General features: G+C 43.2%; 1 protein-coding gene, 1 long non-coding RNA gene and 1 other non-coding gene across 5 annotated transcripts; 1 reads left to right on the top strand and 2 right to left on the bottom strand.

The window, feature by feature from the left end:
* Positions 1 to 20137: 20137 nt before the first annotated feature.
* On the bottom strand, positions 20138 to 31969 carry LOC147582825 (uncharacterized). The gene is made up of 4 exons (XR_015249549.1): positions 31229 to 31969; positions 30249 to 30354; positions 29407 to 29579; positions 20138 to 20533 (listed from the first exon to the last, which is right to left on the bottom strand). It is a non-coding gene; the product is annotated as an uncharacterized LOC147582825 (long non-coding RNA).
* Positions 31970 to 32122: 153 nt separating this feature from the next.
* DOK5 (docking protein 5) lies at positions 32123 to 186804 on the top strand. 3 transcript variants are annotated; one of them, XM_086702530.1, is made up of 9 exons: positions 32123 to 32542; positions 38957 to 39067; positions 104457 to 104564; positions 137106 to 137220; positions 137307 to 137426; positions 139825 to 140014; positions 153856 to 153991; positions 178639 to 178759; positions 186318 to 186804. In XM_086702530.1, exons 1-9 carry the CDS (start codon positions 32477 to 32479, stop codon positions 186380 to 186382), a joined length of 1032 nt encoding a protein of 343 aa, XP_086558656.1. In that variant the 5' UTR covers positions 32123 to 32476; the 3' UTR covers positions 186383 to 186804. The 3 variants fall into 3 exon arrangements, with proteins under 3 accessions (XP_086558656.1, XP_086558657.1, XP_086558658.1); XM_086702531.1 differs by lacking the exon at positions 38957 to 39067 and having other exon boundaries at positions 32132 to 32542; XM_086702532.1 differs by lacking the exons at positions 32123 to 32542; positions 38957 to 39067 and adding an exon at positions 80193 to 80336.
* Positions 186805 to 249099: 62295 nt separating this feature from the next.
* LOC112869796 (U6 spliceosomal RNA) lies at positions 249100 to 249208 on the bottom strand. The gene has a single exon (XR_003224442.2). It is a non-coding gene; the product is annotated as a U6 spliceosomal RNA (small nuclear RNA).
* Between the last annotated feature and the right edge of the window lie 39150 nt (positions 249209 to 288358).

A 288358-nucleotide genomic window follows, 5' to 3' on the forward strand; every position in this document is an offset into this window, starting at 1 on the left:
CACAAAGACTGTCATTGTCCTCCTCATCACCATCATCGCCGTGCCCCCCCCCCATCATCAGTAGCAGTATCCTGTCAGTAATGGAATTGATAATGCCAGCTTTCAAAATGGACTCTTACAAATTATCGCGTAGTTTGATAGACTTTTTTTTAATTATAATTAAGCTTATCAGGTGTATCACAATCTCTGATGATCTAGCATCTGCTATACCATAATACCTTTATTGTTCAACATTTAGCATTTCAACAACCATCACTACTCTCCAGTTAAAATGATAATATTTTTATTTGACCTGCTGCAATTTCCTTTTCATCTTTTTAGATAAAACCCCTGAATTTGGGTGTTCAGTTTTTCAGAGAATTTGAGAATAGATCCATCAGGATATATGGATTGAAAGTCACAAACTAGTCCATATCAAAAACTGTATCTTTCATTTCTGAATTTCTATGATTTGTATGTCTGTCCTCCAAAATCAAGGGAAATTGATGCTCATGAAACATTATTTAGGCAGAAGTTGCCCACCCAATGAGTATTTAACCTTTTTTTCATACTAAAAGAGGCTACAATTTGATGATAAAAGCAAAATGTTCACCTAGAAGTCTACCTTTTCTGTCATCCTGTGAATATAGGGCTCACCATATGATGAGTTCAGGCAAGTGAGATCTCAGTGGAAGTTTCTTGGTGGAATTCCCTGGAAGTCTTTTACTTTTTTACTCAGGGGCACCTGGGTGGCTCAGTTGGTTGAGAATCCGATTCTTGATTTTGGCTCGGGTCATGATCCCAGGGTCATCGGATCAAGTGCCACGTCGGGCTCTGCACTGAGCAGAAGATTCTCTTTCTCTCCTTCTGCCCCTCTCCCCGCCGGTGCACGCGCTCTCTCTCTCTCTCTCTCTCTCTCTGAAATGAAAAATAAACGAACAAAAATTCAACTCACATGTTCCTATTTGCCCTTTCTTATTTTTCTTGGCCAGAATCTGGTCTTAATGGCTGGAACAGCAACAGCCATATGGCTATCGTGAGGCAAACTTAAGAGTGAAGCCACACACTAAAAATATAGGGAGACTGAGACAATCAGAGTCACCATATCAGTCCTAGACTGTGATAGGTTATACTAACATATTTCCTTTTCGTAATAAAAATCTTTTCCTTATTCTTATAACCAACAAATTAATAAATTTGTTCTAAACACATACTACTTGCCAAGAAGTGTGATAAACAGAGATGCAGTCTTTCAGATTGCTTATGAACTGGCAAGATATTTACAATCCAGTGTGCAGTTTCATTACATTAATATATATCAGCAGGCAAAGCCTGAATAGTGCAGTGAAGGTGTAAAGGACCTAGGCAGACTTCCCCTAGGATAGCATGGCTATGTGTTACTGCACTTAACATTTGGTAAGAATCAAGCCTAAAATATGCTTCTTCAGGACATCATGCCTTTAAACGTTCCTCCTCCACCCCCCCACAAAAATACAATTTTCAAATGATAAGGAAAACGCACTTAGGTGATTGTCCCCAAACTACTCAGTTCCGATGGAATAGATTACTATTAAATGTTATTTTGAACCATAAATGTCTACGAAAAGCCCATATTCTCAAAGTCATCTATCCAGAAATCAACAACATAAATTTTGTTTTTCTGCATCTTTGTAGGCTTTTATGAGCCTACCATGATACCTTTCAATCCCTGTAATGTTTTATCTCCCATGGGGAGCCTGAGTCCTTGTGGGCATAGTTACCAAGGGAATGTCTGTGACTAAAAACAGTCCATCTCCAGGAATTCTCTGCAAAATTCACAAGGATGACCTTTAAAGATGAAAGTATTTCCTCAGTATTGTATTTCTTTAGTTTGAACATTGCAAAAAAAGTTAAGATACAACATTGACCACAAGCCACTGACTTTCCATAAATAAACATGGGTTTGGGAAAGACCTGAGGATTGTTATTTTTTTGGTCACTCAGTCTTGTGTCAAGACATTCAATGGCTATAGACTTTTGCTTCTTTAATATCCTGATGAGGAAGCTTGACAATCATTCACTCACTCATTCATTCATTCATTCATTCACTCATTCAACAATATAACTAGATTACAGGCACCCTTCTTGATGCAAAAGTTATAGCAGTTAATGAGATAGAATTCACATCCATTGAAAGGAGAAAAACTAAAATTTCTAAGTAAACAAACAAAAAAATAATTTCAATTAGTTCTGTGACAGCAAAAGGAATAAAGGAATTGAGTAACTGGTAGGAACACATGTTAGTAAAGTGATAAGAGAAAGTCTTTCCAGAGGGAGTGCATTTGAGTACAGGTCTAAATGATGAGCAGTAGTGAGCTCTGGAAAGATCCGTAGAGAAAGCACTCCTTGTAGTGGTAATAGCAGATGCAAATGCCCACAGGTTGGAATGGACTTGAATTTTTCAAGGAGCACAGTGAAATACGGATTGCTGAATTAGGCTACAAAGGTACACAGGGATTGCAACACATGGGGTCTTATCAGCCACAGTGAGGACTTGGCATGTGATTCCGTTCTGTTCAACAGGTTAGGGACAGAAAGACGTGATTTGATTTCTGAAATGTTATTCTGGCCGCTGTTTGGGAAATGAATTGAAACAGGACAAGAGAGGAAGCAGAGAAAACGGTTAGGGGGAGTTTTGCCATCATCTAGGAAAGAGACTTGCGGTTTGGACCGCAGAGAGTGGTGAGGATTGTTTGCTCACGTCTGAGATGTTGCCATCATGCTTCTAGAATGTTAAAACGAACAAAAACATTTTGCAAAGGTACCATTATTATTCTAATTTTCCTATGAGAAAATTAGAGAAGTTAAAAAAGCTGCACATAGTCAGTTAGTAAATGGCAGGCTCTACACTGAGTCAGTCCAGTTTCAAAGACTGTGCTCTTGAGTGCTATTGCATCATGACTTCAAGGAAGCAGTTGCTCTAGATTTTCATGGGAGGGATGATGGGAGTGAAGGCCGTACTCTTAGGATGTGGGAGTGTCTGGCTCTCATCTAGGGGGATATTTTGCTCCACAGGCCTTTTGAGAACTGAGAAGGGTCTGAGATTTTGCCTTACTTGCAAGAAAACACTTTCCTACGTGCTACCAGAAGACACGAGGCTCCTGGGTCAGACGCAAAGGACTTCATTACGCACAGCAAGCAGCGTGAGCTTTGAGTCTGGCTTGGCTCCCTCCTTGCCCTCCAGGTCCCAGGGGAGAAGAGACAAGGGAGGCTTTCGAGCAGAGGGGTCAAAGGGGCTTGCACGGCACGTGAGGAACATTGAGCCCAGGGAGCGCCCTGCTGGAGGGTAGACTGCCAGCCAGCCTGCCCGCTCTCTGGGGGAGATGTTACCATGTGCCTCGAAGTTGCTCACTGTTAACGGAGCCCTAAAAAGTGACCTGAGTAAAGAGCAGTCAGGGCTCTTGTAGTTGTCGTCATTGCTGTCATTTACTCTCAGCAGGAACGTATAGAAACGTTCACAGCCTATGGCGACTGCCTGGCTTCTCACCAGGCCCTCAGCTCGTGGCGGTGGGAACAAAGCCATCTTTGTCAACAGCCCCCTCCCCAGGACTGACACGGGAAGTCGTCCCGCGTTTAACCCTCACACTCTTGCACAAAGGGGGAGGGAGAGGCGTAAGTAATCAGAGCACTGGTGTAGGAGTTTTGAATGCTTTTGGCTGCAAGTAAGGGAATATTCACTTGCCAGGATCTTGGAGGAGTGTTTCATTTTCTCACCAAGAATGAAGTCCTGGCAGCAAACGATTGGCTGGTGATGGTTTGGTGGCTCCACAACATCCGGGGTCCAGGTTAGCATCCCCGCATTCCCCTGAATCTTCCACTTACAGCCGGAAGACGGACCTGATTCTTCTGAGCACAGTGACCTTCACCCAATTATTTCCCGAGCAAGGGCCAGTGGGGCAGAGCGCTTTTATTCCAGTGCTGTCCTCTCGTCGGGGGGTGGGGATGGGGGGGGTGAAAACTCCCTTCCTCAGGATGCTCAGGGGATTCCTGCTTCTATCTCTTTGGCCACACCTGGGCCACACGTGACCGCCTGGGTCCCACCACCACCCCTGGACTGTGGTCTGCTCCTCTCTTTCTTGGCAGGCCTCTGCCCAAGATTTAAATACAATCGAGCTTTTGTGAGGATAAATGGAAGTGTTGGCCTTCGGGTTGGCACACTTTCACCCCATTTACTTGCTGGCGTTTAGACAAGGGCACTGGGCAAGAAGGCCGGCCTGGAATCCCGCAATCACTCACGCAAGGAGTGGCTTTATAGGTGGTTTCCCAGGGGGCTAACAATGAAGAGGGCTTTTGTCATTCGCGCCAGCCCGGTCTGGAGATGGACACGGAGGCTGCCAATTAATTTGGCAGAGAAGTCCACTTCAATGAACTTTAAATGAAGAGCACAAAAGAGGACAAATGGGAATTATTTTGTAATTTGACTCAAGCCTCGTATGTTCGTGAGTCACTGAACAGAACGGGGAGAAGGTCTTCTTGGCCATATGCTGTCAACGGGCCGAATGCAGAAGGAAGTGGAGAGAAAGCTGTTTGTATGCCTGGAACCTGTCACAAAAATCCCAAACAAGCAAAATGAATGCTGCGTTTCTCAGTGGGTGATGCAGCCCGGGACGCAGCCCAGTCTGCTTGCTCGCGGGGTTAGTCAGCATCCGTGTCCTCCTTTTAATAGTATTCACCATATCGACAATAATCTGCAGGTTTTTAAGTTCTGCATGTATTCCCACGGAAATCAGCCTTCTCTTTTGCTTCCCTGAGACCTCATTCAAAAAAAAAAACAAAAAAACAACAACAACAAAAAAACGCCTGCGCTAAGCAAAACAGCAGACACATAAGTGAATTTTTTTTTAATCGTGCATTGATCAGAACACATCTTTGGAAATTTCTGCAGGCCTTTGCATGCAAGGTACTGCACCCCTTGAAACGACAGTGGCAACATCAGGGAATTTATTGTGAGGAATTGGAATTGTGATCATGGAATATTTTTCATTGAGAATTATTTTACACTATTAGGTCTGTAATATATGGTTGAAAGGTTTTAAAAAATAACTCCTTGGATGTTTTGTTTTTGTTTTTTACTTGACAAGCACAGCACATTTATTACACCAGGAGTCATTACTGTAATTTATTAGCCATTTTAAGTGCACCTAGAATTACGAATGCGTTTTTATGTGGACAACTCTGTGTGCATGTGTGTGTGTGTGTGTGTGTAGGAAAACCTAAAACGGACATCAAAGATAGACAACTGGTTCAAATATTGGCCCCCAAAATAATAAAAATTTTCAACTGTCTCATTATCATTGTAAATCTGGTGCTCTTCGTGGTTCAGAGTATGGCTTTAAAGTCAGACTCTGGGATTTCAATTCTCACCCTGTCATTTGACCTTGGGGAAGTTACTTAATTTCTCTGAGCCTCAGTTTCCTCATCTATCGAGTTAGTGGAAAATCCAAGGGTAATATTAATAGCAGTAATGATAAGGCAGGTGATGATACCAGCTAATAGTAATTAACTGAGGGGAACTGTTCTAAGCACTTCTCATGTTTACTCATTTATGGCTATTAATCCTAATAATTATAAAGGTCTGTGAGAATAAGATGAAGTATGTGCCTGATGTAGTACTTTATGTACTGTAAATATTTTTAAACTTGTATTAGCCAGAATAATATTAAGTGACTAACTGAACTAGGCACATGAGTCCAAATGGAACAGACCAATTATGCATCTAGACCCAGCCCAAGACCTCCATTCATTATTTATTGTTAGAGGCAACACCAAGGTGTTGTGGGCAAAGCATTTTAAATCATATCCTGTCCTCCCAGAATTCACAAAACACATTAACAGCAAAGGATCCCTTATGTAGATTCTTTTATTTTAAAAAAAAATTTTTTTTAACGTTTATTTATTTTTGAGACAGAGAGAGACAGAGCATGAACGGGGGAGGGTCAGAGAGAGGGAGACACAGAATCTGAAACAGGCTCCAGACTCTGAGCTGTCAGCACAGAGCCCGATGCGGGGCTCGAACTCACGGACCGCGAGATCATGACCTGAGCCGAAGTCTGCCGCTTAACCGACTGAACCACCCAGGCACCCCTGTAGATTCTTTCAAACTAGAGTCTAAAAGATTTCCACATGTTTGTGTGTAAATTTGCCTCTTTCTAGCTGGAACCTTGAGCGTCTAATTAAATATTTGCACAACACACTATTTCAAGAACGTCTGGGGAGGACAGGCATACTACCTGCTGCCATGCCAGGCCGGCTCATCACCCGGGCGGTGTTTTCCTTTCCGGGTCTGGCACACAGGGGCACTGAGCAACATCCAAGGACACCAGCACTCACCACAGGCAGGGTTTCTCCGATGGGCTTCCTGTGCCTCCTGGTTTCCGCAGAGTTGTTAAGCCCTCCCCGTGGGCTTTTTAATTATGAACACAAACGACTGGCTATCACCATTCATTCATTCATTCATTCATTCACTCATCTGTTCTCTAAAGGGCACCCAGAAAGGTCTAGGAAGAAGGCCAGTCAGATCACAAACATTCTTAAATATTGAAAAGCTTCAGCTGTTTCTCCTGCACTGGAAGGAAAGCTTGTCCCCTTAGCTTGGGCGTGATCCCCACCTCCCCGGCAGGCCTTTGTCTCATTTTGCATCATATCCTAGACTCTCTAGACCCATCCGTCTTACTGGGTCTCATTGAAGAAGCCAAAGTTACCAAGCTTCAAGGCCTCTCCACGGCCCAGGATGCTCTGGTCTACCTTTTCCGTGATGGGCTCATCTCCAAGACTTCCACTCCATGGAGGCTTTTCTTACTGACCCTGCTTAAAGGAACCCTCTCCCCCCACCCAGTGCCTGCAACTGTGCCAAACACAACAGGTGCCAGTGGCCAATTAATTAAAATCACATGAGTTATGCTTCTACCGTGTGCAAATTATTCTCTTTTAAAGAAAATATGTTTGTGTATAATTAAACCTGAAGAGGACTCGTGAGATTATAGCTGGTCTCTTGGAAGAAAGAGAGTAGGAAAGCGAAGGCTGATATCTAGAAAGGCGGGCTCCAGTTTCATGGCTACAGGAGCCAGGCAGGGAAACCGTGTGTGAAGTCAAGCTAATGTTTAAAATAGAAAGAGTGAGAGATGCAGTCCAACTCGAGAGTCAGGCCCCTTAACCTAAAATAATTCAAATTCAATTTAAAAAATAAATACAAAAGCGATAGCCTTTGCCACTGATTCGGCAGGCTGGTTTCTAATCCTTGATGCAGAAGAAGGGGCGGGTACTAACATCATTTAGGTATGTGGTACTTGAGCTTTATAGAGCAGGGCAGTCTGTTTGTGTAATATTTTAGGCTTGGCGGGCTATCTGGTCTCTTCTTTGGCTCTGCCTTGGTAGCTCAGAAACAGCCACAGCCGGCATATAAACAAATAGGTGTAGCTGTGTTCCAATAAAACTTTATTTACAAAACAAGCAGCAGGCTGGATGTAGCCAGCCACAGTTTGCCAACCTCTCTTACAGAGGAAAAGTAAGTTGCCTGCCCTTAAATAGCTGCTAAGTGGCAGCTAGGGTTTGAATTCTGTTGTCCTGACTCCTGAATGCTAGATTTCAAATACAGTAAAACCTTGGATTGGGAGCATAATTCGTTCAGGAAACAAGCTTGTAATCCAAAGCACTTGTATATCAAAGCAAATTTCAAGACCCGTTGGTTCACTTGTGATCATGTGATGTTCATATCACGTACTACTCGTATTGCAAAATATTGCTCATTTATCAAGTTAAAGTTTATTAAAAATGTTTGTTTGTAGAACAAGTTACTTGCAGCCCAAGGTTTTACTCTGCCATACTGACTCACTGCCTGTCCTTTCTGCTGTTCCATCCAGTAGGTCAGGGCCACCATAGTTTTTTAATCACTGTAATGAGCATTTATTGACTGCTTACTGCATACCAGGCACTGTCTAAGGGGTCTATGCAGCGATTTGATCCTTAAGGTGTTGAAGGAAGTAGCCACTGTTCAGTATCTGAAATAAAAAGCTGAATTTTTCACTTCTAGGCAGGGAGAACTGTTCTGGTTTAGTGTGGCTCTGAACAGACAGAGAGAGCTGAGCCTTTAACGGGCCGGGTGCCTGGGGAGTTCATGGATTGGTAGACTTTCAGAAGCAGAGTTGAGGAATTAGTTGCCTTAACTCTCCAGGTCTGCTTGGTTACCCGAGGCTGAGTTGTCATGGACAGTTGGGGATGGTTTTAAAACCACTTCTGCTGGGGCGCCTGGGTGGCTCAGTCAGTTAAGCATCTGACTTCAGCTCAGGTCACGATCTTGTGGTCCGTGAGTTTGAGCCCCGCGTTGGGCTCTGGGCTGATGGCTCAGAGCCTGGAGCCTGCTTCCGATTCTGTGTCTCCCTCTCTCTCTGCCCCTCCCCCGTTCATGCTCTGTCTCTGTCTCAAAAATAAATAAAACATTAAAAAAAAAAATAAAACCACTTCTGCTGATTACCTGTTCCTAGTATGGACTAGGGTCAAAACACCATCAACATTTTTCTCTCTTGAATTTGGTTGCTAAGACCTTTTTTTTCTAGATTTTATTTTTATTCTTTTTAAAATGTATGTATTTTATTTATTTATTTTGAGAGAGAGAGAGAGAGAGAGAGAAACAGAGGGAGAGAAAGGATCCCAGGTCAGGCTCCACACCGTCATTGCAGAGCCCGATGTGGGGCTCAGATTCACAGAACCGTGAGATCGTAACCTGAGCTGAAACCAAGAGTCAGACGCTTAACCTACTGAGCCCTGGAGACGCCCCAGGATACTAAGAACTTTTTATGCTTACACCCGTCCTATGAGAGAGATACTCTTCTTATCCCCAATGATGTATGAGGAAACAGGGGCACATTGTGACTGGCCCAGGATCTTAAGGCTGGTGAATGGAGAAGCCAGGATTTTAAATCTGGAAGTCTGGATTTATACTCTAGACTCTCAGCCATAGATCCCTTCTGTTTCCCCTGTCTTGTGTTTGCTTTCATTGTGGCTCATGGGGTGGTCACTTACTGCACAAAACAAACTCCTACTTTGAATCTATACATTGTATTCATTTTAGCTAACCATGTGTTCCCATTTAAGGTCCCTCTATTTGGTAATAACAAATGGCCACTTAAAAAAGAACAGCCACAAGGCCAAATTCCTTGATGTGAAATGCAGTGCCATTTGAGGTAATTGTTCTAGTACTTTTAGCTTCCAACTGAAAAGTCAGGCTTGCTTTTGCTGAAAGGTTAATAAGCAGAAATCTTGACTTCACAGTACATCAGGACAGATAAATGACTACCCAAAAGATAATGCAAAATTACAGCCTACTTTAACCCTGCTAGGTTTGTTCTTGACTCTCAGACCAACCTTATGAAAGGTTAAATGCAAAATTATGGGAAAGACAAGTTTATCTCTCTGCAAATTCATGTGCCACCTTCTACAACTTACAAGACTCAACACTTCTTGGCCAATCTTTATAGCAGAACTAGGCGAATTATAACCAGAGGGCTGTAACTGTCTCCTACTTGACCACAGGCTGATTCAGAGAACAGAAAACATGGACTTCATTCTGTTTTCACCAATAATTTAGGTGCAAATCCTAGGAAATGGGTTAAATGTATCTATATGTATTAGTTTTCTAGGGCTGCCCTAACGAACAATGGCTTTATTTCCAAATAAGGTCACATTCTGAGGTACTGGGTGTTAGAACTTCCATATATTTTTGTCGGGGGACACAATTCAACCCATAACACCAGGATTCCATGTTCTCATTGGTTTTGTGACAAGATAGGGGCACGAAGATAGTTTTCTTCATAGGGGCACGAAAGGGTGAATAAGGAGATTCGAGTCCTTTGAGGAAAAAGTATTCAGTAATTATTAAACATATCACTGACAGATTAATCAAAAAGATGAGGACAGGGGCGCCTGGGTGGCTCCGTCGGTTGAGCGGCCGACTTCGGCTCGGGTCATGATCTCACAGCTCGAAGGCTCGTGAGTTCGAGCCCTGTGCTGACAGCTCAGAGCCTGGAGCCTGCTTCGGATTCTGTGCCTCTCTCTCTGCCCTCCCCTGCTCATGTTCTGTCTCTCTCTCTCAAATAAAATAAAATAAAATAAAATAAAATAAAATAAAATAAAATAAAATAAACATTTAAAAAAAAAGATGAGGACATATTCATAGGACAACCTTTATGAAGTCTAGAATTCTTTTATTACCCAACCAACGTTCCTTTTTACAGGAGCTGAGCTCCCCAAGGTGTGTTTTTGCCAGAATAACAAGTAACTTCAAAATAAGTGAGATATACACAAAAGGGTGATAATTTCTGACCTAGATGTGATTCAGCAGTGAGTTTCAGAAATTGCTTCCTTTGTGTATAGACTGGACACTTCTTAAGAGAAAACCAGTTTTTCCCAGAGATGCAAAAGGTTGTTTCTTCTGTTTGTTCTGGAAGAAAGGAAGTTTTCATCAGCCCAGACCATCCATATTTGGCTTTTTCACTGCACTTGCAGAAAAGAATGTCAATGCAGACAGTAAGTTTGTGGCGATGCAGAGTGTAGGCTCAGACCTCTCAAGAAGTAAGAGTTTGCGTGAAACAGGAAAAAAAAAAAAAGCTCCCATAATCTTGTTTTGGGTGTTGTTGCTTATTCACTCATTTGTCGAACAAATATAGAGCCCTCCTGGGTGTCAGGCAGAGACGTGGGAGATACATAGATAGGTAAGATGTGGTTCCTGCCCCCAGGAGCCCACAGGTGAGTGGAGAAAGCATGTAAAGAAACTGGATAATATGATAAGTTCCACTGAAGAGGCATTTCCAAAATGCTGTGGATACAACTGATGCCATTGAAGAAAATCAGGGAAGGTTTTCTTAAAGCAGAAACAGCAAAAGCAGAGAAGGTGATTGTGTAAAGGCCGATTATGTCCTCTGTGTGGCTGGAGTGTAGGATGTTTTGGGGGACTAGATCATAAATATTTGAACTCGGTCATCACAGAGTAATAATTTTCTTTGATTTTCTTAAATACTGTTTTCTCTTCCTGTAAATTAATCTCTGCTTGTTCTATAACACCTAACATGCAGGAAAGTATAATATGAAAATTCAAATCGCCTTTAATCTCTACGTCCAGAGATAGTTGTTTTTGTGATTTATGGGTATCCTGAAGTCTTTTTTTCTTATCAAATAAATTCAATGTAATGCATTTATTTTCATTTTGGTTTATTATAATGCCAAGCTATGCATTCTTTAGTCTGTCTGTCTTTCTCTTTTTTCACTTAACATCATACCATGGACTTTATCTTGAAGGCATTTTTTCTAGATAGCGTTGTGATATATCTGTATGTTTAAAAACCTGGTACTCTGGTAACAAGCAGAGGGTCTAGAGTCTAGGATAACGTCAAGAAGCCTTAGAACTCCTAGCATTCCTCGCTGCCACATTTTTTAGTCTTGATGTATTTCAACTCATCATGTGATTCACAGGAAGAAAACAAATGGCGCCTTTTTTTTTGTGGAGGGGCATTCTAAGTGAAAAACGAAAACGAAAATGTCTTGAGAAAGGAAATGTAGATGAGGAAAAATGTTAAGGTGTTAAGCAGAGCTCTTATTTTCTAAAAATAAGCATTTCTCTTTAGTTAAACTGGCAGTTTGCACGTGCTGAATCTGTGATGCTTTAAGCCTAAGACTTCCATAAGCTGCATCATTACAAGTCACAGAAGCTTTGTTGATAATATTATAACAAATAATCTGTCTGGAGAAGGAACCTCGGATCAAAATAACATCATAGTACATATCAAATTTTTTAAATTTATCCTTGAAATGATAATAATAATGCCATGAGGCTGGATCAAAAGAAACCCAATGGGCATGAACTAAAACAGCTGTACAGGAATGTAGGCTTGTACAGTGTCCTCCAGGCTTTGTCTAAGATGGTTTAATGCTTTTAACGTGAAAAAAACAGTACTTTATTGCAGCTTCAACAATATTTAATAACACCCACAAAAACCACTAAACCAGAGAGTTCAGTTCAAAACATCAGAATGATATTTTATTTTGCCTTGTCTTAAATTAGAGGTTGTTGCCTCTTTTTAACTCATCATGTCACAGTGAACGAATAATATTCATCTATGATGGCATTTATATCTTCAAGGGAAAAAAACCCCACAAACCCTTGAGTATCTAGAGGGAAAAATCAAGTTATCTATAAGGAAACAAAAGTCAAGCCAGCTCCAACCTTCCCTTCTGGGAAAGAGAGAATCCAGAGAGCACTGACCGTTACTGAAAGGTAGTTTTCGGGAAAAGGTAAAATTGCGACTTAACCTACAGATACCAAAATGAACATATGGTAGAGATTTTATTTTACGCAGATGAAAGACCCAGGCTGATGTTATGACGGGTTCAAAGGGAAAGTCCAAACAGCAGAAATTTATCTGGAGTAAAGGGATGTTGACATGAGCAGTAACCAAAGACGAAAACGGACTTTTTCCCGAAGGGTAGGAGTGAAGACAGTTTGAACCTGAGACACACTTTGCACATCTCTCGGTTATCTGCAACTCACAGAGCTGTAACAAAGCTGGGTAACTCAGAGAGTGTGCCGTAGACCTGTGTAGTCTTTCACCGAAGCACTTTTTTTTTTTTTTAAGTTTAATTATTTTGAGAGAAAGAGAGCAAGTGTACAAATGGGGAGGGGCAGAGAGAGAGAGGGAGATGCAGAATGTCAAGGTGGTTTTAGGCTCTGAGCTGTCTGCACGGGGCCGATGTGGGGCTCGAACCCACGGACCGTGAGATCGTGACCTAAGCCAAAATCGAAAATCAGACGCTTAACCAACTGAGCCACCCCGGCGCCCCAAAGCATAATTTTTTTATGCCATGATGTATAAATACATCTCTCACTGCCCTGTGGTCTTCTGTTTCCCATTTTGCCAGTCTTCTGCAATAGTAAAACCTTGGATCCAATGAAACGATGTCTGCAAATTTAGGAGGAAAAGGAAAGATTTCAAGCAAACAAGGATCTACATCCAAACAATCACTATTCCTGTTTAAGGGCAATGGAGAGACGCTTTCCCACTGCACTGTAAACTCCGTTTACCCAGGCATCCACTACTCGTGTGAGACCCTGGTTTTTGAGGCTTGAAGCTTTTACAGTCACTAGAGCCCTCTTTAAAAAGAAAATGTGTATAAAATGATGAATTAAGGGGCACCTGGCTGGCTCTGTCGGTTAAGGGTCCGACTTCGTTTCAGGTCATGATCGCACGGTTCATGAGTTCGAGCGCCGCGTCGATCTCTGTGCTGACAGCTCAGAGCCTGGAGCTGCTTCAGATTCTGTGTCTCCCCCTCTCTCTGCCCCTCCCCTGCTCACACTCTGTCTCTGTCTCTCTCAAAAATAAAGAAAGGTATGGGGCGCCTGGGTGGCGCAGTCGGTTAAGCATCCGACATCAGCCAGGTCACGATCTCGCGGTCCGTGAGTTCGAGCCCCGCGTCAGGCTCTGGGCTGATGGCTCAGAGCCTGGAGCCTGTTTCCGATTCTGTGTCTCCCTCTCTCTCTGCCCCTCCCCCGTTCATGCTCAGTCTCTCTCTGTCCCAAAAATAAATTAAAAACGTTGAAAAAAAAATTAAAAAAAAAAATAAAGGTAAAAAAAATTTTTTTTAATATATTATGAATTGAGAATAAGATACAGAGCAAATATTTACTTAGAATGAGAAAATAAATATGACATAAATAATAAATCATTAAAAATCATAAACCACAAATGATTTGAAAGCTGATTTAATAAAAAAAAAAGTCAAATGTCACATATCTATGTCACCAAGTACAGCAAAATAGCACAGAATTTATTTTGTTAACTGATTCACACCTTTGTCATACCTTTTTCCCTACATTTTTGGTGGACATAGCTTTTGATCATTCTATCATGTAACAATGATTTCATAATCTTACTTCTAGAGGGAAAAGGGAAAGAAGACTCGGGGTGTTTTCTCTACTGTGGTTGCTTATTTCTGTTCTGAGAGCAGTTTTGTGTGCTGTTTTGTCTAGATCCGTAAGAGTTTGTCAGGACAAGATGTATCAGATGAGCTCAGAGGTGATTTAATATACCGCTACTCAATTTTCGTGTCTTATATATACACTATGAGTTCAGGAATTCCGGAGCGCTGTGTCTCAGAATTCCCATCAAGGAGAATGAACGTGTATGGTACATTTATTGTTACTGGTGCTAGAGTATCAAACGGATCCTCAACGATAGAGACGTTGGTGTCCGAATTTTTCATACACTGTCATCTGACTCTGAACCTTCCAAGCCTTGTTTCCCCTCCATGGCCCACGTGAGCTCAGGAGCATGTTTCCGCTTTGATACTACTTCTGTCCTTGTACCTTTGTGTCATTAAAAGGGAGAGCTAACCCGGGAGACACTGAGAATCTCTTAGGAAGCAATTTCTACACCAGAACTGTGAGAAAAATGTTAACTGAACACACCAATGACTGAAGCACAGACGTCTGTCCCACGAACACCAAAATCAGTGTGTCCTAAATTCATCTCTCCGTTAGCCACATCCACTCCTTCTAATGCCACCCTGTGAAAGGGATGTGTAACAAGCAGGGAGTGGGTGGGGAGGCAAGCATTCTAACTTGATTGTGCTTAAACACCTCACTCACACAAATATGGAAAAACACAAAAATACGTGTCTGTGTAAACACATCGCCAGTAACCCTTCTTCATTTCTCGCTGTATCCCCAGTGTCTTGACCATTACCTGGAGTATAATAATAGGCACTTAAATCCGTTTAATGATTACATAAAAGCCCAAGGAAGCAGTATGAAAGGAAGGATAGGTTTATGTGAGTTTTTTTGGTGCCCTGAAGGGATGCTTCTACATATAGAAAAATACTATTCAAAAGTTTTTTTTTTTTAATATTATTCAATTTATTGAAGTTATCATTATAAAAGAAAAACTATCAGGGTGCCTGGGTGGCTCCATCGGTTGGGCATCCGACGTCAGTTCAGGTCACGATCTCTAGGTTTTTGAGTTCGAGCCCCGTGTTGGGCTCGGTGCTGACAGCTCCGAGCCTGGAGCCTGCTTCTGATTCTGTGTCTCCCTCTCTCTCTGCCCCTCCCCCGCTTGCACTCTGTCTCTGTCTCTCTCAAAAATAAACATTTTTAAAAAATTGTTTTATATAAGAAAAACTATCTCTTTGCTAGGCTTTAAGTTTAGTGCACAAATATATTTTTCTATTTTTAAATCTAGCAGGTATTAGTAATCACTTGCAGGATCTTTGACAAATATTTGGTTCCTTTTACAAGCTTAAATACCTCAAATAATTTAAACAGCTTTTATAAATTTAATATATTTGTTTTCTTTAAGTACCCCTCAAGAAACTGGATAGTTTCTTGAATAGTTACTAAGTCTTTTTAATTTATGAATGTTTAAACTTAGAAAAATTTGAAGTTTTAATTTTCTTCATGTGTTTCAAATGCATACATGTAAAGTGTGTACAAATTCATTATTTTCAGAATACTAATACTATGATTTTTTTTTTTTTACTTTCAAATTTTTTGTACTTAATTTTAAAATTTAAGAAATCTGGGGTGCCTGGGTGGCACAGCCAGTTGAGCGACCGACTCTTGATCTGGGCCCAGGTCATGATCTCAGTTCGTGAGTTTGAGCCCCGCATCAGGCTCTGTGCTCATGGTGCGGGGCCTGCTTGGGATTCTGTCTCTCCTGCTCTCTGCCCCTTCCCAACTTGTGTGCACATGCATGCTGTCTCTCTCTTCAAAAATAAGTAAACTTATTTTTATATAAGTTTAGTTTTATGTAAGTAAGTTTTATATAAGTAAAGTTTAAGAAATCTATTCACATGTAAGGGATAGTTGTCATTCTCATGAACTGGGCTGATCTGTGAGCAAAACTTCGTCCTGAGACTGTGGGACTGTCCACGGCTACCCTGCTGGGGCTCACCGAGCTCTGTTTTAGTTTCCTTTCGTGTTTTCATAACTCCAGGATGTGGCCGAGTAGCCTGTTGTCCTGAGTTCAAGTTATACACAGTTACTGACTCTGTGACTCACACCCGTTTGTCTCTTGATTTAATTTTGTTTTTGCTTTTTCCTCCCATTTCAAAGCCCATGAAATTGATCTTTGCTAACTCAGACTTAGGAATTTGATGGAATTTTAAAGACATCAAAATAGGATTTCTACCCCGGGATAAAGACTTGTCCGTTGGATGAGCTCATTTTTTAAATATATATTCTCAAATTCATACCACCAATGGAGATGTTGATAATGATACCCAGTTGAATTTTGTATACCTCGCCACGCCCTTTGTCTGATTTGCATTTAAACTCATGAGGTCATTGCACTGGCAGCAAATGTAAAGTACCTTCCCTAAAAATGAAATCAAAGACATTTCCTGCTATTCACAAGAATGTGTCAAATAATTTCAGAGAAGGAAAATGAGACTATACAAAACTACCATTGATCAAAACAGGTGCAATTTATTTAAAGGATAGTAATAGCACAGATTTTAAAAATAACTCTTTTTCATTTGTTTTTTTGCTTGCCTGTGCTATTATTTTTTAAAGTTTTTACTTCAATTCCAGTTAGTTATCATACAACACCGGGTGATGTATGGAATTGTTGAATCACTATATTGTACACCTGAAAAATAACTCTTGAATGAGAAGGCGCAGGAAAAAAAATGAATGATAGATCTATGCATTGAAAAATCTCAGATTATACGGATACTATGTAGTAGATACTAGAAGAGGTGACATAAAACACTATGTTAGATTTTCCATCATAGATGTTTATATACTTAAAAAACCTAATATAAAGGTCAAAAATGATTATTCAAAGACCAAGCATGTTGTAAAATCCTGATCATCTTTATCATTGTAACCTTTAAAAATTTTTTTTAAGTTTATTTATTTTGAAAGAGACACAGACAGCGCACGAGCAGGGGAGGGGCAGGGAGGGGGGGAGAGAGAAGGAATCCCAAGTGGACTCCACGCTGCCAGCACAAAGCCCGACGTGGGGCTCGAATTCATGAAGCTGTGAGATCATGACCTGAGCGGAAACCAAGAGTCGGACGCTTAATCGACTGAGCCACCCAGGTGCCCCTATCATTATAATCTTATACCAGATATCTTATTAACAAAGGCTGGAAAGAGAGTGGGGTCTGGGGGAAATAAAAATTGCTTAATTTTTTATCTTCTGCAAAAGTTAGACTGTTAAAAATAGATTGAAATATATTCATAAAATTGTAAAATTAACTACCAGGGGGGAATAAAAATAGGATAGTGTTGACTGCTGACTCCCCAAAGAGATCATTAAAATAGCCTACAGATCAAGCAAAGCCAAATTTATCATTTATTGCGGTAAGGGAGGCTGGAGCCTCAGTAGCATCTCTAGAGGGGAAAGCCAAAAGTGGATGTCTGCGAGGTTTCTGTGGCCTGATTTAAGGTGGGTCTTTCAACGCAGGGGCTTGACTGGTATTGGCGAAGGTTGTGATATAGTTGAGGAATGATGGATGCGGAAAGGTGAACATCTCGAAGGAGTCTTTCAAATAGAAGCAAGAATGTGATGAATCCACTCTGAGCAATCCACTCTTTAGTAGGAAGAAGAGACTATTGTTCCTTGTACTGAAGGGAAAAGGGGAATAGTCTATTGTTTGGGTAAATGGATTCTCAGCAAGTTTCTCAAACAAACAATAAAGTTATTTGCAACTTCATTTTTCTGGGCAAGAATTTCCTGGCATAATGAAATCATATTAATGTGGACGGTAACTTGTGTTGATGTGGATAGCATCAGTTGTCAACGACTTTTTTTTTACATCAGCATTATTAAAAATTAAAAAAGAAAATACAGCTTGTATATAAAAAGGGGGGAAGGATGAAATGTGAAAGGAGTGTAAAATCAGCAAAAATGAAGGGGGAGGAGGAAGATGAAACAGACCAAAAAATATTAAAAATGAAAGTGAATTAAACTATCCAATGAAAAGATGCATTCAATCATATACTAACTGAAGACTAACTTTAAAAGACTCCTTTAAAATGATTCCTATAGATTGAAAATAAAGGATGGGCAGACCACCACAAAAACATTAAGAGGGCGTACTGTATTAATCTATGAAATAGGATCTAAGGCATGATTTATTGATGTAAAGGAAGCTCATTTCATTTTGGTGTTACACAACTCAGTGAAAAAAAAAAACAGTCATGTATCTTTATGCACAAAAATAAAGGGGCATCAAAACATATAAATCAGGAACTGTTGAGGGGAGAATGTAGGAGGAAGCAGCATTAAGGAAGAGCGTGTGGTTTGTGGTTAGTGCGCTACGAGAGGCCAGGTACTGAGAGTGAGTCGGGCGGGACGTGGGAAGGGCTGTGGAGGTTTGGAGGGAAAGGTAGAAGGGTACAAAGGGGTCAAGAGAACGGCCCCCCGAGTCGATGTGAGAAGGCAAAACGTAAAGGAAAGGGATGTCATTTTGAGCAGCAGTGAGGGTTGTATCGTCCAAGGAGAGAACGCATGGACAAGAATTCAGGATTCCTGACAAATCCACTGGTAATCAGACCTAGATGGAAAGTACTGACAGATATCAAGGGCCGGGGAAATGCAGATTTCAATCACGAGCGCAAGCAGACTGGGGGACCGCACTTCTGGGAGGAGGCAGAATTAGGATCTTGAATGTGACTGGAATCTAGGGTTGTGGCACATGTGACTTGGCACGCCATCTTTCTTATTTTCTGTGGCCCACGACAAAGCAACCCTAAGGCGAAGTTTATGGGGACCACAAATATTGCTGAGAAGAATCAGACAGTGCCCCCGGCATTAGGAACCTCCAGCATGCGGAATAGGCAATCGCTCAAATGGATCGCAGTGTAAGGATAGCTGTTTTTGTCTTAGCTGGAATGTCATGCTATCGGGATCCTCGCCTGCGTTCATTGGACTGATACTCACCTTCCTGCACTCCATGCCTCCTGGAAGCCAGGGAGCCTGGCAATTGAGAGTAGACAGGTTCAGCAGAATCAAAACCACATTATTAACATCTTGTTACATATTTAGGGTTTTTTTCAATATACTTACAGAATTTAAAAGAATTTGGTCTATTCAAGTTGAAAGTTATAGCCTCACAGGAAAAAAGTAAAAGAGTCCATGAAGAATTGATTTAGGCTTATAACTAAATTTTACTATGCATTGAGATATTTCAGAAGATTTTAAGGCTCGCAGTATTTACCTGTTTAAAATTCATAAAAATTATTTGTATTGGGGAAGAGTCTACATGTTGTGGTATGCAGGTGAAGTACTTAAGAAGGAAATCAAATATATTAAATTCATAAATACAGTTTAAAATGTTTAAAAGTGTTTAAGCTTGAAAATGAGCCAAACATCATTCAAAGACTCTTTAGAAGTGAAGGTTGAATTCTGCAAGACTGATAAACACAATACTAATTTTTTACAGTCAAAGTTAAAAGGAAAAACCAGATTTTTTTTAACTTATTTTGGAACAAAGATTTGCAGAAAGGAAAAATGGTATAGACAGGTCCCTGGTACCCCTCACCCAGTTTCTCCTGTGTGTGTGTGTGTGTGTGTGTGTGTGTGTGTGTGTGTGTGTTTAGCAAATAGGTTTTTTAATTTGTGAACTTCATAAATTGAATATTAACAAAATTAAATAAAAAGCAAACATCTGAATAATTTTTTCCTATGAGTATACAGATGCAGGAGTGTCTGTGTGTATGTGTATACACGTGCTCAGTCCCTTTCAGTCCAGTGGAAAACTCCCACTAACAATAGCTCAGACTGGGACACACTGAGTTTGACCTGTGCTGGGGACATCCGGCTAGAGCGCCCCAGTAAATGCTAGAACATACGGATTGAGTGTGTGCTGTGCTCTGCCCGTGGTGTCGCCAGCCTGCCTGCCCCCACTCACTGGCTCTGAGACCTTGGGCAAGTCTCTTAACCTCTGTACCACAGCTCTCTCACTGGTGACTATGGGTCATGACAGCTGTCCCTGCCACGCTGCGTTGCTGGTGGATTCGGTGAGCTGATGATGCGCCGTGAGCTCCTGGATTGTGTTTGGAACCCAGTGTGTACTCAGCACGCGTGGGCTATTGTTCTTGTACGTACGGTTACAGAACTTGGGAGACAGGTCATAGTTCAGGCATGTATTTGGGGAGCATATGGCAACGGGATCGCGTCTAGAATGAGGAAGTAAGAGAGAAGTGCACCGAACCCCTAAGAACACCAGCATTTATGGCATAGCAAAAGGAGAGGGACCTTGGGGGGGAAAAACAAGCAGAAAACCAGAAGGGGCAGCCTTAGATGAGGGAAGAAAATTGATACAAAGCTATGATCACTAGGGTTGGGGACGGGCATATAGCTGAAGGTGCAGAAGCTGTCCCACATCGGGAAACTGGAGCTGTAACAGGTGCGACACTGTAGACTGATGTGCAAAGAGGGCTACTGCCAGTGGTTTCACGTAGAAATAGATGAACCGGATTCCAACCTGCCGCAGCACAGTGATTCGCCATGAATTAAGCACTTCACTGTGAAAGCAAAACTTTAAAGCTTGTGGAAGAACACGTTGGAAAATATTTTATGACATTAGGATCCTGAGAGGTTTCTATAAAAAGACGCTCCCATGACCAGCTTAAAGAAATGATCGGTGAAGTTTGATTCCATTCTGTTCATGAGAAGACATCATAAAGAAAAAGAAAAGACCACCCCAGGCCAAAAGGTTTTTGTAACACTTAAAAGAAGTTGTTACCTAGAATATGTTATCTAGATTACACTAACAAGAATACAACAACACTCAACCCCATGATAACCAGAGAAAGGAACATTAATATCTCATACTGATATCCAGAGAGAAGAGCATTCTAGCCAGAAGTGCAAAGGCCCTGAGGCAGAAACCTTGTTGGCTTGTCAAGAAGTAGTAAGAAGGCCAGTGTGCTGCATCCACTTTGTCTATAAGCCAGGCAAAGGCAGATCAGGGTCCAGATCATTAATTTTCATGTCCTGTGATTTAATTTTGACTTAAGAGGCCAACAAAATGATTCATGAGAAAATAATTTAAAAAATTGATCATAAAGGGGACAGTACTGACTAGAGCGATCAAACTAATTTTGAGAAAGAGGGACAAAGTATAAGATGAGCTAAGTCTCAGATGTTTTAGACAATTCAAGATTTAGTTTAATTAATTGAGGCCACATTAAGCATCTGCTCAGTGCCAGCCCCTCTGTTAGGAACTGAGGATTCAAAGAGAAGAAGGAAATCTCCAGCCAGAGAAGGAGCTTCATGCCTTAGCAACTAATAAAGAGAAATGATAAACAGTATAACATGTGATGTTCATAATAAACATAATGTTTACTTGTTGACTTACCATCCTCCAGACATGAGCCTTAAACACATTTTTCCTAATCTCTACAGTAATCCTACACGGTTGATATGGCCTGTTCCCAATTTGCAGATGAGAACATAAAATACAAAAGAAATTAAGCAATTTGTTGAGAGCAGGGTTTCTCATCCATGGTGGCAATCGTGGCTGGGTAATTCTTTGTGGGGAGGATATTTAGTTAGCTTCCCTGGCCTCCACCTACTGGATGCAGATTGTCCCCCTCACCCCACAGTTATGACAGTCCTAATGTCTCCAGACAACTATCTCCTGGGTGACAAAATTGCCCTGGTGGGGAAATACTAGTTCAGAGATGGTGTAAGTAGTGAGGTGGGAATTTGAACCAAATCTGTTGGACTCCAAAGTCCATAGTTGTTGGTTGTTTTTGCTTGTTTGGACTTCTTTCTTTAGCGTCGAACACCTCTACAAACAAGTGTACCTTGAGTGCTCCATTGATGTTTAACTGTCTTCATTGAAGGCAATGCCGTGAGATGTATTTGCCTACAAATGGCTCGCACCCGAGAAGGTACAGCAGTGGCAATGCAGATGTTATTTTAGGTTTCCGCCATTCGTTCAACATCTCAGGGCACATGTAGTATCAGATAGCCTGCAGGCCCTGTTTTTTGCTATTCATTCATTCATTCATTCATTCATTCAATCATTCATCAGTGCCAGCATTGTCCCAGGCACTGGGGCTCATAGTGGACAAGTCAGAAAGGTTCCTACTCACGCCCAGTTTCGTGGAAGGTGGGGAACAGACAGGAGGCATGCCAACCTATCATTAGACAAGAGATCTAAATTTGTCATTTAGTATTTTGCACAAAATAACAGAGTTTTATGAAGGCAAGTGATTTGGTTAGAAGAAGCATGCTAATTGGGATTCAGAGGTCATGAAGGGCTTCTCAGAGGAGGTGACACAAGCTGATACATAATAACAAGGAGTCAGTCATGCGAAAATCTGAGGCAGGAGTTTACAAAGAAAGGAACAAGCAAATGCTAAGACACTGAGGTGGCAGTGAGTTTGGTGTTTCTCGGGAACAGGAGGAAGTTCTTTGTGGATGGGAAGGAGGTGTGCAGGGGCAAGGAGTAGCTGATGTCAAGGGGGTGGATGAGGACCCAGGGGCAGGTGTGACCTTGTAGGACAAGGAGGAATGGGGCTTTCATTCTACGTGCAAACGGAACATGATCTTGCTAAGGTCACTTCATAAGGAAGGACAGATGCAACCCTTTGAGCTAAAATACTAAATGCAGAGTCCTTGCATGTTCCTGCCTCTATCACTCATGGTTATATGTTTGCAGTTATTTAAATAGACTGATGTAAGAGTTACAATTTGAAGCTTAACAGGGGAAATCAAAGAAATATTTAAAATATATTAGTTTCGTTTTCATTCTCCCTGCAGAGTTTCTGCAAAACAGACTCTTTATTGCACTTGCTCCTTAGAAGGTCTATTGAGTATTTGATTTCATAAAAAGAGCCCACAAGCAGCTATTGTTTTCAAGAATTTTGATATTGAGCGTCAGTGACTGTCAGCGATTTTAGATTTTTTTTTAAAAAAGATATTATTATGGTGATGATCTTATTTCATATTTTAGACGTAACAATTTGATGCCTATTGCTCGTAATGGGATAAAACGGAAATAATTTAGATGTCCATCAGTAGAGAGAGGAGAAAGAAGATGTGCTCCTGTCAAATGATGGAGTGTGATTCAGCAGTTTAATGAACGACATGCATCAGCTGTGCAGGTCTCCGCTAAGTTGTAGTGAAATAAGTACAGAAAAAAAAAAAAATACAACTTTCCCCCTGAGAGTTATTGAGATGTAATTGACATATTATGCTGCGTAAGTTTAAGGTGTACAAGTGTTGATCTGAAACATTTATATATTGCAAAATAATGGCTACCATAGCCCAGAGCGTGGTGGCTCGAGACAGCAGGGGCATGAGAGCACTTTGGGGATGAAGGATATGTCTGTTATCCTGACTGTGGGGATGACTTCCCTGGTGTACCCACATGTCAGGACTTACTTCACATTTTACGTATCCGCAGTTTGCTGTATGACAATTAAACCTCCGTAAAGCTTTAATAAACTCTGGTGGCCGGCCATCGACCTGAAAAGTTAAGCCAGAAGTAATTTTTCTTCCTTCCTAGTGCATAAAGTGGTAGTGCACTCTGAAATTAGCGGCATCTTAGATTTCGTAAACTACAGCAATAACCTTAGCCTTTGATCTGAGATTCCGGCGGTGGAGCTTTATGCTACTTTCAGCTAAAAAAACCGAAACTGACGAAAGAGGAAATACCAGTGGGGGATAATGTTAGGAGGACTGTGAATTTGCCTGAGGCCACGTGAAGATGTCAGGATGTTCGGATTCCTCGTGGTCCCCAGTAGCTTCCTTACGGGTCACTGCGTGCCCTCAGGTTTTCTAGAACTGATCCAGTCCTCGAGCAAGCCGCCCCCTGCCTTTGCCGTCGACTCCCACACTTAGCCTGGCTCGAGGCTGCCTTGCATAAAATCTACATTTCCCCACTTCCCCATCTCTTTGTGAAGCCCAGGGCATGTGACTAAGCTCTGGCCAGTGAGATAGAGGTAGAATTGCTGTGTGCAGCCAATTACAGTCACCAGCCAAAGAAAGGAGTCCCTAAACTGCCACACACACACACACACACACACACACACACACACACACACACACACAAATGTGACTGTTTTTTTTTCTTTGCCTTATAATCCACTGACACAGAAACTATGTCTTCAAAATGAAAACATTCCAGATGCAATTTCATCATATTTTATGAGTGAAGTGAAAATCTTGCCTCTTCGGATGCCACTGCTGTCGCCTTCTAATCCCCCCTGTTCTGATGCAGACTTCTGTGTCTTTGGACAAGTTGCTCAGGCTTTCTGTTTCAGGTCCCTCTGCTGTGAAAAGTGGATGATATGACAGGGCGTGGGGGTGCTGCGAGGATTAATTAGCATCGGCAAAGCACTTTCAACATAAGACGCTGCCCTCTTCACACATCCTATCCAGGGACTTCAACAGACTGTGGCAGTGAGGCTGGTGCCGTTTATCTCTGTTTTCCAGATCAGGTTATGAGGCCGGAGAAATTAATGGCTTGCCCAAAGTCACTCAGTGAACTAGGGGAACAGCCCTGAAGAGACCTCTGGAATATTGACCTTCTAATCTTCTTGTACAAACCACTGCATGATACATGCTACGTTTTGAAAAGGAGCTCTAGAAATGCCAAGGGCCTTCATCATGTACTTAACTTCTCTCGGTCTTTTTCTCATGTGTTGGCCTAGATCTTCCTGGGTTGGCTCTGCATTGACCTACAGAGAGGAACACTCTTCTCATCAAGAAAGAAACTCAAATATCTGGAAGAGCTTAATGATCACAAGACTTTTTTTTTTTTTTTTTTTTGTGGTCCAGTCAAGTTCACTAGAGGCTTACGTTTGCTTTTGTGGCCTTGGTTATAAAACTCAAGATATGAGGTCCACCCATGCAGAAAGAGTCATCCTACTTTTAAAAATTGCATTTCGATTTTTTTTAAGTTTATGTATTTCTTTTGACAGAGAGCGAGAGAGAACACGCGGGGGAGGGACAGAAAGAGAAGGGTAGAGAGAGAATTCCAAGCAGTCTCTGCACCATCAGCACAGAGCTGACGCGGGTCGTAAACTCACCGACCGTGAGATCGTGACCTGAGCCAAAATCAAGAGTCAGACACTTAACCAGCTGAGCCACCCAGGTGCCCCTAGGATTTATTTTTATTTATTTTAAAGCACACAGGAGAAAGTTAATCTAATACTCCCACAACAAATAATAACCACCGCTACTATTTTACTGTAGATATATTCAACCTTGTTTAAAAAAAAAAAAACAACTACGTTTTTAAAAAACCAGACCCTACCTCATAGATCATTTATAACATACTGAGAAACCCTCTTATCCTCTGTGGCTCATCTCCCAATAACTCTCTTCTCCAAATTCCAGTTCCCCTAACCACCTTCTGTTCTAAATGTGCCATATATGCTTCTTTCTGGGACACTGGCAGATGCTGTCCTTCTCCCCACCACCCTCTCTACCCTCCCTCAGCGGCGAGTGCCTTCTCCTTCCCTATTCCAGCTCCCTGACTTCTCCATCCCCCGTCTTCCAAAGGGGTCACGTCCTGTTTCTTTATCCTTCCCCAAACAGCACCATGTAACTTTCTTCTGTGCATAATTTCACTCAAAATAATTTGAGTATTTAAAAAAACTTTTTTTCACGTTTATTTTTGAGAGAGACAGAGTGTGACGGGAGAGAGGCAGAGAGAGAGGGAGACCCAGAATCCGAATCAGGCTCCAGGCTCCGAGCTGTCCGCACAGAGCCCGACGTGGGGCTCGAACTCATGAACCTTGAGATCATGACCTGAGCCAAAGTCGGATGCACAACCACCTGAGCTACCCAGGCGCCCCGAGTATTTTCTTAAAGGCTTGTATTCCTGGTGCATTGTCACTTCTACAAGCTCAGTCTGGTTTTTTCTGTCTGCTTCATTGGCTCCTCAGTGCCTCGCCAGCCTGGCTCAGATAATATTTGTTGGATGAACGAATAAGAGGAGGATGTCTTTTATATCCATTTTAATGGTTTTGATATGGGTTTGTAACCCATTGCTAAATGTGACTCTTCCTTTTGACTCAATTTCAGCAGAAGCCTCAAAAGCCCAGTGGGGGAAACTTATAGAAAACATTCTAAAGCAAGGTGCTGGACTATCTGTGCAGAAGTTGCAAAAAGAGAGTTCAAAACCATTTTGTCTGCAAGAGTTGATCACGTACCGCCAGCCTAAATAAGACGCTGTGGTTCAAGAGTTTGAAGAGGCTGGTTCTTTGGCAGAGAGGTGCTTTTCTCCTGCCCATGAGACAAGGAAGGGAGGGCTTTCCCCTTATTTTATAGCAAGGGAGCGATTTTCAAGAGAATCACTTAGAAGGCTAGAAGTGAGTCGTCTCAAGTACCGGGGACACAAGGACTGGTGTTAGAACCATTCCTTAATATTCAAAAGGTGAAGGCCTGGAGTCAACTAGTTGCCTTGACTCACGACAGAGCTAAAAGCAGTGGGTGCCCCGGGAGTGGGCTCATCATTCACTGGCAGGGCCAACACCGAGTGAGTTTTTCCTCTGGCCAGGGAGGGCTTGTCTTAGAATAGATCCACCAACAGAACCACCTGGAAGGGCAAAAACCCTGGAGCATGAGACCCGGGGGTGGAGTAAAGAGCAGCCAGACTGAGAAGAAAGAGCTCTTAGCATCTCTAAGGAACTCACAAAAGCTCTGTGAGAGAAAGAGCAAATATTATATACCTGTTGCCCAGAGGTCATCTACTCCGAGGCAAAACTTGGAGCAAGGAAAACTTGCCCGTGGGGAGCCTGAGTCGGGGAGGCTCAGTCGGTGAAGCCTTTGACTCTTGATTTTGACTCAGGTCATGGTCTCTGGGTTCATGAGTTCCAGCCCCCAGTGGGGTACAGACAGTGCGGACCCTGCTTGGGATTGGGATTCTTTCTCTCCCTCTCTCTCTCTCTGCCCACACACCCCACCCCCACCTCCCTCTCTCTCCCTCTGTCAAATTAAAAAAATAAACTTAAGAAAAGTACTTAAAAAAACCTCTCCTGTGTTCTAGCCTTTCCTTCTCCCCTTGAGCTCCAGTCTCCTGGAAGCCAGAAGCCCATAGTCATTATGGAGGAGAGGAGGCAGGTCAGAAAATCAGTGAAGAAGCCATTCCCAACCCCCAAGCTCCTACTTCCCAACTGGGGTAAGGGACAAAACCTAATTTGAATGATATTCAGTGTGATATGGCTATTAGGCTGAAATGGACTCTTTATTACCTAGTAGTAGCCCAAAAAGCCAGAGACCTTCTGGAGATTTCATTCGGGTTGAGAAAAATAACTTTTCAATAAGCAAAGTTTAGTGGGGAATGATTGTACTCAATTGATTACAGTTCTTTCAGAAATTTGGTGATACGTATATACCCGCTTCCATGTAAAATATATATTTAGATGCATACATTTTATATTAACACATGTCTCTATAAAGTTAAGATAAATATACATATTGTCATAAATACCACTGCTGTGAGTATTCCTGTAACTAAATCTTTGTGCCTTTGCATGCATTTCCAGAACTGGATAAGCAATTACAAAAGTTTAAAAATTTTGGATAGATATCACGCTCCAAAACAGTTGTATCAATTGATATAAATTCACATTCTCGGGGCGACTGGGTGGCTCAGTCGGTTAAGCCTCTGACTTAGCTCAGGTCATGATCTCACGGCTTGTGGGTCCCAGCCCTGGATTGGGCTCTGTGCTGACAGCTCCGAGCCTGGAGCCTGCTTCGGATTCTGTGTCTCCCTCTCTCTCTCTCTGCCCCTCCCCTGCTTATGCTCTGTGTCTGTCTCTCTCTCTCTCTCTCAAAAATAAATAAACGTTAAAAAATTTAAAAACATTTACATTCTCAGCGGAAGCTTCATTTCTCTTTCCTTAAAGATTTTTGGGTGCCAGGTCTTTAGAAGTAGATTTTTTCGATGGTCTCACCATTTCCGGTTCAGTCCCTCCTAATCTATTTTTTGTTCATCAGACAGAATAATATTTTAAAACTATAACTTTCCTGTATTCGGCTTTCTCCAGTGCCCTTGGCTCTAGCTGGGACGCGCTTCCCTGATGATTCCCATAGCTTCTGCCCATCGTTCCTGTCTTAGCTTGGATGTCACCTCCTCTGAGAAGTCTTCCTTGACTCTTTCTTACCGAAAGTAAGGCTGCTCATTACTCCCCGCGTAGCACAACACTCATGTTCTTTTTGCTATCAACTATAGCTATTTATAAGCTGTTTATCTGCTTATTTTTTTCCCTCTCTCCTCCTGGGGTATAAGTTCCATGGGGATAGGGATTTTGTTTGTCTTTGTGGTGTGTGTGTGTGTGTGTGTGTGTGTATGTGTGTGTGTGTGGCAATCTCTGCTCATAGCAGGTGCTCAGTCATTATTTGTTGGATGCAGGAAGGAAGCAAAGAGTAACAGAAGCAGCTCTGTTCCCAGGTTTCCTTCCACCTGATTTCTGTGTCATCTTCCAAGTCGTCTTCCTTTAGGTGGGGAAGGACTGGTGGAGGGGGACCTGGCAGGACAGCGAACAACCTCTCTCCTTAGTGATAGCCAACTCATTTTTATTAGCACTGGCTTACCTGTGCTGCCCGTTTCTGTGACTCTCCCACTGAGAGCAGCAGGCAATGGGGCCAAAGCTCAAGCTATTTTTGGTACAGATATTGGACAAGTGCCATTTCAGCCTCTGCCTTGGTCCTTTGTGGTAGCTGGTGTAAGTACAACCTTTTTGGGTGAGGCGTGGGAACCTACCTACTTACCCTGGAAAAGTGCAGAAGCCTCTGAATTTCTGCACATAGTTTTCTGTCCCAAAGAGCTTTGTAATAATAATAATAATAATAATAATAATAATAATAGCAATAATAATAATAGTCATTGGTTGAATGGAATACAGAGGGAATGGATTGAGTTGTTCGTGTTTCAAGCTACATTGGGCTTCCACTCTGAGTATATTGGAGTAGGGAAATTTGGGATTAATTTCTGGCTCTGCAGTGCGATAGTTACAGTCTTCTATTTCAATTCGTGACACAGTTTTGTTTCGTATCAACAAGACGCCCAAATAGGAGAGAAGTACTACCATGTGGAATTCATTTTGCTCTCGCATTCACTTCATTTTAATGCAATGAAGTCTTACTCTCCCACCTTAGACCACACCGGGAGAAGGGGATAAAGTATACTCGAGATGAATATGATGATCACCGTTGGCAGAAGGGAGTGTGGATGCTGAGGAAACAGAAATAGATGCTACAAATAAGAAGCGTGAAGTGTTGGAAATTGAGTTAAAAATAGGGATTGCAATAATGATTTTTTTTTATATCAGCCTTATCCCCAATGAAACCGAATTGTGTGGGACTGTATGTCCATTTGGCAGTGTATAGTGGTGTGAGTTGTGCACTGTGCAACTCTGTAAGCACTACTTACATTGTGTATCTCTGAATGCCTCCTTTCCTCTTCTGCCGTGGTTGTGTATTACACATTTTGGACAAGTGCAAGTGGCTGTTCATCCTGTGAATAGTACAGTCTGTGTATTTTCCATGTTTCACAGTTTGACTTAACCAAAACCAAATGAATAAAACTGTATTCTGGGTTCATTCCTGCAATTAAAAAAAAATCACTTGTCTCTTCACAGCTAGTTTGATATTTTCCTTTTTTTTTAATTTTTGGGGGAGGGCAGAGAGAGAGGGAAAGAGAATTTTAAGATGAGAGCAGAGAATTATAAGCTGAGCACATAATCTCACAATTGTGAAATTATGACCTGAGCCGAAATCAAGAGTCAGACACTTAACCGACTGAGCCCCCCAGGCGTCCCTAGTTTGATATTTTCTAGTTTGATTCTAGTTTCCTCACATCTAGCTTAATTATTTATGGATGTCAATTATACTCAACATTAATTATCATGGGATGGATTTCTCAGTTTCAGGTTTTGTCAGTAATTATTTCTTTTATCTTGAGCCATTCACTTCTAGGTCCTTATGCCTCAATTCCTTCATTCTTTGTTTCTATGATACTGTTGATTTGGTCTACAAATGATGCGTTGGACAAATGCCTTCCACGAATACATTTATTTCATGGCAACCATGGACACTATTTTTTTTTTTTTAAGTTCTAAGCCTTCAAAAAGAACTCTCCAAATGATTTTTATCATTTCATCCTTCTTTGGCAGAGATGCAAACTTAAAACATCATTTGTATCAAAGAGCAACATGATGACAGAGTTAATGATTTACCATATAGCACAAAGAGTTCCCCTCCCGGAATACTTACTCTTCGCCTGTCCCAACTTGGTCTCAGTCCTCCTATGACACATTCTTGGGTGATTCTCTTCTTTACCTGACACTCACCAAACCAAAATGACTAAAAGCTCGTGTTCCTGGTGAGAAAGGAAAGATTCATATAATCTTAGAGTTGAAAGGTCTTCAAATCTTATCAAGTCAAATAGTCCACTCAATAAATGAACCCTCGGGGCGCCTGGGTGGCGCAGTCGGTTAAGCGTCCGACTTCAGCCAGGTCACGATCTCGCGGTCCGGGAGTTCGAGCCCCGCGTCAGGCTCTGGGCTGATGGCTCAGAGCCTGGAGCCTGTTTCCGATTCTGTGTCTCCCTCTCTCTCTGCCCCTCCCCCGTTCATGCTCTGTCTCTCTCTGTCCCAAAAATAAATAAAAACGTTGAAAAAAAAAAAAAATAAATGAACCCTCTTCCCCACAGCTCCGATCAGAGATCCTCCAGCCTTGGTTTGGTCACCTCCAGGGAGCAACTGTCCATTTCTGATGCTGTCTTTTTACCTTTGTGGAGAGGGCAAATGATTAGAAAGATCTTCCTTGGAAAGGAGGGAAGCTCCCTCCCTCATGACATCTGCACTCCAGAAGGGCTATAGGACAGTGTTGACCTAAAGCGGGTGTCACACACCCCTCCCTTCAGTCCTTGTCCTGTGGGACCTGGGGCAAGTCTTCATCTGCCAGGGCTTTAGTTTCCATAAAATGTGCAGGATAATACGTATCTCGTTATTCCTTTAACAGGATTAGGACAATGCCTAGCGAGCTGGTGCCCAATAAATGTCAGTGGGTATGAACTCATCTCAAGCATGCTTCAGGAGGGTGGTGCAGTCAGGGGCAGTGAGTGTAGAGTCTGCTCCCCTTTTAATCTTATTCTAGAGGCAGTATCCCTTAAGGGTTATGAGGGTGAGCTCTATTGCTAGACTACTGGGGCGTAAATATGGGCCTGGCATTTACATAAGGAGGGGACCTACCTCATGAGGAACAGGGGAGTCGAAGCGAGGCAATCCGTGCTTGGGGTTTAGAGCCACGCCTGGCACTAAGAATTTATCATGCACCTGCTCTGGGCTAGGCTTTGGGGGTACACGTATGAATGAGGCCAGGTGTCAGCCCCTGGGTAACTTACATTCAGGCGGGAAAGCCAGGCTCACCCAAGGAAAATGTGGCAAATGATATCACCGAGGGCTGGGTCCAGGGAGCCAAGGAAACCCGAGGAAGCTCAAACGTAGCTTAAGCCAGGGCAATATCCCTCCCCTCCTTTGCCAAGGTCAAGGCAAACCATGGCAACACCGCCTCCCCAGACACCCGCACCAGGAGGTAGAAATCAGTCCTGCTCGGGAAGGGGATGGGGCTGAAGGCAGGGGCGGGGTCGGCGGCGGCCGTGAAAAAGTGAAATTTCTTCTCCTCCGAAAATCGGCCACCGGAGCGGGAAGAGGGGGCGCGTTGTCTCGGCGGGCCGTCAGCGAGGTGCGGGGGCCGGCTGGGGCGCGCCCGGGGTCCCGGAGGAGGGGAGGGATCGGAAAGGGGGGCGGGGCGGGCCAGGTGGGCGGGAGAGGAGGGGAGAGGGTGCGAGCGCGTCCGAGTGTGTCCGCCTGCGGGTGGCCGCGGCCCGGCGCCCGGACCCGCGCGGCTCCGCCTCTTGGGGGGGGGGGGGAACCACCCGTCCGCCGTCCTCCTCCTCGTCCCCCTCCTCCTCCCGCCGCTCCTCCCCTCCTCGTCCCCCTCCTCCTCCCGCCGCTCCTCCCCTCCTCGTCCCCCTCCTCCTCCCGCCGCTCCTCCCCCGGGGGGGGCCCACCCCTCCGCCGTCCTCCTCCTCGTCCCCCTCCTCCTCCCGCCCCTCCTCCTCTCTCCCCTCCTCCCCCCACCCCCTCCCCCGGGGCCCGCGAAGAGGCAGGGCTGGAGCCCTGAGCAGCCGCCGCTCCTCCTCCTCCAGGCTGGCGGATGAGTCAGCTGACGCCGGCGCTCCAGCCTCGCCTCGCGGCGCTGCGCTCCCCGCGCTCCCCCGAAGTGGCTGCGAGCCGGCCGCCCACTTTCGGGGCTTGGGGGACCGAGTGATGAGCGCCTGCTGAGGCCACGCCGAGCCGCGGCCGCCGCAGCTTCGCCGGGTCAACTTTCCCCCCGCCCCCCCCCCCCCCACGCCGCCTCCCGACCCGGCCCTTGACCCGCCCCAGAGCCACCTCGGGTGCGCGCGCTTGGGTGAGGGGGGTCGCCGGCTGCCCGGGATGGCTTCCAATTTTAATGACATAGTGAAGCAAGGGTACGTGAGGATCCGGAGCAGACGCCTGGGGGTAAGTATCGACCCTTTTTTTTTTTTCCCCCTTCTTCCCTTTTCGCTGCTCGCGCGTTCAATTGTCTTCCTCGGTCGCCAGCATCCCTGGAGGCTGGAAGGAGGTCCCCGGCCGCGCCGGCGAACTGCCCCCGTGGCTGTCTCAGCCCAGATGCGCCTCGCCGGCGGCTGCCCCTGGCAGGCCGGGTCTAGGCGTGTCACGGAGCTATCTTTATCTCTCGGGCGTCTCGGCTTTCCGACGGTGGCCGCGTGTGCGGCTTCAGTGGCCACTGGAGCCCGTCTCCTGGAAATAAATATTTCTCGGTAGCCAAGGGAGTTAGAGCGGAGAGGCCGGCCGGGGGTGCTGAGCCCGCCCGAAGCCCCCGGTGCCCCCCCCCCCCCCTTGCCACTCGCCGCCAACTTAACTTTTCCGGGGGATGGGCGGCTGGCTCAGAAAAGAGGGCAGGCGCTCTCGGTGCCAACAGGGTCCGAGCCCCTCCGACCCCCGCCCGGCAGAGATTGCGGCCGAACGGAAGGTCTCCTCGGGCTCCGAATCCCGGACGACGACCCGCCTCTGACCCAGGTGTTGGCACAGGCGGCGTGGCCTGGCCGGCCTGGGGTGGATTTCCTCTGGTCCTCAGCCCGGGTGGTGGATTTCTGTTGCTGGAAAACACAGCGGGAGCCCAACGGGAAGATTCTTTAGGGTGGAACCCGATACCTGCCCAGAGGAAGTGCTCCCTAAACACGTAGCACAGGAATGAATGAACCCGAGGGCACCTGTAGGGGACAGATGCTGGCATAGGGATGGCTCCCCCCCTTAAAACTCTCTCTCTTTTGCCCCCTTTCCCTTGCTCGCCGTGGATAGGGCTTCAGAGACGACTCCTTCTGCTTCTCTTTGAGACTGAGTGTTGATGAAGGAAATTCTCCAGAGACGGGGGAGCACAATGGAATGATTTTTTTACCCCCTGATTTCAGGCTGCCTCCTTTCGCTTTGCCTTGTGTCCAGTACTGTCGCTGTTTTTGTTTGTTGTGTGTGTTTGGGTGGCCGGGTTCGGGTGGGGGAGGGGCAGAAAGTTTACTTTAGTCATGTCTGAAATGATAATATCAGCAATGATGTGCAATGACCACACTGGGAGTTACAGTGAGAAACTGAATGTCTTCCTCTACAAATCTGTGTCATTGGCACCTTTCTCTTACTTGGTCTTTGTAGTTTTTTATGTGCCAGATAATTTTACTGAAAACTGAAAAGGAATTTCGCAGTGGTAATCAGCTAGGGAGGATGGTAGGAAACATCTGTAATTATTAAAAACTCTTGCCTGCTTGGTTTTGACCCTCTGCTTTCTTGCTTTCTTTTTTTTTCCCCCTGCCGGTTACCATGTTTTAGCAATTATGTCCCGTGTTATTGTGAGTATATACATCTATAATTACGAAGAAATGTAACGGAGCTAACCGGTCTCTGTCAGCCCTATGCAAGTTTCCTTGATCTTTTCTGCTATGCAAATATCATCAGCAGCAGGAGCAACTATTGTTAGGGTGCTTAACCTAGTGACTCCCCCGGTAAAAGGCAAGAAATAGTAGGAGCTTTATATTTCTGATAACCTTATGGGCCAGCCGAGTTGTTGCCATTCTTAAGGGAGCATTAAGAAATGCAGTTCTAATTTTAGATTTACTCCATCATGTCAGTTGAGGAAATTGATAAGAGACATCCATTCTGTGTTAGGGAGCATTCCAAATGGTAGAAGACATGCATTATTAATGCGCAAAATGTGAATTATTCATAAGGATCAGAGTTTATGCCAAATTGTGACACGTGGTGATTTATTTGAAAGACTAGTTACCATAACTTTCTAGTTTATGGTAATTGAGATTATTTTCTATATTATTACAGCTGACATAATATGGTCCTATATGTGTGCCAATGTTTACAGACAGATATTTGAAGCAGAAGGAAAGGAAATAAAGTTGAGTTTGTATTCATTTTATATTTTGCAGTACATTGGGTGCCAGTGAGAAGTCTACTTTTCTAGGATTTATTCATTCTGTCTGTGTTAATACTCGAGTAGATTTTAGAATATCTATGCAATGATGGTTATTGCTCATGGAAAGGTCAAAGATACAATCAACAAAACCCGGTCTTCTTTATTAACACCGGTTTTATCACCAGTTAATTTTTTTAAGTGATTTGATGATGTAATTTATTTATATGAACTAAAGAGGCTGATTCCACAGTTGCCAGAAAACACCGCGAACTCAACTTTTCATGGAGCCTGCAAGCAATGGGGGAGAGCGCTTCCGGGAAATGCATAGAGACCCTCTGTCTAGAGTGAGAAGTGTTCGCGGTATTAGTCCAGGCTGCATATAGCCTAGAATGGCCCGTAGCATGTGTAAGTCTCAGCCAGCACTTGGGCATTAGGTCTGGTACAGAGTAGGCACTTATACGTGCATGTTGGACTAGAGGGTGATGCGTGACTTTGCAATTCAAAAGCTTCTTGAGGAACTAATATGACATAGTAGTTTCATTAATGGAATCCAGACAAATGTGTGTGGATTAGAACCATGTTTGGGAGGGTTTATAATTAAACAAGAAAACACCATTTCATGGTGAGCAGCTGTTCTGCTAAGGAATGCTCCCTCAGATTGGGAAAAGGAGGAAAGAGAGCCAATTTTGCTTCTATTACTAGTTAGCTCCATGGCCTTGACCTCTTTTACCCTCAGTTTTCTAATCTATGCAATGAACACGATTTCGTAATGTTGGGAACATTGACTAAAATGATATGTATGAAAATCTAATGAGAGTATAGCATTGATTCTGATTAAAATATTTGTTTGGTACAAGCAAAGGTCAGTTAGGGTTGGAGGAAGGATGGGGGGTTGTAGATATCTTTCTGTCTAAAAGTGTCCCATAAATGGCATAAATGGTTTTTCAGTTCTAGATGGTTTCATTGGGTGAAGTTTTTACAAATTCCATAGATTTAAGTGATTTTACAGTGGGACAGGAGACATTTTAAGACCATCTCCATTCAAATGGACCAAAGATAAGCGCTCACTTTTAGTTGAGATCTTCTGTAGTTGAAGTGATTAAGCAATCGTTGTACATATAGACTTACTTTTTTCTGTAAACATCAAAGAGGTTAATGAAATTCAACTCATTTAACTCGAAAGTCTCAGTATCTTCATATCTCATACCTTCATCTACATTGTTCATGGAGATCTCAAGCTGTGCTCGGGATACTGTGTTTGTTGAGGAATGTCTGTGCCACAATTTGGGGGGCTTTGGCGGTGTGGGGATTGGGGGGAGGAAACAGTTGTCTACACTTATCTGGCTAATCCACAAAAGGCACTAAAAATTTTATTCTTAGCAGGGTGGCGAATCGGGCGATTTGCACATCATTAACCTGACTAAGTGTGTGGCTTAGACGGTATCCTATGACTCTCTTCACTTGGTTTCTTCTTTTGCAGCCGAGAGAATTTCTAGTCAGTAATTGCCATGTAAGCCTCAGAGTTTAAATTCAGACCTGTTCACGTCATCTACATGCAGTCTCTCGATCACTCGCCTTTAAATACATTCTGGATGTTCTTGTACACCAGGAGCTTCTTCTCCTGTCTAGCCTGCATCCCTACCTAGACGTCTAAGAGTCTTCAAACTTAATACATCCAAAACCCTTGATTGTTTCATCCAGACTTCTCCCGGAGTCTGCAACTCAGCCACTAGAGGTCCCAAAATTTTAGTTGCCCTGGTAAAAATGAATCCAGTAGGCAAGCAAATGGCAAACAAGCAAACTTAGGGCACATTTCTGTCTCCTTTTATCTCCTTCTGACAACCAGTCCATCAGGAGATCCTGTGGGCTCTGTCTTTGAAATATATCTACATTCTGTGTCACATATTATCCACCCCTTCCACCCTGGTCCAAGTCCCCATCATCGCCTCCCTGTAATATTATAATAATCTCCTAATTTGTCTCCCTGCCTGCGCAGACCACCAGTCCCTTTCCCTGCAATTCATGGGAAGAGACTTACCTTGGGCTTGAAGTTCCTATGCTGACTGAGAACCCTTTCTCCTGCTGTTCCCTCTGCTTGGAATGCTGTTCCCCCAAGTATGGCTTCCCCCTTCCTGGATGGCTTCCTTATCTCCTTCAGTCTTTCTTCAAATGCCACTAGCTCACTGAGGCCTTCCAGATCCTTAATTTTATTTGTTGCCTCCTCCTTCCCACCCAAATCCTTCCATTGCTTCTCTCTAGGCTTATCATCCCCTCACGTACTGGTGTGTTGATTTTATGTGTTGATTGCCTGTATCCTCCCAATAGCACAGGAGGCTCCATGAGGGCTGTGACTTCTCTATCTGTTAATTCGAGCTGAATCCCAGTGCTGGAATGGTGTGTAGCACTTTATCAGCAGTCTTCTTGATGAAGATTTATTGAGCAAATGAATGAATGAATCCATTAGTGCAAACTGGCTTAAGAGCATACACTCTGACATGAGACTGTTAAAATCCTATTCAGCGACTGATTATGTGACTTTTTGGTGAATTTCTTAACATGTGCGAGCCTCAGTCTTCTGCAAAAATAAGGATACTCATAATACCCACCTAAAAGATGATCCTTACAGAGGTCTTAACACAATGGTTTGACACAGTGGAAACCTAATTAACGTTTCTTTTTACTTACTTACTTACTTTATTTATTTATTTATTTATTTATTTATTTATAATTTTTTTTTGGGGGGGAGGGGCAGAGAGAGAGGGAGACACAGAATCTGAAGCGGGCTCCAGGCTCCAAGCTGTCAGCATAGAGCCTGATGCGGGGCTCGAACTCACGAGCTGTGAGATCATGACCTGGGCCGAAGTCGGACGTTCAACCGACTGAGCCACCTGGGCGACCCCCTAATTAATGTTTCTTCCTCGTCTTTCTCACTACCAGTGCTGTTAGGGACGATGATGGTTAGGTGGTTATTATGTTTCCTGTTTCTACTGCAATAAGCTTTCATTCTCCAAGAACTTGCTGTTTAGTTTGGAAAACAAACTTAATACCCGTGCAACAATTAATGTAGAAGCACAAATATTGGTTGGCAGTGAGGCTAGGTATAGAAAGAGTATTTGCCTTTGTAAGATTTTTCACAAGCCTTAGATAAATGACAGAGGTAACCAGGGACAGAGAAACCCCTCTCCATGGAACTTCAGTTTGAATGAGCTCATCAGACGAGGGGGAATTTCTGTTAATTTGGGGATCTTTCTCTTGGACGGCCGAGAACGGATTTGAAAAATCGGTTAGTTAATGGCCAGATTTTAGGCAGAATATTTTCTTACTCTTTTATTTCCCTATTTGACCAGATCCACTATGCCCAAGCAGCTATAATATTTAGGGTTTGGGGATCCCTAGGTGATTCATAGAGAATCCACTGTTTTTATGGTACCTGGACAGAGTTATGGCCATAATATCAACATTCAACCATTCAGTGAGATACATGGAGCACTGTTTTTCTTCCTCAGGAGAAAGAGGTTCGACTCTGCAGTAGTGAAATTCGTGGTCCTATACACTGGATACACACGCCTAAGTCAGGACCACTCAGTGTCCCCATGTGAATCCATTTCTGCGGCTTCTGTGTCAGAAGTGCTTTTCAGCTGGTATTTTAGTCATCTTTATTTGATGGGCCGGGTGGATGTTATGACTAATTATGCATAAACCAACCTTTCATCCTCCTCCTTAAAACTGAATTAAGCAAAGAACGGCCAATTTAGTGACTTTGTATGTAGGCATAAACCAGATTCCTGATGTGATGATTCCCCCATACATCTGCCAATGTATTTTTTTTATCATATACATTCATTGACTAGAAATATTTATTTTTCAAGTAGCTTTGTAATTTTTATGGAAAATCCTTATCTTGGATATTTTAAGAATTTAGTTTTCATTTGGGGCTGTATTTGATTTCATTTTTTTTTTAAATCATTCATCACATATTTATTGAGTGCATGCTAGTGTTAAGATCAGGGTAAACCATCAAGAGGTCCAGTCTCCATCCTGAAGGCCTGACAGTCTATTTTTGGACTTGTATTGGTTTTTTTTTTCAAATTTTTTTTAACATTTTAATTTATTTTTGAGAGAGACAGACAGAGCACAAGTGGGGGAGGGGCAGAGAGTGAGAGGGAGACACAGAATCCGAAGCAGGCTCCAAGCTGTCAGCACAGAGCCTGAGGCAGGGCTCAAACCTACACCATGAGATCATGACCTGAGCTAAAGTTAGACGCTTAACCGACTGAGCCACCCAGGCGCCCCTGGACTTGTATTGTTAACACGAGGTTAATATATTCACTGTACTTGAGGGTGAATTAGTCTGAGCAACAGGTCAAATATTGAAGTGCAGCGATCTGTGCAGAAATCTCCCCGTTCTGTTTTTGTGAAACGAGGGAGGTCAAATTTGATTTTCCTCTTATTTCAAGGAATTTGATTCGAGTTGGGTGGAAATAAAGCCTTTGGATATTCTGAGCCAGGAAGAGATTATGATGCTTCCCTCCTGCAACCCGTGTTCCTCTGAAATTCAAAATGAAATTGTGAGTTTAGAAATGCCACAGATATGTGTGAATGTGGAAGTTAAAATAGCTTCTTTCTAGAATGTAGATGGCTAAATTTTGAGTAAGTATCGGGAAGCTGATCTTTGCTGAGTGGTTGGGAGACTGTCTTTATTTTACTAGTGTTATAAGCCTCTCTTCATGCCCTGGTTGCCAGAGAACATAAATGTTAGCTTGTGTGTACTGTGTTCATGAGTGGAGTCCTTTAAGTAAGCTCTGGGATAGAGTGCAGGTGACCTTCCTGGGGTGGTGCTTCATAACTTTGATCAGATTCTTTGGAGGTCTGGACCACCCTGCCCACCAGGCCTCTCACCTCCCACAATTTCCACAAGATTAAGAACCACTGTCTCATTTTTTAATTTTTTTTTAATGTTTTTATTTATTTTTGAGACAGAGAGAGACAGAGCATGAGCAGGGGAGGGGCAGAGAGAGAGGGAGACACAAAATCCGAAGCAGGCGCCAGGCTCCGAGCTGTTGGCACAGAGCCTGACGTGGGGCTCAAACCCACGAACCGCAAAATCGTGACCTGAGCCGAAGTCGGACGGTCAACCGACCGAGCCCCCTAGGCGCCCCAACTGTCTCATTTTTTAAAGGAACGTTTTTTAAATTTTATTATTTATTTACTTTTACTTTTATTTTTATTTCTATTTTTATTTTAGATAGAGTGTGTGCGTATGGGAGAGGGGCAGAGGGAAGGAGAAAGAGAGAATCTTAAGCAGGCTCCACGCTCAATGTAAAGCCAGACTTGAAGCTCGATCCCACAACCCTAGAATCATGATCTGAGATGAAATCAAGAGTTGGATGCTCAACCAGCTGAGCCACCCAGGCTGTTGATCTTTTTATTTTATTTTATTTTATTTTATTTTATTTTATTTTATTTTATTTATCTTTGAAAGAGAGAGAGGGAGACAGAGTACAAGCAGGGAAGGGGCAGAGAGAGGGAGACACAGAATCCGAAGCAGGTTCCAGGCTCTGAGCTGTCAGCACAAAGTCCCATACGGGGCTTGAGCTCGTGACCCACAAGATGGTAACCTGAGTCGAAGTCGGACACTTGATGAACTGAGCCACCCAGGTGCCCCAAACTTTAGATAATAGTAGGTTCACATGCAGTTGTAGGAAATAATGCACTGGAATCTCTCCTACCCAGTTTCTCCCAGTGGCAACATCCTTGAAATGTATAGTATAGTATCACAACCAGGATACAGCCAAGAGATAGAACATTCCTTTACCACAGGGTCCTTTATGTTGCCCTTTTATAGCTTCTCCTCCTGTTTCCCTTCCCACAGCCCTAAAACCTTGATGACCACGAATCTGTTTTCCATTTTTATAATGTTGCCATTTTGAGAATATTCTATAAGTAGAACCGTAGGTATGTAACCTGTTGGGATTTGGGGGGGATTTCCTTTTATTTATTTATTTATTTTTTACTCCACATACTTCTCTGGAATTGCCATGATTATTGTGGCTGTCATGGTTCATTCCTGTTTTTTATTTTTTAATGTTTATTTATTTTGAGAGAGAGAGTGAGCAGGGGAGGGGCAGAGAGAGAGGGCGACAGAGAATCCCAAGCAGGCTGCACGCTCAATGCAGAGCCCAACATGGGACTTGAACCCACGAATCAAGAGATCATGACCTGACTGAAACCAAGAGTAGGATGCTTAACTGACTGAGCCATCCGTGTGCCCCGCCCATTCCTTCTTTTATTGCTAAATAGTATCCCATGGAATGGATGGACCATAGTTTGCTTAGCCATTCATCTGCTGAAGGACATTTAATGTGGTTTCCAGGTTGGGGCTGTTATGAATAAAGCAGATATAAAAGTTTGTGTGCAGATGTTTGCAGGAATATAGGTTTTCATACCTCTAGGTAAATGGCACTCTAGGGAGTGCTACTGTTGGGTGGTATTATAGGTATTTGCATGTCTAGTATTTCTATTCTTCCCAGTGTTTGTACCATTCTGTGTTCACACCAGCAACGTATGATCTGGTTTCTCTGCCAGCATTTGATGGCACCAGTTTTTGATGTCCTCGCTGTTTTTTATTTTAGACATTCTGATGTGTGTGTGGTGATATCTCATTGTGGGTTTGATTTCCATTTCCCTAACGGGTAGCAATGTTGAGCATCTTTTCATGTCTTATTTGCCATGTGGACCTACATTTTGGTAAAATGCCTGTGTATGTCTCTTGCCCATTTTCTAATTGGGTTGCTTATTTTGTAACTGTTGGGTTTTGAGGGTTCTTTATATATTCGAGATAGCAGTCCTTTCAGACCTGTGGTTCTCAAATGTTTCCTCTCAGTAGGTAGCTTAGGTAGTTTGTCTTTCCCACCTTCTAAACAAGGTCTTTCATAGAGCAAAGAGTTGTTTTTTTAATGTGTATTTATTTTTTGAGAGAGAGAGCGAGAACGTGTGCACGTGCGGGGGAGGGGCAGAGAGAGAGGGAGACAGAGAATCCCAAGTGCGTTCTGCACTACCACCACAAAGCCCAATCGAATAGCTTGAACCCACGAGCCTTGAGATCATGACCTGAGCTGAAGTCTGACGCTCAACCGACTGAGCTGCCCAGGCGCCCCAGAACAAAAGTTTTTAATTGTGATGATGTCCAGTTTATTCCTTTTTTGCTTTTGTGGGTCATGCTTTCGGTAGTAACACTTAGCCCAGACCAAGATTCCACATATATTTTTGTAGATGCTTTATAGTATTACCTTTTACGTTTCAGCCCATGATCCAATTTGAGTTAATTTTTGTAGAAGGTGTGCTTCTAGGTCTGGGTTCATTTTTTGTCTACATATGGCCAATTGCTGCAGCACCATTTGTTGAAAAGGCTGTCTTTTCTCCACTGAGCATATTTAGGTGTTTCTATTCTTAAGTCCCGTATTCTGTTCCACTGCTCCGTATGCCCGGATATGTGCAGCAGTATGACTCCATGTGTCTATATGTGTAGCTATACAATAAGTCCGGAAACAGAGAAGACGGATTCCTCCCACTTTATTTTTCTTTCTCAAAATTGTTTTAGGTATTCTAGTTCCATTGCATTTTGATATGAATTTTAAGATAATCTTGACTATAGTTTCCACACATCGTGCTGGAACACCTCTTTCCTCTCCTCTCCTCTCCTCTCTTCTCTTCCCTTCCCCTCCCCTCCCCTCCCCTCCCCTCCTCTTCTCTTCTCTCCTCCCTTCCCCTCCCCTCCTCCCCTCTTCTCCTTTTCTTTCTTTCTTTCTTTTCTTTCTTTCTTTCTTTCTTTCTTTCTTTTCTTTCTTTCTTTCTTTCTTTCTTTCTCTTTCTTTCTTTCTTTTTCTTTCTTTCTCTCTCTCTCTCTCTCTCTCTCTCTCTTTCTTTCTTCTGCTTCTTCCCCTTCCTCCCTCTCTGCCTCTCTTTCATAATTGAATTGATGCATTGTTTTTTCCATGGTGGAAATAGCATACATTTGGGACTGACACTTACTTTTGGATCTCAACTTGGCCACTTACTGAGTCTATGGCCTTGAGGAAATTGCATACTCTTTCTGAAACTTTGCTTCATCATGTACATAAATAAGGTTAATAATACACTTCTCATAAAAGGTAAGTGTATCAAACTCTTAACCCTATTCGTGACTTACAGTAGTAGGAACTTAATGACTGGCGATAATGTTGAGTTTTATTTTTTTATTGTCGAAAGATTGAGGTGATATTTCTTGTTCATTGTCTTTCAGAAAAATAAGCTGGTAAAAATTAATTCACTCATACCTCAGCAGAAGAATCATGGCTTTTGTAATGAAAAACAGAAGGCATTTTACTTTCCTCTTGCTGCTAATTTTATTATTTTTTGATTTTTAATTTTTAAAAGTTTATGTATTCTGAAAGAGACAGAGAGAGAGAGAGAGCACGAGCTGTGGAGGGGCAGAGAGAGAATCCCCGGCAGGTTCTGCATGGTCTGTGCAGAGCCTGACCTGGGGCTCGAACTCACCAACCATGAGATCACCACCTGACTGAAATTGAGAGTTGGGACACTTAACTGACTGAGCCACTTGGGCGCCCCACTGTGAACTTCAGTAATACATTTTTGCAGCATTGGGCTTATGAAATGCCATCTTAGAAAATACAGAGTTGAATATATTGACAAAATGGCAGACCTTTGAGTGAAAGCCTGACCACAGTATTCTTGCCTGTTAACTCTCACCGTGGTCTCCGAATGTGGGAATTGTATATCTTGAGAGAAAGAAATTATTAGGGCACTAAACAACATTGAATCATAAAATGAGAATAAAAGCACTATTTCTTATTCAACTCATCTCAAAGAGCTGATAACCTGAAGGCCTTTTAATAGAGAAGGAGCCACCGTTGGGTGCAGAGGCTTCGAGTGGCAGTCTTCTGTTTTATTGTATTCATTAACTTTATATTGCATGAAATTTTACATTTAACTTCTAGTGATAATTGGTTTTCCATTTGAGATAAAAGTGTGTGGCTTCCTCTTTAAATGAGCTTATTTAATCTACAAAGTGAAGTTATTTAATGGATAATGAACTCATATCCATGAAATGGCAAAAACAGTGAAGGTAGGTGGTGAGCTCTTAGGGACCGCACGAATCCAAATGGCGGCCTGTGCGTGACTCAGGATAGTTGTCCTTCTCTTCTGAAGTAGGTTTTGTAACCCTTCTTTGTAAAACGTGCAGTTGTCATATAGCTTGATTTTGTACAAATATCTTAAAAATCAGGTCCTAAGAACAAATACCCCATGTACTCAATACCATCCTCTTAAGAAACTTATACCTGAGGGGCACCTGGGTGCTCAGTCAGTTAAGCATCTGACTTTGGCTCAGGTCACGATTTCGCGGTTCACAGGTTCAAGCCCCACGTCCGGCTCTGTGCTGACAGCCCCGAGCCTGGAGCCTGCTTTGGATTCCGTGTCTCCTTCTCTCTCTCTGCCCCTCCCCTGCTCACACTCTGTCTCTATCTCTCAATGATAAATAAATGTTAAAAAAATTTTCAAAACACAAAACTTCTATCGGATATCACCATAATGTAGCGTAGTATATATGTCACTTCTCACCCTAAATCTCCCCTCCCCAAATATATCTCAGGTTTGCCCAGGCCTTTATTTTGTCTTCTCTTCATTTATGTGTAACAACGAATACTTTAGAGGTTAATAGAAAGAGAAGTAAGTCTGTCCTATGGGCAGACTGACTCAAATTAAATTGAAACACTAGTAGGAATTCTGAGCTTTCCCTTCATACAACTTTCACCGTTTAGGAAAGCAATTAAAGTCTAAAACTGCAGTTTATTATCTTAAAGCCACATATTAATTCAATAAAAGAAATTTATTTTAAAACCTTGAAGAAATCACACCTCTTTGAGTCCCCTAGCAAAACTGAGGCTTCCTATGAACAGTCTCTTCAGGGTTCAAGGTGTCTGTCTGTAAGTATGCAGATATTTTATTTTAAATTTTTTCATGTTTATTTATTTTTGAAGGAGAGAGCGACAGAGTGTGAGTGGGAGACGGAGAGGGGCAGAGAGAGAGGGAGACACAGAATCCGAAGCCGGCTCCAGCCTCCCAGCTGTCAGCACAGAGCCTGACGCGGAGCTCGAACTCACGAACCGTGAGATCATGAGCCGAAGTCTGACCGCCTAACTGGCTGAGCCACCCAGGCGCCCCCATATATGCAGATATTTTAGCTGATTTGCCCAAGAACCACCTTTTGAGCCTGGGTTGTATTCTACCAACACTGGCTCCAAACTGAGATGTTAGGAAACTAGTCTAGTTCTCAGAGTCCGCGAATTCAGATGTAAAATGTGGTGGGAAGTGAGGCTTGAAAGGAACGTGTTCTGGGGACTTTGCCCTGAGAGGTCTTCATCAGTTTGAATAGATCTCCATTAATGGCTCTCCTCTCTGATTTTCTCCTGCCTGGCTCCCTCTTGGTCTCCAGATCTTAATTTAGAATTCCTGCTTCAGAACGACCTGCCGTGACCGCTACAGCTAAAAAGTCTTTTCCTCACATCCCTCTAGAACATTGTTCTATTTGAGAGTATGCACAGGATATTTACATTTTCTTAACATTTGTGCCAGATATTTTTCTTCATAATTTTTTTGTAGATTATTTCTTCTCCCACTACAGGGTAAGTTTTATGAGGCCAAAGGCCTTAGCCTTCTTGTTCACTGTGTATCCCCAGCCCATAGTGAGAGTTCAGTGTTTTGCCGACCGGGGGGCGCCTGGGTGGCTCAGTCAGTTAAGCACCCAGCTCTTGATTTCAGGGCAGGTCATGATTTCATAGTCTGTGGGATCGAGCCCCATGTCGGGCTCTGTGCTGACACTGCAGAACCTGCTTGGGAGTCTCACTCTCTCTTGCCCCTCCCCTGCTTGTGTTGTCTGTCTGTCTCTCGCTCGCTCTCTCAAAATAAATAAATACACATGAAAAAAAATTAAATATTTGCTGACCGAAAGAGTCCCTGATTTTGCTGCAGATCAGAATAATAGAATGGATATCCAGTTTATATCCCACCTAATTTTGTTGCAGATTTTATGCCTCAATGGTAGAATGTTCTAGAATTTCTCATAATTGTTGTTGGTATGAAGTCTGCACCTTCAGTATCGGAATACAGCAGTTAATGTAGATTGACCCCCTTAAAATTAAATTTTATTTGATTTTTTTTTCTTGTAATAGGTAATATGTATACTTGGTACAGATTTGAAGGTACAAAGTTTATACATTGAATAGTAAGTTTTCTTTTCATCCTCGTCCCCAGGAATCTAGTTCCCAGAAGCAACTACTGGGAATAGTTTATTCCAGAATAGTATGTGTCTGAATAGTTTTGTGTGTGCATGCGTGCGTGTGTGTGCACATGTGTGCAGTATATAATTGCACACTCTTCTGTGACATAGTTTTCTTATTCAGTAATATATCCTGCTTTTCAATAATTTAGACAAGATTCCAGTGTATAAATACATTTTGTATATTTGATTATTTATTCATTCTTCTTTCCTTCCTTCCTGTAATTTATTTTCAAATATGTGCATGAAGTAGGTGTTTTTATGCCCACTTTACAGATCACAAGGCTGAGTGCCTGAGAGGTTCAGTTTTTGTTGAAGTCACCCAGCAGCTATGTGACAGAACATGAGTTTGAATCGAAGCTGCCTGTCGGTTGTAGAACATTCAAGTAATTCTTCTCCTTCTCTGGTACAAGAGGTGCCACAGATTACCCCTCCTCTCACCCAGTGGTGACCATACTGGGAAATAAATTCCTAGAAGTGGGACCTACTGTCCAAAGTGTATTTCCATGTACACTTGTATCAAAGTTGCCCTGCCATCTATGAGAATATGCCTGTGTCCTCTCATCTTGCAAAAGTATGCTCTCTTGAGAGCTTTTTCAGAGTTGTGCTAATCGAACAAATGAAAGATGGACCCATTTGTATATAGATTTTCTCTCCTCTGAGGTTGAGTTCCTGGCAATTTTATGATTAGAATCTTTTCAGTTTTATAGTTTGTTTTTGTTTTTTGTTTTTTTTTTTTTAGAGTGACGTTCTACTTAAAACGTAGTTGCTACTAGGATTTAGAAAGCCGTAAGAGATGATTTACTTTATTAGAAGAGCACCTTCCTGGGTCATGCTATGTAAGAAGGCTGTCATTAATTTACTTATTTATTTTGAGAGAGAGAGAGAGAGAGAGAAATGTAGACATGTGGGGGGAGGGGCAGAGAGAGAGGGTGAGAGAGAGACTCTCAAGCAGGCTCCATGCTGTCAGCGCAAAGCCTGACGCGGGGCTTGAACCCATGAACCCTGAGATCATTACCTGAGCTGAAATCAAGAGTCAGATGCTCAACTGACTGAGCCACCCAGGCGCCCCCGTGACTGTGTTTTTTATGTTTATTCCAAAAATAAAATTAGAAAACTGAAAATTGGATCAACGTATATTGGTAAAAAGGTGTTTACTGAATCAAATAAATATATATTGACTAATGCAGCCCAGCCAATATTTTTATTAACTTGGCCAGTCTGGTCACATGCTTCAAACAGGTCTGGCTGGGAGGCGCCATCGATGAGATGCAATTTCTGAACATTCCATTTATGTGGTTCCTAGATACTAAGAACCAGGAGACTTTGTTTCGGGCTGTATCTTGAGCCTCTCTTTCCTTCTTTTCTTTTCTCTCTAAGCTCCAGCCACCAGCTCCTTTCTGTTCCTAGGGGACAAGCTCTTTGCCATGCATGTCCTGTGCTCTCACCACTCCCTTCTATCTGTCATGCCCTATGGTGGTTGGCTCTCACTCCAGTCATCGGCTCAAAAGTCACCTCCCCAGGGAACTGTTTGTTGACCATCTAGTTGCAAGTGGCCTCTGTCAGGTATTCTCTGTCTCGTCTCCATTTTCTCTTGTCCCACGATCATTCCTCACAACTGTAACGATTTTTGGAAATTATTCCTTTCTTTATCACTCACTTTTTTCTACTGGCCTCTAGGCATCAGGAGGATAAGATGTTCAGTTTTGTTGATGGTGGAATTCTCAGTGGCTAAAATAGTGTCTGGGCACATAGTAGGAGCTGAGCAAACATTCAAGTATGAATGAAACCCTGAAAGGACATATTATGAAGTAGACAGTAACCCTAGAAGATAACGTGTGTACGTTTTTGTAGTTCCCACGAAACGCCCAGAGTTTCGTGCACTTCCGTTGTGTGATTTTTTTGTTGTAGCCCTTTTGCAGCATCCAAGCTGCAGTCCTCAATGCAGGCAGACAGACATGTGCAGGAGAAAAACCGGGCGGGCATCAAAAGGGCTTTTTTTCCCCGTGTCCTGGTACTGCTGGCCATCTGCTGTGACCAGAGCAGGTCACTGAACTTCTCACACCTCAGCTCCTGTTGCAGCAAGGTGGAGATTTTACTGTCTGACCTTCCTGTCCCACCACCTGTCCACCTCCGTGCCGGAAGTACGCTGATGCACGGGGAGGAGTGTGCCCAAGCACACAAAATATCCTGTTTTGTCCCAGACAGGTCTTCCCAGTGGCCCTGCCATCAGCCTCCTGAGTGGAACATAGCAGAGAAAACTTGGATTGCACTGCGCTGCTGGGACTGGTGTCAGACCCCAAACAAAAACAGATGACTTTTTAAATTTATTATTCACCTCGGATTTCCAGAAGACAGAGTTCAATTTCTGGCAAGAAAGAAATGAACCGGAGGGAGGGAGGGAGGAAGGAAGCAAGGAAGGAAGGAAGGAAAGAAGCAAGGAAGGAGGGAAGGAAAGAAGGAAGGAGGGAGGGAGAGAGAGGGAAGGAAGGGGGGAGGGAGGGAAGGAAGGAGGGAAGGAAAGGGAAGGAAAAGGGGGAAGGGAGGAAGGAAGGAAGGAAGGAAGGAAGGAAGGAAGGAAAGGGAACGAAAAGGAGGAAGGAAGGAAGGAAGGAAGGAAGGAAGGAAGGAAGGAAGGAAAGGGAAGGAGGGAGGAAGGGAGAGGGAAGGAAGGAAGGAGGGATGGAGGGAAGGAAGGAAAGGGAAGGAAAAGGGGGAAGGAAGGAAAGGAAAGGGAAGGGAAGGGAAGGAAAAGGAGGGAGGAAGGAAGGAAGGAGGGAAGGAAAGAAGGAAGGAGGGAGGGAGGGAGAGGGAAGGAAGAAGGGAGGGAAGGAAGGAAGGAAGGAAAGGGGAGGAAAAGGGGGAAGGAAGGAAGGAAAGGGACGGAGGGAGGAAGGGAGAGGGAAGGAAGGAAAGGAAAGGAAAAGGGGGAAGGAAGGAAAGGAAAGGGAAAGGAAGGAAAAGAAGGAAGGAAGGAGGGAAGGAAGGAAAGGAAGGAGGGAGGGAGGGAGACAGAGAGGGAGGGAAGGAGCCCACTCTAACTACAACAAAAGATGGCTTCTGCGTGTATATGTATCAATTCTTTTTAACTAGTGTTTTACATTACATGTGCATGGCAAAGAAATAAAACAATGCAAAAAAGAATAGAATGAAGAGGCAGTTTCTCTCCTACCCTAGACTTGTCTCACTTCCCAGGTATACCATTCTGGGGGGCAGATTCTTGTCTATTTGTGTGAAGATGTGTGTGCATAGGCACACATAGAAATACAGGTGGTTTTGTATGCTTCATTCTGCACGCATGGGTTCATGTTTAATGTTGTTGTATATACCCTGTCCCTTTTCTTTATGTCGAAGTACCTTTTAGAACTTTTTATCAATGCCCATTGTTCATTTATTTGGCTGTATTACAAATTCTTTAATTAGTTAATACCATTATTGGACACTTTAAGGCAATTTCTCATTCTTGGTTAAACAGTGAAGCAGTGAACATCCTTGTGCACACCTGTTTACATACATGATACTGTATATCTAAGGTAAACCCTAAAAAAAGGAGTTGCTCTTGCAAAGTGGTGCACATTCCGATTTCGATAAATAGAGCCCGTTTGCCTTCAAAGAGGTTGTATCAGGTGTGTTCCCACCGAGAGCGCTCAAGAGTACAGGACTTACTTCTGCCAGTCCTAACTTGTGTGTGTGTGTGTGTGCGTGCGCGTGTGTGTGTGTAACTCTTGAAAGATTTTCTCCTGCCTCCATTCCTCAGTTCAGCCCCCACTCCCCAGATCTATTCTGTTTACTGCAGATTGATCATCTAAAAATACCAAACCTAATCCTACCCTACCTGTATTTAAAATATTCTCGGGGCGCCTGGGTGGCGCAGTCGGTTAAGCGTCCGACTTCAGCCAGGTCACGATCTCGCGCTCCGTGAGTTCGAGCCCCGCGTCGGGCTCTGGGCTGATGGCTCAGAGCCTGGAGCCTGTTTCCGATTCTGTGTCTCCCTCTCTCTCTGCCCCTCCCCCGTTCATGCTGTGTCTCTCTCTGTCCCAAAAATAAATAAACGTTGAAAAAAAAAAAAAAATTTAAAAAAAATAAAAAAAAAAAAAATAAAATAAAATAAAATATTCTCAAATGCCTTCCCCTGACACATGAACATAAGGTACTCCAGACGCTCTGTGATCTAGACCCTGCCGTATCTCATGCCACCCACGTCGGTGTTCAGATCAGCGCGTCCCCCAGGTCAGTGTTCAAGAGAAACACGCCCTCCTGAGTTTCTCCACTGGCCAGGTTCTCTTGCCTTCATTACTGCCCATGCACATGTGGTTTCATGGATGAGACAATTCTTCCTCTTCCTTTTACTTTCCCTACTTTTTTTCTCATCCAGAAAGTCCCAGCTGGCGTGTCGTTGGTTTGGAGATGCTTCTCTTGACACTATGATGCCATCCCCTGGATCTCAGGGGTGGGAGGAGCCCCTCACCACCTGTATCCCTTTACATTTACATTTATTAAGATTAACTTAAAATTAAAAAAAAAAAAAACAAAAAACCTCAATTCCTCAGTCACACCAGCCACATTTCATTAGTGGCTACCGTATTGGGCAGCACAGATACAAAATGTTTCCATCATTGTAGAGAGTTCTGTTGGGCAGTGCTGCCTTATTTTTCTTCATGACACTCATGGCTGTTTCAAAATATATGCTTTGAGAATATCGTTTTGATGATGTTACCCTCAAGAATCTGTGGGCTCCACAGGGCACGGCATGTTCCTCTCTGGCTTTTTGCTTTTTCCCATTATGGGAGTTCAGTAACTGTTGAATGCATGAATGAATGAGTGAATTGAAGAATTCCTCCAAGCTCTTAACTTTATTGTTGTGTTTCATTGATCAGTAGACCTCCTGGGTAGGGGCTGAGCCCTCCATGCTTTTACCCACGGCCCCTTCAACATTCCAGTTGGGAGCCTTAGTAGGACCCTAATTCTTACACCATCGTAATCTGGGAGTATTGGACCTTTCCCATTGGGCTTGACCCTTCAGCACCTGTGGCCTCACTGTGGAAAGGTTGCCCAGGTTTAGATTTAACCTGTGCAGTGGGCATTGTGCTGGGCCTCCCAGATGTCCCCCTGCCCTGCGGGGACTGAAACATTCCATTCTCCAGCTGGGAGTGCTCAGAGCAGTGTAGACTGGCAACTTGCAGCTAAGCCCTCTGCTCCTGCTACCTGGTCAACAGTGGGGATATTCAGAGGTTATGGTAGAGGGCACATCACAGCTGACTTGCACCCTTGACTCCCTCCTAGCTGTTGCTCTTGGGAGCCCTTCTCACTGAACTTCCAGAATTCAAATCTCCTTAGAATATGCTTCCCAGTAAACCCAGCTTGCAACAATCCGATTTGTAATTGAAAAGCCACAGCTTTAGCTCAGCCTTCCAAAGAAGGTTCCGTGATCTCTTGCAAGAATGTATTTTTGCTTGATTTGTTGGCTCATGGATTCTCCCTGTATTTTACCTACTTGTCCTCAAAACTAAAATGGTTCATTGATTTAATTTCCATAAAAAGTTTGGCAGCTTATTTCCTTTATTAGGTTGTTAAAATGCTCCAGTCTCTTCAGTAGAATCATCTAGGGAATGAATTAAGAAAATACCTTAACCACTTTCTTACATTGAATCTGGACTCCATAAATTATAGTATCAACTTTTTTTTTCTTTTTTTTCTGGGAGGAAGCAGTTCCCTATAAACAGTAGGCAAGATTTATATGCATATTACTTTAGCTCTTCTGCCCTGAAAGTCCTGATTATAGTTCCTTGTCCTGAGTACCTGTTTACGCCGTCATAAAAGGAGAGTTCTGGTTATAGCTTGTGGCCAGAGGGAAAAGGAATGCTTTTGTCTCTGTATTTGGTTCTACTTTATTCCTGAACAGGGTGTTTGGCCATCAAGTAGCCCGCTCACTTACAGGAGACAATTTGATTTTTTTTTTTTTTTCATAACTGTCAGTTTCATTGGGCAACTGTAAATTTCTGGGGAACATTTGTAAGATAGACGGAGTTACAGAAGATATGCTGACTGGCAGATGTTTCAAGATTGATTAAAGATTTAGAAAGAAGTACATTTCCTCGGGCTGCTGGGCTACCTTTTAATGAGATTGACAGTTTTACACATGGGGCTGAAAAAGTTCTTTATCATACAGAAATAAATTTCTAAAGTTAAATCCACTTGAGAGAGATGGGTGCAGGATAAAGTGTGTGAAGAAGATTGGACATTTTACGGGTGTTTAACTTTGAAGCTTATTTTTCAGAGATAGATGAAGTTGAATATTTCTAAGATGAAAAATCCTTTTGTTAGACTAATTGCTCTAATGTTAACTCAAAGAGTGGGTCAGCTTCCCACAAGTTGGGGTCATGCGTTCCAGGGAATTTGGAATCGTGGTTTTAGATGGGCATTAGGCATATGGAGCTGGAAATCAGCAGTTTTTCATTTCATCTTCCAAAGGTTCAAACTGAAAAAGGCATTGGCATATTAGTTGGAAAAATGACTAACAAGGAGAATTTAAGGGTTATTAAAAAACGTTTCTTACCATTCTGACCTAGAGAGGCATGCAAGTGAATACTTTATTAAATTTAAGGATAACATATAAAAAGAATAATATCTTCAAGTTTTGAAACCAGAGGATGGAGAAAAGGGACAGATTAAATGGACATTCAAAGTAAAAGAGAGTTTAAAAAATTTTTTTTTAACGTTTATTCATTCTCAAGAGACAGCGACAGAGCATGAGTGGTGGAGGGGCAGAGAGAGAGAGGGAGACACAGAATCTGAAGCAGGCTCCAGGCTGTCAGCACACAGCCGGACATGGGGCTCAAACCCACGAACTGTGAGATCTTGACCTGAGCCGAAGTCAGATGCCCAACCGACTGAGCCACCCAGGCGCCCCAAAGTAAAAAAGATTTCATATTGATTTGTCTGATCCCTATATTTAAAGATGGGGAAACTGAGGCCAAAGAGATTTAATGACTTTGCCAGAGCTCTGGCCCCTCAGGAATCAAGCTGTGAAGTCTACGACCTGGGGGGCTAAGATCATGAACCTCGGTGATGGGTGGCAGACAGATCTTTCTAGGCCACTGACTGACTTTAATTTTGGACAGGTTACTTAATCTCTCTTAATTTGTTTTCTCAGTTAAATGGTGTCAGTAATTACAGTTCCTGTCTCATACGGGTGTGTGAAAATTACATAAAATAATCGGTGAAGTGTATTTTGTGGCTTGTAGATTACTTTGAAAAGCAGATTCTGAAGTTGGAGAGCCTGGCTGATTGTTCATGTGGATTTGTAAGCCAAACATTCTGTCAGGAACATCGTGGGTCCTTAATGAGTCAGAAGTGAACACCATGCCCCGGAAATGTGCAGAGACTGCTTTGTGGAAGCAACAAGGCTAAACTTTTGGTCCACTTCAAATGTCAAATTTAGTAGTCTTGCCTTTGAAGAACACGCTGGTATTTCACCCTTTGAATATCTATTTCCAAGCTCTTATGATTAGGATGTAAGATTGTGTAATTAAGGTGTTGGGAAAGGGCATCTTTCAAAGGGAGGAATGGACAGTTGAAAGGTAGTATAATCAGTTGTAAGGTGAAAAATCGCCAACTGAAAATTTGGAGCCTTCAAATTTTGCTCTATTCTACTTCGTTGTTATATCTCCTGGAAAATCGTCCTGATATATTGTGGCATATGAGAAAAAAACAAATGGCAGGGAAAAGAGGCATTTCGGTGCATATGTGTGCACATAATATATTTCTGTCTGGGCACAGAACAATGAAGAAAGGAATGGTTTCCGGTAGTAACTTTTATAAAGTAAATGTGCTTTCCTCTAAGAAGTGGGGCCGGTGGAAGATAGGTGGGGTGGGTGGTCATTGCTTTTTACTTGTATGCTTTTCAATTTCTTTATCTATTTATCTGTTTGTTTATGTATTTTTATTTTAAAAAATTCTTTTTTAATGTTTGTTTATTTTTGAGGCAGAGAGAGAGAGAGAGAGACAGAGAGCAAGTGAGTATGAGAGGGGGAGGGACAGAGAGTGAGGGAGACACAGAATCCTTAGCAGGCTCCAAGCTCTGAGCTGCCAGCACAGAGCCTGACACGGGGCTCGAACTCACAAACCATGAGCTCATGACCTGAGCTGAAGTCAGACCCTTAATCGACTGAGCCACCCAGGTGCTCCTGTTTATGTATTTTCATAATGCACATTCATATCTTTTGTAGTATAACAAAAACACATATTAGGACCCTAATTGGCCAGAGCCAAAGAACATTGGTTGGGAGATGAGATTTTTACTGAATTCATTTTATTTAAAAATACACTGAATATCCATTCTCTATATAAGGGCTTATACTTACATATGGTGTTGTCCTAAGAGACCTCATGTGGTAATGGCGCTGAGCTTTCCGCTTATGTAGTGGTTGGGACTTTGGGCTGCAGTGGATCACGTTTGTCCCTATGTAAAGCCATTCATTTGTCATGTTCGCTGTGTGTTTTCCTTTGGAGGAGAGCTAGCTAGGCCGCAGTACTGCCTGCACCTTAGCAGAATTATTATGGCTTTATCAGAAACATTAGAAGACATCTTCCGAGTTAGAATTAAATAATATTTTCCTTTAGTGATCATTATTAATGTTGTTTTAATTAACAGCATTGATAGCTCAGGGTTTCAGCAACATCTCGCTCGCTGTCGTAAATTAGAAGATTAAATTGTCTTTTTACTTATCATATTATCAGGGGAACAATAGCAACTCCAGTTTGTCAAGAAAGAAAGATGGGATCTGGGTTCTTCTGCTGCGATATTTCAATATGGCAGCTTTGGGAGTAAGAGAAAATGGGAAAAGGAGGTTGGGTCAGATTTTCAAATCAAACTGATGTGGAATTACAGTTTGCTTTGATAGTTTGTTCACTTCCAGTTTTCTGTGTTACCTTGCAAGTGTTGGGGTTTGTTCTTATGAAGCAAAATTACATTAACTATTTTAGAGCCATGGTCCTAATGATCTATATAAATTGTGTAGTCAACATATTTTGTTTAAGACTGTCCCATAAAGCAGAGAGGGAAAGGATCGTGCCCCCTTGAGGTTTGAATACAGTCTCAACACCTTACATTGTCCTCAGTTTACAGGTGAAGGACTTGGGCTTACAGAGAATCATACTATAATCATCCTACTCCAGGTTATTCAGTCTAGGAACCAAAGGAGCAAGAATTTCAGACCCATGCCTTTCTCTGCTTAATCTCTATTACACTAATGCGGTGTCTTTGTCCTGTCCTTGTCATTTTATTTTTTTTTATTTTTTTCTTTTAAATTTTTTTTTTTCAACGTTTATTTATTTTTGGGACAGACAGAGACAGAGCATGAACGGGGGAGAGGCAGAGAGAGAGGGAGACACAGAATCGGAAACAGGCTCCAGGCTCTGAGCCATCAGCCCAGAGCCCGACACGGGGCTCGAACTCACGGACCGCAAGATCGTGACCTGGCTGAAGTCGGACGCTTAACCGACTGCGCCACCCAGGCGCCCCTGTCCTTGTCATTTTAGTATCTGTAATAGGACTAAGCTGACTACCTTGAAATGCTACTGTAGGACTGCCTTTTGAAAATATTTTCTTGACCTATTTTATTTACCTGATTCTCTAAAAATAAGAAGAAACTTGGGGCACCTGGGTAGCTCAGTCGGTTGAGTGTCCGACTTTGGCTCAGGTCATGATCTCACAGTTCATGGGTTCAAGCCCTGTGTTGGCCTCTGTGCTGACAGCTCAGAGCCTGGAGCCTGCTTCGGATTCTGTGTCTCCCTCTCTCTCTCTGCCCCTCCCCCTCTCATGCTCTGTCTCTCTCTGCCTCTCAAAAATAAAGAAACGTAATAAAAAAATTAAATATAAGAAACTTGCAAAGTTGCTAGTGAGGAAAAGAACTAAAAACTGGATGTGAATAAAAGCCAAAGTTGTATGACAAAGTGAATGTCATACAACTGGCTTGAAAAACAATGGAGAGACAGTACAGCTGGGGTGTTTGAGCATTCTTTGTGAGTTTATTTATTCCTTTAAGAAAACAGAACACTGGGATAGACTAGGTTCCATAAGCAGAATCTTGGGAAGAATTTTAGTGACCAAGATCATCTCATTCAATATAGTTAACTAAATTTGAACACTGGACACAAAGAAAATAAGAAAGACCACATCATTGTCAATAAATGGTTTTTCCCTCTTTTTATCATTATTGTTTTCCTGGGTTTCCAATATTTTCCCTTGTAATAAAATAATATGAACCTAATACCCCAATATAAAATTATTATTTTAGTACATATACTTAGCATTTCCCCCCACCCATCTAAAATTTCACAGCCTCGCAACTATTAGATATTTACATGTCATATCCTATGTATATTCTAAAATGGATTGTGTTATAGTGTAAATATTTTTCCAAACAGTTACACAATCTTTAAAACTATAATTTTGAAGCCTATGATACTCCATTGAGTAGGTACATGATTACTCACTAGTTAAAACAGTCAAATTGTCTCTAATTCAAATAACACTCAGGCTTATAATAACTTGGACCATGTTTTGGATTGTTCCCTTGCAATGGAGGTGATTAGGAAGCTAAAAAGTTTGTATAATTTTATGACCCTTGATACACATTAAGAATTAGCTTCCCTAAGGGCCACACCAATTTACACCATCGTCAGCAATGTCTGGTGGGACAAAGACCAGTTTTTCAGACTAGAAATCTGTCAGCATGACACAGATGAAGCTGACATTCTGTTTGCTTTGCAGTCGTCCATCCATTCACTGGTTATAGGGATAGGCTGAGAATCCCAAGGTGTAAGAAATAAAACAAAGTCACACCTACAGTCCTCAGTACATGGTTTGGCTCTTAACATAAGACTACATACAGTGTTTTAGGGAAACCAAAGTAAAAATAAACTGTTGGGACTATATCAAAATGAAAAGCTTCTGCAAAGTGAAGGAAACCTACAACAAAAGTAAAAGACAGCCTACTGAATGGGAGAAGATTATTTGCAAATGACACGTCAGTAAAGGGTTAGTATCCAGAATATATAAAGAGCTTATAAAACTCAACCCCCCAAAAACAAATAATCCAATTAAAAATGGGCAGAAGACATGAACAGACATTTCTCCAAAGAAGAGACGCAAATGGCCAACAGACAAATGAAAAGATGTCCATCATCCGTTCCTGTCACGGAAATGCAAATCAAAACTACAGGGAGATATCACCTCACACCCGATATTAGAATGGCTAATATCAACAACGCAGGTATCCACAGGTGTTGGTGAGGATGTGACGACAAAGGAGCCCTCGTGCACTGTTGATGCAAATGCAAACTGGTGCAGCCACTATGAAAACAGTATGGGGGCTCCCCAGAAAGTTTAAAACAGAACTACCCTATGCCCTAGCAATTTCAGTACTGGGTATTTACCCAAAGAATACAAGAAACCCTAATTCAAATAGAGACATGGACCCGTATGTTTATAGCAGCATTATTTACAAGAGCCAAATTATGGAAGCAGCCCGGGTGTCCATTGATTGATGAATGGATAAAGCAGAGGTGGCATATTCGTATGTGTGTATATACACATATATATGATGGACTATTATTGGAATATGATTGGAATGGAATATACACACAATGGAATATTCTTCTGCCATAAAAAGAATGAAATCTTGCCATTTGCGACAACACGGAGCTAGAGAGTGTAATGCTAAGCGAAGTAAGTCAGAGAGAGAAAAATAACATGTGATTTCATTCACATGTGGAATTTAAGAAACAGAACAAATGAACAAAGGGGGAAGAAAAGAGACAAACCAACAATCAGACCTTTAACAAGAGAGAGCACACTGATGGTTACCAGAGGGAAGACAGATGGGGAAGAAGGACCCTTCTCGCGCCGAGCACTGAGTAGTGTCAGGAATTGTTGAATCACTGGATCGTACACCTGCAACTAATAGAACACTATGTTAACTAACTGGAGTTAAAATAAAAATTAAAAAAAAAAGGGGGGGGATGTATATGTTGTTTCGTGACTTCCGAATTTAGACTTGAGGGAGGGGAGTGGAGGTGTGTGGACACCAGGGAGGGGTGTTCGAGGGCCCGCAGGGAGGCCAGTGTACCCGAAGTGGTGCGAGCAGTGGGAGAGGAGAAGATGCCATCAGTGGGCGTAGGATTTCCTTGGCCACGGGCAAGGACGTTGCATTTTGTTCTCGGCAAGAGGGAAGACATTGAACGGTCTGGGGAATGCCCTGGGGAATGGCGTGTGCTTTGGATTACGTTTCAAAAGCATCACTCTGGCCCCTGCAGACGCCACAGGCAAGGGCTGGGAGTTCATGTGGCAGCGATTCCTGTGCTCCGGGCAGCTGGGACCGTGGTTATAGCTGTGGACGTGGGCGTGGGCGTGGTGGGGAGTAGTCAGGTTCTGGATATGTTGTAAATGTAAGAGCAGGAGGATTTGCGAACAGGCTCCAAATGCCCTGGGAAAGAAAGAAGAAAATTCAGGGGTGACTTCAATACTTTGACTTGGCCAACTGGAAGAATAAGATTATTCTTAACTGAAATGTGGGGAAACGGGAGCTACAGCGGGTTTGGGAGCAAAGATTAAGAATTCAGCATCGAGCATGTTAATTTTGAGAGGACTGTTAGGCCTCCAGGTGGGAACGCTTAGAACAATGCCTGCCACTTAGTAAATGTTCACTGTTACTATTGCCCTGACTGATGTTATTACTGAGAACTCTGTGTGTGTGTGTGTGTGTGTGTGTGTGTGTGTGTGTGTGTGTGTGTGTGTTATACTCTGTGTCAGCAGTAAACAACAGTGGATGAGTTCCTGTCCCTGTCCTCGTTGTGCTGCTGGGAAGACACATAAATACTCAGAAATTATATATGAGATCACTGTGTGGGGCAGTGCTGCTTTGGGGGTATCACTGACCCTGCCTGGGTCCAAATCGTGATTTCTGTGAAATTAGTAATTTGCAGCGTACTTAGTCTTTTTATATCGCTGCCTCATCTGTAAAGTAGAGATAATCCACCTTCTTTTTATAATGCATCTAAGTGCCCAGTAAAAGTAGCTTGGTGTAAACGATGCTGTAAAATCACTCATTTGTTTTGAAAATCGTTCTTGAGGGTCTGCTGTGTGCCAGGAACTTGGATGGCATGGATGTGTATAGTGTGAGCAAGACACTATACCTTCAGGGAGATCCTAGGGTGCAGGGGTGGGGAACACATGGTAAATAAATGAGACCGGTAGGTGGAGCTAAGAATTACGTGAAAAATTAAACATATTCTAGAGCTACGCTGTCCAACAGGAAGATAGTGTGAGCTGTGTGTATGCAATTTAAAATTTTCTAGATGGCACATTTAAAAAAATGCAGCAGGTGAAATTTACTTTAATAATATATTTTATTTAGTCTGATATATCCAAAACTATCAGTTTAACATGTAAAAGCATAGGGGCGCCTGGGTGGCTCAGTTGGTTCAGCGTCTGACTTCGGCTCAGGTCATGATCTCGCGGTTTGTGAGTTCAAGCCCCGCATCGGACTCTGTGCTAACAGCTCAGAGCCTGGAGCCTGCTTCGGATTCTGTGTCTCGCTCTCTCTCTGCCCCTCCCCTGCTCACGTCTGTCTCTCTCTATCTCAAAAATAAATAAAACAATAAATAAATAAATAAATAAACAAACATTAAAAATTTTTTTTAAAAAGCATATAAAAGCATAAAAAATTATTAATGAGACATTTTTACTTTCTTTTTTCTACTAAGTCTTCAAAATCTGAAATTTTAGTCATTACAGCACGTTTCACTTGGTCTAGCCATATCTCAAGTGCTCGAAAACCGCACATGGCTGATGGCTGCCATATTGGACAGTACAGAGCTACAGTGAGTGGGTGTCTGCTTTAGATTGAGTGGTCAGGGAAAGCTGAGCCCTTGTGACCAGAAGGACCCAGCCATGTTCAAAGATTTGGAATTGGGAAAAGCCCTCTGGGTAGAAGAAAGAAGTAGGCAAAGAGCCTCGGACCAAAATGGGCTTCCTGTGGTCACAGAACAAATCCTTAAGGACAGTGGGGCCAGAGCCCAGAGGACAGAGGGACCAGTTGTATGAGACTGAGGATCTACATGGGGCCAAATCTTGTCGAATTTAGAGTCCACCGTGAGGAGTGGGTTGAGAAGCAGTGGAAGGATCTGTGTAGGAGGTGAAATGATTAAGCTGTCACTAGCCGCTGTGAGGAGAGAGGAATGTGAGAGACAGGAATGGGAGGAGCCAGCCCCCTCGGAGATACCTCCAGTCCTGCTTTGGAACGTCAAGGATGGCTTGGAGGAAGGGTGTCCTAGAGAGGGCTTCTCCAGGCGCAGTCGGGTTGAGATGGGATTGTAAGACACAGAGCGTGTCTTAGCCTCCCAGGCTTCAAACGTTTTTGACCACGTAATTCATTCAATTAGAAAAAAATAACTCCTGATATCTTTATACTTAATTATTCATGGGCTCTACGATCAATCCATACATTACATTGTTATATTTTAGTAAAGCCTGTTTTCTGACTTATTCCGGACACCCACACACAAGCACAAAGTTTTACTACTGTTTCCCTTCACGTCGCTGCACCCCGATTTGGAAGTGAGTCTTGTGGGCAGAGGGAATTCAGGCGAAGGCCTGAAGCTGTAATCAAGCGTGACCCACGTTGAGAATAGCAGCAGTTCAACTCTGGGTGGGGGGGAGAGTGTTGAGAGGGAGGTGGGTGGGCAAGGGGGCGATGGTGAGGAAGTGTTCAAGGTTGTTTCTGCAAAGCACTGCAAGGCCTAGAGCATGCAGGGCATATACGCTCTTGGAAAGGTTTTGACGTATTTCCGTGTATGAAGGGAGGCCACTGGCGGGCTGGAAGCTGGGGAGGTAAGTTCTTTACATTCACGTTCCTATGTTATTCGTCTGTCACGCACACGGAGCCAGAGCAAATGGAAAGGTTTAAGGCAAGGTGATGACAAGATTATTTCTTACAGACTAGAATATTCTCCTCTGCCTCTTCTCCACTTCTCTCAATTCTACAGGTGGGAAACTAACTCTTGCTGGTAAAGACTATAGTTTTGATCCCAGAGAGATTTCATTCCAGGACAGCCTGCGTGCGGGCTCACCCTGACCCCTGCCTCCGCAGCTCCAGGAGAAAAACCCTGCCTAAGGGCCGATCCAGTAAAAACCATCCACTTATCCTGGAGACCTAGAGATGTCCACCGGAAGCTTTCGGCGAGAGTTCCGGACACTTTTAAAAATACCAGTTTACATTTCCTTTTCTTTGCAGTCTTTGTTTGTTTACATGCTGTGGCCCGAAAATGACGCTGCTCTGAGAGACAAAGTCGTTACACTTTTTCTTTGCTGTGGGTTCTCTTTTCTCCCCTCCTTGATTAGGCAGAGTGACTGTGGAAGCAGCTGTTTCCCTGTCCACAAATCCTCAGTAATTAACCGTTACTCTTTATACTTAATCCTAAGATATATGTACTTGAAATACCATAACATTTAGAGCAGTCTATTCTACACTTTATAGTTGCATGATTTTTAGCTTCTTACTCAAACTAAAAGAGAGAATAAACCTTTTCATGTTAAACTTCTGGTCATGGTTAAGTGCGGTGTTTGTTGCTAATCTCTCTAAACCACGGCCAGAGACGTATACTCAGAAAATCACTTTGTAATAATGACTAATTGGGAAAATGGACAATACTGTTAGAATGTTGAGAGAAACATCATGTAGGCTTTCTAAATGGATTCGGCATGGGATCCCGTGGCCTAGTTTGAGAGGGAACATTTCTCCTTCCTGATCTGCCAGAATCCAGTTAGCCCATCCTTTTCCTGCCTCGCCTGAGTTCACTTACATTGCCCCAGGTTGGGCTGGATTGGAAGGCTGCCTGGCTTTGTGTGCTCACTGGGCCGAAATGACTCTCCCTGTGTCGCTATTGGGAGCACACCCTGTCTGCAAATGCATCCACTTGATTTCACTTCTGGGCTTCTGGAGTTGAAAGAGCAGCCCATTAGAATGGGAATGAGCCAGAGGGCTCAGCAAGACCGGCTTGATCGACATTGCCTGCCCGTTGTGCTGCACATGACAATACAAAATAGCATTTGTGTGTGAGGACAGTCAGGGCCACCAGACTCCAACAGTTACAACAACAACAACGACAGTAATAGTTACCATTTATTGGATATTCTCTGTGATGCACGCAGGGCGAAGCTAAACATTTGCGTGTACTTCTTTATGAAGCTTTACCATGACTTTGTGAGCCATGCAGCATAACTTTTTAAAAAGATTTCTTAATGTTTATTTATTATTTTGAGAGAGAGAGAGCGCGCATGCGTGAGCACGAGCAGGGGAGGGGCAGAGAGAGGGAGACACAGAACCTGGAACAGGCTCCCGGGTCTGAGCTGTCAGCGCAGAGCCCGACTCAGGGCTTGAACCCGCGGACCGTGAGATCATGACCTGAGCCAAAGTCGGACGCTTAACCAACTGAGCCACCCAGGTGCCCCATATGCAGCATAATTTTTGAGGATGAGTGTGCTCATCCTGGGTCTGAATGCTGTGTTGACCACTTCCTTGTTATGTGACCCTGTGGGGATGGCCTAACCCCTGGAAGGACATGGTTCCCCATCTTTAAAAGGAGGATAACAATAGTAAGGGCACTCTAGAACTGCTGTATTGAGCAGGATACTATAGTGCCTGGTACATAGTAGGTGCTCAGTAAAAGTTAGTTGTTTGCTAATAAGAACGTTTAGGCTTAGGGAGTTCACGTGAAGCAACCTATTTAACTTGCTCAGGCTCATGCAACCAATAATTGCCTCTGGTTTTGCCAAAAGATGAAGCCAAAGAAAGTGGGGTAGAAAAGATGCCAGGTAGCTGATAACTTAAAAAAAAAGTTTTTCCAGTACTCTAGTGGGTTATCCGTAGTCCCCTGGGGGCATTCGACAGCCTTTGCCTTGGTCTTGATCAACTGTTGACCACACTAGGTGAAGGGTCGTAGCTGGAGTTTTTATTAGTTATGATGCCAAGAGGCAGAAAATCCAATTTGAAGGGAGGGATTGACTCATGAGATTCAAAGGCCAGGGTGCATCTAGCTGGGGGCGTGGCTTGTCAGGAGGAGATGATGTTGATGAGGAGTGATTCTTCATGAGGTTGCAGGACAGCTGTGGCACTTCCAAAGCTCGTATCCTTTCAGATTCTGATCCAGTGGGACAGAGAGTATCTTTTCGCCCTCCTAACAGTTGAAGAAACATCCTGAGCATGGCACTCAATGGCCACAATTGCTCATAAATCTGTCACTGAACCAATCATGTGGTTCAGGTGATAGGGTACAAGACTTGCCTATGGCTAATCAGGTTCCTCCCTTGAACCTGAGCACAGTCGACCTTAACAGCAACCAACAGAGCAGAGGTGGTTCAAGGGGGAATTGAATGCTGCTTACCAGAGGGAGTGGATAGATGCCAAGTGACATAAATATAGAAATCCACCAGGGGCACCTGGGTGGCTCAGTCGGTTGGGCATCTGACGTCGGCTCAGGTCATGATCACGCGGCATAGGGCTCTGTGCTGGCAGCTCAGCGCCTGGAGCCTGATTTGGATTCTGTGTCTTCCTGTCTCTCTGCCCCCCACTCGCTCTCTCTCTCTCTCTCTCTTTCTCTCTCTCAAAAATAAATAAACATTAAACATTGTTTTAAAAATATAGAAATCCACTAGACAAATGAAATCAATAGTGAGGACACTGTCTATGAACCTTCAGAGAAGCCTGTTGCCTTACTTCCTCTGTTCCCGTCAACTTTTCTTTCTGCAAATTATTGCTTGTTCAGAAAATGAAGGAAAAAGGAAAGGTTTATCATTCTCCAGGGAAACCAGCCAACTGTACTGCAGCATTGTATATTTTCTGTGGGTCCCCTGAATATTGTGGCACATCAGTTATCCTTAGACCATCGTGACATTTAATGGTAATTAGCAGAAATGCTAAGCGAGTGACTCACCTGGACAGTTACACTTTGTAAGAAATATGAATTCTGAATTGCACCATTACTTAGGTCAATTTGGGAAGCTGATTCTGCCATTCATACCCTGTTTACTTAACAGCGGTAACAGCAGCCAGTGGTTTAATTATAGGCTCACCAATTCTCTACCTTTGGACAGCGAGGGTATAAAAGTGGTTGGTGAGAAAGAAAGCGTGGCTTTTTTCTTTCTTTTTTTTTTTTTTTTTTTTTTGAGAGAGAGCACACATGAGCAGGAGGGGGCAGAGAGAGTGGGAGAGACAGAATCCTAAGTCGGTTCTATGCCCAGTGCAGAGCCTGATTCAGGGCTCGATCTCATGACCTGAGCCAAAATCGAGTCAGGATGGTTAGCTGGCTGAGCCACCCAGGCACCCCAAAAGTGTGGCATTTCTAAAAGCAATCTTTCATATTGAAATCCTGCACTTTGCTTTACCATTCCAAAATACACATTAAAAAAAATTTTTTTTTAATGTTTATTTTTGAGAGACAGAGACAGAGAGAGAGCACAAACAGGGGAGGGGCAGAGAGAGGAGACACAGAATCCAAAGCAGGCTCCAGGCTCCGAGCTGTCGGCACAGAGCCCGACGCGGGGCTTAAACTCATGAGCCGTGAGATCATGACCTGAGCCGAAGTCGGACACTTCACCAACTGAGCTACCCAGGTGCCCCAAAATACACACTTTTTTAAAAAAGAAATTTGCTATGAAAGACCAGTTCTATTTTAGCAATGATAACAAGATTTTGGCCTTGGTCTCTGTGTATTTACTGCCACATGGTCCTGAGGAAGACAGTCACAAGAGCACGTGGCAGCTGGGAGTGGAAGGACAGGAATGGAAGGTATAAAGGAACGGGCAGCAGTGTTAAGCCTGTTCCAGAACTTTTCCACTGACTGTTTCATATCAGGCCCCCAATGTAGGTTTGTTTGGTAGACACCTGCGGGACATCTAATTGGTATCTCTTTCCTCCTTATCCATTTACCAACAGACAGATCCCTGGCTTATTTGGGGTCGTGGTATGCCCGGCTAAAATTCCTACATTTCTCAGGGTGGGTGCAGTCACTCAGTAGGGCTTCTGGTAAAACCTTTTCCTAACGGGCAGAACCCTTTGGCAATTCGTCTTGCCCTTTGCTCAGAGCATCACGGGGAAGCATTGCCTGAGGTCGAGCAGCCATCCTGGAACACGGGCTAACAAGCCACAGTGAGTGGTTTTCTGTTACTCAGTTCCTACTAAGTAAAATAATACCGTTGGTGGTTTATTGAGCTTTAATTCAGAGTGTGCTGTCTGCCAAGCAGAGTGCCAAATGCTTTAAATTCATTATTTCATTTAATTCTTTTTTTTTAATGCTTACGTCTTTTTGAGAGAGAAAGAGAGATCAGTGTGGGGGAGGGGCAGAGAGAGAGAGGGAGGCACAGAATCGGAAGCAGGCTCCAGGCTCTGAGCTGTCAACACAGAGCCCAATGCAGGTCTTGAACTCACCGACCACAAGATCATGACCTGAGATGAAGTTGAACGCTTAGCCGACTGAGCCACCCGGGTGCCCCGCAAAGCTTCTCTCTTCAGCAAAACTTGGCTCTTTATGTGGTGGGCCTGTGGTTGCACTGGTAGGCAAAATTGAATGAAATATAAGCTAAATAAATAAGTAAAAACTCTACCCCCTAGGAAATGTTTATAACTCTACTTAATTTCAGAAGAGTACGGAAATCAGACTTCCATGTGAGCCGGTAAAGAGCAGGGAAGCTGTTTAAGTTCCTTTGTCCCAGATTTAAAACTGCTCATCATCTGGGCTCTAGCTTTGTTAGCTCTTCCAATTTTTGAGGCAAAACTGGAATTTCAATTTTATGTGGAACTTGATTATAAAATATTAGCTCTTCTTCTTTTCCTGTTTTTGTTACCGCTCTGTGGGCAAAGAAGTTCTCCACACCCATGTGCTGGCTGCCGTTTTGTCACTCCCCATCACTGGCTCATTCCTCTTATTCCTTCGGCAAAGTGTGGGAGGTTGAAGGTAATTCAGAAGTGAGTCACAAAAGGGCCAGAGGATAGGACTTTCGAAGGAAGATAAAAGACACTGAGATTATTCAAGTCAGAGGAGTGGGCTGATTAATATGTAGGAATTTGAAACAGTTGATATGACTAATTATCCTTTATTTTCTAGAGGATAGTACAAAAAGGAAAATGGATCCATTGTGGAGGAGAATAATTATGAATGAATGTGAGAAAAGTTTCCTGGATGCTGGGAGTTCCTGCATTTTAGATAAAACAGGAGAAAAGGCTTATTTGGTGAAGGTTTTTAAAAAATAAGACAGGTTATCAGAGGGATTGGTTTGTATGGTTTGAATGGCTTTGGAGTCATCTTCCATCTGGAATTGTGAGGCTGTGACTCCCTTTTCTGAAGGGGTTCCCTAGCCGCACCCAACGTTTTCATACTCACTGTTCCTTGCAGGGTGCAATCCAAGGGAAGGGCTGCAGAGTCTTGAGTGATCTTGGATTCTGATTACTCGAGAGGGTCTCTGCCCCCCACATGCCATAACTTCTCCGACCAATGGACACCCGCTTTGAACACAGGGCTCCTTTTGGAAATACAGAAAAGAAGTTTCCCCTGGGGACGTCGCGTCTTCCAGCTTGACGGATGCCACCCTGACACTTTGGTCCTCTTTCGTTATTCTGACTTAACTCTGCGAAGCCCTCCTCAATCCACCACTGCGTTGAGCAGGAGCATTGGCCTTTTCCACTCGTCAAAAGATGTCAAGACTTTTTAGGAGTCCACGGTCGGTCTTTGGTTTTCAAAGAGCAGAGGCATTCCAAGGATTCCAGAAATGGCGGTAGATCCCTCGCTAGCTTTGGTTCAGGTGTGCTTGAAACATTTGAAGCTGAACGGGATCTTCAATACTCTCTTTCCTTTTGCTGAAGAACCTCAGGTTATTTTAAAATATACGGAGGGTTGCCTAGTAACTACAATTTCACTAGCTGTGCGAGAGAAGTTTGCTCTTTTTTTTTTTTTTTTTTGCACCGACAGACTTGGCAAGAGTAGCAGGAGACGGGGTTTATTGAGCAATTGAGGAAGATAAGGTGTCTCTTTGGGGCTTAGAGGTCACACGAAACTGATGTTAGAGGGAGCATGGGACACCGGGTTCCTGTCTGTGGTAATTAGGAGCAAGTCCAGGGAAATCTTTTTCTATATCTTTGTTTATGCTGAGTAGTTTGAGTGAAGTGTATCACAAGGAGTGGAATTACGAAAATGTTCTGTTTCTTCCTTTTTCTCTCCATCTGTCCTTCTCTATTCCTTCCCCTCCCCTCCCCTCCTCTCCCTCCCCTGCCCTCCCCTCTTCCCTTGCCCTCTCCTTCCTTCCTTCCTTCCTTCCTTCCTTCCTCCTTCCTTCCTTCCGTCCTTCCTTCTGTCCTTCCCTCCTCCTTCTGTCCTTCCTTTTTTTTCAAAAAGTGTATTAATCTGTTTGAGCTGCCATAATAGAATAGCATAAATGGAGAGGGGGGGCCCTAAACAATAGAAATTTATTTTCTCACAGTTCTAGAAGCTGGAAGTCCAAGATCAAGGTACCAAAGAGGTTGTTATTTGGGGAGAGATTTCTTTCTTGCTTGTGTAGACAGCTGTCCTTACATGGCTCTTCCTCTGTGTGCGTGGGAAAACAGAGCTCTCTGGTGTCTCTTCTTTGTCTTATAAAAGCCATTAGTTCTTTAAAAAAATTTTTTTTAATGTTTATTCATTTTTAGAGGGAGAGAGAGAGAGAGAGAGAGAGAGAGAGAACAAGTGGGGGAGGGGCAGAGAGAGAGGGAGACACAGAATCCAAAGTGGGCTCCAGACTCCGAGCTGTCAGCACAGAGCCCGACGCGAGGCTTGAACTCACAAACTGCGAGATCGTGACCTGAGCCTCAGTCAGACGCTTAACCGACTGAGCAGGTGCCCCAAAGACATCAGTTCTATAGGATTAGGGGCCCACCCTTGTGACCTCATTGAACCTTTATCATCACCTTAAAGTCCTTCTTTCCAAATACAGTCACGTTGGGGGTTGAGGCTTCAACATGTGAATGGGGGCAGGGAGGCGGACACAATTCAGTTCGTAACAAAGAGCTTGGAAACTGTAAGTGTTCTCTTCAGGCTCTGAGATCTGGGTTAGTTATGACTGATTTCATAACTGACTTGACTTCTTGTCTTAATTCTGCTTCTTTTAACCTGGTGGAAGATAACAGAATGATCAAGATGAAGCGTAGTTGGTGCCATCACCTGTCTTTACAGCACTCGGTGCAGGTTTGTAACTGACTTGCCGGGGAGCGGAAACACCGGACTTTGCAGAGTCGAATGGGGATCACGGGGGTTTTATGAACCTACAGTCGTCTCTGCACCTTCCCGTATTCCGGGCCAGGGTGTGTGTTCCCTCTCTCCCTCTCTTTTAACCCTCTTGACCTATAAGGAAGAAGCCTGAGGGAAAATGCAGTTTAACTGAAGGGAACCACTGTAGTGTGGGATGCAGGAAACCTAGACCAGAATCATCCAAAAAATGTTAATTAGGTGCCATCCCTGAGCCAGGAACATGTACTCCACACAGCATGATGAAGGAGATGAGCAAGAAACGTGCCCCTAGAACATGCCTTTCCACTTTATTAAATCTCGGTCTTCTGGCAGTGGAAGGGCACTGAACTCTGAAAGAAGTGTTCTTTTAGGGGAGGGAAAATGGATTGAGAGTTTTCCAGAGGACTGGGTTGATTCACAATGGTTTTAGGTTTGCTGTGGGCACGGTTTGTTTTAGGGAAAGCCAGCTAGCATCTACCCTTTCAGAGACGGTGACCTCATTCTTTCACCAAGTGTTCCTTGGAGCCTCTGCATCGGATGAATTGTTAGCCGGACTTTTCTGTCTTTTCTTCTGAATTTTTTTCTTGTGTTCCCTTGAAGCCCCACGCTCTGCTACCCCATCCTTCTCTTTTCCATGTCTGACTGACTCTTCCTCAATTTCTACCCATTGATGCCCCCTTGCTCTCCTTCAGGAACATATGCTGCTGTAATATTTTGTTATTAACTTTACATGAATAATGCAAACCACATTCTCATTATGGGAAGTTAAAACATTACAAATAAATGCCAAGGCTAGTGTCCCTTGGCAATATCATCCCTGCCTTTAATTTCTTACCAGGGGTAACCATTGTTATTAATTTGCATAATGTAACTACAGATGGTTTCTAGGCATATGCATAAATGTATATGTAGCCCTAGAAATAGAGTTATTTGGTACTTGTGTTCTTTTATGTAAATGATATCTTGTATGCCATGTTCTGCAGGATGTTTTATTTACTTACCTAAAGAGAAACATATGTGCATAACCAGAGATTCAATAGGATGACTACTCCATCATAGTTTGTATGGTGGTATAAATTAAGAACAGTATCTCTGTCCATTAACAGGGACCAGCCACATGATGTTAATTATGCATACTATGGAAATGTATATAGTTTAAAAAAGAAGGAAGGAGTTATAGAATGAAACGTATACATATGTGTTTATGCATTATTTATTTATTTTAGGATTGTATTTATATATATAACATATATATGTGTATGTATGTATATACATATATAATGACATGGGAAGATCTTCTTTATACACTATGCATCATATCTATGTTTTCCTCAAATTATTTATGACACAGTACTAAAATTTTTGGCATGTGTTTTTCTTATATTAGGTTGGGAGCAATGAGAGGGTAGGAGCTGAAATTTTCATTTTTGTCTTTCTAATCTACCTTGGCTCAGAGCGAGCTTTCATTAAGGGCTGTTGAACAACTGAAAAAATATTGCCTGGTTAAATAAATGTGTTATACAGGGACAAATACATAGATACATTTTTCAGAATTGGAAGGAATTTTGTTAAGTTACCATAATTCTGGCTCAGTGTTCAAAATAGTTCTATATGGATTTGATTTCCAGAAGTGGAAATTAATTCTAAAGTTATTTGTCTGCAATTGTACATTTTTTTAAAAAAACTATGTATTATTTTCCTATTGCTGTTGTAACAAATTATTGCAAACTTGGTGACTTAAAAGACCACAAATTGTTGGGGCACCTGGGTGGCTCAGTCGGTTAAGCATCCTGACTCTTGATTTCGGCTCAGGCTATGATCTCACAGTCCTGAGATGGAGCCTCACGTTGGGGCTTCATGCTGGTCATGGAGACTGCTTGGGATTCTCTCTGTCTCTCTGTCTCTCCCTCTGCCCCTAACCCCTCAAATTAATTAATTAATACTTAAATTAATTCAGTCTACAAACACACACAGATTTATTATCCTACAATTCCAGAGGTCAGAAGTTTGAATTGAGCCTTTTGAGGCTAACTTCAAGAGGTCAGGAGAGCTGCATTTCTTCTGGATGCTTTTAAGAAAAGGGTTTCCTGCATTTTCCAGATTCCAGAAGCCGCTTGTGCTCCTTGCCTCGTGGCCCCTTTCTTCATCTTCAGAGCACCTCTCTCCAACCTCTGTTTCCATTGGCACGACGTCTCCTTTTTCTGACTCTGCCCTCCTCCCTGTCTCTTATAAGGAAATGTGTTATTGCATCGTGCCCACCCCGAGAATCCAGGATACGTTCCCCATAGTAAAATCCTTATCTTAATCGCATCTACAGAGTATCTTCTGCCGTGTAAGGCAACATCTTCACAGGTTCTGGGCGTTAGGACGTGGTCATCTTTGAGGGATACTTTTTTGTCTACTGTACTATGCCTTGTCGCTGTTGATTACTAAAATCTTACTTTGAGATCTTCTAAGGGGGACTGTCCTAACCAACGTCAGTCACTTCAGGTGCAAATTTGTAGAGTTTTGAGCTTGTGTGCTCTCTACTTTTAATCCACTTCAGGAAGTTAACTCATGTGCCAAGTAGACAAATCATTCCTTATATCGGTTGCCACTGAAAAGAGTCGCGGTTCCACCAAAGGGAGCATGCCACGGTGGGTTCCGTGCCTCCTGAGGAGATGCTAGCTACCCAGAAATGCATGCTAGTAATACCGAGAGGTCAGATTGCTGGCGATGAGCCAGCCGTGTCAGGTGATGGCATAAATGTCTAGAGTATGCTTTTATGCAATCCCGTGGTGCTGCAGTAATTGGGTAGTGCAATAGCCCACAGCCATCCTTGACACAACCCTTCTGTTTCCAGCTCTAGTTACTTCTGACCCTTAAAGTGGACAGGGAAACAAAAAAGAAAGGTGTGTATGATAGTAAAACGTTCACTTGCAATGTGTCATGCCCCCTTAGGCTAAAGATAGACAGCGTCTCGAAATCCATCTCCCACATTCTCCTTTCCCTGCGTGTAATTCCTTAAGTGGGCAGAAGTGTGTCTGGTTATATAACCCTGTTATAGTGGAGAGAGAAGCTCTGTTTAAATATGCATGTGGAGAACCCATTGTCAGCTACAGATACATATTTAATTACTGTAAGAAAAAAACTCACAAATTTGAGTATGAGGTGGGGGTTGATTTTATTCAAATTAGGGTTCTAATTCAGTCTAAAAAGAACTGAGCAGTGTTGTTTAAATGATTGCCTCATAGGAGAGACAGTATGCGTATATGTATATATAGCCCTGCTTTATTTAAAGAGGCTTTTAGAGCAGATGGGAAGACATAAGTGAGAGAAGAAAGTAATTTAAATTTAACCCTTTAGAAATACTGTAACTTTAGGGACACTCTGTTGTCTTCTTTGGGTCTGGTAGAGTGTGCTATGGTGCCTGAGCTCTGTCTTCTCCGTCTAGGGTCTTGTGCGAAGAGCTTTAGTCTCACAAAACTCAGGTCCCTCCAAGTGATAGAGAAGGGAACCCAACCGAGATGGTTTGACCCCAGGTCTGTGCTCTACACTGACCCAAGATCTAGCCTAGCAACGAGTGAGGAAACATTTAACACAGGTATTCATTCATTCGATTACTAAGTAGGCACTTACTCCTGACTGTGATCAGTTTCTACTCACAGAGCACTTCTGACAACTAATGCGTGTGTGGTTTCCCCACACCGGCCAGTTCTCCAAACCTCTGGACACCAGCTGGTTTCCTAGAATTCAGTTCAGTTCTGACACTAACTACCCAGAGTTTGTGCAGATCATCCAGGTTAAGAGCTCACGCACGAGACTGCCTCCCACTTTAGATGCCAATCGTACCAGTGGGTCCCCAACGTTACCCACAATTTTGTCTAATTTGACCTCAAATTGGGGGTTCCCATGAACCCCTCCTCGGGTTTGATCATTTGCTAACACGGCTCATGGAACTCAGGGAAGCACTTTATTCTGTTACTGGTTTACTATGAAGAATATAAATGAACACCCAGATGAAAAGGTACATAGGGCAAGGTCCTGATGGGTCCTGAGTCCAGGAGCCTCTGTGCCCGTGGGTTTGAGGTGTGCAACCCTTCTGGGACATGGGTGCATCCACAAGCTGGAGCTTCCTGGAATCCCGTTGTTTCGGGGGTTTGTGGGGGTCTCCATACACAGGCATTATTGGTTAACATTGGTCAACATTGGTCATTGGTGACTGTCTCAATCCCCAGCCTCTCTCCCCACCCTGGACATGAGGGGACGGGGCTGAAATTCCAACTCTAATCACAGAACGATTAGCGTGGTTTCCAGAGAAACCAACCTGATTTCTCCCAACCTAAGGAGTCATCTCATTAGGCTAAACTAAGGTGTGGTTGAAAGGGACATAATATAAATAACAAAAGATGCTCCTCACCTCTTTCACTCAGGAAGGGTTTTAAAAAGTATGTATTAGGAAATAGGGATGAAGACCCAATATTTATTTCTTACTGTGTCACAGTATCACAATACAAAGGATACAAATTTTTGCTGGACTGGGAAACACAGAAGTTAGATTTAGTTCCTGCCCTCAAAGAATTTACAGAGTAGGGGGACCCACTTCTGAACCAGCAATTAAGTCTTTAACATCTTTGCATTAAATTCTGCAACACTGAATTTAAAACAGGTTTTTCACAGAAGCAGTTCTGTTTTTACAAACTGTTCCCATGCTCAAAATTCCTCATATTATCAAGTTTCTTGAAAGCCATGCGTTCACGTTTAAGTACAAGATATATCAGGATTCATATTTTTTATTTTATAATATTTTTCCAATTGTTCTGTTTGAGAATTTGAAAATATACGTTGCAAAATTCCTAAAGAATTAGCAGGGCTGACATGATTCCAATGTGACTTCCCATGCATTGCGCAATGTTAAACCACTGAGTTTGAGAGATTTGAGTGGTAACCCCTTCTGTGTCTCCAGTCATGGTTTCAGTAGCATTTGGTTAACCCACTTGGGTTAACTCGGCCTCTGTTTCTTCACCTGAATAATGGGCATAGCTATGGATTCTTACAAGGATCAAGTGCTATCTTGTAGAAGTTCCGTGAAACAAAGTAATGCCATAACAGGTTTAAATTCTGAAATAAATGAGAAGCATCATGATTTTGGCAACATGTGATACCAAAGCAGCCTAACCTCCACGCATGCTGGAGTCATTCACACACCTTGACTTTGAATGAGTCTTTGAAGTAAATCCTGGCTTTGACATTCACAAGCTGTGTGGCTTTGGGTGGTGATTTATTTAACAGCTGTGAGCTTTGGTTTCCCTCTTGGTGCAACGGGTATGGGACTAGCCTTTTCCTTATAGGATTGATTATAGCAAAGGTGCTGGTTGGGATGGTAACATGATGCCGTTGATGGTAATGACTCACTGTCATTGTTTTTTGGCGGGTACCATGCTGTGCACTCTACACGCATCACCTTCTAGTGTTCTCTGTGACCCCCTATGGCAGGGACGCTTATAATCTCATTTGTTTTAATGGAAGGGAAGGAAAACGAGGTGTATTGGCATTAATTAACAAGTCCAAGTGCACTTAGGCAGGAATTCGCACACCTCGGACTTCAGTGTTGACCTGATGGACTTGTAACATGTACTGTGTCTCATTCTCTGTGTTTATTGCTCTCTGGCGACTTGAACGGCCTTCTCTTGTATGAAGATTAAAAGAGATGTAGTACGTATTAAATGTTCAGCATTTGTCCCAGAGCAAATGCTAGTACATAAATACTGTTTAATTAGCATTACACTTATTTTGCTCTTATCTGTCAATTATAATCTTTATTCCGTTACTGTTATTCCCTTTAACATTAAGAACCATCGGGAAATGACTAAATTATTTATTCTCCTCTACAGAGACACAAAAGTGAGCAGTGCCCATACCAGAAATGATGAGGGATGACAAGATTGCTATAGTATCTACTAAAAGGCAGAAATGCATTCTTCATTTAGGTCTAAGTTTGAAGTGGAATTAGGACTTGCAGTCAGTTTTTTTCAAACAACTAGCTTGTATTTTTTTTTTTAATGTTTCATTTATTCTTAGAGCGTGAGCGGGGGAAGGGCAGAGCGAGAGAGGGACACAGAATCCGAAGCAGGCTCCGGTCTCCGAGCTGTCAGCACAGAGCCCGACGCGGGGCTCGAACTCACGGGCCGCGAGATCACGACCTGAGCCGAAGTCAGATACTTAACCAACTGAGGCCCCTCGGCGCCCCAACTAGCTTGTATTTTGAACACATATCATGAAGTCTGTAACACCGTCCTCTGGAGGTTCAGTTAGGAAAGAGAATGGGTTGTTGAAACATGATGCTGTACCAGTTCATTTGAGAGTGAATGATGCATCCAGTAACTATTTGTGAATTTGGCGGTATGCTGTGAAATAACCAATTTGTCCGATTTTATCTTTGAATTAATACTTGTTTTGGCTTCAGGGAGATGTGATGCATTGGAAATTGCATATTATCTGTGGCAAATCTGACTTGTAGGCTTTTAGTTAACACCCGACTTCAAATTGTTAAGAGAGAGAATTCTCTCTCTTGGGTTTTTTCTTTTGACACGTTTGCCTTTGAGAATCACGTGTGTCCTCGCGTTCGTGGTGCGCTACGAAATGCCTCCTGATGCTCCTTGACCTACAGCTTCTGCTGAACATCACACTCCTGAAGCAGTGCTCAAGCCATTGGGTCCTTCCTCTTCCGGGCCGTCGGACCAAGACATCTCAGTCAGACTCCTGGCCTCGCTCCCCAGATACGGCCCTCGTGTGTCCTCCATCCTTCCAGTTGCTTGGACCGTGGACTTTTAAGTCATCCCTGACTCCTGCCTTCCTCCCACATTTCATTAGTCCCTCCTTAGCAAATTCTATTAGCTCTATGTTCAAACTATATCTAGGATTTAGTTCTTAGCACCCTCACTGTTACCGTGTAAGTCCGAACTCCATATATTACCACCTGGGCGAGGACAGCAGCTTCCTACCTTGCTTTCTTGCTTCTGTCCTTGCTTGCTTCCTTAGTTGAGATGACATTTGAGACTGAAAGTCAGAGCATGCCACGACTCTGCTCAAAATTCCACCAGCCCCAAATCTTACGAAGAACAAAATCCAGAGTCCATCTCTGGCCTCTGAAGTTGCACATAATCGTGGCTTTGGCTCCTTCTCTGGTTTCCTCTACCACTGGTCCATTCGCTGCACGAGCAGCGTTACTTTTCCTTAATTATGGCAGGTGGGCACACTGCCTCGGGACCTTTGCACTGCCTGTCCACTTGGAATGTTCTTTCTCTGTATATGCCTCCGCCTGCTCCCTTACATCGTCTGGCCCCCTGGTTGAGTGACTCCTGGCAGAGAGCCCTGTGAGCACCCTCTGAAGTAGCATGTGTCTTCTCCCATTGGCCTCATGCTCCATTTCCTGGTCCACGTGTTTTTCCACACTGGTTCTCCAATTTTCCAACGCCAGTGGGGTATTCAATCCCATTCAATTCTGATGCTGACTCCTGGAGTTAGCACAGACCCCACAGGCTAAGCAAGGGCTCTACCCAACAAGACCAACCGACCGCACGTGCCAACTGCAGATGGGATACTAGGGCTACCCACACTTCTGCCTGCTGACTCCGAATTTGGGGCTCCCCCAGCCCCCTCTACACGGCTAGTAATTTGCTAGAACAGCTCAGAGAACTCAGAGAAGCACTTTGCTTGCATTTACCAGATTATTGTGAAAGATGTAACTCCAGAACAGCCAAATTGAAGAGATACCGAGAACAAGGAATGTGTGGAAATTCCATGTGCTCTCTGAGCCCGCCACACTCCCAGCACCTTGATGTGTTGACCAATCCCAAAGCTTCCCAAACCCTGTCCCTCAGGGGCGTCTAGGGAACGTTCGTTATGTACGCATGGTTGATTAAACCGTTGGCCGTTCGTGATTGAACCCACCCCCGCCCCCAGAGGTGGAGAGAGAGGGTTCCAAGCACAGCCTTCCAAGCACAGCGTTCCACGTGGTTGCTTCCTCTGACCCATCAAGAGTCACCTCATTAGCATAAATTTAGGAGCTGCTTATGGATAATAGAAGAGGCTCCTAAAACTCGGGAATTTCCAAGGCTTCTGAAAGCTCTGTGCCAAGAACTGGGGACAAAAATGAAATCTCTGTTTCTTGTGCCACACCTGCCAGCCTACTTCATCTTGCACTTGGGTGTTGATGGTCTACATCTGCTGGAATGAAACTCCGCAGCAGCAGGTGACTTTTCCCAGTTTTGTTTCTGGTCTTAGTCGTCACCCAGAACAGTGCCTGATGCACCACACACTCAGTCATTACTCGTCGAATGAGTTACTTAATTGAATTAAATTGAATGTTAATTAACAGTCAGTAGTTAATGGAGGAAGATCACAGATCAAGGCAGAGATGAGTAAACTCGTGCTCCATGAGAGTCAGAACCATGAGAGGGAAGACAAGAGGTTTTCTGAAGAGCTTTCTAGGTTGAGTGTCAGTCCTTTGCGACACTCTTTTATTTCTTTAACTTAGCGAGTTCTCTGAGTTCCTCCTGTCTCCTGAAAATAATCCCTCTTTTCTTTTTTTTTTTTTTTTTTTTTTTTTTTTTTTTTTTAATTTTTTTTTTTTTTTCAACATTTATTTATTTTTGGGACAGAGAGAGACAGAGCATGAACGGGGGAGGGGCAGAGAGAGAGGGAGACACAGAATCGGAAACAGGCTCCAGGCTCTGAGCCATCAGCCCAGAGCCCGACGCGGGGCTCGAACTCACGGACCGCGAGATCGTGACCTGGCTGAAGTCGGACGCTTAACCGACTGCGCCACCCAGGCGCCCCATAATCCCTCTTTTCTTAGGCAAGGTTGAATGGGCTTTCCATTTGTTGTAAGCCGAAGTACCTTGGTTAGTGCAACCCTAATAAGCCTCGAAAAGCAAAAGAAACGTGCCCAGCCCGTGATCGGTGCTCGGTAAATGTTTTCTAACAAAGGAAAATACCCAAGCATGCCCCCTGCACTGCTTAGATCAAACCAAGTTCAATGTCTTCCCATTGTAAGGAGGGCTGAGGGCAGGAACATAAGTTGTGGGAAGGGAAGAGAAAAGGTTGTATAAGGAAGTCTGGGACTAGAGGAGAGGCAGGGCATGAATGCTGAAGCAAGAAGCGAGGGAGTAGCTGTGCTGTAGGTAAAGATGGGGTTTTGTCCGTTTGTCCTCACATATCGGTCTGGTCCACTTGCCAACATTAAGCAGATATTTGCTGATAAATGTCCTCATTTGGATGCAGTGGAAATTAACAGGGCTTGCCCTTGAAACCCCTATAGCTCCCAGAAACCCCAGTCTTTTCTTCTCTGACCACATGCTCTCCTCGAATGACCTGATTTTAGGTATATCTATTCTGGTGACAGATATTGAAACAGATCGTTGTATGTTTCCCTCCTTTCGTAACTGCTAGGGAGCAGCGAGGACAGTGTTGGTTGCGTTTTCTTCATGATTCACTGGGGAAAACTGAGATGCAGACGAGCTGGGGAATTTATATGCCCAAGACCACACGGTGGAAGGAGGGTGAGAGTTTCAGACTCAGCTTTCGGCGATTCTGAAAGCAAATTCACATCATTTCTTGGGGTTTTGCTATGTCTCCTCTGCTGCCTTTCTTTATCTTTCTTCATAACTTAATTTTTATTAGGATAATTAGATGCTCTCGCTTGTAGCTGACATTCATGTCTATCAGATTACAAACCAGACCTTCACAAGAACACGAAAAAGGTTGGGTTTTTGTAGCTTTTCATTTGTGGTTCCCGGTTGTAGTTTGCTTTCAGCCAGCGGACAGCTCTCTGGAGAAGAACATTATTCGAGGATGTTCATGAGGGGGAGATGGTCACCGTCTGGTGAGAGAGCGCGGCCACACTGTTGTGTTAAATATTCCAAGTGGCACTGCTCTGAACTCCCGGGGTTATTTATAGTGGGTCTAATTATGAATGTCCTTGCCCTGAAAGGAAGCGTTTTCTCCAAGGGTGGGGGACTGGCTAACAAACCCCTGAGCTCTGACAGTGGAAGGGAGATACCTGTTCCTCTCAGTTGGTTGGAAAAATCTTGAGTCTTCTGGTTGACTGTGGAGCACAAAGGAATATTACCTGGACATAGGGAGTTTCACTGAATGGACCCAAATTACTGTTTTTGGACTCAAGCATTAAAATTCTTATTTCAGGGGCGCCTGGGTGCCTCAGTCGGTTGAGTGTCCCACTTCGGCTCAGGTCATGATCTCACAGTTTGTGAGTCCAAGCCCCGCGTCGGGCTCTGTGCTGACAGCTCAGAGCCTGGAGCCTGCTTCCGATTCTGTGTCTCCCTCTCTCTCTGATCCTCCCCTGCTCACACACTGTCTCTCTCTCTCTCTCTCTCTCTCAAATAAATAAAGGTTAAACATTTTTTTTAAAAAATTCTCATTTCATTCTCGTGCACCCTTTGAACACATTTATGCAGGGAGCAATGATGGTCAGAGAAAATATTCATTGAAGTGCCCCAACGAGTAGGTAACCCATATTTTGGTCAGTTTTTATTAGTTTATTTCTTCAGGGCTTGTAATAATTGTGGGACATGTTTCTGAGTGTGAGGTGGGGGTGGAATAAAGAAAAATCTAGATGCAGCTCTGGTTTTGAGGTATCAGTACCTGTTACGTAACCTTTTGGGAGTTTCTTCGTTATTAAGGTGGAGGCACTGATCAGAGTACCCTCGTCGACAGAGTTAAATAGGCTCCGTTTCTGCAGAAACCCAGAGCCGAGGCTCTCATTAAATATTGGCCATTATTACACATTTGAAATTAAACCACTTGAAACTCATGCTGCCTATTTTTACAGCTTAAAATTTATTATTATAATAATTTGGGCAACCCTTTCATCTTTAGTGAGATCATAGAGGGCTTTGTTAGAAGTTGCGTTCAGGTCTTCTCATGCTTCCCATTTGGCGGTTCAGTTTGTTTCGAAGATTTGCCTGCAGATGTGGGGCTAAACACTAAGAAATTAATTGCTTTTTTTTTTTTTTTTAATTTTTTTTTCAACGTTTATTTATTTTTTGGGACAGAGAGAGACAGAGCATGAACGGGGGAGGGGCAGAGAGAGAGGGAGACAGAATCAGAAACAGGCTCCAGGCTCCGAGCCATCAGCCCAGAGCCTGACGCAGGGCTCGAACTCACGGACCGCGAGATCGTGACCTGGCTGAAGTCGGACGCTTAACCGACTGCGCCACCCAGGCGCCCCAGAAATTAATTGCTTTTTAAGAAATTCTAAATGTGTGCGCCACAGTGTGGGATTTGGGGGCGCTGGTTCCCGGCTACAGGCTACGTCGTTTCCTTTCTGTTCTAACCACTTGTTCTGAGTTTTACTGGAAACCTGGCTGCCTCTCCTGATTCAAGCCTCCCCTTCTCTCATTGATCTCTGCCCGAGAAGTCTGCACAAAAGCCACCAGGAGTCTTTTGACCATGGCTCTTCATTCCTCCCTTCTAGGTTTGATGAGGTCAGGTTTCAGAATGGCCGGCTCGACAGTTTTCTCCTTCTTCTGTTGATGGTATTGGATAAAGTCATGCTGTTTCAAGGGCGTTTTTGCTTCCGTCTGAAGGATGTCCTTTCTCTGCATGGTGAGGGGTGAGGCCCCAGAGCTGGGACCCCGACAGTCTGGCACCAGGATTCACGGAGTTCTGACTGGTGAATATTCAGGAAAGAAATGGATTTGTTCCCTTTGATCCAGAGCCGGCTGCCAAGGGTGCTGCTGGAAAGTGAAAGAAAATGTGGGGCTTGACAACCTGGGTATTATTAAGCACGTTAGAAATAATGATTGTCTCCTTAGGAATGAACTTTCTTGCTGTCGACTCCTAGTTATAAACCAAGTGAGTATTTGGCAGAAACCAAGCACAGTTGGTTTAAAAAAAAAAAAAAAAAACAACTTGAAAACACAAGAAAAGATGTCCAATTGTCGCATGCCTCCTCGAGCCATGTAATTAAATTAGACTGTGTTATTTCAGAAATACCTGGAGCGGTTCCATCTTCCAATAATAGGTATCTCCTCGTACACACGCTCGGTCTGAACTCCGAGAAGACAGGACAGCCGCCTGGTGCAGAGAGCGGCCTTTCTTTCTTTCTAAACACCAGTGTGAAAGACCGGTACAGTTCCTTATTCGGAGGGAGAGACGTTTTAAAGTCAGTTGCTTACCGCAAACAGGTAATGTCTGTGAAATAATGAGATTTTATTAAGGCACGGTTTGCCTGCTCTTTCATCCTGCCGCAGAGCGATTCAAAATCCTTGTGGTTTCTGTACAGGTCTGATAAGGATGCTGACATAATTGTTCTTGGAGCAGAAAGGGCAATCTAGAGGCTTTCTTTCATTAATATTTCTCTGCAAAATGGACAGTTTGAGCAACGTGCCTAAAAACGCGGATTTGGTCTCTGGACGATATAGATGTATTTTACTTTGGCAGCTGTAATTCAAAGTCCAGTGGCAAACTTTAGGAGCAGTGTTTCTGAATTTGCCTTCTCTCTGGGAATGACGGCTTTCAAAGTTTTTATTTTATTTTAATAGGTGTTTTATGGTTTGGCAAGTGAAGATACATTTTAAGTGTATATTCCTATGCTTAGAAGTTCATGAAACTTCTGGGACACCTGGGTGGCTCAGTCAGTTAAGCGTGTGACTTTAGCTCAGGTCAGGATCTCCCGGTTCATGGGTTCAAGCCCCACATCGGGCTCTGTGCTGACAGCTCAGAGCCTGGAGCCTGCTTCGGATTCTGTGTCTCCCTCTCTCTCTGCCCCTCCCCCATTCACACTCTGTTTCTCTCTCTCAAAAATGAATGAACATTAAAAAACTTTTTAAGAATTTCGTGAAACTTCTTTCCATTTACAAATACCTGGTTGTCCCAAGAAGCTGTCAGGTCCCTTCCTTTTATAGAACCATGCGTTACGATGGCACCTGCAGCCTCTGTTGTGTATACTCCTCCGTATGGTCCAGAAAGAAATCTCGTACCCATTACCAGTCACCCCAATTTTCCCTTCTCCTCAGTCCCCTTGCAACCATGAATCTGCTTTCTGTGTCTATGGATTTGCTTCTCTGGGACATTTCATGGAAGTGGAATCATACAGTATGTGATCTTTTGCGTCGGGATTCTTCTAACTTACTATAATGTTTTCAACTTTCATTCATGTTGTAGAAACTTTATTCCTTTTGACGGCTGAATAATATTCCATCGTATGGCTAGACCACCTTTTGTTTATCAGTTGACGGACATTCATGTTGTTTCTACCTTTGGGCTATTTGTGAACATTTGCGTGCAAGCTCTCGTGTAGACATATGTTTTAATTTCTTCTGGGCATTGACTTTGCTTTTTCACCTAGCATTCTGTCTTGATTCAGGGTGAATCAGACAGATTCAGGGTGGCCACGATCTTCTTCGCAACTGTGTGGTCGTCCGTAACATCCTTGTTTGGCTTACTGGTGCCCTGATGATGGGTATTCTAGTTGTTTCCAATCCTTTGCTATCACGAATAATGCTACTTGAACACTCTTGCACACCCAGTGTTTCACACATACAACAGTTTAAAGGTAAGCTCAATTTCTACAAGTGGAATTGTTGGGTCAAAGGATATGTACCTTTTGGGGGAATATCTTGCCAAATTACCTTCATGGAAGTTGACCTCATTGCATTTCCATCTGTTAGGAAGACCCTGAGGAAACATTTCCATCTGGATCTGGTATAGAGGATGGTTGTGACTTTGCTCAGTGATTGGTTTGTTTTCATTTTATGGAGAATTGACTCATAGCTCATCAAGTCTGTACTACATTACCACCGTTATTAAGTATATGGAATGGGGCTATGGGTTTTTATGTTAGTGTTTCATTTTTGTTCATCTCATGATATTGCAATAGCATTACTTTGGATCTTAGAACTCTCATTCAGATGGGTCGTGAGTCAACTTCAGTCCTATCTTTGGACCTCAGAGCTTTAGAAAACTGAAACTTGCCACAGAAGCTATGTGATAGGCCAGGGAAGCTTTAAATTTTGGGTGAGTTTGAGTCCTGTCCACTACAGACAGGACACCTAAGGATAGACTAATAAAATAAGAGAGAGAAGTTGCCAGCTCTGCTTCATTTCTTAATGATCCAGAGTGGGAATGCCTTTCCGCGGTCTTGTAATATTCAACAGCTTCCTACACAGCTTCTCTTTGGTCTAGAACACAAGGGAGATGAGAGTTGAGTCCTTGCCTCTACATGTCACTGTTGGAGACAAAGTCTTGGGGAAATTGGTTCCAATTAGCTTTTAGTGCCGAAGCTCTCATTTTCTTCCTATTCTTTGTAAAGGCAAAGGCATTTCTACCAAACTTTGTAGAGACAAGTTTTCAAGAAAGCAAAAAGGAGGAATTTATATGAAAGCTACTGGCTCTGCTGACAGTCATATTTATTTGTTAGGCATTCATTTATTTCTTTATTCCGTTGGGGAACTGTTTTCTTGTGTGCTCACCATGATTCAGGAATTTGAGTGATGCATGAAGTAGGCACTGCCCTTCACAGAACTTACAGTCTAGAAGAGAGAATTAAAAAAAAATTACCTTTCAGGGGTTGCCTGGGGGGCTCAGTTCATTGAGTGTCTGACTCTTGATTTCGGCTCAGGTCATGATCCCAGTGTGGTGTGGGCTAGAGCCCCTGTGTCAGGGCGTCAGGCGCCACACTCAGCTTGGGATTCTCTCTCTCTCTCTCTCTCTCTCTCTCTCTCTCTTTCTCTCTCCTTCTCTCCCCCATCTCTGCCCCTCTCCCCTATTCCTGCTCTCTTTCTCTCTAAAATAAAAAAAAATAACTGTTCAGTATCATGGCAAGTCAAGGTGCTTTGGGCCTAGCCTCTGACAATTCATTTATTCAGCAATTACTTACTGAGTCCCTTCAGTGTGGCAAGCATTGTGCTGGAACTGAGGAGAAAACAATGAAGAACATAGACAAATTTACTTTCTGCTAGTGGAGGTTGCCTTCTTTTTTTTATCTAAAAACTTTGTTTTTAATACTTATTTATTTTTGAGAGAGACAGAGTGCGAGCAGGGGAGGGGCAGAGAGAGGGAGACATAGAATCCGAAGCAGGCTCCGGGCTCTGAGCCTTCAGTACAGAGCCCAACGTGGGGCTCGACCTTGGTAACTGTGAGATCATGATCTGAGCTGAAGTCCGATGGTTAACTGACTGAGCCACCCAGGCGCCTCCCACTCCCTTTTTAAAAAAAAAATTTTAATGCTTGGAGGTCGCATTCTAATAAGAGTGCCTGTCACTTATTAAAGGTTCATTATGTGCCAGGCATTGTCCCGAGATGCTTTAAATGTCATCTTAAAAGCCCAATGAGGGAGGTACTATTATAGTTACTGCATGAAGTTCAGAGAGGTTGATCACTTGCCCCAGGCCACACAGTGTGTACATTTTGGGATCAACATCGGAGCCTAGGCAAGTTGGTTTTGGAGGCTGCGCTCCTGACTTCTGTCATACATGCTTCTGTGTGTGGTCTGTGTGGATATTGGCCTGGGTGTGACGAAGGTTTCCTAGAGGAGGTGACGTGACCTAGGGCAGATAAGCCAGTTTGAAGGGTGTGAAATGGGAACCTTGTTCCCCATGGAGGCGTGACACCAGGTGTGAGAAAGAAGTGGGGACGGTTCCAGCAAAGAAGGGAGCCTGGTGGTGGGGCTATACCTCTCCTGGCAGAAAACGTCGACGTCATGTGCTCCCTTGAGACTTCGGTGCCGGGACCGTTGCTGTCCACAGCCTCAGTTGTGTTTCTTTTCCTGCTGATTAATCCTGACTGTGCACTTTTTTTCTCTTGTTTTCCTTATCGCGGTTGCCGGTGACTTTTCTCGCCAGGCTCACATTTAGGCAAGATGCCAGCAGACTTGGGGGACTGAAGTCTGGGTGACATTTTCTCAATTTCCAGAACTAATTGCTGCCACCTGACTTAGAAAATACTTGGAAGTTTTTGAATGTCTCGCCCCGGGACTACGGGCATGTCTCAGCTTGTTGGGATCTGTGTCTACCTGACTCCAAAGTATCCTATCACACGAACAGCAGGAATGTTTGGTCATTGTGATGCTTTGTTTCCAACGTGACAAATACTTGTTTCCACTGCATTTTAAAATTCTTTGGGTATGTATGTTGCCTTATGAAACAGACCTGATTTTGATCAATTCATCCTCTTAAATCTGGGATACAGGCTTCAGTTTTGAGAATGCTTTTCTTTAGCTGATGTCATCTTTTTCTCAACTTGGACACTGTTGACATGTTGGGTGAGATAATTATTTGTCATAGGGACCTATCCTATGCACTGGAGGATGTTTAACAGCCTCTGCCCACAAGATACTGGTAACACCTCCCCAGGTGTGACAAGTAAGTATGTCCCAGACGTTGTCAAGTGTCCCCTGGAGGGCAATCTCTTGTCCCCGGTTGAGAACCACTGATCTAACCGTACCGGACTCTTGATTATCATCTACAGTCTTCTGTCATTTAGATATAGATATAGATATAGATAGATATAGATATAGATATTTTACACTTTATTTATTTATTTTGAGAGGGAGAGAGAGAGACAGAGAGAGAGAGAGAATATGAGCAGTGGGTGGGGATAGGAGCAGAGAGAGAGAATCCCAAGCAGGCTCCATGCTGTCAGCACAGAGCCCTATGTGGGGCTCGAACCCACGGAAATGGTGAGATCATGACCTGAGCCTAAACCGAGAGTCAGATACTTAGCTGATTGAGCCACTCATGTGCCCCCAGATATAGATACTTTTTAAAATCTGGGTGATATATAGTAAAAGGCCATTTCACAGAATTGTAATAATCAGAGATTTAAACATCGTTTTCTAACCTGTAACAATTAAATTAATATGAATGGTGGTAATAAAATAATAAAACACAAAATTAGGAAAAGAACATGTAAAGAGCAAAATAATAGTAATGTTTATTGAACTTACACAAACCTGTGCAGTAAGTGCTAGTATCACTGTTTAACAGACCGAAACCCTTAAGCTCAAAAGGGTATTTGCTCAAAGTCAAGCTGATGGTATTTTTATTCACCGTGATTTATACCAGGCTTTCTATTTTTACAGCTTCAGTTGTACCTCTCTTCATATTAAATTTGTGATATAACCAACAATATTTTTATTTTTGATCATTATTTATTATTTGATTTATTCCTCAAGATAAATTGTTATTTTTTTCTAAAGAAAGGTCAAAATTAAAAGATGAAAATTGTGTGTGTGTGTGTGTGTGTATATACATATATATATATAATTTTTTTTTTTTCTGAGAGAGAAGGAGAGTGTTCGTTTGCAAGCTTGGGGGAAAGGCAGAGAGAGAGAGAGAGAGAGAGAATCTTAAGCAGGCTCCACACTCAGCACAGAGCCTGACAAGGGGGGTCAGTCCTACAACCACGGAATCAACACCCGAGCTGAAATCAAGAGTTGGATGCTCGACTGACTGAGCCACCCAAGCACCCCAAAAGATGTAAATTATATTTTTTATTGAGTTTTATAATTTTAGAGACAGTAAGTCCCTCCGATGCTGTTTTCAAGCAGCATTGTGTTTGGACAGCAACTGCATTACATAGAACGACTTCTTTGATAATCATCTCAGTTTTTGCTATTCTGATAACGACTTAGTTAAGTGTTACATTATTGTCAAGAGCAACTTCATTCCCTGAAGAATGACTCCACAAAGAAAATGGCCGGTATGGTGGGACTACCAGTTATAAAAAATGGACGCTTCTGAATTTTTGTTTTGTTCAGATGTTGTGGATTTGAGGTCAGAGTGTAGATCATGGTCTGGGAGGCGGACAGACCTGATTTCAAGTGTTGACTCCATAAATGGAAGTCTTAGTATGACACATAATATATTAGTATTCATATTAAGTCTCTGAGACTTAGAGTTTTCACCCATATAAAGGGAACGTTAGTAGGTCCTAGCTCACACAGTGTGAGTGGCACACGATAAAGTTCTTGTAAAATAATTAGGTGCCCTACATGAAGCCAGCACTCATCGAAGTTGAGGGGGATAATGTGTCACAGATGATGTGTTGGCAAGTGTTTAATGCCACTCATGCGTAAACCAAACCAAAACCAAAACCAAAACAAACAAACAAAAAAAACCCCCAAAAAACCAACACCAAAACTCAAAAACAAAAACCCAATCAAACCAACCAACTTTGCAGATGCTGTCAGTTTCACATCTTTTCACATCAAGAATAGTTTTGAAACTCTGTTTTTTTGTTGTAAATTGCCCATGAAAATCTATAACCAATTTCTCCCTGGCCACTGAGATTTCCTTCTCTTGAATTCTAGGCTCAGAATTTTTTACCACATGACTATCACTCCTCACCATTCTGCCCTTTTCTGGCAACATCTGTTCCTTGTGGGTTTTTTTGTTGTTTTTTTTTAAGAGTGCCTTCTCAACCATGGAATTCATTTCCCTTCCTTTCTTTTAGCGTGACACTCTAATTTTCTGTACTCAGCCCTCTCACAGAATGACTTCTACTCACTGTTGTCCCAATAATGTGGAGGAGTGAGTGTTGCCGAAATGTTTCCTTCTGAAAATCATTACAGTAACTTCACTTCATAATAGGCATTTTTTCATGAAAACCCCTACTTTTTTTTTCTTCCATAGTGGATAGATCTTTTTCCAGTTTGGTTAGAGCCTGTTTCTAATTATAGGAATATATTTGCTTTAGTCTATAAGGGAAATAGAACCGTCTTGGTGTTCTGTGGTTTTAGGACAAAACCCTTGATGTTTGAGAACACTGATGTGACAGATAACCACTAGAGTCTTTCTCCATGGCATACAAGGTAACATTTTGTGGAATGCACAGTTTTAGGAAAAAATATGATTTTGTCATTGTTTCTTTTAAAAGACTGCCTCTCGGGGCGCCTGGGTGGCGCAGTCGGTTAAGCGTCCGACTTCAGCCAGGTCACGATCTCGCGGTCCGTGAGTTCGAGCCCCGCGTCAGGCTCTGGGCTGATGGCTCGGAGGCTGGAGCCTGTTTCCGATTCTGTGTCTCCCTCTCTCTCTGCCCCTCCCCTGTTCATGCTCTGTCTCTCTCTGTCCCAAAAATAAATAAACGTTGAAAAAAAAAATTAAATAAATAAATAAATAAATAAATAAAAAATAAAAGACTGCCTCTCGATATCATTTTCATGTTTGTATGCTAAATAACTTGGGCTTTTTTTTTTTTTTTTTTAACGGTCTGTCGCATATAGATGTTAAGGCTTGTCTGGAAATGTCAGGTCCATTATGAAATTCTGGAAATCTCTTTGAGTTCTGAGTGTGGCTTTTCCCCATTCATTTATTCACTCAGTCATTCAAAATAAAGAAATGAGAACCCAATGCTCTTCTAGGCCCTGAGGATTCAAAGTAATTAATATAAAATATGATTTTTTTTCTTACATTCCAGGGAGGAAGGCAGACCGTAAATATGCAGACAGATCAATGAGGGGGATTATTTCAGATACTGATTTGAAGTGAGCGTGCGTGGGGGACGGAGGGGGCGGGGCGTGCTGTAGATTTGGGTGGTGGGAAGGTGGCTCTGAGGAGGTGACGTTCAGGTCGATTGTGTGTGCACCGATGGTCTCAGTTGTTCCCCTGACCTTTACTCTGAACCTTTATTGTCCCGTCTGTCCTCTTTGACCACATGAGATGAAATATTAGCAAACTCGACATGAGCAGAGGCTTATTTAAAGCATTTTATACAGAGGCTGTAAAAAGCATTTACCTTCTGCTCTGGGACAGGCGAACACACATGCCTTTTCCTCTTCTCCTGCTAAGTACCACTAAAACCCCTGGACATTACGTGTCAATCAAACCTAAGGACCTGAAAGATGGAGAAAGCCAGACAGGCTGGGACCTCAGGACGCGGGAGCAGCACCGCGATGAGTTTCCTGGGTTTTCTTCTTGCCAGACTTGGAGCTGGCATAGCTCGCCAGTAACCCAGAAATGCCCGTAGGTACAGGTGAAGCAAAAATGCCCCAATGCAAAACCTTTCTTTTCTGGCCAAAGGATCAGAAAATGAGGCAGCCTAGCAATGCAGAAAACCTTTAGAAAATAACTACTCTATGTTAGGCAGACACCACGGAATAGACTGTGGCCACTTGCCAAGCCGTGTCAGCAAAGGCTAAGTAAGGATCCTAGACTTAAGCCCTTGTGACACTGGGTAGAGGAGTACAAACTTTTCTTATACCCTCTTAAGTGCTGTGCTTGAGAACTGTGAATTAAGCTGACAAAAGACTTATGGGAGAAAAGACATCCCAATGTCATTGCTATTTTTACATGCATGGGGACTTCACAGAAAAAGTAAAGATCCAAAGAAGTGGTTAGTCTGGAGTCTTATATGCCATTTTAACAGAGAGTAACAATTTGGGGAGAGGTGACTAGGAAACGTAGAGTAGATTGGGGCTGTGTAGTAAGGTTTGACTCATCTCAGACTCATCTCAGTGCTGTCTGGTCTTCCTGGGACAAGATGCAGAAACACCTTTAAAATACAGGTTTATGTCACCTTTAAAGGGAAATTTACGCCTTGCTCTTAGGCAGAAAGAGGTAGGGCAGACAGCTTTTCCTGTCTCTATTGTTTTCCACTTGCCTTCCGCTCAAAATAATCCTATGCCAAAGTGGCGTATTTTAAAGTCATATATTGCGATCCCCTTCAGCTGTAACATGGGGCTCTATGAGGTGGTATCTGTGAAGGCCAAGTCGGGAGCCAGGACTTCTTCCCCATCCATCGGTAATTAGTACCCCCCGCCCCCCCCCATCATGGTGTCAGTGGAGGCCCGTGAGAGAGTCAGGACTTTGACTGTCATCCAGTAGTAATGAGACCACTCCCAGTGCAGTGTCCGTGAACATCGTGTGAGGACACAGAACTCTCACCGACCCAAGTGTAATGAAGGGCCCCCTCAGGCATCAACAACCCCAAATAGGGAAGCTGGGTTTCTACAGCAGTAACAAGGAAGCACATTCTACCTCCCACCCCTTCCCGTATCAGAGTGGGGTTGGAGGAAGCCAGCTAAAATAGAAGGTTTAATTAAGATCCAGAAACTTAAAACACCCAAAACATCCACATTGCCACAACAACACGTACGTGGTGTACCAAGAATGAAGAAGACTTCAAAGCGTAGTTGTCGACACTGAGATGACGGGCATGCTAGGTTTATGTGGCAACGATATTTAAAAAACCGTAATGAAAATTCTCCAATGAGTAATTACAAACATGCTTGAAACACACACACAAAATAATAGAATGTCTCAGTAAAGAGCTTCCCCAAAAGAAATAAGATAGAGAGGAGAACCAAGTAGAAATTTTAGAACAGAAGATGCAGTATTAAAGTATCTGGTGGATGGGCTCAACAGCACTATGGAGGGGAGAGAGGAAAGATAGAACAACAGGAATTCCCCAGTTTGAACAACTGTGAAAAAAAAATTCACAGTTTCAGGAACCCGTGGAAATACTACAAAAGATCAAACAGTCGTGGCATCTGCGCCCAGGAGAGGAGAAAGAAGGTAGGACCAAAAAAGTACTCAAAAGAAATCATGGCTGACAGGAAATATGGCACAAGGACGTTCACTTGTCAAATGCTGAAGAAAGAGCCATCAACTCAGAAGCTTACACCTACGAAGTATCCTTCAAGAATGAAGGGGAAACAAAACCTTCTCAGATGAAGGGAGACTAAGAGAATTTGTCACCAGCATATCTACTCTAAAATAATTAAAGGAAGATTTCTAAACAGGAAAGGATAAGAGAAGGAATGGTGGAACATTGGGAAAGAAGAAAGAACTCGGTACACAAACATGTGGGTGAACATGGTAGGCTTTCCTTCCCTTCTTAAGTTTCCTAAATCATATTTTATGATTGAAGCCAAAATTATAACACTGTTCTGGTGTAGCTCTCGATGTACATAGAGTTTTGTTTTTTTTTAGATAATTATAAGCCAGAGAAGTCAACGTGAGTAAAGGGTGATAAGGTTTATCCCAAAGAAATGACGACTTCCCTTCCCTCAGAACTCTGTGTGTGAGTGTTTATAGCAGCTTTCTTAGAAAGACCCGGAGGCTAAAAAAGACCCAGCTCTTCCTCAAAAGAGGAAGCCATTGACTAAATGGCTCAACCAGCTGTGGTACGTCAATGCTGTGGAATATTACCACCTAGATGAATCTTCAGAGAAGCATGCGGAGTAAAAGAAGCCCAACCCAAAAGGATACACGCTGAATGACTGAATTTGTAGAACATTCTTGCGATGCCAACACGATAGAGATGGCGAGCGGATTAGATGAGGCTTAAGGAGGAGGTTGTACAGGAAGGAAGTAGGTGTGGCCATCAAAGAGCAAAATGAAGATCCTCGTCTTAAAGGAAATGTTCTGTGCCTGGATTGTATCGATGTCAACATCCTGGCTGTGATACAGTACTAAACGTTCTCAAGATGTTACCTTTGGGGGAAACTGATCAGAAATATACAGGATTTTTCTAGTATCTGCTGCCACGGAATGTGACTCTACTCTTATCTCCAGATAGAGACATGGATTAAAAATGAGAAACTTTTACATTTTTCTGCCCTTTCTTTTGGACTTTTTGCTTGCTCTGGGAGAATAAGCCCCAGCCTACCATTTGGAGAATCCAAGAACCACGTGGTACGGAGCTGAGTCACCCCTCGCAAAGTCAAGAAAATCCGAGACTTGACTGCTCGTGTGTGAATGAGACCATCCATGATGAACAGACAAAGCCAGGTCAGATCGGCCATTGTATCCATAAGGAATGATTCATGGTTATCGTTTGAAGCTGCTAAGCTCTGTTGTGAGTCTTCTGCAGTAATAGTTAAGTGACAGAGACACTTCACCGAAGACCTGAAGGTTGAAAGGAGGCAGCCAGGTGAACAGCAAGGGGAAGAAAGTTGTGGCAGGTTCTCCCGTCCTTTGTCAGAAGGGCATGTAACATTTTGGGGGCGTGTCATGAGTGAAGCAGGAAGTGGTGGGAGGTGAGGTCTAACCAGGTGGCCGCGGTTGGACTCTGTAGGACCAGGCTATGAAACTGGAACTTAGTGTTGGTGATTTGGGTTTGGCGATCACTCAAAGACTGCTCTGGAACTGGCTTTGGAAGCCACAATGAGATCATTTCTTTTTTAACTCCACCAAATACTTAGTGGGTACGTGCTACCAAATGACTTTGTTCCATAAATGTTGTCCGTGATCATTATCACCACGTGCCAGGCATTGTGCTGTGGGCCGGGAGACCTAATGATCTGTCTCTTCACACTACAAAGTATGCTTTGTGGACTGTGCTCTGTGCACCGCCGTTTCTTCAGTGTTGGGATAGGGCCTAGCATGTAGTACATGCTCAGTTAATAATCGCCAAATTTTTTTTATTTTTGGGAGAGAGACAGAGTGCAAACAGGAGAGGGCAGAGAAAGAGGGAGACTCCAGGCTCTGACCTGTCAGCACAAAGCCCAACGCAGGGCTCGAACTCACAAACCATGAGATCATGACCTGAGCCGATGTCAGAGGCTCAACCGACTGAGCCACCCAGGCGCCCCAATAATTGCAAAATTAATGAGTAAATGAAGAACCAAAATGTGTGTTGTCCTTGTTTGCATGCAGACCTAGATATAGTGAGCCACTGACTGCTCTAGAGGGCTCCCCAAGCAATGGAAACACTTTAAATGCACTAGTTCGGGGTGCCACCTGGGTAGCTCAGTTGGCTGAGGGTCAGACTGAGCCAAGCTCAGGTCATGGTCTCGCGGTTTGTGAGTTCAAGCCCTGCATCCGGCTTGTGCTATTAGCGCGGGAGCCTGCTTCTTCAGATCCCCTGTCCCTCTCCCCCACTAATGCTCTCTCTTTCAAAAATAAATGCACTGATTTATTCAGTTCTGAGAGCAGCCCTATGGGAAAGATGGTATTTTTCATTTAAAAATAGAATAAAATCTTATCTATAAAGGCTCATATCTACAATGTATACATAACTTCCTATTCGTTATGTTTGATAGTGTAATGTTTATATAAACCTAGATGTTGAACAGGCATAACAAACTCACTGCATCATCAAATTCCACATCGTCTCTACAAACCCTGGTGGCCTTGCAGGCTTGTTGAGCTCGGTCGGGGGAGCTCCGTACTCCCACTTGCTCAAACTAAAAATCTTGGAATCGTCCTCGACTCTTGCCTTCCTGTCCCCACACCCAGTGCCGCCCGTGAATCTCGCTGTTTCTGCTTTCCAAATAGATCCAGACCTGATTCTGACCACTTCTCCTGCCTTCCTCACTTCCGTCCTGGCCCCGGTCCCCACTCCCTTCTGCATGGCTTACTGGGTGACAGCCCCGCAGTGGTTTCCCTACTTCTGCCTTCAGACCCCTGCAGTCTGTTTACCGTACCTCAGGTCATATCCCTTCCCGTCCCTCTTCTCATCATTCAGGGGACAAAGCCAAAGTCTTTCCCAGAAGATCACGGGACCTGTACAGTCCGACCTGCTCTCACCGCCACCATCCCGGAATTGTCTGGACTTCCACTGGCTCCCTTGTTCTTCCTTCTGCCTGCGGGTGTCTCTGCTCAACACCCACTTGTTTCTTTGGCCTGGAGAAATGGGCAAAACGTATCTCTCAGTTTACTCCCTCTTCTCCAGCCCCTTCTAGGTGTTCGTTCAGGTGACAGTTTCTCTGAGAATTCCCCTGATTATTCCCCTGAAAATGCTCACCACTGGCCATTTCTGTCCACTCTTCCGGGTGCGTAATTCCTTATGACGTGATCGGTGTCCTGTAAGACGCATGTGTGCATGTGCATGTATCCCGTTGTCTTATCCATGACGTGTAAGCCCGGTGAAGGCAGTGGTTCCTTTCCCGTTTGTTTACAGCTGCAACCCCCAGTCAGTGCCTGGCAGGGGTAGGGGCCCAGTAAATATTTGTCCGATGAATTAATGATTGATTTCAGCACCCAGTGATGCCCATACAGCAGCTAAGATTTTCTGTCATTTTTAAAAGATTTTTTAAAAAATATTTTATTTAATTTTTTGAGAGCGAAGGAGAGAGAGAGAGAGAGAGAGCACAGGGAAGGGCAGGGAAAGAGGGGGCTACAGGATCCGAAGCAGTCTCTCTGGCTCTGCACGACAGCACAGACTTGGGGCTCGAACCCACAAACCGCGGGATCGTGATCTGAGCTGAAGTCGGACGCTTAGCCGACTGAGCCACCCAGGCGCCCACAGCATTTCTTTAGAATAGTTTGGCTTTTTTCCCTAAAAGGTTAGTTAAAAATAAAAGTAAATATACGGTTGCTGTATTTGTGTTTATTTCCATTATCTTACCTTCTGCTTTTTATTTTATCCGTATTACTCCTTTTGATCTCCTTTTCTGTGTTGTCTTACTTTCTCTTTTCATTACGGCTTTTAAGACCGGTTTGGAAAACTTATCCTTCAGTTTTCTTTTAGTGGTTCCGATAAGTATTAGCATGCATTGATTAAAAAAATAAATAAATAAAAGCCACATAAATGATTTGAAGTGCTTATGGCTTCTTCAGACAGTTCTTTTGTTCCTCTTCCTCTTCCTCTTCCTCACTCCTCGTCTCCCTCCCACCTGGTAGATCTGGAGAACAGAGAAGAATTGGAGGGGGAAGTCAAGGGGCACATAACTCTCTCAGTGTTGGTTCCCCCGACACCGGCTGGCTTTGTACTGACAACCGGAGGGGTTCCTTGGTGACGAGAACATTTGTGGCGGATATTGATTCCATGAGAATTTATTTAAGTCACATATTACTTGTTCGGTGCTTACTAAAATATGCATATCTGCATATTGACAAGTGAAGGTTGTATAAAGGAAGAAAGCCTCAAAATAAGGCCAACGCGGTAGGGAGGCTCTGGGTCTTGCAGGTGCTGGAATGTCTTAAGACTTTCTTTGGTTTTTACCCACAGGCAACAGGCAGCCACAGAATGCTTTAAACAGTGGATCGATGTGGTCAGGTTAGGGTTTTAAAGATCACCCCAGAAGCAGTGTAGGAAACGGAATGAAGTGCAGCCAAAAAGGAAGCAGGGAATCTCAGAACTCGGATGATGGTGACTCAGGTTAGGGTGGCGGTCCCCAGCAGAGCACTGAGGACATTCCAGGCTTTGCTAGAAGGAAAGTACACAGGGCTCGGGTTGCTGGATTGTGTTCAAAGATGGCTTTCCAAAACAGGTAATATCACGACTGTCATACAGATGAGGAGTGAACATGTTACAAATTCTGCTTTAACTCATTAGTTAAATGAAGGAATAATGCAGAATATTATGAGTAGTTTAAAGGGTAACCTGAAGAACCCACACATTTCTATATCTGGCAGCGTGAGATCAGGGTTGTTGGCAGTGGGGGAGGGAAGTCGGTTGAACCTATTCTGAACGGGACAGATGCCTCTTCCTGGACTAGAATTATGTTGCGTTTCTATGAGTTATCTACAATTTAGATGTAGAATAGCGCCCACAGAATCAGAGGCAGATAACCCTAGTGGTGTGTATGCTATAGAATGCACAGTTTTCCATTAAAACAGACATTTTTCCCAATAATTGTGTGTGTGTGTGTGTGTGTGAGAGAGAGAGAGAGAATGAGAAATAGTGGGGAAGAGTCAAGTATAGCCCACAATCTTCTTGCTTGAGCCCCTGGGCCCTATCTGTTGAGTGAATATGTATATACTGGAGTAGAAACAGATTAAAAAGCAGGAATAACCTACTTTTTAAACTTAATAATTTACTAATAGCATTTTCTATGGTATACATACTGTTACAGTATCATTTTTAATGATAGCAATTTCCAGTTTACAGATATGCCATAATGAATTAAATCAGCCCCTGGAACATTCAGAGTGTTTCAGTTTTTATGTGGAAGAACCTTTTTCCCCTATGTTGGCATATTTCCTTAATTATTCCCTTAGGGGGAAAGTTCCTGGAAGTAATGTTTCCAGGTCAAAGGGTAGGCATAATTCTGCCTCTAGAAAGACTGTGCTAATTTACCTCACCATCAGCAAAGGATTGACATAGCTAATTTATTGCCTGTGGGTGCTTTTTAAGTATTTTTAATCCTCTTTGTACAAATTTTATTTTATGATTAATTATCCTGTTCTTGCTGGTACTTCTCTTTGCAATGAATTTAAAATGTACCTTGCTACCCACCGTGAAGTCTTCTCCCAATTAGCATTTCTTTCCTTACAAGTAAAGGTATATGTAAATGATAGGCACGGAATCAGGTTGTTTACTCATTAAAATGTTTTTCCCTTTATAAAATACATAATTCCGAACCAGCTCATTATTTTTAGTAAGCTATCTTGTAGGTAGCAGCCTACAAGTTATGAAAGATGCGAAAGAACTCCTTTTATACACTTCGTCTGTCACCTTCTGAAATCCCATAATGATAGGGTCCTTTGTAGGACTGGAAAGTTGCAACCTGCTGGGTCTCGGAGACCATCCAGGTCAAAGTTCTCGGGGTGGAAGAATTTTGCAGACACTGGCAGGCAGGACAGAAGGTGAATTGTCTGTTTGGCTGATTCCCACCCCTTTTGGTCTTATTTAAAGGCTCTTCCTCTCGACCTCCAGACTGCATTATCTGGTACCACTTCCTGTGACTGTCGAGCTGTCCTTGGATAGTGGCATTTCCTTGACCTTGAAGTCCAAGGGGAGCCCAAGACTGTAGGAGGGCAGCCGGTTACTCTGGCCATGTGTCATCGGCCAAAGTGGAGGGCCGGGGGCTTCTGGAGAAGTGACTGGTTAGCCCCAGGTAGGCGACTGCACATGCCAGCGGGAAGCCACTTAGCCAACACGTTCATTCACTGCAGCCGTAACTAACTGAGAACGAGAGGCTGGAGGTTAGCAAGGCAGGGAAGGCAGAGAAAAACTGAGATACTTCTAATGTAGTTAGAAATACTTTGCACATTTGGATTTCTGGACTTCAGTCAAGGATGCTGAATACTTAGACACTTAAGGAGAGAGCGCGTGGAATTCTTTTAAAAGCAAACACTTCTTACAAACTGCTAGGATACCTTCGCATCCTAGATTAGGATGTTAAGATTCCAGCTGCAAACACAGTCCTTGAAAAATTATCACTGGAGATGAGCCCTTGGTGCTGGGGACCTTAACACCACAAATGCAGATGTCACTGTGAAATAGCTAAGCTATAAAGTCATCATCCAGATGAAAGAACATATGGTTACAACTCAGTTTCTCTTTTTAGATTGTGAGAAGCTTGAAAGTAAATTTCTTACAGACGGCTCGACCCTCAGCATAAGTTTGTGCCTCTCTAGAAGTCCAACTTCTCTGGGAGACGCCCGGGGGAGTGGTTAGGCGCTTGTTCTCCAGAGCCGGGCAAGCCAAGGTTGAAATCTTGGCTTTTTTTCTAGTATAGCTTCCTAAGGGCTGTCGGGGACAGTTAATTGAAAGAACACACAAAAAGGGGTCGGCACACTGCAATGCATGGGGGGAAAGTTTAGCTGGTTTGAGGTGTTAATATTGACATCCTGGATGAGCAGAGTATTGGATTTGTTTTGGAGAGTAGGGAAAAATTGGGTTACTATGTGAGAAGTGAGGCTAATTTAGCATTGTATGGCTGGGGGTAGATTTTTTTTTTTTTCCTGGCTGCTTGGAGTTTATTTTCCACTTGGTGCAAGCCACGTAGTTACGGGTATCAGGAAGGCTGGCATGTGGTTTGGAGAATAAAGAGTGGGGCTTGAGAAGAGTCGACAGGATTATAGAAAGGGGGTGTTGACAAAATGGAAAACCGACCTTTTCTTCTTCCCGAAGCGTTCCTTGACATCATAGAAAAAGATAATTGGCAAAAGCTAACTATATGCCAGGGCTAGAGATGGGACACTGTGTCTGTGCACGTGAGAGCTCTCTTCAGGACAGCATCCGAATTCATTGTAGAGTAGCGAATCTTGGACGGTGGACAGGACACGAAGTGTGGTGGAGGGCGTAGAAAAAGCATCAGGTCAACATTGTAACATAATTTTATGGAAGTGAAACTTGGGCCGATGGGGAGATGTGGATTATATAGAGATTCTCGCCTGGGGTACATTCCCTCCTCTCTTTCACTCAACAGGGACATGTCAAACAGATTTTAATGTTCATCAAAAAGTAACATGAGCTTAAACAGTTGAGAAATATGGAGGTTGGCAAACTGCAGCCGGGCCTGCTTCCTGACTTTTTAAAGAAAGTTTTATTGGAAGACATCCACACCATTCACTTATACGTATCCTATGGCTACTTTGATGCTATAATTACAGAGTTAGGTAGCTCCAACAAATATCTGTGATCATCAAAGACGAAAATATTTACTCTCCCTGGCCCTTTACAGAAAAAGTTTGTTAATGCTTGGAATAGACCACAGAGACCTAAATGGTCACATCTTACTTAGGCCTTCTGCTGCTTCTTGAGTATACACGGAGGCAGTATATAATTTCCATTTCACAGAACTGTTGTGACCAAGATTTGCTTTCTCTTACCTTTATAACTGTCCATGCATCCTCCAGAAGTTTAATTTGTGACGCTGTTGTTCAACTCATTGTGTTGGACTGCTAATGGAATTAGGAACTCGGGGCGCCTGGGTGGCTCAGTCGGTTAGGCCTCCAACTTCGGCTCAGGTCATGATCTCGCGGTCCGTGAGTTCGAGCCCCACGTCAGGCTCTGTGCTGACAGCTCAGAGCCTGGAGCCTGTTTCAGATTCTGTGTCTCCCTCTCTCTCTGACCCTCCCCTGTTCATGCTGTCTCTCCCTATCTCAAAAATAAATAAACGTTTAAAAAAAAATTAAAAAAAAAAAAGAATTAGGAACTCAAATTCTTAATTGTTTCAGCTGCTTTTTGGCACTGGAAATCTCGGTGAATTTGCCAGACTGTTCTTTGTTAGGGGAAGAAACTGGTAAAAGCGTCAGAGATTTGAAACCAGGGCTTAGCAATTATTAAAGATACCCAGTTTTAAAGCAAGGAAAGACAATGGGGAAAAAATAGAACAAATCATATATGGGCTGGTGACAATTAAGGCTGAAAATTAGGTGTCCTAAAACCACCACCAACAGCTAGCAAGTGCACACTAAGGAAATTGTCACATAACTGCTAATCTCGTGTCTATCCACCCAGGTTGTCAGAACTGTGTGATGTACTTATCTTTTTAGGTTCAGCAGTGGCTTGTGCGGATTAACTGGTCCAAATCCGGAACTTGGAAGATATTCACAAAGCCTCATATTTTTCAAGAGTGCAATCATAGATCAGCGTACATTCATCTGTAGGAGTGGATCTGACTTTGCTCCCCAGGGGACATTTGGAAATTTCTGGAGATAATTTTGGTTGCCAACTGGATGGGGGGAGTTTGACAGAGGCCAGAGATGCTGCTAAACAGCCACATCCTAAGTGTGCAGGATTCCCCACCCCCAGCCCACTATAAAAAGTCACCTTGCCGGGGCGCTTGGGTGGCTCAGTCGGTTAAGCGTCCAACACTTGGTTTTGGCTCAGGTCACCATCTCACGGTTTTGTGGGTTCGAGTCCTGCATCAGACTCCACGCTGGCAGTGCAGAGCCTGCTTGGGATCATCTGTCTCCCTCTCTCTCTCTGCCCCTCCCCCACTCACGCTGTGTCTCTCTCTCTCTCTCAAAATAAATAAATAAACTTAAAAAAATATCACCTTGCCTAAAATGTCACTAGTGCTGAGATTATGAATCCTTGATGCACAGGAGGCAGGATACTTCACCATGGGACTTATTCCGTCATCCGGTTTTCTAACAGTGTGTTTATCGTTAGGATTATCTGTTCTTTATGGGTAGTGAGAACTACACATAGCTATTATTGTTGGGATAAAAGTTTCCTCTTTTAAATAAAAAAAATTTAGTTAAAAACCAGTTGAAAGAAAAATGTTAAGTAAAAAAAGTACCACAGATGGTAAGTAGATGTGTTATATAAAATATGGAGATGGTTGAATGAATTAATTTTACGGAAAAACGAAACCTGCGTGGGGTTGTTCTCAAATTGTCATCTTTTTCACAATGTCTGTGTGTTACTCCAGCTAGTCACACGTTACCACGTGCGGTGAGGCCTATTCCATTCCCTTTAAACAATGCTGAGATATTTAGGGTAAGGTTTAAAAATTTTTTTTTTAGTTTATTACTTTATTTTGAGAAAGAGAGAGTGAGAGCGAGAGCGAGAGAGCACAAGCAAGGAAGGGGCAGAAAAGGAGGGAGAGAGAGAGGACAGTGTGTTGTCCCACCCCGTGAACCGTGAGACTGTGACCTGAGCCAAAGTTGGACGCTTAACCGACTGAGCCACCCAGGCACCCCATTCAGGGTAAGTTTTCAATCCTCAGGTACCAGGGGCTTTTCCAGGGCTCTTAGGACTGAGAGTGTTTGGCGGTGAAGTTGAGAGTTCACCAAAGCTTAACAGAATTGTTTCTGCTTCTGTGTCTCTCTTCTCCTCCAGACAGCATCTCACTCCGCTGCCTGAGGCCACTTCAAAGGCCTCAGCGCCACTTGTGGGAAAGTACACATCTCCGAGGCCCTCATCGCGGAGCATTTGTTGGAGAGCTCTTGGTTGGCAATCCCAAGTGGGAAGCATTGTGTTGTCTGAGCCTTTATGAATATTTATGGCCTTGGTTTGCAAATTACAAATAAAATACCTGGGGAACATGTTAAAGAGCAAATTTGTCTAGCCCCACCCCAGGAGGTTCTGAGTCAGTAGACCTTGGCTAATGTCTAGGAATCTACATAATTAACAATTATCTTGAGTGATGCTGGACCAGCTCTGAGAATCACTGGTGTGTGATGGAGAGCGGATTAGCAAATGGCCTTGATTGCACGATTATTCTCAACTTTTGCATTCGTTTTGTACCATGTGCTTGCATGTCGCAAAATCCCGACCTTCCTTTTCATAAACCAAATTCAGATTTTCCTTCTCTCCCTAAGAACCGTGATGCAATCTATTCCAATGGCAATGCCCCAACCAGTAGTTGCGTGTGAATTTAGAGAATAGTATTTTTGCAGTTATTCGTGACATTGTCCTTACTTCTTAACAAAACAGAAGAAAAACAAAAAATGAAAAAACAGAAATCCCCCGAGGGATTTCGGCATGCTGAAATTGAGGAGTCTTTAGCTTCCATTCAACAACCTCTGGACATAAGCCAGGAAACTACTGGTACAATTGTGAAGAAGATGATCGAGTATAAAAGAATCTTAGGAGTGGAGTCATTCAAGAGTGAGTCTGAAAGTTGAGGCATAATTAGGAAATGTGTTTACGTATCTTTCTTGGTGAAAACAGTTTTGATACAGTGGACGTATTTCTTGCATACCTAAGGCATGCTCAATTTCTAAAACATCTTCAGAGGTACGTACAAAAGAAAGGGGTTGCCAATAGTAGAATAACAGCCTGTTTTCCATACCCTATATTTGGACAGAGTGACATTTATCCCCACTGTAGTTACAGTCTTCTTGTGGTGGCCAAATTTTAAGGGAGACAGTTGTCTCATCCATTCTTCAGACATGAGTGAGATGTTGGTAAGACTTCTGTGTGTCAACCACACCACTGGAAATGTTAATTTTCATGGTGCGGGTCTTTACCCTGAAAAGGATTTTGTGTTCGAACTCTTACCAATCAATGGCTCTTACAACTTGGCTTCTTAAAGTTCCTTAGTCCATTGGTTAATTAGATTGTGGTCGGATAGCAACAGAAAGAAAACTGGCAAATGTAGATAAATGCTATTAGATTAGGTTGTCATTTTAAGATTTTGCTTAAATATCTCTACATTTTTCCATTGAAAAAATTTTAAGTGTTTCATTTTGAGATAATTATAGATTGGCATCCAGTTGTAAGAAATATTACGCAAAGATCCTGTACCTTTTCCCCAGTTTTACTGATTGGTAACATCTTCAAAGCTATCATGCAACATCATAGCCAAGATATTGACATTAACACAGTCAGGATACAGGACAATTCCATTGCTGCAGGGATCCCTTATGTTCCCCTTTTGTCGACAAAGCTACTTCCCGTCCCCAGCCCCTGACAATCATGGATCTGTTTTCCATTTCTGTCATTTTGTCATTAAAAAATGCTATAAATGCGGTCCTACAGTATGTAACCTTTTGGATTTCAGTCCCCTCCACCCACCCCCTGACCTGCTCAGCATCATTATCTGAAGACTCATTCAAATTGTTGCAATATTGCTAGTTAAATTGTTTTTAGAGCTAAGAAGTGCTCCATGATATGGATGTACCACATTAGCACGTTGAAGAATATATGGGTGCTTCCAGTTTTGTGCTGATACAGATCAAGCTACTATGAACATTTATGTTCACATTGTGTGTGTGGGGGGGGGAGGGGGGGCGGGGATGTTTGCATTTCCCTGGGATGGATTCTTAAGAAAGCAACTGTGGGGGCGCCTGGGTGGCACAGTCGGTTAAGCATCCGACTTCAGCCAGGTCACGATCTCGCGGTCCGTGAGTTCGAGCCCCGCGTCGGGCTCTGGGCTGATGGCTCGGAGCCTGGAGCCTGTTTCCGATTCTGTGTCTCCCTCTCTCTCTGCCCCTCCCCCGTTCATGCTCTGTCTCTCTCTGTCCCAAAAATAAACGTTGAAAAAAAAAAAAAAAAAAGAAAGCAACTGTGGGTTATGTTGCTTGTTTAGTTTTTAAAGAAACTGCCCAGCTGTGTTTCAAAGTTCTTGTATCATTCTACATTTTCACCAGGAAAGTATGAGACACCTAACTTCTCTATATCCTTTTCAGCATTTGGTTGGTGGTATTATCGTTTTTTTTAATTTCAGCCAATCTGAGAGATGTGTAGTGATATTTCACTGTGGTTTTAATTTACATTTACCTGATGACTAATGATATTGAACATTTTTTTCATGTGCTTCTTCATCATCTGTGCTTCCTTATTGGTGAAATGTATGTTTATAAACATTTTTTTTAACTTCTGTTTTGTAATTGGATTGTTTGGTTCTTTACTATTGAATTTTAAGAGTTCTTTATATATCTAGATACTAATCCTTTGTCAGATATGCAGTTTGCAAATATTTCCTCCCATTCTGTAACTTGTCTTTTCATCCTCTTGACAGTTTTTCACAGAGCAAAAATTTTAAGTTCTGAGGAAGTACAAATTGGCAAGCTTTTCTTTTATGGATTGTGCTTTTGGTATGCAGTCTAAGAATTCTTTGTCCAGATGATGATCCCAAACACTTTTTTCCCCTAAAGTTTTATAGTTTTGTTTTATATTTAAGTCCATTTGAGTTTATTTTTGTTTAAGGTGATTGTTTTAGGTTAAGGTGTTTGTGTGTGTGTGTGTGTGTGTGTACTTTTTTTTTTTATTCCTATGGATGTTCAATTATTCCAGTGCCATTTGTTTAAAAGTGTACCTTTCTCCACTAAATTGCTTTTCCACTTCTGTCTCCATGTTTTTACATCTCTTAAGTTCAGTGACTGTGCAAGATGAAAGCCAATAACTGATTTTAATTGCACTATTTTACTGATACCTCTGGATATTTAGGAAATAACAGTTCTCTTTCATTTAATTTGCAATATTAATTTTTATTAAACACAACAAAAACAAGCCAGAAAACCCCACTTTTATGCACTTTCTCATGTCATTGGAAATTCCTTCTGAAATTTGTTTCAAATGAAATACCTATGTTATCCTTATAGATAGATAACATACACATTATTGGTGGCACATAGTGTATTATATATATTATTCTATTTATTGTTATTATAAATAATAATGCTAGGATTATATTATACATTCAGCAGGCTGAGGCACACATCTTACCCTCTGTGTTCAGAGCAAAACTTCAAAGTGGAGTGGATTTCATTTTCTTTTTACTATCCCAAACAAAACGATTAATGAATGTTTAGTTCACCCAGTGAGCAGAGAGAAATGGAATCTACTCAGCATTGAGGATAAATAGTAGCAAACCTGAATTCTTCATCCATCTGCCAGTTACTAATAAAATAGTAGGATGCATTTTCAATGGAGTATGGTTTGAATGACCAAATGTTTTATGTGGACTTTTTTTCTTCTTACTAGCTCCAAGGTTCTTAAACTTCGTAGTGCATAAAATTCATTTATGGGTTGACTATACAAAACCACCTAAATATGGTACATACTTAGAAGATGATTTAAGGATCAGGGAGATAACTGTGATTGAGTAGTTACCCACCTGTCTGCCCTTGAATGCAGAATTCCTCCTTCAGTGTTGGCCTGCATTTGGGCTCTTTCGTTAGGATAGATTCTTAGTCTCTTCAGGTTCTTTATATCTGTTGTCAAATTGCCTTTAGAGGTCACCAGCAGAGTAGAAGAGTGCCACTCAGATCTCTTCCATCAGTGAATATTACGATGAATATGAATCCTTATTAATTTTTAGGTTAAAACATCTCATTTTATTTTGCTTTTGGAGAACATTGTTGTTCGTATACTCATTAGCTCTTTGCACTTTCCTCTCTGTGGCATGACTGAAATTTTGGTGTCTCGTTTAGTATATACTGGTTATTTTAATCAGGGAAGCTTTGGTTGCTAGAATCAGAACTCCATTCAGCCTCTGTCAATTAAGAGTGCTGTTGACGGTGGGGAAGATGGTTTCTAAGAAAATCAAGGGAAGGGCTAGATCACAAAGTCAGCAGCAGAAAGATGACAGAGAACTAAAATGTCTCTTCTGCCTGGAGTAGCAATCACCTAGTTCTCTGGACCAGGTTCCACTGCCTACCTGTCAGGCACATGATCCAACATGGTCACCAACCTCAGTTTATAACCTATGAGTATTGACCTCTTAACTCAGACTGCTCTTCAGTCTGAGTAATCTTTAAGCCTCTGGGTTGGATTTTCTGAGGGAGAATCTGGTTGGTGTTAATCAGTCATTTATTAGTTAGTCCAGTGTCTGGCCCACTCCTGACCATCAGTTGTGAGGATTGTCATATGACATATAAGGGCTTTCTGTTGGACTGTCAGTGAAACCTTCAGCATATATTGGGCCTATGAGTTCCATATTTAATTGCATTTGAAATGAGAGCACATGCCATGAATACCTATGCTATTTGCGCTGATTTGAGATTTTTATCTCTGGGACTTTTCCTGAAATGTTTCTACTGATACTGTTATTGAAATGTTAAGAAATTTGCTTTCAAATACTCATTTTCATTTGATTCCAGTAAATGAATGACATAATACACCTGTTGTGGAAACAATTTCGGGTTTAAAATTTTTATTTTCCCAAAGTAGCATCACACTTACGGCTTATGAATACTTTACAGGTGAAAACATCAAAGAGAAAACATTTAAATGCAAATGTAAGTGATATCTGAGTCACTGATGCTGAACTCTGTCTTTGTATTTCCTTCCAGATATATCAGCGATGCTGGCTAGTATTCAAGAAAGCTTCAAGCAAAGGTCCAAAGAGACTGGAGAAATTTTCTGATGAACGTGCTGCATATTTTAGGTGTTACCATAAGGTAAAACTTGATTGTTGTAACTTTCTAGAAATCTGTTCAGAAGTAGGTAAACTTGAGTTCATTGAATCTGAAGACTTGTTGAGATTATTTAACAAAGGTGCAAATAAGGCTTTTCCCAAGGACAAAACATCTTTAAGTTACTATCTACTTGTTAATTGTTTAAAGTAATTGACTAATGTAAAGTCACTCTTCTGGTTTCCTACTATTTGTTGATGCTTTCCAATCTCTACTGTAGAATTTACCAAGTTCTTTTGTAAATGCTCGATTTGCATAGTAAACTCAACTCCCAATGTTGAAGCCCCTTTAAGGGTAAAGACAAGGTCTCTGTGCTTTTAGCACATCTAGTGCCCTGATGCAGATTAGATCCTCATTCAGTGATGTGGAGGGAGGAGAGGAACCTGGAAAATGGGTTGGTGAAGGAAGAGGAAGTTCTACTCATTAGTTTATTTTTTTAAGCTTGATGACTAAATTTAATTCAGACTTGCAGTTTATCTTTTGTTCGTTCTTAACTTTTTTTAAGTTTATTTATTTATTTTGAGAGAGAGAGTGAGCAGGGGAAGGGCAGAGAAAGAGGGAGAGAATCCTAAGCAGGCTCCACACTGTCAGTGCAGAGCCCGATGCCGGACTCGAATTCACAAACTATGAGATCACGACCTGAGCCGAAACCAAGAGTTGGATGCTCAACCAACTGAGCCACCCGAGAACCCCCAGCTCTGCAGTTTAAATAGTGGTAGTGAGGTCTCCTCACTAAGAATAGTAATTGTGTATTAAAATACATACTTCAGAAGTAGCAAGTGAAGGAAAAAAAAAGGCATACTTGGATTTATAAATTAGGCCTGTCTTTCCCTCCACAGGGCAATGTTCTTCATGGCCCTTGTTAGTGGGCAGCCTCTGTATTTTCTCTTTTCATGGAAATATGTAAAAAAAATGCATGGTTAACTTCTTTTTCCCCAAGGGGCTGGTTATTTCCATGTTTGGAAAATACTATTCTTGTCTACAGAGGAATTATGTTCATTGTTATGATAGAGCATTTTAATTGTGTTAGTTTTCTATCTTGAGATTCGTTTCCTTTTTCGGTGAGCTTTTATCAGGAGTGAGTCTACTGGCCATTTAAAATTTTACGTGCAACCAGTAGATTCATTAGCACAGAAATTTGGTTATAGGTGAAGGAGAGTGGATAATCTTCCCTTTTTAATGCAGATTCTCCACAGGTGATGACTTTACAAGATCTTATTAAGGGCCTATGTTGACACCTTGGTTTATCCAATAATGAAAAGCCATAGGGCAAGCTGTATTCCTTCTCAATTTAGAGAAATAAAGCATATGCTTTATAGGCACATCTGTACATACATAAGGAAAGAAAAAGCACAGAGCAAGACTTTGGGATAAGTAGGGAAAGGAGTCAACAGTAGCATTTTCCATGTGTTCCATTTCCTCACCGTCTCATCACAGAGTTCCGTATTCCAAGGTCAACTTCATTCCCAGCCTACATTCTCTATAAGGGAGAACAGAAGGAAACCTCTTTATGAACCTGGAATTTCCCCCACCATTTATGTTCCATATGCCAGATATTTCCACTATTTCGGATAATGGTTTGTGTCCTTAGGCAAGAGTTGTTGAGTTGCAAATCTATTAGTTAGGAGTAGTGATCCCTGAAGCCATTGATAGCATACCTTTGAATGCTGGCAAATAATCTTGAGCCAATCTCACAATTTCTGGAACGCCAGAAGCTACTGGTGTGCAGACATTTTGGACCAGATGTATTAGGTCCCAGTTATTCCACATGTATCCATTGTCTACCTAAAAACAAGATGGCGAACAATGATACAGAAATGGATTGCTTCATTTTCACTTGAGAGGCCTTGCCTTAAAGGAAACTCAGAATGCCCAAGGCGGGGTTTGGTTTAGCTATAGGACAAAAGCAGAGTCTTTTCCATTTTTTCCCTTCCTTAACTGGCACTGATACCTTCTCTCCACCTTTCAGATCATCAAACCCTGGTGACCAGATGCCCTACCATGGTTGACTGTTCTCTTTATCATTCTTCATTATAATTAACAAGATTATCTAAAGGCCTCATCTCCTAGCTGGCCAGAAGTTGTGGCTATGCCTCAGCCTTCTCTTGAGAACCTCAGCCTGTCTGTAACTTTACAATTCAGCATCTGCCAGCGTATGGTAGAATGTTTATGTTGCCCCAAAATTCATGTGTTGAAGCCTAGCCCCCAATGTGATGATGTTTGGAGATGGGGCCTTTGGGAGGTGGTTAGCTCATGAGGGTAGAGCCCTCATGATTTGAATTAGTGCTCTTATAAAAGTGACCACAAGGAGTTGCCTCCTTCCTTCTTCCATGTGAGGACACAGCCATCCGTGAACCAGGAAGTGGGGTCTCGCCAGACGCTGAATCTGCCGGTGCCTCTCCATTGGGCTTCCCAGCCTCCAGAGCTGTGAGAAACAAGTTTCTGTTGTTCACAAGCCACTCCATCTGTAGGAATTTGTTACAGCAGCTCAGAAGGACTAAGACACCATCCGACTCTTGTCCTGTCTAGTTACTGTGTGTGACCGCTAATGTTGATCAGTCCTTTCTTGTTTTGGTAGAGTTCCAGATACAGCCAGAAATACCTGATTCCTCACCATCCCCTATGCTTAATGTAGAAAAATAAAGAAATAGGCTATGCTTTGCTTACAGACCTTCCCATGCCTAAGAGAAGAAAGAGGACGAGTGAGGAATACTTTATAGGAACTCCCCAAATCCAATTAGTCAGCAAGTGGTGTTGGCTCTGTGTTCAACATGGATAGACTCCAGACGTTCTCACAACCATGTTGCTACCACTGTGGTCTAAGCCATGGGGCTCCCTAATGCCCGGCCCTCTAGAGTCTATTCAAAATATCACATCACGGTACTCCAGGCAAAACCCTCAGCCAAGTCTTCATTTTTGTTTTTGTTTAAAAAAATTTTTTTAATGTTTATTTATTTTTGAGGGAGGGAGAAAGAGATCATGGGTGGGGGAGGGGCAGGAAGAGAGAGAGAGACACAGAATCTGAAGCAGGCTCTGTACCATGAGTGCAAAGTTTTGACGTGGGGCTCTAACTCGTGAACCATGAGATCATGACCTGAACCGAAGTTGGATGCTCAACCCACTGAGCCACCCAGGTGCCCCTCCAGGCAAGTCTAAACCGTCACAAGATTTGACGCCCTGCCCCCTGTTTCACTTCATCTGCTCAGTTCCCCCATCGCCCTCTGTTCTGCTATGGGCACCCTGGGCTCTTTGCTTTCCTGAGTGCATGCCACCCACTCTACCTTTGAACTTGTTCTTTCCTTTTCTTGGAATGCTCTCCCTGCAAATATCCACATCGCTCATTTCCTTACATTGTTCAGGTCATTGCTCAAATTCTTCCCCTAAGGGAGGCTGTTCCTTGATCTCTTACTTAAAATAGAATCCTGGGGCACCTAGGTGGCTCAGTCGGTTAAGTGTCTAACTCTTGATCTCAGCTCAGGTTGTGATCTCACGGGGCGTGAGTTCAAGCCCCACATCGGGCTCCTCACTGATAGCGTGGAGCCTGCTTGGGATTTTGTCTCTCCCTCTCCCTCCCCTGCTCTCTCTTGCTCTGTCTCTCTCTCAAAATAAATAAATAAACTCTTTAAAAAAATAATAAAATGGAATCCTTTGACACACCCTACCCATCTCTCTTTACTCTCTTTATTTTTCTCTTCAGTACTTACCACTACATGTATATTTATTTGGTTATTTCTTACTGTCTTCTTTATACTGCCACCATAAATTAAGGTCCACAAGGGCAGGTTTTGTGTTTATTTGTTTGGTGGCTGGGGGGGAGGCATGGTTCACTATTAGTTATCATTGCCTAATACATAGTAGACTTTTTTTTTAAACTATTGGTTGAGAGGCAATGCACATTATAAAATTTATTTTTTCAACGTTTATTTATTTTTGGGACAGAGAGAGACAGAGCATGAACGGGGGAGGGGCAGAGAGAGAGGGAGACACAGAATCGGAAACAGGCTCCAGGCTCTGAGCCATCAGCCCAGAGCCTGACGCGGGGCTCGAACTCACGGACCGCGAGATCGTGACCTGGCTGAAGTCGGACGCTTAACTGACTGCGCCACCCAGGCGCCCCTATAAAATTTATTTTTAAGTTTATTTATTTTTGATGGAGACAGAGTGCGAGCATGAGCTGGAGAGGTGCAGAGAAAGAGAGGGGAGACACAGAGTCTGAAGCAGGGAAGGGTCAGAGAGAGAGAGGGAGACACAGAGTCCAAAGCAGGGAAGGGGCAGAGAGAGAGAGAGGGAGACACAGAATCCAAAGCAGGGGAGGGGCAGAGAGAGAGGGAGACACAGAATCCGAAGCAGGTTCTAGGCTCCGAGCTGTCCACACAGAGCCCGCCACGGGGCTCGAACTCAGGAACTGTGAGATCATGACCTGGGCCGAAGTCGGACGCTTAACCGACTGAGCCACCCAGGTGCCCCAGCAATGCACATTATAAACAGATGAGATGGAGTACCTACAGATGTCTTCGTGTCATACTTTTATTTAGTTTACCAAAAGAAATCTGTGCCTGAGACACCTTGAAGCCAGGAAAGGGAATCTTGAGTTGGAGGATATGGAGTGGGTTAGTGACGGAGGCAGAAAAAGCCAGGGTTGGGAAGTTTTAGGAGGACAGACTCAAATGTAAAACCAAAGTGGCTGGAAAGATCCTCCCTAAATGTGAACCCAGTACAGGAAGATTGAGGACCAACTTGCCCTATTTTAGACTTCTACCTGCTGGCTTTGTTATTTAATTCGCAAATCTTTGGGGACGGTGGTAAGCTACGTTCTCTTTCATCTGTAATAATCATTAACCAAAGTTCAAAGCATTAGAATGGAAGAATGATCTACATTAAGCCTCCAAGACCTTGATGAGTTCCTGTAGCCATTCATTCTCCTTACTCTCTCAGATCTGATACATTTAATATTAATCTCTTGGGGGCATATAAAAAGGCAGAATAACTCTGCGATACGCATTTTTTATCCAAATGCTGTGTAATGCATGGATCTTGATAATAAAATACTGAGGTTGTGAGGAGCGCACCATGACCAGAGTTTAGAATTTACTGGAATATAAATAAAACAATTTCTGAAGGAAATGAGGAGCTGTCCATGATGCTATTTGGTCAGTACAGAGATGGTGCAGCCACAGCCCTCCTGTAGGAAATCCGTAGCATTTACGAAAGCACAGTGCCTCTCTCGTTTCATTCTTAGAGACATTATTAAGGGGAAAAAATGCCACTTTCTGCGTATCTGATCCTTACTAAAAGTCTTAAAATAGGAAATTGCATAATTTTAAAAGTTGGTGCCTTCCTCACTGAAAATGTAGCTAAAGATGATCTCATGAAAAAATTTGGAAAATAAATACATGAATAATGCGCATACAGGGCAATTCATTTTTCATTTCTTTTCCTCTTGCATGAAGTTCTCCTCTAGCACCACAGCTGTCAGAGATGGCTGTGAAATTGATTAACTGTAATTGCAACAATATTAATACTCCAGTGACTTTAAATATAGTTCCCGACCTTCTTGTTACAGGCAAGTTCACTGTTTTCATTCAGGAAATCAGAGCTGCTCACCCCAACCAGAAGGGCTTGAGCGTTTCTATGAATAGTTTTGCTTTTTCAAGATGAATAACAATTGGGAGGCAATCTAAGTGGAAGGAAGACCATCTATTGTTTTTGAGACCAAGGCAAACGTAGACTGGGGAGTATGCCAGCCCCACATTTGGGAAACTTGCTTTCTAATCCCGGCTTTGCCACTGTGTGTGTGTGGTAGGTTGCTTAACGTCTGTGTAGAGGTGACCTCTGCTAAAAGATAAACTGGGGCATGTTGAATGTTGTAAGAGTTTGAGAAGAAATCAGTTCAGATTGTTCAGCACCAAACTGGAAGGGGTGGGAGACCCCCACTAATGGGAGTTGGGGACGGACTTCTGTAGTGAAAAGGGGGAAGCAGAGTAAGGCAGTTATTGATTGGCTGTAGCTTAAAGCCTAGTTGGCTATGACTGGTTGCCTTAGTGTTTGACTTCATTACCTTGAGGCATTTACGGGCTCAAGATTTGGTTTGCTTCTCTATTCTCTCAGGGCATTACAGCCACATCAGCCTAATGGCCTCCTTGTTTAATTAATTTAACACCTCCGAGGCAGGTCACATCATGGCCTCCTCATCATCGCACGTTGCTAAGCCTGCAGGATTCAATTCACTTTGGGCCAGAAGACAGTTCCGACAGATTCTCTGATAGAGTGTTTCCCGGAACGTGTGCCGGTGACTCTGGCAGAGGAGACTTCCAGGAGGACCAGGGTTCTGTGGTCAAAGAAGTTGGGGAACTGCAACATTTCCATCCATTCTTGAGATTCATAATCCATGGTAGCTTATCACAAGACCTGAGGAGGCCAAAGGTTAGGACACCTGAGTAGCTTTGAGTCAGCATTTCCCAAACCAGGGAGCAACCTTTTTTTTTTTTTTAAAATCACGTGTTCCATGGAACAAATAAATATAATTCCAAGGAACACAGTTTTGGATATGCTGCTTATGTGTGTTACCTTGTTTATTAAAGGTCCGTTTAGCCTGTTATTCCAACAGTGAGCAACTGGGGGTGGCCATTCACACTTCACCAAAATCATAGGGTTAACTTAGGTATCAAAGGAGTAAGTGTTTATGAATGTGTCCGTAAAATGGGAGACCCTCTCAGTGCAAAGGGTAATCACCATTATTTTTTTTGCCAGTTATTTGTTCTCTCATTCTGTCCTTCCTTAGTGAGTAGGTCACTTTCTGTCTCCCAAACCCATTGCCAGACCTTGTTGTTGGTTTTTGTGAAAATAGGATTCTAGGCTCCTCACGGTAAGCTAGCATCCCCAGAAGTATTTCTCTGGAATTTCTACCAGCTTATCCCTCGTGTGTGTGTGTATGCGTGTGTATCAGAACTTCTTCTGTACTAATGACTCATTCTTGTCTACCCAGCTTCTCGTTCTTCTAAAACGTTCTCTTGTGATGAAGTTGTCTGTAATATACCTTTTCAAAATCTTAAAATATATTATAGCCCCTTTTTTCAATACAGTGCTTTGGAGTCATTCCCTCTTTGTGCACGAAACCACCCACCAGACTCTGTTCTGGAAACTTCCTTCACTTATGCCAGTGAGAATATGCCTGTTGACATCTCCACAGGTTAAATTACAGCTTATTACTTGGATGCTTTTCCCCGTTGGTAAATGCTTCCATACCCACATTTCGTAGGCAGAAGTAGGATGGGTAGAAGGGGGTAACTGTAGTACCTGAACCACATTTCCCTTTTTCAAATACTCAAGGAGGTAAAAGTATGCACCAGTGTGCCAAAGGCTCCTGAAATGCGTTCACAATTGAATTAGCTATCTTTCCTACCCAGGGTTGGTTCTTTTCTGGAGTTCCGTGTCTCAGGGTAAGGCACTGATACCTATTCTGTTATTCAAGGCAGAAGCCAAAGGATTGTCCTGGATTCACCCTCTTCCTTATCCCCTCTCCTGTCTCCTGTCCAGTCCGTCACCACATTTGCTCATGCTCCTTCCCCTACACAGATACCCTTCCTTCCCTGTCCACGTGGCAGACGTGAATGATCCCTCAGAGTCTCTTCTGTGTCTTTACCTCCCTGTAATTCCTCCCGATGCACCCCAAGTTAGCCTGTCTTCTGGGCCCCTTCTGCCTGGATGCACTGGTCATGCTGCGAGCAGTGGGCGGATGCTGGTGGCAGAGTCTGTCTGGTTGCTGTGGAGCCTTAATCACATGCCTTCTTCATTGGTGGTGGCCGATGGGTTTCAGCTGAACACAAGGCTACCCAAGGAAAAGACCCCTATGTAGTGAGGTGTGGCTGTATGACTAAATCCTGGCCAGAAGGGGTGTAACAGGGAAGAATGCCTTGGCCTTCATCTCCTTCTCTTTCCTGCTGATTAGAAAATGGACGTTGGCCACCTTGGCCCACGATACGGAAAAGCCCATGGGTTGAGGATGGCAAAGCAGCAGGACATGTCCCATAAAAGTGTGGAGGGAGATGTCTGGGTCTGGTCTGTGCTCCCCGACACCATATGTCCTAGTCTGGTTCAGGCAACAGGGACAAAATGTCATAGACAGGTGGCTCATTCAATAGGAATTCACTTCTCACGGTTCTGGAGGTTGTAAGTCCAAGATCAGGAGCCAGCACGGCCAGATTCTGGTGAAGGCCCTCGTCCAGGTTTTAGACTGTTGACTTCTTGGTGTGCCTGCATGTGGTGGAAGGGGTGAGGGAGCTCTCTGGAGTCTCTTTTATAAGAGCAATGATTCCCTTCACGAGGCCTCCACCTCCATGACAGACGCACTTCTAATATCATCACATTGGGCATTGGGTTTCAACATACGAATTTTGTTGTTGTTTTTAATTTTTTAAAAATATTTATTTAGTTTTGAGAGAGAGAGGGAGAGTGGGGGAGGGGCAGAGAGCCAGAGAGACACAGAATCTGAAGCAGGCTCCAGGCTCTGAGTGTCGGCACAGAGACCAACATGGGGATCGAACTCATGAACCACGAGATTATGACCTGAGCCGAAGTCAGATGCTTAACCGACTGAGCCACCCAGGCACCCCATCAACATACAAATTTTGGAGGGACACAAATATTCAGCCTACTGCACCACAGGTCAGCCCTAGACTCTATTTCTCTCATGTGAGAGGAATAACTTGTATCGTGTTCAAACCTCATGATCTTGGATTTTCTCTCATGTGCAGCAGAGAGCTGATAGAGTTTACCCTAAGTGATAGGGACAATTGAATATATGTTCCTCATTTTCCAGCGCACTCTAGGTAGGGAACTCTGTTACAACCAAGAGTATCTTGCTGTGATCACTTGCTATGTTGGACTGTGATTTCCTTGTAGGTGGGAACTGCACTTTCTTAGCTTTCTGTGTCCTCGGGGCCCAGCATAATGTCTGGCACAGTGGCTGCTTTGGATCCCAAGGACGCTTAGGGTGCCTAGGAAATGATTTGTGGCCTACTTATACATAACAGTACTGCATAGTGGAAGCATTAGGAGACCCTTTGGTATATTGAGAATAGAAGGAGCTGTGTGAATCATGCCACATTCTCACTCACTGGAGTTTACTGCATGGTTTTATCTTCTGGAGGAGACTGCCTAATCATATAGACAGCCCTGTCACAGTTGTACAGATATTTAAAGTTTTAAAAAGCCGCACAAAATATACACAAGGTTCAAACAATCAAATGATATCGAAGGGCTTATGATGAAAATTAACTTTTGCTCACTTCACCCCTCGCCTCCTATTGTGGGCTGAATTGTGCCTCCCAAAAAAAGATATGTTCAAGTCCTAACCCTCGGTACCTGTGAGTATGGCCTCGGGAAATAGGGTCTTTGTAGATGGAATCAATTTAGGATGAGGGTACTGGGTTTGGGCGGACCCTGATTCAGTGGCTGGTGTTCTGGTAAGAAAAGACACAACACCCAGCGGAAAGCTGGGCGAGGATTGGGGCAGAGATTGGAAATGCTACAGACACAGGGCTGAATGAAGGGATGCCAGAGATTGTGGGTCCCTGCCAGAAGCTAGGGGAGAGGCCTGGAACAGATTCGCCCTCAGTCCTCAATAGGAAGCAACTCAACTGACACACTGATTTTGGACTTAGGCCTGTAGAGAGAAGACATTATTGTTGCTCAAGGCACCCAGTTTCTTTTTTTCTTTTGTTTTTTTTTTCAATATATGAAATTTATTGTCAAATTGGTTTCCATACAACACCCAGTGCTCATCCCAAAAGGTGCCCTCCTCAATACCCATCACCCACCCTCTCCTCCCTCCCACCCCCCATCAACCCTTAGTTTGTTCTCAGTTCTCAACAGTCTCTTATGCTTTGGCTCTCTCCCACTCTAACCTCTTTTTTTTTTTTTTTTTTTCCTTCCCCTCCCCCATGGGTTTCTGTTAAATTTCTCAGGATCCACATAAGAGTGAAAACATATGGTATCTGTCTTTCTCTGTATGGCTTATTTCACTTAGCATCACACTGTCCAGTTCCATCCACATTGCTACAAAGGGCCATATTTCGTTCTTTCTCATTGCCACGTAGTACTCCATTGTGTATAGAAACCACAATTTCTTTATCCATTCATCAGTTGATGGACATTTAGGTTCTTTCCATCATTTGGCTATTGTTGAGAGTGCTGCTATAAACAATGGGGTCTAAGGGCCCCTATGCATCAGCACTCCTGTATCCCTTGGGTAAATTCCTAGCAGTGCTATTGCTGGGTCATAGGGTAGGTCTATTTTTAATTTTCTGGGGAACCTCCACACTGTTTTCCAGAGTGGCTGCACCAGTTTGCATTCCCACCAACAGTGCAAGAGGGTTCCCATTTCTCCATATCCTCTCCAGCATCTATGGTCTCCTGATTTGTTCATTTTGCCCACTCTGACTGGCGTGAGGTGATATCTGAGTGTGGTTTTGATTTGTATTTCCCTGATGAGGAGCGACGTTGAGCAACTTTTCATAAGGCACCCAGTTTCTGGTGCTTTGTTAGTGCCGCCCTAGGAAAGTAACACACCTCTCCAGACCTACCTCCATAACTTGCTTCCATTTTCCATTTAGCTGTTTCTGTAACTCTAAATTATATGTTTATACCTGTCTTATCAACCTCCAACGTGATGAACAGATTCCCCATTTTAGGAAGTTAACGACATGGCTCACTGTGATACAGTCTCTCACCAACTCTTTCCTTTTCCTTATGAATTCTGATGACTACATTATTTTAAAGGCCCGTTCTACCGATTGTAAGTAACATTCAATAACTACTGAAATGTCTCTGCCTTTCCCCATTAATGTTAGAAGGGATTTCTTAGCACACAGCGTCCAAGATGAAGGCACTGTTGCCTCTCTATCCTTGTCTCTGCTGCAACTTGTGGGATTTTCTTTGCTTTCATATCGTCCAGTTCCAGATTACTGTTGCACTACAGAAATATGAGCCCACTGTTGTTAGGTATTCCACGCTCTCAAGAGAAACGGGAAATGCAGGTTTTTGGTTTGTTTTGTGTGTGTGTGTGAGAACTTCTAATGTTTAAGTGTATTTGTAAAATGCAATACAGATCAAATCAAACATTTCTCTGGGTTGCCCTGGCTTGTAGGCTCCCACCGCAACTTTTTGTAATGTTTGAGTTACCTCTTTTTTTTTTTTTTAATTTTCTTTAACGTTTATTTATTTTTTTATTTTTAAAAAAAAATTTTTTTTTTTTTAACGTTTATTCATTTTTTTGGGACAGAGAGAGACAGAGCATGAACGGGGGAGGGGCAGAGAGAGAGGGAGACACAGAATCGGAAACAGGCTCCAGGCTCTGAGCCATCAGCCCAGAGCCCGACGCGGGGCTCGAACTCACGGACCGCGAGATCGTGACCTGGCTGAAGTCGGACGCTTAACCGACTGCGCCACCCAGGCGCCCCTTTAACGTTTATTTATTATTGAAAGACAGACAGAGACAGAGCATGAGCGGGGGAGGGGCCGGGAGACGGGGAGACACAGAATCCGAAGCAGGCTCCAGGCCCTGAGCTGTCAGCACAGAGCCCGACGCGGGGTTCAAACTCACAAACTGCGAGATCATGACCTGAGCCGAAGTCGGACGCTCAACTGACCGAGCCAGCCAGGTGCCCCCTCCCTGAGTTACCTCTTGAACAACAGTAGAAAGAGAAAGTGATGATCTTGCACGAATCCACAGTGACACTGTACTTAGTAGGTCTGTTATTTTTGCATGTATACACAACAAATAAAACTGTTATAATACTTTATTTGTAATGAAACGAACATCTTTTTTTTTTTTTTTAAGTTTATTTATGTATTTTGAGAGAGACCAGGGGAGAGGGCAGAGAGAGAGGGAGACAGAGAATCCTAAACAGGTCTCTTACTGTCAGCATGGAGCCAGACACGGGGCTTACACTCATGAGCCATGAGATCATGACCTGAGCTGAGATCAAGACTTGGATCCTTCACCAGCGGACTTACCCAGGGGCCCCTAACATCTTGTTTTCTTTCAGTTATTTATTTTAGCTTATGTACATACATGTGTCGTGACTGAAAAAATGTCACCAACGCTGCACCTGCAGTGAGATTTTCATCCGAGCCACACATACTCATCCTGAAATATCATTTTCATCAAAAGCACTCACTGAAATTGTCAAAGGTGGATTTATTCCGTGTGCCTGCTCTGCAAGGGCAGAGGACGACACAGACCCCAATCAGAGAGAAAGGACAAGTCTGTTAGGTAGTCAGCCACCTGAGACGGAAGGTGGTATCAGTCTGTATTGTAACACCTACTGTGGCATTGGGTCATGTGCCATCTGTGAGATGTAAGTATAAGCTGGTTTCAAAACTATGCCTCTAAGGGTAATTTTTTTTCTGAGGCTCCCCATCACCCTTCGAACTGTATCAAAATTCACAGCCATTACCACAAACTAAGGCCTTGAGTGATTCTGCTCTAGCACACATCTCAGACCACCCCGTGCTACTTGCCACCTTGCTACACTGGCCTCCTTTCACCTTGTTCACCTACCTCAGGACCTTTGCACCTGCCGTTCCTTTGGTCTGCCCAGCCTTGCCCTGTGGTTTCTTCTCTTACTTTAGATGTTAACGCATTGCCTCAAAAAGGCCTAATGTGAACCCTCCGTGCAAGTCTGAATGACATTTCTTATTAAATTCCTAACACTTGCCACTGTTGAAAGTTACGTTACACATTTATTTCTTCGTTGGTTTACTGCTAGTTAACAATAAACCCCAGGAGGCCAGCGATCCTGTATTGTGTGTTCGACTCTGTGCCCTCAGCATCTTTATCAACATAAGGAATACAATGCGCACTCATTAAATGTTGGTTGAATTTGTGGTGGCAGGGAGAATAGTACACCATGGATTTGGGGACAGAAAGGCCATCTACTACATTTCAATTCTACAAAGTGGGATTAATGTTAATAAGACTGGCCTCACAAGGTTGTGTGAAGACGTAAAAAAATAATGTAAGGCAGGCCTTTATACTCTGCTCGACCCTCTCTAAACCCTTTGGGATAAATTATAAATAAAATAAAAAATAGGTGTGCTTTTGGACAATACCATTTAAACTAGAGGTTTTCCTTTGGTTATTTATAGTAGTTGATATTTACTGAGGGTGTACTTTGTCCCAATAGGCATTGAACATACTCAGAGATGTTAGTTCAATTCTACAGGAGTTTCATGAGAGATACTTTTATTATTCCTATTTTACAGATGAAGGAACTCAGGATGAGTGAAGTTAAGGAACATGACCAAGATTATGCAGTTGGGAGGTGACAGAATTAGAGCTGGAGCCTAGGCAGTCTGGCTCTGACACCCACATTCTTAATAACCATGCTTCACTGCCTCCCTGACATAGACTCTTTACTTCATATGTTGCCTTATTTAGATGGCCCAGCATTTAAGTAGATAAAAGAAAGAGCTGTTTTCAATGAAGCCAGAGTGGAGGCTGGTGTGGGGAAGAGAGATCCAGACATTCTTTTTCTTTGTTTTATTTTTAATTTATTTTGAGAGAGAGAGCATACAAGCGGGAAGGGGCAGAGAGAGAGGGAGCCAGAATCCCAAGCAGGCTCCACACTGTCCGCCCAGAGCCCGATGTGGGGCTCGATCCCACAAACTGTGTGATCACGACCTGAGCCAAAATCAAGAGTCAGATGCTTAACCGACTGAGGCGTCCCCAGACATTCATTTTTACCCCCCTCTTCCTCACATTCCCAGAGACTTACAGAGATGTTCCTTGGAGCACATTTGAAAACTCTTTGTTTACATTTTTCAAAGTTACACTTTATTTGGAGGTAATTATAGACTTCTATGCCTTTGTAAGAAATAACACAGAGAAAAATGTGTCCCCTTTATCCAGTTGTCCCTGGTGGTAACATTTTGCAAATCTGTAATACACTATCCCAGCCAGGATACTGAAATTAATACAATGCACTGCTTTCACTCATATTTGCCCGGTTTTACTTGTACTCATGTGTGTGTGCATGTGTTTATTTCTATGCAATTTGATCACCTGTGGGTTTCTGTACCCACCCACCTTAGTTAAGATACAGAACGATTCCATCACCAAAGGGTCCCTTGTGTTTCCTTTTATAATTACATCTTCCAGTCCCATAATGTGTTTTTTATAATGTTTTCTTTTTAAAAAAATTTTTTAATGTTTTATTTGTCTTTGAGAGAGAGACAGAGTGCGAGTGGGGGAGGGGCAGAGAGAGTGGGAGACACAGAATCTGAAGCAGGCTCCAGGCTCCGAGCTGTGGGCACAGAGCCCATCACGGGGCTCAAACTCACAGACCGCGAGATCATGACCTGAGCTGAAGTCGGACGCTTAACCCACTGAGCCACCCAGGCGCCCCTATAATGTTTTCTTTTCAAGAATCCTGCAAAATATGACCTTTTGAGATGGGCTTTCTTCACTCACCATAATTTCCTTGAGATTGATCCAAGTTGTATTAGTAGCCCCTTCCTTTTTATCGCTAAGCAATATTCCTTCGGAAGGATTACCACTGGTTGTTTGCACTCGCCCACTGAAGAGCATCTAGGTTCTTTCTCGTTTGTGGTTATTACAAATAAAGGTTTCATTTCTGTAGGCTAAATTCCCAAGAGTGCCACTGCTAGATCATATGGGGTTGCGTCTTTAATTGTGTAAGAAACTTCCAAACTGGGTTACAGAACGGCTGTGCGATTTCACATTCTCCCCAGCGGCGTGTGAGTGTCCCAGTGACTCTCCACCTTCATCAGCATTTGGTGTTGTCACTATTTTTATATTTTTCTTTCTGGTAGTGGTATCTCAGGAGGCTTTAATTTGTGTTCTCTAATGGCTAATGATGTTGAACATATTTTTATACACTTAATTTGCCATCTGTGTTTTTTTCTGTGAAGTATCTCTTTACATGTTTTGCCAATGTTTAAGCTTTGAAAGTTTATATATATATATTCTATATATTTAATATATATTAATATTATATTACAATAACATATGTAATAATATAACATGTTATCTTTTTATATATTATAATTATAATATAATGTATATAATGTATAATAATAGAATTATATGTAATAGAATTATAATATAATATATTAATATATATTATATATTTAATATTTAATTTATATATATAAAATTGTGTGTGTGTATATATATATTTATATATATAGTCTGAATATGAGTTCTTTGTCATGTATGTGGTTGCAAATAATTTTGCTCATTCCACAGCTTATCTTTTCATCCTCTTAACAGGGTCTTTTGCAGAAAAAAGTTTTAATTTGGGTGATGTCCAGTATTTGAGTTTTTACTTTTATGGAATATGCTCTTGGTACCAAGTGTAAGAACTCTTTGTATAGCTTTGCATGTTGAACATTTGCTCTGTGTGTTTGTTTGTTTGTTTGTTTTGTCCCAAACATTTTACAGTTTTATGTTACATATTTAAGGCCATGATTCATTTTGAGTTTAGGTTTTATACGGTGTCAGAGGTAGATTGAGTTTCATTCTTTTTACCTATGGATGTTCAGTTACTCCAGTACCATTTGTTGGGGGGAAAAAAGTTATTCTTTTTCCATTGAATTGCTTTTCACATTTGTCGAAAATCATTTGGACATATTGGAATGGGTCTGTTCCTGGGTTCTGTGTTCTTCGCCGTTAAGCCATGTATCTGTCTCTCTGCTAATATCACACTCTCTTGATTACTGTAGATGCGTAATAATCTTTCATGTTGGGTACAATGACTGATGCCACTTACTCTCTTTTCTAAGATTATTTTAGCTATTCTCTTGCCTTTTCATAAAATTTTAAATGGAGCTGGTCTATGTGTATGGAAAACCCATGCTAGGCTTTTGAGAAGAATTATGTTAAACCTATAGATCAAATTGTGGGAGAACTGACGTCTTTTCTATGTCAAGTCTTTCAATTCGTGAACGTGGTATGTCACTCCACTTATTTGAATCTTTTAGAGTTTCTTCTATCGGCATTTGTAATGTTCAGTCTTCATATCCTGTACATGTTTTGTTAAGTTTATACCTGATGATTTCATTCAATTTGCATTTTGATTTAAAGTCCCTTTGATTTAAATGCTTAACTTATGTAAACCAGTCATTTTTAGGGGTGCCTGTGTGGCTCTGTCAGTTAAGCGTCGTACTGTTGATTTTGGCTCAGGTCAGGATCTCGCAGTTCCTGAAATCAAGCCCCGCATCAGGCTCTGTGCTAACAGTGCGGAGTCTGCTTGGGATTCTCTCTCTCTCTCCCCCTCTGTCTTTGCCCCTACCCCCCTCTCAAAATAAATAAATAAAGTTATATAAAAAAAAAAAAAGCAGTCATTTTTGGCCTATAATCCAGGCCCAAATCCTCGATTTTGGATTTTATAATCCTGTAAAACAATCATGTAGTTTAAATGACTTTTTTCTTATCCCACAGTTATTTGACTTATCATTTGAAATGATTAGTTGACCTTGTATTTTGGAAAGAGTCCCCAGGTGTTGAGGGTTTATGAAAATTTAATCTGCTTATGTTATCACCATCTATTGTTTGACTTAGTTAATATGGTTAAGAAACACACATATACACATATCAACATAAGAACAATACAAATAGAAAATTAGCTAAACAGTTCATTGACTATAAATGTTTTTTTCCCTTCCTGCGTATGCATTTTTACACGAATTTCTTAAAAGCGTGTATCTTTAGGACTTGATCTGTGTGATTTCACGTTTGTGCATAGGTGGAAACACTTGACTATAATTCAAGTGCACACAAAAGCTTTCTGTAAATGATGTCCAAAGAAAAAGGTGGGTTTTCTGATTGGTGAAAAATTAGTCAATGTTTTTTGGATGTGGATGAAATCACAGAATGTTGTTGGCCAAATGAGTCACTGGTGAAGGAGATGTGTTGGCAAAGGATAGAGATCCACTTCCTTCGTTTACAAATTTTTGGCAAATTTCTCCCTCTGGTTTTTCTCTTCATTTTTTTCTTTTCTTTTCTTTTCTTTTCTTTTCTTTTCTTTTCTTTTCTTTTCTTTTCTTTTCTTTTCTTTTCTTTCCTCCTTTCCTTTCCTTTCCTTTCTTTGTCTTTCTTTCTTTCTTTCTTTCTTTCTTTCTTAGAGAGAGAGCATGAGCAAGAGGGGAGAGAGAGAGAGAGAGAGAGAGAGAGAGAGAAAGAAAATCCCAACCAGTCTCCACCTGACATGCGGCTTCATCCCGTGACCCTGTGATCATGACCCAAGCCAAAATCAGGAGTCAGATGCTCAATCAACTGACCCACCCAGAAGCCCCTCTTCATTGTTAAACTTTAAGTTATAAATATCACACATGTTCCTAGGAACAAATTTAAACAATTCTGAAGTGCATGGAATACGATAAAATAAAATAACCATACCTTGGACCCTAGTCCCAGACCTCAGAAAAAAAAATACTAATAGATTATGTACTTTTCAGACTCTTTTCTCTATGTGTACAAACAGAAACATATTCTCATGCGTGTCCAGATATTTTGAAATAAGCAAAAATGGAGTAATTCATTATATGCTCTACATATTGTATTTAAGGCGACTGTAAACACAGAATTCCCCAGGACACTCACTCTTAGTGAGCCTCACATCCTTGCAGAAGTTTTAGCAGAACTTCTGTTCCCATTCAAAATGTTCTGGTTTATGAGGTAAAATTAAATGGTCACATGAATTACACTAGTCTCCTTTCCCTCACGTTTTGATTGTTATTCCAAGTCGGTAGTTAGTGGTTACACCTCATTAATTTAAAAGCTCTAGAGTATGCTTTAATATTGATAGCGTTATTAGCGTCTAGTATATATTGAACTGATAATTGACCCTAACCTGTTTGAAAATACCCACATTGACGGACAAAAGAGCTTCCGATTGTTTTGCTAGTACAGAACTCCATTACGGTGGAAAAACATCTGTGTCTGTTTTTATGAGCTCCTGCTCATCTTTTTGGAAGAGAGGTCTTAGAAGTGAGGTCTCAGATAACATCTTGCACCTTTAAAATGTTTGGGGCTCTTCTGCCAGCGGGTCTCCAGATGGATTACACAGAATCGTACACCACTGGCAGAGTGTAGGAGAAGCGCCTTTGTCTCCAAATTCCATTCTCTCTATAGACTGCAGATGCTTACGTTTCGGGTGAAGTACCTTTTAGGCTGAGTGTGGCCGTTTATTTTTAAGGAAGCCCCAACAAATGGATCAGTTCAGTTATTTCGCATATACAAATAAAGGTCCCTTCCTCGGGGCGACAGTCCAAATTTACAACTCAGACAGACGCTAGTCCAGTTTATTTTAAGTGACCAAGGGCATGTAGGTATTTTTGGAAAGAATGAAACCTTCTGCATGGGGACTGGGATATAACTGTCTAGACTGGTTCTTTCTTAGGAAATCTTTAAAAAAAAATTTTTTTTAAGTTTATTTATTTATGTTGAGAGGGAGAGACAGAGAGAGGAAGGGGCAGAGAGAGGGAGACAGAAACAGAACCCCAAGCAGGCTCCGCACTGTCAGCCCAGAGCCTGACGCTGGGCTCGAACTCATGAACCGTGAGATCATGACTTGAGCTGAAATCAAGAGGACGTTTGACCAACTGAGCCACCCAGCACCCTTCGTAAGAGATCTTTTATGAAACGTTTGTTAAACAGCCCTGTTCAAGGTCCTGGGGGAAGTGAGCAGAGATGTTTCGGGTGGTGACTTTGGATTAGAAGCGAACATGTCCCTTCTTTTTTGCCGGCCCTGGCATTGTAACTTCAAACCATTGGTGCCTTTTTAGGAAAGACCATATAAAAAAAGGTAAAAGGTTTGCAACACGTCATGAGAAATATTTTGGAAATGTTTAACAGGAAGTGTTCACTAGGGTATTTTCGAGTACTCTGAAAATTTGCAACAGATAACAGTAATGTAATAAGCACAACAATAATAATAGTTCTTTTATTAATACTTGAGACAACATTGTGGATCCAGAAATGGATCGTGTTCACGTTGCTTTTATTTTTGAAGGCAATCCACAGAAGTTAAAGGGGCTTTTGCCTCTTCATTTTCAGGAAGATAATGGCCTTGATTTTTTTTTTTTTTTTTTTTTTGAGAATGAAGCAATTTGAAGCTTCTGCAGAGTTTTGCCATTTGCATATACAAAGTGAATCGCTGACTTAATTCATTTAGTCCCACAAGGGGAAAAATAATCAGGATACAGCCTACCAAAGCAAGGTGGAAAATTGCCTTTTAGGTAGTGGTCTTGTTTTTACTCCGTAAACAGAAATAAATCATCATCTGTAAATTACCTTCAGCAAAGAAGGAGAAAAATGGGAAATCGAATCCTTGTTTTCCTAAATGGCTTTTGACTTTGTATCATGCCAGAAATATACTTAATATTCCCACATAATGCTAATTGTGTAATTTTGACAGGAATGTACCAGTTCCTTAAGGGAATGTTGTGCTTTAAAAAACCCGGTTGTATTAATCGTCCTTTGGGACACCAGAAGATATTTCAACAGTTTCTCCATCTAGTACAAAATAATCCGTTTGGAAAATTGAATTGTGCAATTTGTAATTGTTTTCTAAGTTGTTAATGCAAAACTGTATCAGTAGCAAATTAAACTTTTAAAGTGTGCCCACTTTGTTAATTGCTGGCTGCTAAACATTTATTTCAATGAACACCATCGTTTATGATGAATAGCACGTCTGGGGCATGGCTTTAAACGGCGAAGTTAATTTGGCGGTCTTTTTTATGGGAAAGTCCTCATTGGATGGCCTACTTGAAGATTTGCCAGAAATTTAGAAGTGTTGACTACTTCCTTGCTTTGATGGAGTCCTAGTACTTTGTGTTTTTGGTATTCAGAAAACTAGAAATCAGGACCTGCATAGTGTCCAAGAAGCCCTCAAATCTCTCCTTGTCTTCTCATCACTCCTGTTCTGAAGTTGTGGTCACTTACTGCCAGGTTTGTCTGTTGGGCTCTCCAGACCTCATCTTCATGCTCATTCTTCCCGTGGTTAAGGCTGCTATGTATGGGCAAGCCAGCTACACACAGCTCACCTCCACGAGGTGCCATTCTCATTGGTTCCACGTGAATGGCTCTCTGCCTCTACTTAAATGGGGAAGAGACAGACACGAGGGAAAATATACAGGTGAAATACAGAGTATGTTGGTGTGACTGATAAATGACAAGGAAGAAACCAAAGCCGGAAAAAGGAATAGGAAATGTGGAATAAGAGTCTGCAATTCCAAAAGAGAAATCAGAAACGGTGTTATTAAGAAGATACTATGGAAGTAGCTGGAGATACGGGTCAGGAGTGAGCCATGGAGCAGTCTAAAGAAAAGCAATTGCCAAGTATTCCTGCCTGAAGGGACTTGACGAGTCCATATAAATGAAATGGTCTTCAGTTGGGCTTTCAGGATAAGGACAACAATAAATTGTGTCCTGCCTCTATTTCGGCAGAGTTGTGTCCTTTCAGTCTGACAACCTTTGGCATTACAATAGACTGTTCTTGCCTTGAGATGTGTGGGAGCACTCTGAAAGCACCGAAGAACTATCCACTAGATGAGCTGGACCTGTGTGGACACTTCAGTGTGCACCTCTGTCTCTCTTCCAACTGGGGAAAGAAGTCCGTTTCTCGTAGAGGAGCTCCGAATGTGTGGGAGGAAGACACGTGGTCGGAATATATCTTGAAAAAGGGAATCAGAGCTAGTTCGGACTGATTTTCAGGCTGTGCCATCCAACAGAATCACAAGCTGGAGCCAGAAAGCACACCCCCAACAAGGGAGCCTTCTGTCACTTCCTGCGTTGGCCCAGGAAAGGTGAGTTGGACCGCCTTCACCATCTGCCTGGAGTCTCTGACGAAGGAAGGTTGCCTCATTGTGGGCGGAAGATTGGAAGTCCCAGATAAGATGGGAGGCAGATGCCACTGAAAGTCTTGAGAAGCAAAGAAGCACCAATACCTCTTCTCAACAGGCTTCGGAAGCGTAACCTAGGTGGACCCCCGTATTCACGTGTACGTGGTCTTCTTCAGATCCGTGCCCCGGTTAGAACGTGCACTTGTTCGAACAGTTAGCTGGCTGTCCCCACCGAAATGCCTGGGAAGAGCCTGATGGCGGTATCATGTCACAAACAGCATGGTAGGGAGTTGGCATGCCAGTCAGCTAAATGGACAGAGTCAATTCTAGATGGGCGCAGTTGCTCCCCTGATTAAATGCAGTAGTTACACAATTTTGAAATCATAAATGAGTAGTATAGCGATTCTCGTAGTATTTGTGATCTGTGTTTCCAGATTATTTTGCTTTTTTAAGTTTGTTTATTTTTGAGAGAGGAGGGGAGACACAGAGAGAGGATCTTGCAGATGTGGGGTTAGGTGAAAGAATCCAGACCCAGAAAAATACAGACGGTGTTATTCCATTTATGTAAAGTTTTTTATTTTATTTTTTTTTTTTTTTTTACATTTACTTATTTTTGGGACAGAGAGAGACAGAGCATGAACGGGGGAGGGGCAGAGAGAGAGGGAGACACAGAATTGGAAACAGGCTCCAGGCTCTGAGCCATCAGCCCAAAGCCTGACGCGGGGCTCGAACTCACGGACCGCGAGATCGTGACCTGGCTGAAGTCGGACGCTTAACCGACTGCGCCACCCAGGCGCCCCTATGTAAAGTTTTTTAGAAGACGGAACTAACCCACCATGATAGAGATCAGAGTAGTGGTCGTATTTGGAGGCAGCATTGGCTGGCCCAGGAAGTCGTGATTGTGACTAAAATGGTTTTTATGAGTCAGTATGTAACCGTGCATAATGGTTACACAGGTGTGTGTCTCGTAAAGATGCGTGCGTGTGCATGTGTGTGCGAGTGGGTGTGATCCATGGGACCTGCTGTGTATATTCCTGCTCTGGGTGTCTCCAGCCGAACTTCACAGGGCAGGAACACAGGTTAAAAACCACGGTGCCACATGCACCCACATAAAAGCAAATGGCTTTTGAAAAGCTGAGTTTTCTTCAATATTTTATTTATTGCTTAACTTTTTAAGAGTTTATTTATTTATTTTGAAAGACAGCGACAGAGAGCGAGCAGGGGAGGGGCAGAAGGGGAGGGACAGAATTCCAAGCAGGCTCCACACTGTCAACACAGAGCCGAACGCGAGGCTCGATCTCACCATGCGTGAGATCGTGACCTGGGCTGAAACCAGGAGTCAAGACGCTTAACCAGCTGAGCCACCCAGGTGCCCCTTCTTCAACATTTTAAGTCCAAGTAGCAAAGATGAGTTTAGACTGTCGTCTTTTAATTTAACAAATACCTTATTATTACTTAGGAATTAAGGCTTTAAAGATATGACTTACAATTTGCAGAAACATCTTTTAATATATTTGTCTCCAAAACTGTTTGCATCTTTAGTTTCATCTGCCTGTTCATTTATTCGTTCACTTATTCTTGTATTTTTTAAGGAGCACATGTTATGGAGCGTAGTACTAGGTGTAACAGGTGTATGTGGAAGCCACAAGTTCTAGCTCAGTGTGGCTTTACTTTTCCGTTCTGTCTGTGAAACCATAATTAAGTTACTTCTCTGATACTCACTATTCCTTCTTGTATGGGTTTTATTTATTATTTGTTTAAATCTTTATTTATTTTTGAAAGAGAGACAGTGCATAAGCAGGGGAGGGGCAGAGAGAGAGGGAGACACAGAATCCCAAGCAGGCTCCAGGCTCTGAGCTGTCAGCACAGAGCCCGACGAAGGGCTCAGATTCATGGACCATGAGATCATGACCTGAGCCAAAGTCAGATGTTCGACTGACTGAGCCACCCAGGCTCCCCTTGTATGGGTTTTAATAATAGTGCCAAACGTGTTATGTTATCCTGAGTATTTAGTATTACATTGTAGCCATTCAGCATTCTGTGATTGACTGAAGTGAGTAGGCTTTGTGAGAAGTAGATATATAACTTGAGAAGTGGATTTATAATAAATTTATAATTTATTTTTACTCTAAGGGAGGTGGGATTTGTTCCCTCATTTAATTAGACTGGCTCTACTTCTGTATAATGGGACACCATGTTGTAAGATTCTTTTGAAAAACTGTAAAGAGCAAATGATTCAGTTACTAAGTAAAACTGATAACTGATGTCCTAGTCGATCATTATGTATTTGACTAGGAAATCTGGTCTCCTTTGTGCAAAAAACAATACTATTATACAGCGAGATTTGAGAGAAAATCTGTCTGAAAATTCTTGGCCAGAGGAAAATCAAACAGAGGGTGTATTAACCAACTTCTGCTGTGGTAATGGTTCCAAAATCTTAGTACTCTATGGAGACATATATTTATCTCCTGCCTTTGTTACGTGAGGGGTCTGGGTTGCCTGTGGATGTATGGAGCACAGCTGGATTAATTTCACTCAGTTGAGAGCCATCTGGCTCTACTCAGAGATCCAGAAAGGTGGGGAACATTATTCTCATAGTGGAAGCTTGAAGCTCAAGGAGGACAAAACTGACCTAATTATGCACACTTTTGAAGCATCTTCTTGGATGTGGCACATCAGGTCACAGTCTGTTGGCCGAAGCCAATTGCACGGCCGCAACCAAACTCACTGGTAAAGAATCAGAAGGGCTGGGAGAGAATGGATGATGGTGAACAAATAAATGATAGAAAATGAAGACAACTCTGAGGGGCAGAATTTACCTTTGGTCTTATTTTAAATTCCTCCAAATCCTAGAGACAGAATCATTTTGCCAAATCTTATCATTACCTAATCTTTTCCAGCCTCCATGCTTAGAAGCGTACGTTATGCATCAGAGAGCTTCCTATTTAGTGTTCGTTATCTTTTACCAGCAGAATTTTTGAGGAGCCACTATCTTCTGTGAATTTCTAATTAGTCTGTGATAATTTCCGTCAGAAAGAAATAGCCCCAGGATGTGCAAAATCAGAGTAAGCCTGACCCTAACCAGGGCTTTTGAAAGTAAACATACAATTTCTAGAGACAAATCAAGCATTGCAAAGGTCCTACTATTGACATCTTACATCCCCACCTACAATTCATAAAGCTTCCAATTTCCCTTCTGCTTGTTTCTTTGTTTCTTTAAATAATGGACATCCTAACATGTGAGAGGTGATATCTCGTTGTGGTTTTGATGTGCATTTCCTTAAAGATTAGTGATGTTTAGCAATTTTCCATACACCCGTTGGCAATTTCTAGGTCTTCGGAAAAATGTCTGTGAAACTCATTTGCTCGTTTTTTAATTGGGTTGCTTTTTAGTTATTGAGTTGTAGGGGTTCCTTAACAGATTTTGGAGATTAAGCCCTTATCAGATATATGGTTTGTAGATATTTTCACCCATTCTTTAGGTTGCCTTTTCACTCTGTTGTTTTCCTTGCTGTGCCAGAGTTTGTTTGATGTTTTTTGTCTGTTTTTCAGTGTTATTGCCTGTGCTTTAGGTGCCATATCCAATAAATGTTTGCCAAAAACAATGTTTTGAAATTTTTTTCTGCCATGTTTTCTTAGACTTAAGGACATACACTTAAGTCTTTAATCAATTTTGAGTTGATTTTTGTGTAAGATGAGGGTCCGGCTGCATAGTTTTGCATGTGGATATCCAGTTTCCTAACTGAATTTGTTGAAGAAACTCTCTTTTACCCATTGTGTATTCTGGGCATTTGTGCAGCCGTTTATTTCTGAGCTCTATATTTTATCCCATTGGTCTGTATGCCTTTAGGCCAGTCCCATCCTGTTTTGATTACTGCTGCTTTGTAATATGTTTAGAAGTCAGAGAGTGTGAAACCTCCAGTTTCATTCTTTCTCGAGATCATTTTGACTACTTTCGATATTTGATATTCAGGGTGCTTTGTGGTTCCATATGAATTTTAGGGTGGCCTTTTTGTATTTGCAAATAGTGCAGTGGGGTTTTGAAACAGATTACATTGAGTCTGTGGATAACTTGAAGTAGGACATTTTAACAATATTAAGTCTTTCAATGCATGAGCCGGGGATGTCTTCCCATTTATTTGTACCTTATTTAATTATTTTCAGCAGTGTTTTGTAGTTTTCAGTGCATAAATCTTTTTCTTCCTTGGTTAAATTTAGTCCTAAGTATTTTATTCTTTTTATAATTTTTTTTAATGTTTGTTTATTTTTGAGACAATGCGAGGGACAGAGTGCAATCAGCAGACGGGCAGACAGAGGGAGACACAGAATCCGAAGCGGGCTCCAGGCTCTGAGCTGTCAGGCCAGAGCCTGACGTGGGGCTCGAACTCACAGACCGTGAGATCATGACCTGAGCCAAAGTTGGACGCTCAACCGACTGAGCCACCCAGGTGCCCCAGTATTTTATTCTTTTTAATGTTGTTTTAAATAGGATTGTTCAGGGGCACCTGGGTGGCTCAGTCGGTTAAGCGGCCGACTTCAGCTCAGGTCATGATCTCGTGGCCCGTGAGTTTGAACCCCACGTCGGGCTCTGTGCTGACAGCTCAGAACCTGGAGCCTGTTTCAGATTCTGTGTCTCCCTCTCTCTCTGAGCCTCCCCCCATTCATGCTCTGTCTCTCTCTGTCTCAAAAATAAATAAACGTTAAAAAATAAATAAATAGATAGATAGATAGATAGATAGATAGATAGATAGATAGATAGGATTGTTCACTGTCAGTACCTAGAAACACAATTGATTTTTGTGTGTTTATTTTCTATCCTGCAACTTTACTGAATTCGTTTATTCTAACAGGTGTGTGTGTGTGTGTGCATGTGTGTGTGCACACGTGCCTATATGTGCAAGAGAGAGATCTTTAAGGTTTTCCACATGTAAGATTATGTCATACAGTAAAAAAGGAAAGCAATAATACAAAAAGATAAGCAATATGAGCCTACCCAGACCCTTAATCCTTCTCGCTACATATACATATAAGAATATATATGTGTGCAAGCATGCATGTATAAACATTATCTTTTATGGAAGTGGGAACCAACTACTGTATACATAGTATATAAAACTGACTGTAGTTTTATTAAATCTATACATAGATTTATGTGTCTATGTATAGACTTAATAGAACCATTTGTGTTTCAAATACAGTGTTTAAACATTTTATATTTTATTTTATTTATTTTTAAAAAAAAATTTTTTTTCAACGTTTATTTATTTTTGGGACAGAGAGAGACAGAGCATGAACGGGGGAGGGGCAGAGAGAGAGGGAGACACAGAATCGGAAACAGGCTCCAGGCTCTGAGCCATCAGCCCAGAGCCCGACGCGGGGCTCGAACTCCCGGACCGCGAGATCGTGACCTGGCTGAAGTCGGACGCTTAACCGACTGCGCCACCCAGGCGCCCCAACATTTTATATTTTAAATTGTAGTTCTTCAGTTGAAGCACAGTGTGCCATATGGATTTAGCTTGTGACACTCTAACAGTGCGTGTGGCTCTCAAAGTAATTTATAAATCCCAATAATCAATTAAGCCCTTGCTTTGGTGAGATATGCAGGGAGTAATTCCAGGTAACTGAGTACTGAGATAATGTTCTGATCCCAAACACCCAATTCTCTTGTTCATGCATTGTTTTCCTCTGACTGGATAATTTCAAAGGACTTGTCTTCAGGTTTTGATTTCTTTCTTCAGCTTGATCACATCTGTTGTGAACTCCGAGTTGAATTTTCACCTCAATTATTGTCTTCTTCGGCTCGAGACTTCTGTTTGGTTCTTCCCCTGTGCAAAACCAGTCCGTAAAGTCTGAGAGAGGTGGCTGTATTTTCAAATGTGTGGATCCCAGCACAAGCTTACAAGGGACAATGAAGAAACAGGAAACATGGCTCGATCAACGTAACTAAATCTTTAGAAACTGACCCTAAAGAAATCGAAGTATATGAATTACCTGAGAAAGAATTAGAAATAACCGTCATAAAGATGCTCAGTGTGCTCAGAAAGCACATTTTGGCCAGATTAAAGGGGGGAAAATGCAAAACCATGGAGATATTGATCTCCTTAGGTCCACTGGTTTTCATGAGCAGCACAGCCTTATGGGGAAAGTGGGTGGGGAGATGCCTGGGGGCTGTGAGGGGGACTGCTGAAAAGGCTCATTCTCGAGTGCAGATATCAAGGGCAGGAGGTCAAATGTTAAAACCTATAAGCAAACTTAGTCCTTGCCAAATAAGTTAATTCCTGCCTCAGAGCCTTTGCACTTAACATTACCTGTGCCTTGAATGGCTGGGCCCAGTGATTCATAGGATTCACTTTTTCACATCTTAGGAGCCTCTGCTCAACTGCTCCCTTCTCTGAAAGGACATCCTTCCCCCTTAGGTAAAAGAGCAAAATTCTCCTGAGCCCACACTAGATCCTTTTTCACAGCTTTGTCCTCATAGCACCTTCTTTATCCCTGCCTGGAAAAATGGTTCTTTATTTTCTCCCTTTAAATATGAACAAACAGTGCGTTAAAAGTTTTGATGAATGAATGGATTCAAGGAAGATTCTTGACGAGGGAATGCCGGCTCTGCTATAATTGTATTACAGTAGCTCCCTCCTTGATGTTGTTACACCTTGAAGAAGTTTTTACATTTTATTTGTGAATCTGTATAAAGAGCTGGTGTAATTCATGTAGACCTTAGGGTGTGTCTTTTCTCTTGCACAGTGCAGGAAAAATAAAATCTCTGACCACAGAGGCTCAGGAGGGAGTTTTCCTAAAAAGTTTTGAACTTGGTAGGAAATAACTTTTGATTGATCTGAGACGTAAGGTGAAGACAAGATATTCAGACTAAAGGTGGACTGAAGGTATTGCACACACATGGTCTTAAGTGCTCATTCTCTTTGAGGTCATATTGAGAATCCAATGCAGTCACTTTATTTATTTATTTATTTATTTATTTATTTATTTATTTATTTAGAAAGAGAGAGAGCATGAGCAGGGAGGAGCAGAGAAAGAGAGAGAGAGAGAGAGAGAGAGAGAGAGAGAGAGAGAGAGAATCCCAAGCAGGCTCCACACTGTCAGTGCAGAGCTCCTCGTGGGACTCTATCCCATGAGCCATGAGATCATGAGCCACCCAGAGGTGCCCCAGTGCATTCACTTTTGATGGTGAGTGACACTTATTAGCCCTTATTTAAAACAGTATTCATATCGGGGCACCTGGGTGGTTCAGTTGGTTAAGCGTCTGACTTCATCTCAGGTCATGATCTCACAGTTAGTGAGTTCAAGTCCTGCATCATGCTCTGTGCTGACGGCTCAGAGCCTGGAGCCTACTCTGGATTCTGTGCCTCCCTCCCACTCTCTCTGCCCCTCCCCTTCATGTGCTCACTTTCTCTCTCTCCCTCTCTCTCTCTCTCTCAAAAATAAATGAACATTTTAAAAATAAAATATTAAAAAAATAAGATAACATTCCTATCAAAAAATAACCTGAGACCTTATCAAAATCTATGCTTACTTCCAGAGATTCATTAGGGGCAAATTATTTCTTTTTAAAAGGAATATTAAAAAATACATCCTGCTTTGATTTTTCTTATTTACAAAATGGAGTGATGGTGGAAATAAATATGTCTTATACAAGTTTTAAAGTGACTTACAAATATATCTGCAAATGTCCTCATGATTTTCATGGTAGCATGTATTTTGAGAAGGGCTCTGTTAAGGATTTGTGTAGATTGCAATTCTTTCAAAAGAACTGTGTATGTGGGGGTGCTGGGGGTGGGTAAGTGTGCAGGCATGTGCTCATTGAGAGGTGGTTCTGAATTGGGGGCAGAGACTTTTGCGTTGGAACCCGATAGTCCTTTGACACATGAAAAACATCACCCTGCCTACTCTGTGAGCACTCAGTCACCACCCCCGAGCTGGAGGTGTTGGGTTGCTTATTATTTAAACCAATTTCCCAAATGGGTAATTGTGTTCTGACTCATGCAATTCTCCCTACATTTCCTGACTCTTTCAGGTGACTTTCCTTCCTCTTTACCTTTAATGGATGTGTAATGAAATGACATATTTCAAAGTCATTGCTGTGCCTCAGGTTAGGGCGGACTAGGCTTATATAATGTTTCAGTAGAGGGTCATCATAAAGCCTGGGCACCTAAGCCCTACTCCTACACCCTCTCCTGTCCTCCCCACCTTACACACCAGTGAAAAGAAAGAAGTCCTCACATATGAGATGACTTTCTGAGCTAAAGATTGTCTGTGCTGAAAGTATTTAGAATTAGTCCTTAGTATTTCAGATGGGTGAAGAGCACAGACAGGCTTTGGGGTCAGTTTGCCCCCATTTAAAACGTGGTTCTGCCATGTTTTAGCTGGGAACTTGAGCACATGACTTTGACCTTTCTAATCCACAGCTTCTTCGGCTGGAAAATACTGATAATAATATCTATGTCCTCGGGTGTTCATGAAGATGAAATGAAACATATTATGTGAGGATAGTGTAAGCCCAGTGTGTGGCATGTGGTGCAGACTCAATAAATGTTGACTCTCAGATGATTGTTTGTCATCGATTCATTCTGTCAATAAGTCATTGATAGGTGACTCACGTCTAGCTGGGTGCTGGAGAGATAGATGGATTAATTACAACAACAGGTAATAGAAGGAAGCTTCATGCAGCACACACGGGAACAGAGAGAAGGCGACCATTAACTCACCCTGAAGTCAGGGCAAGTTTCCAAGAGGAAGTGGGCCTTTCAGGAAAAGTGAAATTTCCCTGGAGAAAGAGGCATTCACCTTGGAGACGCACCATGCAAGCAAATCTGCAGGTGTGTTTGGTGTTTTGTTCATCAAATCCACACATATTCATTGAGTATATGGATATGTATTGAGTATACATTCATTGAGGATGGTGATAGACTCTGTATTAGGTTCGGGGGACACAGTGGTGAGCGAAAAACTTTCACCCTAGAGGCAAGATGGGTGCCAAACCACAGCCCATATGGCCATAAAAGGTCTCCGAGGGTAAAGATGTCATTGAATGATAGACCCTGGAGGCTCTGATTAGATGAGGGATAAGGGGCGTCCAGTAGGGCCCTGCAGGTGACCAAGATTTAAACTAAGACCCATAAGGTGGGTTCAAGTGAAGTAAGGAGAGAGTGGGGAAGGCTCTGTGCCAGGAGAATCATGGTGCTTTCTGGAGCCTGAACTAAAAGCCAGTATGGCTGGGACTTAAGGGGAAGGTATCAGAGAGGAGGCTGGTCAGACAGCTCCAGGGAAGACCACAGAGGGGCTTGAGGGTCACTCCAAGGACTTGGCTGCTTGTCCCAAGTGCAGTGGGAAGTCACTGAAGTGTTCTGTTTTATGCACGAAAATGCTGGAATCAGGCTTGTGTTTGAAAAGATAATTTGGGGGGGCGCCTGGGTGGCGCAGTCGGTTAAGCGTCCGACTTCAGCCAGGTCACGATCTCGCGGTCCGTGAGTTCGAGCCCCGCGTCAGGCTCTGGGTGGATGGCTCGGAGCCTGGAGCCTGTTTCCGATTCTGTGTCTCCCTCTCTCTCTGCCCCTCCCCCGTTCACGCTCTGTCTCTCTCTGTCCCAAAAATAAATAAAAACGTTGAAAAAAAAAATTAAAAAAAAAAAAAAAAGGAAAAAATAATTTGGATGCTGTGTTAACAGTGAATAAATGGGGTTACCATGGACGTGGAGAGACCAATAAGTAGGTGTGGCAAGACGATAGTGTTTGTACTGGGGCACTGGCACAAAAATACACAAACAAAAAATAAACAGGGGGCCTGGATGGCTCAGTCAGTTAAGAGGCCGACTCTTGATTTCAACTCGGGTCATGCTGTCACAGTTCGTGAGCTTGAGCCCTGCACCAGGCTCTGTGCTGACAGTGTGGAGCCTGCTTGGATTCTCTCTCCCTCTCTCTCTGCCCCTCTCTGCCTCTGTCTCTCTCTCAAAATAAATATAAAGTTAAAAAAAATTTAAAACAAAAAGTAAACAGATGCATCTGGTAGACTCCGAGGGATGTGGAGTAGCTGGAGAATAAAGTTGGTAATGTTGAGTTACTGAAACTACCTGCTAAGGTAGAGAGTACTTTGGCCGGCTTTGAGGGAACACTGATGTGTTAGTGCATATGGGCTGCCATGAAAAAAGAATACCATAGACTGGTAGCTTATAAACCACAGAAATTTAATTCTCACAATTCTGGAGTCTGGGAAGTCCAAGGTCAAGGCACTGGCAGATTCGGGGGCTGGTGAGAACGTGCTATCTGGTTCATAGAAGGCATCTTCTTTCTGTGTCCTTACGTGGTGAAACGGATGAGGGGGCTCTCTGGGGTCTCTTTTATGAGGGCACTAATCCTGTTCAGTAGGGCTCCACCCTCAAGACCTATCAGCCTCCAAAGGCCCTACTTCTTAATACCATCACCTTGAGGGGTAGGATTTCAACATATACATTTGGGAGGCCACAGATATTGGGTCTATAGCAACTATGATGATATTTTATGCTAAGAAATTTGCATTTATACTATAAAGAGAGCCAATGGAGGTTAAGAAGTAGGGGAATGAAATAATCAGGTTACTTTATGTGTGGAGGATATTGACTTTTTACCTCCCCTACTTCTTGAGCTAGGCACTCCTTGAATTTAGAATAATAGATAAGAGATGGTTATCTAGGCAGAGATTGATGGGAGATACATTCTTTTAGATAACACAAAAGAGATATCCTAAGGGGAAGTTAGACTTGTCCGAAAGAGTTATTTATCTTGTAAAGACCCTGAAGCCACCTAAGCCTTCTCTCCTGCAGGAGCCAGTCATCACCGCCCCAATGCAGCAGATCTTCTGGATGGAACTGGAGGAGAGGCAGCCATTTTGGAAACACAATAAGCCAATACCCTTAGTGCGGGGGAGGGGAGGGAGAGGGTAGTGGTTTATAAGTGTTAATTTTATGAAAGTTTATAAAAGGGACCAAGACTGTGGGAGAGAAGAAGGAAAGAGAGAATGTCTGATGGAGAAAAACCTTCTCTACTGATAGGAAAAAGGTGATACCACGAAGAATCGAAACAGAGGCCCTATATGCATTGAGAAGCTAGGAGTAAGTCAGAGAGAGTAGGGAAGTGTGGTACAAAACCACTGTCTGTCTTGGAATATATGACTTGAAGCCCGAGTAGAGGGGCATTTGGGGGACTTCTGACACTCCATTTCTGATTATCAAAGAGTGAGGTGACTGAGTTATGAATTGGGTCACCACTCCCTCCCTCCCTTGCGGTCAGTACGTGTAAGTTGCCTTCAGGGGAAGTACCTCGAGGGGTTGGAGTATTGGAAAGGCCTTCCCAGTGATGGGATACAGACCTGAGAACTGTTGATTAGGTAGACTCTTTGGGGAGATAATTCTCCCTCTGTGAAGTTTTGAGTCCGTGCCACTTAATATTCAGGAAATTGAAAAAGGAAGGTCATTCGTTAATTTTTCTTGCTGCATATTGAGGATAACACACCGAAATAGTCCGCAACTTTCCAAAACGCACCTTTCTGTCGAGGGGTGTTCATCTGTGGCGTGCCTTCCACTGAACGTGCCTCTCCCGAGTGTGGTGGTGTGGACCGGGCACGTTCACACAGGGAGTGTGATCAGACTTGCAGTTGTCCGTTTTTCAGGTGACAGAGCTCAACAATGTGAAGAACGTAGCCCGGTTGCCAAAGAGCACCAAGAAGCATGCCATAGGAATCTATTTCAATGACGACACCTCCAAGACCTTTGCTTGTGAATCAGGTTCGTCCGAGGCGGGGAGGGCTTTTGCCTGTAGCTTTTAAGTGGGTGCTGGGCATGCATGGTGATGTTTCTGGACATTCCCACAGATCTGGAGGCCGATGAATGGTGCAAACTGCTCCAGATGGAGTGTGTGGGCGCACGGATCAATGACATCAGCCTCGGAGAGCCTGACTTACTGGCTACTGGGGTTGAGAGAGAACAGAGTGGTATGTAAAGAAAATTCTCTCCTTCGCTCTATTTGACATTGTTTTTATCCCCATCCAGTACACCGTAAGACATCTTCGTTATATCAGATTTTTGAAGTTATAAGAAAAGTATACAGAAAGAAGGAAAAAGAACCTTTTATTGCACCTAAATCCTGTGTTCATATTTCAGTGTATTTCTTTTCCTAATATGTTTTCGATGCATAAATATGAATGTATCTGCATTAATAACATCAGCTAGAAATCAGGGCGGGGGGGACCTGCTATGCACCAGTTTCTGTGGCAGATGCATTAGGTCATTTAATTTTCCCAGCAGCTCCGTGACGGGGGCACTGTTCCGTCCCCCTGTTTTACAGATGAGGAAACTGAAGCTTTTGTTCCAACTCCAACAGCTGGTGTTTGATACAAGACCACACTCCTGAGCCTGTATTCATAATATGCTGATTTTAAGGCATAGTGTTTTGTTTTGTTCTTTTTGGTCTTGCATTTTTCACTGAAAGTATTTCATTGAAAGTTTTCCAACATTTTTAATAGAATCCGGACATCACGAATGTTTCATCATCTTTAAACCCTCCTAATTCTGTGATTTTTTTTTTTTTTTCCCCACTAAAACACTTGAGCCAACTCCTTGAGCTCAACACTCAACCTGGGAATAAATCATTTGAGGTAATAATGACCAGAATACCCATGATCATTTCAGCAAAACTCACTGTTGGTTTACAGTATGAGCCTGGAGGTGAGGAATGATTTCTTAATTCCAGGTGACCGAGCCTTGTGACAGGGCAGATTGGATCCCAGAATCCTGTTCTGTTGTAGCCTGAGGATGCACCTGTATGGACCTGAGCGGATGCCTCACAGATATTTGCATGTGAAGCCAGACCTAAAGAGGAAGATAGGACAGGATTTGATTTCTTTTTTTAATCTAGAGTGCTCCGCTCAGCACTTTTTTTTCACAAATTTATATTTGTGAAGCTCTATCCTGATAACGCTACAGAGTCCAAGGATGGGCTGTGCCTAGGAATTGCCTTTATTATACCACAACCAGGCCTCAGTTTCCTCTTCTGTCAAATAGGAATAAGAATACCCCTGGTACATAACTACTAGGGATTACTACAAAACTCAGCTACCTCTTTGAAGGCACTTTATGATATTAATTTGCATGACTTCAAGTAATTATAACTAAAGCAGTCACTCTTACACTTGCTGTTATGCTCAAGTGAAGTAAAGTTATAGAACTTCAAGTGAACAAATTGGTAATGGTCTCTCTTACTTTTTTACTTAAGGATGAACTCTTTCTGACTTGCTGCAGAACTCCCCAGGGAGACATTTTACTCCATTAGAATATACTTTTAAAATAATAGTTGCTAGAAAGCAGCAAATAATTGGTGATTGGGAGTTGGAAATAACAGAAAATTTGAAAAATAGACCCATGAAAGCAGTCATGACACTCCTATTTACTAAACTCAACTAAAATCTATAAGAATTCTAGTGACTTCCTTATTATAAAATGATTAATTTAAAATACCACTGATAATGATTAGTGCCGCACTATCTTGTCAGATTTAGGCAATCTGCCTTAATGATGGATGGGTGAAAATGTTCACTCCAGTAATATTTGTGTTCATATTTCACTCAAAGATTTTTGACTCTGTAACGTCCTAAATTAATGAATTTTATAGAAGTAGAACAGAAATGCCATGACTGAATCTGTGGGGATGAAAATGTGGTTGCAGTCGTAAACCAAGTCGTTTATGTAGAGTCATCTTGGTTAAATTTTAACAGTCATCCAAACAAGCAAATGGAAATTTGTAGAGTTCTTGCTAAAACGAGTTCAAATATATCTATTGGATTTTTCACAGACTGCTGGGTCAGTTAAGTGCACGGTATTAGCATGGAGTTTTATTTAAATGATTTGGGATATAGTTTTACTCATTTGGTTATGCAAATTATATGTTGACCAGTGTAACTTTAATATCATTAAATCATGCGACAGTTATTTGCACCTGCATCTTTTGTGAACACCAAAGTGTGGGTGGAATTAATGTGTACTTGGCAGGAAAAAAAAACGTTTTTAATGGTTCCATTGCTCTCGTCTCCTACTGGCATACACGTTTTTTTATTATGCAAATTAAAAAATTCTAAACATGGTCTTTGCTCATGCAAATAGTGTTCAGTGTATGTTGACCGCCAGACTGTGTCATTATCATGTTATTTAATACGGTCTTAATTTAAAAAAATCATTTTCTGGCGCTGTGAATTCATGAGAAAGGTTTATCTTCCTGAATATTCAACCTGCACCTAGAATGTGAGCTAGCATTATTTTGAAATGCCTCTTTGTTCCTACGTTGTCTTTGATGTTTCATTCCCGGGATTTTAGACTAACCTTTTGTTTTTCTCCCAGAGAGATTCAATGTGTATTTGATGCCATCCCCTAACTTAGATGTACATGGCGAATGTGCCTTGCAGATTACATATGAGCACATCTGTCTTTGGGACGTCCAGAATCCCAGAGTCAAACTCATCTCTTGGCCGCTAAGTGCCCTGCGGCGGTACGGGCGAGATGCTGCTTGGTTCACTTTTGAGGCAGGGAGGTGAGTTTCATGACTGTTCTCCTACTTATTTTTTCCTTTTCCCAGGTTGGCCTATGAGATCCACCCTGAAGTGCTCTTCTACAAATGCGTAGAGCTCCAGCCCTGTAATGCCAGGCGTATTGTAAAGTAGTCAGATATTCCATATGGCTTTATTTCCCATGGAGAGTTCTCAGCAATGTGATGTAGTTTGATTCCATACCACAAACTGACGTAGAATTAGGTGAAAATGCCAGAAAGGTACCATCTACTGGGTCATGCTGAACACAGGCCAGCTTCTTGGGTTTTGGGAAACATCCATAGTGTTAATCTGTTTATGTTTTCTCCTTGGCTGACTATGGTAGATTATCAATATGAGGCACCATTCATTTCTGAAGGTGCCATTGATTGGGTTCCATCCGTGGTGTGATGAACCGCACTAACGCTAGGAGGTTGATTCTAGAACTGGCTTATTGCAGTCCATACCCAATAAGCACTTCTAGGCCTTTCCCTTTTTCCTTTTAGAAGTCAATTTTGGAAAGAGAAGATAGTGCCAATGGTGCCAAAAAATTTGGGTCGATCATTAACCAGAAAGAGATTTTAGTCTAATCAGGATCTCATTCTTCTCCCCACCCCCTCACCATTCTTGCTCCCTCAGAATTTAGGCTCTTCTTTTGAGACATTGCAGATAAATTTTATATCTTGGAATTTTAAATGACTAAATTTCAAGATACAAGTCCTTCTGTAAAATTCACATTAAAGTTGAAGGCAATCAGCTTGTGGTTTTAAAAATTTTTGTTTGTTTGTTTGTAAAAGTGGATGGTTCTTCCCAATAGGAATACAATACTTGATACAAGAGTAAAAACAGAAGTTGCAAACACATAAGACCCTAACTTGTGTGAACATATGACAGCAATGCTCTGCTCAACTTAATCTGCTCATTCCGTTATAAGCAAATCCCAATTATTTAAAATTTGCTTTTTAAGTACCTGGAAATTGAAATGCTATAAATGAGTCTCTGAATCTCCCAGAGATGGCAAAGGTCTTCACAGTAGAAAATAAAACTGTAATCTTCAGAGCAATGTTCTTTTGTCAGAATTACTTATTTATTATCCTTATTGGAAAATCTCTGTAGAAAAATCAGAATTTGTTGGGGAAAGTGGCTATATTTTCCTGTTTGGGTCTCCAGAATTATTTATGTATTAACCATAACCAGTGAAATCTATGTACGAAAAATGTTTTACAATAGAAGTAGGCTTTTCTATTGATTGTATGCCTCATATCATCTCCCACTTGTATTTCATATCAATGGACAGTAGGGTGTCTTGGGCCTATTTCAGGTAGCACTTATTCAAGCATGAAAATTTTTCAGTTCCTTGAATTTATGGGAATTGTAATAGGAAGAGTATGGCTTTCTGTCATAATCTCTGAAAGCTAAAACCTTAGTAAACTTTTATAGTATCTCATGATGAATATTAAACTTTTTTTGAAATTATCTCGGTCTTTCAAGTTTTCATATTACTCATATGTTGCAAAAGTTCAACTTATTCATATTAATCTAGTAGAATTGCTAAGGATCTAGGACATTATTTTAAAGACTGATATTTCTCCTAAGTGTAATAAGAAACCATAGAGATTTTTTAAGCAGGTGTGTGTGTGTGTGTGTGTGTGTGTGTGTGTGTGTGTGTACGAGAGAGAGAGAGAGAGAGAGAGAGAGAGAGAGAGAGAGAGAGAATGGTGTTCATATTTTATAGGCAGTGAGATAGAGGTGGCAAGTGGATATATGGGGAGATACCAAAGTAGCTCAGATAAAAGAAATGGCGGATGGAAATTACAGATATATTGGAGACGTAAATTTCAGAAATATTCCAATGGCCTTTGACCCAAAAGCATAAAAGTGCTAACTTGTAAAACGAAAGCATTTTGTTCTATGACTTTAGTCTCTTTAGGGTCTGACCTTCAGGGTATCTCGTCGAAGCCATTAGATGATGATGAGAACACCTACAACCCATACCACACCGTGCTGTGCCTCAAGGATTGCAGGGACTCAGAACACTCAGCTGCTTTTGAATCGTGTTCTTACTCAGCGGTCGTGCTTTGTGGGGCTGATGCTAACTTGCAGTGAGTCACAGAAGGGAGACTATTGGGAATGTGTTCTTAGGGTCTTGCTCATTTGTCAAACAGCACGGGGTGGTGGAAGAAGCAGTCAGAGGGACACCCTGGGCCCTCGTCTCTATTCTTTATTAGCTGTTGACCTTGGACAGAGGGGTTCGCTTCCCTTGTATGTTTGTCCAAGTCATAACTTCCTTGCAGGACTGTTGTGGGGAACAGCAGTAACGCACACGGATGACCTAGAATAGCGCCGCTTCTCCTCGGCAGTGTCTTTGATGTTTTATTGTGACGACTTTTGGAGCAGGGCTTGGGTTTGCAGGATACAGACAGTGTTAAACACAAGGTAATGTTCCTAGTTTATATTTTGCCTGAAACTCAAATAAAGATGAATTTTTATGGTTACCATCAAGATGCTCAGGATAATAAGATCATTTGTGTTCCCCCAAGCATGAAGGTTTCATATCTGCCTTGCTTTATTAGTGAAGATAATTTTTTCCTTGGCTATTTTTGGATGTGTTCAAAACAAAGCAGTTTCCTGTTAACTAATATGATTTTCTCCCTGTCTCCTATCGATAAATGAAGAGGAGTTAAGTGTCTCCAGGCAGATAGTTTTCACGTATCCAACATGCATCTGCAAAGACGTTGCAGTATCGCCTTCCAGAACACAAAGAATCTCCCCCAAAGACTTTGGGCAAAGTTCTGCTCACTTTCAGCTTCTGTTAGAGTTGGGATGGGGTGTTACTTCTGCTCAAAGGCCCCCCCTTGACCCCACCAAGACTGACACCAGGGCATGTGTAACAGACTGAACTAGAAATTGGAGGGAATGAAATGAAATTACAGCTGTACCACCTACTGGCTGTGGGCCTTGAGTAAATGACCTAACTCTCTGAGCTCCATTGGCTGCCTGTGAAATGGGTGCAGTATATGACATACGTCACAAGATTGCCATGAAGATTAAGTAAGGTGTATGTGTGAATGCCTGGCATAATGCTTGGCACATAGTAGGCAGTTGTATCAACCAAACTGAAACAACAGGGAAGAAATTCATTGGCTCACATAACCACAAGTCCAGGAGGTAGGGATGGCTTCAGGCTTGACTTGATTCAGAGTGTACATGACCCTAGGTTTCATCTCTCAGTCCTGTTGCTTCTAGGGTGGCTTTGCTCTGGCTTCACATGGTGGCTTCTAGATGCTTTGGGATCCTCTCACACCATCAGTCAAATAGAAGAGAGAGAAATTCCTACCATATATTGACCGTTACATTCACTGTGTGTCAGGTACTATACTGAGAACTTTATTACACAAGGCACACAGGGTACCAATAGAATGGGTGTTTCTCCCAAAGCAGGAAGGGTGCACTCATGCCATCCAAAGGGGAATGGGTATAAGGTTTAAAAAGAAAAAAGGAACCCTAACAAATGTGTCCAACATAGCATTTAATAGCTGCTCAAAGCAAATAGGGTAAAGCAGTTATTTGACTGTAATTAGCAATATCACGCATCATGGTGCTGAGATGCAGAACCGTGGTTCTCAACGAAGGGTGCGTTTGTTCCCAGGGGGCATTTGGCAATGTCTGGAGACATTTTTGATTGTCACAGTTGGTCAGGGATACCATTGGCATCTAATGGGTAGAGAGGCCAGAGGTGCTACTAAACATACACAGAACAATCTCCCACAGCAAATAGGTATCTGGTCCAGTTATCCAGTTGAAAAATTCTGTTCCATCCGGCATACCGGCCACGAAGAGTAATCACTAATATTTATGGAGCAGGTTACTACATGAAGGTCACTATACGAAGCGTTTTACATGCAGTGTCTCATTCATATGGTCATGCCATTCACTTATCGTACAAAGTAGGGAATATTACCATTCTCATCTTCAAGGGAGGCTTGGGCACCTGGGTGACTGGTCCGAAGGCATTAGACTAGTAAGTGGTAGATTTATTCACACTCAGATCTTCTTACTTCCAAACCTTGTAGATGTCTAGAAAGTATTTCATCAGGTTAGTCTATCACCTCCATCAGTTATCATATTCCATACTTCCACAGAGCTAGGGAAGAGACGGTGTTCTTACATCACCAGAGGAAAACCATTTGGATATGCATTAATGTATGAATTCTCCTAATTGCTGGAACCTTCTTTTTTTTTTTTTTTTTTTTTTTTTTTTAGTCTGGGGGACAGGCACATATAGCCAGGGTTGTTCATCTCTCCTGGGCAGCAGTGTGATGATCGTAGGTCGTCAGGATCTTCTGGACACTGTTTCTCCTCCTTTCCACCCAACATAGGCAAATCCGATCATACTTCTGTTTTGTTTTCTTCTTTCCTTGAAGAAATCCAGGGTTGAAATACAAGCTCTTTAATAAAACGCAATTGCACCGTGGATTGCCACTTCTTGCCCCTGGAGACTGAGAAGAACAGTTAGTTTATCTGGTGGGCCGAGAGACATATTGCTTATTTTGTTTGAGGTTTTTCTAGTCTTTTGTTTGTTTCTTTCCACCTCGAAGCTCTGAAACTTCGGCCAAGCACATCAGGCTGGCAGGGGCTCTGATTTTTTTATGGGATGATCCAACGAACAGGAGGATCTCACTGCGTCAACACCTCCCTTGGAACCGTTCTTGAAACGTTATTGTTTAAGGAAGGGTGGCCAGTGTCCAGTAGGCTCCCGTTAGTTTTGCAGCTGACTGCTGAGTTAGCATGCTTCAGCGTCAGGCTCCGCCTCACCTCCTGACTGATTTAGATTAATACCCTGGGTTTAGCACCTGCAGGAGTGACAGCAGCTCAGGTGACATTTCGCAGCACGTCCTGAATAATTACCACACGAGAGCACTCCTCTTTACCAGCCAGAGAGAGTCTCTGTTGTGCTTTTGACATCATTTTAGGAGAAACTTTCAGGTATGCCAAGAATATGTGAAAATCGACATTGCACGTACAAATTCTTTTTCTTAAATGGAGTGCACAAATTTGTGAAAGGTGTTTGGTTTTTTGTTTTTGTTTTTGTTTTGTTTTTTTTTTTTTTGAATAAAGGCCTCTGCGCAGTCTTGGAAAAGCAATTGTTCATTTCTAGTGTGTATCACTCTGAAAACAAGTACTGAGTGAAGTGGCTTTGCATCGGAGAAGAAAATTGTCTTTCCCTCTAGCAGATGAGTTTACAGGTCAAAGGACCCCTATTCTAATATAACTCTTTGAATATTCTCTATTTCTCTTCTCGATTCTAAGCTACTTAGTAATTTCTCATTTCTGAGTATTTTGTAGAGCATACACTCATTCTTACTAAAGAGTTTAAAACAAATTAACAGATAAAATGTACTCCGTTCTTCCTGTACTTGAATCCACAGGGGCTGGATCTCACACTCAAACGAAATCAAGGGTCAGATGCTTAAGTGATGGAGCCACCCAGGCGCCCCTGTGGCCATCTTTTGAAGGAAAAATTTTTGTGTGTATTTTTAAATTTTATTTACTTGTTTTTCAAGTTTTCTTGAGATCTGATTGACATATAACACTGTTTAAGTTTAAAGCGTACGATGTATATATTGCAAAGTGATAACAACCTTAAGGTTTGTTAAGACCTTCATCGCCTCACACAATGTGTGTGTGGTGAGAACATTTTAGATCTATTCTCTGAGCAACCTTCAAGGACACAGTAAAGTATTGTTCACTGTGGTCGCCACGCTGGACGTTAGCTCCCCAGAACTTCTTCATTTTCTAACTGGAAGTTTGCACCCTTTGGCCATCAGCTCCTCATTTTCCCCATCCCCACCCCTAGCTGCTGGTATCCACTCATCTGTTTCTGTGAGTTCAGCTTGGTTGTATTACACACACAAGTGAGATCATATGGAATTGGCCTTTTTCCATCTGACTTACTTCCCTTACCATAATGCTCTCAAAGTCCATCCATGTTGTTACAAACAGCAGGATTTCCTTCTTTTTTATGGCTAAGATCACATTGTGTGTGTGTGTGTGTGTGTGTGTGTGTGTGTGTGTGTGTGTACATGGCACATTCTCTTTATGCATTTCATCCGTTGGTAGACACTTGGCCATTTCCACGTCTTGGCCATTGTAACCAATACTACAGTGAACATGAGGTTCACATATCTCTTTGGGATAGTGACTTCATTTCCTTTGGATAGATCCCCAGAACTAGAATAGCTGGATGATATGGTAGTTCTATTTTTAATTTTTTGAAGAACCTCCATACTGTTTTCCACAAGGCTGTACCAATTTATATTCCTACCAACAGTGCACAAGGGTCTCTAGACTTTCCCGCGCATTCTCACGGACACTTGTTATCTCTTGTCTTTTTCCTCGTAGACATTCTAACAGGTGTGAGATGGTATGGTATTCTGGTTTTGGTTTCCCTGATGGTTAGTGACACTGGGCACTTTTTCACGTACCTGTTGGTCATCTGTACAGTGCAGCCATCACCTGCGGGTGATGATCCACTGGTGTATGTGACCACTTTACATGTGATGGTACCTCACTTTCTAGAAGGGTCTAGTAAATAAAAATGAGCCATTTCCTTCTTTCATCAAATGTTTGTTGAGTTCCCCCTAGGAGCCCCATGTGGTTCTGAGCACCGTGGACGTAGCAGTGAATAAAGCATACGGACAGGAGGTTCTCACGTGTTCTGTCATGAAGTTCGCTCTGTAGAGAAGAGGGGATATAGACAATAATGACATTTGATTGTGTAAGTTCACGGCAAACAATAAAATCATTCAATAGCAAGTGCCCAAAGAGGGGGTGCAATTTTAAGTAGGGTGAGCAGGACTGGCTTTGCTGACTGAGTCAGTGCTGCCGACAGAAGACCCAGGAGGAATCATGGAGGCCGCAGGGGGGTGGGGAGCATTCCAGCCAGAAGGACATTGGGAAAAGGTGCCAAGGGGGGTGTACATGGAGTGTGCAGAGAAGATCCAGGAGGCTGACGTGGCAGGAGCAGAATAAGGGAGGGGGCCACAATGTATGCAAAGGAAGAAGCAGAACAGTGTCAGGCCGTGTGGGGCTTGGAGCCACTGTAAAGAATTTGGCTTTTCATCTTAGTTGGGCAGCCATTGTGGGTGGGGAGACACCACTGCAAGGTTCGAAGGAACAGTCCCCAAGACCTTCCTCACTTCTGACCCCAGTTACAAGTTCGGGGGCTCCCACAACCACCAAACGTTTCAGAATTTGCTAGAATGACCTGGAGTTCACTGACATCTATGAAGTTGGTCAAAGCTTGTACCACTGAAGGATACAGAGTAACTACCATCGGATAAGGGAGGAGCTGTGGGAAGTGCCCGGCATAGAGATTCTGTGTCTTCTCCCTGTGGAGTCAGAACACTGTACCTTTCTCATACCAGTATGTGACAGTCCCCACGGAGTGTTGTCAACCGGGGACGCTTCCCAGCCACAGCGTTTAGAGTCTTGATTGAGGCTCCACTCCATGCTTGCTTGGTTGATTCATCGATTGCCCACCTGGCTCATCTCAGCCTCCAGGTCAGCTGATAGCACGTGACCCAAAGCCTCACCCTAAACCCCCTTGTTACTATTTGTCTCACCCAAGAACCCAGGCAAACAAAAATCACCTCCCATGTTGGCAAAGGCCAGACCAGATTGTTTGGACAAGATTAAATTTTTCCCTACACAGGAAGTGATTAGCCAAGAGGTGACATGGTCTGACTTTTTTTTTTTTCTTTAACTCAGGCTAAAAGCAGTTGGGAGGGGGCATTGTAGTGCTCATGATGAGGACGAGGGTGGCTCCCGGCACGCTGGTGACAAGGAACGTGGGCTTAGATGTTTGGATACTGACATGTTTTGAAGCTAGTGCCCAAAGCTGACTGACTGGACGTGGGTGAGGAGACAGACAGAGAGGAATCAGGATCCTCCGGGAGCCGTTGGAACAGCACAGGCACGCCTGGGGGGCCAGTGTGGGGTGGGGGTGATCCGACTTCAGTCTGGGGCATGCGAACTTCAAGGTTTGTTCAGAAGTTTCCCTCTGTTGCTCACCTGGCTTTTCATTCTCTTGGGGGTCAGTAAAGCCACACTTCGCGTTTGGGTTCAGAAACTGTGAGATAGCCCTCCCTTTCATCCTGCTGCTTATAGAGCACTACAGCGGGAAGAACGGAGGGCAGTGCTCCCTAAGATCTAGGTCAGGGCATAGCATGGGGAAAAACGGGAGAAAAGTGTTTCTTTGACTTTACATGTTCATAGAACATGAGGAACAGACGTATTAATAAACAACCCACTGTCTTTTACACTGGCCACATTTTATGACTTTGGATTGTTTGGGTTTTGTTTTGTTTTCATAAACTCAAGTCTAAAAAGTGATCATCACGGGGCGCCTGGGTGGCGCAGTCAGTTAAGCGTCTGACTTCAGCCAGGTCACGATCTCGCGGTCCGTGAGTTCGAGCCCCGCGTCAGGCTCTGGGCTGATGGCTCAGAGCCTGGAGCCTGTTTCCGATTCTGTGTCTCCCTCTCTCTCTGCCCTCCCCTGCTCAAACTCTCTCTCTCAAAAATTAATAAAAACATTAAAAAAAATTAAAAAAAAAAATAAATAAAATAAATAAAAAAATAAATAAATAAAAAGTGATCATGGCAGGGGTGCCTGTGTGGCTCCATCAGTTAAGAGTCTGACTCTCAGTTTCGGCTCAGGCCATGATCTCAGGGGTCATGAGATCGAGCCCCGCATCGGGCTGGGCTTTGTGCCGATCGATGGGTGCCTGCTTGGGATTCTCTCTCTCCCTCTCTCCCTGCCCCTCCCTGCTCATGTTTCCCCTTCTCTCTCTCTTTCTCAAAATTAAATAAATAAACATTTTTTAAAAACACCTTTTTTAAAAAGTTAAGAAGTGATGATGGCAGCGTCTGTACACATTTAAGGGAACCGTTAGGAAGCCTGGTGACATGGATGGTGGAGCCACAGGAGAAGGGACAGTGTGTGGCCGAGCACCCTCTGAACTGGAACCTTCTCTTCCTCTTGTCCACCGGGCTGACGGGCTTTTTTTTTTTTTTTAATTTTTTTTTAACGTTTATTTATTTTTGAGACAGAGAGAGACAGAGCATGAACGGGGGAGGGTCAGAGAGAGGGAGACACAGAATCTGAAGCAGGCTCCAGGCTCTGAGCGGTCAGCACAGAGCCTGACGCGGGGCTCGAACTCATGGACCGCGAGATCATGACCTGAGCCGAAGTCAGCCGCCCAACTGACCGAGCCACCCAGGCGCCCCTTGATGGGCTTTATTTAAGGTGCTGCTAACACTCAGACACAGTATACCTCCTGCAGCCGGAGAAACAAATCCCCCCGGTTATTTGCATTACAATCTTTGTTTAATGAAAGCTGCTTCTTTTCTTAAAGGGAGAATCACATTCCCGAATTCATATCTCCCTTCTCAGAGAAGAGGTTTGTATTATTCTGTGTTCACAGCCCGTGAGCCTCAAACACAGACTTTCTTCCCCAGCCACACGCCTCCCACTGCCGTGCAGCTGTTTTTCGCTTTCCCGCTGCTCCGGGCTGTGATTACACAGTTTCCATCCAGGCAGAGATGTGGTTGTGCCTCTTTCCTGAAGTTTTCCCCGAGGACCTCCTCTCCTTGGCTTTGACATTTTAAAGGGTTAAAATAACAACAACAAATCCTCATTAGATGCTTACCTTGACTTGAGATCCTTTCCTAAAGATAAAACACAGTTTCCCCGCTCTCAAAGGTTTGTCCGTGGAAACTTCGAGAGGTCAGGAAACTTGACCATGTTTCCAGCATATGAGGCTTTCTGTCCCACACCAACTAGAGCAGGGCCCCAGGAAACACAGCCGCGTTTCCCCAGATGTGGGATGGTTTTAGTGATAGAGGCATAACATGAAATGAATGTAATCTCACAATGACATTTTCTTCCCTCTTTTTTAGATTTTTCTTTTAAGTTTTACTTATTTGTTTTGAGAGAGAGAGAGAGAGAGAGAGAGAGAGAGAGAGAGAGTGCATCATCAGGAGAGGGGCAGAGAGAGAGGGAGAGAGAGAATCCCAAGCAGGCTCTGCACTGTCAGCTCAGAGCTGGACGCAGGGCTCGAACTCACGAAACAGGAGATCATGACCCGACCCAAAACCAAGAGTCGGGTGCTTAACTGACTGAGCCACGCAGGCGCCCCAAGTCATTTTCCTCTTAATTACCTTTTTGATCCTCCTGATTAAATTACAGAGAAACATTTCAGTGAGGTGTTGGCACATCTTAAACACATCTTCTAACACTTTCTACTTTACCTGTGTCACTAACGCGTGAGCAAACGTCCCGCTTAGATCTTTGACAAGAGGATCTGGTCAGAGTCTAAGAACATTTTGTTTTCACTGTATTTACTTTCACATCTGCCTTCAACTTGTAGTCGAGCATACTGGCTTCTACTATTGATTTGGCGATTCGTTTACGATACATTTGTTTAAGGGAAAGGAAAACTGAGCTGATTAAACAAGTATTAAATAAGGCAGCGCAAAGATTTGACAAACCAATGCGAGTCGTAGGAGATTGGCTTACGTTCTCAAGAGCCGTCCTGGGCTCGGAAGCCTCAGTGGTACTGTGGTACATCACGTGGTGTCTTACATTGATTTCTGTTTCTCACCCCAGTGGTCTCAGCGAAGGACAGGAGAACCACCGCATTAGCAGGCAGCCTAGATTAGCTGATCTCCAGCCAACACACGCACACACGTAAACACACCTACACACGGCACCAGCAGTCAACTGCTACTTTGTCTCAAGCTGAGATCCACTAGGCGATGATGCCCATGACTGGAACGGGCAAGACCCCACAGACCGCAGGTGCAGGACGTCCTCTGTGCTTCATCGGGAACACCATCTGCGGTGAATCCACAGCTCCCCTGAACGCGGAAGCCGCCTCGCGTGCACAGCCTCTCCACCACTGAACCATGGCTTAGGTGCTCCCTAAACCCCTTATTTTTGGTCTATTTCAGTGGTTTTCAGCTGGGGGCGTTTTGCCCCCTTGGGGACATTTATCAATGTCTGGAGACGTTTTGGGTTGCCACAGCTAGGGGATTCTACTGTCGTGCAGTGGGTAGAGACCAGAGATGCTGCTAAACACCTTACAACACACAGGACGGTACCCACAACAAAGAACGATCTGCCCGTACGTTGTTGCTCATGTCGAATGTGCCAGTGTAGAGAGACCCTGTTCTGTATTACGAGTTCCTAAAAGACCCTTCCCCGGGTTTTTTCTTCAAGATGGAGCTGCCAGAACCCATGTGGTTAAGCCTCTTTTTGACTTCATGTTGTGTTGCTCTGTGCGTATTTTCTTTTTTTTTTTTTTCTTCCGTATTTTCTTAACCATAGTGTCCCTGGCGGCTGCAGCCACAGGGAGGACAGGAGTCCCAGGGTTCACCTCACTTCTGCAATGTTTTGCTCCTAATTTTGTATCTCTCCTGGAAAGTGCCTCTGATCTGTTCCCCTCTGGTGTTTGCCTTCCTGATTTTCCTTGTTACTATGTAACATCAACACCCACCCCTTTCCCCAGCTCTGCTTTCCTTTCAGTGCACTTCTGACCAGTACCGTTCCCCAGCTCACCGCACCACCATGTTAGTCTTGAACCTGTTCACTTACATAGATCTTGTTTAGCCGAATACATTATAAACTTCTCAGGGAAAAAGCCCGTTTCTTTACCATTACATCCATTGCCGGAGCCCTTATGATTTGCCTTCTGTTTTCTGGCAAGTACCTTACTCCTTCATATAGAATATATGTAATTGCAAATGTGAAATGTAACATTGATTTAATAACTGCTTTGCAGGAGTAGAGAGAAGAGTACCATAAACATACGAGTCGAGTATGAGATGCATCCTGCTTGTAACAATGTTCAAATATTCTAAACACACAGGGACACACACACACATGCACATGCGCAGAGCACATGTTGCAAGTGAGGGAATGCAGAACCCACTGGCACTCCCATCTCACAAGTTTGCTGATTTATACTGGCCACTGTGGGATCATTTATTCTGGTTTTCTTAAATTCAGTCCCATTAGTATTTTTCCAATGTGGTATGTCTGTGTGACATGTCACTGGCACAGAGAGGGACAGTTTCCGATGTTGGGCATCTGTGCCTGTGGGAATGGTTACAGTCGGGTGGTGACTTCGCAGAGCGAAGCCTGTCATCTCTGGGAGCTCGTGCCCATTCCCGGAGCTCCTGGAACATAGGCCGCCCCCTCCGGCCCCCCGGCCCCTAGTGTGTCACTTGCCTTTGACCAAATCAGGACATTCTCTGTGCAGTTGTCAGACTGTTGTTCCTCCCTTCTCTTCTAGAAACCTCAGTTTCAATAAAACTTCCTCAAGGAAGCCGGGGTCCAGTTCTTAATTACACCTTTGCCTGGCACCGCCTCCTATGTCACAGTCCATTCTGTAGTTATTTACGGAGCAACAGATATAGGCCACGCCCTGTTGTAGGCACTGGCGGAAGATCTGTGAACAAATCAGGAACAGATCTGGTCTACCTGGAGCTTACCTTCCAGCAGAAGAGTGGAGGTGCGCATTGAGCGAAAGACCTCCTTTGTGCACTTTATGTATCATGCCTAACACCTTCAGTACGCTTACGTGATGGCTGTTATCCTCCTAGTTATTTCACGAGCAGAAATGCAGGCTTAGGCTGAGTAGTGCGTCGCGGCTCACATAGCTGGCAGGGGGCAAGCAGGGCCAGGCAGTCTGGAGCCCACATTCTCTGCTTATTGCGCTCTGCCTTGATACATACTTGCTTTGGGCACCAGTGAGTGAATTTCCCAGGTGCTTTCTGAGCTCCCGACTTTCTTCTAGATTCTTGACCAACTGCATAATTCATGGCCTGGAGTGACAGGTTCATCATTTAGGCAAAGTAATTCTTGGGAAATTCACAACTGTTGTATCTCTGTATGGCCACGGTGTTCTTATGTCTGAATCCGTATCTTCACAAAGAACGTGGGAAAGGCCCAACTTTTAAACTGTTTTACCTTCTCTGGGTTTTCATCCACTGTTTCTGTTAGTGTCAGGCCATAAGAAAGACTGTTGGGGCTTTTGGGACTACTTTGGAAGCCGGACAAAATGTCCAAGGTAAAAGCCAGTGGGTAAAGTGAAAAAAAAGGAATCCAGATTGATTTTGGAAATGAAAGAATCCTTAAAGCCATCGACTATAAGGAAAGAACAGAACCTGGAGTCATGGAAGCCTTCTTCCACCGCTGAGCTGGATGGCAGAGTTTCTTTTCTTGTATTTAATTTTTTTTTAACGTTTTTATTTTTGAGAGACAGAGTGCGAGTCGGGGAGGGGCAGAGAGAGAGGGAGACACAGAATCCTAAGCGGGCTCCAGGTTCCGAGCTATCAGCACAGAGCCCAACATTGGGCTCGAACTCATGAAGCATGAGATCATGACCTGAGCCGAAGTTGGAAGCTGAACCCTCTGAGCCGCCCAGGCGCCCCTGGATGGTGGAGCTCCTGATGAACTTACGATGCACGGACAGTAATGAGAACCTGGTTGCACAGCTGTCTTTGAGAGGCAATGTACTGGGATTACACTTATGCTTTTTTTTTTTTTGGAAAAAAAAAAAATTCAGCACCGAGTTAGCCTAGAATGAACAGTGTCCTGCCCAATATTAACAACAACGAATTGGAAATTCTGATTCTAGCCAACTTTACTTAGCGAACGTGAACAAGAGTCCCGACCTCATGTGAAATAAACGGCTCTGGTTTCATGGCGTTTTCTAGGCCCTTGGTGCCTTGGACTTCGTGGAACTGGATTTTCAGGAGCCCTCTGTTTTTGTTTCCACAGGATGTGTGAAACTGGGGAAGGGCTGTTTATCTTTCAAACGCGAGATGGGGAGGCCATCTACCAGAAAGTCCACTCTGCTGCCTTGGCGATAGCTGAACAGCACGAGCGCTTGCTACAGAGCGTGAAAAATTCAATGGTATGTATACTCCTGTGGAGTGCAATCCTAGAATATTTATGCTGAAAAACATGGCCAGCACTGTCTGAGCAGGTGGCTTACTCCTGTACTCACCCGTGTATTACTTGGATTAAATGCCATCCTTGCAAAGCCTGAAGAGCCAGCTGGTAACATAGTAACCGTGCATCCCTGCGTGTCTGCTTTGTGCCTCAGTTAGTATTACATGTGTGTGTCCTAATCAGTTTGGGCTCCTACGGCAAATACCATAGGACCGGCTGGCTTCTAAACAACAGAAATTAATTTATTTCTCACTGATAGCTTGATCAAGGTGCCAGCCTATCTGTGTCCAGTGGCACTGACTTCCTGATCCATAGGCGATGGTCTTTTCTGTGTCTCACTGATGGAAGGAGCGAGGGATCTCTCTGGGGTCTCTTTTATAATCCCAATTGTGAGGCCTCGCCCCTCATGCCCTGATCGCCTCCCAAAGGCCCTACCTCCTAACACCATCACCTGGGGGGTTAAGATTCCAATATATGAATTTGGGGAGGGGATATAATCATTAGTCTGTTGCAGTGAGTATGTTCATCAGAATCAATTTGGATGCATATGGACATCTACAGACACATCTGTGTAGATTATCTGGCTGTAGGTATAAATTTAAAGCAGTACCAGATGGTATAATTTCAACAGGGGCCAGAGAGAAGAGGGCTGAAGGGAAACGGGGGGTGAAACGTCAAAAGCCCCAAACCAGAAGACCGTTGACGTGCGTGCGACTGTGGGCTCCATGTAGGACATCTCTTGTTTTTTTCCAGAGAAGTCTAGGATTTGAGTCTGTATGTAATATCTTGTTGTTTGTAACTGTTGGAAATTGATTCCAGTTGAAACCAACAACGAAACGGTAATTCTTTGTGGGCCACAGGAAACCTGTCCGGAGACTCCATTCTTCCCAGAGCCATGCATCAACCATGTCTGGTTGATTAGCCTTCATAGACATTGATATATTAAGATACCACAAACACGAATACACGTAGAGTGTGTGTGGAAACACCTGCTCTGTTCAGTGCATCGTGTTAGGAACTGTGACTCGTACAGAGAATTACGATTCATGAATTTCTTCTTTGAGAAGAAGAAATTCACAAAATCTTAATGCACAAGAGTTAAATAATACACGTCATACATCGTGGCTGCAAACACATGCCTAGAGCTTCGCATCTGGAAGGAAATCTGCAAAACCAAAAGGAACTGGGTTAGTGTGGTAGGATTAGGGTAGTTTCAAAATTTATGATTTAAACATGTGAGGTGGTTGGATTTAAAGAGGGGGGAAAGCATACCAGTAAGATGATCTTTCCCAAAGCAGCCTCAGATCATTCCCAAATGACTTGTTCATGCAGTGGTCTGGGATTTTAGAGCAGAGATCAGCAAAACTTTCGGTAAGGGGACAGCTGGTAATACTTGGGGCTTTGTGAACCAAGATGGTCTCTGTTGCAACCACTTAATTCTGTCATTGTAATTTAGAAGCAGCCGTAGGTAAAAACATTCTCAAGGGGCGTAGGTCTGTCGCAAAGAAACTTTATTAATGGACACTGAAATTCACATTTCATGTAATTTTCACAAATCATGAAATACTCTTCTCTTGATTTTTTTTTCCCTATTTCAAAATATTCTTTTTTTTTTTAAATTTTTTTTAACGTTTATTTATTTTTGAGACAGAGCATGAACGGGGGAGGGGCAGAGAGAGAGGGAGACACAGAATCGGAAGCAGGCTCCAGGCTCCGAGCCATCAGCCCAGAGCCCGACGCGGGGCTCGAACTCACGGACCGCGAGATCATGACCTGAGCTGAAGTCGGATGCTCAACCGACTGAGCCACCCAGGCGCCCCTCAAAATATTCTTTTTGAACTAATGCAGTCTCGGTATCCATTTCCCCATATGCTTACCAATTCTAGATATTGCAATAAAGATAGGTAAATGAAAGGATGGATGAATGGATGGATAGTTGTAAAGTAGTATTTGGGACGCCTTGGTGGCACAGTCAGTTGAGCGTCTGACTTCAGCCCAGGTCAGGATCTCGCAGTTCATGAGTTTGAGCCCCACGTCAGGCTCTGTGCTGCCAGCTCGCAGCCTGGAGCCTCTTCAGATTCTGTGTCTCCCTCCCTCTCTGCCCCTCCCCAGCTCATGCACTCTCTCTCCCTCTCTCTCAAAACTAAATAAAAACATTAAAAAAAAAATAAAGTAGAATTCAAGTCACTTGGAACTTTATAGGGCAACATGCCATTGCTTTAAAGTTGTATAGCTATCCCATTAGATGCCTTTAAACATCTGAAGAAGTTTTTCCAAGATTACCTTATTGGTAAAGCCATCAATTAGCATAAATTGTTTTGTGCTTGAAAGGCAGGTTCTTCATGCATATGTTTTTCCATTTACAACCTCCTCATTACTTCCACTAAAAATTAATCAGGAATATGAGTAATCCGTTCAAATCACCCCTTTGCAAATTTAACTGGCAAATAATGTTGTTTGCTCTTAATTTGCTGCCTGCTTAAAGAGTTCCATAAAATGAGTGTGATTTTTAAGCAACAGCATCCTGTTTTCGATGGAAATGAGTAAGCTTCACAATGGGATCTGAATCTCAAGGAGGTTAAACGGGGATTAAGAAATGCTTAGAATCTGTGTACTTAAATCAATCCCTGATTTGGGGAGAAAACAGATGCCACAGGACAACGAAGCAAATAAAGACAACGCTGCCTGCCCACCCTCCCCGGGTTCCATTTCTGCCCTTCCTGGTAACTGGTAATGGATCCACATAGATCTGGATCCACATATCGTCAACGAGGAATTGCATGCATACCACTACTGGCTGGCTGGCTTCTCTGAGATAGTCAAGGTCATAAATGGAGAAGGGGGTGATGCTAACTGCTGGGCTTAGTCTCATTATTAGTTCGCCCAAACCCACCGTTGGCTGCTTCTGGTGGAAAACTCCCAAGACTGCCTCCACAGACAGGTGCTTTACCACGGGACCTGTGCCGGCTTCAAGTTGTAGCCTTTGGTGAATTGGTTTGGACCAGACTTGGGACCTGAATCCCAGCAGGTCACCAAGAGGAAGCTTGTGGGCCCAATAACAGCAAGGACAGCAGCAATCATAGCAGTAGGGATAGGCTGAATAATGGCTCCAAAGATGTCACATCCTAATCCCTGGAACCTGTGAATGTGATTGTACGTGGCAAAAGGGACTTTGCAGATGTGATCAAGTTAAGGCTCCTGAGATGGGGAGATTATCCGAGATCATCCAGGTAGACCCGGTGTCATCCCAAGGGTCCTCGTGGGAGGGAAACAGGAGGAAATAGAGTCGGAAGGTGATGTGATAGTGGGAGCAGAGGGAGAGAGAGATTTGGTTTGTGTGCTGATGGCTTTGAAGATGGAAGAGAGACATAGGTGACCCAAAGGATGTGGGTGCCCCTGGAGGCTGCAAAGACAAAGAGACAGATTCTGCCCCGGAACCTCCAGAAGGACCCAGATTGGCCAACACCTGGAGTTTAGCTTGGTGAACTGACTTTGGGCATTTGGTTTCCAGAGCTGTAAGAAGACAGATTTATGTTGTTTTAAGCCACTGAGTCATGGTAACTTGTTACAACAGCCATAGGAAACTAGTAAGTGATGATATCAATAATAATAAAAATATATCCTGGCTTTACTGTGTAACAAGCAGTATTTTAAGGACTTCCTAACCCTACGACCACTGCTGTATGGAAGGCCAAGGCCACCAGCTTGGAAGCTGGAATTTGGAACCAGTATCCTGGTATAGTCCCCACTCTTCTCCGCATCTCCCAACGAAGCCCCCAGACCTATTTTCTTTGTCCTGCGTGAGATTAACTTACCACTATTCTCAAAATCCCAACTTCGTGGCCAACCTTTAAAAACCGGAGAGGTTTCAAATAAAACTCAGCTTTCTGTGGTATCTTGAAGAGTGAGGAGGTCTGACAGCACCCATGTTACGTCCCCATGCAGCAGTAACGATCAGATGCACCCAGTACTCTCCGCCATCCCTGGGCAGATTGGGCATCTTCACTTCCCCACGGTCCCTACCTCTCCTGTGGTTCCTCTCAGCAAGTGGTTCTTCTCTGAGCACCGGCTGCCCGCGCTGTGGCCAATCGATGTCTTGCCTGGATTACTCCATGTGTTCGTTTTCAACTGCTGAGCAGCAAAGTACCACCAACAATGCACTGTAACACAACACACATTTATTATCTCATAGTTGCTGTGGGTCAGGAGTGTTGGCGTGGCTTATGGGCCCCCAGCTTCAGTTTCTCACAAGGCTGAGATGCTTCAGGCTCATTAGAATGGGGAAGGATCCACTCACAAGCTCACGTGGTTATTGGGGGGGTTTAGTTTTGTGTGGCGGTAGGATGGAGGGCCTCAGTCTGTTGCTGGCGGTGGCTTGGGGGCCACCCTCAGCTCTTTACTGCACGGGCCTCTCCAACACAGCCTGTCTTCACCAAAGCCAGCAAGAGGGAGAGTCTCCTTGCAAGCCGGAGGCCACAATCCTAGGCATCATAACCACGCAAGTGACATCCTATCAGCTGTCAAGTCCTTCCCATAGTCAGGGGAGGGGCCCACACAGAGTGTGAACACTGGGGGAGGGGTAGACCATGGAGGCCACCATCACGGCGTCTGTCCCCACACCACACAGCCTTCTGGGATAATATTTATTTAGTGCTTTGATTTCACCCTTTGAAATGCTTTCCCACCGTAGGGTGTTTGGCTAATAATGCCGGGCGTTTACTGGCCATCTGCTATCTGCCTTTGGTGTCTCTGGTCGTAGCGGCCAGCACCATTCACCAAGCCTCTGACGATATGCCAGGTACTTCACTTGCATTTTTCCCTCATCGCCACCTTGACTGGAAGGTAAACTCATTCATTCATTCATTCCTATTCATTTGTTCATTCAAGAATGTTTACTGAGGGCCTGACGCGCTCTGTTCTGTGCTCCAGGATATAGTGTGAATAGACATGAGGCTCATCCTCCCCAGGGCTCGCAGTATGAGAGTATTATCTGTGACCCTTGCCCTGGATGGAATCACAGTCCTTCTCAGAGAGATGAGACCCCTCGCGGAGTGGTTCAGGCACCTGCCTGCCGTCACTGAGCTCATTTCTACGGGAGCCAGGGATCCAAGACCCTTTTGTCTGGCTCCTGACCCGCTGCCTCTGGCCACAGCGCCTCACTCCCTTGGAGAGTTGGAAAGCTTTTCTATCCCTTGAATGTCCCCACCAAGAGCTGTCTTAGTGCTTTCAAATTACCCTGAATATCAGAGTGCCTTTCAGAAACATCGATCAACTTAGAGTGTGCCTTTTGGAAATCGCTGTTACTGTTACAAGAAATCCCGTTTTTTTGGGTAGTTTTGGCCCCAAATGGCAATATCCTATCTCCAAATTCCTCGCTCCAGTTCTCACACTTTAAATGCAATGTGGTGCTGTTCTGCAGGGAGAACAACAAGGGAGTGCTGGCGGGGGGTGGCTGGAGTATCAGGGGAACGACCCCCTGTGGAATGAGACTCAGCAGCAAGAACTTGTCTGCTCCCCAGCTGCCCGCTGCCCCTGCAGGAGTAGTTGCCGGGGACTCTGCCAGGACAGCTCGGGACTCCCTCGAGCAGCTTGCTATTTTTGCCACCTTGGAGATCAGTGTCTGTGACAAAGTCTAATTTTGGAACAAGGAGTGGCGGTGTGTGGGATGTTCCTCATTCCTCGCTGGGGCCTGTCATTTTTAGAATTTCCTTCAAGGCAAATCGAGTGACAAGGTGGAGAAAGACTAAGTTAGCAGGCTGTCCCCAGGGGGCTGTAGGTGGGGCTCCACTGGGGGTGACATCCTGGCCCCCGGTCGTAGTGACATCGTCGAGGCCCCAGGGTGCAATTTCTCCCCCGTGTTCTAGAGCCCTGGACTGGACCCAGGTTTGAGAGTTATTCTGAACTATTCCCTGCCACCTCTTTTTTTGATTGCCTAATTGATAGATTGACTTCCAAACTTGGTTCTGCAAATGAAGTGAAATGAATTTGGAGAATGCAAGTGACCCTCTTCCACAAGTCTGGAAACCAAAGTAATTCGTAGTCTAATTTAAAAAGCCATAGGGGCATCTGGGTGGCTCAGTTGGTTAAGCATCTGACTTCGGCTCAGGTCATGATCTCACCATTCGTGTGTTCGAGCCCCGTGTCAGGCTCTGTGCTGACCGCTCGGAGCCTGGAGCCTGCTTTGGATTCTGTGTCTCCCTGTCTCTCTGCCCCTCCCCTGCTCACACTCTCTCTCTCAAAAAAAAATGAACATTAGAAGAAATTTTAAAAAGCCATAAACTATTTCTTTTTTTTTTTTTTTCAACAGAGAGAGCATCAGGTAAATTATAGAATCAATTTCATTACTATTCGGACACTGAAATAAACTCTTCTCTGCTGCGGTCTCATTTGTATAAACACCCTTCCCCCAGCTCAACCTGCCCTCTGTCCCCATCCCTACCCCTCAGAAAAATCAGGTTTTATTTCTTTTCCTCTTTGTGGGCTCTGGTTAATTTGGTTAACTTGTGGATTTATTTATGTATTCATTCTTTTATTTATTGTTTCTTTGATTATTGTGTATTGCTTAAAGCAATCATCAGCTTTTTTACCCTCCTAAATGTAAACCCTTGTTACATCCTGGCCTAAAAGTTATGATTCAAAAGCTTTTATGGAAACACCTATCTATTTCTTGCAAAGAAAGCATTGTAGTAAGTCTTATGGAGAACATAAGTGTTAAAAGGAAAACGTTTTGCATCTTTTTTTTATTTAAAATTTTTTAACGTTTTTATTATTTATTTTTTTGAAGGGGAGAGAGAGAGAGAGACAGAGCATGAGCAGGGGAGGGGCAGAGAGAGAGGGAGACACAGAATCCAAAGCAGGCTCCAGGCTCTGAGCTGTCAGCACAGAGCCCGATGCGGGGCTCGAACTCCCGAACTGTGAGATCATGACCTGAGCCGAAGTCGGACGCTCAACCGACTGAGCTACCTGGGTGCCCCTAAAGCCTTTTGCATCTTAAAGGAGCTTAAAGTTTAGATAAGGAGTTATGATTTCTACCCCTTGATGCATGCAGCATTGAGCTCTGTGAGCTCAGTTTGCTACAATGTCGTTGGAGGACAATTCGTCCTTATTTATCAAAATTAAACTCGCATGTCTCTTTATGCAGCAATAGTACTTCCAGGAATTTACTCTGAAGATAGGACAGATGTATGGGTGGGGAGAGGATTTCCTTAGGAAGGAGGCATAAAAAGTTACCAGAAGCAAAGGGAGCAGTGATTTTGTTTTATGCATGTGGCTGAGAATTCAGATGACTCTGAATAAATTGATGCATGTCACTTTCATTCCCCATGAAAATAACCATTTGAGCGCATCTGGTGTTCAGCAAAATGCTTCACTGGGAAATGTGGCCCCAAGTGGTTGATTTCACTAACAGTCTGCTTTATCAGGCTGTGGGTGACAATGGAGGCATTGTTTTAGCGAGTTCTGTTCACCAAGTAGGTGTCTCTGCGGTGTTTTTCCTTAGCAGGAAAGCAGTCTTGCTCTCCTCCTCACTTTCTTTTGTTTTCTCTGTCTCTCTGTCTCTCCTTCTCTTTCTAACCTTCTCTAGGTAAGTCCCCGCTTTCCCTGACACTTCAGTAATCTTCTGTGATGTCTCGGTAGCATTTGGATGATCGGAACACCCATCACTTTCCCCGCAGATGCCAGAACTGGGGAGAGGAGTCAGAGGAAGGAAAGACAGCCCTTTGGGTCGTTTCTGCCAAACATCTGTCAGAGCTGGAATCAGGGTCAGGCAGCCATGGGAATGGGTTTCATTAGGAAGCCGAGGAAGACCACATGTTTGGCAGATTGCTACTTTTCACTTGAGAGAAGGCCCCTGGGACGGTGGGGGTCTGAGGGCCTGGTAGCATCACTGTAGATTCTGTGGCTCAAGATGGCAGGGGCCCTCCCCTTTCCTGGCAGCCTAGGCTTTCAGCCAGTTGCCATCTCCCTAAGCTTTGGAAATAGAATTCAGGTGCCTTCTACCTTTAAGTACAGGATTTGAGCCCATCCTTTAAGGCTTTAAGGCCTTCATAATATCCTCGGTGCTTTCTAGAGGAACGCACAGGATTGTAATATGAACTTTAGCTCTGGAGTAATAAAGAGGCCAGGTCTTAAGTGCCAGCTCAGTGTCTCTGCGCAAGTGACCCTTAGCACTTGTCCCTTGCTCTGTGAAGGGGGCTTTTATTAGTACACACCTTGCCAGGTAGGCTGGGGCAGGTGATATCTTGGCAAAGTGCCTGGCACCTACTTAATACAAATCAGCCTGAGCTGTTCTTATCATTGACTTGTAGTGAGAAAGGATAAAATGGCAAAGAGAGTGTTAGACTGTAGAGGTTTCTCATTCACCTAGCGATGCAGTCATCGAACCACATCTGACTGTATACCTCCTGTATGCCAGGAATCATGCCAGGCACGAGGCCTGTGGGCACAAACAAGGAATCTTCTCCACCACTGCCCCCCAACCCTCCGACCTCCCCACCTGCAGAAAGGAGAGCTTTGCTTATGAGAGACTCTGTTCCCTTTGGTCGAGGAAGGAGTGCCATTGTGGAGGCAGACGGTGGGCCATGCGACCAAAGCTGGCCTTAGCTCTCTGGCCATTTACTCTAAAATCCTGGGGAGCGGAGGAACTGAGTTTCATTCGTTTTTAAGTTTCCAGCCCCTAGCATTAGTGCATGACTGACAGGCGATGCCCAGAGCATATAAAGGGATGCAATGAATGAATGAACTAAAGAACATCCAGTACAGAATTCACCAAAGGGGGTAAGGGGAGAGGCAGGACTGTGAGCCGGGCAGTGTGTTAGTGGCAAACCCAGCAAAGGGGCTTAGTCTGATAGAGGGATAATTCGAGTCGGAATGAGTGGCCCCATCTGGCTCCGTGCTGAGGGTCTGCATGCTGTATTTCATTTAATTTTCACAGCTAGCAGGGGCACCTGGGTGGCGCAGTCGGTTAAGCGTCCAACTTCAGCCAGGTCACGATCTCGCGGTCCGTGAGTTCGAGCCCCGCGTCAGGCTCTGGGCTGATGGCTCAGGGCCTGAAGCCTGTTTCCGATTCTGTGTCTCCCTCTCTCTCTGCCCCTCCCCCGTTCATGCTCTGTCTCTCTCTGTCCCAAAAATAAATAAATGTTGAAAAAAAAAAATTTAAAAAAAAAAAAAGAAAAAAAAATTTTCACAGCTAGCCTGGGAGATAGGGATTGGTTTTTGGATCCCATTTGATTTATTTTTACAGAAACCCATGTATGTAGAATTTAACTAACTGCAAAAATATGATGATAGGGATGGTTAAGCCCTCCAGTAGTTTCTCTCTTGGTGATTTATTTGTGTCTATTCCTCCTCTGCCCTCCTTAGGATCTCCTAAATCTTGTTAGAAGTTTGTACTCCTCTCTCCATGTTTTTGTCTGTATCCATATAATCCCATATGGAAATCCCTATCTACAGACACATGTGGATTGACGCGCACAGGTACACGTAGAAGGCGGGTGTTTGAGAGTCGTCGTTTCTATTATAAAATGGTGGTGCTGTTACAGATTTCTTAAAATGCCCCCTTGTTTTTCCCATTTAGTGGTAAATCCCTGATAGAAATACCGTACTTATTATTTTTATTCTCAAGTTAGCTGACACACAGTGTAGTCTTCGCTTCAGGAGTAGAACCCAGTGATTCGTCACTTCCGTACGATACCCGGTGTTCATCCCAGGTGCCCTCCTTAATGTCCATCCCCCATTTAGCCCATCCCCCACTTCCCCGCCCTCCCCCCATCAACCCTCAGTTTGTTCTCTGTATTTAGGAGTCTCTTATGGCTTGCCTCCCTCTCTGTTTTTATCTTATGTCTCCTTCCCTTCCCTTGTGTTCATCTGTTTTATTTCTCAAATTCCCTATATGAGTGAAATCATGTGATATCTGTCTTTCTCTGACTGACTTCTTTTGCTTTAACATAATACCCTCCAGTTCCGTCCACGTTGTTGCAAATAGCAAGATTTCATTCTTTTTCATCGCCGAGTGGTGTTTCATTGTATCTATATATCTATATCTGTATCTATTATCTATATCTATATCTATGTATCTGTACATATATATATCTTCTTTATCCTTCATCAGCCTATGGACATTTGGGCTCTTCCCATAATTTGGCTATTGTTGATAGTGCTGCTATAAAACATTGGGGTGCAGGTACCCCTTTGAGTCAGCAATCCTGTATCCTTTGGACAAATTCCTAGTGGGGCAATTGCTGGATCATCAGGTAGTTCTGTTTTTAATTTTTTGAGGAACCTCCACACTGTTTTCCAGAGCGGCCACACCAGTTTGCGTTCCCACCAACAGTGCAAGAGGGTTCCCATTTCTTCACATCCTCGCCAATATCTATCCTTTCCCGACTTGTTAAATTTGGCCATTCTGGCTGTTTGTGAGGTGGTATCTCATTGTGCTTTCGATTTGAGAAATACCATACTTAAAAGTCACAGAGCATAGGTCTGATTCAAGGGTGAGCCGTCTGTGGTCCACGTGCAAAATCTGGCTTATGCCTGTTTGTGTAAGTAAAGTTTTACTGGAACACAGCTCTGCCCATCCATTGCTGCGTTGTTATGGCTGCTTTCACACTGAAACAGAAGAATTGATTCACTGGCATGATGGAGACTGTCTGGCCTGCAAAGCCACTTGTTATATGGCCCTTGACAGAAGAGTTTGCCAGCCTTGCTCTTGCTCATTCCTTTTAATGGAGTGCTTGATGTTTCAGGGTCTCGATGTAATACTACCTTATTAAGCCTGTCTCTGGGAATATCAGATTTTGGGGGCCACTGATAATACCACATCACGCATCCTTATATACATGCTCTTATATGTGATAACTTTAACTGAGTGTCTGCGCTATAATGTATTTAGCTGAATTTTCTAAACCCAGGAGCAGGATTGCTGAAGTAAAGGTTGTTAAGTATTTTAAAACTTAAATAGGTATCGCTATACTGCCTTCCAAAATACTGGAGTATTTTGGATTTCGTTGGTAGCATTATTAGGTCAGTTTCATAGAGGGAGAAACTGAGACTTGGTAGCTCAGAATTAGTAAGTGAGGAGTCAGGACAGGAGTGGAAGGTTCAGGATGTATTCCGTGGCCACTGAAAGGGAGGACCAATCGTGGGGACTTTTCTGCAGGCAGAAAGCACAGGACTGACTTCTAGGGCCCTCGTGTGTTTGTGGGCTGGGCGCAGGGGAGAGGGGAAGAGATTGGGGAAGGGAGACTGGGGGCACTGGTTCTCCACCTTCAGAGTGCATCACAGTCACCTGGAAGGCTCAGTGAGCCACAGGTCACGGGGCTCTACCTCCCGTGTTTCCGCAGGTCTGCAGAATGTCTAGTAAGTTCTCAAGTGAGTTGCTCACTGCTCTCAAAGTGGCTCTCAACGCCTCCAGTGGCTCTGAGGAGCTGGCTCCTTGATCCCTGGGACAAGAGCCAGAGACCGCACAGCATGGGGCCGCATGCCCTGACGTCCTGCACACGTACAAAGATGCATAGGAAGACATACGCCCGTCGGTTGAGGAGACCGCTCTGGTGGGTGTCTAATTATTGGACACTAACCCATACAAGAGCTATTTGCTGGGACTTTACAGTGTATTTGATAAACCTCAGAAATCTGTCAGACTTGGCAAACAGACTGCACGCTCCACGAACACGTGCTCGTTTTGATGCCTTTTTTCTTTTTTTAAGTATTGTCAAAGACCACTGGTCTCTTTGAAGGGAGACATTTGGTCTGGATTTTTAAGAAAAAACCTAACATTTTAAGATTCAGTTCAACACAGATTTACTATTCATGAGATAGACGAAGTGCTTCTCTCTGGCTAGAGATTTGAAATTATGTTTTAGCTTCTCTGACAACTCTTCTCTAGTCTCCTTGTAACTGCTCCTGGCTTTCATTTTCTCCTACGTCTCATTTGGAGAAGACCCAAAGGAGTGAGGGCTGGGGACGGGGAGGGCCTGTAAAGCTACAGGGTAGGGAGGTGCCTGGGTGGCTTGGTCCCTTAAGAGTCCCGACGCTTGGTGTCTGCTCAGGTCATGACCTCACAGTTTGTGGGTTCGCGCTTCATGTCAGGATGGGGATTCTCTCTCTCCCTCTCTCTCTGCCCCTTTCCTGCTTGTGCTCTCGCTCTCTTCCTCTCTCCCTCTCAAAATAAATAAACATTAAAAAAGGAAACTCCAGTGTAGGAAGTAGAGAGATGTTTGCTCTGTGCAAGCCTGTTCGTAGAGGAGTGGGGTCCTTACACGTAGTCCTCAGTGCCCCATTCCCAGCTGCAGAGTTCTTGAAACTAGTGAATGGGATGGTGTGCAGTTGAGGGAGGAAGCTGTGATTTATTTTGAGATGCGTTAGTTTCAAAAGGAGATTTTCGGATTGAGGATTTGATTTGCACATGATGTAAAATTGCAAATCTTGCATGAGGTACCTGGAGTGTAAAATAAGTCTCTCTCCTGTGCATTATCACCCCAGACCCTGTAAACTGTATCCCCAGTTTACGTTCTCAAAAGCACTTTGCCGGATTCTTTTGTATCCTTCCAGAACGCGTATCGCTCATTAGATATAAAACATGTCTATTTAGTAATACATTCATTCATTCTACAAATATGAGTATCTACTTTGTGGCAGGCCCTATTCTAGGAAGCAGGAGTAAAGCACAGAACAAGAATCAATCCTCAGTCTTCAAAGAATTTGCTACATTGTTGTGGGAGATAGACAATCAACAATAGGCATATAAATCCATAACAAGAGTCGGTGAATGCTGTGAGGAACACTGCAGTGTACAGCAGGAGAGAATGATGGGGGTTTGTTGCTCTGATGGGTTGATACTCTGGCAGAGAACTGAGGGAAGTCAGGTGTAAGCCTTGAACATTTCTGAGGGTCAACTCTTCCAGGCAGAGGGGACTTTAAGTGCAAAGGTCCTGAGGCCATTTCATGCTTTGCATGTTCAAGGTCAAGGAGGCTGTGATTCTGAAGCAAATAAAGTGAGGAGAAGAAGAGTAGGAGGTGTGGTCTAGAAGTAACTAGAAGCAAGGCACTATGTGACCTTGTAGCTATGATAAAGACTTTGGATTTTTCTTGCGATGGCTTGGGAAGTCATTGGAAGGTTTGGAGAAAGGTGAGATATGCTGACTTCACTTTTGAAAGGACCTCCCAGGCTGCTATTTGGAAAAGATTTGTGGTAGATGGGATAAGGGTACCAGCAGGAGGACACATTAGGGAGCTATTTCAGCCATCCTGGTGTTCAGGTGAGTGCCATGATATGGACCAACATGGCGGGCTGAACGTGGTGAAAAGTAGGGATTCTCAACACAGTTTGAAGATTGTAAAAACAAGATTTGCTGATGGATGAGCAATCCTATAGGACAGAGTGAAGAAGTAGTCTCACAGGTTTTTTCACCTTCTTCTTTAACCAAAGCAACAGGTAGAATGAACCATTTATGTAGAAGGGGAAGAGATTGGAGGGAGCGAACAGTCAAAAGCGGTAGTTGAGGTTTGTACGCGTTCAATGAGGGATGCCTACCAAGCATGTAGGTAGAGGTGGGATGTTCAACACACAAGCCTGAGGTTTAGGGGACAGATCGGAGTTACAGGTATCCATTTGAAAAGCATCAGAGTGCAGATAGATGATACTTAAACCCACCCCAGTGATGAGCTGTCCCTGTGTGCGTGTGTAGATGAGTAATTGTGGCCCCTTGTTCTTAGGATTGTTTCAAAATAGCTTCACAAAGATCTGTCTACCTTTTTCTTTTTAATGGCTACAGATTTGTCTGTTGTGTAGATGCACAGTAATGTGAAGATAAGACTGCTTTTTATTTTTTATCTTAAGAGTAAAAACGAAATTACCAACTCATCTACATTTCTGATGTACAATTTGAAAGTAATTTTTGAGTCATTCTAAGATCCAATTTGACATGTAAATTTAAATTAAATTTTAAAATTCATTTAAATAGTGGCAATCAGAAAAGGTGTTGATTAAAGTGGGTTCCCAGAATAAAAATTGTGGTTAGCAGGAAAAAAAGAAACGTCATGAAGGAGAGCGGTCAGAATTTAATTCCATGGTCTCATCTGGTAACTTAAAAAATGGTCAGGGAGGGGGCACCTGGGTGGCTCAGTCGGTTGGGTATCTTGATTTTAGCTGAGATCATGATCTCACGGTCGTGAGATCGAGCCCCGAGTTGGGCTCTGTGCTGAGTGTGGAGCCTGCTCGGGTTTCTCTCTCTCCCTCTCTCTGCCCCTCCCCTGCTCGCTGTCTTTCTCAAAATAAATTAACGTTTTTAAAAATGGTTAGGGAAATGAACAAATAAAGAATGGCACACGCAAAGGATGGGCTGTGACATAGACATTAAATGGCATGTGCAAGATAGTAGTGTGTAGGAACATTAAGGTATGTTCACAATATATTAAATGTGAAAGAGGATGACTTCACAACATATAAACAGTCACGCAATTTGTGTTAAATACACATTATGTATGCACGTTAAAAAAAAGACTGGAAGGCAATTATTAACGTGTTGAAAGTTCTCTTTATTTCTTTGCCTTTGTTTTTTCTAGGAAATGTGTATAGGGCTTATTTCAAATCTACCTTATATTCTTTTGTGTAGTTCCTGAACATAATAAAAATATATCAGTACTAGGAGAGAAAGAATACAATTTTATTACAGGTTTAAAGTGACTTGTGAATACAGTTTATCACAAGACCATAAACATCACGAAAATGTGGACCTCCCTCCCACCCCCTTTTAGGCGCTAACAAGCAAAATCCTACCGAATCTAAAGGGAGCGCTGGCCAGGAGAGTGTATGCTCCCCAAGGTGGGGGAGGGGCAGACTTTGGTTTTAGGGGGGCTCTAGAGCTCTGGATTTTCTCCTTTTCCTACAGTTATTCAGTGCCTGCGCTAAGAGCTCATTCATACTTAACATTCACTGAATTCATTGTATACCAACTGGGACCAGGTGATTAAATATGTTCTCTAAGCATATTTTTTTTATTTAATTGGGTGGCCTTTTCCTGTTGTTTCCCAAAAACTTCTTAAAGCTTCTGTCCTCAAGCCAGGAACAATCCAATATCAAATGTTTAGGTTTAAAAAGAAGATGTGACTGTTCCTCCTAGGACCTTTTTTAGAAACTCTTGCTAAAGACAGTATTTTGATTGACACAGGGTTAATGACAGTATTGCTAAACTTAGGGAGCCCCACCGTTAAGTCATGTATGTTCTTAAAATTACCTGTAAGGTAGAAGCTGTTTTTCTCTCTTCTTTACTCATGAGATATTAAGGAATAAAGGAGGTTAAATAACTCGCCTATAGTCATGCAGTTATTAGTGGCAGATTCCAGACTTTAACCCTGGTTTTGGCCAGGTTTGGGTTCTTAACCACGGTAGAAAAAAAAATTTTATTTGTTTATTTCTTTTTCCCTGAATGATTGGTCCAAAGGACGCAGAGCAATGGTTCTCCAAGTGAGGTCCCTGGACCAGTAAGATCAGAACCATCTGGAAACTTGGTAGAAATGCAAATTCCTGGTCAGGGGGGCCCAGGAATCTGCCTCTGAACGAACCCTCCAGATGATTTTTTGGCTTGCTAAGGTGGGAGAACTGTTGCCCCAGGGCCAGGAAAGCCTAGGTGAAGCATATTTTCAAATATTCTTCTCACAGGAGACCAAGTAGGCGGAACAAGAAGGCGGCGTAGTTCGCGAAGGCGGAGAATGTCAATGAACACGGAGGGTGGTGTGAACAGGGCTGAGCACTGAGCGGGATGAAAGAGACACTGAGGTTCAGTTTTACCTTTTCTCTCTCGAGTTGTCCCTCTGACTCAACTTTGCCCACACTTTGTGCTTAAAATACCCATAGAAAGTAAGTGGGTTTGTGTATACTTGGACCGAGGGTGTTATCAGAACCGCGTGAGCTTTGGGAGTCGGTCAGGTCGAGCAGACGGTCTGGCGCAGAGGTAGCTCTGACTCACAGCTGAATCTCATTGTCAGAACCGGTGTCCCGGTTCCGTCTCTTCGGGGACCGGGTTCGGTAGGTGGAAAATGGCGAAATGATTTGCATCTGCAGCGTTGCTAGTGGAAAACTGCTCCAGTTACTGTCAGGAGCAACCCGGGGGAGGTGGAAGAGCCCGGGGAGGTTGGGAGGACTCCTCGAAGCGCCAGCCTGCTGTTGCGATGACGCAGGCCTGTTTGCAAACGGCTCCAGACGGATGTCACGGACGCGGCTTCTGGTGCTTATGGTCCACCCCGGAGCACGTAGATGCGTCCTGTCATGCTGTTCCATTTCGAGCCACACGGTGCTCTGCTGTAAAACGGTTGGACTCCAGAGAAGGGCGATATGGCGGAGCGTCTCGGCTGACACCCACCGCTGCTCTGTGCTGTGGTTCTCACCCTCAGAAAAGAGGTGCACAGAGCCACAAGTCTTGGGCCAAACCACATGAAGAACACGGAAACCAAAACTGGGGTTGATGGCGTGGAGGACAGGTTTTTTTGGGGGGGGGGTGGTGTTTGTTTTTCTCACTGAGAAGCTATAAATAGCGATCATTAGAATTGTTTCTCTCCCGAGAGGGTTGATATGATTTGCCCATCATTATGAGGGAAGGGCCTTGGCCATCAGCATTTCCCTCACTGTGAGCGTCTCGGGGAGATTTTGAAAGGACCTGTCTGGGTTGTTGACCATGATAATGATGGGGGACCGTGCTTGGGCTGTTTGTCACTCAAGTTTAAATGTCGCTTCCCCTGGGACTGATTGGCCAGAAGTAGCCACCCACTAACTTATGATATCATGCCTTTTTTTTAGAAGAGAGAGAGCGAGCACAAGCAGAGGAGAGGGGCAGAGAGAGAGGGAGAGAATCACAAGCAGGCTCCACGCTGAGATCAGAGCCTGACACGGGGCTCGATCCCACAACCTGAGGGATCACGACCTGAGCTGAAATTAAGAGTCAGACGCTCAACCAACTGAGCTACCCAGGTGCCCCAATCATGCATTTTTTTTTAATAATCTGCATAGCACATACTACTATCTGATTTTATTGTTGTGATGACAGCTTACAGAGATACAATTCACATACCATACAATACCCCCTTTCAACTACACAATTTCATGGTCCCAATACATTCATGGAGTTGTATCCATCACCACAATCAATCCGGAATATTTTCATCACCCCCAAAGGAAACCCACCACCTTTAGCCATCCCCTGCACAGCTGTAGGCAACCACTAATTTATTTTCTCTTTCTCTCTGGACTTGCCTGTTCTGGACATTTCACGTAAATGAACTCATACACTGTATGGCCTTTTGCAACTGGCTTTATTCCCCCGGCTTCCTGTTTTCAGATTCATCCACGTGGTAGCAGGTACCAGGACCTCGTTCTTTTTCGTGGCAGTCTGATGGTGTTTTTTGTGTTTCATTTCTTCGTCTCATTAAAAGCGAAGTTCTATGAGAAAGGACACCCTGAGGCTCAAACAAGAGGAGGATGTGTCCCATATCACAGGGTCCCTGCGGAGCACAGCCTGAACTGGAGCACCCTCTCTGACTCCACGGCCCTTCTCTGTTCCCGGCAACAGTGCTTTTGTGCCTTCGAAAGCCGATCGGTTACCACTGTTGATTGGTTGAGTATTTCCGGCCACTGGACAGCATCAGCACTCTTAGGCTGGGGCAGGAGAGACCCCTGTGCATCCCTGCTGTTGAGGGAGAAAGTTTGAGTTGTTGAAGTATAAGAGGGCATTTGCTTGACTTTCCCGAAGCCTGACTTTCTTCCCTGGTGGGATCTTGAGCTAACACTGCTAATAGAATGAATAAATGTGTAGAGCTGAACTCCCCTGCTGCTGGACTATCCTGGCCAATTGTGCATCTGCACATAGGCAGGTCTTTCCCCGAGGCCTTGCTTCTGCTCGTCACTTGAATAGCAAAGTGGCAGGAAGCAGAGTCTTATTACCACGTCCCCCACAGCCAGTGAAAGCCGTGTTAATTTAACCTGGACCTGGGGCTTCAGCAGGCAGCCTTGGGCTAACAGTGCTTCTCATATCCTGGGTTGATTCGGATTGCTTTCGGAGAACTAGTCCCTGCTTCCTGGGCAAAAGCGGGGTTCGTGCGTCCATCCATCCATCCGTCCGTCCACCCACTCGTTCATCCACTCATTCATCCATTCTGTATTTGTGAAGCTGCTGGAGGCCTCCGTGAGATGCTGGGGGTACGGAGCTAAAATACTTGCCACCTTCCAGGAGTTTACGGTCTACAGTAGAGGTGGGGTAGTCGAGCAGCTATCAACAAAACAATGAAATGCTGGAAATCAGAGCAGATCATGAGATGTCTGGAAGGAGCACTTGATGCCGTTAAGGGAGAAGAGATGTCAGGAAAATGTTGAGGGTCCCTGAGCTGACTCCTGAAGGCAAGGTAGGCACGAACCAGGTGAGAGAAGTGAGGAGATGAGGCACACACACACCACACACAGCCCGTTTGTCCTCGGGCCCTCCTTTCACGCTTGGGGTGGGACTCGCTCACGTGCGGGCAAACGTTTAATAACACGTTGCACGCATGGGTGCACAGAATTGGGAAGTGATTCACAGAAGCATACTGTTTCAGCCTGTCTCCCAAGTGGATGTAACAGTCTCAGATAACCTCAGATCACAGATGACAGTAAAATAATCAGAAACTGGTGAGTTTTCAGTCACACCTGTGTTACGACTCGAATAACGTGTATACACTTGTAGACGTGATTTATATCTAATTTATTTCACTGTAAGGTTATGTAATGTAATTCTTACTGATGGCTGTATTTAACGGCCAGCTCTCAAAATGCCTGAAAATGCACGAGTTGGCTTTTGCAAGCTGGTTCGAGCCAGCCCTACCGCATCATGGATTGGACCCATTCTTCCGTCCGCAAGTGTTTACCCAGCATCCACTGTTAACCTTGTTTACCAGGCGCTGTTCTGAGAGCTGAGAATACATCAGTGAACAAAACAAATGACAAAATTCTCTCCTGGTTCTAAAATTCTGGTTTTTAGCCGTTCTTTTTTTTTTTTTTTTTAAGTGTATTTATTTTGAGAGAGAGAGCGCGGGGGAGGAGCAGAGAGAGAAGGAGAGAGAGAATCCCAAGCAGGCTCCACACTGTCTGCGCAGAATCCACTGTGGGGCTCAGTCCCACGACCGTGAGATCCTGACCTGAGCCAGAATCAAGAGTAGGATGCTTAACTGGCTGAGTCCCCCAGGCGCCCCTAGCCACTGATCTTCTAACGAGTCTTGGGTATATATGCACCCTGCCTTCTTCAAGCTGTACGCATGACTGCCTTGCACTGACCACATGCATTGTTCCCTGTGCGTGGGGCGTATCATCCCCAGATCTGCTAGTGTGGCAGACATCCAGGCCTCTCAAGAGCCTAACATTTAGAAGCAGCAGCTAAGGATGCCTAGTGTGACCTCAGACATCCTGCAGCCCTTCTGTGGACTGAGGTAGTCTGGGAGATGTACTAAGAATGCAGTGAATCTCAGTGACCCGGGGGAGATTACTGGGGATTAGATTGTGTGGGTGGTAGCTCCCCGAGGAATTCCTCTCTGACTGCTTCCTGTGGGCACTCCCGCTGCTCAGAATTTTTTTTTTTAATTTTTATTTATTTGAGAGAGAGAGAGAGAGAGAGAGACAGAGCACGAGTGGGGGAGGGGCAGAGAGAGAGGGACACACAGAATCCGAAGCAGGCTCCAGGCTCCGAGCTGTCAGCACAGAGCCCGACGCGGCGCTCGAACCCACGGACCGCGAGATCATGACCTGAGCCAAAGTCGGATGCTTGACCGACCGAGCCACCCAGGCGCCCCTACAATTTTTTTATGTTTATTTATTTTTGAGAGAGAGAGAGAGACAGAGCATGAGCAGGGGAGGGACACACAGAATCCAAAGCAGGCTCCAGGCTCCGAGCTGTCAGCACCGAGCCCGACACGGGGCTCGAACCCACGAACCGTGAGATCATGACCTGAGCCGAAGTCGGCCGCTTAACCGACTGAGCCACCCAGGCGCCCCTACCTACTGCTCAGATTTTTAGGCCCCTTTCTTTCCTTTCTCAGACGTCCTCTATCTTAGCCCTTATTGTAACGTCTTGGACAAAAATTCCTTGAGATTATAGACTGTGCCTTAAAATCAACAAGTATTTGTTGACAAGCCAAATAAATGTACTTTCCATTTATTGATCAGGCGGCCAAACCTCGTAAGCTCTGGAAAAATCAGACAAACGTTTATGAGCACATGTAAAGGCTGTTCCCCATTTTGGCAGCCGTGGTTTTAAGAGGCAGTTGGAATTTAACTAACCTTGAACTTGAATAAAGAACAAATAGGCGCCTGTCAGAAGGTCCTGAGACTCAGGTCCTGGGAAGCAGGTACTGGCTGCTACCTTGCTGTGTGAGCCCGGGTCTTAGTGTTTTGGCTTGTGAACACAGACTGGGCTAGATATTCCTGTGCTTTGATATTCCTCGACTGTATTAAATTTTCCTAATAGTTGCAGGATGCAAAATGGATGATTTGGATAATTTTTTTTTAATAAAGAGTTCAAGGATACCTATTTAATGGAAAAATGGGAACAAGACCGTCAGATACGGTATCTGGTTCTTCTTAAAGCACCATTTCTGTATCCACGGTGAGCTCAGATGCATTTGATAAACTGGAGGATGATTCATTCTAATATCAAAGTGTGTTGGTACAAAAAACACTTTTTTTCTAGGCAAGGAAAGCCCAGAACAGCAGGAGTGGTATTGTAACCGTTAACGGGAAAGGGGGAGAGCCCTCAATAAACTACTGCACAGACACAGCCTCTTCCAGCTACAATGTAAGAAGATAAGAAATGAGCAGAGATGGGGGGCACCTGGGCAGCTCAGTCAGTTAAGCATCCGACTCTTGATTTCGGCTCAGGTCATGATCTCGCGGTACCTGGGTTTGAGTCCTGCATCAGGCTCTGCGCTGTCAGTGTGGAGCCTGCTTGGGATTCTCTCTCTCTCCCCTTCCCTCTCACTCCCTCCCTCGCCGTCCCCTGCTCATGCACTCTCGCTCTCTCTCTCTCTCTGAAAGTAAATAAACAGAAAAGAAAGAAAGAAAAGAAACAAGCAGAGGCACCGAAGGCCCCAGGCAGAGAGGTGCGTCCCCACCTTGCCATATGTCTTGTTCACGTGGCCACACGTCCAGCCACGTCCACCTTTTGGGTGGAGCCTGCGTTCCACCTCTATAGCCCAGCCTTCTGAATACAACATTTCTAACCAAATGTTTTTCCATGTTTCTTTAATAACCCTTGCGTGGCCTCCAGCCTCCAAGCTGCCTCTCGGAGTAGCGAGGACTCTGGTTCGAAAATGGCAGGACGTTTTGAGGGATCTTCGCATAAACCGATTTTCCTAGCAGTTTTGCAGATGGGGAGGTTTTTCCAGAAACATCCATGTTACGCTGTAGAAGAAATAGCTATACTTTAAATTTTTATGGCTCGGGGTAATTTTTATTTTTTACTTCTTACTGTGAAACTACTATGATTTTTGTAAAAGGAAAACATCAAACTATATAAAAGTTTGAAAAAAAAAAAAAGGGAACGAATACAATCATTCTCTCCAGACACTTGAAACGACCCAATTTTAACTCCTCCAAAAATGTAGTGCTACTTTCCACTTCCACCTGCCGTACATATGAGCATCCATTCATGCCCCCTGCACTGGGTGTTGAGATCAAGGCTCAGCATACCTTGCAGCAGTAAGGAATGAGGGCAGGAACTTTCCTGATAGACATATCACCAAATGACTTCTCCCCTTAAAGAATTGCATTGTTAAATAAGACTTTTTTTTTTTTTCATCTTTTTTCTCTGGAGACCATGAAAATGCCCCTTTCATAAACCATGGTAATCTTTCAGAGGGTTGAGGAAGAAATAGAAAGCCAGGCTTTGTAATGTTCTCCATGAAACATGATGTTGGTGTCATTGCATTCTTGTTCCTAGATAAGCTTTCTAAAAATATAGTCAAATCATGCTGCCTGCAGAAGTATATTCACAGTACTGTAGTGAATAATTTGAAGCGACAGAATTTTCCCAAATGTTTCCTTTATATTACATTTTTTATAATATCAACTGTGATCTCTTTTTATTAGGAAAAATCCAGTAATCAGTACCTTGGAAATCCAGGTCTTTTCCTCCCTTTATTTATGTATTTTTTTTCATTCCATGTAAATGAGATTGAATGTCACCAGCAGTCACTTATCAATAGGTTTCTGCTTGCTTTTGGCTCTTGCTCGTAAGCTTTGAGACGTCCACGTGTACAGAAATAGAGAAACCACCACACTAGAACTTTTCTATCAGCTTTTTTCTCGGCTCTTTGCCCTTTTGGTCTAACAGGATATGTGTAGGAAAAAACGTACCCATGAAACCTGGTGCGGTCAGAGTCTACCAGGGGACACATTTTGGTAATTGTCCTATTGTGATAGGACTGAGAATTCAATCCATGGCATGTAAATGCAGCACGTATAAATTAAATTACCTCCGGAATACGTGGTGATAATCTCTTCTCAAGTTCAGTCTCATTGACTACAATGAGTTTTGGTCTCCAGAGTATGAAGCCTCCTCTTGCTTTCGCTTCACTGAATGGACGGACAGATGTTAGGGCTGGATGTCCCATGCTGATGAGGTGTGCAGAGTGGAGAGTTTTCTTTAAAAAAATAAAATAAAATAATAATAATCCCTAGGGGCTGCCTGAGTGGTTCGATCAGTTAAGCGTCTGACTCTTGATTTCGGCCCAGGTCATGATCTCACAGTTCGCGAGGGCAAGGCCCACGTTGGGCTGTGCGCTGAGAGTGCGGAGCCTGCTCGTGATGCTTTCGCTCTCCCTCTCTCTCTGCCCCTCTCTGTCTGTGTCTCTCTCTCTCAAACTAAATAGATAAGCTTAAAAATTTTTTTTGAAGTCTTTAAATGGACCTTGTAATTCATAATGATAATACTACCCTCCATGTTTTCCTGTACCTGGTTTGTGCTAGGCAAGTGCCGAGCAGGTCCAGTGGGCAGGCATTTAATGTAACCGCCTCTCATATGAGCAGTTAAAATGACATGCCGCTAGAAAACAGTGGTCTGCAACTCACCGGTTCCTTCATGACACGATGTACAAATGTTCCCCTTTGAGTTGATCTCCCTTCCTCTGGTTCCCAGTTGTCTAGTACACCGTCGTGTCTCAGCTCAATTAACCAGTCTTCAGTGGTGGAGGCTCCAGCTGCCTCCAGTTCTGCATGCTTGCAAATCATGTCCTGCCGCGTACCCTTGTGCAAATCTGTGTGTTTCTGGGCACCCTTATGAGACTGAGGTGGGTTATTTGATAGCCAGGCAACTCCAGGAAATCAAACATTCGAATAGTCACTTCTTCTATTAATGTGTAATAAAACTACGCGTGATTGCATTGAAACCTGGGCTGAGAAGGTCACGATCTCACGGTCCGTGAGTTCGAGCCCCGCGTCGGGCTCTGGGCCGATGGCTCAGAGCCTGGAGCCTGTTTCCAATTCTGTGTCTCCCTCTCTCTCTCTGCCCCTCCCCCGTTCATGCTCTGTCTCTCTCTGTCCCAAAAATAAATAAAAAACGTTGAAAAAAAATTTTTTTTAAAAATAAAAATAAAAAAATAAAAAAAAAAAGAAACCTGGGCTGAGATGAGAGGGTGGCTGAGGACTGCCTCCCGTCCCACTCCTGCCCTTCCAGCTTGTTGTCCCCGTGCACCTGTCCTCCTACTGCACTCCTACCCGTCCCTCTGGGCCACCTTCTCTCTGAAACTTCCCTTGTAAGGTCAGTTCCCCCCGTGTGTCAGACAGGCCACTGATGACTCCCCAGGACCTGGACCAAGAGCCCCGGCTTCCCCTTTTCCTCTCTTGGTATCTGGAACAAGGTATCAGGTGCCTGGAAGCAGACAGCGTTTTGTTCTGATGCCGGGGACAGAATACCGAATTCAGATCAGCTTGAACTGAGAAGAGATAATTGGCTCCTATCACTGAGAAGTCCACGGTTAGTTTCCAGGTTCACGTGGGGTCCAAGGTCACCCCCTTTTCTTGGCTGTCTTCCTCTGAATCAGCTCATTGGCTGGCACACTCTCTCTTCGTTATTCCAAGACAGGCTTCTTTCTGTCCTGTCTCCTGTCCTCAGCAACCTCCCAAGGAAGCCATTCATTCAACGCAACACGCATTATCGTGAACCTACCATCTGCCAGGAAACATTCTAGACCTGGGGGAGAAAGCTGTGAACAAAGCAGGCAGAAACGCTTGGCTTCACCTCTACTGATGCTCTCTTTGCAAAAGTGCTGATAAATGTTCCCAGGGGTTGTGTCTTCTTGTCCTGGCTTGGGTCACCAGACCACCCCAAGAATCAATGGTGAGGTCTCCACCGTGTAACTAGATGGATTGAGCTGAGGCGGAGGGAGGTTCCCCAGAGGAAGAGGGACACGCCGTTGCCAGCAGGGTGAAGAAGCGATGCTGTTCAGTAGGCAAACACAGTAGCCGTGGCCCCCACCGGGAAGCCCTCGCTGATTTGCCCGCCAGCTGTCCATGGTCCTGACCGCCAGCCCTCCGGCTCTCTGCCAGGTGGTTTCCAGCCCCGGGGTCGCTGACGCTCCATTTTCTTCTCTTCGCTGCAGCTCCAGATGAAGATGAGCCAGCGGGCTGCCTCGCTGAGCACCATGGCGCCTCTGCCCCGCAGCGCCTACTGGCAGCACATCACGCGTCAGCACAGCGCGGGGCAGCTCTGCCGCCTGCAAGGTAAGCGCGGGGCCGGGGGCAGGCGGTGCATCTGGCCTCTGCGCAGGGGGCTCGGCCGGGCCGGCTGCCCGCTTCCTGCCCGAGCCGGGGCCCCCGTCGAGGCCTCACTGCCGGGCGCGTGCTCTGTCACCGCGCAGAGTCTTGGGCCCTCGACCCCAGAGGTCCGTGTGGGCAAGAGGGCTGGCGTCCACGCTGCGAGAGGTGGTCTAGGGTGCTGAGCGCGAACGGCATCAGCATCCCTCAGGAGCTTGCTAGCGTGCAGATTTGCAGGCTGCTCCCGGGACCTGCAGAATCGGGAGCTGTGAGGTCAGGGCCCAGCCGTCTGTGTGTCATCAAGCCCTCCAGGCGACTCTCACGAGGGCCCGAGCTTTGCAACCATGTGCTGCTGGAAAGGGACGCACCGGGGTCCGGGTCCTGGGTTCTAGTTCTGCCGGCACTCTCAGCACATCTCAACACATCCTGTCTTCCGGAAAGTGGTCTTAGAAGCAGGATACAGAATAATCCAGGGAGGGGACAATGGGAACAATTAGGGGGAAAAAAATCAGACATTTCTTACCTTTTCAAATGTAGTTTTTATGTTTTATAGTATGTAAGAATACCTGGTGCATATGGAGCTTTTTAGGTTTATTTTATTTACTTTGAGAGAGAGAGAGAGAGAGAGAGAGAGAGAACCAGTAGGGGAGGGGCAGAAAGAGGAGGAGGCAGAGGATCCAAAGAGACTCTGTGCAGACAGCAGAGAGCCCGACACGGGGTCGAACCCATGAACCATGGGATCATGACCTAAGCTGAAGTCAGACGCTTAATGACTGAGCCACCCAGGTGCCCCTGCATACTTCTAAAAAGTAAACAGGTCTATGTGGAGGGGTCCCTGCTGAAGAACTTTCCATGATGAGCTGGAAAATCCCAGAACATTGAAGGGCGTGTGCTCGACAGCACCTAGTTCGTGTGCAGAAATGGGCTGAATAAATGGATGTAAGGACGAATGAATGACCACAGAAGACAGTGGCCTCGGCCGTAAATGGCGCTGTTTCGTCATCACTCATCCTTCCTTTTCGCCCTTCTCAGTGGCCATATCCCGAGTGCCTATGTGAGTGACTGCCCCGTCACTGTGCTTACTTTCCAGAACATACCCACAGAGAGAGGGTTGGGTTAGATCAGGTTGTCAGAAACACCATTGTTCCCATATCATGTTCAGAAATTTCTGCAATATTGGAATTATGTCATGAGCATTTTTCTCCTATCACACCTCTTATACTCAATTTTTTGCCATCTCTTCTACTTAAATAAATTTATTTTTGTAAAGAAAATTGTATTTTACTGCCTTCATACTATTATAGCAACTGGCTATATGTATTTTTAAAATACGATAGATAAATAGCAATTATTGAAAGTTTGAAAGAAGTATGCATAACGTACATGTACACAGAGCTATTGAATTGCTTTGGAACTTGACTTTCCCTACCCTTGCCAGGAGGATCTTTACCCAAAAAAAGGATGTCTTTTTAGATTCTATGTGCCTGGATGTAAAATAGAGTCGAGAACCAAAGTGATGTAGGCTTCATAGGGAGGAAATTGGGAGGTGATCTTAGTTCTTGTGATACAGTGTGGTAATTTGAGAAGTCAGTTTGCATCAAAGTTGATGTATCTCAGGGTTTCCCTAGATTAGTGTGTTTGCAAAGATGCGCTGAGAGTGAGGACGTCCTGAACACTTGGGATGTGTTGGAAGTTTTAGTATTTATTAGTGAACATCCCAGAGCTTAAGAATCCTCGGAACATAGAACATACTCACCTTTCTATCTTTAACTAATCTAACTATCCTTGACCAAAATGAATAGTCATTCATCAGAAAGGATAAAGCCCAAGGGTCTTATCAGGACCCTGATTGTGTAATAATACTTTAAAACATCTTTTTAGGTTAAAAGAGGATTTTGTAGATGCTGTTACCCACTGTTAGTATGCTCTTAGAGTATACACGAGTATTCCGACAATGTCTGCATCTGGTTGCTATGAAGAAAATGGCTTTATTTACAGGATACAGACACATTTTTTTTTCAACGGCAACAAAATTTGCAAATTTACTTGCGTGCAAAAAGCCCGTATTATGGTTGGAGGGCCATGCTCCGCTCATGGGTCTGGGATGATTGTCAAAGACGAGTAATCCACTAATTCCAAAAGAATAGATGATAGTGATAATGCTACCTCTGGAAGCAGAGCAGAACAATACAAGGCATCACAGCAAAGAAAGAAGTTTGCATTCTTTGAGAAGTTCCCGTTATTTTGTATCAAAACCAGCATGCCGCAAATCCAACAACTCGTCGCAATTAAACTTGGGTTTATTCCCTTTATTATTAGGTTTATTATTAATTATCCCCATCCTCCATCACTCAAAAGTAATGAGGTATTACTGTAAAATTAGGTTCAAATTTCTTGGTATAGATTTTTCAAGGGAACCCAGGAATCGTAGTTACAAAACAGCAATTTGAAGATAGTGATGGCGTGGCTTCTAATGAAATTGATGCCAGTCATGAGAATGAACACCGCAGATTTTCTGCACACAGAGCGGATTATCCAGCTTTGTATTGATAACATATAGGGTTTTAAAGATGATAGTTAAAACTTCCGTTGCCCGCTTTTTGTTACATAGTATGATCTTCACTGAACACACACATTTCCGTTTGAGTTCTTGCAGTTTTCCTGTGTGGCGTACTTGGTGAAATATCCTGCTATCTTATACTATCTGTGTGGGTGAAAGTGGCATTGCAACTGCTTCAGAATTATTTGGGGTGTTTTGGCTTTGTGTTTTTGTAACAGTTACTCGAGCAGCCTGTTTGCTTTCACATACTTCCGTTACAAGTGTTTTGTTTTGATACTTTGTTTGTACCAATGTTCACTGAGAGATTTCTTCGCCTGCGGGTTCTGTGTCAATGTGTCTATTTTATCTTTGAGTCACCACTACTCTCTGAGATACAGTACCAACATATGGTCTGTGTGTAGTGTGGGACTCAGTTTACCAGTAATGTGTTACCTTAAATTGTTTTTTCTCTCAGACTGCCTAAAATTGATCTTGCTTCTCCAAGGTGGTCAGTTACGTGAAAAATAGGATGAGTTCATCTATCGTTTCACCTCTTCCTCCCATCTTCCTCCTTCCCTTTCTCCCACCCCTGGATTAAAGCTGAAACTGGGGGAAAAAATCATGACACCATTACCCTGTTGCCTGAGGTTACATGACACATCATTTCTTCTTGTTTTGATGGTTCTTATGAGCTGTGATTCCTCTGGCCGGCTCATTTGCCTGGACATATGTCAGGATGACTTTTCCTGTGGTCGGGAGGTCAGTCTTGGAAAGCACCTAGACCCTTATGGGAGAATTTGCCCGTCAGGTTGGAGAATTTGCCATTTCCTCTCCGAATTTAGTCCTACAGAGCCACCTGCTGGTTAGTTTTGGAATTGTTCTCTTATCCTTGCTGTCTTAGGTGGGGAAGAGGTGCTGACTTTGACCCATGCTGGGCGTATGAAGCCATATTTAATCCACAATCACTGCTTCTCCTGCCCCATTTCTAATTTTCACATAGAAATTCCCTTCTAGGGTTGAGCATGTACAAAATCAACATGTAAAAGAGGTTTATCATGAACACTGGAAGAAATTTAAGAAAGAGAAGCATTTAGCAAGTTGAACGCTGGGTGCGCAGGATTCTTTCAGGAGTGCGTCGCATAACAGAACCACAGAATGGTGTTTTCCCACTTGTGGTCTGTGGAGTACTCACCCGGGTGGAGATGGCCCTTTCCCAAACTAGTGCTGTGGTGCAGTAAGTTTGGGGAAAATGCTACATGTTCAGGGACATTCTCCTTTTTTAGAGATTAAGAATGCCAGTCACTATTTTCAAGATTTTGAGATGTCCTGCCATGAAGAGTCTGTTTAATCTTGTTGAAACCAGGGCTCGGCAATCTTATTTGAACGTGAAACCTCTTCTCTCCTTTTTTATGTAAGCGAACATTAATATACCACCAGTCAAGTGCTAGATTTGTTCCTCACAAGGCAGACACGACATACTGAATGAGTATTTTTTTTATAAAGATACCCTTTCTTGAAGGCCTGCTGTATTGAAGGCTTTGCACTGAGTTCTTATCATACATGATCTCAGTCCTTAAAACAGCCATGCGAGAGTATATTATTCTCGTCTGCAACTAAGCAACTAAGAATTTGAAGGGTTAGTAGTGAGGTCCAAGGTCACCCAACTGGTAGGTGAGGTCTTTGTTTCTCTATTCATTCACCCACTCACTCTCTCGTTCAGTTGGTGAGTGTTCTTGGAGCATTGCTCTATGCCAAGCACTGTGCTAGGTGACGGGGACACACAGGCTGCTAGACAGGCATGCTTCTGCCGTCCTAAAGCCGAAAGCCTAACGGAGTCACGGGCAATAATTACACAAATGTATTTAATATCAAATTTGGTCACATTGAAAAGAAACGTTATCTGTCATGGAGAGCGGTGAAGCAGAGTTATTGGTCTGGGAACGATCAGAAGACAAGAGGGGCTTCTTTAGGTAGGGCATCTATAACAGGGGCCTGTAGCATTACCTCGAGACCTGCAGTCTGAGGAAAAGCAGCCATTCTGCAGTCCCAGGAAAAGATTCTCCATAGGGAGTTCAGCAAGTGCAAAGGTCCTGAGACAGAAATGAGCCGGGGCAGAGACCAAAATGGAAGCCGCGTAGCTGGTGCCTAAGGGGCGGTAGGAGACAGCAGGTGAATCAGCTTCCGTGGGTGCCCTTCACCTCCAAGTTACCCTCCTGGGAATCTTTAGCCTCACTCCAGAGGGGCTCCATGACTCAATGCCTCCCGAATCCTTTTGCTGAATTGCCTTGAACGGTAGCAGCACTTGTTTAAAACCAAGGAAAACATAGGCATGCAACTCATTTATCAGATTTGACTTTCGGGTATTTCAGGAAGTCACAGATTGGCACCAAATGTTTGCGTCACACCCTACCGGCATCCGGCATGTTGCCTCATCTGGTTCTCCCGGCAGCAGTTTGATTTGGCAAGAGCCAAACGGAGGACTGTGTTCTCCATTTCAGTCACCGCGGAACCCGAGACCCTTAGAGGCCAAGTACTTGCTTAAGATCGCGTGGCTAGTGGAGGGAGGGACTGGCATTAAAGCTCCTTTCTTTTCTCGTATATTCTTACCCGGGAGAAGAAATCCTGCCGCCATGACCGTTTCCAAGGCACATACCATACGATGGAAACAGGTCGTCCAGAGGATTGATTCCAGCCCGTGCGATTTACCTATTTAAGGATGTAGGTTCCCAGAGCAAGTGGCAAGTCAGCATTGTTTTTTTCCATCTTAATTCTAACGTAGTCACATACATGGTATGTGCATCGGTTAAGAAGAGGTAGATTAATATCTGAACACGTGTCAAAAGGCAACAAATAAATGAAGGTCTCGAACTCTCATGTCTCTCTGGGCCAGGGAGGACGCGCAAACAGCGGGACAGGGCACAGGTGGGTGTGGGTTGGTCCCTGGTGAATCACAGGGACCCTGGGGCAGAAGATGGGCCCGGTGTGTTTTCCAGTTTTACAGGAGAACAGAGAAATCGGCACCTTTACAGAACTTTTGAGGTTATTTGAATAGTGACAGTCAATTGCCAATGTGTTATGACCTGTGCAGGCCAGAGAACATGGGCCCAGATGGGGTCTGCAGCCCGGTACCAGCTCATGATCTTTGTGTGAACTGCAAAAATGTGGGACAGGTGACTCCACCACCTGCCTTTCAAACCAGCGTTCAATTAGCCAGCGCGATAGAAGCTGCAGGGGTTTCATTACAATCTGACCCCAGGTGAACACTCTGAGTCCTTTTATTCAAACTTTTAGAGCCTAAGGAGCCACAGATGAAGGTTCGGGAAGGGCTTTGTACTTGATTTGGGTTTTGCATTGATACTGTTTGTGCACTGTCTGCTTCCCTTGGGAATTTTTATCAAACTGTGACAAAGACGTACCAGGATGTTCACCTGTCGCACTCAAACGCACTGAGTAATCTCTGCACCGGACATGGGGCTTGAACTCATGACCCTGAGATCAAGAGTCCGATATTCCACCGACTGAGCCAGCGAGGTGAGCCCATAGCATCCAAACTCATCAGCACAGTTTCTCTATGTGACAGCGTGCGCACACGTGTGTACTGGAAAGAAAATAGAATCTGTGTTCAAAATGGTCAGGAGGTTGGAAGAAACGATCTCTTGGGATTTGGGATGTTTTAATATTCCAGCTGCTCTGATAATAACCACTGCTGTTGTGTACCAGTGACTGTATGACTATAGATTTCCTTACGATCCTGATTTGAGGCTTGCAAATATCTGAGTCCATGACTTATGTCCGAAAGGTTCTGACTAGGTCCGACGGAGGTCGGGGCCATTGTGACAATGCTCTGGAGGGCACACTCAGCCATGTGCCACATAAACCTTTTTGCTTGGCACAGTATTTGAAAACAGCATTGTTTTAGGGGCCCCGGGATGGCTCAGTCAGTGAAGCGTGTGACTTTAGCTCAGGTCAGGATCTCGCGGTTGGTGAGTTCGAGCCCCGCGTCGGGCTCTGTGCTGACAGCTCGGAGCCTGGAGCCTGCTTCGGGTTCTGCGTCTCCCTCTCCAGCGGGGCATGGGTGCTCCATGTAGCCGCAGCCCTGTTGCTGTGTGACCCGGGCCGGACCCGGGCTCTGCTCCTGCTCAGAGCTGCTCCATAGCCCGCAGCGTGAATTTCGCAGCTTGTGGTAAAACCTCTAGCCAGCAGATGGCAGTGAAACCTCTCGTTTGTATAAAATCAAGCGCCCTGTCCAAGGGGACTGGCAGACGGGTGGCCTGCCGACCAAACCACCAGGTCTGCTGTCTGTTGTCGTTAATGAAGTTTTGCGGGACATCCGTGCCCATTTGTCACGTATTCACCGGGTCGCTTTTGTTGAGTAGCTGCAGTGAGACCATACGGTCTGCAAAATCTGAAATATCTAGTATCTGGCCCTTTATAGAGAAGGTTGGCCAGCCCCTGCCGTAGGTCACAAAGGCTGCTGACAGTGGCCCTTGGAGCTGCCTTCCTGACTTCTTCACTTTTCTTGGTTTGGAACCTACACCTGAAATAATAAAGCCTGTGTGGATTTTAGGGAGTCCTCCTGATAAAAAAATTTCCTAAGTATAAAGATAATATTGCCTTATTTCTGATCAGGTTTCCAAAGAGTGCCTACACAAAAGATTTCCTAGTCCTATGATTCTTCTCATTTCCTTTAAATACCCCGAATATAGGGGTTGATGAAAAATTTTAAAGATTAAGGAGGAATGTCACCGCTAGTGGTCTGATCACAGCTCAGTGCAAAGACCACATGCAAATGATATGGTAATCATGAAGTCTCTCCTGACTCTTATTTGCATATCACTGTGAGTGGCCTCTGGAGAAAAAAGTCCTATGTTGCATATCACTTGATTCTGTTATATAGAAACTTGTCGCTAGCTAATTTGATTGGGGGCTTTCTTGAAATGTAACTGCCGGTTTTAAATTCTTTTTTTTTTTTTTTTTTTGGAAAAGATGTTGCCAGCCCTCTGAAGCTTCATCGAACAGAGACTTTTCCTGCCTACCGATCTGAGCACTGACACGAGCTGCCCAGAGTGGTTGTGGGACGCACCGGGGACGTGTCAGCCACCGCAGATCCTCGAGGAGGCAAGATGACAGTGAGGGAGACCACGAAGGAAAGAATCTGAAAGTCCCCGGCTGATCGTGTGGTCATTGGGAAACGGCAATGCAATATTTGTCTTTTTCTTTCTTTTTTTTTTTTCTTTTTTTAAAAAATCTTAGCGTGATTGAAACATGCTCTATAGATTTCGACTTCTAGCTCCCCCTTTTACAGCTGGACAGGAAGGAGTCAATGCCGCAAAATGATTTTCTATCGTAGATACTGTGTCCCTTCCACTTCCTCTGAATCTATCCTTTTGTGGATTCTTGTGATTTCCCTTCTGAGTGTTTCAGTTGTATGACAGTCAGTACTGACAATAAAATGGCTCTTCATTATTTGTTATTTGCTGATACTGTATTCCTCACTTATTAATGCTATGGCTCCGGTTAACTACTGGAAGTTATTTTTTATTATATTACCGACACGTGAAATCAGCGCTTTGACCTGACTCCTACCTGTGAGGTTAAGAAGTATCTTCAAAGGGCCCTTTAGCATTCTCTACGGGGTTATAATGTTGCTCTCGCGTGATCTTCCTCCAATCACCCACCTCCGTTTTTTAAAAGCCTTTGTTTTATTTGCAGTACCTTCATAAAACATTTTAAAATAAAAGAACATTCTTCACCCCCTATGTTCTTTGGATTCTGGCTACTTGGTTTTCTCTTATGTTTCCAGTGTTTATGAAGGTATGTGAATATCTTCCTTACGAGCCATGAGCGTGGCCTGGCATTGCATTTGACGTCTGTGCAACCGTTTACACGTTTGCCCACTCATTCACGAAGCTGGTCTGCACTGAGCATCTTCCAGTTCCAGATGCTGTGCTAGATAGAATCCAGGGGTACAGGGATAAAGAGATATGCGGGCCCTGTCACCAAGGACTTCAAATGCATAGGAGTATGACAAGGAAATAAAGTTGCAGTTGTAACACAGAGTGACATCTGCTAAATGGGTCCCCAGTGGGCCATGTGCCTCTGAAGAGACGGTCATTCTAGTCCCCAGGCTTTCCCCCTGGGAGCTTCCAGGTGGGAATTAAATCCCGGGAGCTCCCGAGGCTGGAATGGCTATGACTGCATGGGAAGCGGGGTTCTGTGTATGTCGGTCACCACTCTGTCGTCAGTAGTGTTCCTTGATAGAGTGTAGGGCATCGATTAAGTTTGATACACAATGACTGTTCTTTTAGTGTAAGTATATCCAAAACATTGCATGAGATGTCATTACACTAAAAATGGCTCATTGCATATCTTAGACTGAAATTTGTTGGGATGGTCCGAATTTTTCTGTGCTAAATATGGCAATCCTGTTTCCCAGGCACGAGAACTGTGCCTTACACATAGCTCATGCTTGAAAGATATGTGATGATTGACTGGGTGGTTGAATAAACTCCTATCCTGGGGATAGGATTCTTTCTACGAGGGGAGGCAAGTTATTATCGATTGTATACTTTCTCAGTGCCAGGTACTGAGGTAGGCCCTGCTAAAATTATTATTTTCCCTGGAAAATCCTATCCTGTATTTTCTAGGGAAAGATGTGAATTTTACTCAACACCAAGCAAGGGCCAGAAAAAGATTCACTTTCATTTGTGCTTCCTCCGAAACGTGCATAATTTCCAAAAATGGGAGATTGACCAGTGAAACCCCAAAGGCCCTGCTAAAATGCAAGTTTGCCGAGCTAGATTCCCAGTTGGATCTGAGTTAGTTGGGATCTCCAAGGACACTGCTGGTTAGGATGTGTTTGTCTCAGAGGTGGGGAAACACTGGGAGGGGGAGGAGGGTTAAATTCAGCCGAGGATTAATTAGTGGGTTAGGGACACGTAAGTGACTTCGTGCTTTGTTGGGGTGCGTGTGTGTTCTGTGTTGTGTGTGGCTGCTTCTCCCATTACGTCAGCTCATCTGCCTTCTCCCAGGTAGATTCACATTCATCTTTTTAAAATTTGGTTCGCCACACACATTTGAGCATTCCCTCACCGTTTGTTGTCCTTACTCTAGCTGGCTTTTGTTTTATTTTCCTTTTCTCCCAAAACTGTCTCGTAAGAAGTTCTCCCTGGTTCCCAAGGTCTCGGCTGCCAACATGGGGGCTTAAGTGGAAGAAGGAGATAAAAGGAACAGAGTTAAATAATTATAATTTTAATGAAGTCAGAGTTCCTGGAGCATGTCTAAAGCTAATGAGTGTGTAAAGAAATGTTGCTGAATGTAGGTAACTAAAAATCAGAACCTCCTTTAGGACTTAATTTGGTTTTCTTTTTTTAGAGAAAGAGTGCAAGTGGAGAGAGGGGCAGAGGGAGAGAGAGAATCTTAAATAGGCTCCACACTCAGCGTGGAGCCCCCCAAGTGGGACTCGATCCCACGACCCTGGGACCATGACGTGAGCCAAAATCGAGAGACGAACATTCAACTGACTGAGCCAGCCAGGAGCCCCTAGGACTTTTGGAAAATGAAACATATGACAAAAAAAAAAAAAAAGAGAGAGAGAGAGAGAGTTCTGTTAGGTTATCCTAATGCTTCTTATTTATTGTCAAGCACTATCATTCTAAGTGCTTTACTTGTATTCTCTTATTTAATCTCCACAACAGGTCCATGAGGTAAGTATAATTTTTGTCCCCATTTTATAGACGGGGAAACTGAGTCTTAAGGAGCCTGAGTCATCTAAATAATATGCCCAAGATCTCTTAGCTTTGCTAGGAGGTGAAGAGGCGTGTTAAAATTTTCAAGTTTATTTGCAAAACAGAACAAAAAATCTTTTCAAGTTTATTTGAGCAAAATTTGTTGGAATCGGGTGGCACCAAGCCAAAGGTGATTAGAGGTGCTCCAGACACAGGACCTGGCAAGAGATTTTTATAGACAAGATGTGGAAGCAAAGCAAGGAAATTATCTGATTGACTCTAGCTTAAGTGGTTGTTTTATTTGAGAAAGCTGCTTGTGATTGGCTGTTCTTAAACATTTCATTTCCTCGGAGTCCCATGCATTGACTCTGGCTTACATTTGGTTTGCTTATGTTTTGGTTTGCTTACGGAGGCTACCAGGACCCTAGTGCCCTCCTTGTTTAATTACTTTTAATAGCCACTAAATGGTCGACTCGCATTGGAACCCAGATATTCTGATTCCTGAGCCAGCTGTATCAATCCCTAACACATGCTGCACACTTTTCTTTAAAGGGCCAGAAGATAATTTTTTTTTTTTTTTTTTTTTTAGTGTTTGTTTATTTTTGCGAGAGACAGAACCAGGGAGGGGCAGAGAGAGAGACAGAGGGAGACACAGAATCCGAAATAGAATCCAAACAGAATCCAAAACTTAACGGCTGTTAGGCGTTAAGTTTTGGGGGAGCCAAAATTTATACTCAGATTTTCTTTTTTTTTTTTTTTAATTTTTTTTTTCAACGTTTATTTATTTTTGGGACAGAGAGACAGAACATGAACGGGGGAGGGGCAGAGAGAGAGGGAGACACAGAATCAGAAACAGGCTCCAGGCTCCGAGCCATCAGCCCAGAGCCTGACGCGGGGCTCGAACTCACGGACTGCGAGATCGTGACCTGGCTGAAGTCGGACGCTCAACTGACTGAGCCACCCAGGCGCCCCTATACTCAGATTTTCAGCTGAGTGGGGGGTCAGTCTCCCTTCCTCCTGAGTTGTGCAAGGGTCAACTGTACTAACAGTCTTTTCTTCCCTGTAGTCCCAGGAAAAATACACCCATTTTCAGATTTCCAGCCAACTCAATCCTTTCCATTCGTGTTAAGGTCTTAAGTTCTTTTGTTTAAACATTGGAAGTTAGACTGCCCATCTTCTGACGAAAGTCAACAGTTGGCTGAGTTCAGAGTGAGCTCGTTGGCTCAATCTGTGATGATTTGACTCAGCCAAGGCAGGACCCACGCTAAGCATTTGCCTACAGCTGTGCTGAATAGGATGATGCCACGTGCATTCTACCCACTGAACTTGTAGTTATCAAACGTTGGTGGAAGATGATCATTCTGTAGGTCTGGGGCGGAGCCCACGATTGTGCATTTTCAATCAGCACCTCTAGGTAATTCTGATGCAGGCGGTATAAAATTCCATTTTAAGGATGGAATTCTTTAAAATTTAAATTCTTTAAAATTCCCCCGTCCCCACCCCCGCGGAGATAGAAACGGAGAGTTCCCATCAGGTGAGATCTGGCACCTGGCGGCCATCAGCAAGGTGTTCTTAACCAAGACATCCCCAGGAAGTCAGGAGGAGGAGTTGGGACGCCGGGAGATGCAGGGATTCGGGCACACAGGTAGGAGGGCGATTCTGCACGTGGGTTGCACCCAGGAAGGGGACATGTGTCGTGATTGTGGCTTGGAAGTGAGCTCCTGCGTGGCCGCTTCGGTGCCTCTGCGATAGTTTCTTTGTTGCCATGACGACTAGGAAGGGACTCAGTTTGACCTTCTTTGTTTCTCTAAGATGCCTGAAGTCCCAGGGCCTCCTGTGCTGCTCTTTTTTTAATAGGAAACCGCCAGCCAGGAGCTACTTGTGAAAGCAGAGCACAGTCTGCAGAAGTCAGGCAGGGCGAGGACGGAGCCAGAGTCCAGCTGGTGTTAATGAACCAGCACCGAGCCACCAGCCGTCTGGCCTCCCGCCGCCCCGCCTGCCCCAGCGTCCTCTCATCCTTACTGTTGAGCAACCGTCTCTTCCTTGGCCTTTGGTACCGTTGCATTTCCCTCTGCTGAAAGGCAGGAGTTTCTTGGGGGGGATTTAAGATGTTGGAGGTGGGCAAAGACTGGTATTTTTTGCTCTGAGTTTTGCCAGACCACGAGGGCGCCTCTGTATGACTCTAGGTTGCTTACGTGTTGTGTTCGTTTGCTTGTTTACCCTGGAAACCCAAAGAGGCGAAGAATCAGCTTTGATTGTTTGTTTTTTCGGTAGCTAGTTACCCTCTGTAGGCACCACCAACGCAGCACACGCGGGAGCCCTCTCTAGAAAGGGTCTGCATCTGGCCAGAGTCGACCTCCTTCCTGCTTTTGTAAATAAAGCTTTATTGGCACAGAGCTGTGCCCATTTCTTTATATATTAGCAGTGGCTGCTTTTGCATGACACCCAGAGAGCTGAGTGGTTGTGGCAGGGCCATACGCCCTCTGCGGGAAAGGCTTGTCGGGTCCTGCACTGTATGACCTGTGCCCTCAACCAGCCGATGGCTTAGGTTCCCCGCTACTGCACGTGTCTCCCATCTTCCGTGTTACCTGTGAAATCAATGTTCTCCGTGAACGGGACGCTCAGCAGGACCTGGGCCCTCTCGCCGCAGAGGTCGTTGTTTCTGCCGTCTGTCCCTTTGGCCCAGAAAAATCTTACCTTCCTCCACTCTTGCAAAACTGACCCTTCAGACTTCAACTTAAACACCAGCCTGTCGAAGTTCCTTCCTGAGACCCCCAGACTGGACAAAGTCACCAGTCATAAGCTTTGAGGAAGCCCCATTCTAAACATTAATGGGTGCTGTGCATGAACATTTCCATGTGGTTAGTAAATTGCCTGCCTTTTCCATGCTTCTCAAGTTCCCTGAGAGAAAATGTTCCGTCTCTTGGGCTTAGCTTTGTACCCCCAGCACCAAACAAAATTCCTAGTGAATTTCGTGCGTGCTCAATAAATACTCACTTTGTAAATAAAGAAATGGAAAGTGAGACCACAGCAGGTGCATCGTTAAATCACGGTGTACGTGATCTGGGCTCTACCTCGGACGAGTAACCTCTTTCCTACAGAGAGGTCGGCCCTAATATTTGAACTTGCTTCAAATGCAGAAAGCAGGCAATATTATTCTAAGAAACACAGACAACCAAAGAAGTGCATTGTATTATTTCTCATGTTCATTTCCTATATGACCTAGAAGGAAAAGGAAACGTAGGGCAACCCATAGTGGCTTTTGCCTTCAGTCCTACCTTATCCATCATTAAACCTAAGCTACCTCTCTTATAGAGAGGTAAGCCCTAACGTTTCTGGAACTCCTGTGCGCTGACATAATCCTTACATCGTGCCTGTGAGGTGGCTAGCCTCCGCCTCATTTTATGACGTAGGGCCTAAAGCACCGAGACTTGGAGCGACTGGTCTCCAGAACAGTCTAGCTCTAGCGCCTGCATTCTTCTGCTTGCGTTTCCCACTCTGTGTGCTAAGGTGCCATGGGGTGCCATAGGGAACTCACAGAGGTGCTGTGGGATAGATCAAGTTTCTGCAGGAGAAGGTGATACTCCACATGTATTGGACCCACGGGAATGACTCCTGGCCAGAGGCTGTTCAATTTCAACATCAGATCACACCAAATTCATTTCTGTGACGCCATTGTTGTGAAGCTGGGTTTTGGGTAGCTGCTCTTATAAAAAAGCAGAAGCACTTCGTGAAAATCCATGTGGACAAGGACGTGAGGGTGGGGGTGGGAATCCAGTCTTATTCCCGAGGGCCTGGCAGACACACACATCCCCTTAGCAAGGAATTGTGAGTAGTTAAGAATAAAATACAAATATTTTTTTCTTTCGATTTCGGTGTATTTTTTTAAATGGCTACTAAGTTGTCAGGACATAAATACTGAAATTCTTCAGATGAACCTAGCAACTTGATAAATGGAACCGCTGAGTATTTCTTTTGGTCTAAGAGCACTAGGAAGAAATTCCTGAGATCTTAAGAGCACTGTGGACAGAGAAAATGTGAGACCCTCTGTCCCCTATTCTGTCTCTGCCTTGGCCACAGCCCCAGATGTAGGCTCTAGGGTGTAAGCCCCCAGGTCTGTATTTAGTACCCACAGCAGGACGGTTTTATGGGTACAACCCACGCAGTCACACAGGGATCCATGCTCCGAAGGGCCCTGTACTCGGTTTATTGCTTTACTGTAGCCATCTTGATATTCTTGTCCTTTTTTTTAATCTTTGAACGTGTGTTTGTAAGTAAAGTCCAGTGGGACAGTGGAGCATGTCTATCGGCAGGGAAGGTAGCTGAGGTATGAGTGTCCACTCGCTGGCCCTCGATGCCTTGTGTGCGACTAGCACTCATGATGCCCCATGAGCACACAATTCCAGAGGCCCCCCGATGTGTGGGAGTTCAGTGAGACCCAAAGCAAGTTCAAGATAAGTGTGTTACATCCATCACCGAGTAAGCAGGGCCCTTTCCCTGTGAACCAGGGAGCCTTTCCCTCTGAACCTGAACTTGCTTCAAACGCAGAAAGAAAACAATGTTATTCTAAGAAACATGGACAACCAAAGAAGGTATGTCTCACTCCTGCTGCTTTCCTATGTGACCTAGAAGGAAAAGGAAAGATAGGGCTACCCATAGTGGCTTTTGCCTTCAGTCCTTCCTTATCCATCATTAAACCTAAGCTACGGTATTGTTGCTAGAAGGTACATGCATAAGATGTGATCATAAAATGAAATAAAGTCACCGTGTTCACTTTGTGCGGTGTTTCCCCTGTTCGGGGCAAGAACAAAGTAGATGAGCCCGTTGGAGCCACAAAATGGGAGCCGTGCGATTTTGGTGATTCAGCATGTGAATTAAATGTTCTTATATTAACGTTTAAGATGGAGACAGCACAATAGGAAGGGGACCAGTAAAACCCCTGCTACTCACTCGGAATGTTAATTTTTCCTATGATCACATTAATAGCAAGTGACAAACACAGTGACAGGTCGAGAGCGAGGAAGGAAGAAAGGAAAACACTTTACATTTCAGTTCCTTAAGTGGCAGGTCTTTCCTGCGTTTTGAACAAGTGCGTTTTTGTTTTGCACTTGGTCTCACAAATGCTGTGGCCGGTCCTGTGCCGAAGATGCCCCCGGAAGAAAGGGCAGGGTGAGCAGGACAGAGGATTATGCTTCAGGTGTCTTTTCTGTCTCTTTCCTGCTTCCACGTGGGGCTCCCGCCCAGAACTGTTGCTCGCCTCTTAAACCCTCCAGTCCAGTCATTCAATAATTGACCTCTATTGAAGACACTGGGCGCAGTTCCTATTTTGAGCAAATGTCACGGTGGCTGCACCGCGCTAAATACTGTAGAATTATTTTCCTCATCACTGAATTCCTTTTAAAGTTGTACCTTCCTAACAAAGAAAGAAAGAGACGCATTTGGTTATCAAAGGAAGCCAGCCCCCAAATTTACTTTCCTTCAGCTGTCATGCAAATTGTGAGCCAGAGGCCTAGCAGGATGGCTTTGAAGATAGAGATCACAGTGCGGTCCTAGAGAGGCTTCAATAGGGTTTCTGATGATCCTGTGATTTACTCAGAGAAGAAAAGAGCAGAGAACAATGGGAAGAAGTCCGCTCTTGAAGTCCTAAAAGCCCAGTGTCTAATTCTGGTCCTCTCCTTGCCTGGAGGAAACGTCAGTTAATAGTGAAGGGGTCAGACAGGGCTAGACCAGGATTTCCTCAAGTGCATTCCAGGGGGTGCCAGTTCAGGTGGGGGGGGGGGGTAGGCGGAGGGGTGGGCGGGGACGGGGGAGTTTTGTCCTTAAGTGAATCGTTGGTAAATGGAGAGTCAAACCAGTGCCTTTGCCAACTTCTTGGAGCCCAGCAGAGTAAACATGATGTAATAGTCTAGAGGAGGCCACAAGATGCAGAATTTTTGTTGTAACTGGACTTACACCAGTTTGGCTGGCATCAGTAGCCTTCAGTGACTAAAGGTAGGTGAAGGCAGGTCTCCTGGCTGTCACACGTGGCCATTGGATAGTTGCTTACAATGCAGTCGCATCAAATTTTCAGGCACCTGCTAACAGTACCTCGCCATCAGGGGCAGAAACAGTGATGTGGCCCGAGTGATGAGCTCCTGATACGTTCAGATGCTCTGATGGCTTTGCATAGTACAGATTTTCCTGAGACACACAGGGCAGCATCCTAGCAGCAAGACTGAGCTAAGGTTCTAGTGGGAGATGGGAGAGTCTCCCAGCTAGCAACTGGAAAGAGGACCAGTGGGGAATCCTAAGCCTGCAAGGCAGCCATTTTGCCAGGTGGAGGTGCTCTGGGTCTGCGGGAGTCTTACTCCCTAATCCTGAAAGGGATCAGAATGTCTACAGCATTTCCGGCTATTCTGTTTCTAGCCGTATTCTTGGACACCCCCTTGTTCAGCAAGAAGAACCACTTTTAACATCCATTATGCTAATTAGCAAAACTTCTGGTGTTGACCAGTCAAAAAGACAGTAGACACCACTGTTGGAGTGAGGCAGTTGATGAGTACTTGGGTGTGTGTGTGTGTGTGTTTTGTTTTTATTTTTTGCAGATCCCAACTCACAAATTCTGGAAGGCAGGTTTCCACTTAGGGCGTTGCAAGTATTAAATGTGTAGATCAAACCAAGCATCCTCCAATATCACACTCTTCATTGTCTTTACTATTTTCAAGTTTATTGTAGATACTACAATAGTTTCTGAAGTGTAGGAGAGCTCTTTTCCCTGGAGCATCTTTTGGGATTGGGCTTCTAAGGATCCCACGTTAGGAACTGATGGGTGGGATTAAAGAATTTCCATCTGGGAGCCTCTCAGTTGCTGCGTGGTTGTGCTACTCCATGCAACTCACTTAACCTCTCTGTGGATTCTTGGGTTCTTGTCTCAATGAAATGGGATAATAATAATAAATATATTTTTTAAATGCCCTGTAGCCTGCCCTAAAAGAGAGTAAGAACTGGAAAAGTTTCGGAGATGGCTGAAATACAGACTCTTGACCCAATATCCCCATCTACAAAATAACAGCAGCGATTCTCTTGTGCATTTGGCCAAGACCACATGAAGTCGTAGGTATGAAAGTTCTTTGACAGCTGTAAAAATACTTCAGCTTTGGAGTTCTTCCCATATCAAGCGCCTCTCCTCCATGATGGCATGAAATGAGAGACTATGTTTAAAATGAAAGATGCTTCTGGTCTTATTTTGTGAGATTACCATAGTGTCCATGTTATAGAAGAGAGACAAAGGGAATTAACACTTAATGAGAAATTGCTATTTTCCAGAGATTTTTAATAAATTATCTCATTTGACTTTCACCTACACACGAGTGGGTATTATTTTAGGAAGAGAAAGCTGAAATACAGAACAGGGGGAATAATTACTCAAATTCTCCCAGCCAGTAAGTAGGAATGGCCTTGAATTGAGCTGGTCAGAATTCTAAAACGGGCATTGTTTCTACTACACTGAGTAATGACATTGCTGTCATTGGCCTTGGTGTTCCTTGCTGTGCAACGGGACAATGTTGGCTGCATTTCCATTGTGTGCCAGTGAGACTAACAGGTGGGCTTTCTCACTATATCATTGGACATTCTGCCAGTGATAAGAGACAGCATGAATTTGGGGGGCTTTTTTACTAAGATAATTAGTAACGGCCACATTTAAACTGAAGGCCTAATTCAAATGCCTCCAGGGGCCACGCAAGTAATGTCAATAAGGGAGGTTGGGCCAGCTTTGGCAGTAGTGGAGGCCAGGAACCCCAGTTCATGGGGCAGCCAAGTGTCGCCATGCAGAAACGTGAAGCCAAGAGTTGCTAAACTGCCAGGGTTTTTGGTTTTGTGTGTTCGGTTAGCGAAAAGCTGGAACTCTGGCTTTGTGAAATTTCCGGTTTTTAAATATTAGAAACGAATATCAATCATTAGTGCTGAATCTGTGCTGGCTAATGCTTCATACGTCCAAGGGTAGAAGGAAAAATAAATGTCTGTGAGCTTCCATTTAAACCCCTAAATTAAATTGGGTTTGCACTGATATTAACTATGGTTATTAGCTATTGCTGATATAATCTTACAAGTGGGGAAAGAGACCAAGTGGTGAAATGCATCAGGAGGCGGCACCGTGATTCTCGGGGTAAGACGAGGGGATTTTTCTTCTTTTAATCTTGTTCTTCTAATTGTATAATATCTTCATTCTTTTCCCCCTCCTGAGCCACGGTGCGCCTTTAAAGCCCCGATCCCTTAATTTGTCTTCTTTAGCAATGGCAGCATGGGAAATTTTGTCAGAGACATGATGGTTCAGTAAATGCCTTTGTCTAGGTGTTATTTATCAACTAGCAGGTGGGGTGAAACCAGAGTTTTCTAGAAAGACTGGAAATGCTGAGACCTTGTCTTTGCTTGAAGGTCCCTTAAATTTGTTGAAAAAAGATTTTTGTTTGTGGTTATTCATCAGCCTTCTTATGGAAAATCAAACTGATATGATATTGCTTTGGTGCTGCAGTGTTTGTTATTTGATATGTAACATCTAACATCTGTCAAAACATCTAAGATCTATTTCTTCGAGTGGCAGCAGCAGATTGGATCCAACATTTAAGAATGACGAATAGTCATTGCAGCTAAGAGACTGAGAGTGCTTAGAGGGAATAGAAAATAAAGGCTCTCCTCTGCCCGGGAGGTCCGGCCCCCCCCCCCCCCGGGGTTAAACAGTGGGCCATGGAACCCGTCTGCTTCATTTTCACTCGCAACACTTCTGACACAAAAAGTGTGTATATATATTTTCCATCCCAGCAACCATTTCTGGCACCAACTGGGCATCTTACAACTCCATTCGGAAGCTAAGTCCCTAGAGTCAGTACAGACCCCTCGGGTGGAAGGTTCAGTCCCACAAGAGTGCCCCGTGTCTGGTTGCTGCCTACACTTCTGACCAACTGGCTATGCATTGGAGATTCCCAAGACCCCTGATCCGCTAGGTCAACTCCCACAACTCAGGAAGGCCCTTTGCCTACTGTTACCAGTTTATTATAAAGGCAGCAACTCAGAAGTGGCCAAATGGAAGAGATACGTAGGGCAGAGTGTGAGGGAGGAACGCAGGGCACATCACCCTCCCAGGAGCACAAGGTATTCACGAATCCCTTTCCAAATCCTGTCACGGAGGGGCGTCTATGTAGGTTTCACTGCCTAACTATTGTTGATTAAGTTATTGGCCATTGGTGATTGAACTCCATTTCCACTCTCTCCCCTCCCAGAGGTCAGGGGTGGGAAAGTTCCAATCTTCTACTCATCTCTTGGTCTTTCTGGCAACCAATCCCCACCTAACCTCTCCCACTCAGGGATTCCGAGTGTTTAGATAAAGACCGAATAGGTATTCTTATGTCACAGTTGACTGGAGATCGATTCCCCCCTTCTAACCGCTTATTAGCTACATAAACTTGGACAAGTAACGTTGCCCGTGCGTGCCTCCATTTCCTCATCTCTAAAATTCCTAAAACAATTTCTAATTCAGAGTATGGTTGTGATTGCTGAGTGAGGTTCTGAGGCCCTGGTATATGTTCTGATGGTGATGGGTATCTATTTTGATGGCTGGCCAATAAAGGTGTATGGTGCTTGGCTTCTTTGATGGTTAATTTGTGTATTTCTAGGTCATTTGAATGTGAGGAAATTCCAAATCAAGTACAACACTGGCATTTCACTAACCGTCACCATAGTCTTAAACAATCAGCATTTATGGCATTTCAATTAACATAATATCCACTCTTTATTTGTAAAGTTTGATCAATTTTGACAAATGTACACTGCCCTGTAGCCACCACCACAATCAAGATCTAGAACATTCCATCACCCCAAATTTCCCTCCAGCCCCTTTGCTATCCGTTCCCCCTGTGGTCCTGCGAAATGATTTATCTGCTTTCTCCCACATAGTTTTATCTCTAAGATATAAATGGAATCCTACATCTAGTATTCTTAACCTGTGGGTAAAATAAATGCAGTGTGTTACAACCAGTATTTAAAAAACTGAGCTAGAAAATATCAGAATGAAACCTGCTTAGTAATGGTAAGTATAGGATGTCACATTTTTGGTGTGTGTGTGTGTGTGTGTGTGTGTGTGTGTGTGTGTGTGTGTGTGTGTGTTGTGGCATAACATAAGCTGCCTTTCTCACAGCGTGCTAGAATCAACAAAGTTAAAGCAAAAGAAAAAGCACAATCCTAATCTAATAGCCTTAAAATGATCTCTGACGCATGGGAATAACTTCCATTTCACCTGTCACCTGAGCCAGTTTGGGGCCAGAAGACTAGGGATCGGACAGACAGCTGATGTGTTACCGGCTGGTCACCATTGGCCCAGGCCCAGTGCTCACACAGTATCTCATTTAATCCCCCCTGTAAGCCTGAAATTCCAGAAGCCTTTTACAGGTGAGGACGGTGAGGCTAAGTTCAAGTCCTCACGACCAGCGGCTAAAATTCAAAATGTGGGAGATTAAGATTAACCACCGGGCATGTGGTTAGACAGCTGAGAGGACTAAAGAAGGAAAAGAATAGGAGTAAAGATATAACTTAAAATAAATCCCAATTTCTGGCTGCTACTAGATTATCAAACTGCTACCAGACAAATCCCAAGTAGGAGTTGCCAAGCCCAGTGCGGGTGCATGAGTCAGAGAAGGCAGAAGCTCATGAGCGCCCTGCCTACGGTTAAGGTGTGAAGGTGTCCAAAATTGGGTGGCTGAGACCATGGACTCTGGCCTCACACCCAGATTCTAGTCCCTGCTCTGCCACTGATGGGGTCCTTGACCCCTAACAGGACCGTTAGTCTCTCTGAGGTCTGGGCTCCTACCTCACAAGATTTTGTGCCGATTCAAGTAAAGTAGGGTTTCCCAACTTCGGTGCTATGGATATTTGGGGCTGCATCGTTCTTCGTCGTGGGGGGCAGTTCTGTGCACTGTCGGATGCGTATGTCGCATCATCCCTGACCGCTGCTTCCTAGATTCCAGTAGCAGCGCACCACCAAAAATACTCCTGGTTGTTGCCAGATGTCCCCAGGGGAGGGGGAGGGGCAAATTTGCCCCCGGTTTTGGAAGCACGAAAAGAAAGCAAACCAGATCAGAACAGCTTGAATGCGTTGCTGAGCCACGTTCCAAGTTCATCTCACAAACACAGGCTGCGTGCTTTAATGACCGAGAATGGCGCTCAGGAGCGAGGGTTCAAGTGTATCTTGCCGTCCGCTGGAAGAGGCCCCGATGAGTTGAGCTTCGGGTAGCCGGGTCAGGAGAGCACCCCGAGGCATCTTCTGCCTGCTGGGCTGTGCGTCCAGCAGTGTTCTTGTTGAGGGAATAGCACTTGAGGTAAAAATTAGCAAGTTGGTAAGATTTAGCCAGGCCTATTTTTACTGGCCTAGAAAGACAAGGCCAGTGTCTTGTACTAGCAAATAAGTGATCTGTAAAAATAAATACAGCCTGGGGAAGCGGTTGCTGCAGAAAAGTTAGCAAATAGGCAGCATGACATCACGTCATTTTCTTACTTCGCCCAGGTGCTGACAGAGGGCAGCTGGCCCAGATTTTCTCCTCCTGGTGAAAACCTGCAAACTCCCTCCCCGTTTTCTGTTAGACTCACTCAAACTTTCCTGAACTGAGCTGTGTTTCCAAAGATTTGATCATTCAGGGGCGCCCGGGTGGGTGGCTCAGTTGGTTACGCGTCCGACTTTGGCTCAGGTCCTCATCTCATGGTTCGTGAGTTTGAGCCCCGCGTGGGGCTCTGTGCTGACAGCTTGGAGCCTGGAACCTGCTTCAGATTCTGTGTCTCCCTCTTTCTCTGCCCCTCCCCTGCTCGCTCTCTCTCTCTTTCTCAAAATATAAAAAACATAAAACAATTAAAAAGATTTGATCATTCATTAGGACTGAAGAGTTTTGTTTTATAGGAAGTATGGCTGTTGAAGCCAACACTGCTGACTGCCTACTCAGTCCCCACCTTTCTCCCTTATACTTAACGCTTTTCCTACGAACCTGGTTTTGTTTGGGGGAAGCAATGATCCCACTTGAAAGTAAAGTAAAACCTTGGTGTGCAAGCATAATTCGTTCCAGAAACACGGTGGTAATCCAAAGCACTTGTATATCGAAGCAAATTTCCCCATAAGAAATAATGGAAACTCAGATGACTTGTTCCACGACCCGAAACTACACATATAAAAAGGATTAATACTGTAATATAATACAAAATAGGGGCGCCTGGGTGGCGCAGTCAGTTAAGCGTCCGACTTCAGCCAGGTCACGATCTCACGGTCCGTGAGTTCGAGCCCCGCGTCAGGCTCTGGGCTGATGGCTTGGAGCCTGGAGCCTGTTTCCGATTCTGTGTCTCCCTCTCTCTCTGCCCCTCCCCCGTTCATGCTCTGTCTCTCTCTGTCCCAAAAATAAATAAACATTGAAAAAAAAATTTAAAAAAATAAAATAAAAAAAAACCAAAATAATAAAGAAAACACAAAATATAAAGAAAAATAAGCAAATTAACCTGTGCTTCCTTTTGAAAGCCTTTGTGGCTGGTGTCAGGGAGGTGAGAGGAGGGCTATTGTGACTTTCACCATCACTAACCAAATCACTGCTATCTATTGGCTCAATGGAATCTTTTTCTCTTCATGCAACTTTAACGAGGAGCCTGTCCAGTGACCTAGAATGACGCAAGCGTTCCTAAGCTCACCCTTGTCTGGAAAAGCAAAGGACTGTCCACAGGTGCTTGGAAGTGACAAAAAATACAACAGTGCCAGCTGTGGGCACCTTCCAATGTCCTGAAAATTTACTGATTTCTGCCAAACACCGTGGCCCGGGACCAAGTATCCAAGCATGGGAGGTGATCACCCACAATCCCGGAGACCGAGAGAGAGAGAGAGAGACCCAGAGAGAACCGTTGGCTCAGTTGTGATCAGGTGACGTTCGGTATCCTATACCGCTTGTGTTTCCAGACATCACTCGTTTATCAAGTTAAAATTTATTAGAAATGTTTATTCATCTTGCAGAACCCTCACAGGACAAGTTACTCACCATCCAAGGTTTTACTGCACTTACTTTTCCAGATTCTCTGGGATGTCATGAAACCCAGTTCAGGCCCGCAGAAGGTTTCCTTCTCCAGCAAAACCAAGCTTCTGGAGGTGAAGGCTTTTATCCCTGAGCCTTGGCCCTTTCCTCTTAATCTTGCTTGGAAAAAAGATGGGATGCCTTCCCCCTCCATGAGGAGCAAAGACCCGTGGTAAGGACACCGGAGAGGAAAGTCACAGAAGCATGGGTTCTCTATGCACCCCGCCCCCCCTCCCACGAGTAGCTCTGCAATCCTGGACTGCCCTCATCTGGAATTATTTCATATGAAAATTTTCGATTTGGGCAAGCCACTATAGATGGGTCTCTAGTATCTGAAACCAAGCATAATCCTAACTGAACTGTTGGGTATTTATCTCTGTAGTGTTTGGCCGGTGTTGTAAGGATCCCAGCCTTGCAGGCATGTGGACTGAGGTTAGCATTTCTGTGTGTGGTTTTTCCAGTCGATGGCGTCGTCACGTGACACCGTCCTGGCCGCCTTCTCTGTCAGGCACAGCGGGTATGGGGCCTGGGGTGCCTGGGACCCACAGTACCTTTAAAGGCCCATAAAAAACTTTTACTTTCTCTTAAAATCAGAGGGGAAAAAAATCCAACTTGAGTTACATTGGTCTTTTTTAAAAACTCAGTTGTATAATATAATTTTTAATAGTATTTTATGGAAGAAGGGGCCATGAAGGCAGAAGTATTTATGGCCATGAAGGTCATCATATGTCTTCACTTCAAGAAAGAACTGGTCTCCTTTACTGTTCATTTTCCGTTCCCATTCTTCCTTCTGTGGCTACAAGAACATGCCTCCATCAACAGAGGAAGCCAGAGGCACTGGAAAACCTTCTGTGTTAACAGAACTGTGCCCAGCATGACTTTTTTTTGGTCAAGTTTGTTCTCCTGGCGTCAGTTTTCTAAAATGCATTGATTGACTCACGTGTTTATTCCACAGTGACTTGAAGGCCCACGATGCAGCAGGCACTGTGGGCAGGGTACTGATTGTTTTATTTTATTTTTTATTTGTGAGAGAGAGAGAAAGAAGAGAGAGAGGAGAGAGAGAGAGAGAGAGAGATACCTGGGATCCAAAGCAGGCTCTGCACTGACAGCACAGAGCCCAACGAGGGGCTTGAACCCACAATCCTCGAGATTATGACCTGAGCCAAAGTTGGAGGCTCAACCCACTGAGCCATTCAGGCGCCCCAGGATGGAGATCTTTTGAGACTTGTGCGGATTGATATGCAGAAAACTCAGTATCTGGCACTCAGTCCTGCTTCTAATTTCCTTCTATGTGGCTGTGAGCTCCAAGCCCATCGCTCTGTCCACGTTCCTTCTCTCTCAGTGTACTTAACATCAGAATTCGAAAGTGGCATCTTTTCAAGATGGGATCCACCTAGTTTTGCAGAAGAGCAATGCTTTTGCCTTGAATTTAGTGAAGGCCCAGGGCTCCTTCCACAATCATTACTGAGATGTCTCAGCATTGCTTCTCTAATAATGTTGTTCTGTAGAAATGTCTGTAAAACTCATTCTTGAAGCAAAACAATCAGCAGTGTAAGATCCGGTAATTCAAAAGCCTATTTAACTACCTTTCATTGGAAGAAGCTGTCAGAGTTTCAGACCCGGTTTATTTTTGTTGTTGTGTTTTTTTTTTCTTTTCTTTTTTTGCCTTCTTAGAACTCCCTTACAGATCCATCTGTGAAAAAAGCAATTGGTTATTAGAAAACTGCATTGTTCTCCATTATAAGATTACACTGTGCCACATCAGAGAGCCTCGAAGATTCTCTAGTAGGTTATAAAAGTGCCAAATATAATTTGTATGCAAATATCTTATGCAAAAGATTACTTTTATTTATTTTTCCGATTGCATGCAGGAAACCACGCCAAGTGAATTTGAGACAAACACATGACAGATCCTGCTGTGATAAGAAAACCTCCTAATGCAAAGTTGCCTGTAGAGAAGAGGAAATTTCCTTTGTATCCACTCATTCAGATTCTCTATAAGAAATAGCAGGACTTCTTGTCTCCAGGAAACAGAGACTCAAGATCACCTTTCCTCTGCTATCTAAATGTGCCCGTTTTCAACCTGCCTGTCCCCTGCCTGGTTCAGGAATTCCAAGGAGGCACCAGAGAGAAGTGTTGGCCAATGGATTCCATCGGGGGACAGGAGTAGTCCCACTGAAGCCTTGTTAAATTGGAGTGAGTTAACTTGGTCATTGCCAATTCTCCCCCACTCTCCTGTTGTGTGGGAAGGCAGTGGCCTGGGATATATCCTTATGGGGCCATCCTAGTGGCTAGATAGTCCTTTCCTTATTCGACCCGCGAGGATGACACCCGCGATGTGCCTAGCAGAGCACAGGGCAATTGCTTTAAGAAATCTGATAGTCTGAAGTTCCAAACATATTCAACACATGATTTAACTCTGTAAAATAATTTGAGGAATGTCGGAATCCCCCAGATATGTCCCCTGTTGTGTCTTCCATTTAATCTTTTCTCAACAGAAGGTTTTGCTTAAAGCTGAGCGTACCCAGGGGAGCAGGGAGTAATAATTTCTTGAGTGACCGTAGTCTCTTCGTCAAAGAAGTCCAGAGTAACACCTACACATACTCTCCTTCGTTTATCTGTTCATTCCCTAAATGTGACTAGTACCCTTGATATGTGCCAGGCATCATGCTAGGCTCTAGGGAATAAGAAGAACCACACGTTGAAGTGATTTTTCTCAAGTCGCTTGGTACCATGCGAGAGCTTGAGGGGACAGAGATACAAGTTCAGCCCGGTGGTGGAGTGCTGATGGTAGGCGGGTCCTGAGTATTTTGGAAGTCCAGGAGAGGGGGACCTAATCCTAACTGGAATGGTCATGGAGGGCTTCCTGGAGGAGGTGATGCCTGAAGAATGAAGAAGAGTGCTGAAGCCCAAACAAGCGTTGCCCCCTGGGCGGGTAGGTATAGTGGAAAGAGGACAGGGGGACACTCTAGAGGATTTGGGGAGCCTCGGAGGAGGATGAGGTGGTGGAAGAGAAGCATAATGTTGGAGAAAGGTGGTAATTAAGACCATTTGGTAGATTCAGCTGACTGGCCATGGGGTGAGAGAGCCCGGCATGGTAGCAACATTTGGTGTCTGGTCCCTGACTGTCCCCTCTCTGGAGTGGCATGCAGGAAACCCGCCCATCTCATTGCCTTGCGCAGAAGCCCTTTCTCCCCCATTTCAAGGAACTATGGAAAAGGCCTCTGTGAATTCTTGCTAGAGCGCAGATTCTGTGATAGCACAAAAGAGGCAAAGCCGTGCGATGCGTGGCTCCTTACAGCCATTCACTCATCCACCCATCCAGCAAGTGTTTATTGAGGACATGCTATGTGCTTTAGACATTGGAGCTGCCACCATGAATAAAATAGAGCAAATTCTCTGCCCTCGTGGTGCTTCTAGTCGAGGAAAGTAAAGAATAGGTAATATCTGCGCCATGGCAGCTGTTGATAGGTGCTACCAAGAAAACCAAGCAGGGACGGCGTGGGGAGTTCTGGGCCACCTGTTGGAATTCTAAGTAGGGTGGTCACGGAGCGTCACCATGAGATGGTGTTGAGCGAAGACCTGAAGTGGGTCAACCTCAGAGTCTAGAGGAAGGGCATTCTAAGAAGGGCACAGTGAGGGCAGAAGTCAAGGAAGAAGGGTGGCCGGAGAGAAGGGAGCTGGTGGGGGGTGGGGCGTGGAGAGCAGGTGCGGGTGCAGGGACCGTCCAGGTGCGAGGAACCGCACTGGGAACCCGGAAGGGCTGTGAGTCCAGCTAGCATTTTGTTTGTCCTTGACCAGGTCGAACTGCCGGGCAGGTGGCAGCCGGGGAAGGTGTCCATGTCTAGCCCCGAACTGCGGAAGGATTTGTACTCCCCCGTAAAGACACGTGTGCCAATCCTCTGGTCCCCAACACCCATGTCCCTTCCAGAGGCGCCTTCTCCCCCTTGTCCTCGCTGCTGCGCCCCTCCCATCACTGCAGGAAAAGGTGTGTTTGGATGAACTGTTGGAGCGTCCGCTGTTCCGTCCAAGTTTGAAATATAAGGCCCACGTTGCAGAACTCATCTGCCTTTCCATAAATCAGTGGGCTGACAAGAATTGTCTGATGATGGGCCCAAGGATGCCACCTTCATTGTTGGTGAGGACCGCGACGTGCGATTGCCTTCACTTCTGCACCCATGGCCGCCATCCCCAATCAATCACCGCATTCTTTCCTGCCACGCTGAGCAGAAAGGCCAAGGTCCTTAACGATGGCTTTCATAAAGTCCACACAGTCCTTCACTCCGACGTCTCCCCCAACCCCCAGGCTCTTTTTCTTCCTCCCCTCCCCCCTGCCCTGGGTCACTCTCTGTCTCCCACCTTGGCCCCTGGTCTTCTGAGCCCCCCGGTCGCATCTCACTGAGGGCCCTTGCCCTGTCTGTCCCCTGCTTGACCGCCTTCCACCGGCGACTCCCGTCTCTGATGCCCTTACATCTGTCAGGATCTTTGGTCGAGTGAATCCTTCTCAAGGTCCTAACCTGACAGCTCTCTTTAAAAATGCCTGCTGCCCACCTCTGACTGTACCTCAGATCCCCAGTGCTCTGCTCAGTGGGTCTTTTTTTCACCTTCCCTCTTATTCTATGACTTGTCATTTATGTTGTGTCGCCTCCTCAGAAAGTAAGTCAGTCATGTGAGGACAAAGATGTTGGTTTTGTTCACTGATCTGTTTTAAGCACCCAGGAGAGTATCTGGCACATAGTAGGTGCTCCGCAGAGATTTGTTGAATGACTGCTAGGTTCCTGGGGGAGAAAGACAGAAAACAGCGCACATAAAAAAACCCCGTTTCTGTGATAAGTAGTGGGTTTATATATGTGCATATATTTACATGGATAGACGTGCACATGTGTGACTAGTGAAGGTGTGCGTGTGTATGTAATGAGTACATGTGCACGCATGCGTGCACACACACAGAAGCACACACACAGCTCAGAGGGCGTAAGCAGACCACACAGCCTACATGTTAATATCTAGGTTGAGGAGTTTAGGGTAAATTTAAACTCATTTTTATGAATGTCAGTTTATATTATCTGATTCCTGAAGGGAATATATAACACTTTATACTCTAGAAAACATAAAATTTATAAAATATAGATTCTTGGGTTTTTTCCCCTAGGGTGTTTATTCTGACTTTGATTTTATCAGATACGATGGTTGAAACTAAAAGCGTTTGGTTTCCTTGAGACCGTCAACTGCTTTTTGTTGGGCGGCCCCGTGTTGCAATCTTGGAGGGCAGGTGTGCAGGGCCCGGGACGGCCTCCAGCGGAGGATGTGTCTGTCTGCGAGGGGCAGAAGCCCTTTTCAGCAGCAACAGCAGAGCGCTCAACAGTGGAGACCCCGGAGCACCAGACTAAATAATTACTGCTTTGCTCCTGACTCCCTATTACCATTCAGCTTCCCTGGAATTAGTAAACTCTCGTGTTTGTGTTGTTGTTTATATAAGATTCCTTTTTCTTTCTTAAACCTTCAAACAAGTACCTTTTGGAAAATACAGAAATGAGTAAGAGTAAAAATAAAACAAGCTGTCGTCTTACCTACTGGTCTGTCTGCTGTCAGCATTTTGTGGTTTTCCTTTGCCAATTCTGTGCATATATGTGCAGTCCGCGATTATTTCAAAAATCATAATTATACCTTATGAACCATTGCTTTTCTCATTCAAAATGATAATATGAGCTGTTTTTACAAAAAAAAAAGTTTATTTATTTTGAGAGAGAGCTAGAGAGCGAGCAGGGAGGGACAGAGAGAGCAGAGAGGGAGACAGAGAATCCCAAGCAGGCTCCAGGCTCCGAGCTGTCAGCACAGAGCCCCATGCAGGGCTTGAACTCCCCAACCGTGAGATCATGACCTGAGCTGAAAGCAAGAGCCGGATGGTTAACTGCCTGAGCCACCCAGGCGCCCCGATCATAGGAGCTTTTGGATCACTCAAGAAATTTAAAACACATGTTTCTTATTGGTTTCATATTTCAGTTTATGAAGTTTCCATGAATGAGTTATGGCTTTACACTTGAACATTCCAGCCGTCAATGGTGTTGCGGTGAGCACCCATGACTGTTCATCTTTAGCTGCGAATCCTAGAAACGGTACCACTGAGTCAAGGTGCACATTCCTCTGGTCGTTTTCAAAGGCGGTTAAACAAATTTACACCTTTTCCTTTTTTTTTTTTTTTTTTTTGCTACGTCTTTCTCCTTGCTACAAACAAATACTACTATTAATCAAAAAAAAAAAATTTTTTTTGGCGGAAGCAATTAATGATGGCACACCCCCTCGGAGGGAGGAGGGTAGAGTGGAAGGCACCAGGCCACGTCCCTCCTAGAATTTGCTCTCCTGTTGCCCTTGGACCAGGGAGCTTTCCTTTGCATATTAAGGAATTGCTTTGTTCTTCTGTAGGGGACGAACTTGACCTTGGACTCACTTGCCTCCTGTGTTCCCTTGGGAGCCTGATAAAGAAGGCAGGCCGGCTGTGTCAGCAGGAGACGCTGGTCAGGGTCAAAATGACCACCGCCGAGTAGAGCAGTTAGTGCACGGGCCTGTGAACAGCCACAAGTGAGCTACAATGACGTGATGAGAAGCACAGCGTTGAATTCCCCTTTGAGGGATGACTCTTGTCCCTGGGTACCTTCCTCACATGGACCCTCTCCTCCCGCCGAAGAGACCTCCCTCATGCCCCTCTTGCTGGCTTTCCCGGACCGCCTGCGGGCTGGGTGTGCTCGTCCGGAATCTTGTGTGTCTGTTACAGACAAATATGGACCGGAATCCCAAGCCCGGGATCTGTCACTCGACCGCACACAAAGCCTCAAAACCTGGTTTCCTTGTTCGGAAAACGGGAAGGGTAATCGTGCGCATCTCCTGGGTATTATTAAGATGGAATGAGACCACACGCACCAAAAGAGGATCTGACCACAAATTAAGAAGTCAATAAATAATGGTAGTAATAACTGTAGCCATCGTACAAAAGTGAACATTTGTACTATTTTTTTTTTTTTTTACATTTATTTTTGAGAGAAAGAGGGCGGGCGGGGAAGGGGCAGAGAGAGAGGGGAAACGGAGGATGCAAATCAGGCTCTGAGCTGTCAGCAGAGAGCCCGACGCGGGGCTCCAACTCACAAACCGTGGGATCACGACCCGGGCCAAAGTCAGACGCTTACCCAACTGAGCCCCCCGGGCGCCCCCATCAATATTATGAACGTGCTGTTCCAGTCAGGGCCAGCTTCCTGGATGCACGACCCCCCACTCAGAAGGACTCCACGCTTGGCTTAATGCTCTGCTGTCATTATCCTGAAATCCCTGGGAATTCCTGAACAGGGGTTTGATTTGGCTGGTGGATTTTGGTCTGGGCGCCACCAAGTAGGTAGCCGGTTCTCATTCCAGTATAAGGGGTGCCTCGTAAATGAGGCCTATTTTACCTCAAAAGAGACCTGTTTTACCGAGAGCCTAGATTTGCAGCTTTAAGAGCTCAAGCAGAGGCCGAAGGGGAAGAAACGGCAACGCTTCACATCCACGCAAACCCTCAGATTTCTTCTCTACAAGTCAGTGGGGGAGGAAACCTGCATATCCATTCTATTGGTTAGAAACTTGAGGGGCGCCTGGGTGGCGCAGTCGGTTAAGCGTCCGACTTCAGCCAGGTCACGATCTCGCGGTCCGTGAGTTCGAGCCCCGCGTCGGGCTCTGGGCTGATGGCTCAGAGCCTGGAGCCTGTTTCCGATTCTGTGTCTCCCTCTCTCTCTGCCCCTCCCCCGTTCATGCTCTGTCTCTCTCTGTCCCAAAAATAAATAAACGTTGAAAAAAAAAATTAAAAAAAAAAAAAAAAAAAAGAAACTTGAGGGACGTAGAATTTCAACTTTCTGCAATCACTGGGCTGGTGAGCACTATGCTAGACCGCTCGGGGTGGGCTTTCAGGGCCCTCGGGCTCTGGCAGGTCCCCCCGTGATGCCTCTTCTCAGTGGGTCCTCTCTGCTCCCACCAGAGGAAGGGAGGAAGGGAGTCTTTTGGTGCAAAGCCTTTCCTGTGGGCTGGAGGGTCCATTAAGCAAACGGTAAGCCCTCCGCGTTTGGGGCTCCGGAGACTTTATACAAACAAACCCCCTGCACTCACATGGAATAGCAAAGCGTGGTCTCTGCTTTGTTTCTGGGGCGCTCTGAACGGTGCATAATAATGCGACTGCTCCAGGCGCTCCAAGCACGGGTCTCCCTGTGATGTCTTCTGTCCTCATTAACTTTCACAAGGGCAGATTGGCACTGAGCGCTAATGATGCATTTCCATGGGCCCTGTTTGGCGTCTTGACTGTTGGCAGACTTTGGCTTATAGGAAAATGATTACCCCGGTTTTTCAGAGCAGGGAGAGTTTGGTCCTAAGAGCGTGGGTATCGTCTGCCCAATGGGGCCATTCTGGGCCCGCGTTTCTGCCATTTTGGGGAAGGGATCTTCCAGGCTAGCCGCTGGTTCTAGACCTCTTTGGTCTCCAACCTCCAACCTGACCGTGTCCAGATTGTTTCTCATGTTTTCAGGCAAAAGTCGCTTCCTCCACTCCCAAGACGGATTCTGGGGCCCTTGCCACGGCCCCCTGAACTCCTCAGTGAGCCCCACGCATTCTTTTTGGACTCCTCGTCCTCTGACGTCCCCATTAGACCTGGACCTTCATCAGGTCAGGGACCAGGTCTGCCTTGATTCATCCTGAATCTTCTGCATTTCCAACAATGTCTGACGAATAGCCAGCAAACATTTCTAGAGCTCTCTCTTTGGAAAAATCCAGCCATGCACATGAAACTTTGAGATACAGTCTACAGGATCTCACTCCCTGAGGTTCTCCATGCAGATAGATGTCCATGCATCTTAGGACATAAGCCCTCCTTTCCGTGCTCTAGCATTTCAAATACCACAATCTCCACTACAAAAAATCTGTCAAGAGTAGTTCAGACACCATCTGGGTATCTCCAGGGATGGTGAGCTCACTACATCCTTGAACATTCCATTAAGGAAACAACGTATTAGAAAGTAGGTGGGTGGGCGTTTGAATGGATAGATTCACTCACTGACTAGATTTTATTGGGGGCCTTCTCTATGTCAGGTCATTTTCTAGGGAAACAAGGGTAGACAAAACCAAGCTCCTGTTCTCCAAGAGCTGTATTCTAAGGGAGAAGGCAGACAACATTCAAAGGACTAGTTACATGTCAGGTATGATTATTGCTATGGGGACAGTGAAGCAGGGCAGGGATGGCAAGGATGGGAAAGAAAGGCTATTTTAAATAGACTAGGCAAAAAAGATCTTCCTGACACCCGAATAAAGTGAAAAAGAGAGCCATGAGAAATTTTGAGGCAACGGGCTTTTCGGGCAGAAGGAAGAGTGAGAGCAAAGGCCCTGGGGCAGGAAGGCCAGGGCAGCTGCCTTAGGCCCTGAAGGTTACCATAAGGATGTAACTTTTCCCATGTTTGATGGGAAGCCTTTGGGGGGCTTAACAAGGGGAGCGAAGTGGTCCCATTTTAAAAAGATCCCCGTTTTATGGAGAGGAGACTCCCGGGCAGAAGGATGGCGATGTGGAGATCAGTGAGGACGTAAGTGTGGTCCTCCAGCTGGGGGGTTGCTTGAGCACACTGTCCTTCAGGCAGCCCCGCTCACAGCTCCGTCCCTCTCAGATGGAAAGATGTACTTGCCCCCACGGGAGATGCAGATACCCCTGCTCTTGGTGCTCTGCTTTCTGTTGGCATGACACAGGAGTGAGTCTGGTGCTGGGTCGGGAGTAGGTTTCCACGTACCCCCTTCCCTGGCCAGACTGGGTCGTAGACACAGATCTGGGTCCCTGAACTTCAAGAAGGCTAGATATGACACTTCTAAATTTCCTTCCAGTTAAATTTCTCTCTGGCTCCCCATCCAGCTGGATTCATGGGCGAATATACCTCTGCTACTGCCGAGGCTCACGACTCACCTGGGTTGTACAAAGGTCCTGGGGTCTTTTGCTGAATCACCAAGAAGAGGCTGCTGTTTATCTTGAGATGCCTTCTGCTTCACTTCTCGTTGTCCTCTGAGGGCCAGCGGTTCTACTGATTCTCTGCTACATCTGGGAAGTAGAAAATGTTGGCAAGGCTGGAAGTCCCTGCTTGAGACAGATGACAGGGAGGTGGCACTCATTAAAAAGGGGATGCATTCCAGTCAAAGAAATTAATCTCTAACTGTGAGCTTTTTCACTTTTATGCAATCAACATTCTGCTAATGTCCTCTTTAGAAAGACAGCATATATATAAGTAAATACATTTGTCTTCATTAAACATTGAGCTCATGGTTCTCTCGCGCATACAGCGACGATTAAGACATCGATCTATACTCCAGCCACACACACATTAGCAAAGGAGGCAGTCATAAGAAGCAAAGCTCTAATGCACGATCAGTGGGCAAAAAAGTGTGGGCAGCAGCTGTGATTTGAGTGAAGGCATATCTCCTCCTGCCGGAATCATCGCGAACCAGGAGACTATCAGCGCGAGCTTGGGCTTGGGTTGTTAGGTTCACTGCGTAGGTTGTATAGAAATAGGACTTGTCTTTTCCCTGCCTTCCTCACTGCGAAATAATGACAACAGTGATTCATTTATTGGCCAGTATTTACTGGAGGCCTGCTAAGTGTTGGGCCCTTCCTGCCCTCACGGAGCTAACGCTCTTGTATGCAAGCCAGATGGTAAGCAAATAAGCCAATAGAAATATCACGGGGTAATAGGTTCTGCGGAAAAAAACCTGCAGCAAATGGATAGAGAGCGAGGGTGGGGGTAGGGTGTGTGTGGGGGGGCGGGGGGTCTCTGGGTGTTGGGGGAGGGGAATCCTAGGAAACCTTGAGGCACATTCCAGGCAGCAACAGTGCGGAAGTCTGAAGCAGGCGTATGCTTGGAATTGTGACGATGAGCAATTCCCATTGAGAATTTATTTAATAAACAAGTGAGTAAATTAAAAGTGTTGCGGCAGAGTCTTGTGACGTCTTCCGTGTGCTGTCCCTGACACTCACCTGTGCTTTGGGAAGCGCACCGTGGAGCTGAAGCTGTGTCACACCAGCGAGGTGCCGGGAGCTGGTGCAGCCACCCGGACGAGACCCTGGGGTGCTGCAGCTTAGGGGACAGAACTACACGTTAGGAGGGACCGGGGTCCCCGATGCAGCGGGATTCCATACCAGTCGTGAGGTGCTTCTGCTCGGCCGTTACGGGACAGAGAAGCAGCCGATTCCGATCTCATTGCAGCCAAAGCGTGGTTTTGAACTTGGCTACAGCCCTCGCCTGGCGTCCTTCACAGTTATGCCTTCAGCTCTGCCCTCACGTATCATGTGACTGCCCTTGGCCCTGGAGAAATGGGAGACCCTGGCCTTGGAGTTTAGTGCTTTCAGCCCAGTGGGGAAGAACAGATTTTATTTTAGTAAGAATAAAAGTTTTTTAATGTTTCTTTAGTTTTGAGACAAAGAGACAGAGCACGAGCAGGGGAGGGGCAGAGAGCGAGGGAGACCCAGAATCCGAAGCAGGCTCCGTCCAGGCTCCGAGCTGTCCGCACAGAGCCCGACGCGGGGCTCGAACTCCTGAGCAGTGAGATCACGACCTGAGCCGAAGTCAGACGCTCAGCCGACTGGGTCTCCCAGGCGTCCTGAGAAGAACGGATTTTAAATAAGGAATTATTTAATTGAGAATGTACCACAGGCGAGGCCTGAGCTAGGCTGGAGAAAATAATGTCAGAAGGAGAATCCAACGATGGATAGATGGATCGACGCCAGCGTGTTCTTGCAGTGACTGGCAGCCTGTTGTCCGTTTATGTAAATAAAATTTTATTGGCACACAGCCATGCCTACTCGTTCCCATATTATCTGGGGCTGCTTTTGTGCTACAACAGCAGAGTTGAGGAGTTGTGAAAGAAACCGTATGGCTCACAAAACCAAAAATACTTCCTGTCTGGTTCTTTAAGGAAAAAGATTTTCCAGCCTCTGTTCTAAGTGCAAAAGGAGATAAGGGCATGGGTGGGCCAGGTGGGGGAGAGAATTTTGAGTTGAGCGAAAACCTAGCTGCTTACGGCAAACCAGGGATTGGAAAGTCAAGGCTCACAAAGGCCAGACGAGTAACAGAAATAAAAGAAGTGTATTGCATGGGTAAGATCCCAGAGAAATATGCTTTCCACCATTGTTTTTTGAATATATGCTCTGCTTGGGCTATTTATTTATTTCCCCACTTTAGTAGAGACATTGTTACAGAAACATTTCTTAAACCTAAGGAAAAACTCACAACGACTATAAAAGCGGCAACTAAAATTCAGACCTCGTATTAATGGGACAATAGGGTGGGGTGGGGATTGTGGAAAAACAGGAACATGCCTGTTCCTTGTGAACCCAGCTCTGGCAGCTATTAAGATTCTTGTTAGAAATCCTGGAAATCCAAATTTTTGTGGGAACTCTCTTAGTGTTGCCACAATGGATTTTGTTTTGTTTTCACAACCCAACTTAGCTGCAGGCAGGATAGTCTCTGTGGCCCCCAGTTAGAGACCTCGGTATAGGCGTTTAAAAGACCCAGGGTCTCCTACCTTAGTCGAGGACAGAGTTCGAACAGCCCAGGAGCCATGGGCAGATTTTTTTGTCAAGTTGTATGTCTCACGGTCACAAGCTGCACTGGGGAGCCCAAGGAGGGAGAATCCAATGTGACCATCCAAGGTAGCCTCTGCACTCTTTGGGATGATGGGTAACGCAGCAGGCATTAAATAATGGGGAAAATCTGAGTAATAGAAGCGAGGAGAGCTGTAAGACCTGGAAAAGCACGGGCGGGGAAGATAACAGTTGTGGAAGAACAAAGAAGGATTTGTAAGACATTTGGTCTCCTGAGAATAAGTCATATATAAGGGACTCTAAGAGGTCAGCAAGCAATTTGAAATCTGTGCTCCTTCTATTATCTGCAGTCCCTTCTTTCTGTCAGCCGCTGACCTCTGAGGTCAGGTTTGGGTTTAAATTCGGTCTCCTGGTCGTTTCCCAACTCGCTGGTGGCGATTTAGAAATTCCCCAGCAGGTGGCGATGTTCTCATTTGAAAAAAAGGAAAAGGGACGAACGAATGAGCAACTCTTTGTTTAATGATGTCTGCTGGGCTCTCTGATTCCTGCCTAAGCCAGGGTTTATAGCTAATAAAGTAAAAATAGCTTACCCACTTTTCCTTTTTTATTTATCTTACAGCACTTTCCTTAGATCCCGCCACACCAAGACCATAATATTTATTCTGTAGCGATTGCTATGCAAACTGTATGCGAGGGGCACATCTGTATTATTCCAGGCATCCTCTCTAGAAGCGTAACGGCAGACGTGAAAGAACAGAATAAAAGTACGTGTGCATAGATGGTTGGAGAGCTGTCTCAAGGATAGGGGTAAAAAAAAATAAATAAGCGGGGGCCTCCCTTCCAGCTTTCTGAGACTCGTTGATTTCGACAGAAGGTCTGCTTCCAAAAGACCTGCTCCAAGCGAGAGGATATGGAACCATTTTTAAGAGTTTATTTTTCAGCCTGTCCATTTGGAGGAGCTCAGCACAAAAGCACCCAATCAGAAATGAATGGCTGTTTCTGCACGACCATCTGCAAGGTGTGAATACCAGAGCTGTGAGGGCACGAGGTGGGAAATGACAGAGAGAGAGAGAGAGAGAGAGAGAGAGCGAGCTCCCAGCAGGCAGCCTTTAAAATGTTCACTTATTTCTCTGACCCAATAGATGGTGGCCCCATGTAGATTTCCTCAGCCCCCAAAGGACCGTGTTGAATCAGGACACTTCATCAGGAGTTCACTGTCAGCTCTGGCTGCAAGAAAGTTACGTGGGTCCATGTCGAGAGGACAGTAGGAGCCGGTTCGCAAGCCAGTGAAAGAGGAAATACCTGTGAAGAGTTTGTCTGAGGCCAGCAGGCAGGAAGGGCTCAGCAAGTGTTAGTGATTCATGTCTCCTTGGAGGTCAAGAAAGTGTGTTAATAGATTTAATCTATTCTACTGAGATCTCCCCCTCCCCCAATTCTGGCGCCTTCTTCCTCTCTGCTGTGCAGTTCTGTTTCTCATACCTGTATGTTCTCAGTCTGCCTCTCTTGCTCTAAGGGGAATGTGTGTGTGTGTGTGTGTGTGTGTGTGTGTGTGTGTGTGTGTGTGTGTGGCATATTTCTCTCCCTTCTCTGTTGGCCCCCTGCCGGCCATCCTCTCCCCACCTCTCCTCTCCGCCTCTCATTGATGGGAAGGTGATTGCTCATGTGCATTTGTTGCCTGCAGACCTCTTGGATTTCCCACCACGAAAAACAGGAGTAAAGACTGATCCTTTTCGGGGCACCTGGGTAGCTCGGTTGGTTAAGCATCTGACCTTGCTCAGGCCATGATCTCAGTTTGTGGGTTCGAGCCTCGCGTCGGGCCCTGTACTGACAGTACAGAGCCTGGAGCCTGCTTCAGATTCTGTGTCTCCGTATCTGCCTCTCCCTTGCTGAATCTCTCTCTCAAAAATAAACATTAAGAAAAAAAGACCTGTCCTTTTCTACATTAAAGAACATCTCTTCGAGGTGGACTGCGGCCTGGCTGGGCTGAGATGGGTAGAAGAATAGGGAGAGAGAGCAAGAGATACAGACTAGAAAGCTTTCAACATCGGGCTCCACAGAGGCAGCACTCATGGCCTGCCTGCTACTAGCCTCCCCAAGAGGCCCTGCTGGGCATCACAGGTGGAGCCCAGGTGCGCAGGCCATCCTCCTCCTGGCCACATTCTGGCCTCCTCCTGGCCACATCCTGCCCAGTGTGGCCAGGAGACTGGATCATTTTGCAATGGACTTTGTGTGCAAGACTCCATCCGTGTGGTCTGCAGGTAGCTGGCTAAAATTAATTTTTACACTATAGGTTTTTTATTACTGGGCCCAACTTCTGGAAGTTTCAGCCAAACTTCCCAGAGAGACACCAAGCCTGAAAAACAGGGATAGATTTCCCATGACAAAGGAGCAATCAGCCACCTCGCCCTGCATGCTCCTTCTCACTGGGCACCACAGGCTTACCCCAAGCTCTGAGAACCTCATTGACCTGCTTGGTAAGGATCTGGCATCTAGAACCTTTCCCAGAGTCTGTGCTGAAAGGGCCCTTTGCGGCTGACGTTTTGAGCTGCCCATTCCGGACCGCGATGCTTTTCAGGGCACAGGTTCACCTGTGTGGGGTGAGTCGGGGAGGTCTTGCCATCTTGGCAGGCAGGATGGATCAGCTGCTGCTTCCAAATCCCTTCCAGCTCTAAGTTTTGTGAAGGGTAGCAGTCTGGTCCAATGGGATCAGACCAGCTTCATTTGTTCAGCAAACATTAGACAGCCTCCCAACACTGTTCTGGGCATGGGGGCTCTAAGATGAGTTTGAAAAATGTCTCGCTGCCATGGAAGATTCTTTAGAGGGGAGTAGATACAGGCTCTACGTGAGACCAACACAGTATGGCAGGTGGCAATAAGGCTAGAGGGGAAGATGAAAGGAGTGACCAAGGGGTCGTCAGGGAAGGCCGTGTGATAGAAATATTTGGTGGGAGCTGAAAGAGGGAGAAAAGTAGTTATCTGGGGGGAAAGAATGTTCCAGAGAGTGAGAACAGCACATGCCAAGGCCCTGAGGTAGAAGTGGGGGGAATGTATTGGAAGAAAAGCATGGAATCCAGTGTAGCTTTGATGAAGTGAGTAAGAAGAAAGTAGTAGAAAAGGAGGTTGGTGAGATAAGAGCAGGCATCAAGAAGGTTATAAAGAGCTTTACAGACCCTGTCTTTTGAGTTTCATTCTGAGTGCAAGATGATGTTTCTGGAGGGTTTTGAGCAGAGGTGTTATCTAATATGACTCCAACATTTTAAGAGGCTCGTGAGTTTTCCTCATTTTTCTAAAGGGGAATGTGGTGTGTGTATGTATGTATGTGTATAAGGTTATATGTAAATAAATGTATGTTTGTACACACCTGTATACAAAGTTATGTATGTTACACACATAATTTGAAAATAACTGTAGTCTATGTCTATAAACCCCTTTGTCTAAATCTCTCCTGTGCACGAATCATTTACCTTTGAAGTGAGAAAGCCGTTGTCAAGCCCCTCTGAGGTTCTGACACACTCCATATCCTCCCTGGGGACATCTGAGCAGAGAGTGATGACCCAAGCCCTCCCTTTTCTTAAGAAGTAGCTAGAAGCGGGGATGTTTGAGAAAGGTTGGGAAAGGCTCGGTAAGGAACATGAAACATAGGCAAGGGAAAATGATTTATAAGATGTCCTTGATCATTGTATGGCTTTGTAAGAATGCACTGGGAAAAACTGGTGTTCTCATTACACAGAATGCTTGTCTCTCCACAAATGTAAAATGACTCGAGAGAGAGCCTTCTGGTGTTAATGAAGTACTGTGTGTATTTTTAGAAGAATGCAGGAGAAGAAAAGAAATAATTCACAATGAGACCACAGGATGTTTCAGATAGGATGTGTGCATTTGTGTGTGTGCATGTGTGTGTAATGTTTTTTAAATGGAGATTTCTTCAAAAATGACTTTTATTGAAAATAGATATTCTGATTCTCCTACAACTAAAGTAATCTGGTTTTGTATCTGAGTGAAAGTCTGTGGAGCGTATTTTGTCTAAATCAAGGATCTGCCTGGTATCTTTGACCAAAGTTCTAAAGCTTGGCTGCAAACCCGGGTTCTCTCATTTTCTTCTGCTCTTAATGGGCCATCTCCTGAAAGTCGACTGCAGTTTACTAGTGAGGGTGGACTTATCTGAGGTGTGGGGGGAAATTTTAGGAGTCTTTCTTTGAAGTCTTTCAATTGGTGGATGAACTTGGGGTTCTCTACTCAAATTCATCTGGATTCAAATGTTTTATAAATCTGATTTGCATGGCATTACATTCCACATTTCTTCCTAATGAGATCTGAACAAGCAATGACCACGACATTGGTCAAACAGAGTCTCTATGGGGATAATATGCAGAAACCCATCCTTTGGCTAACTAGGGGAAGAAACCAAGGCAATCTAAAAGTTGAGAAGAGCTCCCTCATGAATCTTTACAGAGATTCTTGCCCAGCTGCCTGATCTAATCTCATCGTTCATATAGCAGCCATTCGTGGTGTTCCAAAATGGCTTCCATGATTAAGTCCTTAAAAAAACCCTTGTGGTTATCACCACAGGCCCTCTTCAGCCTCACCTGGAGCTCCTCTCCTCTGTGAAGTCTGTGTTGCAGCCACACAAATGTCCCCCCTTCCTCCCTCATTTCCTCAAACAGCCACCAGTGCTATGCTCATTCTCACATCTGAGTTCCTCACAACTTGTGTCTCCTACCCTTCTCCTCATAATCCCTCTGCCATGGATCCAAACTCCACTTCAACCCTCCTTTCCAGAGATGCTTTTCCTGAGTACCCGCCCCCAGATGCAGGATGCCATAGGCGATCAGGACCCTGGACAGAACTTATCCCTCACAGAACTTCTCACAGCTAGAATCTAATACAGTAAAAAATTGGATTGCAAGTAACTTGTTCTGTGAGTGTTCTGCAAGATGAGCAAACATTTCTAATAAATTTTAACTTGATAAACAAGTGATGTCTGGCAATACGAGTAGTACATGATGCCAAATGTCACATGATCACAACTGAGACAATGTTTCTCTCTCTCTCTCTTGCTGTGAGATTGTGGGTCATTAACTCCCATGCTTGGATGCTCAGTCTCAGGTCATGGTGTTTGGCAGAAATCAGTGATTTTTCAGGACATTGGAAGGTGTTGTTGTATTTTTTGTCACTTCTGGCACCTGTGGACTGGCACTGGTTGTATTTTTTGTCACTTCTAAGCACCTGTGGACAGTCCCTTGCTTTTCCAGACAAGAGTGAGCCTAGGAATGCTTTGTTTCATTCTAGGTCATTGGATAGGCTCCTTGTTAAAGTTGCATGAAGAAAAAACCCACCAAGTTTCAAATGAGCCAATAGATACAGTGATTCCGTTAGTGATAGTGAAAGTAGTCCTACACAATAACCCTCCTCTCTCTCGTCTCCCTCACACCAGCCACGAAGGTTTTCAAAGGTAAGTGCAGGTTAATTTGTTTATTTTTCTTTATATTTTGTGTTGCCTTTATTATTTTGTATTATATTACAGTATTGTAATCATTTTTATATGACAATTTTGGGGTTGTGGAATGAATCATCTGAGTTTCCATTATTTCTTATGGGGAAATTTGCTTTGATATACAAGTGGTTTGGATTCCAGTGTGTTTTTGGAATGAATTATGCTTGCAAACCAAGGTTTTACTGTAAGTTATTGAGAGTCATTACTTGTTGAAGGTCTGTTCCTCCACTGGAATATTTTGCTTTGAAACTGCTTTATTGTGGTATAATTTATATATTGTAAATTTGCCCATTTTAGTAAACGTAGAGAGTTGTGCTGCCATCGCCATACTCCATTTTTAGAACATTTCCTTTACTCTCAAAAGATCTCTTGAGCCATTTGCAGGGCAACCCCATTCCCACTCCTGACTCCAGGGAACCGTCAACCTACTTTGTGTCTTTCTGGATTTGCTTATTCTGGGCATTGTGCACAGAGAGGATCACACAGTAGGTGGTGGTTTGTGCCTGGCTCCTGTCCAGGCACAAACCTTGAGGTGCTTCCACATTGTGGCATGCACCAGCAGTGTTCCCTCCACCAGAATTTAATCTTTTCGAGGGCAGGGACCTGGCATGTTTGTCCAGTTTAGGAATACGGATCACGTAGCACACCTATCACATGCCACATGCCCAAGACATGTCTATGAAGGAGTGATACTCATCACTCTGTGAGTGATAGATTCCTGTTGGGGAGACAGACAAAAACATGTACATGGACAAACATTAAGATAACTGCAAGTTTTGGTGGACTTCACAAAATATTAAGTGGATGTTGAATAAGTGAATGGTGATAAAAAGGTGTCAGAAGGTCTCTGAAGTTATCATGTTTGTTTCCACTGATGAGTGTCACTATCCTTAGTTGCCTTGGGTGCCGAGGCTGTGGGGAGAGGAGATCCCACATGGAGTCGGGCACAACGAGTCTGAGCCAGAGAGAATGCAGGTTCAAGGTTGACTGGGGGAGACAGGCAGGGGTTGAAATAATGGGTACAGTCTGTTAGGTATGCAAAATGGCTTGAGCATGTGACAGAAATTCTCAGCTCAGCTCTGCCAGTAACTGACTCTGTGCCTTTGGCAAAACCACTTGACACAGCAATAATTACAATAGATAATATGCATAGAATGATTTTCTACCTGTTTTTACCAAGAATTTTACATAAATTATTTATTTGATCTCCCCACTAATCCTATGATGTGATTATATACATTATTATTATCAAATAATAGCATAACAGCAATAATAATTGTTACAACATTATGATTGTTATTATAATGATGGTATGATTACAATCGTTCTAATTATTATCATATGCCATTAGACTGCTCTAAGCATTCTATTGATATCCTCACTTAATTTGCACAGCAACACTAGGAGGTAAGAACTAGTATGTCTACTAGATTGTAAGTTCCATGAACGTTCCACGAACGTTCCTCTAAAGTTCCATGAAAGTTCCGTGAAGTTCCACACACAGGAGCCCACTTGCTATTCCTCAGTGGTGCAGTAACACATCAGGAAATGCACAGGTACCTTCTGTGACACAGCGCTTAATGAATATCTGTTGATTGGAATTGAACCCATGACTCCTCTTTACGTAGATGAAAATGAGATGCCAAATGGTACCTGATACTCGCCCCAAGGTCATGCAGCCAGATCAACTCAGGTGGGGAATGCCGAGTGTCCGAATCCAAAGGCCATACAGTTGACCTTTTTATTCTGCTAGTTGAGTTCTTGTTTCCTTCCTCTGGAGAATGGTACCTTTATCAGTGATGACCTCTGATGTCCTTTCTGGCTCTCAATCCCTACATGAAAACCATGTCGCATCCCTGCATACGTGAATTTATATGCCTACGTTTTGGGGGGAAAAGGGAGAGGCAAATTTAGGAAAGAAGGAAAGGTATTTGTGAGGAAACGTTCCCAGTAGTCTGGGTCCTTCCCAAAGTGTGCAAAGGTGTGGGAGGTAAAAGAGAAACAGCTATACCATCTGTCTAACTGACAAACTGGAACAGCGTGTGAGTGGGTCACCCAACCTGTTGCATGGGAGCAAGGAAGGCAGGTATGTAGCCGTCCTGGTAAGCTCTGTGGATGAGGAAGCGTTCTAGCTAACGTTCTCAAGGTTGGCATTTCTCATCATTCCTGTGGGGTTTTTTTTTCTTAATTTAAAAACACTGCTCTTAAAAATCCTATGAATAAAATATGTTTATCACAAATGGTGCCATAAGGCAACACCTCCAGGTGGCCTGCCACTCAGAATCAAAGATGCAGCAACACATCAGTAAATACACAGGCAACATTTGACAAGAATGAGATCTTGTCTTCAACTCTGGGGTCTATACGTTGACACTTCGGCAGCCCTAAATAGTGATCCAAAGGTTGACCACAAATAGAGCCTCGAAACTGAATGGAATCCCCATGAAGCTTAGCATCATAAGATACCTTGAACGAGTTCTGGTATAGAACGCCAGGAATTCAGTAAGGTGAGGGAGACCACCCTGTCAAGATCGTATGTTATTATGTCACCCTGTTTTATTGTCTCTATAGCAACTATTCTTACCTGATATGATCTTGCTTATCCATTTGGTTATTGAGTTGTCTGGCTCCTACTGCGAGATGATTAAAGTTACCTTTGTGGCTAGAACAATGCTCATAATGGATACTCAATTATCATCAGTTGTAATAATGAATGAGTCATATAAGTGAAATATACTTCCATAGCCTGCCTCCCCTAACCTTCCACTAGCCTCCCTCTGTCTCAGCTAGATAACCAATATTTATGGCAAAGAGTGTATCTATTCAAATATTTCTCTATCAATGTAAACAAATAAGAATATTCACTTTTTTATTGAGGAGGGCACCTTTTGGGATGAGCACTGGGTGTTGTATTGAAACCAATTTGACAATAAATTTCATGTATTGAAAAAAAAGAATATTCACTTTTTCATAACTATTATATTATTAATGTTATTAAAAATCTTTTAAAACTAATCATGGAAATTCCTCCCGGTCAATAGATAGTGATAACTTATGAATTTTAATCTTTGTAATAATGCATAATATGAATAAACCACAAGTCATTCAACCATTCCACTACTAATCTGTGTATTCAGATTATTTTCACTTTTCCCATTATAAATAACGTTGCCAGAAATACCCTTGAACGTATATCCTCATGTGATTCTACTTCATTCCTACAGGTTAGAGCCCCCAGAGTGAATTTGTATTAGTTTTCTTTTGTTGCAGACAAGTTACCACAACTATAGCCACTTGAGGCAATATACATTTATTATCTCACACTTTCTGTGGCTCACCTGGGTCCTTTGCTCAGGTATCATAAGACTGCAGTGAAGGTGTTTTCTGGGATATGGTCTTATCTGGAGACTCAACTGGGGAAAGATCCACCTTCAAGTTCACTCAAAATGTTGGCATAATTCATTTTCTCACAGCCACAGAACTGAGGTCCCATTTTCTGGTTGGCTATTGGTCTAGGGCCCCTCTCAGCTCCTAGAGGTGCCCACAGTTCCTGTCATGTGGCCCTCTCCACACAGAGTTCATGACATGGCTACTTGCTCCTTCAAGGTGAGCAGGTGAATTTCTCTCACTCTAGTGTGTTAAGAGGGAGTGCTACATAACATAACCTAATCATTGGTGTGCTATCCCATCACATTTTCTGTACTTTATTGATGAGAAGCATGCCATAGGATCTGCCTGCCATCAAGAGGCAGAAATTATATAAGGACATGACTCACTGGGGGTCACTTAGGGTATGTCCACCACAGGCTTGCTAGGTTAAATCATAAGTATAATTCAATTACAATATGTGGTCAAGTTATACAGCCCAAGGGCTATAGATTTCCTCTTTCTCCTGACAGTATATGAGACTATCTGTTCCCCAATGTCCTTGGTTACTATTTTTCTAATTTATCTGTCTCATTCATTTGGAGATAGTTAAGAGTTTTAATTGTTGGGTTTCACTTACTTTATATAGAATCATGTGTTTGCTTAAGAGCCACAGGTAAATGGATTATGGCACAGACTAGTGCTTGAAAAGGTATAGGGTGTCTGGGTGGCTCAGTTGGCTAAGCATGCGACATCAGCTCAGGTCATGATCTCATGGTTCGTGAGTTCAAGCCCCATGTCTGGCTCTGTGTTGACAGCTCAGAGCCTGGAGCCTGCTTCAGATTCTGTGTCTCCCTCTCTCTGCCCCTCCCTGCTCATGCTCTCTCTCTCTCTCAAAACTAAGCATTAAAAATTTTTTTTCTTAAAAGAAAGTCAAGTGACAGACTTGGTTTGATTTAAGCTCTACAACTGATTTGCTCTGAGACCTTGGAAGAGTTTTTCGGCATCTCTAAACCTCTGTTTTTTTTCTCTGTAAAAGGAGATAACGATAACACCCATCTTATTCAGTATTTGTGATTATTTAATGGAGTAATAAATGTAAGTTCCTTAACCTGATGCCTGATAAATGGCTCTGAATGTACCGAATGGTTATGATGTGGGTCCAGCGTTACCATCGGCAATAGTAACTTCAGCATCGTCACAACCATTAGGGATCATCTTCTTGATCAATATTATGTGTCATCGTTTTGCTTCTCTCGGGCCTCAAATATCTCATGATAGTGTCTGTGTGCTGACAGGTACCATTATCTATGTTATCACATCTTTCTTAAGTGCAAACTACCACTGAAGACTTATGTGGCTTTCATGACTGGTTTTGAACTATTTTTGTACTTGGTGATATTGAGAAGCCCTTCTTTCCATCAAAGGATCTTGCACTTCTGAGCACAAATTAAGAACTGTTACTCTATTTCCATTTTTTAAACTTAGTTTCCCCCCTCTATCCCAATAATCCATTAGAGTCCCAGAAGGGATTATTCTGTGAGTTTGTAGAACCTTCATACTTATTAACATTTGGAATAAATGACCTAGACTAAATCTGAGGAGAAGTAGGACTAACGTAGTTGGGGAAGTGAATATATATTTCTTTATATATGGACCTAGCTATCTATCATCTACCTATCTATCTGAGAGATTAAAAGGACCATGAGTTCAGTGTAGAATTTGGATCTCTGGCCTTTTGAAATGTTGCTTCTTGCTTCTTTTCTAACCATATTGGTAGAAAGTATTATCTACACAGAGCAGTGGCAGGGCCACGTGTAGGGAGAGAAGACTGGTTTGTAATTTAAAACATTGGCTGAAGATTCAGATGAACTCAAATTTGAATCCTAGATTCACTATGAGCTCTATTACATTTGGCACTATACATTTTTGAGCAAAAGACCATAATTCATTGGAAGACTCAACAAATATTCAGCGAATAAAATAAGTCCATGACTAAGGAACTTAGCTGTCACTGGCAGAGACGATAAAGAAATGACAAGTACTCTTGTGACACCGTGACAGTGACAAGGGGAGGAAAGACAGGTAGAATGGAAGTATTTTAGAAAGGATAGTTGGAGGAGGCTTGAGGAGGTAAATATCAGAGGCAGAACCAGCTTGTAAGGTTGTTACAAGGATTGGCTGAGGATACCGAGTCTTCAGAATAGAACCTACATCTTCTTTCTCCATTCATCAGTTGGTCATATGTGGAATTTCAGAAACAAAACAGATGAACATAGGGGAAGGGACAAAAGAGAGAAAGGGAAGCCAATCATGAGGGACTCTTAACTATAGACAACAAACTGAAGGTTGCTGGAGGGGAGGTTGGTGGAGGGGTTGGCTAAATGGAGGATGGGCATTAAGGAGGGCACTTGTTGGGATGAGCACTGGGTGTTATACATTAAGTGATGAATCACTAAATCCTACACCTGAAACCAAGTTTACCATACATATTAACTAGAATTTAAATAAAAAGTTGAAATATTAAAAAAAAAACCTGACAGATATGCTTGAAATAATCTCTCCTAGTTTTTCTATCCGTTTTCATAATTAATGACACAAGTCTGTTCACTGTCTTTCCACAAACACCCAAATGTTGGAGCTGGAAGAAGCAGGCTTACAGACATTGAGATATGAACATGTGAGCCAGAGTTGTAGAGGTCAAGGATGGGAGGCTAGATTTCCATGACTGGGCAGTGTGATTCCAGGGGAATCACAGCATCTTCCCACTCTCACTGGACCAAGGGGAAAAGGTGTGTGAACATGCATTGGCAGACGGGAAAGTTGTTATAGCCCCAAGTCTCTACTTTTGAAGTATTCTTTCCTTTACCGTCAATGTCTTGAGACTCTGAGATTCTGTTCTCAGGGCCAAGCACCTCCCCGGCGATTCCCTCTGCTATGCCCCATCCTATATTTTCACAAATGATCTTAACCACATGCAATGCAAATTTCATCTAGACCAGGTTTGGGGTGGAACAAGCCTGCTATTCTCGCTGTGTGCTTCTCAAATGGATTATTTCATTTACTTGTTTGCGCAGTGAAACAAAATCAATCCAAAGTCATTTGTTTGTTTGTTGGTTGGTTTCCCCCCAGGACACGTGACGGTCCAATCCCAGCAGAAGAGTACTTAAATTGCATGACCCATTGCTTAAAAGGGGACAGAGCATTTAATTACAGTTTAATTATCTTTGTAGATGTGGAGTTCAGTGGGGATGGGGTTGGTCGGGGGACAGCTGCAGCGTCTGGGTTTCCTGCTGCCTTTTTTGAGAGTGAACTTGTTTGTAACACAATCAGATTCGCCAGTTATAGTTTCCCAGGCCCTATCAACTGAGAATTTCATTGCTTTTAAATTGCAAGGCTTTTGTTATCAGTACAACTGTGAACCAGACAGCCAAAATCAAAGCAAAAAAGAAACGTTACTGGATGAGGAAGATTGAGTCATAGCTTTGGTCCAGCCCAAGTTACAGAGAATGCAACTTGCTGAAGATTATTTGCAACCCCACTTCCTTATCCGTGATGGCATGGGTGCTTTTTATTTGAAACTTCCAGATTATTATCCTTGACTCAAGTTTAATTGTGGCCTCTCTGCATTTTTGCCGCAGAGGTGTCTGAAACTGCTAATACAATCTTTTCCCCTCACACAAAGAAAGGGAGCGAAAACTGTTTTCCTCCAAAGGAGATACGAGAATATAAGCATTGTGTAGATGACTTCAGAGTCTGTCTGCATCTGGCTAATAGGATAACAAAAACAGTTATCAGAAAGAAGAGCCAAAGAATAAAATGTCATTTCACCGAACCTGGGCTTCATTTCTATTTGTAATTTCAGCTTGGTGTGCATTAAGGCACAATGGAGCCATCAGGAGAGAATAAACTTCGCCGTAAGAAAGTTTCCGCGGCTGTTTGTCAGCTGTCACCGGACGAGAAGGTGCGGCAGCAAGAGCTGAGTTTGTCACTCCAGCTTCTGCTATGAGGGGACCATAAATCGGAGGCAGGGACAAAAAGCGATGAAATCTAAATGAGTCTTCAAGATTCAGCAAAGACTTTTTAGGACCAGAGGGCCCAGGAAGAGATTTCAGCAAAGGCTACGATAGCATAACTGCTGGCAAAATTGTTTCTTTTTCTGGCTTCAGCTTCCAGAATTGTTTCTTTTTCTGGCCACTTCCACAGTGGCCATTGTGTTCCCAAGTAAGCTGCCTGGTGTCCACCTTCCCAGTTACATTCTGTGCTTTGCACAGATATTTAATGCTCAAGTGACAGGTTTTTTTAAACGTTTATTTATTTTTGAGAGAGAGAGAGAGACAGAGCACAAGCAGGGGAGGGGCAGAGAGAGAGAGAGACAGAGAGAGACAGAATCCGAAGCAGGTTCCGGTCTCTGAGCTGTCAGCCACAGAGCCTGATGCGGGGCTCAAACTCACGAACCATGAGATCATGACCTGAACCGAAGTTGGATGCTCAGCCAACTGAGCCACCCGGGTGCCCCTCAAGTGACGGTTTTTATGTGGCATTCGTGTGCTCGTATGTGGAATAAGATGTTAATTTCCCATTATTTTATTTGCAGCAACCTATCTTCACTTATTCATCTCGATACAGATTTAGGGGTGTCCACTACAAAAGAAAGGGCTAGACTCCATCAAAGTGGTTTCCATCAATGAGACAAAATTCTGGAGTCTGTTATCTCCCCTGTTGCTCCTTGTATCTTCCCTACAAATGCAGTTGCAAAGAAAAAAGAAATGTGGCCTGGAGAGGCAGGTGACCTTTTTTTGACTGAGTGCTATCTGTCAGGCAAGGGAATAGACTTTTATCCGATGTCTACCTTGAAATGCTTCATTTTCACCATTGTCCTGAGAGGGGAGATGATCTCCCTGTTGTAACAGATGAAGACGTGGGGGGTGAGAGACGAAGGAGCTTGCACAGCTCAAACCTGCGGCCAGAAGGATTCATTTCCTCATGATACTATAGCAAATCACCGCTAATGAGGTGACTTAAAACAACACAGGTTTGTTATCTTAAGTCTGGGAAGTCAGACATTCGAAAATCAAGGTGTCAACAGGGCTTTGTTCCTTCTGGAGGCCCTAGGGGAGAATCTGTTTCCTTGCCTTTTCTAGTTTCTAGAGGCCACCTGCTTTCCTTGGCTCAAAGCCACTTCCTCCATCTGCAAAGCCAGCAGCCCAGAATCTTCGAATCTTTCTATCTCTGCTTCTGTTGCTCAGCATGGTCTCTGACCCTCCGTTGGACCCAACTGGATAATCTAGGATAGTCTCCCCTTCTCAGGATCATTAACTTAATCACACCTGCAAAGTCCCTTTTGTCACATAAGGTAAAAAATTCACAGGTTCTGGGGATTGAGACCTGGACACTTCTAGGGGGTCACTGTTTAGCTTACTATAATAGCCGGGCTATAGCAATTAGGGTTAGGAGAAGAAACCAGCCCTGTTCTTGCGGATATATTTGGACAGAAGGGCCTGTGGTCCACAAACTCTATGGAAATTTCTAGAACTGTGTATGTACAAGATTCTCCTTGGTTCAGGTGGATGATTCTAACCGCTGCAGAGCCCATCTGCCTCCCTCTTGGAGTGAGTGATTACTGCTCAATGTCCTTTTAGCCTTTCCCACCCTCACACAACCCCCTGCATTCCCTTCATACCAGGAATCAGATCTCTTACGCATTAAAAAAACAAAAGTAATTCTGGAAAAGAGGTGATACATTCCCCTCCAGTTTTACATGCATTTCAAAGTTTATCATCAACTCCATGAGTTGGGAATTCGCATGACTGGTAAAGACCCATATTCCTGTATGTTTGTGTGTTGGGTGGGTGTGGTAGGCAGAATTTTGGCCCCCAGGATCTCTCTAGTTTCACACCTGTGAACATGTCATGTAACATGGTAAAAGGGACTTTGCAGATAGAGTTAAGATTGCTAATCAGTTGACCTTAACAACAGGAAGATTCCTTGGATTATCAGAGGGAGCCCTGTATAATCAGATGGGTCTTTAAAGTAGAAGCAGAAACAGAGATTGGAAGCAAGACAAGGACTGGATACACTCTTGCTGGCTTGGCAGATGGAGGAGGCTATGAGTCCAGGAATGTGGACAGAAGCTTCTAGAAGCCAGCCACCAGTCCGCCAGGAAACAGGGGCCTCAGTCATACAAACTGAGTTCTGCCAGCAATTCTGAATAATTCTGGAGGTGGATTGTCCCCCAGAACCGCGAGATAAGATCCCCAGCTGGCCGAACCTTGACTTCACCCTTGTGGAACCCTGAGCAGGGAAGCCAATTGAGGCTGCCCAGACTTCTCTGACTTGCAAAACTGCGGAATGATAATGTGAGTTGTTTTAGGCCTCTGAGTTTGTGGTAATTTGTTAACAATAGAAATCCCAAATTGATATGGGATTATGGAGGGTGGATATTTGAAGTGAATAAGCACTTGCTTTTACTCATGACTCTGAGTGACTATAATATTTACGCATTTTCCTTGTCTTTCCAACTGAATGTCTCGTTCCCACGGCAGACTGGTCACTTACATCTTCAGTGAAGCCAGTGGGGCCTGGAAAGTGTGCTGTAAAAGGGACAGTGCCGGTGTCTCTCTTGGTTGGCCTGAGCTGCTAGTTTTCTTATCCTGTTTTCCTTTTTTTATTTTTTAAATTTATTTTAATTAATTTATTTAGTTGGAAAGAGAATGCACACAAATGGGGGAGGGACAGAAAGGGAGAGAGAGGGGGAGAGAATCTTAAGCAGGTTCCATGCTCAGCATGGAGCCTGACGTGGATCTCCATCCCACGAACTTGTGATCATGACCTAAGCCGAAATCAAGAGTCAGATGCCAAGCTGACTGAGCCGCCCAGGTGTCCCCCTCCTCTCCCTTTTAAAGGACACTGAAAAGAAATTATTTTCCAAATAGGAGCGTAGACATGTTCATGCACATTCTTGTAAATATAGAAAGAGGAAATGGAGATAATGGAAACAAAAAAGAGAGCAGGTTGGATAGCCCCATGGAAAGGAAGGGTGGAAGAATATGGAACCCAACTGACCTAGTTTTAACCCCATTCCCCCACTTGCTAGCGATACAACATTAGGCAAACAACCTCGTTGCCTATGTCTTTGTTTCTTTCTCTGTAAAATGTTTTCCATCTTGTTTTAAGCTCATTTGTGTAAAGTGCCTGTTAAGGACTGAATTGTTTCCCTCCCCCCCACCAGACAGCCCCCAAAATTCATGGGTGGAAGCCCTGAACTCCAATGTTAATGAGGTCATAAGGTGGGGCCCACATCCAGTAGGACTGGTGTCCTTACGAGAAGAGGAAGAGACACCAGGAGTGCATGCCCTCAGAGCAAAGGCCATGTGAACAGATAGCATCCAAGCCAAGGAGAGAGGCCTCATCTGAAACAATATTAGCACCCTGACCCTGGACTTCCAGCTTCCTGAACTGTGAGAAAATAGATTTCTGTTGTTTAAGTCGCCTGTCTGTGATATTTTGTTACGACAGCCCTCACCGACTAATGCAGCCCCTAATGAGCACATTTTTATGGTTTAGCTCATTTAATCTTCCCAGCATCCTCGAAGGGGTTTCTGTTACTGCCACTTTAGAGACAGGTTGGCCGAGGCTTAGACAGGGGAGACAATACAGTGCGATGCACAGTTGGGAAGCAAGTGTGGGTCGCTGGAGCCCAGAAACCATGTACATAACTGTTATACGTCCCTTCTCCTGTATGGAGTGGCTGTGGACTGAGATACCTCCAGGGCTAGGCTGCTAACTTAGTGTGTGAAGTCAGCTGGTGGCAAACTGGGCTGTACCTCTAACTAGGGGAAGCCACCCCCAGAATCTAGCTGATTTTTGCTTTTTGGGAGTGTGGGAACCAATTTGTCCTATCTTTTAATTTTTCAAGAGAAGCTGAAAATTTGGATTTTTGTGTGGGGTTTTCTAATAGTAAGAGCTACCTATTATAATGGATGTACAGTAAAGGTATCTATTACTTATCACGGTGCAGGTCAAACCAACGTGACTTCAAGATGGAAGCCAGTTTGTAACATCTGGAACACTGTGGTTCTTGTTCCAAGGTCCAGGGTGGGGGGCCTGGGCACCAGCGGAGTTCATAACATATCCCCCAATCACAGAACTAGTCTGTTCAGCCGATCCATGAGTTTGTGAAACGTCAGTCAACCTGGTTTCCTTTAAAGGATTACGCTGGCAGAGTCCTTTGCAGAGCCTGGCTCATGGCAGATATCCAATCAATGAAGAATAGAAACATTCACTGAACAGGACCACAGGTAGAAAGGACAGAAGACACAGTAATAAAACTATGCTGAGTTCAGTAGCTCCATTAGAAGTTATATTTTGAGTAAATTGCTGACCAAACACACCTTGATTTTTGTGTCTGTTAGTCTTCTAAAATCTTTTTTTAAGCTTTATTATTATTATATATTTTTTTTAATTTTAGAGACAGAGCACAAATGGGGGGAAGGGCAGAGAGAGAGAGAGAGAGAAAGAGAATCCCAAGTAGGCTCCGTGCCCATCACTGAGCCCAACGCAGGGCTCGATCCTACAACCCTGAGATTATGACCTGAGCCGAAATTGAGAGTCAGATGTTCAACCACCTGAACCGCCCAGGTGCCCCTAAAATGTTTTTTTCATGAGTTCGCTGAGTGTTTAGCCCATCATTAGCTCATTCTAGTGGTGTGTAAGTAGTGATATGAAAAAAGTATACCCAGGGGCTGGTGATATGGGCATGAACAAGGAAAGTTGATATCCACTCATGGAGCTGATGGTCTAGCAAGGAAAAGAAACACGCCTAGTTTCCTGATCACCATGCCTCTTACACCTAGGTTCCATTTGTAGTATGCAGATTAATTGAGGTTTTATGGATATGGGGAGGAGTTCCCATCTGAATCATAATATCCTTTTGGATTTCCCTGTATTTCTGACAAAGTGACCTGAATTGAACAGAGAAAAGGTGCTTCTTGTGGCTGTATCCACAAGTGAATAGCCATTTTCTATGACTAATTTACATAAGTTATGTTTATTTTCCCATTATATCCTCAAAAACACTCTGTGTGATAGAGATTTGTGCCCTCCATCTGCAGGAAAGTAATAAAAACTGAAGGTAAATATCTTGTTTAAAGTTACTCCCCTAGCAATGGCTTTATTAATCAAGAAGTTTTAGAAGCAAATAGGGGGGGAAAAACCTTTGGATTGAGAAAATAAAAGGAATATGTTACCATGCGAAACTGAGAAGCTTAGGAATAGACCCACGGGTCATGCTTTCGGATCTCCATCTTTCTATATTTCTTGGTTCTTCTGGGTTAGCTTGATTCAGCATGCACATTTCATCAGAAAGTCCATCCTTTCCAGCTTCTCTGCATATGTAGCATAGAGGAAGGCCATATATTTTATAATAGTCCCACAGAAAGTCACAGGACTGAGTTTTGCTGGAGTGGAATTTCTGAACCAAGGCCAGAGAAATTCAACTTGCTGCTGTGGCAAATGGTATCTTCCAGAAATGTCGAAAACAATCATCTGTTTGGGTAGGCTCTTTTCAAGAACATTGCTACTACCCGTTGAAATGTAGTCTCTCCCTTTTCTAGAAATGGGGTGAGTCTTTGTGATTGCCTCAGTGAAGACAATGGTGGAGGTGACACCCAAGGCTAGCACAGGACATACAAGGCTAGATCAGAAAAAGGAGTATGCTTTCACCCTGATTTCTGTCTCTTAAAGATATTCATCTTTGCAAGACTACTATGTGATGAGGGAGCCCAAGCCACATGCAGGGCCTACATGCAGGAATTCTGGGCAACAAAGTTAAGGTCCCAGTTGATAGCAAGCATCAAGTACCAGGCTTACATGAGTAAGACTCCAGACATTTCCAGTTCCTTCCTTGCAGCTGACATTGAGTGGAGCAGAGACAAACTATCCTCACTGGACCCTGCCCAAATTGCATATTTGTGGGCAAAAAGGGATGCTTGTTAGTGCCTTAAGCCACTAAATTTGGGGGAGATTTGTTATACAACCATGGTAACAGGAACAATGATCATATCTGAGTTGTATGACTACAACTGGAGTTGGAAAAGTGAAGGGGGGCAATGAACCATCTTACGGGGCAGAAAGTAAAGGGGGGTGGCTTATAACATAAAAACTGGGTGAAACAGCCAGAAGGGGGATGATGAGAATTAACAGACACAACAACAGATACCCTTTACAGTGGTAAAGGAAGTCTCTCAATACTGTCTTCAAAATGCATGCTCTTTTCACTTCCTGAAAACGTTCTTCCCATCTCATGAGCTCCCCACAGCCTAGCTGGGACAGAACGTAAAGATATAAATTACAAGGTAACACAAAAGCTGATTGTCCTTTCCAGTAGAGCAGACACTTCAAGACTGGCTGCATTAGATAGCATGCATTCTGTTTCCATATCACAGCCTATGATGGTTATAGTCTAGCAGGACTGAGGTGGCCCCGAGATAGAATTCCTTGCTCTAGGGTCCATATGGGGACTGATAGATCTAAGTCATTTTTGATGTTTTCATTGCTTATTATGTAAGTTTTCATATGCAAAAAAAAAAAAAAAAAGGAATCTGGGTCTAGAAGGCAAATGGAAAATGCTACTTGAATTAGTTTTAACTTATTTTGATATTGTATTTCTTCCCTGGTATTTGTCTCTAAGCATCATTGGTAGAGTAAGCACGAATGCTGCTCACATGAATTTTGCTGGATCATGGGGAAGAAGTGGCTACCACAGCATGCTGACACAGTAATAGTTCGTTATGAGCCTCCAAATGGGAATGTGCTTCCGAGCTGTCTTCTGATGGCTGCACGGTGACAGAATAATTTATAAATATAATCAATCATTCCATATTCCACTTACTGATGGCAATGCCCATTAACACATGTTAGGGACATAAACTTCTTCCCAAGTGCTAAGTGGTTATCCACGGTCTTGCCAGTGTTCAAGTGGGGAAAATCTATCTAGGGGATGTTTTTACAGGCTAACTGGAGTAATTGGTTTCCTGCTTCTAACCATTCCATGCAAATGTGCTGATTCATCTTACAAAGTTATCTTTGTACAAAACCAACTGTAATATGTCATCTGCTTATGATACCAAACAAACAAAAATTAGACTAAACATTGGATGACACGTCTTTGAGGCCCTTATACAGCCTTTTGTATCTTGGCCCCATCTTACTACTCACCTTGTCTTTCTTCTGTCTACTGTGTGGTTTTTCAGGCTCCTCATTGCTCCATGAACACAGGTGATGTCATTTTGCCACGCGAATTCCTCTTTCAGAGGTACCTTCTCTCCATCATCCATATCTTCCATGCCTCGTCCATTTCCTGGACACGCTTCAAGGCATTTGTATTACTTCCTCTATATTCCAACAATAGCATGCTTATAAATTTATACGTATATATATTTGTATTTTAATTATTTTGTCCATATTTAAAGCACCCACTAAACTGAGAGCTCTTTGACAATTGGATCATGTATAATTCTTCTTTGTGTATCCGATGCCCCATTCAGTGCATCCATTATAATAGATGATGAATGGGTGGACAGATGGGTCATTGACCAAGTGAATCGTAATCAAGTTTGACAGTATGGCACGGTCTTGAGTACTCCAGCTTTATAGTAAGCCTTGAAGTCAAGTAACAGAAGTTCTCTCACTTTGTTACTTTTTAAGATTTCTTTGGATATCCTAAGGTTTTTGCATTTCCACCTAAGTTTTAGAATCAGTTCAATGTCTACGAAAAAACAAAAAACAAAAACCCACAACAAAGCCCCAAACTCTACAAAACCCCAAAACCAATAGAATTATGATTGGGGTTGTTGTAATACTGTTGAGTGATTCTACCCATAAATAGCAGTCTATATACCCATTTACCTAGTTCTTTGATTTCTCTCAGTCGTCTTTTGTCATTTTTAACGTAGCCATGTTACATTATTTTACTCCCCAACTTGATTTCAGTTCCTTTTGATGTTATAATTCATCTAACGCTCTCCTTCTTTCCTTCTCGTTCTCTCTTCCTACCTTTCTCTCTTTCTCCCCTCCTCTCCATCTTCCATCCAGTGAATATATTTAAGTTGTAAAGCTCAGTGAGCACGTCACATGACTTCATGTTAGTGGGGTTTTCCCAGGATCTCCTCCTAGTATATCCCAGGCAATATATTATTTCACAGAAGGGGAATGGTTTTCTGACCCTTCTCTGCTTTAGTCCACGCTCTCTCCCAGTAATTTTTGGAGATTCTGGGTATTCAGATGACAACCATTTTCATTTCTAATTCGGAAGCTGCCTGCTGTTTCACAGGCGATTTCTATGCTGATCTTGGTGGATGGATGGTGCTTGTCATTAGGATACATCCTTACATGAAGGCCTGTTATCACATTTTTAGGATCTGTTTCCAAGAAACTAAAACAGGGGCCCCCAAATAAACTTAAATCTTTCTTTTTTTTTTTTTTAACTATTATATGGAATAATTGAACCGATAGGGATCTGTTTAATACTAACAAATGGAAATGGGATTTTTTCAAAACTGGTAGTAAGCAGGGATTCTAAAGTTATTCCTTGGTTAAAAATATCTATTTACATTTTGCTGGCATTAGGATTTTTCACTTTGAGCTGCATTCATTAATGATTTTAGGTTTGATTGTATCTCATACTTGGGTCATTCCAAAACATTAGGTTTAAACATGAAATTATAGTTCGTGATGATTAAAAATTGTCAAATATCCATAATTTCATATGCTCAATGAATAGATGAGATTTTTGCTCTGTATACCTTTTAGTGAACGTATCACACATCTGCTTATAAGAGATACATTTTTAAAAAGGAAAAAAGGAAGCTTTATCATTCATTCTTTCCAGAATGTTGTATAAGACAGATGGTACATCCCTCAGATGGGCAGCTAGGTGTCTCCTTTTCTTGGGAACGACTTGAAAATCTGGATCGATTTCTCTTCAAATACCTTCTTTTTTTCTTCACCAGAAAATATATATGCAATTTGGAAGCAGTCTCTTATCAGAATGCATTTTCTCATGTTCTTACACTAAGAGATAAAGATTATATTCCTAAAAAATACATTTTGACTTTTAAAATTTCCACTGACTACATAGCAAATCCTGAGCAGGCATTTTCCCTGTATTTTTTTTTTAATATCTCGAGGGCATAGAAATGTAGTGAACCAGACGTGTAATTCAAAAACTTTGTAACTTTCAGTAAATACTATCGGTCCCTTCACAGAAGAAAAGCGCCAAATTCCAGTTTTGAATGAGGGATTTCTGCTTCTCAGACTGTGAGATTAACCCAGAATTTCCAGACTCCAACTGGTCTCTTAATCTCCTACTCAGTCAGAGGTCTAAGATCACATTGGGGCTGGGGGTTAAGTGAATAGGATGTTCAACTTTTGTTTATTTAAAAATTTTTTTGATGTTTATTTATTTTTGAGAAAAGGGCAGACAGTGAGCAAGGGAGGGGCAGAGAGGGAGACACAGAATCTGAAGCAGGCTCCAGGCTCTGAGCTGTCAGCACAGAGCCCGATGCAGGGCTTGAATCCACAAACCATGAAATCATGACCTGAGCCAAAGTCAGATGCTTAACCGACTGAGCCACCCAGGCGCCCCACACGTTCAACTTTCAGCAATGTCGATGACATATGAAGAATTATAGAGTATAGGGCTCAGGTCAAGTAAGTTCCATCCCCATACTTGCCTTTACAAAATCAGATTAAAAACGGTAGAAATAGTAAAATCACTTGAAAAGAGATTCGAAAACACTGTCACCAAAAGAAGATCGCCAGTTCTGGTTCTTGAAACTGAATATGTGATTATTTGGTCAGATGGGAAAGAAAGATCTGAAGAAGCCAATGTGTGTGGGCAGGTAGATTTCTGAAATATTCAGGAACAGGAGCAGAGGAGGGACGTCATCACAGATCTATAGGAATAAGTTTAGGAAGAGTAAAGGTCATGATGCATTAAACCTTGTGGAAATCTTATCAAAAGGGAAAAATGCTTCTTAGTGATCTGTCAGGCAAGAAGACAAATTGGAAGTGGCACATTTGCTTGGGGCACAGAGAGAATGGCACAGCCATTCAATCCTCATTTTGTCTCAATCTTCTTTACCAAGAAATCTGATCTTCAATCTAAGTGTCAAGCAAGCATCGTTAAGGGGAGAATTAAAGACATAGTACAACATTAAAATAAGTCAGCGGTTGGCAACGTTTTTCTACAAAGGCCTAGGACCTCTAAGTAGTGTTAGCTTTGGGGGTCTCGTGTCTGACTACTCAGCTCTGCTGTTACAGCACAAAAGCTGCCTATATAATATATAAATGTGTGGCTGTGTTCTAGTAGAACTTAATTTAGGAAATGGAAATTTGAATTTTATGTTATCTTCACATGTTACATGTTTCAGTGTTAGTCTATTCTTAATTCTTTCAACCTTTTAGAAATTAAAAAAAAAATATATATATATATATGTATGTTTAGTTGTTGAGCCCTATAAGAATGTGCTGGGCCAGAGTTGACCTGTGGGCCATAGTTTCCTGACCCTGAAATAAGAGATCACTCAGTCACTTTCAATGTGAGATGACATTCTTTACTATTAAGTATGGTGACATTGTACAATTGTAATATTTACTATTAAGTATTGAAAAACTTGGACATGTGGCTAAGGGACCATTCTGCCATCAATCCACAACAGATGGTATTGGCTGAGCGAAGGATCAAATTTGGAGACTGACATGTGTAGTAATTTTCTAAAAGGTGGTAAATTGTCACTTCTGGGAACCAGAGACCAGAATTTTGAGATCAATCACTGGAATATATTAGAACACATTATTAAACAAGCAGGCACACTAAAAATTGATTATTCCCTAGTGTGAGTTAACAAAAATAAATGTCAAACTTGGAAAAAAAAAAGGTAAATCAAATTATTAAAACAGATGAGAGGCATAGATAGAAGATATATTGAGACTGCAGGAAATGCTTGGCCCAAAATTTTCAACATACACTACTGGACAAAAGGAAGAAATTGGCTAAATAATAGCATAATTATGAAGTATATGATTATCTTAAGAATGGTCACTGTGCATTAATTGCTGAGTCCATAGTGGGTTGATGGTGTAAGATAACTTCTATTATCTTATCAGACTAAATGCTAAATTAGATACTTATATGCCAGATTAGCCTTCTAAATTGCCTTTTTACCCAAATGTCAACTTGAATTCCAAAGCCATGCTTCTCAAATTTTTAAATGACCTAAGTTTAGCAAGGGCTTCCAATAGAATCACATTGAAGCATACCTCAGATTAAAGAACAATAGATCCAAACCAAAAGGACACCATGGAATAGGCAAAAAAGCAAAAGTTCAATTAGGTTAAAACAAATCCCTTTATTGACACATATAGATGGCGAAGTTCTTAGCACAACTGCCTTTTCCCCCCTCTTTTGTGTGTGTGCACGTGTGTGTATGTGTACGTGTGTGTTATGTTTCCAAAAATGGTGAGGAAGTTTTGGTTGATCACAAACTCACAATTAGTCAACAGGTTGACATTTCTGCTTGAAGATGTGTGGGTATGTCTCCTTTTCTCTTTCTAATTCCTTGTACTACAATTTAGGAAACTGCAAAGAAAAGAAAGAATTGGAGCTCTTTTGTAGTTTGGGAATTTTCCTCATCAAGATGGTAACTTGGAAACATTCTTGGTCGCCATTTTGTCTAGTGAGGTCATGATTTGGACAGCTTGGCTGGGTTAAATTTTCATAACTTGGTTGCTCATAATGGGCCATCTGCATTCTTAAGTGTTTGGTTGATTTCATTTTTTGATCCAACTGTATTTTAATGTACCAGACCATCAACGTAGGAGGTAACACAGCTTGGCGACAACTGCTATACTGGTGATGGTAAGAATATGAAGGAACTCAGGATCTTGTAATAGAGTTTCTAGTAATTTGCATTCAAGCATTATGTGAAATATTTAAACTTTTTGAAGACCAGGGCTTCAGTTTCTATATCTTTAGCAGAAATATCTGTGTAATTGGGAATGAGGTGGAGATGTCTCTTCCCTATGTTCATGCCTATATTCTTTCCTCTTGGGCCTCTGTGAAATAAGGATGGATATCTATATCTAGATATCTATATAATCTATCCTCAGTCCCTGACACAGTTTCTTAAATCCTTATAATATGAGTGATACAAGTGCTAGAAGCATCTTTTGTTTTATTATTTGGTCTTTGACCATGGTTCTTGACACAGAGCTCCTAAAACTCTTGTAATTTCTTAGGTGATAGGAGTGTCTTTTGTTTTCATTAGGTGATTCCTAGATAGCTTCATGATGGAGCTATTCATTAGAAAGGCCAAGAATGATTAGAAGCTTGGAACTTCAGCTTCCTCCCCCTCCATCCTCCAGGGAGGGAAGAAGGGCTAGAGGCTGAGTTAATATTCAATCATGCCTCTGTGAAAATCGCTAAAGTGCAGAGTTCAGAGAGTTTCCAGGTTGGCAAACACATCCAAGTACTGGGAAGGTGATGTACCCCAACTCCACAGGGACAGAAGCTTTTGAGCTGGGCACCCTTCTGGACCCCACCCTCTATACCCCTTTGTCTGTTCATCTGTAACCTTTAGGATTTCCTGTATTATATAATAAGCTGATAAATGTTAGTAAGTGTTTCTCTGAGATTTTTTTTTGAGCCATTATAACAACCCAAGGAGGGGATCCTGAGAACTTGCAATTTATAGCCAGTTGGTCAGAAATATGGGAGGCTCTAACTTTTGATTAACATCTGAAGCAGAGACAGTCTTCTACAATTAAGCTGTTAGCTTGTGGGATCTGATGCTAACTCCAGGTAGGTAATGTCAGAATTGAATTGAATTGTAGGACACCCAGCTGGTGTTCAAAAATTGGTCAGTGTGAGGGGGAAAAAAACCCCCCAAAAACCAAACCATACATTTGATGTCATAAGTGGTGTGGGGAAAGGAAAACCAGCTGTTTTTCCATTTAGCCTCAGAATAAATACATCAACACGGGTAATGACTTGGAATTAGATTTGACACAGAATGTGAAGACTATTTGTCATGCTTGGGTGAGATGATTTGTAGTGTTCCTACCCACATGATAATTTCCAAATTCCAGGGTTTGATTCTTTTCTTTCTTGATATCTGCCCACATGTCACTCTTTTATCAAATATTATATATTATCAAATATATATTATATATTGTATCAAATATTATATATTATCAAATATATATTATATATTGTATCAAATATTATATATTATCAAATATATATTATATATTATATCAAATATTATATATAATATATTATCAAATATTATATATTATATCGAATATTATATATATCCTTACACTCTATCAATGTTTTAATATTATTATTAGTTTAAAAAGATACTTCTAATGATAAGCATCCGACTTTGGCTCAGGTCATGATCTCATGTTTTGTGAGTTTGAGCCCTGCATTGGGCTCTGCATTGACAGTGCAGAGCCTGCTTGGGATTCTCTCTCTCCTCCTCTCTCTCCCTTCCACCCTCAAGATAAATAAATAAACTTAAAAAAAATACTTCTAGACTTGCTAGGATAAGCTTTGAGATTTTTGCAAAAATTATTCCCTTTAAATTCTATCTTGTAACAGCTATTCTAAAATCTAAAGGCTGATATCTAGAAAGTTGTAATCAATGTTGTATGCAAATCTGTAATGCAGAATTCCTTCTCCCAAAAGATGTTAAGGTCAATCAATAGGTCTAGGGGATGAGGGTAATTCTGTTATCCTCGAATGATAAATTGGAACATTAATTTCCCACTCTAAATTCAAACTAACTTTCCGTCCAATATTCAATACCTCTGCAATTCAATATGGCGGTCATTCATTAATTTCAACTCAGTAGAGTGTGGACTTCTTATCTGGAGACATGCCAAACAACACTTAAAGCAAACTGGAAATGCTGCTATTGTCCACCCATATCCTTTTCTCAATCCTTCCGTTCTCCACATACTTCCTCTTTACCTTGTTCTTTTGTGTTTCTTTTCTTCCTGTCCCGGTCTTTTTATGTTCCCTTTGTTTTGCATTCACGTAAGCCACTCTGTGGCATATATCACAGTGGCAAGTGCACTGTGGTGCACTTGTGGAAGTAAAGACATATGCTGTGGCTGTCTGCCCAGATGCGTGCAGATGTCTGTGTGTATAATATACGAGAGACATTTAGCGATATTTTGAAATTATACAGTAGCTTTGATTTTTGGTTCTTGGTCCAGTTCCAAAGAGGGCTTCCCTCCTCCATATATTGGGCTAACTAGAGGTCCTTCTTTGCTTCCCAGCAGTCTTTTTCTTCTTGCAACAAACCAGTGGTATCGGATACATACCTGTCTCCGTATGGGCTACAAAATTGTGGCGGAGGGCAAGCTTGATGTCATTTTTAATTTTAATGTTTAATGCTTTCCCAGATACAACATGATTAACGTCATTGACTGATAAGGAGACCAACTCTCTAGGTTCACAGAGGTGATGCATGAAGTGGAGAAACGGGGTAATCGTACACATAGTCCGACTGGGGGGAAATATCAGAAGTCCATCCCCACTTTTATTTATTTATTTATTTTTTCAACGTTGTTTATTTATTTTTTTTGGGACAGAGATAGACAGAGCATGAACGGGGGAGGGGCAGAGAGAGAGGGAGACACAGAATCGGAAACAGGCTCCAGGCTCCGAGCCATCAGCCCAGAGCCTGACGTGGGGCTCGAACTCACGGACCGCGAGATCGTGACCTGGCTGAAGTCGGACGCTCAACCGACTGCGCCACCCAGGCGCCCCCCATCCCCACTTTTAAAGATAAAATGTTGTGTTCAGCTGGGGTGTCTATATGAATCAAGTTACTCTGAATGCTCTACCCATCCGCTTTGCCTGGTATAGATTCTAACACCTCCCTGTTCCTGCCTGGAATATCATCTTCTGCATCCTCAAAATTCAGTCAGGTTTTGACTTGGGACAATAAACTGTATCACATACAAGTCCCCCTCTGCTAATCAGACTAGCCATATATTTACTGACTTTGGATTTCTTCCTTGGGAAGAAGTTATTCGTTGGGAGAAGTCTGTGCGATGCTGAAAATCATCTTTTACAATTTAGGCACGCGGAAAGATTTACAATGTATTTTCTTTTTGACTCCTTCCAGCTGTCTAGAGCAAACATTCATCTTCTGTTTCCTTTAATAGGAGCTGACTTGTGACATCATGTTCCGAAAGGCTGCAGTTTAATGGGTGTGTTTTCTCTCTCACACACATATATTATGCAGAGACTATGGGATTTCATTTTTATTTTATTCTTTAAGTCTGTAAAGGCCACTGCTTTGAGGTCTCCTTCTTCTAGGGACTGGCAATGCCAAGGTGGCATTCTGGCAGGGTTGAAGTGCATCATAAATAAACATCCTCCCATAATGTGCACTCAGAACTTGACTTATACAAGAATGCCTTGTCCTGCAGTTGAGTGCAACACTGAGTTGCTAACAATGACATTTATCTTCATTAAGTTTCCAGATAAACAGGCTAGATGTGTGTGCACAATACTGCATATTCATTTTTAAGGCAGGTATCTTTGATTCTGAAGTTGCTGGAATGGTGGCTTCAATGTGTCTGGAGACTTTTGCCCAAAATGTTGACCTTGGATGAAAGGATAACGTGATGCTATGCTTTGTAGAGAATTGTAGCCTACTATGAACACTCCGGGGAGAATTACAGAATCATCGACCATTTGAGGAAGGGGGCGAAAATAGTCCTCAGAATGTCTTCATGTCATGAGGCAAGGATGTCTTAAAGTTTGGCAAGTGCAATGCTCGCTGCTTACTAGAAAGGTGGGGATTTTGATCTTACATGGCTTCAAAGAATTCAAGGTGACTTTGCAATGAACTTCAGCAGCTCTTCTAATGCCTAAACTTGTTCTATGCCATATGGATAGAGCGTTAATTTTTTCCCTCTTATTTCTAAGAATGGGAATGTCAGGGCAACAACTCAATGTTTAACATCTCCATAATGTAGGGAACCTGTTAGGTTGGTTAGGGCTTTCTCAGTTCCCAGAGGAAAAACAAACAAACAAACAAACAAACAAAACAACAACCCAAAGTCACTTTAAATTTTTTTTTTTAACGTTTTTTATTTATTTTTGGGGCAGAGAGAGACAGAGCATGAACGGGGGAGGGGCAGAGAGAGAGGGAGACACAGAATCGGAAACAGGCTCCAGGCTCTGAGCCATCAGCCCAGAGACCGACGCGGGGCTTGAACTCACGGACCGCGAGATCGTGACCTGGCTGAAGTCGGACGCTTAACCGACTGCACCACCCAGGCGCTCCCCAAAGTCACTTTAGAAAACATAGCTGAAAAGTTGAGGGTCATGCTGCTTTTAGACATGTGGCTGGATTCTGGGGTCACGTGTTGTCAATAGAACTTTCTCTCCAACTCTCAGCGCTTTGTTCAGTAGAACTGACACTATGGTCAATGTCTATGCGTGTGCCATGCCTCCCACTACCCCATTCCAGGCTCTCCCTCAGTGATGGCAAGTTGGCTGCTGTAAATCCTCCTAGGTTCTAAAGCCTAACCAGAAACAGCCAGCCCCTCCCCTCCAGAATTCTCGAGACCCACTCTGATTGGATCCATGCCTGAACCCAGTACTGTGGCCTGGAGACTGGTGTGTGCTGAAGCCAGGGTTGGACCTCTCCTGAACCTAGTGGACCCAGAGGGGAGAAAGTGGACTCCCAACAAGAATCTGTTCTTTTGCTGAGGAACAGGACACCAACAATACGTGTTTGGTACTTATATCGTATACCCGGTATGGGCTGACTTGCGTCTCTCTCCCCTGCCCCTAAATTCATATGTTGCCTCCCTCACCCCCAGCACATCAGAATGTGACTGTATTTGAGACAGGGATTAAGTTAAAATGACATCACAGGTGGGTCCTGATCCAGGCTGACTGGTATCCTTCTAAGAAGAGGAAATTTGGATGCACAAAGAAATAAGTAACTAAGTGGTTAAGACACTGATGTTTTGGGTATCCCCCCCCCCCCAGGAATTTAATATCTCAAACAGTGAGGCACTCCTAACCTCTTCAAGCATCTTGACTTCCATATTAAGGTTCTGTCATCCCCTTCAATTTCCCCCTAAAGGATATGATTAGTTTGCGTTCTTCAAGGCCTAGAGAATTAACAGAGGAGGGATGCATCTTGAAGTCACAAAACAAATGGACAAAAGTCAGTTTTCCCAATTCTCCTTATTCGCCTTCTCATCACCTGAACTTAGATCATGCAAATGTAGCGCGGAGCGCAATCTTGAAGCGAGAATTTGAAAGCTCGACGCCATAATCACATTTCTCTGTTCCTTACATCTTTGACTCTGTGAAGGATCATTTCTGTTGTAGTGTTTGTTGTTTCATCTGCCGTACGAAGAAAAATTTTCTAGCTGACACAATAAAAAATACATCATTTAAAAAATAAATAATGCATAGTGTTTTCCATACTTCTTTCCAGATGCATACAAACACCCCCATTTCAATTATTTGAGCAGCTCTTTTAGCTCCCAGTATTTCCCTATTCCCACCCACCAGCCTCCCAAAACTTAGAAATTTGTCTGGTATGTGAAATCCATTCCTGGTGTGTGTGAACATTGCCCTTGTGTTCTAGTAAATGTAGGATATCATTATAGCATGTGTCAGTCATAAGAAAAAAAATTAACTTCAAGGCCATATGTGTGTTCGCCAGCTTAATAAATTCTAGACAACAAATGTAGCTGCCACTTTCTCCTTCTGCCACTTTCCCCAGTTCAATAAAGAAGTGCAGACGGTTGTTTTCACTCCAGTGTCTTGAACCTCGGCACGAAGGCACTGACTTTGTTGATCTTTCTCTGGAAACTTCCTCTGACCCAAAGGACCATGGCAAGCTAAGTACCAAACAAGACTGCCTTGCACAGATCTGGCCATTTGGAATCCTGAAGCCTTTAACAGTTGAGGAGCAGTTTGGAGCCCCTCTCAGCATTCTGCACGGAGACACTGTTGAGTTACATTTTCTCCTCTGCATTTGATTTCTCCCATGCGTGGCCGGGAGAAGCCCAGGGCTAGCAGAAAGGTCATCTGGACCTGGCTTTCCCTTAGGAAGGGCCAGAGCTAATCTATCAGAAAGGAAGACAATCCAGGCACGGTTTATGATTTTTTAGCTCAACCAAGAGGAACTGAGGCCCCCTCTTTTTGGTATTAACACAAAAGTTTAAGGGGGTTAAAAAAATAAAAGGTCCGGAAGGGTATGTCCTATGGGATAAATGCAGTTTTGTTTCTTCTCTATAGAAAATGCTTGTTCTTTGAGGATTGGTATTAGTGCTTTGTTCTACCCATGGGTGTCACAGAAGGGAGTCTGTGACATGTTGAGAATCCATTATATTTACATGGTCCTTATCCACGAAATAGCTGGCAGGGTTCCTAGGTCACAGCCAGCCAGGTTTTGGGCCATGGGACCATGACACCCAGCCCTCTCAACTTAGATGAGAGGTTAATGTCTGACCCAAAAGTAAGTATAGGACGGATATAGGTAAGTTGTCCAAATACATTACGCTCAAAATGAGGCCAATAGTGAGAGGGAAAGGGGCTTTATCAATACAATGCTGGAGCAATCAGTGTGAACTGGGACAGGCCTGGACAACCTCGTTCGGGCATAAGACACAGCAGCCCATGCCCCCTGAACACACTTCTAAATACCTCCCCACGGATCATTTTCTTGACAAAACATGCTGTGATAATCCTTTTACATCCACGGAAACTGAGGCACAGGGAGGTTAAGTAACTTCCTAAATTGATACAAACCCAGAAGTGGCTAAGTCAGGAGAGAGGCCAGCAGCCTCCTGGACCACCTGTCTGGAGGGGTCCCGCCAAGAAGGATGCTCTGCGCTGGGGAGTGAGAGACCGGTCCGGTCAGATTCTTTGGGTTTGGCATGGCAGAGAGGACACAGAGAATATAGGTGGGGAAGAATCAAAGTTGAAGCACAGGGCCAGGAGGCACTTGGAAGGGAGGAGAGTGTAGAAAAGGATAGAGAAGATGACACAAGAGGACTAAACAGCGACAAGAGCATCTTCTCAGGCAGGGGGAGCAGCGGCGGTCCTGGTGTCCCAGAGCTCTGTGCCCGCCGCGCTTGCTCCCTCGGGGCCTCTGCTCCACCTGGCCTAACCCCATGTTGGTTCCCACAGCAGGAGGGGGACAGGTGGGAAACCGGTCGCGCCCTGGGGGAGTGGGGGGGGGGAGGGCGAGGTGTGAGGCAGGGGCTCCTCCTGCCCCAGAGGAGTCACTCCGGATGCGCCGCAGGGGAACCTGCAGACAAGGCTCCTCTTGGGCCAGAGACCAGGAGATGTCAGCGCCGCCCTGCCCTCCAGCATCTTAAAGTTTACAGAGGCCTCCCAAGGGGCCCGGCGGCGCCCACCGTCCAGAGGGCCTGCACCCCGCGGGCTCACTCATGCCTGCGACCTTGAACATGTCTGCAGAGGCGGAACGGAACGGCAGGAGCGCGCACACCGCACCCCCGACGGGGCGGGGCCGGGAGCCTCCAGTGCCGGGCGGGGGCGGGTCAGCGGAGTTCACGGAGGTCACGGAGGGGTCGTGACCTCTCCGCCCCCACCCCCTCCCGGGCCCTAAGGTTTCCCCACACCCGAGCGGTTCCGAAGGGCCCTGTGAGTCGCCGCACCGCGCCTGGCTGCTGCGACTCAGAGGCTGGAATTGAACTTGGAGGACCGCGGCCTGCGGTGGGGAGGGAGCAAGCCCAGCGCCCGGTGAGCACCTGCGCATCCCCGGGCCACGCGGGGCTGGCCTCTGTCTGCCAGGGTCATCCGCTTACGGAGGCCCAGTGCGCCACAGCCCTGCCCTTCTGGGGCTTGGCCAGCCGTGTTCAAGACGAGGCACACTCCTGTGCTCTATATTAGTCTTTGCCCAGGGTGTGTGTGTGTGTCTGGGGGGGGGGGGGGGGGGGTTGCTCCGTGCTAGTTGCTGTTCTTGAGGGTGGGGTTCAAGAAGGTCTCGGGGTTTACCTCCCCATATCGAAGATTCCCGCCATGAGTTGTAGTATTTTTCTGTTCTATGCTGTTGCTTAAGGGAGACTGAAAACATGCCATGCTGTGTGTGTGTGTGTGTACGTGCATATGTATTTTTTTTAAGATTTTATTTTTAAGGAATGTCTACACCCAGGGTGGGGATGGAACTTAATTCTGAGATCAGGAGTCGCCAGCTCTTCCAACTGAGACAGCCAGGTGCCCCCTATATTTATTTTTTTAATTTTTTAACGTTTATTTATTATTGAGAGACAGAGACAGAGCCTGAGGGGAGGGGCAGAGAGAGGAGGGGACACAGAATCCCAAGCAGGCTCCAGGCTCTGAGCTGTCAGCATAGAGCCGGACGCGGGGCTCGAACTCACAAACTGTGAGATCATGACCTGAGCCAAAGTCGGATGCTTAACCGTCTGAGCCATCCAGGTGCCCCAGCCCCTATATTCAATTTTTAACTTGCATAAGGTAGTTTGAAAACACCAATGAAAGTGAGTATACCCGAGTGTGTTTTAGGCGGAAGCTTTCGCATTGGGCAATACTGAGATGTTTGCTTTTGCCGCCGAATGAGCTCTTTAGTTTGGAATGCAGACTTTGGAGCCAGAGGGCCTGGTTCAGATGCTGCCTGGGTGCTTCCTCGCTTGTGATCTGGCACGTCGCTTGCGTTGTTTGTGATGCACTTTCCTCATCTGAGAAATGGGCACAGTCATAATACCTAACTCATGGAGCTACGTAAGAAGTGAATGGACCATAAAGCCCTCAGAACAGGCTGGTGCCTAGAAGCACAAGATGAATGTCGGGTCTTATTTGTTAATGTGTCCGCTGCTGTGCTCAGCATTACCCTGCCTCATTCACCCGTGTGAACTTTCTGTGAGTGCACCATTGATTTGGAAAGTTTGAGGCTCTGCCCTCGCCACGTATATATAGGATACTGCGTATATTATTAGCTATTGGTGGAAGGACAGGCAATAACAAGGAAAGGTATAACATCTACCAGGATGCTACTGTATCACTTTGGGGGTGTTTCCTGCTGTTTCTCATTTGATTGTAACCTGTATTATGTACTATATTCTGTGATTTTCTTTCTCATTTAATTTTTTTTCTTTTTAAAAAAAATTTTTTTTAATGTTTATTTATTTTTGAGACAGAGAGAGACAGAGCATGAACGGGGGAGGGTCAGAGAGAGGGAGACACAGAGTCTGAAACAGGCTCCAGGCTCTGAGCTGTCAGCACAGAGCCTGATGTGGGGCTCGAACTCACAGACCTCGAGATCGTGACCTGAGCCGAAGTCGGCCGCTCAACCGACTGAGCCACCCAGGCGCCCCACATTTAATTTTTTTTTAATTCCAGTGTAATTAACATAGTGTTATATTAGTTTCAGGGGCATAATATAGTAATTCAACAATTCTATACATTACTCAGTGCTCATCGCGATGTGTACCAAAAAATATGGAACGCTTCATGAATTTGTACGTCATCCTTGCCACAGGGGGCCATACTAATCTGCTCTGTATCATTTCAGTTTTAGTATATGTCCCACTGAAGCAAGCACTGTAATTTTCTTTTTGAATGGTATATATTTATTGAATACGTTGTATACTTTATATATCTTTTGTACTGAAAGTATTTTTATAAGTATTTTATATGTAAAGTTGTATGAACACTTATAATATGTTAATAGTTGTATAATATATAAATACGTACATCTCATTAGAAATACATATATTTTATGTGTATTTTATACCATTTTTATATCATTTGAGATGTCATAGTATCTCAAAACTAGAGAAAGATTCAGACAATAGTGTAATCAACACCTATGCATGTATTACCCAGATATAATAATATTAACTTTAAAAATTTTATTTGATCTTTGTAAAAGTTTATTTATTTTGAGAGAGAGGAGAGAGAGAGCACACACGCAAGCATGAGTGGGGAATGGGCAGAGAGAGGGAGAGAGAATCCCAAGCAGGCTCCATGCTGTCAGCACAGCCCGACATGAGGCTCAAGCTCACCACCTGTGAGATCATGACCTGAGCCGAAATCAAGAGTCAGATGCTTAACACACTGAGCCACCCAGGCACCCCAATTTTATTTAGTTTTTTATAGAAACAAAACACTGTGGGGGTGCCTGGGTGGCTCATTAAGGGTCCGACTCTTGATTTGGCTCAGGTTATGATCTCATGGTTGGTAAGCTTGAGCCCTGCTTCGGGATCTGTGCTGAAAACGTGGAGCCTGCTTGGGATTCTCTCTCCCTCCCTTTCTCTCTGCTCCTCCCCTGCTCACATTCTCTCTGTCTCAAGATAAATAAACTTGAAAGAGAGAGAGAGAGAGAGAGAGAGAGAGAAAGAAAGAAAGAAAGAAAGAAAGAAAGAAAGAAAGAAGGAAGGAAGGAAAACAGTGGATATGATAAGTCCTACTGTGTTCTATTTCCTTCCCTGTTCTGCTTCTTCCCGCCTCCAGTTAATGCTGTTCTGAAGCTGCTGCGTATCCTCTGCATCCCTGGTTTTAGTATTTTAACATAAATGGGTGGTCCACAGGCCGATATTTAAAATGCAGTATCGTATTTTTGTTGTTAAGCAAGGTAAGTAATACTTCGTTAGCTGTATCTTTCTGCAGCATCTCGGTCCATTTCCTTTATTCACTCCGCTTTTTTTTTTTTTTGAGATGTATTCAGGCTGATAAATCATCCCTATTTCATTTATTTAACTGCTGTGCGGTGATACTGTTGTAAGAATATATCGCGATGAATCGATCCCTCTCTCAACTGATGTGTAAGTTGTTTAGTCTTTCGTTCTTACAAACATTGGTGCGCTGCATTGACGTGCGAATCTCCTTAGACAAATGGTGGGGAAGCTTCTCCAGGACACACACGTAAGAATGGAACTGCCGGGCTGGACTTCCCGTCTTATTTTTATATTTATTTGTAAAACATCAAGAATTTGTTAGATAGTCTTTATTCTCCACCTTGAAACAACTATGATTACTGCTTCATCCTTAGGCTTTTGAATGAGTCAGTTGAATACTAAAGTTTGAAAGGAAATGGAAAAATGCTTGGCATTTGGATTTGCTTATCTGTATTAGACAGGATTGACATGATCGTGTAGGGTATGCAATGCCAAAAAAACCAAAAAAACCCAAACCAAACCAAAACAAAAAAACAAAACAAACACCAAAACAAAAAACGAAAAAAACAACCCCAAAATCAATTGGATGATGAGAATCGCAGGAGACTGGAGCTACCAAATCCAGTCACCAATGTGACTGTGGTGTGCTTTTCAAAGACGTTGCATTACGTGTAAAATACTGAACTCTTTTACTTTAAAGGTGTCTATATTAGATTTTTATTTTGATAATACGTGATTATACTTGAAAAGTGTATAAAGGAAGAAGGGGAAGACTTTTAAATCTCCTCTACTCAATTTTAATCTACAACAGCCACTACTTATAACAGTTTGATAGATGTAAATAATCTTTCAGATTATTTCCTAAGTATTTACAAGAGGGTGTGTATGGGGGTGCATGTGTACGTTGTAATAAATGGCATTTTAGTATATAACCGATTCTGTAATGTAATGATTTGAACCTGCATTTCAATTTATATGTAAAATAATAATGTAAGTAAACTACAGTAATTATATTTATTTTTTTGCATATCGAGGCATTAAATTGTGAAGTGAGCCCAGAGACTAAGTTCTCACTCGGCATCAAGCTTTCCTAATTACTTCAAGGATACAAGTGATCACCAAGTGTAGGCAAAGCAAAGAGAAGCCAAGGACTGTCCGGGGAGCTCCCCAGGTCCGTTCTTGCTGTATTTGGATGTGCTCTAGGCAAATTTAACACGCAAGGTGTCTCAGAAATGTCTGCCGGTACATGACTTACACAAACATCTCTGTTTTATACTCTCTGGTAGCTATGTAGCTCATGCAGCAATTTTCAGGGAACCATGTCCCAGAGATCCATAGAGTCCAGATTTGTCTACCACTAACAACCCCAGACAGACCAGGTTTATTCTACTGAAAACATGTCGTAGGTAAGGATTCTCCGACTCGTGAATATCCCACATTTGTGGGTTGATCCGTCTTCAGTATATTTTTGAGGAGATTTGATTGGTTCACTTTCCTTTCTTTTCTGAGGCATCCACAATAAAAAGGGAGAAAAGATTGCAGGGTTGCTGTGCTGCAAACGCTTGCCAATAACCGTGAAATAACCAGGGGTCCACGGCTAAAGCCACTTTAAAAGTCTTGGCAGATGGGTTCAGTAGCAACAACAATAAAGTTAGTGGGGATCATCCTTGGTACATACTCTCATTCTCTTCATGTTTGCTGTCAGATGTCTGTTTCTCTTTAACATTTCCAGGCAAGATGCAGTTCTAGCTTCTAGCTCCTATTCCTCTTGGAGCTTGCCCCCAATCCTCAATCCTGACCTTCAGTGAATCCTCTGAGTGGCACATGGGACTCGCTTTGTCTAATCAGATAAGATGTCAAACGTACTAATATTTTCTAAAGATGTACCTTAGTGGAGGGTATAGCATGTTCTGGTTCCTTGATGTAACTCTGCCATTTGTCCCCTTTTTCTGCATAAACATAAGCTACTCTGATTGGAAGGAGAACTTCTGTTTCCTGTTGGTATTCCAGTAGAAATGGAGGTGGGGGTGGGATAAGTTAAGTCCCTGGGTCATTTGTTTTTCAGGACTGGAATTCTGGGGCGCTTGGGTGGCTCAGTCTGTCGAGTGTCTGGCTCTTGATTTTGGTTCAGGTCATGATCTCACGATCTCATGATCAAGCCTTGTGTTGGGCTCTGCACAGAGGTGCTTGGGATTCTCTCTCCCTCTCACTCTGTCTCTTCCTCTCTCTCTCTCTCTCTAAAATAAATAAGCATTAAAAAAAATAAAGAAATGGAACTCTTCCCCTGGAGCCCTACCCTGCTCCTAGTGGTCCATTTGCTTCCCTGTTCAGTTTCCCACCTCACGGAAGGCCACCTGTGAATAAACAATTGTAGGCACATGCATACTGAACCTGGGGTGGGGGGCGGCGAGGAGGGAGATGGTAATCCTATTTATGTGGTTTATAGCAGTGGAGTTGTCACATTGAGAATGCATACTCAACTGTGCCCAACTCAAGAAAGGAATTTTGTTTTGCAACACTCTGAGAAGGAAGAGCAAACAGTTAATTCGAAAGAGACAAAGCAGATGAGCTTCAAACTAGATCTCTGAAATGATTATCCCTGGTTCCCTTTAGAAAATGTCTTCTCACCTACCAAACATTTCACATTAATTGGGGAATATGCTGGAGATTAAAGTGGCAAAATGTCATTGTGTTAGTGCCTCACGACCTCACACCTGGTTTTCAGAATAATAACAGAAGCTATACAAGTATTCACCACAAGACATGAATGAATCACACAGGGAAATGCAGGAAAGCTATTCTGTAATGTAAGGTTTGAACCTGGTCAGGGGCGTCTGGAGGGTACAGTCTCCAAAATTATGTATTTTCTCTGCTCTGGGAGTTTCCGCCCTGAGGTCAGTTTTGTAGGTCCCACAGGCAACCCGAACCAAGTGTCAATACTGCCTTTTATACAGCTAAGTGGCTTTAGGCTTCCTGCTTTCAGGTCTCAAACATCACACCCCATAAAGTCAGTGTGTGTGTGTGTGTGTGTGTGTGTGTGTGTGTATGTGTGTGTGTGTAATCAGACAACACTTAAGAAATAAACGACAGGGGCGCCTGGGTGGCGCAGTCGGTTAAGCGTCCGACTTCAACCAGGTCACGATCTCACGGTCCGTGGGTTCGAGCCCCGCGTCGGGCTCTGGGCTGATGGCTCAGAGCCTGGAGCCTGTTTCCGATTCTGTGTCTCCCTCTCTCTCTGCCCCTCACCCGTTCAAGCTCTGCCTCTCTCTGTCCCAAAAATAAAATAAACGTTGAAAAAAAAAAATTAAAAAAAAAAAAAAAAGAAATAAACGACAGCCCATCAGTAACTTTAATGACAGGAGGCATTCTCAAAAAGAGACACAAGAAAGCCCCAGTTAATTCCACATCAGTCCTCGAGGATTTCTTGGTATTACGAGACTCAAATTGCTAGGAATCTCGGATTTGAGGGGGTGAGAAATAGGGTGTATATGAACAGGAAGCTCAAAAAGGAGAGCCTTTGGTCTTAAATGTTTAGACTGCAAACAAAGCATGATTATAAGTCTGAAATTAATCATAAACAACATAGATAAGTGGATCCAAGTGCATTAACAGCAGGAGAGGGACACTCTTTACTACCTGAATCTAAGCTCCAAGGAAGAGTTGGGGGGGTGTGTTTCCTAACAGGGCAGGTGGTGATGATGACTCACATTTATGAGCACTTACTCCGTGCTGGGGGGCTGTTCCTGGAACTTTCAAAGCATCATCATATTTAATCTTTACAAGATCCTTATGAAAGGCGAATTGTCCTTCTGTTCATTTTGCTGCCATGAGACTGATGCTCAGAGTAGTTCAGCAACTTGCTGAAGTTCCTGCAGCTTCCAAGGGGCAGTGTTATCAATCTTTCATCGGTCTGGTGCCGGACAGCTCTGTTCTTACCTTCACCGTGGTTGTGGTTACCTTACATTTTATTAGCACATTATCTGATTTGGAAGTAAATATTCACTCAAGGATCTGATCCATTTGATGGCTGACGGAGCAGCGTAGGCTCCTAAACTTTGCATTTTTAGCTGGGGAAACCATGTCTCTCCTGAGCCGTCCCTTTGTGATCTGAGAGTAACATCTTAGGAACCTGACACCTACCGGGTCTCAAGGGCATCGGGCCACAGGACTCTTGTGGCCAACATGGATCCGTGACATCAGATGTCTGTCCTACTGGTTCTTGGCCCTTAGTATTTTAGGACTCATACGTGGTCTCCTAGACCCAGTGTCACCTCCTAATCCTAATCTGTGACTCCGAAGCTACCCAAAGACTTCTTCCCTGGTGGACTAATGCAAGAAAAACATAAAATTTATCTATTTTATGAAATAAGGGGCATTAATAGATGTGGCCAATTTAGATACCAAAGAATATTGTAGGGTATTTGATTTCTTTTTAATTAAAAAAACATTTTTTTTAAGTTTATTTATTTATTTTGAGAGAGACAGAGACAGCACAAGAGGGAGAGAGAGAATCCCAAGCAGGCTGTGCACTGTCAGCACAGAGCCTGATGCAGGGCTCAAACCCGTGAACGTGAGATCATGACCCGAGCTGAAACTAAGAGTCAGATGCTTAATAGACTGAGCCACCCTGGCACCACAGGGTGTTTGATTTTTTTTTTATGTGTTATCTTTGTTGACTGAATTGACAGTATAGGAATGCTAGCATTTTATTTATGATGAGTAGACTCAACTGAGCAATTCGCTTCGTTGCTATTTTTTGTTATAATAATTTGATTCTTGTTTTCAGTAATTTTTTGGTTCCGAGTAACAGAAACCTAATGCAACTCAATTAAGTTTTAGAAAAAAAAATATATATAGGTACGTGTGTGTATGTGTGACCATGTCGGGAGGATCAGGGTGTCTTAAGAACTCAGGCAGGAGAAATCTACACAGATTTGAGGGAACAGGGCCAGAAACTATAAAGTTAAAAACTAAAGTTATTCTCTTTACCTTTTATGGTTCGAATGGAATCCATTTCTCCTTGTCTGTGTAGATATAATTTGTTCTCTTGGGGCACCTGGGTGGCTCAGTCGGTTAGGCATCCGATTTCAGCTCAGGTCATGATCTCATGGTTCATGGGTTCGAGTCCCGCGTCGGGCTCTGGGCTGACAGCTCAGAGCCTGGAGCCTGCTTTGGATTCTGTGTCTCCCTCTCTCTCTGCCCCTCCCCTGTTCATGCTCTGTCTCTCTCTTTCTCCCCCCAGAATAAATAAACATTAAGAAAGCCGGTGGCCAGGGGCTCCTGGGGGGCTCAGTCAGTTGAGCGGCCTACTTGGGCTCAGGTCATGATCTCACGGTCCGTGAGTTCAAACCCTGTGCCAGGCTCTGTGCTGACAGCTCAGAGCCTGGAGCCTGCTTCGTATTCTGTGTCTCCCTCTCTCTGTCTGCCCCTCCCCCACTCACACTCTGTCTCTCTCTCAAAAATAAATATTTTTAAAAAAAATTAAAAAAAAAAAGATATAATTTGCTCTCTGTAGCCAGGCCACCCCAGTGTGCCTCTACATCCCTGTTCAAGTTCAGAGCTCACGTGAGTCTCTTAAACCCAATTCCAAAATCTCTGGGGTAGAGAATCTGAAGGGTCTAACTTGAACCCTTGGTAATCCTGGGGCAGTGAGGTCAGATGGGGTTCCACCTGCTTGTCCGTGCCTGGCGGGAGTAAGACTTTGAGAGGAGGAGGAAGGTTCTCCCCGGGGAGGAGCGGGGCAGTAGGGGCAGTGATTAGTGCAAGACATTATGGCAGCCTTTAGTCCACCCGCCTGTACATTTATTTCTCATGCACTTGGTTTTCACTCACCCTGTGTACTCCCAGGGCTCACCTTCCATATGATTCCCTGTTGTCTGATGAGTGACGCTGTTTGGAATTTTCCTATGCATTTGGATTAAGGAATTTAATACATGGAAGGTAAACGTGGTACTGAAGGGGTGAGTTGTACATTCAAAATGCCCACATTTTCATCCCAACCACCTAAGCTTACTAGCTGCGAGACCTTGAGGGAGTGACTGAACCTCTCTGTGCGTCTTTGTTCTATTTCATACAACGAGAGTAATATTAGTAACTCCCTATGAGACTTTGGTAAGGAGTGACGGTTCGAATACAGGGGTGCTCTTAAAACAGTTCTTGTCATGTAGGTTTCTCTGTAGAGCTCTTGTTGGGTGAGAGATTTTGTCGATTATGAGATTAATTAAATATGCTCTGGGATTTTTACACATTAATTCATTGAAATAAAAGGGAGTGAAAGAGAACGTAAACACTGAGTGAAAAACGAGCAAGATGATAGAGACTGGAAAGTTATTACAGTCTCGTGATGGCAAAGGAGTGGTTCTGTCAGGTGCAAGAATTGGTCCGGTTAAGCGGAGACTATGTGGCCCGTTCCTTGTTTTTCTCTGTTAAGGGACGCCCCTACCCCCATCCCTTCACACCAATATTGTCAGGAGAAGAGCCACGTGCAATTTAAGTGAATTGTGATTGGGTAGAGCAACGAGCATTCTGGCTAACACCACGTGGGAGGAAGTTTGGGAGAAGTTTGGGCGGAGGACACAGAACGAGATCCCGAGGGAATGGGTTTAGTTGGCAATAGAAGGGTTTGTTCGTCTATTCCAGCTGGGCGCTTTCCCACGTGGGGGAAATCCTGATGTGGAAGGTGGTGTGGATCTGTATCTTAGTGGCTTTTCAGGCTGGCCTGGGCCCCTTGCACTGTGGCCACTTCTAACTTAACTGATTGCCCCTTTCTTCCTTCAGCAATTGGCTACTCCCAAGGAGGTCAAGCCTTGCTAAGGAATATAGAAAATCCAGCTGTAGTAACTGCAAAAACAGTGGATCGTTTTAAGTAAAGATGTGGCCTAAACATGTTAGGCATTTTCTCAGCAAAGAGACAGCCAACATGTTTGACCTGGGAAGCAGTTTCAGTGGTAAGGTGAGGTCACAGCTGTTGAGCCTGAGATAGGGCAGGTGTTTCCAAGCTGTTGGTCTTCCAATTCTCCCTCTCAAGAACACCCAGCCCAGTTATACCACACCCAGTATGGGGATCAAGGTGAAGTATATGAAATGTGAGCATCTCTGTTTTGAATGTGAGCAGACCATGCCATGTTTCCCCCTTTCGACTTCTCCAATTTGAAAAAAAAAAAAAAAAAAAAAGAATTGAAATATTGAAGATGAACTGATTTCTGACCCTTCTAGAAGTAAGTGATGTATTTAATCATAAACTTTTTGACCATCCTCAGTTATTTTTATTCTTGCAACATTGTGGATTGACCCCACGATATTGAAACCCTCAGTCAGTTCAAAGGACTCACTGGAAAGTAGCTGTGTAGGTTTTATTTTTACTTTTTATTTATTTATTTTTTAAAAATTAAAAAAAAAGTTTTTTTAATTTATTTTTGAAGGAGAGAGAGACTGAGCATGAGCTGGGGAGGAGCAGAGAGGGAGACATAGAATTTGAAGCAGGCTCCAGGCTCTAAGCTGTCAGCACAGAGCCTGATGCAGGGCTCGAACTCACGAACTATGAGATCATGACATAAGCTGAACATGAGATCATGACATGATCATGATCATGAGATCAGGACATGAACATGAGATCATGACATGCTTAACCGACTGAGCCATCCAGCGGCCTGGTTTTATTTTCAAATAAGTACTTAAAATTTTTTTTAACTAGTTGTAGAAATAAACTCTGGATTATTTCTGTGAAATCACATAATGGGCAAAGTCACCTTCAGATGTCCTTTCTCTTGGTAAAATTTAATTCAAATACAAATTTTATTATTATTTTTTAATCTGATGAAAGCAAACACATAATCACCTAAAAATGTTTTTGTTCATTTGGGTTTAATGATTTTGAGAAGATAGGCTTTGATAACAGAGTATGTTTAATTTTGTGGTTAGTAAAGCTTTGCTTAAAATGTAGTAACCATCATTGACTTTTTGAATTGATCAATGTTATTGTACTGTTGTTATGTGGCTAATATATTGTAGTGGTATTTAGTGAGAGTCAGCCTTTCTGAAAGAGAAGAAACTGTGGACACAGAATGTACCATCACCCATCATACCAAAAGCTTTTTAAGAATACAGTGTTAAAGGGAGTCTTTAAGAAAATAGGCATTGGGGTGCCTGGGTGGTTCAGTCAATTAAGTGTCCAACGTCGGCTCAGGTCATGATCTCACAGTTTGTGAGTTCGAGCCCCGCGTCAGGCTCTGGGCTGACAGCTCAGATTTTGTGTCTCCCTCTCTCTCTGCCCCTCCCCTGCTCACGCTCTGTCTCTCAAAACTAGACTTTAAAAAATAAAGAAAAAAGCAACAGGCATTGTGTCTTCTTCATGTCTGTTTCGCTATTACATAGTGTATTGCCTTATACATAGTAGATCCTAACAAATATTGAATATTGGTATTGACTGGAATTGGAACTTAGATCTAACAATATACTGAAACGTAAACATTGAATTTAAATATGCAGGTCCAATAACAAGTTAGAGGAGTTATGTTTTAGTCAGGGAAGACTTTTATATTTATATTCATAACAACAGTAGCAAATAAATAACGGTAGCAAAGAAATAACAACAGTAGCAAATACACACCAGATCTTTCTACATGACAGCTGCTAAGCTTATAATTTTACCTGGATGCCCTCATTTTGTCCTTATGGCAAGGCACTGGTGATGTCCCCTGTACAGATGAGAGATCTGAGACCAGGTGAGCCTAAGCACTTCGCTGAAGATCTCCCTTGTGGGAAGTGTCAGAATTGGAATTTAAATTCAGGCTGTTTGGTTTTAGAAAGTACCTTCTTTGCCCTTGCTAATTTTCTTTCTTCCCATCATATATTCTCTGCTAAGGGTCCGGTTACAATTCATTAACTAAGATCTGACAGAGTATAAGCCTGGCTTCTAAAGACCATAGAGACAATAAGACTAATTGGAAATAGGAGGCAGATTCCTGAAGGATTTTCAAGCACATGACTTTTGTTCTTCTTTCATTTAGAATTCCTTGTTGAGTTCCCCCAAACTTCACCTAAGAAGTACTTGTTTCCTGGGCTTACAGCTCTGTGTTTTTTTCCAGTAGAGCAATGAACTAGTTTCTCTGTGGGCAGGCACTCCCTGAGGGACTGAGGGAGAAGAAATATTTAGTGGTGTGTGTGTGTGTGTGTGTGTGTGTATGTATGTATACACATATATTTCTGAAAGAAATTGTGTGTGTGTATATATATGTGTGTGTATATAATATACGTATATATATGTACATATATATACATATACCTATATATACGTATGTACATATGTATATATATACATATGTATGTACATGTATACGTGTGTGTATATATATATACACACATATACATATGTATATACATATGTATATATACACATACATATGTATATATGTGTATATATACATACACACACACACACAATTTCTTTTAGAAAACTTAGGACTTCTAAGCCTTTGGGTGGATTTGGGAATGTGTGCTTTGAATTATTGATCCTGCTGTGGTTTCGTGATACTGAAAGGTACTTTCAGACAATGAGGATGCTTGCTTTTTCTCCATGAATGTTAGTTGGCTGTGAATCTCAAGTTCATTGTACCCTTTTGGGTTATAAATGACACAAAATACAAGACAGGATGCCAACAGTGACTTTGTTAAGTGTGGTTGGTGGTAGGCTAGAGAAAAAAATGCTTTTTAAGAGTTAGAAGCTAATGAGGGTTTATCATTAAAAGACAAACTTAGTGGTTTTCAAGCACTCTGCAATTCATAATGAGAACACATTTTGTATTGTGACTTAGTGTACCCATACGTGTGTGTATAGATGTATGTGTGTAGGTGCGGGTGTGCGTGTGTATATGTGCATGTGTGTATGTGTGTGTGTGTGTGTATATATATATATATATATATATATATATGCATGTGGGTATATGTGGAGGAGATACATGTCTATTCTGTATAAAACATTAGTATATGAGATAACCCCCACCTTACTACGTACAGTGCATTCTGATACTTTCAGTTATGTTTTTTATATTTTAATTCATAACATGGTATTGTTACAACCTACAGTTGCATGTTAATATAACTAGCAGAAAATTGAAGAGAATTACAGTGTATATAAATATCTGTTGATTTACACATGTATGCCAACATGTCATTACCACTAAAAACAAATGCTAAAGAATCATTGGACTCGTTGGCTCAAAAATATGGAAACATCTAAGGGCGAGTTATTTCACTTCTCTAGACATTCCCACTTATTTTACTAATTCTTTGAAGAAGCTTGTTGAATATCTGCTATATGCTGGGGCCATTAGCTTGTTGTAAAACAAACACGTTCCCTGAGCTCATAGCTTAAAGACCAGTGGGCAAACAGACATTGGAAGACGTATACGTCAGCCATATAATGAGGGATTATGGGAAACATAAAGAATCTATTGTGTGCTCAAACAGAGAGGGAGGCAAACCTAACAGACACTTAACTATACAGAACACACTGAGGGTTGGTGAAGGGGAGGCGGGTGGGGGGATGGGCTAAATGGGGGATGGTCATCAAGGAGGGTGCTTGTTGGGTTGAGCACTGGGTGTTGGATGTAAGTGACGAATCCCTGAATTTTACTCCTGAAACCAATATTGCACTGGACGTTAACTAAACTTTAAATTTAAAATAAATAAATAAATAAAATCTTCAATGAGAAGAAACAAAAACAAGAAACAAAAGAATATATAGCACGCTCAATTAACATTTAAATGAGAGGTCTTAATTGTTTTAGTAATGCCAAAGCAAATTTCTAAATAAATTAATTATAAGCCGAGATTGTGGGAGGAATTGGAATTATCAATGAAAGGGATTAAACAGAATAAAACAAACAGTCCTGAGTCTGGAAGGAACTCACGTGCGAAAATGAGAAAAACCAGAGAGCGAGGCAGTAAGGACAGTCTGGAGAGATGAAGAGAACAGGTAGAAATGAGTCAGAATGTGGGCCATCTGATAGACCAGGTTAAGGGATTTTATGTTATCCTAAACATGGTGGGGAAGTATCGGAGGTTGTTCAATAGGGCATCTCAAGATTTTGTTTTATTACTGTATTCTGTTCTATTGTATTTCTTCATTTCACTTCAGATATTCTGCTGATGAGTGAAAAATGGGCTGTCTGGAGCCAAGGTGGTGGAATGTAGCCATTGAACTAGATGGTCCCTGAGGCCATTGAGGCTTAGACAGTCTGACTTTGTAACCTTTATGTTATCAAACATCTGTAGGCTTACCCCACATAGCTGGTTTCCCTCCTTCCCTCCTTCCCTCCTTCCTTCCCTCCTTCCTTCCTCCCTCCCTTCCTCCCTCCCTCCCTCCCTCCCTCCCTCCCTTTCTTCTTTTCTTCCTTCCTTCCCTCCTTCCCTCCTTCCCTCTCATTCTTTTTCATTCTTTCCTTTTCCCATCATTTGGCTTTCAATGGCTGATTTGGTTGACTAGAGAAAAACAATTACAGATCTTTTTCTAGGACCTCAGGTAATTGGCTGGTGCTCTGTCTTCTTCCAGTTTCTTTTTCACCAAACTAAATATGACACTGGCCACTCCAACTTTTAGGAACTTGGGACATGGAAGAAAGCATGCTACTCAGAGGACAAATCAGATTAGGTGTAAGCCAGCTTTGCCAAAGTATATATTACATATAATACAATAAAATACATACATATATAAACATTTTTTTATTACTCCCTTTGATTTTTAGAGAAGGAAAAGGAAAATGACTAGAAATAAATGGGTATCAGCTACTTGTTGAATAATCCCTTACTCCAAGGGTGGCTTCAGAGCCAAAAATGATTGTAGCCAACCTCCTTCTCCTCCTCCATCTGTAAGTTTGAGACTTGATGTTCTGCATAAGACCCTAACTTAGCAAGCAAAGCTTATGATGCCTATATTTGTTATGGCGGGAAGGTAGAACTCTTCATTTTAGAAATAACTTTTAAAAAGATAAAGCCTAAATTATTCTTAGAGTTATTAATCAGAACTCTTATGCTTATAAGTGAACAGAATCCCTCCTTAACCCAGCCCGAGAAGAAAAAAGGAAAGTTCGTTCTCTTGTAACTTAAGAGGCACAGAGGTAGACACAACTTCAGTTGGACGTATGGGCTCATATAGCATCCTAGGAGTTTTTCTACTTCTCTTTACTCTTGTGTGTGTATGTTGGATTCTTCTGCCTCAGGAGGTCTCTTTCCTCGTGGTGTGGCAAGATGGCTACCAGCTGTTCCAGGATTACATTCTACCACCCTATTCAGCAGCGGAGGTGTTTTCAAACTTCCGGAAGTTCTAAAATAAGTCTCATTTGCCCCACTTGGGTCATACACCAGTCTTGGAACCCATCAGTGTGACTAATGGAGTGGACAGTGCTGATTGGCCAGGGCCGGGTCATGTGCTTATCCTTTTTCATCCACCACCCTTCTTCACAGCCAGGTTTGGGCCAGATTTTACCCAAACCACATGGACTCAGAGAGGCAGAGCAGTGGTTCCTGAAAGAACAATCAGTTTTCAGTAATGAGAAGGAGTAATGAGTAGGGGGGACTGGGTAGACCTAAGAGATGCCCTCTAGCATGTAATCTCCATGTGAACAGAAAACTTACCTCTCCGGCTCTCCTTCCATACCACCTGGCACACTCTTTGGCACTCTTTTAACATAAATTTAATACGTGAGATTCTTCGTACATAAAATACAATTTCTTACTTTCCCAGTGCATTTTATTTCATCGAAACTTGATTATAGCAGACATCAGATGGGAAATGGTATTGGATCTTTGAGTCCTTCAGTGTAACACGAGGAATTTTGTCTGATGAACCACAGTGTTAAACAAATAGTGGGAGTGATTAGCAAAGAGCAAAGAGCAGTGGGCCAAGTAGTCTCAACGCCAGGGTGGTCAGAGACTGTGACTCGGTGCCATTGACCTTCTCAGGCTTTAGTAAATCCAGTTGGAAATTCTGATAAAGATCTGTATGTCACCATCAAGAAGACATGGAGTTTGAAATGACCTTTTTTTGAATAAATAGATTAGAAAAGACAACAACATTAAGCAGCAACTTTGAAACAGCTGAAATCTGCGTTGGGGGAGGACACGGCCTTCAGGCTTCTGGACCTTCTTTCTTTGTCCTCCAGCCACCAGCTATCTTCCAACGGCTTTTTCTCTGCTTTGTTAGCACTGCAAGCTTAAGTCACATTTGAGGATGTAAACTCTTAGGTTTCACTGTTAACTGATCAGAGTGAACTTTTCTGGCTTGTGGATCGTTTAGTGCCATCCTGTCTGTGGATCTGGAAACAAGCAAGGAGGTAGAAGAATGTGGGCATTGGAGTCAGGCGTCCTAGGGCTCAAGCCCTGTCTCTACCACTTTCTCCCTATGTCTTTGGACAAGAAACTTAATATTTGTGAATATGTTTGAACTGCAGGATACCTACAGTTCCTACCTTAGAGTGCTGTGTTATGTAGCACAGGTCATTTTACTAAGGTTTAGCAAAGTGTCTGGCACATAGTAAATGCTCAGACAATAGTCAGAAAATGAAAGATGCTATAATTTGCATACAGTGTGTTCTTCCAATTAAAGGGCATCATCAGTTTGTCTTCAATTAGAATTACTACAGGGACAAGCCAACTACGAATTGACTTGTGAACCTATAAACTCGTATCATCAAGTGGGATGCATCGTCTTTTGTTTTTTTATTTCCCCTGGGAAAGAAGTGGGGGGGGGGGAGGCGGGAAATGGAAGTCAAAAAACATGATTTCTCTAATTAGAAGGTAAAGAAAGATAGAATGACAAGTCAGGTGTATCAAATCACAGAGAGATTTCCTCTGGACACATAAATAGTTTCTCAACTCTCTTTTTTGAATGAATACCTAGGGTGTGAAGGGCAGATGTGAGAATCAAGCACTTTATTCCCCAATTTTCATAGAGACTCAAGTATAAAATGAAGATAAAATGTGAGTTTCATTTATCTGTGCCAATGGATGGCAGCTCAGAGACTTGTATCATCTACCGTAATTGATACTTGGTCTTGGAATGCATTATTTAGTTTGGCTGTGTTTTGTTTTAGCAGACTCACCTAATTATGGTTTGCTGAGGCTCATGCTGAAACCTCTGTGAATTTTCTAAGTATATCCCAATCAGCAGTGGGGAAAATTGGCCTAGAAAATTCTTCTTGGCAGAAGGATAATGGCAGACTGGGATAACGAACACATAGGAAATTATTTGCATATGGATAATTGAGTCTTGACTGTAAGCAACAGTCATTTATGTTCTTTTGCTGGAATACTCAAATAGTTAGTCATTTTACTGAACAAAAAAGAGATCAGTAAAATCTCTGGGGAAATCCCATCCCCCACCAAAAGGACAAATTATTGCTTGATGAGGTATGTAGATGGTTATTTGAATTGTTCTCTTTTTGTTTGGAAGATCTTAGAGCGTCACTTCGATTTTTGATAAGATAAATATATGTAACCTATTTCAAACTTTTCTGAAATGAAAACGAATTTATGTATGTTTGTGTATATAAACAATACATGAATACACACACACACATACACCCACAAACAATACATGAATATTCGCTAGCACTTAAACTTGAATTTTGTAAATTTGGAATTCAGTTGACATTTTGTGTCCCCTTGAGCACTAACCACGTCCATTTTTTCTTGTTTATGACAATGTAATAGCATTCTGATGTGCTTTTGTTTTTCTGAAATATGTACTTTTAGTGATGTCTGGTCTGAAGCTCCATGATTTGATCCCAAATTTTTACCTAACTTTATTTTTAGGATTGTAATACTATATTGAAGACTTGGTATATGCCCCCCCCCCCCCGTGACAGATAGACAGCCGTACATTCAGATGTCTCTCTACGTGTCTGTCTCTCTCTATGTGTCTCATGTATACACACACACACACAATGTCTGTATATATGTATACATTGACGTTAAATGATATAGATACAAATGTACATTTACATGTCTCTCTCTGTCACTTTTTCTTTTTATATGTACGGTTGATCCTTGAACAACACAAAGGTTAAAGATGGTGAGTTCCCCTCTTCCTTACCTCCCCCCCCCATAGTCAAAAATCCGTATATAACTTGACTTCCCCTAAACTCAACTACTAACAGCCAACTGTTGATTGGAAGCCTTACTGATAACATAAACAGTCAATTAACACGTTTTGTATGTTATATGTATTACATACTGTATTCTCACCATAAAGTAAGCTAGAGAAAATCAAATGTTAAGAAAATCAAAAGGAAGAGAAAATACTTTACAGTACTGTCCTGTTTTTTTTTTTTTTTTGAAAAAAATTCATATGTAAGTAGATCTTCCTAGTTCAACCTGTGTTGTTACAGGGCTAAGTGTAGCTATCTCTGTACACATCAATATTTATATACTCACACATATGATACCGATTATTTATAAACCTAGTATATATATAATGCCATATATGATTGTATGTAATGGTATATGTTATATATATTATACACACACCCCTATCTATGGTGACAGAGAGAGAGAGACAGAGACAGAGAGAGAGAGAGAGAGAGAAACAGACACCTTTTCAGGAAAGTTTGACACATAGAATTGTTAGTTATTTTACTGTACAGCTGTATTTTTGAATCCAAGCCTTCCTATAGGTCGATTTTCCCAAAGTGTGCCACTTATATCTTTGGCACATATAAGCTGCATTTTTATGGAATTCAGACATAACACTGAACAGCGTTCAATGATGAGACATTGGTTCCTTCTGCACCGTGTCAAGGAGAAACTCCTGGTTGGTCCTAGGAGGTACTAAGTCCTCCCTAACTCTCTTTAATCTCCATGTTTAACATTGACAACAGACTTCAAGCAACCGATAAGGCCTGGAGACATTTTGCTTTATTTTCAGTTAAATTTTATGTATGTCTACTTTCTGTTTGTGTCAAGTGATACTGATTTTTTTTACTTGTTTATAATATTCCTAAGTAAAATATAAAGCGTTGTTTAGAAAAGTGAATCAATTTATTTTTTTTTTTTAATTTTTTTTCAATGTTTTTTATTTATTTTTGGGACAGAGAGAGACAGAGCATGAACGGGGGAGGGGCAGAGAGAGAGGGAGACACAGAATCGGAAACAGGCTCCAGGCTCTGAGCCATCAGCCCAGAGCCTGACGCGGGGCTCGAACTCCTGGACCGCGAGATCGTGACCTGGCTGAGGTCGGACGCTTAACCGACTGCGCCACCCAGGCGCCCCAAAAAAGTGAATCAATTTAATAACAAAATATTAAGTCCGTGAAAGTGAGTTGATATGCAAACTTCCTATCGGCAATACCCGTATAACTGGATAATAACAAAGATAATCATAGGACATGATTTCACTTTGTGACTTTTGATGAATGCTGCTCTCCAGACATAGGCTTACCTTTCTCCATGAACAATACATTTTCCAATTATAATAGCTTACTGTTTCTTCTCTCTTGCTCCTATCTCATCGTAACTAAATTCCAAATAGTCACAAAGGTCAAGTTCATGCACTGTGTCCATAAAGCTTTCCTTGATTTCATAGCTGTGAATGTTCCCATACTGAATTCCCAGATTGTTTTCTGTCATCGAAGTCGTCTACTTTTTAGTTCCTTACAAATAAGCTTATTTCCCCCTCCTATCATACCTTACACATCCCGTGTTTAGTACACTTGCCTGTGTGGATCAGTACCTGGGAGAATGCTTTGGGTAATAATTAATATTAATTAGAATATTAAAATTTTGCTTTCTAGAACACTCAGTAACCCAGATGTTTCACGTTAATCGCCAAGGTATGGGAAATAATCTGGGACCTGAGACACAAATTAGAAACAAAAACTCCCACACAGCATTTTTAAAAATCATGTCGTAGCGTGATACACAATTTATAAAAAGAGTAGAGGAACCAGCTCAACTGGCTTGAGTTTTCTAGGACCACGAACTCTTTTCCACCTTCCACTTAGAAGCATTTTTAAAAAATGAATATGAATGGCACCTTCCTGGGGGTGATGGTCTTACTGGGCTCTCTGCAAGGGGATGTAGCTGATGAAAGAGAATGAAACAGGTCGCAGTTCAACTTGGTGGAATTGTAACTGTTTCTCTGGTTGATTACCATGCCAGATGTTGAAAGCCATACAGCAGAACTTGAGTGAATCCTGTTCTTTAATAATCCTTGAGTGGCTGTGGCTGCTGATTGGGGATGGAATTCTGTTCCTTCCCCCACCAACTGCTCTCTCGGAACCTCTCCTTCTTTGTTTTGCCACCGAGAAGATTTCTCCTCTGCTACTTTATCTCCTTTTTTCTCTGTCAGTAAGGCGATTCCCAAAATACCTTGGGGTGTAGTCGTACTTCCGGATGTTCATTATCTCTGGATTTCCTCTGCTACAGATATTTATTTTCTGCAGACCTCAGTCTGCAAACAAAACAATAAACTCTGCTGCTTGCTACAGCAGCAGAGCAATCTAAAATGTTTTTCTGAGGCAGTTCACAGACCTTAGCGTCTGTATTTTTTTTCTTCCCCCTAGGTTTTCTGTTTCTCAAAAGTGAAATTTTATGCCAGGGACCATTTTTCGTGCCAACTGTCTCCCCAGATAATCTGGACCACTGGATTTTTCTGAACTCCCTTCCTTAATCGTGGCTATAAAATCACTCACAAATGAAGACTGCATTTCTGGAAAAGGCTGGTTTTGAAGCACAGGTGCTTGCAAAATAATGAGTGGGCCTTCAGAAAAGTGAGCATATACTTAATTGTGTTATCTTTTGAAAATCTCATACTCCTTTTCATTGAGAATTAATTTAAGTGGCCGAACATTCAAGTTCTTTGAATTCAGATCAGATTATATCTGAGATTGAGGCTGCACAATTTACAGTTTATTCCAAAGATATTTCAGAATACTAATCTCTACCACCTCCACTTTTATTTTTCTAGGGTCACCATCTTTCCAAGTAACCGATCAACACCAAAGGGCTTAAATACAAAATGCAACTTTTATTTCTCTAGAAAGTCATCTGGTAAAATAACCAAAATAACTAGAAGAAGAAAGAGTGCTAGAAACAACAGGGGAAACAATATCTAAGTAATGTTTTTTTTTTTTTTTGCATATTATTGCTTAAGATATGTACCTCATTTTATTGGATACAGTTTTGTCAGTGGTATATTTACTGTAAGCACTTAATGGCAATACCGAGATGTTCACCAAGAATGAGAAAATCACATCAGTAATTTCCATTTCAGAGTTGGTGTGTGTTTTACTTTTGCTTATTTCCAGTTGCGTGAGATGCAGACTCTACTGTCCTGGATTAACCACATGAGCATTGATTTTTCTCACACAGGAAGTGGGTTGAAGAAGAAATCCGAGGGTGAAATGGTAGCTCTGTGATGCTGGCCTGGATGCAGGTGACATTTGTAGTTCTGCTGTGCTTTTCTCGGCTGTGTGGCCTCCACCCATGGTCTCGGCATGGTGGCTGAAGCCATGCCATGCTATGTGCATTCCAGGCAAAGAGAGGGGAAGGGCAGAGGCCACAAGGCAAGTGCCACGCACGTCTACAGCCCTTTTCGGGAACGTAATCACTTTCCATGCCATAGATTCCCACTTAAGTCTTATAGATGAGAACTGCTGTCCCGTGTCCACTGCTGCTACAAGAAAGTTTGGGGAGGTGGCCCCTTTTATCAACAAATTGAGTGGAAAGATACTTGTGTACCACTAACAGTGCCTTTCTTAACATAGAAAATCGACATGTTGTTGGACAGGCCAGAAAATAATGCCAACTCATTTCAGATTAGGTACCTGATTTATTTTATTTAATAAAGAAAATGCCAGCAAGCAGAAGGAACATAGTAAAAGTATTGTTGGGAGAAATGTTGGCAGTTCCCACCCCAAGAACTGCCCTGGAGAGGAAATCTGAATGAAAGGGCTTCATGCATTTATATGAAGAATGAAGATAATGCAGTGTGTGTGTGTGTGTTGCGGGGGGGCTGGGGGGGGGAGGGACATGCGCGTGCATGTTGTGGGGAAAGAAAGCAAAAGAATATACAATTCTATTCTTTTTTTTTAAGTTTATTTATTTTAAGAGAGAGAGAGAGCACACAAACATGTGTGAGCAGGGAGGGGCAGAGAGAAGTTGATAGAGAATCCCAAGCAGCTCCATGATCTGCACAGAGCCTGATGCAGGGCTCAATCCCACGACTGTGAAATCATGACCTGAGCTGAAATCAAGAGTTGGAGGCTCCACCAATATAGTTCTAATCTTAAAGCAATATTGGGAGTGATTTCCTGGCTCCCTTAGCTCCTGGCTGATGATATTAACCTAGTTACTTAACCACATTTTGCCTTGGTTTGTAAAATGGGATTATAATAATACCTACCGATAGAGATTCTCTCCTTGACCAAACTTTAGTAGTGCTCCTTTGAGCCCTCTGCCCGACCTTGATCTTATGTTTCTACCCTTGGCAAGAATCCTGCTAAGTCAGTTTAGCCAGAATCTCCCATCCCTGATACATGATCTCCCTGTTGTCTGACCACATTCCTCATCTCTAGGTATTATCTTAGTATCTTATCACCCTGACTTGTCTTCACCTGTTAGGTTACTTAGCAAGGATTCCCCTAATCCCTTACTAACTTTCCATCTGCCAACTACCCCTCCCCACTCTGGTCCCTGACTGTAAACCCCCATTTTCCTTTGTTGTATTCAAAACTGAACCTAATCTCTCTCCTCTGCTGCAAAACCACAGTATACTAATCTCCCGAATAAAGTGGGCCTTACCCTTTTAACAAGTATCATGAATAATTTTTTCTTTAACACCACCTTATGGAATGGTTGTAATAACCAAGTTAATACTTGTAAAACATTTAGTTACAATGTCTTTTACGTAAGTGGTTATTAAATAAGTAAAATACGCTGTTGGGTGGAAGGAATTCATTATGTCTTTGTTAGACACCAGGTTAAATCTTTATCAGATTTAATATGTCCTGTTCACTGTCATAGTCCCAGTCTCTGTCATATTGCTGGACCTAAGTCGATGCTTGTGGAATTAAGTAAATCTTAACTGATGCCAAGGCATTTTTGGTTCAGCTAGCACACTGCTCGTTTGTTGCATTTTTATCAACAATAGTATGATTTCTATGTAATCTGTTGAAGGTTTCAACATATGGACTTTGAATAATTTCAGTCTATAGGAGAATAATTTTTCTTGGCATATTCTTCAAATGTCTTCTGATTATGACTTGATTTTACATGAAGCTTGATTTTTATTTGGCAACAAAGGCAACAGTCTTGTCAACCCATTTATCATTCATTTGACAGTTGGACTTTTCTGTCAAATTAATAAATTGGCATGTATCTACCTCGTTTTTTTTTTGTTGTTCTTTTGTTTTGTTTTGGGGGGAGTAGAACAGTGTCCAATTTGTCTAAAGGTCTGATTATTTTTAGAAGCAAGAAAAGCAGATCTCTGGAGGAATTGTAGGGAGGATGTCTGGACAGTCCTCTAAAGTGATTACACTAAACCCATTTTAATTTTCTGTTTTCAGCTCTTCTTGGCTGATTTATAAATTAACTAAGTAATTTACTTGGAATAATTCTGTTTAGAATCTAATCCCAGCTCCACAGTTTATTAGTGGCATAATTTGGGCAAATTATTTAAGCTCTCTGTATGTCAGTTTCCTTGACTATAAAATAGGTTCTATAAAAGTGTTGCTCTATGATAGGGTTACATTGTAGGTTAAATGAAACAATCCTCTGTAATATTAGAATACTTCCTGGCACATTGTAATTGCTCAGGAAAAAGGAAATAGTATCTACATGTCCAGTTAATTCATCATTTAAAACAATTGTTCCTGTTGTGCAATTGACCACAAATGGGTAAACAAATGATCAGTTCAATAAGAAAATGGTCAATCACTCTAAATATTTTTTTGGTGGGGGCACCTGGGTGGCTCAGTTGGCTAAGCCTCCTACTCTTGGTGTCAGGTCAGGTCATGATCTCCTGGTTCGTGAGTTCAAGCCCCAAGCTGGGCTCTGCACTTACAGCTCAGAGCCTGCTTGGGATTCTCTCTCTGCCCCTCCCCAGCTTCCTCTCTCTCTCTTGCGTGCGCGCTCTCTCTCTCTCTCTCTCTCTCTCTCAAAATAAATAAATAAATAAGTACATAAATGAATAAATTAACACACACACACACACATATATATATATATATTTGTGTTTTTGTTGTTTAAGATCAAAGATGGAGTTTTGACTGCATTTTTCTATGGAGTATTGTAAAACTGTAAACAGAGAAACTGCATTTTAGGTTAGGGCCAGGGAACTGTTACTGACTTTGTTCAAGATGTCATTTTAGCTGCGCTGTAGTATTCTGTAGCTAGATGTGATACATGCTGTCTGACTATATACACTATATAGTTGACCTTCCAACAACATGGGTTTGAACTGTGTGGGTCCATTTACGTGCAGATTTTTTTCGATAAATACAGTACGGTACTATAAATGTATTTTCTCTTCCTAATGATTTTCTTAATGACATTCTTTTCTCTGGCTTACTTTAAGAATACAGTATATAATATGTATAATGTGCAAAGTGTGTGTTGATCTAGTGTTTATGTCATCAGTAAGGCTTCCAGTCAACAGTAGATGATTAGTTGATTAGTACAGTTTTGGAGCAGTCAGAAGTTAAATGCAGACTTTCCACTGCATGGAGGGTCAAAGCGTCTAACCCTTGTGCTGTTCAAAGGTCAACTGTATATGGTATACTGTAGCTATACTTTGGTTTATTCAGTGGGTATTGATCACTTACGAGGTGTTAATCAGATGATACTGGGTTCCATATTAATTTGGAATTAATTCTTTTTTTAATGTTTATTTATTTTTGAGATAGACAAAACACAAGCAGGGGAGGGGCAGAGAGAGAGGGAGACACAGAATCGGAAGCAGGCTCCAAGCTCTGAGCTGTCAGCACAGAGCCTGATGCAGGGCTTGAACTCACAAACCACGTGATCATGACCTGAGCTGAAGTTGGATGCTTAACCCACTGAGCCACCTACATGCCCCGGAATTCATTCTTTTGAAAATTGCCATATTTCAGGCCTCTGTGGTAAAATATATCTTTGCACAACTTTTAAAAGGAGTTTGTAAAGGAAACTAGTAATGAAATAAGATAAATAACTAAAAGTAAATTTTAATCAACTTTCTAATGCAATAGCTTTTATATTCCTGGAATGTACTAAAAGTTTTCAGTTTCACTTAAAGTCTTAGCTTTTTAAGTTCCATGCCCTGAGTATATTAGTAGAGACTGTTGAAAGTTATAAAACTATAAACATTTTCTAAGTTATAAGAAACATACATTTAAATTAATTCACATTTGTCTTTACCTACTAATACTAAGTAATTTAGTGAGATTTTGGTATATCTTTTTTTTTTTATTAAACAAGATTTATTTATTTATTTTGAGAGAGAAAGTGTGAGTGGGGGAGGGGCAGAGAGAGAGAGAGAGAGAGAAAATCCCAAGCATGCTCTACACCCTCAGTGCCAAGCCCAATGCAGAGCTCGAGCTCACAAACCGTGAGATCATGATCTCCACTGAAGTTGGATGATTAGCCAACTGAGCCACCCAGGTGTACTGATGTTAAAATTCTATTTGTGGGGTGTGCCTGGCTGGCTCAGTGTGTGGAGCAATGCAACTCTTGATCTCAGGGTTGTGAGTTTGAGCCCCATGTTGGGTGTAGAGATCACTTAAAAATAAAAATCTTAAAAAAATAAAAATAAAATACTTTCGCATTTTTTCCTATGCTTTTTTTTTTTTTAACGTTTATTTATTTTTGAGACAGAGAGAGACAGAGCATGAATGGGGGAGGGTCAGAGAGAGAGGGAGACACAGAATCTGAAGCAGGCTCCAGGCTCTGAGCTGTCAGCACAGAGCCCGATGCAGGACTCGAACTCACGGACCTCGAGATCATGACCTGAGTGAAAGTCAGACGCTCACAGCCACGTGCCCCACGTTCTTTTTTTGTTAATGTTTATTTTTGAGAGAGGGAGAGAGAGAGAGAGAGAGAGAGAGAGAGAGAGAGAGAAAATGCAAGTGGGGGAGGGGCAGAGAGAGAGAGGGAGACAGAATCCCAAACAGGCTCCAGGCTCCCAGCTGTCAGCACAGAGCTCTACCCGGGGCTCAAACTCATGAACTGTGAGATCATGACTTGAGGTGAAGTTGGTTGCTTAACCGACTGAGTCACCCAGGCGCCCTTCCTATGTATTCTTTTAATGAAATTCATTCTTAGTTTTCTACTAGGCTGTGGACATTAGGAGATCAGTAACTTTTTGTTGTATTCCAAGCACCCAGTATTCATTCATTCCTTCACTGAGTAGCAAGTAACACAGATGGGTGCTCCAAAACGTTTATTGAGTGAGTGAAAATGTGCATAGAAAACTGAAAAAAAGATGTATATGGAAAAGTAAGATGAGCAATTACTGCTAATAGCAGCCTGCCAACAATGTACTATATTCTCCTGCCATTTCTTTTTTAATTGTGGGTATACTTTTAGACTAAGGTGAGATTAGTTCTTTATATGTAGAAGTGTAAGCATTTTCCTTTACTTTTTAAATTTTTTTTTCAACGTTTTTTATTTATTTTTGGGACAGAGAGAGACAGAGCATGAACGGGGGAGGGGCAGAGAGAGAGGGAGACACAGAATCGGAAACAGGCTCCAGGCTCCGAGCCATCAGCCCAGAGCCTGACGCGGGGCTCAAACTCACGGACCGCGAGATCGTGACCTGGCTGAAGTCGGACGCTTAACCGACTGCGCCACCCAGGCGCCCCTCCTTTACTTTTTAAAAACAAGTTTTGAAGTTTTTACTTAAAAAACATCATTTGATAATGAGAATCTTTTCCCCACTGAATTCAGGTTACCACGGATGCTTCCAGTGTGAGGTTGTTAGATGAGGGCTTGTGTCAACAGGCTGTGGAAACTCAGAATCTGTGTGTGTGTGGCAGCAACCTGTCCAGAAAAGGCTGTGGTTTGCGGGAGAGTCAACTCAGAAAGGCAGACAGGATCAGGGAATGTGTCACGTGCTTCTAGACGAACTCTATGAAACACTAAGGTGGCACTTCTGACTTGAAAAATGGGCCCACTTATCCCTTATTTGTAATTCTCAAGTGCAAAAGGCTCTGAGGGTCAACCTTTGTGTTTTTGGTGAAATTGTAGCCAAAATTCACGGGGTGGTAAACATAACCTAAGTTGATTTGAAGCAAGAGTACCCTTCATTCATACATTTGACTGCAGAAACAGTAAGGTGATTGGTTACTGGGCAATTCTGTTACTCTTCTGGAATTGACAAGTTCTCAACATAGAATCAAATTCTGCCCCTTGGGTTTCCGATAAAGGACTGTAGACTTGCATTTACTTGCCAGACACTTAAATTTTTAATAAGGAGATGGTATGGTGTGGTTGTTACGAGTTGAGCTCTAAAGACAAAAAACCTACTTCACCATTTACTAGGTATGACCCCTTGAGAAAGCTACTGATTCTCTTTATGTTTCTTAAAATGAAGTAACTAATTTTCATTCAGACAGAGTTATTCTATGAACATATACATAGTGTTTAAAATGTTACATTAGTAAGTCTTCTACAAGCATTGGTAACATACCCACTTCCAGGCACTTAGTGTTTCACAAATCTGTTGAATATAAGATTGAAAAGGGGGCAGTCAAGACTAATGCTTCATATGGAATTTGCTCATCAAATAGCCAATAATATTTGACAGGGGAAAGACTTCATCTCAAATTGTAGATGTTTAAAAGACATATCCTAGGACAATGCCACTTTGCCTCACTGAACAAATATTGTATCTCCAGGTCAGCAAATATCCAGGGATTATCCCCAAATAATTATGCTAATAATTGGAACTTTATAAACTGATGTTCAGTTTAAGTGAGTGTGATAATTTATTAATGACTATTTGAAGAGAACAAAGCAAGGCAATGTAGGATAACATTTTATAACATATCCAAATATGCTCGTTCCTTATTAAACATGCAACACCAAGTGTTCTTTGTTAAAATAAAGTATTTCATTCAACCTCACAGTGTATAAATTATTGATAGGGTCATTTGAACAGTTTCCTAGTGGAATTATAGTCTGGTTTTCATTTTTGGGGCACAGTATCCTTCTTCTAGATAAGACCATCTGCACACAATTTCTCATCTAACTATTGGCTTTTTACATTTCTTGAATGGAACTAACATTGGCTTAGTTCTCCATTTCGAAGGTACTGAGAAAAGATGGGCTGCGATATTATTCTTCGTTGATGATTCAAGATGATTTTTTTTTTCCTGAGGAAAAACAATTTTAAAGGCTAATTTTCTAAATGTGTTTTTTGAATATCCACTTGCCATTATTTTCAGTGTTCAAATTCTTAAATATATATTCATTGCTGAAAACAGGTGTGGTATTGGTAACATCAGTTTGCTACTCATTTTAAAAAAACTTAAAGAATATTGTTTCTCTAGAGACTTTCATAAATTGGACTTGAAATACAATTTTTTTATTAGGTTTCATTTGTGATAGGTGTTTCTCCATTTCAGGATAATTTTTTTTATAGGAGAAATGTTATTTTGTTTTTCACTTCATACACACCTTTTTCAAAAGATGACCTAATAAATAGTAAAAAGATTCCTGGTGTGAAAAGTTTCAGGTTTTAATAAGAATATCTCAGTGGACTTCAATTATAACAAAAATATCTCTACTTACTATTGGCTCCTTAGTATCCTATGTGGTCCTCATTAGTGTCATTCCTTATGGTTCACATAGAAGATTGACTTTTAAACTGGGTGAAAGCTCATGTTAACTGGTAGGATAGTGATATTATATCAGGCTCAGGGATTTGTGTATATGAAAATGCCACATATTTCATAATGAGGCTTCAAATGGATACATTGATATGGGTACTCTTTATGACTGCTTCCCTTATAACTGACTGTATGTTGTGTTTACTTGAGCTCTGTGATCTTAAGCCAACTTTGTCACAAATACACGTTTATATTTCAGTTTGTCTTTTCCAAATAGTTATTTTCACATATATATACAAATATAAATTATACGTATTTTTTCTTATATATATAAATTAAAAATACCTCTGATGTATATCTATCTATCTACCTACCTATCCTACAATGGAATACTACTTGGAGATTAAAAAAAAAATGAAATCTTGCCATTTGCAACAACATGGATAGAAGTAGAGTGTATTATGCTAAGTGAAATAAGTCAGGCAGAGAAAGACAAATATCATATGATTTCACAAATATGTGGAATTTAATAAACACAACAGATGACCATAAGGGAAGGGAAGGAAAAATAAGATAAAAACAGAGAGGAAGGCAAACCATTAAGAGACTCTTAAATACAGAGAACAAACTGAGGATTGCTGCAGGAGAGATGGGTGGGGGGATGGGCTAAATGGGTGATGGGCATTAAGGAGAGTACTTGTTCAGATGGGCACTGGGTATTATATGTAAGTGATGAATCACTGGGTTCTATTCCTAAAACCAATACTACACTGTGTTAACTAACCTGAATTTAAACAAATAAGTTTTAAAAATACATAAAAACAATACCTATGAATTTTGTAAAAATTCAAAATGTTTGTCCTTCAAAAGACAAAAACCAAGAAAGTGAAGTAAAATAAATCATAGGCTAGAAGAAAATATTTGCAAATCAAATAACTAAGGGACTTGAATCCAGAATATATAGTGAACTCCTACAACTCAGTAATAAAAAGACAGGGTAACCCATTTAAAAAGTGGGTGTACTCATAGTTGGGAAGAAAAAATATTGTTAAAATGTCAACACTACCCAAAACAATCTACACATTCAATGCAATCCAAATCAAAATTGCACTGTCATTCTTCTCAAAGCTAGAACAAAAATCCTAAAATGTGTATGGAACCACAAAAGACCCTGAATAGCCAAAGTTATGTTGAAAAAGAAAACCAAAGTGGGAGGCATCACAATCCTGGACTTTAGCCTCTACTACAAGGCTGTAATCATCAAGACAGTATGGTATTGGCACAAAAAATAGACACATAGACCAATGGAATAGAATAGAGAGCCCAGAATTGGACCCAGAAACATATGGCCAACTAATCTTTGACAAAACAGGAAAGGGTATCCAATGGAAAAAAGACAGTCTCTTTAACAAGTGGTGCTGGGAAAACTGGGCAGCGACATGCAAAAGAATGAACCTGGACCACTTTCTTACACCATTCACAAAAATAAACTCGAAATGGATGAAAGACCTAAATGTGAGACAGGAAACCATCAAAACCCTAGAGGAGAAAACAGGCAACAACCCCTTTGGCCTCAGCTGCAGCAATTTCTTACTTGACACATCTCCAAAGGCAAGGGAATTAAAAGCAAAAATGAACTGTTGGGAACTCATCAAGATAGAAAGCTTCTGCACTGCAAAGGACACAATCAGCAAAACTAAAAGACAACTGATGAAATGGGAAAAAAGTATTTGCAAATGACATATTGTATAAAAGGTTAGTATCCAAAATCTATAAAGAACTTACCAAACTCAACACCCGAAAAACAAGTAATCCAGTGAAGAAATGGGCAAAAGACATGAATAGACACTTTTCCAAAGAAGACATCCAGATGATCAACAGACGCATGAAAAGATGCTCAACATCACTCACCATCAGGGAAATACAAATCAAAACCACACTGAGATACCACCTCACACCAGTCAGAGTGGCTAAAATTAACAACTCCGGCAACAACAGATGTTGGTGAGGGTGTGGAGAAATGGGAACCCTCCTGCACTGTTGGTGGGAATGCAAACTAGGGCAGCCACCCTGGAAGACAGTGTGGAGGTTCCTCAAAAAATCAGAACTACCCTATGACCCAGCAATAGCACTACTAGGAATTTATCCAAGGGATACAGGAGTGCTGATTCATAGAGGCACATGTACCCCAATGTTTACAGCAGCGCTTAACAACAGCCAAATTATGGAAAGAGCCTAAATGTCCATCAACTGATGAATGGATAAAGAAGATGTGGTTTATATATACGATGGAATACTGCTTGGCAATGAGAAAGAATGAAATCCTTCCATTTGCAACAGTGCGGATGGAACTGGAAGGTGTTACGCTAAGTGAAATAAGTCAGTCAGAGAAAAACATATGTTTTCACTCACGTGGAACTTGAGAAACTTAACAGAAGACCATGGGGGAGGGTAAGGGTTAAAATAGTTTCAAACAGAGAGGGAGGCAAATCATAAGAAACTCTTAAATACAGAGAACTGAGGGTTGGTTGGGGCAGGGGAGGGGGGAAATGGGTGATGGGCATAGAGGAGGGCACTTGTTGGAATGAGCACTGGGTAGTACATGAAAGCAATAAACCCCGGGAATCTACCCCCAAAACCAAGGACACACTGTGTGTATACTGTATGTTAGCTAACTTGATAGTTATAGTATAAATTAATATAATAATATAATATAAATATAATATAAATAAATAATATAAATAATATAAATTAATATAATTTATATTAAATAAAAAGTGGGCAAATGAGGGGTGCCTAGGTGGCTCAGTTGGTTAAGTGTCTGACCTGGGCTCAGGTCATGATTGCAGGGTTGGTGAGTTTCATCCCTGTGTCATGCTCTGTGCTGACAGCTCAGAGCCTGGAGCCTGGAGCCTGCTTCGGATTTTGTGTGTCCCCCTCTCTTTCTCTCCCCCTCCCTTGCTTGTGCACAGTCTCTCTCTCTCTCTCTCAAAAATTAATAAACATTAAAAAAAAAACACTTAAAAAAAGTGGGCAAATGATTTGACTGGCTGTTTTTCCAAGGAAGATGTCTGAATAACCAGTAACGTATAACAATCTGCTCAGCTTCATTGATCATAAGGAAAATGCAAATTAAAACTGTGGTGAGATGCTGCTTCATAGTCACTAGAATAGATAAAATCAAAAGACAGACAAAAAGATTTGGTGAGGGTTTGGGAAAATTGAAACCTTAATACCTGCTGGTGGGAACGTGAAATTGGTACAGTTCACTTTTGAGAACAGTTTAGTAGTTTCTCAAAATGTTAAAAATAGGGTTACCCTATGACCCCATAATTCTGCTCTTAAGTTTATACCCAAGAGAATTAAGAAAAATGTCTACACAGAGCCTTTAACATGGACATTTTTAGAAGCATTGTTTATAATAGTCCAAGAGGGAAAGAAGATATGTAGATGGAAAATAACCATATGAAGAAATATTCAACATTAGCTCTTAAGGACATGCAGATTAGAACCACAGTAAGCTACTATATATCTATTACAATGGCTATAATTAAAAAAAAAAGTGGCAATACCAAATAGAGGCAAGGATGGGGAGAATCTGGATTACTTATACATTGCTGAGTGGTATAGCCACTCTGGAAAACAAAGTGGCAGTTTCTTAAAAAACCAAAAAAACAAAAAACAAAACGTGTGAGGGGGTGCTTGGGTGGCTTAGTCAGTTAAGTGTCTGACTCTTGATTTTGGCTCAGGTCCTGATCTCAGGGTTCATGGGTTTGAGCTCCACATAGGGCTCTGTGCTGACAGTGAGAGCCTGCTTGAGATTCTCTCTCCCCCTCTGTCTGCCTCTCTCCCCTGCTCACACTCACGCTCTCTTAAATTAAAAAAAAACTTCAAACAAACAAACATGTGACCATCCTATGGCCCAGCAATTACTCTCCTGGGCATTTATCTGAAATAAATGAAGACCTATGCTCAATTAAAAAATCTGTACATTTATGTTTATAGCAGCTTTATTCATAGCAGCACAAAGTTGAAAAGAAAACCCCAAATATTCAGTTACCTTAAGCAAACGAATACGTCTATACCATGGAATACTACTCAGCAATGAAAAGTAACAAGCTGTTGATATCAACCATAGCCTGGATGAATCACCAGGGAATTATGCTGAGGGAATTATGAAAAGTCAATCCAAAAGCATGCAGACTGTATGATTCTGTTTTTTTTTTAAAGATTCTTAGAAGGAGCACATTGTAGAGATGGAGAAAAGACTAGTGGTTAATGGGGGTCAGAGAGAGCCAGTGAGTGGGAAGGGGTGTGGCTGTCAAAGGTCAATGAGGAACATGATGCTGATAAAGTTCTGTGTCTCAACTGCATCAGTATCAATAGGCTGGCTGTGCTGTTCTACTATTATGTATGTATGTATGTATGTATGTATGTATGTATTTATTTATTTATTTAAGAGAGAAATAGACAAAATACATACACTCGTGAGCAGGGGAGGTGCAGAGGGAGGGAGAGAGAGAAAGAATCCCAAGCAGGCTCCACCCCCAGCACGGAGCCTGACTCAGGACTCAATCTCACAACCATGAGATCATGACCTGAGCCAAAATCAGGACTCAGTCGCTTAAGTGACTGAATCACCGAGGCGCCCCCATGCTATGGTTTTACAAGATATTACCATTAGGGGAAACTGGATGAAGTATGTGAGACATCTCTCCGTATTATTTCTTGTAACTAAATTTACATCTATAATTATTGAAAATAGAAGGGTTAACTTAAAATCCTGCAAAAATAGAATAAGGAATTTTCATATCCCCTTTGTCTAGATTCCCCAAATGTTAACATTTTAGTACATTGCCTTATAATCTAGACCTGCCCCTGGGTGTGTGTGTGTTTGTGTGTGTATGCACTCGTGTGTGTGTGTGTATACGCGTATTTATCTATATATTTTATTTTCTCAAATGTTTGAGAGTGAGTTGAAGAAATGATGCCATTTCACTTATAAAGATTTCAATGTGTGTTTTCTAGAAAACAAGGATATTCTCTCCTATAACCAGAGTACAAATTACAAAACCAGGAAATTAACAACAGCAGTAACTGTGTAGTTCAGTCAACATACCTTTTCAGATTTTTCCAGTTGTCCCACCATTGTCCTTTCCGTGGTCTGGGATTCAGTCTAGAATTCTGCATTCCATTTATTTGTCAAGTCTCTTTAATCTCCTTTAATCTGGAAGAGTTCTTCAGTATTTTTATTTCACGACCTCGCTGTTCTTTTATTTTTTATTTTTTTAAATTTTTTTTATTTAGTTTTTGAAGGAGAGAGAGAGAGAGAGAGAGAGAGAGAGAGAGCGTGAGCGGGGGAGGAGAAGAGAGAGAGGGAGACACAATTCGAAGCAGGATCCAGGCTCTCTGTTGTCAGCACAGAGCCCGACGGGGGGCCCGAACCCACAAACCGTGAGATCATGACCTGAGCCGAAGTCGGATGCTCAACCGACTGAGCCACCCAGGCACCTCATGACCTCACTGTTCTTGAACAGCACTGGCTGTACATAGAATATCTCTGTTTGGGTTTGATGATGCTTTCTCGTGATTAACTTCACGTTATGCATTTGTGGGGGGAACACTATAGGAGTAATGTCATGTTCTTTTCCGTCTGTACCCTCAGGAAGATTTGCCCACTTGATTAAGGAGGTGTCTGCCAACTTTTGTACTAGGGAGTTACTGTTTTCCCCTCTTTAATAACTGTGTGTTTTGTGGGGTGATACTTTGAAACCATGCAAATATCCAGGAAGTCCCATTTGAGAAATGAGGAGTGATTGGTTGGTTAGGTACGAGGATTCTGTTGGGAGGTGTTTCCGGAGGAAATGGCACGTGGGAAGTCCCTAAGGCCAAGGGTCTTGAGCTGTCCGAGAAGGAGAGAAAAATCCCATTCAAATATGCAGTTGGGTTCATCAACAGTTGGGGTGGTGGACGGGTAGCATACCATGCAGAGCCTCGAGGCTGTGCTGAGTTTACTGTACATTTTGAACTCTGGGGGCGCCTGGGTGGCGCAGTCAGTTAAGCGTCCGACTTCAGCTCAGGTCACGATCTCGCGGTCCGTGAGTTCGAGCCCCGCGTCGGGCTCTGGGCTGATGGCTCAGAGTCTGGAGCCTGTTTCCGATTCTGTGTCTCCCTCTCTCTCTGCCCCTCCCCCGTTCATGCTCTGTCTCTCTCTGTCCCAAAAATAAATAAACGTTGAAAAAAAAAATTTTTGAACTCTGATACCAATGCAGTGGGAAAGCCTTCCAAGTTTTTACATAGAGCAGTGATACGACCAAGAGTGTGTCGCAGAAAGATCACACGGACCGTGTCAGGAATAGATTGGAGTTAGGACAAGAGACTCGTAGTTTACGTCCAAGCCTTGTATCTATTTGCAATTAATTTTTGGCACATGGCACACTGTAGGCGCCCAGTTCCTTTACTTGACAGATGATTAATTGTCTCAGCATCATTTAATGAAAAAATAGATATTATAAAAGAATATATGTTTATTCATTCAAAAATGGTTAATCGCCTATGACATTTCAGGGACAATTCTAGAGAATGGGGATACAGACAAAAATTCCTGTCCTGGTGGAGTCACATCCTAAAGCATTTATTTTAGAATAATTAGACAATGCAGGTAAGTATTTTGAATTTTCTTCCAGGTTTCATCAAGGTATGCAGTTGTACACATCTATGTGTGTATTTATATAGGTTTTAACAAAAGCCTATAATCCCACAATGCAGAAAAAACTATTATTAAAAACTGTGATGTATATCATTAGAAACACAAATGCCACTTAAATTTTTCCTTTGAAATGTTGTAATATATTTGCTCCTTTTTGTAACCTTAGTATATTTATTCACTTAGTATATTTGAAATGTCTTGCCAGATTATTAACTGTTCTTGTACAATATAATTTTTATTTGCTTGCAATATTCTGTTGTATTACTATACCATAAATTATTTAGCCAATCTCAGAGTCTGATCTAAAACGGAGTGACTGAGTTGAAGGAGGTCAATTGTTCTGCATAATGAAGTAACTCAGTATGTTTTCCCTTGGTGGCCCTAGAGTAGAAAATATGGGCTAGTTCACTGAAAGCCAGTTCACTGAATGGTCTATTTACCAAAAGTAGGGGTCTGCAGATGTGAATTTAAGAACAAATGAGAGGAGTCACTAGGTATGGAAGAAGCTCATTCTAGAAAATAGTGGCATGGTGATCCAAGAAGAGAGACAGCTGGTAGGGGGTCTCCAGTGTGGAGCACCAATAGATTTTAACAGATAGGGTGCCTGATATTTAATTTTAAGCTGTTTCTTGCCCCCCCCCCCCAAATTCTCCAAACTGTTGAGTGGGAAATAACATTTTTGCAAAAAAAAAAAAAAAAAAGGCTCACGTAATATAATTTTAGCAAGACACAGAAGGACGAGGCAAGAATGTTAAGCAAAACTTACACTTTGACTGGATTTTGAAGCACAGACTTAATTATTCTCATCTAATTAGTAGAAATGGTACCACACCATTAAAAAAATGCATTATATTATCTGTCTGGGGACAATGTACCATAGCAGTGAGATGCTTCAGTCTCAAATCGGAAGTGGACATGTTAGAGTTTTGGTTTTACCACTTGCTTGCACACGTGTGTTTCCAAGAATGCTTTCTTGCATGTAAGCCTGGAGTTAATGTGAGTATGTAGCACCTTAGGCCGTGATGAGGATCAAATGAACTCATGCATATTAAGTATGTGGCAGCACAGTGCCTGTCTTGTCAGCTCAAAGGTATTGAGCTTATATGATAATGACAATGATGGAAATGATGACGAAGCACATGTTCAAAGCTTTCGATACATACTGCCAAATTGTTCTCTGTAAAGCTCTACCGTTCATATCAAATTGTATTTCCACCATGGCATTTGAGAGATCATTTTTCCCTCTTCATTCTGGAAATGATAGTCTGTAAATCATCAATAATTTGGATTAAAAATCAGGGCTCTGTGCAGGGACTATACCTAATCTGTGCTGGTCATTTGGTTCAGCACCAAGGACATAATAAGCACATCGGACAGACTCAGGCCCTGTTCTGGAGTTTCTATTCTGGGAGTGTTCCTTTTCTGCTCATTGATTTATAAGGATGCCAAGCCCTTTTCTGCAAACATGTAACCCTATCTTGTGATAAACCTTTAATTTTGTTTATGGAGCATAGACTCTACAGACTTCTTGGATTTCATGTGATTTTCAGCCTGTGAAGTCTTGTGGTCTTTCCTTTCTGCTCAGTGAGGCTGCCTTATGTGAAGGGAAGCTGACATCTATTTGCATGAGTGGGTCTTTTCACCAAGTTCTGTAAAGATGGCTTCTCAGCCAGTAAAATTTATGCTCACGGGGATAGGAAGACATGCAGTTGTATTTTTCATGTTAAGCTGAGATTTATTTATTAAGGACCGTCCTAAACATGGGGGATCCCAGTCATGATTAGTTTTCCCATTAGTCTGAGAACACTCAAAACCTTCTTAAACCACCTGTCGCCAGAGAGCGTCCTATTAAAAATCTATTACAGAATTTGGCCAATCCTCCGAGCCAGTCTCCTCTTTAGAGACCTCACCGACTGCTTCCTCTGTGCCACAGTAGTGTGCTCTAAGTGGCTTTACCATATTGCATAGGTCACAGACATGTGGCCGTGAGTTCTTCAAGGATGCGATTTATGTGAAAGTTCGTCTTAGGATCACTAGCATTTAATACAGCTCCTAGGAGAGAATTGGAATGTATTTATTGAAATGTCTTATCACATTGCTTTCCTATTATTTGGGTTTTGTCTTCTCCACTAGAGTGGGAGCAACTTCATGATAAGGATAATACACTATTCTTTTTTGTACCTCCCCCCTCAGAGTGCCTGTCACACAAGTAGATGCTAATAAGTGTGGTGGTATAGGATCATTAATGATGGGCTGTGCTAATTAAGCCCCTTAACTAGAAATGTCTCATTTGGGATCATGGATCCAAGTAGGTCCTAAAAAGGGGACCACTTAAGCAGAATTATTTCTTGTATCCTGGTAATTTCCCTCTGTCACAAAAAACTGTTCCATGAATCCATTTCGGGTCCCTCAGCCTCTAATATCGTTGACCTAGTCCTCTGTGTTAGGGTACGTTCTTAATTTTTAAACACATGGATATATACATAGAGAGTAAGATCAATGCATTAACTATAACCACCTGTTTTCATATGCGTGTGACTCCCTTTATAAGTGCCTTTCTTTTTTTTTATTTTTTTTTATTTTTTTATTTAAAAAAAAAATTTTTTTTTTCAATGTTTATTTATTTTTGGGACAGAGAGAGACAGAGCATGAACGGGAGAGGGGCAGAGAGAGAGGGAGACACAGAATCAGAAACAGGCTCCAGGCTCTGAGCCATCAGCCCAGAGCCCGACGCGGGGCTCGAACTCACGGACCGCGAGATCGTGACCTGGCTGAAGTCGGACGCTCAACCGACTGCGCCACCCAGGCGCCCCTATAAGTGCCTTTCTAAGTTTAATTTGTTTGGGACAGAATGGGAAGAAGCGGGGAAACAATTTCTATGAGTTTCTTTTAGATGTAAATTTGGTATGGGGGACCATGGGGAGCAAAATGGCAGTGGGTACCTAGCAAGGAAGAGGTGATATTAGACAAGGAAGTACATGTTTAAAAATTTAAAAAATTGGTATCCATGGTCGATATATATTCATGTCAGTTGGTATAGAACATTTATTATAAATATGACAACTCTCAGGTGAAATGAGATTTTAAGACTGACATTTTATTCATTTATTCATTTATGGTTCTCATAAATTAGCCCATTCTCGCCTTATAACACCCTTAGGAGGAATATACTTGTATTATAGATGGGAGACTGGAGCACAGCAGGGTGAAAGGGCTTGTTGGTGAATCGGGATTTGAGTCAGCTGGTCTAGCTGCATAGACTGAGCTTTTAGCTCATGCTCTATGGGTCATATGAATCAGATGGACGAAACAGAACTTAGGGTAGGGAGCTTCTGACAGAGAGTGCTTTCAGGGGGCACCTGGGTGGCTCAGTCGGTCAAGTGTCTGACTCTTGTTTTTGGCTCAGGTCATGATCTCACAGTTCATGGGTTCGAGCCCTGTATCAGGCTCTGCGCTGACAGCATGGGATTCTCTCTCCCCCTCTTTCTGTGTCCCGCCCCCCCCCCCACTCTCTCTCTCTCCCCCCTCCCAAAAATAAATATTTTTTTTAAACAAGTGCTTCCAGCCATGCCTATCAGATGTGCATTGGGGCATCTTTTTGTTTGTTTGCTTTAATCTAAATGAACAAGGAAATTATGCACATTATATCTTTTAGCTCTCCTTTAGTGGCAAGTGTCAAAATATCTATTCCAGTTGTCCTAGGCAGAGAAATTAAATTTGCTGGCTCGCACAGTGGAACAGAACAGGGCAAAATCCAGTTCGGGTCAGACTGGATGCAGGTACTCAAAGTGACAAAAGTTGCGCCCTTCTCTTTCTTCATCACTCAAGTCTGGGTCTTCTCTGTTGATTCCATTCCCAGACAACCTTTCTTTTTTATTTGCAGCATGGTTGCCATAACAACCCGAGGCTAAAATCCTTCTGAGGTCAAATCCAGCAAAGAAACATGAGCCCTTATCCTTCCAAGGTCAAATCCAGCAAAGAAACATGAGCCCTTATCCTTCCAAGGTCAAATCTAGTAAAGAAACATGAGCCCTTTCTCCCCATTATTTCTAGGCAAAGCCCCACTCTTCACTTTCATTGGTCTTAGATCATGATCACTTTCATTGGTCACTTTCATTGGGCTTAGATAACATGATGCCCAAATCCGAGTCTGCTCAGGACACGTTGTTCTGCTGTTTGATCCAGTTCTGGGGATTGGTCATGGATGTTGAGAATGGAAAGTGGGAAGATTCCCTTTAAAATCCATAGATGGTTGGAAAAAATGGGGGAGGGTAGGTGGTAAATAAATGCTGAGGAGGCAAGATGCAAATATTCATGGCAAATTCTAAATTTAAGTTCTGTGAAAAAGTAGATTCTTTTTAAACTGGTCCATCCTGTATGATCAGTAGAATTTAATACCTGAGTGTCCTGCCTTAAATGAACGACATCTAGGTTTACAAAATTAATAAGCTGCTGGATTGGTTTGAGGGCAGGTTGGAGAGATAATTTAATAAAATTCTTCAGTGTAACACCTGAAGATTGTTTTCCTCATCCTCCTGCAGCAGAAAATACTTAATAGGACTAGGGTTCTGATTATGTGTCCAGCCAGAGACAGTCAGTTCTCCATCAATTAAGGTCGCCAGTGGATTACAGAGAACAGACACAATACAATGCTCCTTGGCAGAGCAGGTCAATCAATTTTCCACCTCGGTGGGCGAAAGCAGAAGGAAATATTTATGATATATATGAAACTCATGACTAATATACATTTATCTGGACCAGACTCTCCCTCTCCTCCCATTCAAAATCATTGTATTTTAGTCTTTCTGGCTTCCGTGTTTTGCATTTTTTTTTTTGGTTCTTTAAAGTTCACTCAGGAGGAATCTGTTTATTCAGATGCAAATAGAGGGTGGGGTGAGATCCACAAAATTCTTCTTCCTACTCTGTGTGAGTGAATTAGGGTGGGTGGGAGTGGGTGGAGAAAGAGGAGGGAGTCTCCTTCGGGGCAAGTGTGAAGGAAAATGGCGATTCAGCTGGAGTGCCCAATGACTCCACTAATATATATTTGGATATTTTGTAACTTCCATTTGCAGGTTATATCCGATGAGAAGAACAGTGATTAAAATTGAGAAGAAGCCCAGATCTGTCCCTTTAAAAGAAAAGTAAAAAAGCTAAGGAGACCTAAGTTACTTACAGCAAAGCAATCTTGAGACAATTTGCGACACATCTCCTTGTATATCATTACCTGATAATGCAGGGGACCTAATGTTAGCAGAGAGGCCCGTTCTTAAAAAAAAAAAAAAAAGTGCAGGGAAATCACGTCTCTACTAAAGAGTAGCAGTTAACAGTGGGGCGCAGGAGAGAGGAGCATGGTGGGGGCGGCTCGGATACTGAATTGCCTCCTTTTGATTCATTAATGATCGATAGAACTCTGGGTAAGTTACTTGCTCCTTCCAGGGCTCACAGCAAGGTGACACTTCTAGGGTGCCATCTGTAAAATGGGTATAATGCAACTACATGTTTGTAATAAAAGTTTTATGGACTAATGGAAGTAAAGCTTTGGTTCAGGAGCTAACACATAATTGG

This window comes from Puma concolor, chromosome A3 (genome assembly GCF_028749965.1).
Source record: "Puma concolor isolate L17-30 chromosome A3, mPumCon1.1.hap2, whole genome shotgun sequence".
In the NCBI taxonomy this organism is placed as follows: Eukaryota; Metazoa; Chordata; class Mammalia; order Carnivora; family Felidae; genus Puma; species Puma concolor.

What these genes read in the sequence shown, in the direction of transcription:
- DOK5 (XM_086702530.1), top strand. Translation starts at nt 32,477, where the DNA reads ATGGCTTCCAATTTTAATGACATAGTGAAGCAAGGGTACGTGAGGATC. An exon ending in GGTTGAGAGAGAACAGAGTG is followed by an intron (nt 137,427 to 139,824) that starts GTATGTAAAGAA and finishes TTTTTCTCCCAG; the next exon opens with AGAGATTCAATGTGTATTTG. An exon ending in GCAGCTCTGCCGCCTGCAAG is followed by an intron (nt 178,760 to 186,317) that starts GTAAGCGCGGGG and finishes TTTTTGGAAAAG; the next exon opens with ATGTTGCCAGCCCTCTGAAG.